This window comes from Periplaneta americana, chromosome 15 (genome assembly GCF_040183065.1).
Source record: "Periplaneta americana isolate PAMFEO1 chromosome 15, P.americana_PAMFEO1_priV1, whole genome shotgun sequence".
Classification (NCBI taxonomy): Eukaryota; Metazoa; Arthropoda; class Insecta; order Blattodea; family Blattidae; genus Periplaneta; species Periplaneta americana.
Window position 1 is genome coordinate 50,828,596 of NC_091131.1, and position 288,358 is coordinate 51,116,953.

Consider the following 288,358-nt stretch of genomic DNA (forward strand, 5'->3'; position numbering starts at 1 on the left):
AATGTTTATAAACAAAATGCACGGACCAAAGATGCCTATCCTGATACAGCTACTTTATCCGAACTGATTTGATCAGCGATTTGATTAATGAACATGCATTATCATAGAAGGGATTTAGGTTAGGTTAGCACTTCATTATCCTTTCCTTATTTCCCCTAGAATAAGTTTAGTTTATAACTTATTTTAGTCCTACTCTTCTTTCTTTAATTAAGTCCGTCTACTTTGCAGTCTTAAAATACAGTCTGTTCTCATATTTTCTACTTCGTTATCTGTACCTTTGTAGTTTCACAGGACATTTTTTTGAGACTTACTTCACTCGAGATGTTGATCTAGGGAGACAAAGCAGAGAACTTGCTGAGATAAAATCTGTTCGGTAATTTTTCCTGCTATTCTCTTGTTTATATTCTGTACTAGGCTTTACATTCCTTTCAAAAGAAACTATATTAAGAATTTTTATCACGTCTTAAAAATAATTTTCTTTAGTTAGGCTTGAACCTGTGAATTTAATTTCGGATCAGTGGCTATCAGTGTTTACTGTATATTTCGCATTTATAGAAAAAATGTATATAATTTTCGCAATTATCGTCTTATTGAAGAGACTTTAGAATTTTTAAAGAGGTAAATTTACAAAACTAAGTTTATCATCATCATCATCATCATCATCATCCTCATCCTCACAGGTTGTAGTCGATTGAAGAGCTGTTACAGTCTACCTAATTTTTGTTTCCATCGTTTTTGAGGATGTCCCAACGAACTTTTTCCTGTTGGATTATATTCAGGATTGCTTAGTTTATTAATAAAAATTTTATGGAGACAGCAGGTTCTAATGTTTCTTTTGCCTGCATATTATCAGTTTCGTAAGTTAAATAATAGGCCTAATATTTTAGTTCTGTAAAGTGGCAGGGTGTCATTTTGTATCAATATATTTTTGAAATCATTGATTTATCTTATCTTTAATAGTCACCCTCGTCTCCCACTAAGCTTCCCTTGACAATCAATGCAATATTAATACTTTAGTGGATTCATTTTTACAAATACCAACATATTAACTTCAGAGTATGTTTTTATGCAGTCTTGCTGAGCTCACTCTAGCAGTACTTATTTTTCCTGACACATTTTCTCTCTGAGAAATAATGCTTTCATGTTCTTTTCCCAGCATAGATTAATTTTTGTGTAAGTTGTTTTTCTGCATTTTGGTTTAAAGGTTTGATTTTATACTGATTTTTTATTTATTTTCACAATGTTTTACTCTGCATTTTAACCTCTGACAAATATAAAACTAAAATGTTTTCCCTTTTATGTAATAGGCTAGTCTTGGATCCAGAATTCTGGGGATTTCAAGTTATTTTGGCAGTATTCCAGACCATAAAGATTACTGTATCTTTAGTTTGTCATTTGCTAGGATTGAAAAATGTCAAATGTTCTTTCATTCTAGCGTTTTTAGATACAGTAATAACTTTCTGTTATTCCTTATTTCAAAGCCATAATCTTATATTCTTATGCCAGTATCTCTGAGATTCCTTAAACAATTCGTGCTGTAAACACTTTGGTGCCCATACTTATAACTTTGACCAAAATCAGTGTCTTTTTCTCTTTTCCTAATCTAACAGCTTCTTCGATATGTCCATCACTAAGATTAAGTTCAAAATTTCAATATATAGATGGCACACCGTATTATATGTTTCAAAACCTTCTTCTCATCGATTTTCTTTGAGGTCAAATATAATTAAATTTTTCTTCCTCTCTGTTTAAAGTCAAGATTATTAATTCTAATCTATAATTGGTTGTTATCCTGTTGTAGTTTCATATTGGTTACAGTTTTCTGTTTCACTCCTGTTATTGTTTGGTTAATAGTATATTATGCAACGAGCCTATAATGGTAGTAATTAAGACGTGAGTATGTTTATGAAACGAGCTCAAGCGAGTTTCATAATTTTCATATGAGCATCTTAATTACCATTATAGGCAAGTTTCATACGACTTTTTATGCTCGACCATATTTCTAACTTGAAATTATTCATAAGTATTCATGTTATTCTTATCTGATTGGGGAGCGGAACTGACCTTGTGCAATATCTCGTAAATTGTGAGATGTGCGCAGATGCGAAAGTATTGATTTTTTCCGAGGAACAATAATGTCATTGACCTTGATGTAATCTAGAGAATAACATGAACTAATTTTGATATAACCTGGAAATTGATTTAGAATTGAAAAACGAGATGACAAATTGAATTTATTTGAATATTATTTACAATTAAACGCTAATTATTATAGTAACAGAACATAACCTTCTGCGACAGTATTGGATTTCCAGCCTCCGTGACGTTTCCCTCGTTGTCTTTCGATTGCATATCCGAAAATAATCGAAAACCTGAACTTTAATGAATAGGTGTACTTTAATGACATGCATTAAAGGACTGCTACCAGGTGTATAATTACTACATTTCGGCATGGTCGAGCATAAAGTCATTTAAGTTTTGTCTAATATCAAGTGCTATTGTTCTAAAGTCCTCTCTCTTCTCTTGTGATTGATACCAAGAGTGATAAGTCTCCAGTTGCCGACACCAGGTTCATTTCTACTCCACCAATTAATGAATTATTGCTCCTGTTGCACACATCTAGTGGAGTTCTTGTTGCCCCACCCTTTTCTTTTTGTGTTAAATCTTCCATGTCTTGCATGATATACACAGGTATCTATAATATCTGTACACATATTATCACACAGAAATACATTTTGCACTAGAATGAGAAAAATTGAAATTATTTTATCACCACTAGTTAACACTGATATTCTTCTGCTTATAGTGTATGTACATGGAGCAGTACCCTTATAATGCTATGTCAATTTGCCTTTTACGGAGTTCTCCTAGAAACATCTGTACACTCTCACTACTGTTTGATGACTGCATTCTCTCATTAAAGTACCGTAACATAAAAAAAAATATATATTCCTATTGTGGATATTTAGTAAGTAGGAGAGCACATTATATCAAAACACATTTTGTAATCATCACAAGCTTTTTATCTTGCAAAATTTTAAAAACATACAAATAATTTGTTACATAAACTGTGACATGCATCTACATTCTTCACAGACTTTTATAATTATTGCTTTTATAATTATATTATTGTTGGAGCATTCAAAAATCCAAGATGCGTGTGTTATGACACTTACCATGAACGTGTTGTTGCAATAATAATAATAATAATAATAATAATAATAATAATAATACTCAAAACTTCATAGTAGGAAAACTTGTAATTTTATTTCATAATTTGATTGTATAAAATTAAATCTATTTTATCCTGTAAATCAATAGCCACATTCACATTTTACTTTAAAATACTGTTTAGCCAAAGCCAATTTGTGTTCATCAGCAGTGTCTCACAATGAAAAATATTTGTAATGTCCAGCAAATTAAAAGAAGTATAAATGTCAATCTTTATTTCCGAACACACATGTAGATTGATCAGACTAAAAGTTTACATACCCCAATAGTCGACATGGCAACAGAATTTACAGCTCAGAAAGGACCCATCTGAGAGATTTAGTCTCAAGATGATATCAGTGGCATGAGATGGGCAGAAACTGGTATGCAGCTTTAGTCATTTTGGCGACATGCTTCTAAATGTCTTCTCCTGTGGAAGTGCGCATTCAAAAGGGCATATGGGTATCCATACAGCTTATTGTCACTGAGCCTCCAAAATCAGCTATGTGTTTTTTAAAAACACTTTGTAGGCGAAAGAAAGAAGCATTGCAACTTTTAATTCCCTTGATGTTCAAAGTTACTTTCGGTATAATTTCATCATTTTTATTGTAATTATTGATTTTCAAAGCTACTTTCGGTATAATTTCATCATTTTTATTGTAATTATTGAAATTATACCGAAAGTATCTTTGAAAATCAAGGGAATTAAAAGTGACAATGCTTTTTTCTTTCTCCTGCAAAATATATATGTATAAAAAAAACACAGCAGATTTTGGAGGCGCAGCAATGATACAACATAATATATTATGAACTTTGTCTTTGCGTTATGTTGTTGTTGTTTTCTAATGCCAGGCGTTTGACAATAAAGTCATTTGACCTCTTGCACTCCAATATTTTTCAAAGATATTATCATGGTCAGCCACGGAAGCACAGATTTTGAGGTGTTCCGAATCCATTTCTTGGTTTGAGTTGCACAGTGGACAGTTAGGGGACTGATATATTCCAATTATATGCAGGTGTTTGGCCAAACAGTCATGGCCTGTTGCCAATCTAAATGCAGCTACAGACGATTTCCATCGTAAATCGGGAATTAACTGTGGATTATGGTGCAGAGAGTTCCATTTTTCCCCTTGAGATTGTATTATCAAATTTTTGTTTGTTGACGTCTAAGTATGTAGATTTAATTAATCTTTTCACAGAGTAATACATAGATTTAGTAACAGGTCTATAAGTAGTAGTGCTGCCCTTCTTTGCTAAAGCATCCGCATTCTCGTTTCCCAGGATTCCACAATGGGATGGTATCCATTGGAATACAATTATTTTATTGAGTGTTATTAACTGAGGGAGCATTTTAGTTATTTCTGCTGTTTGAGATGAAAGTGTGTGTGTCTAGAGACTATGAGTCTGACAAAATAACTGCATTTTTAAATTTATTGATGTGGCATAGAAGATTCCTGAGACTTTCACTTATTGCAATGATTTCTCCATCAAAACTTGTTGTTCCATATCCAAGAGATCTATAAAGTGAGAAGAGACAGCATGTAACACCTGCACCAGTACCTTGTTCCCTGGAGATCAAGGATCTGTCGGTGTATTTATGAAGCTAGTTTTGTGGAGGGTGCCTAACATTAATTGTCTCTAAAGACAATTGCTTCATTATTTCAGTGTTTACTTTTGATTTCAGTATTTCTTCTGTTAAATTTAGATTATATTCTATAATTAATAGAGTTAAAGGGTTTGGTTTAATTTGTAAGTTGTGCAGCACATTATTATGGATGAGTTGCATTATGAATATTCAAGTCTGTACAAGATGATGTCACGTTCACTATTTTGATAACAAAGCACAACAAACTACAGTAAAACCCTAATAAGATGCTGTTCAAGGGACTGCACATTAGGCGGGTATACTAATTTTGACTTATGTACAGTACCTATTAGCATTTTTCTTTATTGAAATACATGATTCATGAAAGGTAAAACAGTATTACTCCAGTATGTAATTACTGTACTGTACATCAAGGACATTTACAATATATACTGTACTTAATTCTTTCGAAAAAAAAAAGTCATAGTTATTTGTCGTGTGCATGTTCTCCAAGTCCTCATGTTTACCACACTTTACTTTCCTGGGCTTAAATTCTCTCGACGTCGCAGCTGCAGTGATTGAGTCGCGATTTTTTTCATTGTCGTCCTTAATCCTTAATATAAAAATTGGAAATTTATCCTTTGAAGAGGTGGAAAAATTCAAATATCTTGGAGCAACAGTACTTACTGGGTTTTAAGGAACCCGGATGTTCATTGCTGCCCCACATAAGCCCACCATTGGTCCCTATCCTAAGCAAGATTAATCCATTCTCTATCATCATATTCCACCTCCCTCAAATCCATTTTAATATTATCTTCCCATCTACGTCTCGGCCTCCCTAAAGGTCTTTTTCCCTCCGGCCTCCCAACTAACACTCTATATGCATTTCTGGATTCACCTATACATGCTACATGCCCTGCCCATCTCAAACGTCTGGATTTAATGTTCCTAATTATGTCAGGTGAAGAATACAATGCGTGCAGTTCTGTGTTGTGTAACTTTCTCCATTCTCCTGAACTTCATCCCTCTTAGTCCCAAATATTTTCCTAAGCACCTTATTCTCAAAGCCATAAGTAAGTAATGTCAATGATGTGATTCCTAATGAATCGAGTTGTTTCTGATTAAGATTACTGTTTTCATCGTACTTTCGTAAGATTTCCAATTTTTCCGACAAGAAAGCGCTTTTCGTATAACGCTCGTTGTAATCACTCTCACAGACACTTCAATAACTAAAGGACAACAAACTGACCAGCAAAAATTTCCAAAATTTTATTATGGCCAAGTGAGGAAATGTTGTTTGAGAGAGAGGGTTAGCAAGAGGGTGGGGTATTGTAACTGTATGTAGGCTTTAAGCATGCAGGTAGAGTGTCAAATAAGAGAGTGTAACAAAAGGGTGGAATATTTTACAGTATGAAGGTTTAAATGCGCAGGTAAAGAGTCGAATACCAGTACTTTTCAGGTTAATGGCACCAGTGAGTTCAATGGCCAAAATGTTTCATTGCTGAATGTGACATCGAAAATATTCCACAAAAATAGCATATTATGCGAGGTTTGAGCACAACAAAGAGGGTAGTTTATAAAGGTGTTATATATGAAATGTGCAGGGACCAGACAAAAAAAAAAGCATATTACACAGGATAGCATAATAAGCAGGCGTGTCTCATCGAGGTTTTACTTTATGTGCTTGAGTTTGCTGCATTGCTATGCATTGAGAGTCCCAGGTTTTTTAATTGCGTCATGACTGGCAATAAGACATCACCCTCACTAATAAACAGGCAACAATGGAGTGGAAACACCCTGAGTCACAAGTGAAAAATGACATTCTGCAGGTAAGATGATGGCATCTAGTTTTGAGATGCATCATGTGTCAGAATGGCAGATGTCCACCAGCATGGACACAATTACTGTTGATGGTTATCGAGATGGTTACTAAAAACAATCATGAGGAATCGTTATGGTTTTCAGAGCAAGGGTGTGATCATCATTCTTGACAATGCTTGACCACATATGGCAGAGCAGACAATTTACTGCACTCTCATTGTTAGTAGTGTTTGACCATACCAGCAGTCTAGATCTGGCTGCCAGTCCATTTCCATACTTCAAAAAGCACCTAGTAGAAAACAGTTTCGGCCCAATGAAGTCCACTGGTAGCTTCAACATCAGGACCCTGCTTTTTGTGTATTGGGGGATGGGCAACCTTATTTCACGCTGTGACAGTTCTCAACCATTGCGAAAACTTGTGGATAAATATTATTGCGATGTACTGAAGTACATATGATATTTCCTTGCAGGAATTCTGTGTTATCATATGATGAAGGATCGGAGGAGTGGAGAAAAATTCTGTCCAGCACGGGGATCTGAACCCGGTTTTCAGCTCTACTTGCTGACACTCTATCCACTACGCCACACTGGATTCCAATTCCGGATTGAATCCTCTCAGTTAAAGCTCCAAGTTTCCCTTTAGTGGCCAACCCTCATGCAGTGTGTCACAGATGTGTGACCTTGGCACAATGTCCAACATACTAATGTGCAGAGGTGCACTCATTAAGAGTGACTAAGAGGCCGGGATCCGACGGAATGAGCGCTGTCTTAAATCACTAAGTTATTATATACGCATACCATATTACTGTGATGTACTGAAGAACATGTATTTCTGTGCAGGAATTCTGCGTTATCATGTGATGAAGGATCATATCATATGTACTTCGGTACATCGCAATAATATGGTATGCATATATAATCACTTAGTGATTTAAGACAGCGCTCATTCCAGCCGATCCTGGCCACATAGTCACTCGTAATGAGTGCACCTCTGCACATTAATATGTTGGACATTGTGCCATGGTCACACATCTGTGACACAGTGCATGAGGGTTGGTCACTAAAGGGAAACTAAGAGGTGGAGCTTAAACTGAGAGGATTCAATCCAGCATCGGAATTGGAATCGTGTGGCTTAGTGGATAGAGCGTCAGCGTGTAGAGCTGAAAACCCGGGTTCAGATCCCGGTGTCAGAGAATTTTTCTCTGCTCCATCAATCCTTCATTGTGGATAAATAGCCTATATGTGATGCTGTCAGGGTTTATGACCTTAATTGGTGCAACAGACCAGAACAGCCTTAACTCCATAATGAACCTCTTTCATCCATCTCTATTCTCTGCACAGTCTCCAATTCCTTACTCCAAACTTTGACAAGTCTTGGTTACACAATCCCACCATCTGGATCGTGGCCTTCCTCTCAGCCTGGCCATCCAGGTAATTATTTAAAATCATGCTGACCCTCCTTGTCACTTCCATCCGTCCTATATGCCCTAACCACCTTAATCAGGGTTTATGATAAGTTTCCTGAAATACAATGTTGTACACTACATTGCATTGCATGTAAACTTTTTTCTGATCAACCTCTTATTAGTTGAAGGATGATGTCAAACTATAATGTTGTGCTACCTCTTGCCAAAATTGAGTATTGCAATAACTGCGTGTGACTATTAATAGTACTCTAATGGCAGGAAAATAAGTGTGTCTGCCATAATGTTACATGTTTCAAGTTCAGGTTTTTTCTTCTCCCCATAAAATTTATTTTGGTGGCACAACATTATGGTTTGGCACTCTTCAATTTAAGTACACAGAATTGTTATACTTTTCATCTTTTACGAAAGAAATCCAGATCAGCAGCACTTATCTTCTGAGACTCATTCAAGCTTCAATTCCTGATTTTTTCCATGAATCTTAACTTTCCAACGTGTTTTCACTCTTACAGTGACAATGATGGTCAGTCTACCAACTCAAACAGGAAGAACAATTTGAATTATTACATGTAAGAAAACTGATACAGTATATAAAAGTGGAAATTATATTTCATTCTATAAAATTACATAGCTATTACCAAAATATGTATAACTGTGGTTTTGACAGCAATTTTGTATAACATATTAAGGTAGTGCAGAAATATTGATCTCAATAGAATTAATAAAAGTAAGTGAACAAGTTTAGGCAAAAAAAAAAAAAAAACCTATGAATAAGTTTGTTCAATCCAGGGAAAAGTTCTACAAATGTAAAGGAAATATATTAAAACCTGTATCTTTTTTTTTTTCATTTACCAATCATTGTGAACCTACGTGGTTCCCCATTTCTATCACTAAAAACTAATTTAAACCACTGTTATTTACATATATTTCAAGCATATAAATTTATAATTCACAGACACAGCAGAAATATAGGCCTAGACATTCATCACACTCTTAAAGTGAAGAATGCTTAATCACACACTAGCACATGCAGGTCATTAAAAAAGTAACAATGAAAAATTTTATTAACAATGGTTCATATGCGCAAAATACTGTTTAAAAGTTGTATGTTTAATAACAATAAAAGTATAAATTTTTTCCAACTCTCGTATTACTTCAAAAAACCTTGTAAACAATTGGCAGATACTTTTGTCGTCAAAGTGAATTACAGTATTCTTCGAGAGAAAAACGGGTGAAAAAGCTGAAATGACCACTAAATTTTGTCTTGGATCTCTCCATTCAAGGATAGGGATCTTTCACTTGCCATAAACCTACGATGCTGAACCTCAAGTCTTCCTTTTATTCTGATGAAGCCATGTTAAGTGTTTTTATATTTCTTACAAATTCATCACACTATCAATCTAGTTTGAACCTCGAATATAGTACTGAAAGAAATGCCGAGATAAAATCTTCTAAACAAGAATAAGGGAAAAAACGTAGTATACATACATAGTGGAAGTGATGTTTAGTAATCACATTAATAACTGGACTGATGTATATAGTAGAAATATTTCATTACTCTTTGAATGACACTGCAGTAAGAGGTACGTTGCGTTATAGAAACTTCCTAATATTGTTACTACACAATAATTCTGATTTTCCGTATCAATTTAATTACAATTACACGGATATGCAGGACACTTTCAATATCTTTTATGCTTCACAAATACGAACACATACATACAAATTGGAAGCCATCATATAATAAAATTGCAACAAACATGTCGTGTTTACATCTGTAACAATGCAACTAGCTAATAAAGTCATTGCATATTCTCGTCTCAACATTATATTTCATCTAAGTTATTTAAAACACAAGGTTTGTTGTACAGTGAATGAATATATGTATATATCACACAGTATCAAAACCAGTCTTATTTTTTTCCTGTAATATTTTTTTTCTAAACTACAGTCATTCTGAATATAATGATGAACTGAATCTTTAGAATTGACCTTCCTTCTCCATAACCAATTTCTTTTCATTCTCAAATAATTCTACTAATAGGTATTTCCTTGTTACCTATACAGTGACATCTTGTCGTACAAGTCCCAGCACCGATTTTACTGTAGTCACAAAAGTAAATTATAAATTACTTAAACAATTTTATCAACTATGTAGTTTATGTATTAGAGTAGGTTATGAATTAGTGACAAGACAGCTGATGATTTAAGCTTTTGTATGGTTATTTGATTTTTATGATAAAAATAATTTACAAAACATATAAATATTTAAAAATTCCGAAACCAAGCTTCATATTTGTTATATGAGTGACCATTTACACATTTTACAGTATTTCAAAGACGAATAATTCAAGATCTTTGTTGAAGAAATAATTTATGTTGTTTATACATTTAATGATTTAGCATGACACCCATGTTGGTGAACAGTTTTGCAATGGCTTTTCAGAGAGCTCTTCTGTAATAATTATAATATTTCAGCAGTTCAATCACTGGTGTATGCATAAGAGTGTATCAGATGAAAGAAAACAGCTGAATACACGTTCATTATTTAAAGATTCCTTCATAAAACTGAGTACGGTTGAAAATACAAACCTTCAGGAAGACAATGATAAAGGAAGAAAAATGTTTAAAAAGAATGTGGGAGATATTACATGTAGTGGTATGAGAAAGAACCATATTAGCCTGGATAAGTGTAATTTGGAACATAAAATGTATGAACAGAAGAGAAATGATTTCCATTCTGGTCTTTTCAAATCTATTATATTAAAAAGAAATAATAAATATGAACGAATTTCTACTAGATTGAAATTATATTTACATACACATACTTTACTGTAAGCTAATTAGGTACACAATAACTAGTTACACAAACTGACATGACACACTTGCTAATTTCACAAAACAGGCACACATAAGAGCATAACTGAAAAACATGGCTTTTATTTCTTTTAGCAGACATTCATCAACACGTACTTCAGATGGTCATTGTATGAAGTGCCAATACATACAGGATTATAATTAAAACATAAACCCATTTTACTTAAATTATGATAACCACTATCATAATTCATTCAGTTTAAAAATTCCTTCTACAATTAATTTAATTTATACGTATTTTGTTATAAGGATTTAGGAAGAAGAACTGTAGATCATGTAGGAACAAAGTTGTAGCAATTTCTGGTAAATAATTACTACAATAATAATAGGTCTTTAATTATAAAGAATAAAACGTGTATTTAGGCCTGTCATTTTGCATTAAATAAGAATATATTAAAAATTTATAAATTTGATTTAAGTGTTTATAATTAAAAATTACGCAAACTAACTTTAGGACTGACTTAAGTTACCAGCTAAAATAAAAATTTAGTAGAGGAATCAGGACATACAAGTGATATGATTTCTATATTATAAATATAACTCAACAAAATCTTCAAATATATATTTATATATATATATATATGTACTCCAGTTTAAGGAGACTAAAGCTTGTAACCATAAAACAAATAATATGAAACAAGATGCAATCTGAATGTGAAAAGCCAATTTATTTACATAATAATTTATAAAATGTTTCACAGCATCTGTGACTTACGTTGCATGACATTTACTTCCACCTCTCTTTAGATTCACCCATTTAGCAATGACTAGTTTCTAACAGAGTTTTCTGTGCTTTCATGAGGTCTTGTAAGTCGTTTGGCTCCTCTGTTGGGTGGTCCCTTAGGCTTTGCAAATTTAGGACGGTGCAAATTCTTCTTAGGATGAATTTCATCTTGTAAATATGCTTCAGTTAATTCTTCACCACAATCAATTTCCAACTAAAAACAATATTAAAACAAATACAAAATGTATACTTGTATATAATAGATTCAGAAAAGACAAAACATCTTCACTTATTGTATTGTATATTATAAAAATTTTACAATTTATACCAGATACCTAATTCTAAATTCATCGGACAATTCATGCTTGAAGAGATTAGAAATGAATATGACTTTAAAAGTCAAAATAAATACTGGAAAACATTTGTACACAACCAGAATATGAACCTCAATTCTCCCAGAAAACTGCCACAGCACCTTTCAGAATATAGACTAGACATAATTGTCTGCCAGCACACCTGCATCGTCTCAACACTGTGTGTTGTGTGAAACTCCAGATTCCACCATGAATAGAGAACATTCATTACATTGCAAGGCCATAGACAAAAACTGCACTTCTGAGGAGCACCTTGTTATATATTACTGGGAAGCCACCAGAAGGGAAATATGATATCCAATATGCCAGAGCATTAGCAACTAAGTAACTTTTAATTAACAAGTAAAATTTCTGCAGCAATAATGGATTTTGAGCAAAAGAAGAATGTGGCATCCAAATCAGTATGCATTTATTCTTCGTTCCATTTGTGCTGATATAAACTTACCTTCTTAATAATTGGTAGGCCAATTTGGGTTTCAATGGTTTCTAGAAGAGGAGCTTTACAACTTGAATACAGCATTCGTTCCTTGATTGAGCACGAATAGCCAGGCATCGAGTAGATGAACACTAGTAAATACAAAAAATAATGATCAGCATTTTACATTAGATAACTTAATGAAATGGTCCAATCAATTTAGAGATGCAATGAATTGGAACAACCCAGTTCGTGAACAATGATGATTCATCCTTGTAGAATGATATTCATCGTATCAGTTTCAGACTCTGGTAATAACTCAAGCTATCACTGATGGTTAGGGACCTGAAAATTTCGCATTTGCGAAATCCGCGAATTTTTTAATTGTGAGGAAAAAAGTATTTTTCATCTGTAAGGTGACTTAGCATGATTTTCTAGCAGAATTGAAAGTGCGAAAAAATGCGAATTTCCTATCAAATTGCGAAATCACGAGAAAAATGCTATTTAATAGCGATTTATCAGTAAAATACTATTTTTCAAGTGAAAAGCTCAAAATATATAGTATATATAAATTAAAGGCACTTTTTAAGTCCAATGGATGAAGCTATATGCAAAGATGTGTTTTCCGAAGTTGCTCAGTCAGCAAAGAATAAACAGTCAATTTTGAAGAAAAGGACCCTGGCCGAAAAACTTCGAGGCTATAGCGAATACATCATCATTATCAGGGAACGGATTTATATGGACTAAAAATATATGAAATATGTAAATATATATGTAGTTATTTTTACCAAAATATGGAATTAAATATGGATTTTTACCAAAATATGGAATTAAATATGGACTTAAAATTATAAAAAAATGACTATGTACGTTAAATATTGGTACATTTTAATCAAACTAAACAAAAAATATAATGGACGTACCTTATCTTCCAATGTAGTTTCAACAAAACACAATTTTTATTGTCTGTTACCATAACAATAGGTTACAAACATTTCTTTCAAGTGCTGAAAAGTGAATCTTCTTCTATTGTCTCTGAGGATAGATTTATACTGACTAAAAGAGCGTTCGACGTCACAAGAAGTAACTGGTACATAATTCAATTTCACAATGTCTGCTGGGGATAAGTCCAAGTTAATCTTCACTGTTGATTCACCACTCATCACAGCAACAACCTTTTGTAGTTCTTCATATCCAGGGTTTTTTGAAAGTACAGTGTCCACCTTAGCTCTTACTGCATCTGCAACTTTACCTCTACCACGATTCAGTTGTTCCACAGTACTATTTATAATTTCAAAACTTTCAGATAGTGAAAGGTGCCTATTTTGGAGACTTTTGAGCGTTTTTATGATGCATGAAAATGTATGCTGAATGTGAGCTAAGTCATTCTTCACACTTATGTCACAGGTAACTGTTTTCGCAGTATCAATTGAGACTGCATCTTCAGAGTCCAATGCAAGGAGAACATTGTTAATAGAGTCTATATGTTCGGCATAATATTCAACTGCTTCTAGCCATGTACCCCATCTAGTTAAAATTGGCTTTGGTGGCAATGGAATTTCAGGGTACATTTCTTTCAACACGTTAACTCTACTGGGAGCTTTGAGAAATACTTTTTTCACTGATGAAATCAACAAATCTACTTTAGGGAAATTGTCTCTGACCACTTCTGCCACACGATGAAATGCATGCGCCACACAAGTAAAATGAGTCAATTTAGGATATACAACAGATAATGCTTGTCCAGCTTTGACCATATAAGGGGCAGCATCGCTAATAAAGAATAACACATTATCGTACATAATACCCTTTGGCCACAGGATACCCATAGCTTCGTTGAACAGTTTAACTATAGTTTTGTTATTGCACTTTTCTAGAACATCACAATGTAAAAGAATTCGTTCAGAATATTGTTCACTTAACAAACCGATAACTACATTACCAACAAGTCTACCTTCTTTGTCGGGAGTCTCATCAATGGAAACCCAAATTGAACTATCTTTAATTTCATCTCTTATCTTCTGTATTGTCTCATCGTAGATGGATGGAGCATACGTCTTCCTAAGTGTTGACTCATCCGGGATTGTATGTTGAGTATATTTTTCAAGGAATTCCCTGAAGACCTTATTCTTTAGTTTGTAGAGAGGAATATCAGCAGAGATGAGAGAACGGCACAGGTCGATGTTAAACTCAGATCTTACATTCGATGTTGTTGGTTGTGTTAAAAACAATTGTCTCTGCTTGGAATTTAGTTGTTTGTTGGCCTGATGTTTACTAGTTGTAATGTGTTGTTGCACCAGGAACTTTTGTGTAGATGATACTGCACACTGACACAAATTACAAAATAATATTTTATTGTCAGTTGATAAACCATCTTCTTTAAATTCTGAAATGTAACTTGTTAGTTTTGATTTTAAATTGACTGAATGACGTACTTTTGGCATATTTACCGTCTTTATAGTATGATTTACAAAACTGAACCTATGTGTACTCTGACTGGCATTTAACTGTTGAGCTGCACAACTGAAGTCTGTTAAAAATTTTAAATTAAATTAATACAGTTTTGTAACTTACTTTCCCATTGTTGATAGGACTGCTAATTTTCAAATAACTCTGATGTTAAAGGGATTACTGAACATGTGTTTAAATCTCTATTGTTGAAATGTATTTTTAAAAGTTAATGGAATTTTGTTTTGTTTTATTGTTAAACCTAATATAATATGGACTGTTTTATATGAAATATGGAAAATATATGGAAATTAACGAAAATATGTACTAAACTCTAAAATATGGAAAAATATGGAAAATAAAAGTAGGATTTTTCAACCCTACACATTGTGAAACATAAAGATAATGCAAAATATAAATTATATTAGCTTTATAAGTAAATATGTATTTACATATAAATCCTTTCCCTGATCATTATCATCAATATCATCATCAGCCATACAGGTTATAGTCCCAGAAGGACAATTACAGTCCACAAAAGCTTCCAGCCCATCTGTTCATTGGACGTCCACTTGATCTCTGCCTCTAGGTTGCTAATGCAGGATTGCACAAGGGATTCTAGTCCTAGACATTTGTCTCACATGCTGATGCCAGTTATCTTGATAGTGACATGTGTCCTTTAAAATGTCAAGCGAATACATTCTACCCAAAGAATGTAATTCTATTGAACAATGTTGACAAATCAAATATTGACATGTTTCCAGGATTTTCGAGTATACCAAAACAAGAAATTCGAAGTGCATACAATTCATTTAAGAAGCTTATTTGAATACCAGGTCAAAAATTAAAAATGTGACATAGTGAAAGTGTTTAATGCTTTAAGAAAAGAGAATAAAGCATTTTCAGAATGTTGTTTGCAAGTATTGTAGACACCAACAAACAATGTAGACAGTGAACGTGTTTTATCACATTATTGTGCTGTTGACTATATAATTTGAAGGAGGAAAATGCTGAACGGTGCACAATGTAATCTTTTGAGAAATGAAAGGTAGAATACACAAAGTTTCCTCTGGGGAAAAAAATAGATGCTAATTTCAGAAAAATAAATGCCAAATTTTGAGAAAAATAGATGCTAAAAATTCATGTCCCTACTGATGGTACTACTGCAGTAAGAACAAAACTTTACCATTTATTGTACACATTAGCATATTATACGTACAACCAATTGCAGAGAAAGAGAACAGATGTTTTATGTTTTATGCAAATTAAATGCATAATAATAATAATAATAATAATAATAATAATAATAATAATAATAATAATAATAATAATAGTGCGAGTATTTAGGTAAAAGAAGCCAAAAAAGATCAAAACAAATATACCAACCAAAGGAAACATTGAGGAAAATGAGTTTCATAAATTTTAGCCAAAGTGGCTTACCAACAGTTTCCAAGTAGTCTCCTTCATGGGTATGCTTGAAGTTGTAGAGGTGATAGCGTGCACAGTCTGAAGGAATTTTTTGTGATAATTTATCAATGCTAACATTTGCAGCATCTGCTAAATGGATCTTCTCTTCCTTTAGGTCTGAAAATATTGATCATAATAAAAAATTATTTACAAGACATTCTATTCGACAACATGAATGCAATCTCAGACATGCATAGCCTCACTACAATCAGATTATTTTTTGATTACCATAGATTAGTTCTTACAAAGTTTAAAGTTGCTACTGAACACAACTGTCTTGCAAAATATTAATATAGATTGGGAACTTAAATGTCAAACATAGGGTTTTGGAAGTGACGTGAGCTCACAATAGGGCTTGTCTGAGGGTCATAACTAATGGTTATGATTAGAAACTTGACAAAAGAAGACTACTTCCGTCTATGATTCAGTACGCAAACTGTCTGTACCAAAGGTTATATTATTCTGATATGTTATCACCAGCCAGTGTATTTTTGTTCCCAAATGTACAGCGGATCAAGTAATTTCTTCTGGTACATCTATTACGTCACGTAAATTGCGAGCAGGTACGCGTAGACTATGAATCATAGTACAATATAGGTGCTCCATTGTCAATGTTGTTTATGTAAAACGTCAAGTTACGACTACATTGTGATCTGATTCTAATACCGAGTAAGTTGCATTTTCATTCAGACTTTTGTGTTAACGTATTTTAATTTATCAATCTATGTTGTGTTGTATTTCATTTTGATCTGTATTTTTTAAATTAATTTGTAAGTGGGCTCGTCTGTGAACACAGTTAATTCCATTCCGATGTCACTAGAGCTTAATTTAATGTAATCTGTAAAGTATACACTTTTTGATAGCAATATTTCTTTATTATTTCCTTTAGTTAAGTGTATCATGTTTACTATTATGTTCTATAATATTATATTATGTTGTTTATAGGTACTAGTTCAGTATTATTATTGATCTAATTATGTATTCTGTCATATATAGCACTAATATTTCGTAGAACGCTAGTTTCGCAGTGTTAGTGCGTTTATGTGGTTAAAAAGTAGCAGGACAGACCATTTGAATTTAGTAGCAATCCCATTTACAGCTGTCATGCTCCATTATTATTATTATTATTATTATTATTATTATTATTATTATTATTTACCGAACTAGGTATACCTTTCATAGCATCCTGACATAAGCATTTAGGGTCAGAGTTTGAACCATAAAACTCCAGGTTATACTAGCCGATAACTTTCCTAACTTGTTTGGGAACAAAAATGCGCTGCCTGGTTATCACTTATCATATACAGAGTAAGGTGCCTAGCGGATACTTTAGCAAAGAAGGGCAGCACTGCTACTTACAGACCTGTTACTAAATCTACGTATTACTCTGTGAAAAGATTTATTAAATCTACATACTTAGACTTCAACAAACACAATTTGATAACACAATCTCAACGGAAAAAAAATGGAACTCTCTGCATCAAAATCCACAGTTAACCACTTCCCTTATTATCCCGAGTTAACTCGGGTTGCTAACATGTGTCAAAATTTATTAACCCAAGTTAACTCGTTTGAGTCCCATTGTCTACTTCATAGTGATTTTTTAAGTATGTAAGAAAATTAGTGATGTACAGTGATTCTGCAATATTAAATGACCTCTTTACGAAAATAAAAAAATATGACACTTTTTTTCACAAGACTGCTAAAATAAATAGTAAGGGAAGAGGTTAATTCCCGATTTACCACGAAAATCGTCTGTAGCTGCATTTAGATTGGCAACAGGCCATGATTGTTTGGCTAAACACCTGCATAGAATTGGAATATATCAGTCCCCTAACTGTCCATTGTGCAACTCAAACCAAGAAATGTATTCGGAACACCTCAAAATCTGTGCTTCAGTGGCTGGCCATGATAATGTCTTTGAAAAATATTGGAGTGCAAGAGGTCAAATGACTTTATTGTCAAACGCCTGACATTAGAAAACAACAACAATAACAACATTACCACCTGGAATATCTCTAAACGAATGTTGCTATTATTGCTCAAGAAATAAAGACTCCTAAAGAAAACGGATCTGCAAAATTACGAACACAACCGACATACAGTGTGCCAGGATATAAGAAGAGTGGGTTTTTAACAATCATAAACCACGGAAAGAAGTAGTGGTTGCATTTAAATTGAAAACATACCATGACTGTTCAGCATTCTCATCTTTTACAGCAGAAGAATGCACACTATGTAGACAGCCAAGATAAGAAATGAATGCTAATCATCTTCTCACCTGAAAGAAACTCAACACCATAAAATAACAGGCAGCTGATTTAGCTAAATTGTATTGGGATGGTAGGTTCCAAATGTACTAGATGTTTTCAATTGGAAGACCATGGGAAGGAGAAGAAGAAAAAAATCTACTATTCTTCTGACTGTCGTTTGGAATATATTATTGTTGGATTGGTGGCTTTACGGTAAATTAATATATTTCTGAAGAAATGTTGTCTGAACTCATAATAGTAGCATAACAATAATTCAACAACAACAGACCAGTGGTTTAGGGAACATAATATATTTTATTCTTGTTTGCAACTATCTCAAGTCATGAATACTGCAAATACAGTGTGAAAGGAAAGTCTCTCCACACTAAGGCAAGTGACAATCTGCCGTTAGAGAAAGTATTTCAATTGGAAGCAGCCCCCAGGCCAAGTCATTGACAGTTTTTCCAATGAGAGTTATATGTAGCTAAGTGTATGCTGTTGTTACACGTGAGAGTTCTTGCTATCAACATAACTACTGTTGCTAGAGCGTACACTCTGCTCTCTCCAGTGCAGAACAACTTCCCTTCCACACTATACTACAATCCTACAGCTTCTTAATACTTATTAAAATTAGCAGCCACTTTGTGAAATGTACTGTAATTCCTCTCCCCTCTATATAAAATGAAATGACACAACTCATACACATTAACTGCCATGGTGGCTCAGTGCGAGTGAGCTGGGGGCTCAGCTTCAAATCCTGAATGTATAACTTGTGTTAGGAAACGCTAGTGGTTCAGGCAACACAGGTGTTTTCTCCAGGTACTTTGGTTATCCTGTAACATCCCAACAATTCTCCACCATTCATTACGAATGTAATGTAGATCCACCACCTGTGGTGCACTCTGGATACCCTCTGACAAACTAAGTAATCTACATTTCTCGGAATTAGCAATAACTATATGCATGTTCGTATAGTTGGGGCAAATACTGGCAAGTTAAGGGAGAGGGACTCATAATACACATTAATACCATATGTGAAATTGAATTCCATAGTTATAGGTCTTATACAAATTAATCTCAAATATAAGAAGATTAGAAACGAATTTGATTGCAAATTTAATTACCTATTCTTAGTTGCACATAGTCATACTTGTGGAGTGCTAGTGCTTCTATTGCTTTCCAAGCATTGTCAGTTAAAGGGAATGCAACACCAGAAAGTGTCTGGTGTCTGGAGTCAATACTGACACCGACATTGACTTCAGTGCGTCGAAGCTCTGCAAGCTCTTCCTCTGCTGATGTAAGAGGAGCTGGAGCCCCTGCAGCTCGCTTATGCCGGCGAAAACCACTTAAGGTCACGTCATCCTGCACAATTCCGTAAGAAACATTAAGTATTCAGATGAAGAACTTCTGAAACTTTCACAGTGGTTAAGTTCTGGATGAAGTTTCTGGGAATTTAAAGAATGCAACTGGAATTATCTCTAATGTTTCACTGGTTCCTGTGAAGCACTAAATAATATATCGCAGTCATTACTTAGTCCCATTAAGGAAATTAATCTTTACTTAGATGTACTATAGGGAGCATGCACGGTTGCTATCAGCACCTATTGTGAAATAAAATGGCAAAACTTTGGTGACTGCATCCATGAACTGGCATACCAGGCAGTGGAGTCATCTGTATACACATACACTAATAATATGTAAAAATACCTAAATCACGACGAAATTGTTGCGTAGTGAATTGCGCAATACAGCATAAAACAATGAAAGAAATGGAATTAAATTTAATTATGGTATGCGCCAAAACAAACTACTGAAATTATCGCTCATCTGCTGTCCATGTTTTGCTAGCAACGAAGTATTTATTTATTGTGTATAATAGTTTGCCAAATTGTGAATTCAGTGTTGTGTTGATTTCTTGCCATTATGGTTTTCACAACGGAGGAGGTGTTTACTGTCGAACATTATTTCAGGTCATACGGAGTATTGAAATTACAAACACACTCTGAAAATCAAGATAAGTCACTATAACATGCAAGACAAGATAAGACTGATTGCGTAGAATGGAACTTCTCGACGATAGCTAACATTGTTCTGTTATTTGGTGCTGCATTGTTAAATTGCTCCTGGTACTGCTCTTTAACATGGTGCAAGCTCGGCCCATTCTGACACGCCCCACTCAATATAACTGGAAATAATGCTTGATAAACACCTTCTCCTCTGTTGTGAGAGCTATAATTGCAGCATTAACCCCAACACTGATACAATATGTTAAACTATCATACAAAATAAATATTTGGTTGCTAGGGAAACATGGACAGCAGATGAGCGATCGTTTCAGTATTGTTTGTTTTGGCACATACTGTACTTTCCTCATCGTTCATGAGAAACAGACAGATGGAGGAAGTGCATGTAGCAGTGAGAAAAATAAATTATTTCCTTTATGCAATGCTTATTTAAATGTTTTATGGGGGAAATTAAAATCGTGGGGTGGTTGATGATTGATTGACTAATAATTAAATAATAATATAAGTATTATATTAATTATAGCCCAAATCAAACATGCATTACATCATGTTAGATTAGGTTGTTTACTTTCTCCATGTAAAATGTGACTCAATTACACTAGAATATTCCCATAATAATGAAGATGTTGATGCTGCTGATGAGATGATGATAATGATAATAATAATTATTTATTTATTTATTTATTTATTGTGGTGCAGATGAAACTCTGTGGAAACAATAAATTAAATGTTTTCTTATTTTGCCATTTTTTTGGAGAAAGTCGAATAATATTGAAAATCATACATCATATTGTGTCATTTATATTTTGAGAAAGCCAAAACCATAATCTGAAATCTTGTGATTTGTAAGACTGATAAAAAGAATTAAATTAAACATTCAAGTAAGGATCTCCTCCTAATGATAATGTTTGATTGTGTTGTGCAAAATTTTAATGGAAAAGAAGATAAGATGGTGCAAGCAGCATTTGAGTTTCAAATACCAACTTTTTACAATTTACTGGATTGGTGCATAAGTTCGTAGCTTTTTTCTGTACTTTCATTCATCTGCTGTCCATATTTCCATAGCAACCAAGTATTTATTTACGTTACGAACTTATGCACCAATCCGATACTTTTAACTTTAGTGTGAATATTCTGAGTGATAAATATGGCATACTAGTGGACAAAGAGTTCCCAGGCATTAACATACAGTTACCTCATTCATTACATCATTAGTAAATTATGCATCCTTTCTTCATAATCAGAGATTTACTGAAAATGAAGTGTTACAAACTCAAGGTAGAGCAAGTGTGCGTGTGTATTCATTTTGAAAGATGCATACAGAGGGTGAAGATTTTCAAAATGTTGAAAAATATTTCAAAAAGATAGGTTTTAATATGCCAATGACATTATTTATGTTGTTTGTGCTGGTAAATTTATTGACACCCGTAATAAAGACATAAAATGGTACTTATGGCGGTAAAGGTTATTAAGTGAGCCAAGATGCTGTTAATTTCATACTGCTGACATGTATTCAAGTGTAATTTTATTTTCAATAGTTTTAGTAGCCTACATCACTTTTAAAAAGTAAGTTATGTATTTTTAACATTTGGAAGAGTGCAAACTGTAAACATAAATTACTTTACAGGTGATATATAATAACTGAAAAATGCTCAGATAATTTAGACTTAAAATTTTTAATTATCTTCTTTTGAACTTTTCTCTTCATATTTCTTACATTGTTAATTTAGCAATTATAGTAATTATTTTATATTTTAGTCTGTTGCTGTAATAAGCAAAGTGACCAAAACGAAAGTCCTCTAACAATGAAATGGATGTTTCAAGAAAGGGACCATTGTACTTTACAATAACAACATAACCGAATGGTGAATATACAAACAAATTCACCTCCGTAAGTTCTGTGTCATACAATTAATAATATAATAATAATAATAATAATAATAATAATAATAATAATAATAATAATAATAATAATAATATCTGACTCTACAATAGACGTGGCTATGTTTCAGCCTCAAAGTATTTAATATTCACGTTACTGGAAGGTTCAATAATAGCCTGTCCTTGCACGAAGTTGGACACTTTATTTCTAAAACCTTAGAAATCCCTCATTCTTAGAACCAACCCATCAGGAGTAGAACAAAGCCAAGTTTGTATCTTATGTATTATATATAACCCCTGAGAAAAGACATTCCAATCCTGTTAATGAGGAATACATTTCAGGGAAACTCTCATTTAATTTCTGTGCTCTTTCCACTATTGACTTGTGGCTATCAGTGTAGTCAATATGCTCAAACCCACATTAATTGTAACTTTCATTACACAAATACATAATAATATTCACAATACAGATTTGATACTTGAAAGAAGGAAGCCCTCCACCCTGTCTAGCATAGTACTCACTATACGCAACATCACCGGAGTTTTTGAATGAAACCCCGCCAGATCGCTCTGTTCCCAGGTGCATACATGCTCCCTATATCAAGCTAGTCTTGACACTATCTAATATTGTATGAATTGTATGAAAACGACATTCAGTCTAACTTTATTTTCCCCCCTTTTGCTTTGAGGATCCTTCAGTCCTGGATACATTATAGCCATGTTGGCTTTTTGTATCCATCCTCATATTTCTATTTCGATACCTGCGTTGTCTGTTAAGACCTCTATGGAGTCACAAGATAGGAGAAACAGCTGACCTGTAAACATTTGCCTGGAGGCTTTTCAAGCAAGAACAAAGTTTTTACATGCCATAAATCTGATAACTGGTTTCTCCGGCTTTACTTTCCTCCTACAGAAAGCAATGATAAAGAATTTTATTGCCCCTTAAATTTCATGGTCTAGGTCAGGTTTGAATCTGCAAACTTCGGATCTAATTGCAAGTATGGTTTAAACTGAGAATGACAAGTCTTATATATTATAGTAAAATGACTAAGAAAATCCTGTAAATATCACTAAACTTAGGCAGGTCTTTGCTCGAAAAGGGCCGAACTGAGATCTGTATTAATCTTATTGATGAGAAATTTCCTCCCAGAAAACACTTACACAAGCGAGATTCTACAATAGAAAATGTGAATACAAACTTTATGAGAAGGAGAGACTATCTGGCATGTAATATTGTGTTTCATTAAACCTCAAAATATCAATTACTTCACATCATAAATCCAGGGCAGGAATATGTATAAAAAATGTTTTGACACTGGACAGACTCATTATGGGGAGTACACTTAGGTCACTGATAAGGGACCATTATTCTTCCTGCAGAATTCAACATGAGAAATGGCTGAGTTCTTTACGTAGTAACTACTGTATATCTATGACATGGAACTCTTAACTTTACTTCCCTTCCAAAAGAAATTGCAGGCTACTAATGATTTTATTGCCCTTGGCCAGGTTTCAACCTGCAAAGGGGTACGCATCCCACTAAGTATGTAAAAATGCTGACATATCGCTCATTTGCGATAAGAGAGGCACAATTCAAAATTTTTCATTTTTGAGATTCTTACAAAAATGAACTCCGAAAGCAGTTTATTTTTATCGTGAATAACGACAAATACATGATTATATTATTTTTCCCCCAGATGGCATATGTGTCTTTATTAAATTGTTTTAATCTAACAAAATCATTACAACAACAAAGACTTAATTTTAGTTGTTACGAAGCATTCAAACTGAAATGTTTAAATCTTTTCATGAAGAGTGACAGAATTTGTGTTGTGTCTTTTCATTGAATAATTCTTTTTCAGCGGCAAGGAATTATTCTGCGTTGTGTCATTATTTTAGATAAGTAACAAATACTTATTTAACTTCCCTTATCATCAATAAGCTTATATTTAATATTGTGACGGTATTTATGATTAAAAATATTTTAATTTAATAATTATTTAATGTTATGTCTGTCTATTTGAAAAGTATAATAACGTTTTACCTTTATTTTTTAATAGGGTTCGTAATTTTTTTTACACGGAAATGAGTCAATTACTTTCCTATCTAATTCTAAAGCTGTGAAAACAAACATTTTTAGAAAATGATGTCTGGCAGCCGGTTATTTAAGCACAACTCGAAAGTTTGTTCAATAATATACCGCAGATTTTATCAAGATGATTAGTATTAATGCCTTGATTAAAAATTTAAAAGAAATAACAGTGACCCTGTAAATGAAAGAAGTTTAAAATATGTAACATGAATAATGATCTGCCTGTTATTTACAGAAAGTGAGCAGGCTAGTGTAAATGATGCTGATGCAGATTCTAAATAGAATGTTTTTAATTTAACATTTTTTACTTGAAAACAACTGATGTCACCTGTTTCATTTGGCATGTGAGAGAAGCAGAAAGAGGTGTCAATGAAATAGGTATCTGTGTACTTAACTTCTTGAAGAAAAATAAAAAATTTCGGCTGAAGACATAAACATAATTTTCTATACTGATCATTGCTGACGACTTCTGTTCTAAGGTTCATGATCCATCTGTACATGTTCACTGTATCCAAATTCTAAATCTGAAATCCATTATCCATAAATTGTTGATAACTGGACACACTCAAGACGAAGACGATAGTGCCATTTCAATATCGAGAGCGAAGTAAAAGGCGTGTCCAAAAGTGGTCCGATTTACACTCCACATCATTTTGTTTCTATTGTTAAAGCTGCAAAGAAAACAGGACGGACCTACAAAACTAAAGAAATATCCCAAAAGGACTTTTTCAATATCAAGAATGTAGGAACAAGTTACAAGAACGCAAATTACTTCAGGAACACAAGGAAAATCAACGAAGTAAAGGTTTTGACAGTGCATCGAAGTCATCCATTGTCATTTTTCTCCAAACATTCTATTTCGACGAAGAATTTCAAGAAGTACAGCTAAAAAAATGTTCTTCAAGAAGTAAAACCAAAACCGAGATTCCAGAATTGCCACAAGTTTATAATGAAAAAATAGGTATAAGTGAGAGGAAAAAGGCAGATTTACTAGATCTGATTAAACCGAATCACATTCCAAACTTCTATAAAGAATTCTTTGAATCTCTGAAAGTGTAGACAGGTGTTGTGAACTGTATTCAAAGTGTTGTGCTGTAGTTCTTATTTACTGGGCAATTTATTTCTAAAATAATTTTGTGTAAAGAATTTTAGATTTTGTATGATGCTTTCTCAATCTAGATTGTTGCTATTATATTATTTTTTCTAATATAATTCATAGTCGTGTATTTAAAAATAGTCTTTAAATTATACAGTTAATTATAAATTATTATTTTCATAAAAAGTTATTACATTCGTTTGTCACTACAATAATATCTTTGTTAAAATTTAAATTTATTAATGAATGTCACAGAGCATCCTTAAAATATTATTGTGTAATGACATGCCAATAAATTAATCCATTGCATTACTTTATCGAAAAATCTACAAACACAATAATTGTGCAGTTATTGTACAATTGCGATAATTGTACAATTATTGTATGTCAGGTAAATATTCTCACTATCATGACTAAAAACGGACACATATTTATTTAAAAAAAGAACGACACAACTTAAAATAATTGTTCAAATTATTGAAATTAAATAATAATTATGGTACTATACGCTACAACACTAGAAATATAATACATGTGCAAAATTGCATCCCGTTTGGAAAAACCATGTTCCTACAATTTGATTTTTAAGAATATGATAATTTTAAAATGCTTCTCCTGTAAAATTACCACTTTTTGAGTTGTGTCACTCTTATCGCAAATGAGCGATATATTTATTTTATTATACTTGTTGATAATTATTGCAGTTTACTATTTTATTTCACAATATCAACTCTTGTTTTTCCTTGCTACAGTATCATTTTACATAATTCATTACTATTATTATTGCATCAATAACTATTGTATGAATAATAATAATAATAATAATAATAATAATAATAATAATAATAATAATAATAATAATCATCATCATCATAATCAAGATCATCGTCGTCATAATTTATTTTGCATACAACATCAATCATAGTCTTTTGTTACTTATATAATTGCAATGCAGTTTCGGGGTATGAAGGTAAAAAATGTATTTTGGGAGTGCACTAGCAAAAAAGAAAAAGATTGACTACCACTGCACTAGACCAATGAGGCCAATACTCCTGAAAGTACAGAATTTGACAAGGAGTAAATTAGCCTCAGCAACTAGATAAGACGTAATATAAACATGAAGCTCTTCAGTTATTTTATTTTGCAGGAGAGGACATTTTAAAATAGTGGAGATTATTCCCTCTGCAAAAAACTTCAAATACGGTACCCGAAAACTAAACAATATGCATGTGTTACCAATGTGGTTGCGTGTATCTCCTCCTTTATCTGTCCGCTACCAAACTCCTGTTTTAAGGTTGCTTTTGTGGATGCATATAACATCTTCTGACGTACTGCAGAGTTGTCTGGCGACCAGCTAATCAACAACCATTCATATCCTGATGTGTTTTTGGAATCCAACCTTCAATATAAAATTAAGATTATCAGATGTGTTTAAAATTAATTTAATTTACAAAACTTCCCTCATTAGAAGGCTGCCACATGGACAAGGTGATATAAACAGTTTGAAAATTTATAATAAAATAACAAAGGTCTAATGTAAAATTACAATTATAGCTCTAATATATAAAAGAATGTGCAAAAAGTAACAGCTATGAAAGAGTATGATTTTCTTTTATACAAAAACATTAAAATTTATAATTACTGCCAAAGATATTATTTCTTAATATCGAAATAGACCCCTTAAATGCAGCAATCGCAATATCTAAGAAATATGACTTCTGTAGTTCTTGTGAAGTCAAAAGCTGCGTCAAAAATTTGATAATAGTTCTTCGTGCCCCAACCATTAAGCCAACAATATTTATACTGTCTAACTTGTATTTGGTTTTGTAATACCTATGTGACAGTAGGCTCATATATGCTCTACTTCTCGGAGTCCACCTTCTCCGGCTGTCCTTTGTGAGACTTGATACATTTTATTTAATTGTCTTTAAAAAAACTATAGACAGTGATTTGACGATGATGGAGCAATGCTGTAAGATAAATGGTAAGGAACACAAATATTCGGTGAAAATGTCATACAGCCGTGTTATCCACCACAAAAATCACAAGATCTGCTGAATCATATTTCTAAGGGAAACTGGCGCATGATTAAGTTACATAGTCCTATGCTTCAAATTCAGATGTCTTGAGTCATATGTGTAAAAAACAAGTTGTTTAGTTGCTGACAAATAGTTGAGTGTGATCTTATCGAGAGTATAATACACTTCTGGACAGCAATTATTATTTAGATAGGATATTTTTGTGCAAACTGAGTTATTGGAGAAAATATTTAGAAAATTTTATTGGAAATGTTCCATTATATTTATTCCCAACAAAAATTCACGTATGTAGAACTGCAAATTAAACAAAATGTTTCTAGCCTTGGTTGATTGGTGCTTCAGTCCTGAGACTAGTTTTCGTTCCCATGTAGAGTGCTCTCCTTGCATCCCTGTCATTGGCCTTTTGTTTCAAATGTTGATGGTTGATGCATCCTGCATCTTCTATCAATTTTGCTATCCAAGTGTTTTGGGGGCGTCCTCTTAGTCGTGTTCCTTTTATTCTATTTCAAATGAAAAAGAACTGAAATAGTGTCCACTAGGTATGGCAAGAAGTATGAGAGCCCTGAAAAGTCTTTTAACTTACCAGAACTCATATCACGTGGTTCGTACTTCATGGAAAATTTAAAGGAGGAAGTGAGAAAGTATATTCTCGCACTTCAGGTGAATTGAAAAGCATTACTGTTAGGAAATAAATTTCTCTCACGAGTCCCCAAGATATGTAAATATAATTTGAGAAGATTTTAGTTACACCTGTTGCAGGCAATTATTATGAAATGGATGAGTACCGGTACTGTTTTTAAAGCATTAACAACAAACCGATCTTACCAACTTTTCTGCAGAGTTTATAAAGCATCAAGAGGACTAGAATATTGTCCTGCTTGCAAGTTTCTACATAACGTAAAAGTGCACTATATATTGAAACGAATGTCTTCTTTCATTTTTGACTCGAACTTATAGCTATATTATCTAAAAAAAAATATTAATTTACCTGTACAAAATGTACGATGGTTGTTCATCTTCGATCAGTGGAGTGACCACATTATCGTAATCCTCTTCCCATGTTCCAACTGCTTCCTTAAACGAGGATAATATGAGTTCCTCTGCAAGACAAAATTTCATGTAGGCATAGGTAACTCAATTTATTTTTCTTATTTCTATGAAATGCTAATCATTAGGAACAAACCAAATGAAAACTTTTATGAACTGAAATGAAGAATGTGGGCTAACTTAGCACAGCTATACGAATCTGTAATAGGTTAGGTTTGGGTAGTTTAAGTTTTTGTTAACTTATGCCTTGCATTTGTATCACCACAAAAAATCCCTTATAAATTCAACGATTTTCACTTCCGAAATCACAGGAACTACTCAGTGAAACTAGCACTAAGAGAGTTCCAGTGATTTTGGAATTTATAAGGTTTTTTATTTTCTAACTCACAGATTCGTATATGCAAGGTCATAAGCAGAGTACGAAGGGAACTCAGTGCTAGATTAGCCGTATATTAACCAACAATAAATGTACACAAGTGAGAAACAACTGTATCTATTAACTGCTTCCTGACTAAGTCTTATATCAGTTTTGGACCATTTCCTTTTACAAGAAATCTAGACTAATAAGTAGATAATATAAAAGTGGATTAATAAGACAAAGACGGAGATATTCCTTACAGTTCACCACCTTCGCATAGTAATGCCCTAGATCATATATGATCTAGGGTAATGCCTAGTTACCAGCAGTTGGTGAAAGACTAGGCATTTCCAATAAGCGAATAATACTGATAGTCCAGTACGTATCACCCCCAGTAATACCGTTGAAATATGTAGGACTCCCGGTATAGCATACATACAGTTCACAATAATTTATTTACATATGAATTGATTCTTTGAACTCGAAACTCTAAGCACAAATTTGTAAGCAGATAGGTGTAATTTGTAATTGCTTCTGATTCAACTATTCAATTAGAAGGTCTCCTTGCTCTTGAAGCCGTATATTATACTCACCATTGGCAATAGACACTTTAAATACTCGAATATTTCCACCACGACATTTTCCGAAGAATTTTTTGAGAGCATCATTGGCTAGAAAAGAAATAAAATTATCAGGTACTATTTCCACATATAATACAGCAATTACTTGTATTTCAACCTACTGTGTTCTACACATGTATTTTCATTGTAAATGCATTCGAAATTGATGTATATATTTTTACGTATAATTACCACGTATTCCGGTCTGATGTGACATTTTGACTAAGATTTTTTAAGCACTCTAATAATGAAGTCAATGGGGTTACGACAAAAGGTGCTTTTCGATTTAAATCGACATTCGTCATAAATAATAATCGATACTTTTCGATATCGGCACTCGGCAGGCCGCTTCTGTCAGTTTTGACGTCTGTTGGTCTAAGTTCGGCTGCTGTTGCAGTTTTAGTTAATTTGTATTTCAAGTTTATACATATCTTATAAAAATGAAACCAGACATACCTTATTCTATACAGATTTTTCATACCAATGCTGTAATGTTTGACATCGTGAATTATGGACTAATACAAGTTTAAAAGAAATATTTTCGACTCTTCGTCCACATATTTACAATTATAGGAAATAGTTACAAAACCAGAGTCAAATGTTTTCACGAAATTAGTCACTTTCTCAGTATGGCTTTAACAGCTCTTCCAAATAATCCTATGAACTTCACAGAGAATCAACACGGAAACGTTGTATTGGAAAAATTGAAAACTCAAAGGGAACAAGGAAGATTTTGTGACGTGACTTTGTATGTTGAGGGAAAACAGTTTCGTGCACACAGAAATGTTCTGGCTTCATGTTCGCCGTATTTTGATTCAATACTAAAAATGCATCGCACCGTTAAAGAGAGATTGACAGTTACCTGTCAGAACTCTGACATTTTTCAATGCTTGTTGAACTACATGTATACCGGTTCAGTTGTAATAGATAAGAACAATGTTACTGAATTGTTACGCCTGGCGAATCATTTCCTTGTTGCTAAACTCAAAAGTTATTGCGCAGAATACTTAGATAGATATTTGGACATCACAAATTGTTTGTCGGTCAAAGAAATGGCTGAAAAATACAACATGCCTGCTTTGTCAAAAGCAGCAACCTTATTTGTGCAAGTGCATTTAAACAAGGTGATATTGCAAGATGAAATACTGAATTGTTCTTTACCAAAACTCGAAGCTTTCTTCTCTGATAAGGTACCTGCTGCTTATTACCCATACAATTTAATGTAATTATGTTTGATCTCCTTTACATGTCATTACTAAACTTATAGTGTTGTAACTTTGTTAACACTTCACAGGCTTGGACTGTTCCTCAGAATGCCATTCTTGGCTTGATCACTCGGTGGATTAATCATGACATCAGTACAAGAGAACGCCATATGAAGACTTTGTTAATGTTTGTAGATTGGAATACTCTTGATGGAGCTGCAATATCTGAACATGTGGATCGTGAGCCACTGTATTCAACTAGTGAGATATCTCTGTACTTCATCCTGCAAGCTCTTGTTGATAATAATCTCCTTTTTCCAAAGTATCAGAGTATTTATCAAGCACTACAAGATAAGTTTTCACAGGTCAGTCATCATTAATTGTTCATATGCTTACATTGCAGGATCATTTGATATGAAGAGATTAAATGTGTAGTAATTTACCACTTTTCCCTGATTCTCTGCATCCATTTAGTCATCTAAGTGAGCATTCCAAAACTAATTACCTAATAATGTAAGCTTATATCGCGGCTTGTTCTCAATTTAAGATCTTTGAAATTATAATCAATTGATAACATTTTTGTACTTCTTACCACAAAAAAAGCCCCACGCCATTGCTGCATGATGTAAGGTGTCATGCCTTGTACTAGTGATACGGAATGAGCGATTGTTCGAGCCCTTGTGGGGGAATTTCGATCAATGTGTTGAACCGGTGCCTACCCACCATCATCATAAATTTGAGGAAGTGAAATTCGTAAATCCGATATAATGGCTGGGAGGGGGGGGGGATAATCATGCTGACCATTTGTTACCCTGTACTGGTTGGATGATTGTTCACCTCTGCTGAAGGATATGGACATGAGGCCAACAGTCTGTCTTGGCCCTCCATGGGTCGTTGCACCACAGAAAAGAAAAACTACACAAAAACTTAATTTTCTTAGGTTGCAGTTGAGATATTTCAATTATAAAATAACAGCTTTCTCTTCGGAATTTAATAAGTAATTTAGCTATTTTGTACGGAAGTATGTGGTAGTGTCGTTGTTGAGGAGTTGCACTGTAAACTGGAAGTTTACAAGTTCGATTCCCAATTAGGGTCGTATATTTTCTTCGTTAATCTAATTCTGGCCACACAATAACCCTAAGGTTTATTCATCCTCTAACATAAAATTAGTACCAAGGAATATATCTCATTAGGGGAGTAAAGGCGGAAAGCACGTAAGACTAACATCCCTTCTGCTACCAATGCTTATTGTCTATTCTCATTAAAGAAACGAAGTTCGTGTTTTTCTGAATAACATTTGACATCAACTGATGTGGTTTTAGTGGACCAATTGCGTGGCCTCCAAATTCTCCGGACATGACACTACCCGATATTTTTGTTTGAGGTTTTGTAAAGAAAGATGTCTGTGCACAGCAACACAGGGTTCTTGATGATTTCAAAGCAAAAATTCTCTCAGATTTTGAAAAAATTATCCCGAAATGTACGTTAATACATGGTAGCTTTTAGCCTCATGATGTGAATTGTGTTGCGTATACAATGGGGGCACATTGAGATCTAAATGTGGTCAAAACTCCCCTCCTTCTTGAATGTAGCCTATTTCACAGATTATAGAAAGATAAATAATACCGGTAGCCATTCTCAAGTTGCAACATTTTTATTTTGTATATTCCCATATGGATCACTTTGTATTTACAATAACTTATGGACAATTTATGGTACTTTATTTGATAAGTTGCTTTAGTCATGATTCTAAAGCTTTGTTGCGAGAGACTTCTTTTTGAGTAGAGTGGATTTTACCTTTGGCATTTTTAATTCAAATCTTGCCACCGGCGTGGCTCAGTCAGTTAAGGCGCTTGCCTGCCGGTCTTAAGTTGCGCTCGGGCGCGGGTTCGATTCCCTGCTTGGGTTTTTTCCGAGGTTTTCCCCAATCGTAAGGTGAATGCCAGGTAATCTATGGCGAATCCTTGGCCACATCTCGCCCAATACCACTTCACTATCACCAATCTCATCGACACTGAATAATCTAGTAGTTGATACAGCGTCGTTAACTAACTAAAAAAAACTCTTATTAACATATTATGTTTTGGTAATTTACTGTTGCTCTGGATCTAGGAAGTACACAAGTATAGAATTAGACAGAGAATAGACTAATTATTTTCGTTAAAATAATCAATTTGATGTATGGTTGCCAGGGATAGAGAAAAGTGGAGGAAAGTCCTGAAGGAAGCCAAGGCTCGAACCTGGCTGTAGAGCTAATGATGATAGTGATGAAAATAAGTTTAAGGTTATTTATGGCCCAGCCACTATAGGAACTTGATAAAATATCTTGAAAATGCCTTGGATTTATAGTATTGATTAGTAGAAATTGATGTGATCACTAGGAGAGCTGTAAGCCCATCCAGCCCACCCTAAATACGTACCTTACTTATATACGAAAATCGTCGTGCGTGAATGCCATATTTCGTTAATGTAACAGTGGATTTCAGTGTCGCCAACATGGTAATAATACTACACACCTAATCAAACCTAACCTGTCACATAATTCTTCACACCTGTAGTACGATTCCTCACGTTTAGTATCATTTTGTTTGCATGTATTGCTGATCCTGCTACTCATGTCAGTAGCCATCTAGTGGAAGTGGATCGTAATTCCAGAAAGAAAATATGTTGTTGTTGTTTTCTAATGCCAGGCATTTGACAATAAAGTCATTTGACCTCTTGCACTCCGATATTTTTCAAAGATATTGTCATGGTTAGCCACTGACGCACAGATTTAGAAAATGGCAAGTTGTAGCCGATTTAAGTGAACACCATATTTTAACGTTATGGTGGCTACTTCAGTCACACACAACCCCCAGCATGTCTGGAGGACCACAACTGCTGTTGGTCGACGGGTCCACTGGACCTAGTTGGGATATCTTGTTGATCACCAACTTTCCCTCCTTAAGCCACTGGAGGACGATTTTAGTGCCATAGCAGGTCAGCACTAGGAACAGAAAAGTAGAAAGGGTAGGAAGGAAAGTGAAATGAACCCCTAGGCGTCGAATGCTCTAATACTGTCGGGGTCGAAGAAAGTAAGAGTTAAGTCAGAGGACTGGATAGAAAAGGGTAAAGAGAGAATTAGGAATTGAATAGAGGAAAATTATACCAAATTCGGTCATTAACTCATCAAGCTGACCAGTGCTAATTGATGAGTAGCCCCTCCCTTTAGTTCAGATTGTAAAATTATGCTTATTAACAGCTGCACCACGGGAAGGTAGGGATGGGACATTGGGTATTTGTCCAGGTTGGTTCCTTAAAGCCTTCAATGGGAAGGATTAATTCCTCTCCCCCCTGTATTCGACAAATACCGTTTTGCAACCAGAAAGAAAATATGGCGACTTTCATAATAGTTACATTTAGTTCGTTCAGTGTATGTTTTGTGATATATTAAATGTGTTAATGTAGTGATAATTTTATATATATATCACAATAAGAATTGAAATGTGTTGTGGCTGTGATAAAAGTATTGAAAATTGGATAAAAGTATGAAATATTCGTTCAGTGACCGGTGGATACTCTAACTTGTCCGAAAATAATAAATTTCTTGTAGTAATACTAACCTAAAACGAAAATTATTTGCTTGTTGGTCACTTTGGACATTATATTTTATTTTATAGGTAGCTTATTTCTTTAGCAAATCATCTTTCCAAAGATTTGGATTCAGGAAATAACTCTTTTTTGAGCTTACTTACTCGTAATAAAAAATGAAATCAAATGATTTTGGTCTGTAACATTCCTTGATTCAACTCTTGTTAAAATTGCATGTTTTAGTACTTAGAGAATATAATAATGTTTACTTAGATACACAAATGAGGCTGGTTTCAAAAACGGAGTTGTCACTTTTTTTGTTGAAAATGTGCCAGCCACCACCCTTTCATCATATTGATGTGTTACAAATCCAGTCACTTCGTCCAGTGCTACGGTTTTATAACTTCAGTTTTATCTTTAGGCCTATTATTTTATCACTCGAATGTGCAGTCCTAGAAACAAAAAAATGACCTGACACTTGAAGCTCCTTACAGAGCACGACTCACACCACAACAATTTAACAATGGTTTTCAACCGAGTATTATTTGAATAATATTACAGGAAGGTATTTCACAATTAATGCAAAACGTGCGAAACGAATCAGAAAATAAGATCAAATTAATGCCTAAGAGTCATTATTAAACAAACACAATGCAGTATGTCAACCTGTTTATGACAATTTATCACAACCATTCCGATAACTTTGTGCTAGTGTGCTTGTTTGCAGACTACAAAGTCATCCTTCATATGTAGTCTTCATGCTCCCTGTTGACATTCATGATCTCTAGTGTACAGATTCATCAAATTTTTATTATTGATTTACCTGATATCACAACTATTGTCTAGGCAGCCACTCATCAACTGTGAGAGTTGGGGTAGTGGACTGTGGTTGCCACATCAATTTCATGAATTCCAACCATGAGGGCTGTAGCAGTGGACTGTGGTTGCCACATGAATTTCATGAATTCCAACCATGAGAGCTGGAGCAGTGGACTGTGGTTGCCACATGAATTTCATGAATTCCAACCATGAGAGCTGGAGCAGTGGATTGTGGTTGCCACATGAATTTCATGAATTCCAACCATGAGAGCTGGAGCAGTGGACTGTGGTTGCCACATGAATTTCATGAATTCCAACCATGAGAGCTGGAGCAGTGGACTGTGGTTGCCACATGAATTTCATGAATTCCAACCATGAGAGCTGGAGCAGTGGACTGTGGTTGCCACATGAATTTCATGAATTCCAACCATGAGAGCTGGAGCAGTGGACTGTGGTTGCCACATGAATTTCATGAATTCCAACCATGAGAGCTGGAGCAGTGGACTGTGGTTGCCACATGAATTTCATGAATTCCAACCATGAGAGCTGGAGCAGTGGACTGTGGTTGCCACATGAATTTCATGAATCGCAACCATGAGAGCTGGAGCAGTTTACTGTGGTTGCCACATGAATTTCATGAATTCCAACCATGAGAGCTGGAGCAGTGGACTGTGGTTGCCACATGAATTTCATGAATCGCAAACATGAGAGCTGGAGCAGTTTACTGTGGTTGCCACATGAATTTCATGAATTCCAACCATGAGAGCTGGAGCAGTGGACTGTGGTTGCCACATGAATTTCATGAAGTCCTACCATGAGAATTGGGGTAGTGGACTGTGGTTGCCACATGAATTTCATGAATTCCAACCATGAGAGCTGGAGCAGTGGACTGTGGTTGCCACATGAATTTCATGAATTCCAACCATGAGAGCTGGAGCAGTGGACTGTGGTTGCCACATGAATTTCATGAATTCCAACCATGAGAGCTGGAGCAGTGGACTGTGGTTGCCACATGAATTTCATGAAGTCCTACCGTGAGAGTTGGGGCAGTGGACTGTGGTTGCCACATGAATTTCATGAATCCCAACCATGAGAGCTGGAGCAGTGGACTGTGGTTGCCACATGAATTTCATGAATTCCAACCATGAGAGCTGGAGCAGTGGACTGTGGTTGCCACATGAATTTCATGAATTCCAACCATGAAAGCTGGAGCAAGGACTGTGGTTGCCACATGAATTTCATTAATCCCAACCATGAGAGCTGGAGCAGTGGACTGTGGTTGCCACATGAATTTCATGAAGTCCTACTGTGAGAGTTGGGGCAGTGACTGTGGTTGCCACATGAATTTCATGAATTCCAACCATGAGAGCTGGAGCAGTGGACTGTGGTTGTCACATGAATTTCATGAATTCCAACCATGAAAGCTGGAGCAAGGACTGTGGTTGCCACATGAATTTCATGAATTCCAACCATGAGAGCTGGAGCAGTGGACTGTGGTTGCCACATGAATTTCATGAACTCCAACCATGATAGCTGGAGCAGTGGACTGTGGTTGCCACATGAATTTCATGAATTCAAACCATGAGAGCTGGAGCAGTGGACTGTGGCTGCCACATGAATGTCATGAATTCCAACCATGAGAGATGGAGCAGTGGACTGTGGCTGCCACATGAATTTCATGAATTCCAACTGTGAGAGTTGGGGCATTGGACTGTGATTGCCACCATCACCGTCTGCTTATAAATAACCGTCAATATTGTACTACAAGAGATTCTCCAGTTCTCTGTCACGATTATCATCATCCCATTAAAACTCCACAATCACCCTTAGTTCTGCAATATCCCAAGCTACACTTCCAGAACAACTAAAGAACCTTGCTTTAGCTATCGGTTTGAGTTTTGATGTTGACTGATTTACTTGATGTTTTGTTTATGCAGACTGGATTTCCACTGGACAGCGATTCATTCCTAAATGTTGCAGTGTCCTCAGCTATGGAGGGCCTGCAGGAAACTGTGTCAGACGATGCCAGCCCTGGACAGCAGATGATAACGAGGACACAGGTCAGCTATAACATACTGCAAAAAATTTATTTCTAAATTTTCACCGGAAAGATTTTAAAATCTTTGTTGCACTGGGTCAATTCATGTGATATACTATTGCTCTGAAAGTGGAAAAGGGCATGTTCTTGCACTTGCGTGCATTTCCTAGTTTTGTTAGGTTTGGTGCTTTAAAAAAGAATACTGGCACTGATTCACTTACGTTAGACTCATGTAACAGAATGAGGTCGTCCTTGGTGGTCTTGCTATTATCATGCCAGTCATTGAATTCAGTGTTTGTGGGTTCAAAATTGACTGACGGCGATCCATTTTAATGAACAGTAAAATCCTTATCATGGTTCGCTTCAGGAGAAAAGTAAAGCTAGGAGACCCTGTCATAGATTCATAGATTTACGACAAGTAAAAAACCCTGTCCTTAACAGAGGACCCTAGAAAACATTTGTTTGCCATTTCTCTACCACATTGAATTTCGATGTTGAACAGCTGTTGCAATTGAAAATAATGTTATTAAAGGAAATACTAACAAAAGCTATTACTAACAAAATATTTTAACCATTAACCATTAATATTGGTCTAATTGGTTTGAAAACTGAAGTAACATAATTTAAAAATAAAATACCGTACTGATACGACTACGTAGCAAATGCAGTTTTTATCCATACTCTCTCTCTTTAAAGACAATGAAATGCCAGGCTAACAAAATAATTTGTTTTCCACAACTCGTTACATAGTCCACCATTTGTTAGTGAATAATTGATAAATGTTCTTCCTCTCTTTGAACAAAAATAATAGGTAAAGTTGGAGGATACATACACATCTACACTGACTACTTAGAGGATTTAGACAAAATAACTAATGGAGCTGGGTTTTACTTTCCAAAAGAGGACATAATTATGTACATGTCTAGTTAATTATTAGACTGCGGAAGTTTATACCTATGTATATTTTTTTGAACGTGCATATATCTAAAAGATTTGTATAACCAGGTTTATTTAACATGTTTTGAGTTTATTTTATCATACATTTTTTATTTTGCATATTTAAGAACTGATCATAGAGCAAATTTGTCGTTTTATTAATTTTTACCTTCTCTAAATCTTACTTTTTTAGTGGGTATATAACAACGCTGTACCAACTAATAGGTTACTTAGCGTCGATGAAAATGATGATAGTGAGATGGTATTTGAGGAGATGATACCGAGAATTCGCCATAGATTATCTGACATTTGCCATATGGTTTGGGAAAACCTCGGTAAAAACTCAATCAGGTAATCAGCCCAAGATGACATCGAACCCACGACCAAGCATAGCTCCGGATTAGTAGTCCTCTGCAATAATGAATTTTAGTAATCCACAACAATTCCTAATTAATTTAGCTGAAATTGCAAGAAAATTTAATGCTCTCTTTGGATCACAAAATGAAAACATCACGAAAAATTTTATGCTATCTATAGGTCTGGAAATAAATGCTGAGAAGAGCAAAACCATTGTTACCCGACAGAGAGAGCTTATACAGTATAATCTTACACTGAGTTCAGGGAAGTACTTCCATCTGTAGAAAAGAATGAACTTATTAAATATCTTGGGTGTATATGATTTTTCTATAATAAATTTTGGATAAATGCAATCTCCCTTGATACCATATCACTAGTTCACAGTAAACTCCAGTATTTTGTGATTATTGTCATGTAGCCTATGTTACTATGTCTGACATTTATGATTGTAGGAATCAGAGTCTGATCTTCCTAGTGACTCACAAGTTAATGGAGTAGGAGATGTAAAATCGGAAAAATGTGATGCACGTCCTTCAGTCACCAAGACAACAAGAGTAAAACGTAAACTAAGTAAGTATTATGAAGTACACATATTTGTAGACTGCTGTAGTATATTCTCTATTTCCGAGATTCTGTTGTGCACTTAACACATGTATTGCATACTATTTTTTTGGCCGATCTTAATAAAAAAAATTATTATTATCAATCATTTTTAATTTAAATAAATAGTTTGGTTTCGGACATTTTCATGTGAGATCGCCATTTGTTATTTGTCGATAGGTGTCATTCATTTGTTATTATTCGTATTTGTTGATAGGTATTATTCATTTGTTATTGTTCGGCAGCGATTGTGAAAATGTTGTGTGTTTTGAATTGTGTGATCTAGTTATGACTGCGATATGCTCCTTGTATCGTGTTTGAAAATATTTCCCAGTTTGTCTAATGTAGAAGTCGTTTATTACATGTTAATTTGTAAACACCTATTAGATTTCTTTGTGTGTCTTGTCTATGTGTTGAGATGTTTCTGTAGTGTATTTTGTGTTCTCAATGCAATGTTGCATTTCAATTTCTTAAAGAACTTTGCAAACTTATATGTGTTTTTATTTTTGTATCTTAGTGTGATGTATTTGCTGTGTTCATGTGCTTGTGTTGTGTTTGTTTCTTGTGATTGTGTTTAGTCTTGTTGATGTTGACTGTTATGTTAGGGTTGTATCCGTTTTCTTGTGCTATATATTTTAGAGCACAGGAATTTTTCCTTAAAGGGGATTATTCCTGTGTTTGTCCATGGTCTGGAATTTAGGTTAAGTTTAGATTTAAGACCTCTCCTGGCACCACATTATCATAATCATCCAATCACATCATTGGGATAATGTAACTCCGCCTTCCAGGCGCCCCAACCTCAGAAGTGGGTTACAACTAAACCACGGCCAGGAGAGAAGACCAGAAATGTCGAAAAGACAACCTGATGGCATTGGATAAAAAAAAAAAAATATTTTATAGCGTGTACTTCTTCATTATAGTCTTGTTGGTTCATTGGTATGTTGATTAGTCTCTGTATGATCACCCTATACAACACAAATATGCACCATTTCGAACTTTTTGAATTTAGGACTAATAGGTCAACAACAGGTCAGATATTTATAGTTAGGTGTTAGAAAAATGCTATGAATATAACATTGATGTACATCAATTATTTATTGATTTTAAACAAGGTTACGGTAACATTAGAAAACAATTCCTGAACACTTATCAAAAGCCCCTTTTCCCTCCTTTGTGGGGTTCTTTTCCTATTCATCTGCCACTTTTATAATGCTCTTTTTATGAGATATCAAGTGTTGTTATTGTTTAGTGGTTGTTTTGTTGTATTATTTATCGTTTCCGATATTTTGCTAGTGAAGTATTCACATTCATGCCTCAGCTTCAGTTTCCTTATGTTCTACTTATTCTTTAATTCTTATTTTTCCACTTTGATTTTAGTTATTTTAGTTCTTATTTTTACAGACAGGAAATAATGATCCGAATCTAGAGCTGACATCTCGTAAGTTTGATTTATGCCTGACATCTATTACTGTATTATGGTTAGTTTGATTAGTTCTCTGTTGATCTGATAACTTCCACTTATCTTTATGGACCTCTTTGTGTCTATTGCTGTGTTCATACATATTGCAAAGCCGATAATCTTAACCTACTATCATTGCTACTTCGTGAAGAGTTTCCTTTCCTACGTTTAGTCCAATTGTCCATTGAAGGCTTTGGACAATGAAGAATATCACTTTGAAACTAGTCAGCCAGATAATTTCTTCATATTAACCCAGTAAAGAGGTTATAAAAGTTAATCAGTGGGAATTATTGTTGTTTTAGTTTTACGACGAGCACGTCGTAGGTGTAAACAGAAATTCTTTGGGGCACGCCCAGGTGCTCGATTGGCTGCCCTGAAAGCAGCTCTAGCCTCTCGCAGGAATAAAGGTGTGAGACAAAGGCAAGACACTGCAAGTGATGAGGATGTCCAAGGTAAGCATGTCATGACTTCAAAGCTAACTCCAAGTAACTGAGCTGCATTTCCGTGTAATTCAAATGAAATAATGAATCCGAATCATCTCAAAAGATGCTTAGCCCTATTTATGCACGATACTATTCCTCAAAAGTGTGTGTATATATAATGCCTACCCACTTCACTTATGTGATTCGGGTTCCATATATTGCGGATAGATAACAGGACTGTGATCCATTTTCAAGTTGCACACCACTTCTGTTAGCCATGCATCATGTGTATCTGTGGAGAGTTATGTCATGTACTAGGGTGAGGAGGAGGAGGAGGAGGAGGAGGATGATGATGATGATGATGATGATGATGATGATGATAATGATGTGAAAGGGAGGAGGGGAAACCCAGTGTTGGCATATAGCTTACTCCTGTCGAATAGCATCAAGGGGGTTGTCAGGCTTAACATCCCTGTCCAGTGGACGAATCACTATCAACGTGACATATGCCTTCTCTACATATGCACTGCGGAGAGATTTTGGATTTAACTTAGGCATATTGGCGCACAGTCTAGAAAGATTGGAAATTGTCCCAAGATAGAAATTTTACACGAAAATCTCTGACTCCATCGGGAATTGAACCTGGACCATCTAGTCTGGAGGCAGACGTGCTACCACAGAGCTAACTCAACTGATCCCTCAAAAGTATTGGAGCGCAAGAACAATAATGGTTTTATCGCCAAATGTTTAGGCATTAGAACAACAATAATTACAGCCATTTATCATGTCACTGCTAGGACTAACATTGTAGAGATCCCAGGATTCATGTAGATACTGATATTGATACAACAATAGCAGTTAATACCAGTAGGTACTGATTAAAATAATTTCGGATTATGTAATATGTTCTCATTTAATTACAGAATTTACAATTAATTATTAACGTTACCGGTACCGAATTTGTATGTGAGGGGTTGTTATACAAAATACAAATATTACTGAAGTCTAAACATTACGAACACGAAGACACATTTCACGTTATATTATTGCTAATATTAACAAACGAGTGGGGAAAAGCTTGTAAATACTCTGTGCGATTGGTTATAAGGAGTAAACATATCCTAGACATTGGAAGGAACATGAATAATGCTAGATGTGTTTTGTGCGTAAGTTCGTAATGTTGAATAAAATAAAGCGAAATGAATTGCGCAACTGCAGTCAAAATATTTATGCCTGCAGGAAGGCCTATTGTCATCAATTCAAGGTATTTTCGCAACGAGATATGGCAGTTTGTTGTGTTGTCTTATTAGAAATGATGTATCGTACCAGTAATCAACTCATCATAGATGTTTATATTTCATATTTTGTATAAACTAAGAAATAGACCCTAAAAATTAAGTTGAAAATGCAACTTACTGGTAGAAATAAGGAAATGAAATGTGATTATTATTTAATGGAACATTTCTTGTGAATGCAATATACCCTTTGGTCGTATACACTTCGATATGTTTCCAACAACAAAAACAAAAACAAAATAATAGTAGTAGTAGTAATAATAATAATAATAATAATAATAATAATAATAATAATAAATTTAGCAATTTAATAAAAATTTCAGAGATTTTTCGATGAAACAAAAATGTTTTCTGTTAGCAAGATTATAATGGTGAGTAATGACTAAACTATAGGCCTACAAATTTAACTAATCTTTACAATATCAATACAGAGTGTTGTGTATTTAATGTTTATGAATTGAAGGCTATATTCCTTGACTCACTCGAACTCGGAGTCGAATAGTTAATAAGGATAATTGCGCAAAACAATATATTTTTTTTCAGTTTCAAGCATATACCTTCAAGTAACGCACTTGCCATGATCAAAGTTCGATAATAATCTACATATGATACATTTCTTATGAAATTTTGGCCAGTGTCTGCCACTGGTGCCCACTGAACATGGTGATAAATTTGGAAAGCTAGGATAGGTAGCAAAATCAGGTTACGAAAACCAGCTGTAATGGCTGGGAAGATCATCGCGCTAATAATATGATATCCCTGTTCTGGTTGGATGATCGTTCACCTTTGCTGAGGCATAGGACGTGACCCCCAGTAGACGCATGGTCGGCCTTTGCCCTTCAAGGGCTGTCGTGCAATGAATTATTGTATTATTAATTAATGAATTGCTGAATGTTGTTCATGAGGTTACAAATTTCTGAGCATTTTCTTAACGACAACACTTTCTCATAATTATAACTTCTTGAATAAATATTCCCTTAACAATGAAACTTGAATTATATTGGGTGAAATCAGCTTGGAATGAGGCCAGAAATGTGCTATCGAATGCCTAAATACTAAACCAAATACACTCTATATTATTTTGGAACTATCTGATATTTAATAATTTTAAAAACTTTTATTGCGATAAAATTTATCTTAAGGCATCAATTAAATTCATTTATTCTTCATTGTTTGGTACATTCTTTTAACACTTGTATAATCACTGATTAACAATAACTTCTTTACTGTGTTAATATTATAAAAATACCTGGCTGACTAGACTTTGGACAATGAGGGACACCACCTCGAAACAGTCAGCCATGTATTTTATAATATTATCACAGTAAAGAAGTTATTGTTAATCAGTGATTAATTTGTTATTTTTATTACTGTACTTTATTCTAAATCTCATCAAAACGTATTTAGAAAAATGTGAAAAATGTTTGTTTTTGAATACCTGTAACATAGTTTCTTAAATTAAGAATTATTGAAATATTGATATATATTAAGGATTTGACCAGTATTGCGAGTTATAGTCAATAATGTGATTCTTTGCAGGAGATGTAACTGAAGATGGATTAAGATGCCACATGTGTGCCCATGTAGCGCGTGATACGACACGCTTGGAGCAGCACCTGGCTTTAGTCCATGAGAAGGATGTGACATATAAGTGTGGGATATGTGGCTTCATATGTCACTGGAACAAAGATTATTACGGCCACATGAAAACTCACTTTCAAGGTCCTCCTTTTAAATGTGATTCCTGTAAGTATGTAAAAAAAATACGCAATCATAACGCACTTGACGGATTCTCATCAAATGGAACTGAATGTGATCTTTGTCAGACCTTCTGAGATAGAATAGACAGTGACTGTGTGGTTAGAATTTTCTCGAGTGCTTTGTTTCTCATTATTCTTATTAAGGTGCGTACACACTTAGCGAATGAATAATGAACGAATGATGAAATGAAACTTCGTTGTTCATTTGCTGTTTGGAGCAACATACAAATCATCAGCAAATGGTCAGAAAACATTCACGTTCGCTGATAATCCGCAATAATGGCAGACGAAAATATAATTATAGCAAGTGCAGCTGTTGTTATTATAGGCAGTTTAACAAAAAGAAAATTAAAAAACAAAAGGCGATTGTGGCAGATGCCACTCTACGAAAGTCACAATCAATATAGAGGCATTGACTTGCTTCATGATTTACGTCAAATGGAATCGGGACAGTTTCACAACTTCTGTCACATTTCAGAAACAAGCTTCGAAATATTACTGTGCAAAATATGGCCAAAAATTTCTAAGAAAAACATAGGTTGATGAGAAGCAATACCTATTCAGGAAAGGCGAGCATTAACACTTCAATATCTCGCTACAGAAGATTCGCATACAAGTTTAATATATTTATTCAAAGTGTCGAAACAGCTGATTACCAGGATTGTTCCAGAAGTATGTACAGCTATAATTGAGGAACTGGAAGATTTTATTAAGGTATGACTGGAAGACAGGGGAAAGTTTCAATATATGGATACCTCACTGACAATAATTATCTTAAAATACTAAAAAGAGAGATTTGTCTGTGTTTGTCGAATGCGCATCATGCTTACGAAAAGGCACTTTTCTGTGCCAATAATTTATTTTGTGTGCACAAGGTTGGAACTTCGTTTTTTCTGGGCGTGAATTTGTCCAAAAGGAACGACATATGTTTTTACGTGAACCAAGTTAACTCGTACACTTCATCACTCCCCATTCCAGATCTTTTTATGGACTTCTGTCTTTCCCTCTGGAATGATGTCAGTAGGTACTCAATTTTCTTTTTGACTTCTGCTCCCTACAATAAACAACAAATATATATCCATTGAAAATAAATTAACAAAATTAAATTTTCAAATTTTGCACGTGTTTGACTCGCCTATCTTGCAGCTGAACATCTTTCCAATAGCTTCCCAAACATCATGTTTTCTTACTTTATTGTGGTAAGTAGGATGCTTGGGATTCTATAAAGTTTCCTCCTCCCTATATGCATTAATAAGATTTATAACAGCGTCTTCCGTTCACTCCAGTTTCGACATCCCTTTGGTGAAATTGAACTAAGCACTACATTCTGCTACAAACTATAAACTAGTGGCAAATCCCGTCCATAACGAATACCAACTTCCTTTGATGTACCGACAAGTGACGGATCACTTCTGAAGGCAAACCAAACTATTGGTTTGCCTTTGCTGCGACGTGCACACGTTTCGATTTCACTCAGCGAATGCATTCGTTTGTTGTTCGTTTGCTAAGTGTGTACGCACCTTTATACAATATTGTTCCACAATCACAGCCACTAAAACCTTTGCTTTCAGTATGTATACAGGAGATTCACGAAGTTCTCCCCTGGTTTATGGAGGTGATTCCTGAGGTTATTTGGAACAAAAATGTAAATAAATTAATGAGACCACATTCATAATTACAGAGTTACAAATTTTCGAAACACGTCATAGTGAATGGAATACTAGGCATGTTTGTTGCCATAACTACGTGTACGTTGTTGATAGTCGTTATTTATTAAGCTGTTATCTTTTGTGTAAGCTACATCACGATGCCTTACAAGTTTTCTTCTGAGGAGTATGATGATATGGTGTTTATTTTGAGTGTGTGACTGTAATGCAAAAGCTACTGCTGTCGATTATCACTGTCATCCTGATTGTAGAATTCCGAGTTCCAAAACCTTTGGTGAAACGTATCAAACATCGCGACAAACTGGTATTCTTCCCAATGTTCGAAAGAACTCATGACGTACGAGAAGATGCGAAATGCTGCAAGTGTAGTTCATACCTGTGTGGACTGTTGCCTTGAGATTCAGGGAGGCATTTTCGAAAATGTGATTTAAATCACTCTAAATGAAAGAGACTGATACATAAACAATCAATTGTTTGTATTTCAATTATGTTTTGCATTTTTATTAGTGAAATGCTGAAATAACAGTTTCTTTCTGCCATTTTCAAATTACATCACAGGGTCCCTACTTATAAATAGTCTGTGCTAGTCATATGCCGACGAAACACTCGGCAGAAAGCAACTGAGCAGAAACTATTGTATGACAATGTATGAAAAAAAAAAAATTCATTCAATAAAGTCACTCACTGCTTTTACATGAGAGTCTGAAAATGACTTCCATCACAGTCTAGACACAGTTGGCACCTCATGAGTAGGTTCTGGGACACACTTTGAAATGCAGTTGATGTAATTCTAGCTATCATAGTCTGAATGCTGTCTTTCAATTCTTGTATTATATGCGAGTCTTCCTCTTCAGTGTTCTCACAGATAAAAGTCGCACAGATCTAAATCAGGCGATCTCGCAGGCCACAATCCTTTGCAAATTAAGTTACCAATTATTATCACTGATCACGTCTCTTATTGCATTCTATAAATTTTCCTTTCTTTCAATCTTTCTTTTACACTTGTTATAGCTTTATTATGCTTCACATAAGTCATAAATAAATATACAGTGTTGTAAATTGTAGCAAACCATACTGTACCACACAATATTGCACAATTATAGAGAGTGATAGCTTCCAACATGTCTCGCTGGAGTCAAGTTCATGATGTCATACACTCGTGATGTACCATTTTACCGTGATGTAATTCACTGTTTATCTTATTGTCAGTAATCTGGCAAACAGTACCACTCCTCCCTCCAATAGAAACAAATAACAAATAGAGCAAAGGAAAAAGATTTAAATATCGTACACAAAAAGGAACCTGGAGTTTAAGAAATTCGGAAGTAGCAGGTACCATGGTTTAGAATGGAATCTGCATACCTACGTGACAAGAAGTAAGAGTCAGAATGCGTCTTAATTTGTAATGAAGAATTGTCCACTTTTTGTAGTCAGTTGTAAAGACAAACAGAAAACAAGGAACACATCCCCAGTACCTGTGGTCAACATAGCACAAGGTGACTGCCTAAGATAACAGGACAAACTGAAAACAAAGAACACACCCAATCCCTGTAGTGTGGTGTGTATGTTATGGATTACAAGTGGAGAATGGAATAATCCCACGTGCATCTAGGTCACTTTTATGAGTCCATGTAAGAAATGAATACATTAGGGGATAAATGAATTCCAATAAGTAGAATTAAAAGAAAATTGTTAAATTGAGTGACTCAGTGTCAGAGTTGCCTAAGACGTAAATTTTTAGGCCCCTGATTTCTGCATAGAATGACAGTATATTATCAATTATATGTGTGTCAAAGTACTTGTACTAGATAATATTGGATTACAATAAAGGAAAAATAATTTCCAATTGAGAACATGTAATTTTAAAAAACGACATCTAAGTTTAGACTTCAATAACTTTTTTCAGTGTAATTGTGGTTTAGGCAACTCTGGCACTGTGTCACTCAATTGGTTTGAACACGTTTTGAGAATTTCGGAGCAAAGATGACCAGAAAAATTACATCAGTGAAAACCATCAGAGAAAAGGAAGACACCCATCCAAAAAAATGAAGAGAAAACATACTAAAGAGAATGGAAACTAGTAGGCCGATAATTCAAGATGCATAAGACAAAAGGCTTTTGAAGACGAGTGGTGCCCAATGGAATGCTGTCGATGATGCAATCTGAAAGGTCCTCTTCTCTCATGAGGTTTGGAAAAATCAGCATTTAATTTTATTGATTCATCTATGAGAAACTAATTTGTAACACTTTATGTAGGCCATCTTGTATTGTATGCAGTTGCATCATGCTAGATAGAAGAGATAAGTCTTTTCTGTATGATTTTGTTGAAACAGGAGACTAATGCCTTTTGTTTTGCTTTATAGGTGATTATACATGTGACCGACTGCATCTCGTCTTGACACATCGTATGAAGCATTCTGATGAACGTCCCCATAGATGCGACCGATGTGGTTATCGTTGCAGGACGCGTCCTAATCTTCTAGTACATATGCGTTGTCACACAGGAGACCGTCCTTATAAGTGTCAGTATTTAATTTAAATATTACTTCTGACTAATATAAATAAGATTTATTTTCAGTAAAAAGATGAAGTTATGAAGTTACCCCTGTTACAGAACATTGAGGGTGGTGATAGGTTAAGGCTCCCCTCTTCACATTCGACATTAGTAGCAAAAGAGATATCAGTTCTACATACTTGGCACCTTTACTCTTGGTATTCATTTCTGTTAGAAACCTAGGGCCATAGTGCGGCCGAAAGCATTAGGATCAAAGAAGAAAATTCATGACTATAGAGACTCAAAATTCGCGTCCTACTGGCTTGCAACACAATGTCTTAACCCTGACGCTATCATATGTCCCATATTTTCAGTAAAATGTAGAAAATATTAAAATGAACTTTGATCAATAATTTTTTGTATCGTAATGAATTTATGTTCATAAACATGGCACTCAGTAGTTCGCGTGTGCGTGTGTATGTGTGTGTGCACGCGCGTGCGTGCGTTTTTTTTCAACAAAATAGAAATTATTTCATCAATACTTTGTCCATTGTGTAGTTTTCAGGAAGAAATGGATTGAAACCATCTTCAGTGATGTTCAGCCCTTTCCTCTAAAGAAATATTGGAGAGCAAGAGAGCAATGGATTTATTGCCAAGAACTCAACATTCGTTAACAACATTATATTGCATCATGTTCTAATCACTGTGGAAAATGTTTAGCACACTTGGAATTGGATCCATAAAAGCCTCGGGAGTAATATGTCCTCCCTTTGGGCAGACTTCTTTTCGTTCTCAGCTGCTGCATTGCAAAATACCTTGGTGGTGCTTATGAAGACAGTAAATGAGATGTCTTGTGAGTTATTTATAATACAAGTGCTTCATTAATTAAATGCCTGGACTGTCAGCTTTTTTACTCAAAAGGGCATATGCAAATCCTGGCAAGTCCATTGAAATTGTAGTGAAAAAACTGTTTGGGAAGGTTTCCGTGCAGTACTCAGTTTTTTTTACCACAATTCTGGCATTTCTCTGTTAATTGTCATTATCGTAGCTGAGTGTAGCTTCACCTATATGTATTGCACTGTGGGAAAAGTTTGTGTTTGGGAAGTGATGTAGAATTTTTGGTCTGTTACTCGTAAAAGAGATTTATGAATGAAGATGATCTTTCTACTCGTGCCATATTATGAAATACTAAATAATGATGTGTGCTGTACATTGCAGGTGAAACTTGTGGACGAGCTTTTGCGATGAAGAGCACCTTGGAACAACACCTGGCAAGTCACAGCAGTGACCGACCTTACCTCTGTGACATCTGCGGTTTTTCGACAAAATACCTCAGCCATCTCATAGCACATAAGAGAATACATTCAGGTATGTGAATGAAGCATAAACGTACTACTATTAGTTACATTTTAACTTTTACCATACACCCTATTAGACGAAACTGGCAGTATATACCATATCTTAACTGTGGCATGGCACAATGTTGTCGTCCTTGGTGGATGAATGGCTAGTGATTATTATACTCGCCAATAAAGTCAATGTTCGTGGGATCACCTGGCTGAGGATGGGTGACTTATAATAATAATAAAAATTCTTAGTGTGACTTTCTTCGGAAGAGAAGTAAAACTCAGGATCCCTAAAATAATAAACCTCCACGTAAAATTTACTGTTATTTCTCACTCACGAAGTATTTCTGTTATATAGACAGATGTTCCTGCAGGAATATAAGACTGAGGAGAATTGTGATTTATCAGAAGTATAAATAAAATATATGGTTATAATAATTATAGTTACAATAATTACAAAGTTGTACAAACCCATGAAAGGAGTGGAACTGGGGTAACAATCTTCAGGTATGGAAGGAAATACAAATTCATTACAATCTAAAGGCACAATATTTATACAGATTTACATAATATTTGGTAAAGGAATGTAAAGAGAATTTTCGTAGCTAAGCACCTACCTAAGCTTTGACCTAATATAGGACACTACTTTTTGTAAGCATGAAATATTGTACTGTAGAAACTATGAATAACAATTTAATATGGTTAGAGGTAAAGAGCATAAGTGTCCACTGCTGTGGAATAAGTGTTAGCATGTCTGACCATGAAATCAGCTGGCTCGGGTTCATATCCTGGTTTGGGACAAATTTTTTCCCGAGGTTTTCCTCCTCAACTAATTGAAGCAGAACTGCTGGGTAACTTTCGACATTGGACATCTGGCTCATTTCGCCTTCATTAATTTCAACTTCATCTATTATCTTTCTATAGTTTCAGGTCGACTGAGGATGCAGCATGATGTAGTACCGTAACTTTCATACAGATGTCATCTATCTGAGGAAACTGCAGAAGTCCCAGGGGGACGGAGGAGCTCTCGTAGCAGAATCTGTCGGACCTGGGTGATGTGTTGCTGAATTGATATATGGCACCAAATAGTGAATTATTATACCTACAAGAACACTGTCTTCAGGTCAATATAAGATGCAACAGGTTATAGTACCGTGACTTGCATACAGATGGCGTCGATCTGAGGAGGCTGCAGAACTCTCAGGGGGACGGAGGAACGTTCAAAGCCCTCGATGTGGACTCCGTTGGACTTGGGTGTTGTGTAGCTGAATCGATAGATGATGTCAAACAGTGAATCATGATGCTTACAGGAATACGGTCCTACAGACTTAAAATAATCATCCCTATATAAAGGATATGATCACAATATTCATATTCCTTTTCATAAACCTCAAGCTGCAGTGCAGCCCTCCTCTGTAAAAAAAAATTAAATAATAATTAATATAAGAGCATAAGTTACTAGGACTTCTGACTAATATTAAAACTAGCCGAGAATATTCTTAATATTTTGAGAGTTATTAAGCATTTTGTGGTCCCTAGATTCTGATGATGAATCTAGGATTTGGCAACCATATACTGTATGTTACATTTAATTTCTTCTATGTTTCCTAACTACTTACATATTCCATTCTCAGGATTTTACTGCTTGAGACCTTAAAGGTTCACCTACTCTTCTCTCTGTTGAGTGTGTTTAGCTTGACCAATCTTCTTTCTTTATAGATCTCTCATATAATTGACTACCTGTTTAGATAGATTTAGTTATATTTGAATTTGAGATATTCTTATTTTTTCGTATTTGAATTACTGAAATCATTCCATTAACTACTGTGGAGATGAAATACATCAAACTACTGGTAAATTTGAACAAGTGTAAACTAAAAAGATACTACAATTGTTCGGGATAGTAAAGTATAAGGCATCCAAAGATACTTCCACTTCTCAGATGATAATATGATCTTGAGAATGAAACTTAAGTAGTTCAGAAATGTCGAAGAAAATGAATTTAAAAAACTGTTCCAGAGCTCAAAGTATTCTTATAGAAATAGAATATCTTGTCATAGATACCAAGGGTCCGAAGACTTGTACAGTGTTCTGAACACTTATGAAAGAAGCAGAACTAGATCAATATTTTTCTTATTTTTTTTTTTATTTCATTTATTGTATTCCATAGATCTTACATTAGCATTCAAGCTTTAAGATGTGGAACAAGTCCAAATTTTACAAGATTACAATTTTTTGGCGAGATAAAGTGAGGTGAAGCCGAGGACTCGCCATAGACTACCTGGTATCTGCCCCACAGCTAGGGAAAACCTCGGAGAAAAACCAAGCAAGTAATAAGACCAGACAGGGTTCCAACTCCAGCCCGAGCACAGCTCCGGATCAGCAGGCCAACAAGTCTGCCGACTGAGCTATGTTGGTACAGTACATATCAATCAGATTATTAAATTTATAAACCTAAACGATTATTCATCAGTTGAGCTATAAAATATAATGCATAGCAAGTAAGTTAATTCCATTTACAAAAATAAACAATTCAATCAGTTCAGATATACAAAAATTAATAATATATGTCATGCAAATTACTTCAAATTACAAGCATAAATAATTCATCAGTTGAGCTATACAGATTACTATTCAATTTAAAGCATATACAATTCACCTAAGCATATACAACGGGGTAAAAATTGTTAAAAAGCTGATGTACTTTGTGGCGTACACCTGGTTCCAAACGGAATTCAATTCAGTGGCTCATTGTTTAAGACTAGTTATTTTAAAATAATTTTTTATACATCCATTTTCCTTATAGTGATGATAATATTGAATTTTTCTTGTGAATAACTTATTTACATATCTTTTTTTATTTATTTGAGACTTATATCACTGTAACATCAAAATTTATGCATAGTTTTACTGTTATAATTTTATTTTAATCACAGAAGTAAATCTTGTTCTGCAGGTGATGTTTACCGATGTTCGTACCCACAGTGTAAATATTCAACACCAAAGAAGTCACAGCTGGGATCACATGCTCGGACTCACGCAGGTGTCCGTCCACATTCCTGTAATATTTGCGGTCGTGGTTTCCTAGAAAAAAGTCACCTGGTGAGATCATACTGTTTCGTGTTTAGTGTGCTGTATTTCATTATATATCTTTGTTATAACTAGAGCGCGAATTTTGAGGCACTAAAATGTCGGTTTTAGCGCCTATAACACCTTAAAATAGGCTCTTTTAGAGTAAATATGAGTACACAAGTAATTGTTAATTGTAAGAGTTTTCCTTCAGTCTGAATGAAAATACGCAAATTAAACAAACTCAACTTTTCTCCTTTATTTTCCTTTATATATACTCAAAGATAGTTCAGAATTTTAAAAAAAAATAATATTAGTAGGCCTAATGATTTCAGTAAGTCTATAGTTATTAAAGAAATATCACACTACACTTTCTTTCCATAATTTTCTTTGTAATAGAAAGCCAGAACATTTTCTAAACTGTCAATTGTAAAGCTACCATGTTTGTCACTGAGTATTAACTTAAAATTAGAAAACAAGTGCTCTACATCAACAAAAGTCATTGGACAGTACTTTAAATTTGGCAAAATCTTGGTAGGGGTGTCACAGTCTGCATGATTTGTTTTTCTCTCCAAAATATTCGCTGCCGCACAAAACTGTTTTAGTTCTGTGTTCTTCTCCAACATATTGCAGTGGTTAGATGAAAAGTATTAATGAATTTTATCTAACAATCTCTTTTATCCCACAAAGCTTATACTTGGAGCTTTCATTACAGAAGTCCTTTTGAGACCGAAGAGTTTCTTAGTGGTTTTAATACATAAGTAGGTCTTAGAAAGAGGTGTTGTAATAATTATTTTTTGATCAGTGGAATATGTATGTGTGCAGGTGAGACATGAGCGCATACACCTAGAGGAGAAGCCCTTTAAGTGCACGCAGTGTGAATATGCTAGTTCAAGGAGGGATAAACTGAAGGAACACTTCGGACGTCACCATGGAGAGAATGCATCAGCCAAAGTCCCTTACAAAGCTCGTCCCATGAGGGGCAATAACTCTTCGTCTTCTGCTGGTAACAGAAGTACGCATAAAAACTGTCAGGCAAGTAAATATTATTATTATTATTATTATTATTATTATTATTATTATTATTATTATTATTATTATTATTATTATTATTATTGCTGCTTCTGCTTCAAGCTGTTGGTTTTTAAGTTTGTTGCGGCTTCATATTTCAACCAGTAATAGCTTTATTGGTCTTGTATCCTTGATGTCAAATGAATTTAGATAGTCTGTTTTCACTCATTATTTGTACATATTCCCATTTATTGTTCCAATGTCATCAATAGACTCGAAGACACTGCATACTCTTAGATTATTTCTAATTACGCCATTTCTTATATGATCTAGTCATGACACTCCAACTGCACTTCGAAGAAATGGAATTTCTGCTGTTTTGAGTCTGCTTCCGTCTTTCTTTCTCATTGTCCATGCCTAACTTCCGTAATGGCGTGGTGGTACTGCCATTTTATACAATGTTACCTGTGTTTCATTTCTGGTTTTATTAGGAAGTATTTTTCTCATGGTACCACATATTTTATTGGATCTAACTATTTTTATTATGAATATTTATTTCATCATTATAAGATATGTGACATCCGAAGAAAATAAAATTATTTACCAGTTCAATTGTATGATTCTCTTTCACAGTTTTAGAACTCATTGCCCATTTATCCACATTAAGTTTGCTCAGTTTCATGTTCCAATTTCTGACATCTTCGTCTTAAGTACAATTGAACAGTACCAGCGACAAAGTGTACCGGCAGTTCAGTTGTACAACTAAATCAGTGACCTCCATGTAGGTTTTGTCTAATTTTTATATGTAACATATTCTCGTGTTTTTGTATGTATTTCTTATAATTTCAGTCAAATGTTGGGAAATGCTCCTTTTATTCATTATCTCTCAGGGTTTCTCTCTTTTGTTATTGTCAAATGCTTTTCGATATCTGCATAGTTGTTTTCCAATGGCCACTTTTTGAATAATTTAACCCATTTTGCTTTTTGCCTCCCAGTAGAGAGCACTCAAATTTCTGTACTGCTGCGCTTCTTTCTTCAGTTTAGTGCATTGAAGCATGTGTTCTTTGTTCATTGATGATCCTGTATGTTGCACAATGAACATTATTTTCAGATTGAATACAGGATATTACTGTCTTGAATCATATCTTTGCAAGATTGGAATTTACAACACAGAAGAATAGGTTTCCTAGGTGACAAGGGGAAACCTATGAAACCTAGGAAACCTATTCTTCTGTGTTGTAAATTCCAATCTTGCAAAGATATGATTCAAGACAGTCATATCCTGTATTCAGTCTGAAAATAATTATGACTTCCTTTCATATCTACGTAGTTCCCTAGTGAATTCTTTATGTTTTTCTGTTACAAATATTTACTTTAATATGACTAGTGTTGCCAACTCACTTAAAAACCCGCTATGAAACAGGGCAGAAACTGCTAAATTGCTATATTGTCAATGTATGAGATTATTTTCCTGCTGTGAGTGCTAAAAATACCTGCTAAATCCCTATATCAGCAATACAAATTTCATAAATTTTACCCACTTAACTAACACTGAAAAACGTCAGATTTAGCGGTAAAATCGCTAAATTGGCAACACTGATTATGGCTATATTGTCATAACTGGATCTGCCACTTTTGAATCTTGACCAGTGGCGGCTCATAGTCAAATGTCCAGGGTAGGCAAAATTTGCAGAACATTTCTATGTATTTCCCGCGATTCAAAGAGAGTTCGCTTTTATCATGGCCCCCCGAAAATTTAACTCTTGCTTACATAACAGTACTTTTACATCAATTAGCAGTCTCATAATTTGTCGGTTTTTTCTAGTTTTTTGTTATACTCTTGTCTTGCAACCCTTGTTGTTCAGACAACATTTCTGAAATTGGATTCAAATTCTTTTCAAGTCTCTTTCGATTTACCTAGTTACAAATATGATCTGATTCCAAGTACCTTCTTTAGATGACAATAACAAACATAGCCAACAGTAAAGCTTAACTTTGACTTCACTTCCTGTTAGCCATTTATGTGTTTCATACCCAAAGAGTTTGTAATACTTATTAGAGACACATACCCGTGAGTGGCAGGCAAGAAAAATGTCACAAATTGAATCGGCTAGAATCCGCCATTAAAGGGAGTGTTTGCGGCGCGAAATTGAAAACAGTACCATACTACATTGATGTAGCCTGGTGATAGACACTGTTTTAAACATCTTTTACAAAGGATGAGTCGTGATGAAATAAACATGAATGCAGAGGAGCGCTATATTTATTAAAGTATTATAATGATTCATCTTTGGCGATATTCTAAAAAATAAATTAAATCACCCATATACACTCGGGATAAGTATGTGAAATATTGAATAATGGCAATGTCAACATTAATTTTCAGTATTACTAGTATTGTTTTAAGGACACAATAATGGATATTTACTGTAACATTTAAAATGATCTATATTTCAGTCCTTTCATGCAAAGAAAGAGGAAGGTATATGGTGCTTTGAAAATATTTAGTGGTGAAATATGAGATCATAAAAATTCTGGAAACTGAGTTAAAATATAATGAGAATAAATTTTATCATAAAACAATCTATTGATTGTGTTGTTAATGACCACCAGGTGTGAGGTCAATATAGACTTTTTAATACAATTAGTAGCGGTAATAGTAGGCCTAGTAGATCTAGTAGTAGTGGTAATAATAGACTTAGTAGTGGTGGTAATAATAGGCCTAGTAGTAGTGGTAATAATAGGCCTAGTAGTAATGGTAATAGGAGGCCTAGTTTTGGTAATATTACTAGGCGTAGTAGTAGTGGTAATAGTAGGCCTAGTAGTATTTGTAATAATAGGCCTAGTAATAGTGGTAATAATAGGCCTAGTAATAGTGGTAATAGTAGGCGTAGTAGAAGTGGTAATAGTAGGAGTAGCAGTAGTAATAGTAGGTGTAGTAATAGTGGTAGTAGTAGGTCTAGTTTTTGTGGCAATAGTAGGCCTAGTAGTAGTGGTAATAGTAGGCCTAATATTAGTAGTAGTCCTAGTAGTATTAGTAGTAGTCCTAGTTTTTGTAGTAATAGTAGGCCTAGTAGTAGTGGTAATAGTAGGCCTAGTATTAGTGGTAATAATAGGCCTAGTAGTAGTGGTAATAGTAGGCCTAGTTTTGGTGGAATTAGTAGGCCTAGTAGTAGTGAGACCTAGTTAGTAGTAGTGGTAAAAATAGACCTAGTAGTAGTGGTAATAATAGGCCTAAGTAGGCCATCAGCTATATTTTCACTAATTTCTTTGCATATAATACAACCAAAAACTAGAAGTACATACTTTACAAAACGGAAATTATGTGATTAATTCATTTATTGTGAAATAAAACAGTTTTAGACAGATATAGTCTGAGGATTTTCTTATGCACTCTGCTATTATAATCCACTGTAATGTGATGGCACCTAACCCTTACATACATTGTTGAAACCAACCTTATAAACCTGATTAATGTGTTTCTGGAAAAACTTTATCCAAGAAATATCCCGACAATCTGTAAACACATTCAATGGAGGGACTGCATTTGGAACATTCTTTCAAATATTAAGATATGCATGCTTTCCTGAGCATCCTACAATAGTAGCTATGTTCGAACAATTATTTGCGGCGCAGTATTTCACCATTTTCTTATTATTTCCCTTCAAGTGTACTTATATTTATTCGTACTCCTCAATAAGCATGAACTGCTCGCACTCCTGGCGAAGCATCAAGTCCCTTTAATGGCGGCCGAACAGCAGTTCAATTTTGTACGTGAAACTAGCGCCGTTGGTGTCTCTAGTTATATATTACAAATGCTTTGTTCATACCATACTTACTTACTTACAAATGGCTTTTAAGGAACCTGCAGGTTCATTGCCACCGTCACATAAGCCCGCCATTGGTCCCTACACTGTGCAAGATTAATCCAGTCTCTATCATTATATCCCATCTCCCTCAAATCCATTTTAATATTATCCTCCCATCTACGTCTCGACCTCCCAAAGGTCTTTTTTCCTCCGGCATCCCAACTAACACACTATATGCATTTTTAGATTCGCCCATACGTGCTACATGCCCTGCCCATTTCAAACGTCTGGATTTAATGTTCCTAATTATGTCAGGTAAAGAATACAATGCGTTCAGTTCTGCGTTATGTAACTTTCTCCATTCTCCTATAACTTTATCCCTCTTAGCCCCAAATATTTTCCTAAGAACCTTATTCTCAAACACCCTTAACCTATGTTCCTCTCTCAAAGTGAGAGTCCAAGTTTCACAACCATACAGAACAACCGATAATATAACTGTGTTATAAATTCTAACTTTCAGATTTTTTGACAACAGACTGGATGACAAAAGCTTCTCAACCGAATAATAACAGGCATTTCCGATATTTATTCTGCGTTTAAATTCCTCCCGAGTATCATTTATATTTGTTACTGTTGCTCCAAGATATTTTAATTTTTCCACCTCTTCGAAGGATAAATCTCCAATTTTTATACTTCCATTTTATAGAGTGTTTCATACCATGAAGAGTGAAATTTTCTTGCACCTTTAGCACTGACTTTATGAACAATAGAGCTTAATGCAGGAGTGGGTCGTCCATTGTCCAAAATACTTCTCTTTTCAATGTAATTACGACGCGAAAACGGACAACGTAACAGTTCACTTATTATATCAGTCATAATATAATATTATTGTTATCACTTACATGAACTATAAATCACCAAATATATAGAACATTAATATACAGTACGTACTTGCAAAAATCATATTTTATAAAATACACTGTTTAAAAAAAAACATCTTTTAAAACACACTGTTTAAAAACTGTTATTGTACTCGTAACAGGCTACGTTCCAATTTGTGAGACTTTCAAACAGAAATTTCGCAAATCGTAGGTGTTCGATAATGCTCGTGGGTTCTCGTTAGGGCAGGCAGAATTCAAGCGTGCTGGCTTAAGCATTGAATGCATGCGCTAAGAAAGCATTTAGAATAGCGATTTCTTTTAATGCTTACTCCAGGGCCAGATTTGAAGTTACGTGGAAGGTCGGCTAACTTCGCTACTGCCTATCTTCAGACGCGTTGTGATCTGCCCACTGTATTCTTGTCGGATAAATCGAACTGCTAGTAGTAAGCAACGTCCAACTAACCCTCAAAAAATCCCATTCATAGTTAACTGAAGAATTTCTAAGAAGCTAGACAAGAGTATATAATTATAATTATATAAGGTTTTCCAAATGTGTTGGGGTAATAATAAATACCCACTTTTAGGTTTTTCCAAATGTGTTGGGGTAGGCTTAGCCTAACCTGCCTGCCCTGAGGAGCCGCCTCTGATCTTGACTATACGTTTTTGTATTCAACCTATGATAGTATAATAGTAGACCTACAATAATACTACGTAAATAATGCACAATTCAATCAATTCTTTTTTCGTTATTCTCATTTTCGTTCAGAGATATTTCATGCTTTGCGTATCTTCCATATACACATCAGTGACATTTTTTGCCTTCAAACTCACCAGAAACAAGTTTTTTGTGATTATTCTGTGCTTTCCAATATATATATTCTTGTGTGCCAACATAGAAGCACAGATCTCACACATCAGTGGTAGAGCCGTGTTGTCAATAACTGTCATGGGGAAAAAATACACTATTCTGTCTACACAGAACTCTGTTGGGACCTTGTCCCTTAGAGACATTTTCAGTCTCAAAAAAATCTTGATCTTCATAAATATGTGCCCACAAAGTCTGTCTGTTGAAAAGAAAATGTAATTTTGACTTGAAAAGAGAATGTAATTTTGACTTTTATGACAAGTATCACTCGATTGCATTGAATGTCTTAGAGACAATCAGACATTTCACATATTATCTTTTCTGTTATCAGGATAGTAACAATGGAACTTTTGGTACAAGCAACAATATTCCGGATCGAAATTCCGCCAACCCACAGCATCAGCCACTTGGTGGTGGAGAGCTGGACCTGATGATGCAGCATCATGCCCCAACAGCTGCGTCTGCTAATAATCCTCCTCACCCACAGCCTGGCACAGGCTACCCGAGCTTCCAAGATACTCACCACTCTTCCATAGACTTCCATGCGCACCATCATCACCAGCTGTTGAACAGGCCGGCCTCGAAGACAGACCATCACGGCTTGCACCATCACCAGAACCCTACACATCACCACATGCTTCCACCTAGTGTAACGTCATCGAGATCGCAGCATCATCAAACTTCAGCTGCGGCGGTGGCAGCCATGATGCTGGATCCCAGATTCCACCATCCCAATCCGAGTGGGGCGTACCACCCTGCTCCCCCACCTGTGTCAATGGCAGCAATGGTGGCACAGTCGGGCGCAAATCAAAGTCAGGCAATATCAGGACAGCATCACCAGGGGGAGTATCCCTGTATGCCTCTCTTCTAGTGTGATACATGGAACGGATGGATGTAGTTCAATGATGTGTAACCTGCAGCCCTCCAGTTTTCTCATGCTGCCAAATCACACATGACGTAACACATGGGTACATGAACGTTTGTGATATTGAACAAATTCTGTACATTATATACCTTGAAAGAAAAGTTTCTTTGTTCAATAATTTAGATGATATTATATTGAGGCTTAAAGACTTTATGTTCATGTAAACCTCATACCTATTTCATTGTTTATTGCTTTGAGACTGCAGTAACTATGAAAACATTATCTTAATCATTTATAATGATTGTTTCATTTTAGGTTCCTTCAACATTGCAGCCTGCCATGGCCTATTGAGTCTTATTTTTGTTTTTACTTCGTTTCCTGCTTTTCCGCCATAGATTTTTATGATCGCACAAGATGTTGTCCTTCAGGGTAACTGCATTCTTAATCCAGACATTGATCGCGAAACATAGTGATTCGAAATTTTGCCTGGAACAGCTTTCTTTGTACCATAAACCTACGAAACAGAACCCCTAGTTTTACTGAACTTCTAAAAGAGTAATGCAAAATATTTTTATCAGCCGAGTTTAAATTCACAGACTTTGTATACAGTGACAAGCATGGTAACCACTAGACCATCAAGGGATATTATGCAGATGCTCTTGTGCTTCTTTCATTACTTCCAATACTTATTGCTAGCAGTATCAAGTATCTTTAATAGAGTGGTAATCATAAGAAAAATATTTTTGATGATCCAGCTTCGAACTTAAAATAGTTTTGTACCTTTAAACAACAGAATATGAATATCATCATATCATTATCGGTAAGGTATAGTAATTAATTTGGAAGATGTTTCCGATTTTATCTCGTTTTAAGAAAATATTTAATTAAACAATGGAAGAAAAACTAATTTCAAATTTTTAGGTGGACCTGGACCAATAAAATCCACGTCCTAAATTACCACTTCATTAATGATGTGAAATTACACTCGAGTTCTTTTTTTGTTACTTTAACTTTATAATTTTTTTTTTAATTATCCCCATAGTGTTATAATTCTCCTTCATCCCCTCTCTGTTTTGCCACTTCCCTCATCTTTCTAGTTTCTCTTTTTCCACTTATCTGCTATTGCTCATCCTCCTATTCTCGACGTCTTTCTCCTCCCGTTCCACTTCATACTTCTTCCTCTTGCTGCTCTCCTTTTTCCGATCCTCTGATTTCTTAATCCTGTCGCCTACCTTTTACTCTCCAACTACATTATGTCTTGTCTCTTACCTCTTACACCTTCAACTATGTCCTACTTCTAGCTTCTTCAACCAAGTCCAACATCTTGCTCCTTCATCTGATTTTCTGCTGCTCCCTCCTACCTCTTGCACCATCTTTCTTGAATATCTTGTTCTTTCTTTCTCCTGTTTCTTGATATTACAAATGAATTAGTAGTTGCATAAACAACATCAGTCCAAAAAAGTAAATTTTACAGGAGAGACATAAAACAATTTTTATCCTAAACTGTGGCTGCATGAGTATCTGCAATTGGTGCAATATTAAGCTTCCATATTGAGCTACTTTAAGCATAAAATTCAGGATGATACTTTTTATTGCTATTTTTCTGTAATAAATTTTTTAATTTTGTGGACTCATGTTGTTATTGCAAGATAAGATTTTAAAGCAAAAATACATTTAAATGCATATTACACTGGTCAACAATGAAAATGTTTCTTGCTCAAAAATAGCTAATTCTTATGTATTTCCACCTGCTGAATTAAAAAATCACCATAAAAATGACATATTAGCTCTTGTTTTGTAGATAAAGTGACATTTCATTTTTTAGAGTCAACATTTTCAGTTTGGGGGAAATTTGGGGGAAATTTTGTTTTGGGAGTTGGCACACCTGTCAAATAACAAAACACATATGTTCTTCAGCTGTTTGTAAGTTACAAACATAGATATTATTGCTGTCACTGTGAATTTCATATTGTTTCTGCTGTAATTATTGCAGAATTTCTGGTTTGGAAGTGTTTTTAAAGCGTAAAATTAGTAAAAATGCCACGAAAATTGTGTGTTTGAAGTAGAAAATGAAGACAGTGTGGAACAAGAAGAAGAACCCAACAAACCTTCCACATCCCAGGACCCTGATTTTGAGGAAAAAAAGATGATAAACAGCACAGACTGAGTCAAGCGGAATTGAATGGTCTCATTAGAGACCTTGACCTGTCAAAGGAGAAGGCAGAAATTCTAGGGTCTAGACTACAGCAATGGAATCTTCTCGAACGTAATGTCAGAGTCTCACAGTACAGACGTCACAGGGATCTGCTTCCCTTTTTTTTTTAGAAGATAAACAATCTTGTTTGCTGCGACATTAATGGCTTGATGAAATGTTTGAATTTGAACCATGATCCAATTGAATGGAGGCTATTCATAGACTCCTCCAAGCTTAGCACGAAAGCTGTATTACTTCACAATGGCACCCGTCTTCCTTCTATTCCTGTTGGTCATGGAGTTCACATGAAGGAGATTTATGTAAATATGACAGCCCTCTTCGACTCAATCGAATATCATGAACACAAGTGGAAAATCTGTGGTGATCTAAAAGTCATTGCTGTACTCTTAGGAATGCAACTGGGGTACACAAAATATTGCTGCTTTTTATGTATGTGGGACAGCAGGGATAGAAAATCACATTATATTCAGGCAGACTGGCCTGCACGAAATCATAACCCTAGCGAGAAAAATGTTGTTGCCGAGCCTCTCGTGGAACCAAAAGATGTTCTTCTTTCACCCCTGCATATTAAGCTGGGTTTGATAAAATATTTTGTCATAGGTATGAACCAAGAAGGACAGGCCTTTAAGTACGTAAGAGAGAAATTTCCGAAATTAAGTGATGCCAAAGTCAAGGAAGGTATTTTTGTCGGGCAACAAATTCGAGAACTTGTAAAGGATCCTGCATTTCACCAAGTTTTGGCGGGGAAAGGAAAGGAAGTTTGGGAAGCCTTCAAGGGAGTTATTCATGGATTTTTAGGCAACAAAAGATATGATAACTATACTCAGTTGATGACAGTGCTCCTGCAAAAATACCATCAACTCGGATGCAAAATGTCCCTTAAAATCCATTTTCTTCACTCCCACCTAGACTTTTTCCCTCCTAGTTGTGGAGCTTTCAGTGATGAACACGGAGGAAGGTTCCATCACATTATTTCTGTTATGGAACAAAGATATTAGGACCACTGGAATGAAACAATGCTTGCGGATTACTGCTGTCTTTGCATAGGGATGCTCCGGAACGCACTTACAAGAGGCAAGCTAAAAGACGACGATCCCATGAAGCCACACATGATTCTCTTCAGACCCAACTATCTGCCAGGTATTCTTCCATAAATTTAGAACTCTTAGAATGTAACTGCCATTTAAAAAAAATTAAATGCACTTTCAATGTTGTTGCATATGTAATTAAAAGGTATCGTTTTCTCTTAATCCTTTAAACTGAAATACTTCCACCTATTGTGTATCACAGAAACTAGAGCTAAGAAAAATTTTTCATTGTCATATTCGTTTTTCTCAACCCAAAATTAGTATGAATTGACTCGTGAAGTGCAAGAAACATTCAAACAAATTTTTTTTGTTGGCCAGTGTTATCAATAGCGTGACCGGATGTCCGGATTTAACTTTTTATTAGCTTTGTCCAGGTATACAGATTGGACTCTGTCCGGAAGCCCTTTTCTCCATATTTCAAAGAAATTGCACTTTAATATGAAATTAATTGGTTGATAATGTTATATTTATAACACAAAGCTTTTTTTTTTTTTTTTTTTTTTAAGAAATAACGTGATGTGAAAATCGCTTGCTTCAAAGTGTAGTTGCAAAAAATGAATTCGTCTTGTCTGCAGTATTGCCTACTGTGCTGGAATTACATTCTGCATAGCCATAATTAGAGCGGAATCTTACTCTTAGTTAATATTTCTTCCTTATAGTTTACAGTAATGCTAAACTAGCATTGCTAGTTATTAAAATGAATGTTAACTAACATTAATTCAGTTCCGCCATTCCAAGTGTGCTCCCTTGGCGTTATTCTCACCTTGTTCACGGTTTATGTTTTTCTTGTTTCTACTGTGTTCTGTATTATTTTAGTGAATTTACAGCATTTTTCTAGTTCAGCATAAAAATGCCAAGAAGAACGAGTGGTTTGAAGAGATGGAATTTCTATTAAAAAAATCGTATTGCTGAAAGCATGTGTCTTGTATATTTTGCAAATGTGACATTGATTGTTCAAACAGAGGTAGCTTCTGCCATTTCCCATCTGTTACATAAACAACATGGGTCCAGGACTGATGTTTATGCAAAGAACAAGAAAATTAATGTGCAAGCTTACTCATTTGACATAAGTCTGTGCTTCAGTGGCTGACCATGATAATGTCTTTGAAAAGTATTTGAGTGCAAGAGGTCAAATGACTTTATTGTCAAGCGCCTGGCATTAGAAAACAACAACTCATTTGACATAGAAGGACTAATGTTATTTATACGAGTACATCATACATACGAATACTGTACAGCACTTAACTCAATTTAGATAAAAATTGGACTTGTGTTGTTTATATAACTTCGATTCAAATACCTCTTGCTTCTTCAACTCGTCTCTGATATTTTTCTCTTTCTGTTTTCTTGCTCCTCACTCTGACCTCTTGCTTCTCCTGCTCCTTTTTGTACCTCCAACTTCCTATTTCTTAAAAGACCTCCATCTGCTACCTTTTATTTTTCCTCTTATACCCTTTTATCTCGTTTTTTGTTTTTTTATTTAACTGACTCGAGAATAAGTATTAAATTCCTGTATTGTATCAGACCAGTATTAAGTATCGCATATTGATAAGTTCTGCTATAATCTTACCTTGAATTACAAATATTCTCATTATTTTTATATGATGCGAAGTGGAGACTGTTGTTCTTAGGCCTGCAGAAGAATATGAACATAGAAATGTGCTCCTATTAAAGAAAATGTTGTGTGTCACTGATGTCGAACTGTGACGTTCCAACTGGCGATGTTACTTCAAGTGCATGTCTATTACAGATAGTTAACAGTGACAATAAAATGTACAATAAATGTCACGCACACAAGTAGATGTGGTTAGTGAGGTGACAAAGTATTTATCCGTGTTTCGCCATATTTAATTTGTCACATTTGTTTTTAATATTAATATTTTAAGTATGTTGTTTAATAAACATTTTTCTCCGGAATTTTATTCTTGAAATTAGAATTTATATAGTAATATTGGTTATTAATTATTATAAAGGAGTAGTAAAAAACTGTATCACTTCATGCCCATAACTAAACTAATTTCATTTACTTCTGTAGCAAGTGGTCACACTTTTCGACATTTATGCTGGCATACAGGTACCTATATTATGATTTTAATCACTTGATTTTTATTATATAAATCACTGATTTAAATCAAATTATTTTTATTATAAAAATCAGTGAATTATTATTTTAAATTATTGTTATTATTAATTTTTTAAGTAATAATTTACAGATACATCTTATATGTTAACAATGGGTAAACAATTGAAATCACTTTGCTTTCTTATAGTTATCTAATGCTTGTAGTCTATTGTTATTTAAATTCAAACTGTTGTTTTTTTCTTTTCAGTTTGTTTTATGTAATTTTTGAGTTTAACATCTAGTAGTAACTTGCTATGCTAAGAGAAAAGTCACTTTATTGATTGTACTGAGTTGTTCTACTTGTAAAAGTGCAGCTAGAACGTTGCTGTTAACTTAAAATGAGCAGTCCTGGCCGACAACTTGATTCAGTTTGGAGAGAATTAAATTTTTAAAAATTTTTCCCACTTCAAGTGGGATGAAAGCTAAATGCAAATCATATAGCCTACTAGTTTAGAAATGCAGGGGTTAGTTGCTACAATGAAGTTACACATTAAAAAATATAACACCATAAAAGATAAATAAAGAAAAAAATTAGGATAGACCTATTCAATATCAAAATTTAGAGACAGGTTCAGTAATTGCACCTTCAGTATCAAAAGAAAAGAGATCATTATTTACGGATCACCTATCCACTGAGACACACCTCTAAAAATTAAGCGAAATCAGCTTAGCCCCTTTTTCGTCAGCCCCTTTTTCGTCTGAACAAGTGAAAAATAGAAAGAGGACTTCGATAAACAAGCTGCAAAATTCTGTTAAGCAACTGGTTCAAAAATATGTTGTAATATAACATATCCCAATTTAAATTATTGTTAAAATACAGCATGTAGATTGATTCTTCATTATTCATCCTAGATACTTCATAAACACTGAAGCATACACCAATCTGATGATAATTTCAAATGATTTATATAAGCAAAAATTTAATTTAAAAAATCCGATTTAAATCAAATAAATCTGATTTAAGTAAAAATAATCATTGTTTTTTATTTTTTTAATATAAATCATTATTTTTTACACCCTGATGAGTACAGTACAGTTTTACTTCTTTCATTATTGTTTCTGATGCGTAATGGAAGCATTTTAATATATTAAAATTTCGTACAAACGATAATCATACAAGAAATACAGCATTAGATGCCTAGCCTGTTATTAGGTACATGAAGTTTCGTGATGTGGATTTTATAACAAAATGCCCTTTTATAATGCGATAAATAGGCCTTTCTCTGATTACAGATACATCATTTTATAATTTTATTTGGAAAAAAAAATTGGGTAAGAAATTATATGGTCACAAAACGCGATAATGACGCTAATAGAATTCAATAATTATGTTTATAGAAATGAATAAGTCCACGCAATCAATGTAGCTAAAAATGTCAATGATACAATTTTCGTATAATGAAGTGTAACGTTTAAACTTCTATTGTGCAATGTATCATCTTGATGTATCAAAAAGTGATGAGTTTCATTTTGTGCTTACAGTGAGTGACCTGTGTTCAGCTTATGGCTAAAAATACTTGTGACCCGAAAGCTTACTGGTATTTTGAATTGAGAATTTTTCTTGCAACATAATCTGATAAGAACTGCAGTTACGAAATACAGTACATGCTTACACTGCAAATATAAGAATTTCATCGTCATTAAATTGCTGATATTGTTACTACTATTTCCATTATCCATAATCACAGTTGTGATGGTGATCACAACCACTACAAAAATCACAATACTGTCGTAACAATAATCATCACGCACATAATCTTCTTTCAAGTGTGGATTTGTGGGTTTATAAATCAACATTAGAAAATTGCATATAATTGAATTATCTGAATAGTGTCAGTACTACAAAGCAAGACACGCAATTCCTGTGGGAGGGAGGAAAATATTTACTTCCTTCACCGAGAATCGAAGCTCATTTGACATGACTTTATAGATTGTAATTCAGTTGAGCTTTTGTCAAAGGTTTCATTGTAATGGGTGGGGCAGATTTGACTCTATAGTAATCAGAAGTATGGGGAAATAAAATAGGGAGTGAACACTGCCTTACTCAGTACTGTAATAGGAACTGTAGTTGATGTAATAACTTTTCAGTTTAAGATAATTTCAATTCTGTCTGCCCACACCTGATATTTTTATTTCTGAATTTTTTTGTGGAAGTAAATAGGCTATAATGAGGTTGATAATCCCAAAAGTGAGCATGATGCATTATTATATGCTAATGTAATGATTTCCGCCTACAGTGAAAGTTAGTTACTTATAGGTATTGCATTATGAAAAATTATTTCCATGCATACTTCCGAATCCAGTTTTCCGAAAGCACTGTTCCTAATCATTTTCCGAATCCATTTTTCCCGAAGCTATTTTCCCGAAACTCATTAACTGGAAAGGCAATTTTTATGGATACAAAAATAATTTTATTTATTTTACAATATGATGTTCCAGAGGATTTAAAATTGAACACTTTGTCCAAGGTTGCGCACGATTTTCTTGTTTATAAGTTTCATACTTTAGAAAACTCTCCAGCTATTTATACGTTCTTCCGCATTTCTTTCACTGTACGCCCATTTTGAACTCCCTTCTCATAGATTCACTGTCATCTTGCTCTTTTTGTAGTTGTGCCAAAGCAGAGTAAAAATTAAGATGGTGGTTTCCTACAATCCTTTGTACTTTTTATTTAGATATTCATTTATTTATTTTATTTTTTTTTAACTGATGGCAGGTATTTGACTGCTCGTTATTAACCCACATGAAGTCAGTTGTATAGACTAATTTACCGATGGAGTCATTGTTCAGGGTGATCTATGTTATACCCGCGATGACATGAAATGATAGAGATTTGTTGGGATGCCACAGGGGAACTGGAGCTCCCGAAGAAAACCTGGACCACGTATTTAACCAACATAAGCTATAAATCTGGGGTACACTGTGGATTGAACCTGAGTCCACAGGATTATATGTCCAGCGCTCTAGCCACTAGACCACTGCGGCAGTGTCTAAAATGTGATAGATATCAAAATAATTAAGGATAATTAACAGTTCATCACAATTTTTTCTTAATTTTTCGAAGATATTCAGAACATCTTCCACAGATACTCGTTACAAAGGCAAGGGCAAGTAGCATATGACGTTCCACTTTGAACTACCTGTTTTGTGGGTTGTACTGTTCATGTAATTCCCCTGTATACGGTTTGGCCCAAATGAAAGTGCGTGACACTAATGCATTGGGTAGGACTGTTTAATTTTCTTTTTGGAGTATCACATCATTGCATTTGGCAGTGTTATCTGAAGTAATAACTTAAGAGCTTTACCTAAAATATTTCAGAGAACTTTGGTGTAAGAAATTTCTTCTTTTTTTAGTCGGTACTGGCACCTTCGCCAGCATGGGCTACTAGTCTTTTTGTCAATTCCATTATAGTAATTGATGATAATTATAATAATAATCTTCATCCTGTGTGTGACAGTTGAAAGAGGGCCAAGGTCTACCAGCTGATTGTTGGCCTCACTTCCACGTGCCTCAACAGAGGCGGTCAATAATCCAACCAATACAGGGGTAGCATGTGGTTAGCATGGTCATCTCCCCCCCCCTCCCAGCCGTTATAGCTAGCTCGTAGTATCAGATTTTGATACCAATTGTATCTCCTCAAATTCATAACAATGCTAGTCCCATACACTGGCCGAAATTTCATGTGAGAATTTCTTTCCCCACGAAGATTCGAACTAGTACTCATTCCTTGACACTAGTCCAAGGCAGATTGTCTTGAACACAACATTACGACGGCGTTGGACAATTACAATAAATAGCTCTGTAAAAATCATGAGACCAACTTTAAATATTCTGTTGAACCATATGACACTTCTCATAAAAATCACAAGTTCTCTTTGGTTGTGAACATTATTACATCGTTCAGATTTGGTTTCTTCTGGAATTAATTGTATAGAAGAAATCAATTACTTTAAGGAGTCCTGCTGTGTATGTTGGGGATATTGTAGACATCTTTCAGTGAAGTAGAATTTGCAGGTTGATCACACCATCTCTCTTCTTATTGCTTTTCTAAATTTACTCCTTCAGGTAAGAAGTTTTGTCGCTCCCAAGATAAACTTTTGAAGCTCATTTTGGACTTGTGCTATTTGCTTTAAATTTTGTCTTTTTTTTTTTTTTTTTCTATCTTTGCCTCATTTTTATGCAGGAGACACATGGTCAGGAAACTTAACATGATGGGAAAGAAAAGTCTGACATTGACAAACTCTTAAGTTGGCGTAAAGCACAGCAATCGTAAGTAGCTCCATTATACACCGTGTGTTTTACTTTTTTGATCAGGTTGCATTACTGCTGGTACATTACATTAAATACATCGTAATGCCAGCTTAACAAACATTGCATAACAACACCAAAACAAACTCTAAGATAAATGAAAATGAGGAAATCATTTACGAGGGAAAATATTCTTTTGGAAAAATGAATCGGAAGAGAAAATAATTTTGAAAAATGGTCGAGAACCTTGAAAAATGCTCTTATTCTGTTGAAACTTTTGTTACTGTATTTTTAGTTTGATGTTATACAAGCGTCATAAATGTAATTAAATATTCCTGTATGTATTATAACTACTGTATATGTTATGATATATGATTAGCACATTTCATTAGGCCTTGAGAAGGATCATAATATTATAGCAGTATTGTAATGTAGAAGGTGTAAAATAAATTAAAAAGTTACTCGTTCATTTATTTTTTTAACTGATCATATGCAGTATACTTTTAATATTATATTGATCCCAGTAACATCTGAATTATTTTAGTTTCAATTATAAACCAAAAATTTTGTAAAAAATGTTTAATATAAATGAATAGTATACAAAATAATTATCTTTGCTGTTATTTTCTCATTCAATAATATAATCGTGTAGTAGTGAGAAACGTTATTTGGTAAGGCTTGGTGAAGTTTGAATGGCCTTCTGATTAAAGGCAGAAGAAAATCATGGTTTCTCAGGTCTGTTGACATGCAGTTGGGTAACTGATAGTATACTATATCTCATGCATTTTCTGATACATGATTACAAATTATGGAATAATTAATTTTATTCTTTATGATGTGTTAAATAATTAGGTATGTTAACATTTTGTTTAGATTAGTGCTAAAATAATGCACTATAAAACTGTTTCATATATTAGCATATTCAGTGTATTTATGCAAATGGAATTGTTCTAAAAAATGAATAAATAAACCGTTCATCTGAATGGCACGTACTTTCTTATTAGACATTTTAAGTACGGTAGTAAGTAATAAAACTATTTTATGAGAAGTTGTCAAATGAATTGTCCATTGTTATACCTTCTCCTCTTGTTCTTAGTGCAAGGATTATGTCCCAGAATGTATAAGATAATGGATATTAGAACTATGTGAGTTTGGATGTCCACAGGATGTGAAAGGTAATTTCCAACACACTCAAATGTCAATCTTTCCGATGAACGCATTTCTGTCTATTGATTGTGAAGTTGTCACATCTTTTTCAAGGCAATCTTTTACCTGTCTTCTGATATCTCTGGTTTTTTGGTAATGTGTGTCATATATGGATGTCATTGTTATAAATTACATTTTCATGTTGCATTTCATCTAAAGAAAAAGAGCTTCAGAATGTAAAAGGCTTATTTTGAAGTCAGTCGGAGCATGGTGCAGACAATACAACCTCATTCTATTGCCAAGGTTACGAAGGCATGGACTGAATAACTTTATGATATCTTTATTGTTTTAACTTTTGCAATTTACCTGGCTGACTGGTTAACACAGTCAAGATATCATATAGTTATTCAGTGATTATAAGTGTTAAAAGAGTGTATCGAACAATGAATAATAAGAAAGCATGGAGCTCTACCTCCAAACTCCCTTTGCTCCTTCATGGCTCCTAGAGGGAACACCTTATTCTGTGTTTCTCTTTAGGACCTGTTTCATCACAGCAGCCCTGAACTCGTGAAAAACTGAAGGAGGAATACATCTATGGTTATTATCTACAAAATTACCCACATTCTTTAGACAAGCTTCATTTTCAAGTACCTACCCCTGTCTCCGACAGCTGTAGTGTAATGAGAGAAAATATTAGCTTCATTGAATTAAAATCCTAAATCTGAAAGAAGAAAAATTAAAATAGCAAATGGAATATCAGAACATTAAGTTTCATTGTTTTTAATTCAGACAATTCTGTAAATGACAATTCAGAATTCGGTAGCAGAAGTACCAATGATGATGAGAATGCAAATAGGCGTAGGTATTGGAAATGAAAATAAATGGGGAAAACATAGGTAACAAGGTTCGCAGTAGAAAAAGAAATTAGTAGAACTCCAGGCAATTAGAAGAGAAACGTGAACAGAGTAAAGAGATGCAGAGTTAGAGCTTTATTAATACAAGTAGCAGATAAGTCCCAGGACAGAATTCATTAATACAGATTGCAAATATAAACGTAACTGCTTTCAAACTGTACTTCCTAAGCAAGTGAAAACATTTTCAAAACCTTCCATGTCCTTGCTGATCATATAAAACAAAATATACAGAGTATCCCAAATTGATGTATACACTCTTTGAAATACTATTCCACAGCAAATAAATGAGATAGAAATACGATTTTTGCGGTTTATGATTCAGAAGGCAGTGGAAAGCATGGAAACATGTTCATCTGTTTATAAACAAACATGGCTGTGCAATTATCGTTCGATGAACGTAAGTGGATACTGAAATGTTATTGGAAAGTGGAGAATGCTATCATAGGAATCCGAGACAAGTTTGAAGTCGACGGAATGGTGCAAGATGTGTTGAAAGGGTGGTGCGGAAGAAAGAGAAGTTCCACCAATAACGAGAATGTTGATGCAGTCATGCTGGCTTTTGCACAATCCCCAAAGAAGTCAATGAGGCAATGTTCTCGTGAGAAACCACGATTCCACGGTCTTAATGACCTCTTTGAGAATGAAAATGGGTTTTACTTTCAACAAACGGAGCTCCAGCTCACTTTCATGTCAATGTGAGGAATTTTCTCGATAGCACACGCAATCAGAGATGGATAGGACAAAGAGTAAGTGCTGTGGAGTTCCCGCCTTAATCTCCGGATTTAACCCCTCCAGACTTCTACCTATGGGAAGCTCTAAAGTGTATACCACAAAACCACAAACACTGGAGGAACTAAGAGTTCAGATTGCCTGTAATGATATTCCATTAGCAACAATCCAGTTGGTATGTTGTTCTGTTGTACATCGTTGTTGGGAGTGTACCTACTGTGGTGGAAGGGGGCCATTTTGAACATGTACGGGCTTAAGAAATATAAAACCGCAAAAATCGTATTTCTGTCTCATCTGGTTGCTGAGAAATAGTGTTTCAAAATGTGTATACATAAATTTGGGACACTCTGTATACATTATTAGTACAAAGTGCACCAATTAAACAAAGTCGAATTAGAGATTCTTCTTCTTACAGATAAGCTATCAAAATAAGTATTCGAGAACTTTTTCCTTCAAACATATCAAATTAGTTATTCAATGCTCTGTAAGTGTTGTAGCCTAGTGAATCAGGTGTTGCAGCTGTAATAGATGATAGTGGCCTTCATTTGCTTAAACTTTTTAATGATGATACAACGAATGTAAAGACAAGAAATAATAAATTTCTTATTTCAGGTCAAAGCTACTTCCCAAACGATGGAGATTTTGAATTTCTTGAATCAGAGGCCAAAAAGCATGACCTGAAGACTGTGTGCACATCGTTAAAATAGCAAAACATAAACAACTGTTTGAATGTTAAAAAAATGTTATGTTTTATTTAACGACACTCGCAACTGCCAAGGTTATATCAGCATCGCTGGTGTGCTGGAATTTTGTCCCATAGGAGTTCTTTTACATGCCAGTAAATCTACTGACATGAGCCTGTCGCATTTAAGCACACTTAAATTCCATCGACCTGGCCTGGGATGGAACCCACAACCTCGGGCATAGAAGGCCAGCTCTATACCAACTGTGCCAACCAGGCTGACAACAACAACAACTGTTTGAGGTGATCAGGATGATACATGAACAGTTTTTCTTTTCAAACCCTCTAGATGTCTAGAAAAGGCTAACTCAAACAGGAAGGTCACTACTGAGGGACATCCGGTAAATTGAATGAAAATAAAATCCAATTGTTAAAATACCGTACTGCAAAGATCAACTTTATAAGATAGGTATTCTTTAAACTTACATTGCAGAAGGAAATTGAGTTTCATATGACCAACACCACAAAAGCAAGAAAGGAAAACTTGCAAAACTTTCTTCGGTAGTACCTGAAGAGCCACTATACACTGCTTTTAGGCCTGTGAAATGCAGAAAAAAAAAGGACATAGACTTGCTGTACATACCATCTATGTATCATCCTTACTATTGTTCTCTCCCAAGCCTCATCAGAAATACACAGAACTCGGGCTACCAGTACTTCTACAGAAAGGCAACAGAGAAGTGTACGTGATCACAGTGATGATTGATGATACCAATCACTAATTACAATATAAAAAATTATACTTGCCAAAAAAGGTTAAAAAAATTCTATGGACAAACAATAAGTAAACGTTTTTTTATGTTTTTGCCTCTAATACAGTAGTTACATTCATTAATTGATACCATAGGCGCTTAATTTGGGGGTGCTTTGCATTTTGAGCACCTCCAAAATAATTTTACTACTGGGGGTGCCAAGCACCCCAATATTGTTTATACACAGCATTTTCTAATTGGTGGTTTGAATGACGATGATAAGGAACTGGAGAAATTCTCTTATTTTATGTAGATGACTTGGGCAAGGAGAGGCTACTTTTACACAAGGACATGTTATTAGATATTGCAAGATCAAAAATGCAGCACATCACAGATTTTCAGACTTCTTAATCTCCTTCGGAAAGAAGCTTTTATTGGTGACATGCTACCACCAGTTGTCACAATACTAGTGTCTATCTCTACTGCTGAGCGATCATTTTCTCTCTTCGTAGACTTAAAGTCCTACACTAGGTCTACCATGCGTCAATAGTTAAACAAATGATGTAGCTATCATTCATTCTCACAGAGAAGAAGCTCTTCATTTAGATTTGGATGAAATCGCAAATGTATTCATCACTAGAAATGAAATTCACAGGCAAACATATGCTATGAAATCGTAATTCGCGAAAGAGCCACCTGCTGTGGTACAACATGTTAAGATTTTATTTTAATCCTCATGAAAAATGGTAGTATTGTTAATAATGAAATAATTATTGATTAAACAGACTATGAACAGACTGTTTATGTTTACCAATTAACAATGTCGTTTGTTCTAATGAAGAAGGACTTTCAGCAGTTTCAACATAAATTATATTAAAACTTGAATGTGGTTTTCCTTTTCTGAGTGGACACTCCCAATAAATTTCACAAGTTGGCGTCTATGATTGACACTTTTTGCGAGTCTGTATCATAGACAAATAATATACTGTATTTATTAAGTTACGGGTACCAGTATTTTCAGTTATTGCCACACATGTATAACTGATTAGTTAATTTTTTAATCAATGAGATAAAAAAGACAATCTAATAATGAACCTCATTTTCTCCTTTTCTCCATTTAATGACTTAAACTGATTGACTTCTAAGCCGTTCAATTAATTACGCAAACAGTTTGAATAAACCAAATATGCCGCCATTCAACAATCCATCATGGCTCAAGGCCAAGCCATTCATTCAATGTTGCCGCCAGTAATTGCATTTCTCAGTAGATGGCGATAGCGTTGCATTTCGGACCTTCGAATCATATTAAAAAATAAAGATGGTAGCAAAACATGAGTCGTCTGTTGCATGTGGAGTGAGAAATGATGTGAAAAATAATTATAGAAGTGAATATTGGTGTGTTTGTATAATATTAATAGTTATGCTATGAGCTGTTGTGTGTTAAAAGTGAACAAAAAAGTATTATACGTGTGAATTATCGAATTTTAATCTCATTCCTGATTCGTTAACTGTGGTAAGTATATCGTATAATAGTAGAAGTAGAAATTTTCAAGTAAAGGGGACTGTGTATATGTTGTTTAGTAATGATTTGACTTTTGACGGAAGAAGTTTATTTAACTTCGAATATGATTCTGTGATATGTTTTGAAGCTGACATCATGTAATTAGCCTATATTATTATCAACAACTCACATGAAAATTGATTCTGATTTCGAATGAATATTTCTTACTTGAAATATTGGCGAAATAAACGAGGACGAATGTTCTGAAGGATAATTTTAGTGTTAAAAGTGGGAGGGATTAAAAGAGGTCATCTCGGAAGCCTACCGATGGCAATGTATTTCAAGGTGGTGAGCGTTTTCTTTTCAATGCAAGCCTTAAGCTTACTGTTACGTCATTTCGAATTAAAGAAAAATTTGGTCACTTCTGCAAGTTTTATAATATAAATGTGGAAAGTATTGTTCACACTGTATGTAACAAACATAGTGGTCATGCGCTAGCGCTTTTAAATAGATTCGTTATTATTGTAATATGTGTTATTAGGCGACTAATTTTAATCTCAGAGTTTTATTAAAATACATCTGGAATTTACATTATTTTAACTTCAGAGTAGGTGTTACAAGACCTGTAATTTCGTTCATATTAATTATGATTATAAAATAATTGAATAAGCATTTTATATTAATTAAAATACTGTACTTTTTAAAAATAGGCCCTAAATATGAAAAGGTGAAATTTCAGACTCCAGTCACTGTTCAGCTTATCGGGTGGGAGTGAAGATCCATATAGTTTTTCTCAGGATATACAGTATTACACTTTCCACCCATTATGATAGTTTCGACCGTTAAATAGGTGTTTTAATTGTAGTTTACTGGGTCCATAATGTCAGTTAGGTGTAGTTTAGTCAACTGTGAGGGTTATTAGAGCGACGGTTTGCAAATTCTTTGAAAATGAACCACTTTGTTTACAAAAAATGTAGAAACTCAATAGATACAGTTTGACATATTAAATTACATCCCATTTTAACGTTACAACCATTCCAAAATACGGTATTTAGAAGTTTAGGATACACTATCCAAGAAACTCCCAGCTATTTATAGAAACGATATTTATATTTGACATTATGAATGCTTGTGTTGTTTCATACACTTTTAGAATGACCCAGCTTGTAACTTAGTTACGTGACATAAGTCCAAGTTGACTTATTCTTTAAGATTTATGCCGGACAAAATGTCTGGGGGTTTCTTTAGTCATTCTCTTTTCAAAATTGCTATTATGGTCATATTATTTTCATCGATAAAGAATAGCGTTTTTTTTTATCATTGTTTAATAGTATGACCAAATTTTCCAGCCCCAAGTTCGGGACAGCCTACTAATGATGTGATAAAAGAACTGTTGAATTTAAAACAAACTATTATGAAAAATAACATACATAATTATAAAAACTGCATTTGTTATTATTTCAGAAAGGGATACCTATATCAGGAAATGAAAATAATGTTTTAAAATACGTTACTGGTGGTCATTAGTATCATTACTTCAGATTAGGCCTATATAAGCAGTTCCACAACCGCTTCGATGAATTTCGAATCGGCTAGGCCGCTAGGGCTAGAAGCTACCTGTGACCTCCGATACCTTTCCGTATACTGTACACCAAACAGGAGAAAGTCTCAGTGGTCTTAGGCGTGCGGGGGTAATTTGTTGATATTATTCGAGTTCACACGGTGTCCCAAGCGCATGTTATCTGACATAGCATGAAGCAGAAACATATTATAGGTACACGTTTGATAACTTTTTGACACAAGTCTTTAAATCTCTCCATACAGGAAGTTCCACGTGTAGGAGGGCGTTAGTGCCATGATTTTCCTTGTGCTCCTTATTTTTCGCTCTCGTAAATTATGTAATGCTCGGCAAATTTTAGCACCGGATTTTCTCCTGGCTGGAAACAAATAAAAACGCAAAAGGGAAAAATTGTTATAGAAGAATCAGCCACAACTGACAGGGAAGAAAGACATTTTGAGGCCGAAACTCATCCCGCTCGTTCCGCTCACCTCATGTGAAATTTGAAACGATTAAGATATTCGCATGTAGGCCTACCGAGAAAATAAAACTGTATACATTACTGTGCGTGTCTTTGAATTCAGAAACCAAAATAGAATAAGCAAACAGTAGCTAATGAGTATTTTGAGAGACTTTTAGGACGCACAGTATTGAGTAAGAAGTTAAGATTTCAGGAAAACGTTAAATATTAAACAAATTTATTGCCTGAACATAAGCACAAATAGAACGTGTTAACAGAATAAATAGAATGAATGGCGACCATATTCCGAAATAATTAAGCATCTGTACAGTATATACATTTAGAAGGATATGTAATTGTCAAAGAGAAGACAACTGACTATCTTAACTTCAAAAGACCTAAAAAAGATTATTTTTTTAAATTCATGTCTTCTCAAACTTGTGAGGGTCCACACCTGTGGAGTAGCAGTTAGCGCGTCTGGCCGCGAAACCAGGTGGCCTGGATTCGATTCCCGGTCGGGGCAAGTTACCTGATTGAGATTTATTTCCGAGGTTTTCCCTCAACCCAATATGAGCAAATGCTTCGTAACTTTCGGTGCTGAACCCCTGACTCATTTCACCGGCATTATCATCTTCATCTCATTCAGACGCTAAATAACCTAAGATGTTGATAAAGCGTCGTAAAATAATCTACTAAAATAAAAAAAAAATTGTGAGGTTGCCATATGACAAAGAATAATGGAAAGAAAATTAAAATCGAATAAAACATGATAAGAAATCAGAAACTTCATAATATAGTGATCAATATAAAATTTAACGTGGTAAAAAGACAAAGAAAGTGGTACTAGAAAGATAGCTTAGGACGTAGAATAAAGATGATGTCGTAGGATAGCTTCAGTGACTCAGTAGTGTAGATAAGAATGATGACGAAGATACTAAGCGTGGTTTCTTATGGAAAGTAGTAAAGCAGGAATGTATATTTCGCAAATTTACGATGCGTAAGAGAATCTCGACAATATATTATGAGAGGCTTAGTGACAGGTCCCATTTTCACAACTCTGCTCGTCATTATCCTCCCTCATTCCTCATCGGAAATAGTTCAGCCTTGCAAATGTTCCTACTTCAGAAATGGAATTCTTGACACAATAAAACAGTGCTAGCAAATATAGGTTATAAGAAATCAAATGTAATTTTCTTTATAACCATATATTTTGATGTGTTTCGAACTAGGTCCATACTTGAACTTCATCTCGAACTGACACTACGCGAACACGGAATGAAACTCTTCTAAACGCGGAAATGAACACGGCGCAGAGTTTCCTCCCAAGACAAAAAAGTGATTAAAGAATCTTAATTCGAGGATTGAATAACGTTAAATATTAGGTAAAAGTAAAGATTAATTTTTTTGTCCTACAGAATTTATTTGTTACGGTAACAATGGTTATTAAAGGAGAAAAATTCGTTCTGGCGCCGGGGATCGAACCCGGGTCCTCGGTTCTACGTATCAAGCGCTCTAACCACTGAGCTATGCAAAGTTCAAGCCACAGCACCGGATTGAATCCCACTCTAGTGTTTTTCCCTTTTTCGCCTTACTCCATGTTCGGCATATACAGAGTGTAACAAAAGTTTCTGGTACAGTGAAAATTTTAGTTTTCTTCAAATATTTGATGGTAAATATCACATTTTCAATCAAATTATTAACAAAGGATTGCATCACACCACAATCAAATAGTTCCAACTCCTACACCATAAAATTTGGTCATGGTTCCTGAGAAAATGGAAACTAAACAAGAGAATAATTTTAATATACTGTTACAGAAACTTTTGTTACACTCTGTATGTTGACATATATTAAGTCAACTGCCATTATGCAAGGAGCGCACTCAATTGAGTAACTTAGTGGCCGGGATTCCACAGTATATATATGCTCTGTTGGCCGAAGAATAATAATCATTGTTACCATAACAGATAAATTCTGTAGGATTAAAAATTAATCTTTACGTAGATTCTTCGCTCAACAGTGCATTTATACAGTATATATATATATATATATATATATATATATATATATATATATATATATACCGTGGAATCCCGGCTACCAAGTAAAATATTAGGTTTTGTATTAAAACAATGATGTCTTTTTTATTATTTTTCAGTTCAAAAAGAATACATACATCATGTCATGAAATTCTTCACGATACTGTTTCTTACACTTTTTCCAATATGTCTAGTGTTAATACTAATAAGGAAACGAACAGATTTTAAAATGATTATTATCATCAGTAAACCATTTGAATCGGCGCCTCGTTAGAAATACGTACACTTAGGTCAAAATGAAAGTGCCCGGCGTGTGAGAGACTAAGTTCGAATCGGGTATTTCCATGAGCGCTCGGGACAGCCAGACTTTGTTCAAAATATTGCGTATATTCTTCTAGTAGTTATAATGGAGAACACAACTATTAATCACTAAAATCTTACGAGAAAATAATTCATATATGAGATTTAAAACAGACAGATCATTCAGAGTGTTTAAACAGTGAATATTGTAACACCAACGCTATAAAACAGGTTCTCAAGTGGAGTATGACCATTGCTCGTTACAATGCCATTTTTAACTGCAGTGAAACTTTTAGCATAGTTTGTAAAGCGATAGCTAACAGTTCGTGAGGTTGCACGTTCAAATCTTCCTGGAGTTACTAAACTTTTCTTTTGCCTTTTAAATGCATCAGTGAAAATATAACAGGTTTTCGTCATTCTTTTTTATCCTTTGAATATTTTTCGCTTTACTGTCTTTTTCGTGTTAATAGAAACTTTTGATGCTAGATGGAAGTAACAATAAACACGACAATTAGGGGCTTTCATATTAATATGCTGTGTTAATTATTTTATTAATCCCTGGTGCTTTGCACTCTATTGCCTAAATAACATTCAATAAACATGCTGACGGTTAAATAATTGGCAATAATTAATTTGCAAGTTGGTGCTGCAGGGAATATGATTATTATACTAATCTAAATCCGTGATCATCAGGGCTTAAATGTAGTAATTGTAAACAAGAAGAAAAATCATAATTCTGATGACGAAATATATTCTGATTTCCTGGAATTATAACCACAAATTTTCACCAATTTATTAATTAACTTTTCTGTAAGTAACATGATTTAACATAAGCAAAATTATTTGACTAATTATTACACTAAAATAAGTTGTAAAAAAATAAAAGAAAGAACACAACAAAAAATTCACTACGGAGATTCGAACTCGAACTGTCTGCATAGAAGTTAAGTAGCTTAACCACTGCTCCACGCCAAGCATGCTGTGGAGGTATTAAAATGCCGTGTTAATTATTTTATTAATCCTTGCCGCTTTATACGCTATTGCCTAAGGAACTTTCAGTAAATAATATGTTGACGGTTAAATAATTGGCAATAATTAATTTGCAAGTTGTGCTATAGTTGTGATTATTATGTACTAATCTAAATCCATGATCATCAGGGCCTAAACGTAGCAATTGTGAACAAGAAGAAAAACTGCAATTCTGATGACAAAATATATCCTAATTTACTGGAATTATAACCACAAATTTTCACCAATTTTGTAATTATCTGTAAGTAACATGAATTAACATAAGCAAAATTATTTGATTATATTACACTAAAAGGAGTTGTAAAAAATAAAAGAAAGGACAAAACAAAAAATTCACTACGAAGATTCGAAGCATGCCCAAATCAGCGCCTTGTATTATGGAGTTAACTAAAACGGCGCGCAGAGGTTTACGATAGTGAACTGCGCGCTCACCCAAAGGGACTTAGAAAATTTTCGCTGCTCAAGAAACCGGCTACTTTCATTTTGACCAAGTGTACAGGAGTAATGCGATAGAAATAGTTCCTGATAGTGGTAAAGAATGATCACTAATGTTTATTCACCTTTATATACAACGTTCCTATGACGCATGAATATTTTGGCATGTGAAGCGTTTTAACAGGGAATAAAAGGGAATACTCATCAGCGATATTCCCGGAGAGATTCGTCACTCATTGGTCGATAGAGGAGCGAGTTCCTACAGGACTGAACATACTGCACCTCAGCTAAGCTTTAGAACAGAACTGCCCTCTCCTAAGAGCAGGAAAGGATGACAGAATTTACATATCTTCATTCTCCACATAAAATCCTTCCCTCTACCATATTTACCAGTATTATCTGTCAGTAATGTAGATCTAAGTATCCTTCATACTTCTCCGACAATGTCAATAGCTTTTGCTATAACGACTGCTAATAAATACTATACTGAAAAAATGCGCATAGAAGTGAGTAGCGTTTGGTTATTCTTTGCGTAGTTAAAAGCGAATTACCATCAATCAACATGAATGTAGAAATAAAATTAAGGAGTTTTAAGTATACACGATGAACTCAACATTTTTTGAGATGAATAATAGACTATAATTTTAAAAGATTTTAAAATGTCACTCCATTAAGCCTAAGCCATTAAGCTCCCCTAAAGATGCATCTTTAATCCGTGGCGCTACAGTCCGCGAAGGGCCTAGACCGACCAGCCGGCTGCTGGCCTCACGCCCACATGCCGAAGCAGAGATGGACGATCATCCAACCAGAATGGAGGTATCGTGTGGTTAGCACGATGATCCCCCCCCCCAGCCGTTATAGCTGGTATTCGCAACCGGATTTCCCTACCTATCGTAGCTCCCCAAGTGCATCACGATGCTGGGTGGGCACCGGTCCCATACACTGACCGAAATTTCATAAGACAATTTCTTCCTCCATGAAGACTCGAACCAGCGCGTATTCCGTAACGTGAGTCCTAGGCGGGATGCCTTAGACCGCGACGCCACGGCGCGGGACAAAGATATATCTACACGGCTCAATTTTTCTTTCAACTTTACACATACAAGCAACGCATTCAATTGTGCATGCCTTTTTTTCACTAAAATGAGAGCGCATGCAGCAATGAAAACTATCCATTGCCGGTGGATAAGCTTATCTTGTGCGTTATTTCAACAGAGGCATGTAGCGAGCAGATGATTGTTCTAGGTGCCCGTGAATAAACTGAAAATTGTTTCGTTTGGTGATGTTGGACCTTTTAAGCTGAAAATGGAGGCAAGTACGATTAGCTTTATTGCAGATTATCGCAAGCAGAAGCGCTTATGAATGTTCAACCACAATTTTGAAAATCAAGTACAGTGGAACCTCGATTTATTGTTCCCGGATGTATCATTTTCCCGGATCCATCATTCAAATTCGTTGGTCCCTGAACATATTCTATTTAAACTATGACTATAAAGCCCGCATCTATCGTTCCTCGATTTATCGTTTTCCCGCATCTATTGGCCAGATTTTTTAGTCCTGAAGTGTGTAAATCCCGGATTGATCAGTTTTAAGAAACAGCAACAAGCTTACAAATGCTTGTAGCAGTTGATATCTTCAGAATGTTGTGCTGCAAGCTCCAATTGTGAAGTTTTATGGTTATTGGCCTGCTTACGCACCGACCTTCCTCACAGCTTGCCTGGCAAGACAATGTAGAAGGGTCCATATGTCCTATCGATCGTTTTCTATTGTAAAACATTCCAGTCCGCGCTTCCACCAAGTTGTGTACGCAGTCTATCACACGTGTTCGATTCTCGACAGTTCGTATTTTTAACTTGGCAGATTCTAATCTGATTTTCTCAGATATGGCATTTCCATGTAAAAAAGTTCGGACTTTAGAAGAACGACTTCGTATTATAGAAGAGGTGGAGAAAAATCCAACGGAGAAGAGGATTGACATAGCTAAGCGTCTTGGCCTGCCACCTTCAACTCTAAATTGCATAATGGCAAAGAAAATAGAAATCAGACAGCAGGCTGATAAGTATGGTACAGCAGCCAAAAAGAGGAAGACAGGCAAGGAGTCTACTTACAGCGAGCTAGAAAATGTCCTCTTTTCCTGGTATCAACAGGCACGAGCATCAGGCATTCCCATTGATGGAACCATCTTGAAGGAGAAATCTCGAAAAATAGCTTAAACAATGGGGATTGAGAACTTTTCCGCATCGAACGGCTGGATCTCTCGTTTCAAACAACGCCATGGCTTGGTGTTTAAGAAACTGGCTGGGGAAAGTGCTGCTGTGGACACCAACGCCACGGATCTCTGGTTCCAAAGACTCCTGGAGCTGCTGGAAGAGTACGAGCCTCGGGACATCTATAATGCAGATGAAACAGGCCTCTTCTTCAACTGTCTTCCAGACCGTACGCTGGCACTTAAAGGAGAATCCTGCCACGGAGGCAAAAGTGCGAAGGAGCGACTGACTGTACTGCTGTGCACAAACTCCGATGGCTCAGACAAACAAGTTCCCGTCGTTATTGGCAAGTCTGCAAAACCACGGTGTTTCAAAAACGTGAAGAAACTACCTGTGAAATACTATGCTAATTCCAAAGCATGGATGACATCGGAGATTTTCAGAGACATTCTTCACGCTCTTGATAAATTCTCTGGTGCAAAAGGTAGGAAAATCCTCCTTTTTATTGATAATTGTGCTGCACATTCTCCAGACACATCCTCGTTGAAGAATGTGAAGGTGATATTTTATCCCCCAAACTGCACCAGTGTTGTACAGCCACTTGATTTAGGAGTTATAAAGAACTTCAAGCAGGCGTATAGGAAACAGCTAGTACAGAGGGCTTTATGTTTGATGGATGAAAGGAAAGAGGTCAAAATGAAGATAAACATACTACAGGCCATTCACTTTATTGTTTCGGCATGGCAACAAGTGACTCAGTTCACAATTCAGAACTGTTTCGTAAAATGTGGTTATGGGGAGAGAAATGAAGAGTCAGACATGTCGGAAGTCAACACAAATGATGAAGACGAAGACTGGACTCAGCTGGGGACAGGAACCGCTGGCGTTGATTTCGACGCTTATGTGTCTGTGGACCAAGAACTCGCGACATGTGGTGTGCTGTCTGTGGAAGAAATGTGTGAGGAAGTGGCGAGTGGAAGTTCCATGGAGGAGGGACAAGTCGACAGTGACGATAATGATGAAGTTGATCCCAAACCAGTGCCGAGTTTTCAAGAAGCACTAAGTACGTTCGAGACCATGAGAGCATTCATATATGCTCACGAGATCGCCGACAGAGACCAAGTGAACATTATTAATATTGAGAAGCTACTATTTAGCTTAAAAAGTAAAGGTGCAAGTAAGCAAATTAAAATTAGTGACTTTTTCAACAAGAAATGAAGTAAGTTAATCAAAAAATCATTCATGTACCACACATTCTTTAGTATATGAATACATGTGTGTACTATAAGTAAATTTGACTGCTTATATTCATTTTAGACAGGTTCCCGTATCAATCGTTTCCCGTTTCCACAGTTTTTTTTTCAGAAGTCCAGAACAAAACGATGAATCGAGGTTTCACTGTAGGCCTAAGTATTGGATTGATATTTAATACTAATTAATTAGTATTCAGAATTCAACCGAATAAATGTATCTGGTTATGGAGGGCTTGTAAACAAGCAATTTGAGATAGAAAACCCAGGGTCTCCGACGAAAAATATCAGAATTATCAGTTGTTAAAATTGTTTAAATCTGACATTCATAATCCACTATTGAATGTGTAGCTAATCGGCGATATTCTGTATGTAAAGAAGGGGGAAAGGAACTGGCCACCCTACTCCATCACCTCCTGGCCTAGTTGTTTCATAAGTGGTGCCATGTTAGTATCACTTGTGAGGTTCAGACCTCTCTTTGGACAGTCGACTGAACAATAACAATCCGTATTAAAATGAAATAGGGATATGTAATGGTATGGGTTGGTTTCAAACATTATTAGGAATTGGATGAAGCCCAACTGTTAAGAACAATCAACCGCATTTTCAAGATTTAGCTTTTACAAAATCTGTAAAATTGCCGGCAAATAATGAGACAGTACGCCACTGTACTGCATTCTGTTCCACCCCCATTCATTTTCGTTATAATTGTACCTGTTTTAGAAAAAAATTACCGGCATGAAGCTGTGGTGTAGTGCATAATGCGTCAGACCTCAAGACTAAAAGTAGTGCGTTCGAATCCCATCGTGGTAGTTTTTTTAATCCCAATAGGCCTACCTCCTATTTACTGATGGAAACTATGAATTCTTTCTTTTCTGAAACACCGAAATAGGTATCGTGGTATTTATTTATTATACAGCGTGAATCAAAAATCTGGAACCATATAAATATCTTCCATATGCTCGATTTTCGATTACTGTAGGTGTTACCTGTATTTGTAAGACCAAATTCTCTACCAGTGACACATTCGATTCTAGCCTTCAGCTATCTCAAAAGCCGCTATTTTGATGCAACTTTGAAATTTTAAGAGGAAAGGGGTCATGTAGGTACTAAAAATCATGTGAAATTTTCTGAAAAAAATATATAATGGTGCAATCTGTTTTGAGATATCTCTAATCGTTTTCAAGTTATTTAAAGATAACTGTCATAAGGACACAAACATTAATTACCGCATCTACAGAGTGGTACTATGGAGGCTTTGGAAAAGATATTTTTATGGAATTCTGGTAATTAACTTTTCCTGCTTTACTGTTTGGTTAACAGACTCTCGAAAACAGTTATCAGGAAGATAGTATACGAAATTCGAGAAAGTTATCATGAAGGTAGTATACGAAAACCGAGAGAAGTTGGAATGAAGAACGGAAATATGCTTCTCTCCCCATGCTACAAGTACTAATTACACTAAAATTTTACGTCATTGATTCTTATCAGTCACTAATAGGACATAGGCTCCTAATGTTGAAATATTTAAAGCAGCTGTGAATAGAACCATCCAAAAAGTTTATAATACTATAACGAGAATGAGACGAAGATATAATTTGTGTTTCCATCAAATTGAAGAGCGGCAAAATGTTACGTTGTTTAATTTTTCCGGTAACTTCTTCATAGCAATTAAATTCATTAGTAGTCCGCTTCATGCATCATCCTTGGCTTTGATTTTCACACCGTTTTCTTGCATCCCAAAATATCTTCATACCGTATTAGATTATCAATTGCACTAACGAAAACTTTTCTGTATTGGATCCTCTATTTTCGTACCGTCGGTTTCGTTGTTTATTGATTCCCAGAAAATCGTAATATTGCACTAATTTTCCCTTCGTGAAGCGGATGAATTGTGGCGTTCAGAAGAGCTTTGATTCTGACCGGCCTTCCTGATTTAGGCTACATTACTATTCCCAATTTTCGCGGAAGTTCCAACTATCTGCGAAACAAAAATGTTAGCTTACATCCATATGGAAATCGAAATGCACGAAAGAAGATTGACACAATTGTTAAAACTGTAGCCTGTATTAACAAACAACGTATTATCTAGTATTCTTTTAGTATTTGTTGGTGAAAACGTCTCTTAGACATATGTCACGTCATTACTTACTTACTTACAAATGGCTTTTAAGGAACCCTAAGGTCATTGCCGCCCTCACATAAGTCCGCCATCGGTCCCTATCCTGTTCAAGATTAATCCATTCTCTATCATTATATCCGACCTCCCTCAAATCCATTTTAATATTATCCTCCCATCTACGTCTCGGCCCTAAAGGTCTTATTCCCTCCGGTCTCCCAACTAACAATCTATATGCATTTCTGGATTCGCCCATACATGCTACGTGATATGTCACGTCATTATGTGTATGAAATCAAGAAAATAATTCGTTTCATCTGATGTTGGATAAATCGTCATGCTATGTTATTTCAAATAGAGACCCACTAATTTTTAGAAAAAAAGATTGCATCTATCTTACAAAATTCTCAGATAAATTGTCTCGTACAAACCCATTAAGAGCAAATTTCTGGGTAACTTTCGGCGCTGGACCCTAGACTTACCTCGCTAGCATTATCACCTTCATCTCACTCAGAAGGCAGATAACATAGCAGTTGATGAAGCATCGTAAAATAACCAACTAAAAAAAAAAACAAAATGGATATGTATAAAATGCACGTTTCCCATCTCGATTATGTTTGCGACATAGCTACAAATAAGAGGAACGGCATACAAGAAACCAACTTCTCGATGTTATGAGAACAAAAATGTGTTTGCATGAAACTCTAGAAATTAAGTTTAGCGGCATCGTAATACTTCTGAGGTAGCTCAGTGCTATGACAACGCACTAGATTCGTATTCGGAAGGTCGCGAGTCCAAAACTCTTGGCCAGCCAATCTGACTGAGGTTTGTCATAGTTTCGCTCAGTCACAAAGACAAATGCCGGATTGAAAATTTACATATCACGATTCATCACCGCCTTAATCATAATTATCATAATCATTAAAAATAAATTGTATTCAGTTAAAATGAATACTCGCCACATAATTATAAAATGACAATAGAAACAGAATCGCAATAATCCACGGCCTCCTGATATATCCAAAGATCTTACACGAGCAGGATGACCTAGATGTTTTAATAAACTCATCAAAAGAAAGTACTTCCGTTGTTGTTGTAAGGGTACCTTAAGGGGACACTTTGGTGAAATAATGGTGAAAAATTAAGAAAATCCACTTAAAAATTTATTGTGACTCTCTATTTAGACCGAGCTCAAAAAGCTAATTAATTTTGTTCTCATGACTATTTTGAAGCTTTTGAGCTAATGTGAACTTAAAATGTGAAAATTGTGACGCAAGGAGCCTTTTTAGTGACGTCAATATGAAATATGTTTTAAAAATATTATTTCAAAACTATTAGCCCTAATGGCACCAAATTTTATACAGATGATAGTATTGCAGGCATGTTTATGTAGTTTAAAATTGATAAATTTTGGATGAAAGTTGTAAAAGATTTAAAACTCATATAAGTGTCCCCCTAATGTCGATGTTTTTTCAACTTCTAGGCCTACTGTAGAAGCTGGCGTTGCTATGTTATAATATGGTGTCGGTGGAATTGTTGTAGCGAGATTGTATTTGGCAAGATGAATCCGAGGAGGATTCGCCATGGGATTACATGACACTCTTCTTACAGTTGAGAAAAACCTCGAAAAAACCAAACCATGTAATTAGTCCAAGCGCAACTGTGATGCTGCTGCACGATCACAGCAACAGTGTTTTATCAGGTTTTTCGTTAATGCTCTCTATTTAACGATGGAATGTATTGTTGTTTATGATAAAAGGATTAAAGGTGGACGTTTGAAACGACGTACGGCGTTACGACGGTAGCATCCCTGAGCCAGACGAGAGTAAGAGGAGCGAGATGCGCTGACGACAGCAGACTACACCATACGACGAGCAGGAGATATTTGTGACGTCCAACCTAAAATAACTTTCCTACTGCTGGTGGCCAGTCCCAAGTAGTGTGTACAGTCAAGGGGAAAATCTTACAGTAATAGTGGTTCATCGATCGCTGAATACATTTCCGCAATAATCTCTTTCAGAGAATATCGTGAAAGAGTCGTCTCTCTTATGAAACGTTTTCGTTACCTTGGTGATCTTGAGAAATTTATAGTTTTATGAGCTTTCACAAAGATTAGGCTACGCAATTTACAATAACATATGAAAATGTTATTGGTTCACGTAAATCAGTAACTGATTTTTCTTTGATTCTGGGAATTTGTAACCTTTGCACGCCATGAAGGCGCATTTCATACTGCCGTGACTTCGGCACGGGATCAAATGGTGTGGTCGGCACCACGCTCCGGTAAAACCGTATAAAAATAAATGTAATAAAATACCGTTTTAGAAGAAGTAGATATTTTTAAAATCTTGGGGTGTTAGTTGTCCTATGAAGGCGAGAAACATTTTCATATAATATAATTACATTTCAGCAATTAATAGAATTGTTTAATACTCATACATTTGCATATCAAAGAATAAATATACATTTTTTTAGTAAAAGTATGTTATATATATCGCTATACACAGACTCGGAAATGTAGATGGACAGATAGGCCTAGATGTCATGTCGAAAACCATTTTCTCGTAAAAAATCTCGAAGCAGATTTTTGCACACCACAATTTTACTTTCCGTCTATACTTCGTATATAAAGTATACAATACTGTGGCAGTTTAAACACTAACGGACCGTTTTGTTTAATATTAATAATTTTTGTTATTATTGTGATAGTGTAATTAATTATTTACGTCAACTGTGAATTTTTGAGCACAGTGGCGGAAAGAGTGGAAGCTCTGATCTTTATTCAACTACCGGTAGTCATAAAATAACCAATTAACCAAGTTGTAACATGTTATACTCACATTTTGGCAGGATATTCTGCACTTGGCACGTTGTATTTTATAAAACAGCGACTTCGATTGAGACCTTATGGCATTGAAAACCGGATTGTAAGAAAACTAAAAGATGTGTTCGATCAGTGGAAATGATATTTTTAAACATAAACATACAGAGCACTAAAAGTTTGTATATTTCAAAACATACGTATACGAGTCTTCATAATGTAACTGGTTCGATATGTAAAGGTAAAAAATTGTTCTAGCATGCTAACAATGTTTAAGGCAAATGCACTCGCTCAAATCCAGAGAGTATTAAATTAGTAAATATTGATACTGAGAAATGGAAATCAATCTACATAAAATAGTGTGACTGTTGTGTCCCTTGATCTGTAATGAACTACTACTGTTTGTTCAGATTTTACATCACTTCTTGTAAATTTTGGTTCATTTTTAACGAGTTTAAAGTCGTTTTATGTCACTTCTTGTCTATCAAAATCCGGATCTGATGAACGATATAGCCCAGATTTTATGCAATTGCGTAAGTTTTGTTGTGTTCCTTCTGGAATATAGATCTAGAAAACGTTTTACCGAATTGTTGCTGTTGTTATCCGAAGACAGGTTTGAACCTCATAAGTGACACCGATAAAATATCATTCATGAGATAACTAAGGCAAGAGACCAAATTAAAGCATTTTATTTGTTACTGTATATTAAAATTTAACATATATTTTGACTCCTGACCAGCCTCATGGTCTAATGGTCAGAGCTTCTGGGTATAGTTCATGAGGTCCCGGGTTCGATTCCCACATTATCATAATCATCCTATCACATCATCGGGGTAATGTAACTCCGCCTTCCAGGCGCCCCAACCTCAGAAGTGGGTTACAATTAAGCCACGACCAGGAGAGAAGACCAGAAATGTCGAAAAGACAACCTGGTGGCATTGGATAAAAAAAAATATATATATATATATTTTTTTTTTACTCCTTAGTTATGTTATTGATTTTTAAAGACATACTGTAGTTAGTTTTGGTAGAACCAATGCTTCAGTAAATAGACAGTTCATTGAACTTGGCCAACAATTGCAAGTACCAATAAACTCGTGATGAGTTACTTTTGTTGCGTAGATTTTTTTTTTTTTTACTTAAAATGACGTTCTTTAATGTCTTTTACAGTAACATAGGTATCGATATAATTAAGCCAAGGATAAGTTACAAAACAAAATATAAACAGTTACGAATCCTAGAATTCATTAACTAAGGGGAAATGTTTCACAAGCGACAAAATAAAGTGAAATGTTGAAGACAAAGGAAAATTTATTTGATGTTTACGGTAGTAAGGGCTGGGGAGCGCCAAAATTACGCCAGTAAAATAAGTTGGAAATCAGTTCTAACAAGCACATAAAAAACTGAATTGTAGTTCAATTAATACTGGCGATTTTTTGCTTTTAAATCTGATGTTAAATGTGGCTGTAGCATAAGTACTCGTAGATTTCCTACGTTTTTATTAATTAAAAACATGGATTATTTTATTTTATTCCTAAAATTAGGATTTCGGGTTTGTTTTTGTTTTCTTTATTTTTTACATCTGTCATCTTCATGACTTCTTGGAACACCATGATCTTGAGTGGGATTTCGAGCTGATGATGATGTCATCTTCATGAAAAAGAAGAGTTCATGTTTAGGTTCATTTGAGTCTGTTCTGCCCCAAGATACTCTTTATTTGACTATAGTTTTTTAGGTTTACCTCTTTCTCGGTGCTCTTGTCAGCTTAAGAATGGTTATTCAGTTGAAGTAAATATTTGAAAGTTACAACAGTTACTATAAGTTAGGGTGAATTATCATTCATAATGTATTTTTCATTGCTGCATATTTAGTTACATGATTGGATTTTTTTCTACATATTAATGCAAATTTCGTATTTCACTACGTAAAGAATTCGTGCCATATTTAAGGATAAGAAGAAGAAGGTGTCGAGTGATGATGATTGTTATATTAGTAAAAACTTAGATTAGATCAAATGAATGCTATGACAACAACCTATACGGAATATCTCCTCCATAGCTGCCTTGCCCACGTGAAATGTCACAAAATCTGTTAGTTATCGATTCATTGGCGAAATGTCATTTTCTGACTGCATCGTGGCTGGAATTATGAAAGGGAAGAAATTGATACGTCACATGGTGTCAAGTTCTTGACGAAATAAACCCTGATGTAACAGTTACCGGTACTAAATATTTCCCTTTTATCATTTAAATCTCACAGGTTACGGGCATCGGTGACATTTTACAAAGTCCTCTTTATTCAATGTTGTTTCTTTTAGTGTGAATATTCTAGCGTAGCGTCGTGGCCTAAGGTGTCATGCCTGGACTCGCATTGTCGGAATGAGCGCTCGTTCAAGTCTTCATGGGAAAGGAATTTTCTCACCAAGTTTCGGCAGTGTATTGGGACCGGTGCCCACTAATCATCGTGATGAATTGGGGAGCTACGGTAGGTAACGAAATAGGTTCCATGAAGTCGAGACCTCTCCATTACCAATCTAACGTCTAACCCATGTAGGTAGAGTTGCAGCAGCTGTGGAGGGAAGACATACAAAGTTGAAAGTTTGCAGACCGCAACTTTCGTGCCAATACCATAAAAATATAGTTGTGTAATCAAGATGTATAATATTGAATTGTTGTATAATTTGGCCTTGCAGTACTAAGTTTCACATCTAATCCCCATCAGAAACGATAGGCTATCAGAATCGGTACTCTCAAAAACGCATCTTCTCCTTGTTATGTACAAAACGAATGTTATTACGTATGCGTTGCGCGGGTCAATAGACGGTCGAATTGTTCATCATAATATTGAAAAGATCTGTCTTTGGAGCCCAGAAATCGCTTGAACTTCCGCTTCGCTGAGTGAACTGAAATAGATCGTACGACTCTTTAAGTGTTATGCTTATCTTCATAGTATAAAAAGAATTCTCATCCAGTTGTAGATCTCACCAAAGGGGTTCGAGAGATCAGCCACCCATGGCACATATGACACCAAATATTTGTGGTAGTCTAAGTAAGTGTGGGGCAGATTTTATTTTAGTATTTTGGTTTCCTTTGTCATTTTTATTCCGTCAATATTTTGTTGTTGTGTGACTGATTTAAGAGCTGCTTAACGGGTGCTCCTGGGCTTAGCCATTCGATGGAAGTAGTTGTGTTTTACACCACCACCATTTGTTTAAGTTTTTTTGCATGATTAATGCTGCGACGTAAACAAGTACGTACAAACGCGCAAAACACATGATTCTTGTGTAGTATAAGTATTAAAATGAATGTCTCATACAAAATTGAAGAAGATCGTTGTTATGGAATATCTTGTAAGAATCACTGAATGCTTTGTCCTGTGTATAGACTTATAAGTTATGAATTATGGTTAGTATTATATTAAACAATATTATTTTGTTCTAGGCATATTGTGTTATATGTTGGGTATTGTATTTACTATAATATAATAATGACTAATTGTAATATAATTAAACCACTGTTAAATTTCGCATTTAATTAGAATTTTCGAATTCACATTTGATTACTTCGAAGCCAGGACTTCGTTGGATTCAACGAAAATAGTGTCCAATCTGGAATTCTAGAGAAGGTCCAAAAGCGTTTCTCGGTAAACTGGATTATTAATGATTCCAAGAATTCAAATTCTTTTCTTAATCTTGACAGTACTAGGTCGTTGCTACTGTTGATCTCGTACCATTACACGGTGACTGACCGCAGGTAATGGGCGGAATGGCTAACGCTATTGTTTACAGGTGAATGTGACCTTCTTCCCCTTGCCCACCAGTCAATAACATTGAAGATACTGTAATGAATTTGTAAAAATCTTTATACTGTATGTACACAAGTTAATGCGTTAGTAGCTCTTCTGCATTCACAATATCGAAGCCATGGAACATACACAAGTTAGCGCCAGCGAATAGGAATTATGAAGAATAGACACTGAGCGAATTTTCCTGTTCTGTTTTTCTGTGCGCATGTGCTCGGTTAGCGCACTTTCCACTTTCAAACTTGGAGGTTAGTGTAATCGAGCACCCACTAACGATGGAAAGGCAATCCCTATTCGCTGGTATATCTGCTAAAATTTATTTCTCCTTTCGATTGCTGGTGCGATATCAGCGCCAACTTTAGGTTAAAAGGCAGACCCTCACGCTGATGCTGGTATAGCTGGTTTGAAGGTCATTGAAATAAGTCCCTGCTACATCAAAGGTACCGACGCTCAGTGTTCGTACTTATAATTCCCTATACGCTGGCAAAGAAAGTTGAAGTGTTTTCTTCTATTGGTAGCCTAATATTTGTGTGGAGGGGGGACATGGCAGCAATTAAGGTAAAGTACACTGCACATCCATTACTCATTACTGTAGATTCCTTTATTGATATGAATTCTCTAAAACATTATTTGCTGGTTAATTCGAATTTTGAATGTCCGAATTTTTTTTTTCAAATTCTCCTTTAGATTTCAAATTAAAAAGATTCCACTGATTTCGAACTCATGTGAAGTAATTAACGCAGTGAGGTATACGGATACGCATACATATTGTAGTGAAGGGCAATGAGTTTTAAGTAAATTAAGTGAGACGCAACTTCGTTAGGAGATAAGTGACGTGTCAAAGTTAGTTTCTTCAAACCTTCTTACCAGGTTCATCTCGTTGCCATTCTCCTCTTGCTTTAAACTACAGCGATATTCGTAGTAATAAATCCAATGTGTCGGAAAATGAAAACAATAACAAAGACCAAGAGTGATTCAGAGGAAGTATGACAGGACATTTCTAATTAAAATCAATATTTACAATATCAGCAAGATGGAAGAAAATTTAAAATAAAAATGTAAATAATATAGAAAATTTTGAAGTAAATTTATTAAGAGAGGACAGTAATAAAGATTTATATAAGAATAGGCTAAACCAATTATAGGACTAAATGCCTTTAAGCAATAATATTAGTCTAAAAAAAAAAAAAAAAAAAAAAAAAAAAAAAAAAAAAAAAAACCAAATTTATATTAAAAGCTTTATAGGTAAAAGAGAGGAAATATATGACAGACGGGGCCTGTAAACTTGGAACGAAGAATTACAAAAAAAAGTTATTGACGAAAACAAAGAAACCTATTTAAATTATTTAGATAATAGTAATTCTCAAAAGAAAATGAAATATGAAAGAAAGAGTGCTATAGTTAAAAGAGAAATCCGTAGACTACACAGACAAAACTAAGATAAATACCACTATAATGTAGCTAATTCACATGGAGCATGATCTGCGTGGCAGATAGAAATTATGCATGTAGGCTAATCCTTACGCTACACTTACACATACACTTCACCTTAGTACATGACATAACTCTCACAGATGCACATCATGCATAGCGTGGCCCACTCGAAGTGGTGTGCAACTTGAAAATGGGTCACAGTTCTGCCATCTATCCGCAATATGTGGAACCCGAATCACGCAAGTGAAGTGGGTAGGCATTAGATACATATTTTAAAAGGAATAAATTAAGAAATAAAAGATAAACTCAAACGTCGTACATTTATGTACATTGAATTTATTTATTCTCTAAATTAAGCAGAAATGGAGAAGTACTTCACTTCACGAATCGTCGAAATATTGCATAATTATCATTTACAGCACAGCAGATTTTCACTTAAAGTATGTTATGTTATGTTATGCTATGCTGTGCTATGTTATGTTATGTTATGTTATGTTATGTTATGTTATGTTATGTTATGTTATGTTATGTTATGTTATGTTATGTTATGTTATGTTATGTTATGTATCGTAACTAATGCTCTTGATTTAACAACGAAGTCATTCTCCTTCATGCTTTCCAATATTTCGATATGATGTCTTGAGCTATTTGAAGGGCTGTGCAGCTTGCCAGATGATCCATATACATTTCATGCTCCTGACAGCATAACAGACAATTTGGTGGATCACTTAAAGTATAATCTTAATCATTATCAGGTTCGGATTACTGTTTCCCACCCCAAACATTATAAACATTATTATTCAACTTTCTTTTCTTTAATTGATATGATCATTGTGGTATAACTGTGTTAAAATAATGACAGGTTGTGATTATACAAAGAGAAAATGATTAATGTTGAACAGTGATTGCGCACAGGTCATTTGACATAGAGTTGCATAAAATGGGAGTTCAACGTTACTGTATCAGTACATAAATTGGAAAGCATCTGAAATATAGGCCTACATGGTATATATTATTTATATTTACAAACAGTTTAGATTTTCTGTTGAAATGCTTGCTCATTGATATTATTGAACAGCCTTAGATTGTTGTTACCAGAGCAGTATCTGGTTGTTAAAAGTAGCGGTACTTCCTGGTTATGTCGCTGGTTATGTCGTTAACAGGATAAACATGACACAAGAGACATACACCCATTTCCACAAGAAGGGACAAATTAATATTCACTCTCTTCGTCAGTCTGATACTTGATTACACTGAGTTAGTAGCGGTATGCATTGTTACTCGAACAACATGGTTGTTTACATCTGTTCTACATTATTTTTTGAGAGGCATGGTCTAAATACGTATATATATATATATATATATATATATATATATATATATATATTTTTTTTTCGACTATACACTATGAATACATGAATACATGGTGAGACTTTCTGACGTGAAGTCGGCATGATGTTGGGCTTCCAACCTGTTGTGAGAGCCACGACCGGTGTTATAGCCTTACTTGTAGGCTATGTATCCACATCTGTTTCTCGCGTACTCTGTTTTCAGCTCAAATATATGATCAGGTACGTAATAAATCGCAGGACCTGTTACAAGTTGCAGCAATGTAAGATACAACTCTATGGGAGATAGTAATGAAACATGGAGAAATTATGATAGAAGAATAGGAAAACTCGTTGGCGCAAATTTACATAATACATACATACATACATACATACATACATACATACATACATACATCATACATACATACAGGCTAATTAATTAGGTGCGCAATCCTCACTTATAGGCTACGAGGAAATTATAACAAATCTGTAATAATATTGTAATTGAAATGGAAGGAAAAATCGAAGCATTTTGTAGAAAAACTGCAACTTCATTCGCTACGAATTTCCCGATATCCAGCTGTTTGATTTCCTTTATATATGTCAGTCATATCAGGTATTATCGTTGTATATTACATCTATATGAACATTTCTTAGTAATATAGAATTACGTTGCATAGAGATGTGGAGGCATGTAGCCCTTCGCTCGACTCGAACACAACGTAGGCGTAGTCGCGGGACCACGCCTCTCTGTGGTGTGAACGGTCTCTTGAGAACACCCGTATGCTTGCGAGATTGCCAGAAGCTTCATATTAATTAGGATTCAGCGCAAAATGGCGTGCACAGTCACGGATCTGCTAGGAGCGGTCGCAGAGCGTGGTGTGGCACATGATTGTCACATATTCGAGTTTTCATGATTCCATTCAAGAATGGGGACTTGAAAATTTTAAATGTAAATAAATAAATGAATACATCCTTACTTACTTACGGCTTTTAAGGAACCCGGAGGTTCATTGCCGCCCTCACATAATCCCGCCATCGATCCCTATTCTGAGCAAGATTAATCCAGTCTCTAGCATCATAATATCCCATCTCCCTCAAATCCATTTTAATATTATCCTCCCATCTACGTCTCGGCCTCCCCAAAGGTTCTTTTTCTTTCCGGTCTCCCAACTAACACTCTATATGCATTTCTGGATTCGCCCATACGTGCTACATGCCCTGCCCATCTCAAACGTCTCGATTTAATATTCCTAATTAGGGTATGTCAGGTGAAGAATACAATGCGTGCAGTTCTGCGTTGTGTAACTTCCTCCATTCTACTATAACTTCATCCCTCTTAGCCCCAAACACTCTTAACCTCTGTTCCTCTCTCAAAGTGAGAGTCCAAGTTTCACAACCATACAGAACAATCGATAATGTAACTTTTTTATAAATTCTGTCAGTTTTTTTTTAACAGACTGGATGACAAAAGCTTCTCAGCCGAATAACAGGAATTTCCATATTTATTCTGCGTTTATTTTCCTCCCGAGTGTCATTTATATTTGTTAGTGTTGCTCCAAGATATTTGATTTTTCCCACCTCATCAAAGACGTTTTAATAGACTTTTGATTATTATACAATTCGGAACATAGTAGACGAATGATTGAAATACCGGTATCCTTTAATGACATAATTAAGCAAGTCTTAGTCCTGAAAAGGACTGTCTTAGAGATTGCGATTTTACTGACGATAGTGTACTTTTAGAGAACACATGCAAGAGATGAGACTATAATGAAAACTTGGAATATGTTTGAAGAATAGATCGCCAGGTATATAGGCCTACTGTAATTTATTAATATAATCTCAAAAGTTATCAATTCTTGGTATTATAAAAACAACACCAGAAGGAATTGCGAGTCTGCTTCTGAAACTAATTGTTTTTGGGGCACTGTGAGTACAGTCAGACAGAAAACACAAGAGCAGAATAGGAGTAATTAATTCAAACCTTAACGCAAGCGTATACTCTCTGAAACAACAGAAAAAGTAGATAGTGGAATGAAATGTCTGAAGTCTTAGAAGACATAAATTATTGTTGGGTATCACGCATTAGCGATGGAGAATATCTCCAAAAGGATTGTGAGTTGGCTCCGGAAATTGAAATTTGGATTGGTTTAATAATAAAGTTGTTAAAGTGAAGAAAATAAGAAATATGTTGCTAACTTTCAGTGATGTTTAAATAACTGTATTTTTTATATTATTGTATTTTTCTCCGCTCCACCCATCCTTCATCCATCATGTATTTTTTATGTTGAAGAGATAGGCACATTGGGATTATTGGACTCAGAGTTGAAAACCCCCATGTCTAATTTAGTCTTTCCATATCTAGGAAATAATATGGTGCATTTTGTAGCTATTAATAGATTCTTTTCTTTCTCCACAGGTAGCCAAACATGGTTGTGAGCGACGCAAGTATACACAATATTATGGGGGGAATGGAGAGCACAGCGGGAGTGCGTCTTCATAACCACCGGCGTAAACTAAAGCAGAGGTGAGTTCGAAGCTGAAATTTATGCCATGCTTTTTGTAAAGGGTGAATCGGTAGAAACACGTATGTTTGTCATTTCTTGATGCTATTTCAATTAACATTGTTTCAAAATTGATCTTAGCTGACATTGTAACCTTTGAAATGTCACTTAATAGTTTTCAAGAAACAGGAATGTTTCTAATTACTAATTTGATTTTGAATACGCTTTCAGTTATCGAAAATATTTACTTATTTTAAATTTGTGAGTTGTTTAGTCAACTGTCCGAAAAGAGGTCTGAACCTCACAAATGATACCAAGAAGACACCACTTATGAGGCAACTAGGCAAGGAGATAATGGAGTAGGGTGGCCAGTTCCTTTCCCCTTCATTGCATATATCGCCGACTAGCTACATATTACACTAGTCAAACTTCAGACGCATATAAACAATTTGTGAGTTATAGCTACGAAATATGTTTAATCTTCATTTTGTCAATAATTTGCAAAGAACGACGGAATAAAATAATTTCTTTAGGATTCGAACCATTGAATGTCCCTGCTTTAAAACGTATATTTCAGAAGATATAATGCTAGTTATGTATCTAAAGCAAGAGAATATAGTCGATACAAACACTTTTTTCATGTGCTTGTTTTTTCATCATGTGTAGAGTATTTTAAGTCAGTTGCCGTTCCTGCAGAAACATGGACTCAAATATAATCCAACAGGAAAAGAAATCAGTCTATTGAAATTTATTACCTTAGATTTGTTGCAGAGGTAAATACTACGAGACAGGAAGAAAAATGAGGACTTTAGAAAGAAACTTAGAATATTCAATATTATTAAAAAAATTATAGCAGAAATAAATGGTTACATTATTTAAACAGAAGGCATGATGATTATTCCCACGTTCAGAAGAAAATGTGGGCAGATGTAGGAAATGATAGATACTGGAGAAAAGATGGGAACCATTGAGCCAAAATTTCATACCTTCAAGTTGATAATCTTATATTGTGTTTCCTTAACATGTTTTCAGACATTTTTTATTCAAAATGTTGCTGTTAACATGTTTCTGTTTAACATTATAGGCTTAAAACAAAGCATTTAGAAGATATATGTTTCACTCTAAGCGAAACATTACAGATTGTCTTTCTTCTGCTGTGTTTGTCATTCATGGTACTACACAGTATAGTCGATGTATTTTTGTAATGCCATTGTGCCCTTGCAATAGCGACGGCAGCAGTTTCTGTAGTTTCTTTTATCAATGTCTTGGAATAGTGCCAATCTATTGGCATCCACTGTTCTTGTCCTCACCATCTTCTCCGAACCTTGCAAACCAGCCAAAAGGTATCAAAATAAGCTGCTGGGTTAATTAGAAATCTGCACGTTTGTATTAATTGTATTAATTTCAAAATTTCTATAGAAACACAGTGACAAGCTATACTGTGCCATTATCGTTCGTGTGTGTAGAGTGGAAGTATGTTTTGAGGGTAGTAAACCTTTTTGTAGAGTAGCCAAATTAGTTTTAGTCTCCAGTTTTATTGCCCCGATTAATGAAAGGGTTCAGTGGACGGAACATAAAAACTTTACCTGCGACAAACGAGAAATATTCGAACAGAGTTTGTTCTCTCGTCATTTTTGTTAATTACCATATTCATTCACACAGCTCTGGATTACTGTTGGTGTTAGCAGATGGTGTTGGTAAATTCTTTGATGAGACCATGTATTTAAGGACTTGATTGGAAGTAAGTTTACCATGAATAAAAGTAGTTTTATAAAAATATATAATCCATTGATTAATTGATTTCTGAATGGGCGTGACAGAACTTCACGTTTCAGAGTCCACACCTATGGAGTAACGGTTAGCGAGTCTGACCGCGAAACCAGGTGGCCCGGGTTCGATTTCCGGTAGGGGCAAGTTACTTGGTTGAGGTGTTTTCCGGGGTTTTCCTTCAATCCAATATGAGCAAAGGCTGGATAACTTTCGGTGCTGGACCCCGGTTTCATTTCACGGCGCTATCATCTTCATTTCATTCAGACGCTAAATAGCCTAAGCTGTTGATAAAGCGTCGTAAAATAACCTACTAAATAAAAATAAATTCACGTTTCAGTTGGTAATGTTTAACGGTCTCTTCAGACTGTATAGGCTACATAAAAATTGCCTTTTTTTTTTTTTTTTTTTCCAAAAGAGTCTTCGAGTCTGTAACTCAGGATAAGGGCTTTGTCAATGTTTCTGCACACTTTAATAAAGGATAATTTCTGGATTTTTATGGGAAAAGTTTTCCATCCTGTTTATATTTTTTTTCGTTTTCCGTTCGTAGACTGCGATCCTAGCAATATTTGTGCTTATCTCATAGCTGGATTCTGACACAATGAAAATACGTAAGGTTTTCAGTTTATTTGCTTTTATTTTAATTTCCTTTAATTTTAAGATTTCCAGTCTCCTGGTACAACATTACATAGTTTTGGATGAAAACATCTACAAGAGATTGAAGACAATTCCATGTGTGTACATTTGATTTGATGGGAATTAAGCACATTGGCTGGCAATGAGAGTGCAAATGTGTGTATGTGCAACATAACAGTAGAGTAAAAAATAAACCGAACATGTATAGGAACTTTTATAAAGAGGAAATGCAACCTTTTACACAACACCACCTCCAAAGTAAGCGCATTGGGCAATGGCACTTATGCCAGGTCCGTGCCTGCCACTTTTCAGAACAGCCCTGCAGGCCATTGGTCACCTCCTTCATAGCACGCGTCCCATACGTCTTCACCTCTTTGGCCGAAGCGAATCTGTGCTCCTTGAGTAAGTCTTTGACCTTCGAGAAGATGTAGTAATGAGCTGAAGCAAGATCCGAAGATTACGAAGACTAAGAAAGGACAGGCATACTGTACTCTATGGGGTATTCGTTCACCTGGAGCGACTGGTATGCCGTAGCGTTGTTGTGATGGAGAACCTAATTCTTTTCTTGCTACAAATGATGTGTTTTTAGTCGCACTACACCACGAAGACGACTAAGAATGGCAACATACCTCCTTATTGGCAGTTGACCTTATGTAATTGGATTCGAAATGTAACAATCTCTGGATATCGAAGAATATTTCCAACATTAACTTTCCCTTTGATCTGTCTGCACAAAATCATTTCTGTCGTGGTGAGGCGGATGTTTCCATGTCGATAACTGCCGTTTGAATTGTGAGTCGTAGAGATAACATGTCTCGTCTCCTTTAATCACCCTGTTGAAAAGATCTGTATTCTGATCCACTCTGATAACTCCACTAACCAGTGTTCGCTCTTTCCGTTGCTCATCGGTTAATATTCTCGGAACAGTGTGTTCATAGACACATTGCATCTTCAAATCATTGTGGAGAATAGAGTGTACTGAAGCGTATGAAATTCCTAACACGTCTGCCTCGTCATCTATCGACTGTCTGCGGTCTGAGATTCTTGACTAACTCTGGCAATCTTACCGATCTGTGTCTTTCTGGATGTGGATCATCTTCCGTTGAAACTCCACCGTCTTTGAATCGCTTGTGCCACTCATGCTCTTGGATCCGTGACATTGCTTGTGTGTGTACTCTTGGCGTAACAAAGTAAATTGCTAGTAAATGTCTTACCAAATTTAACACGCGATTTTGTATCATCTTTTGTGTTCTTTAAGAGTCATCTTACCATTCCGACAGGTTAGTACTCTTGACAAAGTACCGGAATGTTTTCACCTTATCAAGCAATTAGCTGCACCAAGAAGAAGTTGTATGCTAGACACGCCAGCCATTTCCTCTGCGTAACCACAGGATAGTCTGTCATATGCGCCTGGGAACGTATACTATCCGCCACGAAGACAAGACAGAGAAGTTGTCTAAATAGCACGGCAGCGGCAGGCAAAGTTCCGTTCATTTTTTTGCTCTTACACTCTTACAAATTTATCAAGTCAGAAAATCATATACCTACCGCCTGGAAGGCTGTAGTATTTGATACGACTTAATGTATCCTAAGGAAAGTATCGTATGCTCCAGTTCCCGACTGAGAAAATGGTTTATCAGAACTGAAACTAGCACTATCACATTCCCACATTTTTAACAATGGGAACACGTAATTATGAAAGGCTTCCTAACTAAGGTTCAGCAATTAATATGTCAATAGCTCGAGAACTTACTAAAAGGAATTGATAGTGTTCAAGAATTTTGCCCTTAAAAATATAACTTTCCCATCAAGTTGACTTGTGCTTGTCAGTGTTCATTTTTTGCCACACTTTATCAACATATGAACCGTATTTCTTTATTATTTATTTGTTTACTCTGGTGGAATTAAGACCATCAAGCCTTCTCTTCCGCAATACCAGAAATGTAAAAATGCAACTACAAGAAAAAATTGTACATCATGCAAATTAATATAATCTAAATTAATCTAATATAATAATAATAATAATAATAATAATAATAATAATAATAATAATAATAATAATGTATTACTTAAATAAAACATCCATGCACATTCATTCATTCATTCATTCATTCATTCATTCATTCATTCATTCATTCATTCATTCATTTATTCATTCATTCATTCACATTGGTACACGTACATTGAACTCTTTGAATACGGTACCTGTATCAATACACTTTTAGTGTTTTAATTACAATTTATTTCTCATAAATTAATATATAACATGAAGCAATGCAATTTATGGCTTACCACTAATCTATTAACATGAATCCTAATTAAGTATTACTAGCATTATTTGTATAATAATAATAATAATAATAATAATAATAGTAATAATAATAATAATCCATTGTGATAAAATTTGTTGCACAGAATGTTATTTCGTAAGTAATTAGTACTGTACATTAATAATTGGAAAACAATTCCAGTAGGATACTAATGAAGACAAAGAATAGTCTAAGTTCAAGTTCGGATTTATTTTATGTCGCCAAAAAGTTCGAACTTGAATATAAAATTCATTATTGTTGGCATCACTACAACCAGTGCTGTCCAACAGAATGCTATTTACAAGTTATGGACTCTTACTTGAAGCAAGATTAAGTGGGTCTGCTGAAGCTATTCCATGTCTAAAAATAAAGTAGCGTTAAAGTGAAAAAGTAGTCAAATTGATGCCGTCCTTCTGTATGATACAGTAAAGCACATCGAAGCAAACTGACCCTCAGATGTACCTCTATTCCTTTTTTTAAAATATAAATGTACGTTTTGCTAATAGATGTAAAAATTGGCCTCCGTCCCAATCCAAGTTTGATAGGTTTGTCGGTAAACAAAAGTAAATGTTTGCATTAATAAGTGACATTCTCGCTTTATACTCTGAAATAAAGATTTTTAAACTTCGTGCCAGAATCTGTTTTACAAGTTCGCTGACCAGTAGGGTAAAGAACTAAGTGAATAAATTACCCAATTCTGATATGTTGTCACGATCAGGATAATATATCGGGTATTTCCTGAGAACGTTTGCCAAACTTACATTGTCGCTTTTTTTTTTTTTTTTTTTTTTTGCTCGTATGTAGATATTTTTGTAAGGAAGAGTGGCCCAACGCAACATAATCAGATTTTCTCTATGAAAGTCTGAGATGATATCTGTAAAATATGTCAAATAAACGTAACAATTTTTATTGACTAAATATTCGTTGCTTTTCCACCACTATAATCATCATTGCCACCTTCAAGATTAATTCAGATCCTCTGAAGTTTACTTTATTTACTTATGGCTTTTAAGGAACCCGGAGGTTCATTGCCGTCCTCACATAAGCCCGCCATAGGTCCCTATCCTGAACAAGATTAATCCAGTCCCTAGCATGATATCCCACCTCCCTCAAATCCATTTATCCTCCCATCTACGTCTCGGCCTCCCCAAAGGTCTTATTCCCTTCGGCCTTCCAACTAACACTCTATATGCATTTCTGGATCCTCCCATACGTGCCACATGCCCTGCCCATCTCAAACGTCTGGATTTAATGTTCCTAATTATGTCAGGTGAAGAATACAATGCGTGCAGTTCTGCGTTGTGTAACTTTCTCCATTCTCCTGTAACTTCATCCCACTTAGCCCCAAATATTTTCCTAAGAACCTTATTCCCAAATACCCTTCATCTCTGTTCCTCTCTCAAAGTGAGAGTCCAAGTTTCACAACCATACAGAACAATCGGTAATATAACTGTTTTATAAATTCTAACTTCCAGATTTTTTGACAGCAGACTATAAGACAAAAGCTTCTCAACCGAATAATAAAACGCATTTCCCATATTTATTCTGCGTTTAATTTCCTCCCGAGTGTCGTATATATTTGTTACTGTTGCTCCAAGATATTTGAATTTTTCAACCTCTTCGAAGGATAAATTTCCTGAAGTTTGTAAGTTATTGGAGCTCGGTCTGTGGGGCTTATCAGAGTACTCGTCTTAGGATAGAACCTGGCTCTGTCAGGGCCGAGACAAGATGCCCCATCTGTCAGCATCGGGTTCACGAATGCCATCTAGGCACCTGTCGCACTTAGACAGTCATTCCTTATATAGGGTGCACAATGGGCCAAAGCAAGCTTAAGTGCAAGAATCTGCCCTAAATCCGACAGATTTTCGCGGTAATTTCATTTTCTTTGGCATTTTTTGATCATTTTTCCATTACTTTCCATTATGAATAATAATAATAATAATAATAATAATAATAATAATAATAATAATAATAATAATAATAATAATAATCGTCATCAGTGGCAGGATGCATTGCTGTTATTGTCTAAAATAGTACCTAAACCTTAGGTTAAATTGATCAATTCTGCCATTGGAAATAATAATAATAATAATAATAATAATAATAATAATAATAATAATAATAATAATAATAACATTCTCCAATCTTTTCTATTTTCTGCCTTCCTCTTAGTCTCCGCTTATGATCCACATTTCTTAATGTCGTCTATCATCTGATATCTTCTTCTGCCCTAAACTCTTCTCCCGTTCATCATTCCTTCCATATGTTTGCAGTTTTTCTTGGGAAGGATAAATGCGGTAGCTTCCCGTTGCTTTTCGCACATCACTCTCGCTTTCGCATCTTAACAAATCCCAGGGGGCCCTAGCGTGGAGGTGAGGAGAGTAGATTTGACTAATTGGGCCCTCCGAACTTCACCGAAAATCACAGCAAGGGTTAAATATCAGTTCTATCAGGGTTTTTGACCTGATCAGAGACCGGGAAATCCAAATTAGCCTATTGCGATTATTATTAGTATGTGTCATTTCAGGTTTGATATCATAAAGAAGCTTGGGCAGGGAACTTACGGTAAAGTTCAGCTGGGGATCAACAAAGAAACCGGGCAAGAGGTAAGATATTTGATATTTTCTTCTTGTTATGTTTAGATTTACATAGGCCTGTTACGAGTATTATTGTACAGAATCCATTCATCCCTTGAAGGGTATTTCTAAAAGTTGTTATTAATGACAGATATCTTGCAAGTGTATGTGAACTGTCATATAGAATTTGTCAGTGTAGTATGATACATTAACAGTAGCTATACATTTTCTTCCCTTGAGGAAGTATGGTAACTTATATTTTATTATGCCCTTTTAGTATACCTCCTTTATTAATTTAACAGTGATATATGCCATTTATTTATTGTTATCTGAGAAGCTAGCTATAGAATTGCATTAATAAGCACTTTATTTTGCAGGTTGCAATCAAGACAATAAAGAAGGCAAAAATTGAGACTGAAGCTGATCTGGTGCGAATTCGCCGTGAGATTCAGATTATGTCATCAGTTCAACATCCGAACATTATTCACATCTATGAAGGTTCTATGATATGAATACTTTAGTTATTCTTAATACATAAGCACGAACTTGTGAAGTATGTTGGGTGAATCTAATTTTTTATGTTTTCCTTCTGAAAATTAATAATATATCATAATACTTTCAAATCTAAAAAATGGAATAGATTACAAAAACATTAAAAATAAAGATGTGGGAGAAGGGCGAAATCCCAGAAAATATTGGAAAATATGCATCAAGATTGTCCATTTAGATCTGACACTTATTTGTCAGTATGAAACCGAAGATCTGTTGCCTAAATACGATTTGTTATTTATTATATATTTTTTTTAGTATTTCAATATTATTTTTGTAAAAATTACAAAGCTAGAAGCCAAGTAGGCCTATAGTAGAATTAATTATTTTATAAATATTATTGTATTAGAATACATATCTGTACGTGTTCTGAACGGAACTAGCAGTGAACTAAATTTATGACTGTCAAATTTTGAAATAACTGTAAAATAATAATAATAATAATAATAATAATAATAATAATAATAATAATAATAATCATCGTCGTCATCATCATCATCATCAAGCAATCAGGGATATAAGCCACATGGCATGTTTTTATTCTATAATAGCCTACGTCAGTCTAGAAGACTGTATCATTTTATCGTAAAGTAGCATGTTTAATTCTAATGTATATGCGTATCATTAGAAATATGTTTGAATAAATTAAGATTTGGTGTCATAAAAATTACATACGCTTTCGTATATGTTTTGTGTGTTTCACAATGTTTCTTATAATGATGTGACTGAAGATATCGCTGTGCATATTTTTAAACTGTAATTCGAAAGATATACTATGCACAGAAATGAGAAAAAGGCTTTAATTTTCCAGATTATATGTATGTGACTTCAGTTATAAATTTCATGGTTAAAGTGGATGTATGTAATTAATTTTGGACAAATTCACACGATGTAACTTTTTTTCATACTACAATGAGTCGCAGTGAACGTTCCCAGTGTTTCTGTTGGCCGATCAGTGACAGGTCCCCTGCCCCTCCCTGCTACCGTGTCTGCTTGAATCCGTAAATTCACAATGCTTTATCAGATTAAAACTTACATATGAGTACTATGTTATTGTAGTAAGTTTTTAGAAATTGGACATCCCTGTTTTATGACAAACCACTGAAGTTGCCCATTTGACTGTTCTCACGAATTCGTCTTCCCTTATCTGCATGGCTGGTGAATTACCCAATATTTAGCTTATTTCATCACTCCTGATGTTATTCTCTAGGGATCAGTTCTTACAGTGTACGTGCCAAGAGTGAAGGAATGAGAGAAAGAGAAGTGACTTTTTTTTTTAAATTGAAATCTGAAAATATCCACTTGAAACTGCACATTGTAATTTTTTTCTACTGAACTTATAACTTCCAACATTTTAACAGAGTTTCATTTATCCAGTGTTTGAAAATCGAGAGAAGATGGTGCTTGTGATGGAATATGCAGCTGGTGGAGAACTGTATGACTTCCTGAGTGAGAGGAAAGTATTAGCAGAGGAAGAAGCCCGGAGGATATTCAGGCAGATTGCTACAGCTGTGTATTATTGCCACAAGGTGAGCATCAGAATGAAATCATTAAGAGTTAACTCAATTTCACTATAATGTCTATCATGTATTTTTTCTTATTATGCATTTATGCAGTAATTATTAAACAGTTCAAATAGTGGGTTATTTGTGAGTCCAACTGTTAATCTTATGCAAGGTGGCACACAGTAATGGGAAATTTTAATAACCATGTAACACTACTTTAAATACATAGAACTGTCATAAGATCATGGTTGTTGAAATGATATAAATGTGCCATTTATCATTTACCTGACAACAAAGTCATTTCTTGAAGATTACATCCTGTAGGTTGCCATTTTTTCTGTGTAGGCCTGTGCATTTCTGCATTGGCAAACAAAGATTCGTCATAATCTGTTGCAATATCTCAATGGTGATCATGCAAATCTCTTCAATTCATTAATGTCGTAAGGAGGACATGCAAACACTCAGCTTTTGAGAAATCCCCATGAAAAGAAATCACACACAGAAAGATCTGGAGATCTTGCTGACCAAAGAATATTGCCATTCCTGACTGGCCAAAGAATATTGCCATTCCTGACTGGCCAAAGAATATTGCCATTCCTGACTGGCCAAAGAATATTGCCATTCCTGGAAGTGATGTGGTTTTCAAACATCTCCTATATAGTGGTGATCACTGTTCTTATAGAATGAGCCGTCACTTAGTTCTAAATGCTTCGTGCTCAGTACTGAACCTATTATTTCAAATCCGACCATTTATCCATTGTTGTGGAAACAAAATAGCATCATTATACTCATGCCAACATAAATGGTTTTGAAATGCATAAATCAGAATCTCCTCTGTATGCCACACTGTATTACATAAGAATAATTTAATTTTTCCAAAAAGACTTCTGATGTTTTGGAGTTCTCATTTTCTGCCATTGTACACACTTACACGCACCCTCAAAGCTGCATGTAAACATTGTATCTGGATATTAGAGTAATGTCAGAGCATACTATAATTTCTATCCATTATCAGGTGGAGAGACCTTTTGCAACAACTCGATGTTCTTTCCTATAGTTAATCAATGTTTTTCCCACAGTTACTCAATGTATCAAAGATGTGGAAGCTGTATATTGAACATGAAATGTATAATGTTTATAGGTTTTTTTGTTTTTCTCTTTTTTAGCACAAGATTTGTCATAGAGATCTAAAATTAGAAAATATTTTGTTGGATGAGCATGGTAGTGCAAAGGTAAGCGTTTTTAGCTGATTTGTGCCTTCAGTAAAAGATAAAATGTAATAAAATAATATTAAACATACTTCCTAGATAATAACACGGGAAGAAATTCACTGCCTTTGTAATTGCTTGCACACATTTAAACTGCCTCATCATTTAAGAAAGGAAATTTGTTTTAAGAACTGAATGCTTCACATATAATATACCTATTGATATTAATAAATGTACTTACTATTTTTTTAGGTATACAATATGCTCATGTGTAAACCGTTTTTCTATTCCCTCACACATTTGTTTGTGCAATTGATTATTTGGCATAGATGATGAAATTCAAATTCCTGATTATCTTACTTTAATAATGCATAATTTCTGACACATCATAAATCCAGACATGTATAATTAATGTTGAAAAAATAAAATACAATTTTATCTGTTACTGATACAAAAATTTACAATGTGATTTAGAAATATAACAAATTTAGTATTAGATATATTCAGTAAATAAACATTTATATGACTTTATCAAATAGTCATCCTGTTTTGCGGTCCAAAGAAATTGCTGAACATAGACAGAGGGACAGCATTCGGTATCAGGGATGCTGGAAACATGTATTCACGCGAAAATTTCTGAATCGATCTTCTGCAGCATCACAGTACTCATGCATGTTTATTCTTTGTTCTTTTTAATTAGATTCAAACGGATATAAAATTTGCTTAATCTTCGATGAAATGAATAACATAGGTCAATTTCTGATCACCTTATTCCAAATATTTCTTAAGGAACTGAGGCTTTGACGATAAATGTGATCAGAAATGCCTTTCGGGTATTCCAGTATTTTCTGGAGCTTAACATTTCCAACATTTCGGAACTACATATGTACAGGTTCCTTCATCAGGGCAGATAAGTATGACGAAAAGGGTCACCTATTCTGTTGGAATCGTTGTTTGGAGTAGTCAGACATAACGAGCCCAGCAAAACAAGCTTTGCCTTTGGTCATACCCATTTATCCTGATGATGAAACCTGTATGTAGTTCCAAAACATTGGAAATGTTAAGTTTCAGGATATGGTGGAATATCCAAAAGTCTACACCACATATTCATTATATGAGGTCTCGCCATCCTCATTGAATATTAACATGACTGCTATGAAGCAGTCAATGTGTATTATCACCATTACATCGAGAAAAATTCGTTTCGGCACCAGAAATCAAATGTTTACAGTTATCACAAACTGTTGTTGAATATGGCCATAAAGTCATTTAAATATGCGCTCCTGCATACATGACTTATATAGGTTTAAATGCAGGTAGTAGGCCATAAAACGTACAATGAGAGGAGTTCGACCGGCACCTTGGATCGTGTCCCGGCATAGCTCAGTTGGAAAGAGCCCTCAGCGCGCAGAGCTGAGAGGTCCCGGGTTCGATTCCCGGTGCCGGAACGAATTTTTCTCGATTTAATGGTGATAACCCAAAAGTCTATTTCGGATCATTGTTACATCAATGAAAAAAAAATTCCTTCCTCTCCTCCTTCCTGCAGACTGAACCAGTATTCTTTCATTCTGAAGTTAGATACTTTATCAACTTAGCTGTCTCACCTCTTAAACGAAAGTAAAAGTAGAAAACATTTATTTTCACTGAATGTTTTGAATTCCTTAAGATATAAATGAAATGTTAATAATAATGTTAAAATACAGTAATTATCTTTGACAACGTTTAAAACTTGAAGTTAGTATGTAATAAATAACACAACTAATAACTTGAGTTCCATGTAATTATTTATTGTAAATATGTGAACAGATCGCAGATTTTGGATTATCAAATGTATTCGACGAGCAAAGGCTACTGAACACATTTTGTGGTAGTCCATTGTATGCCTCACCAGAGATAGTGAAAGGAACACCCTATCATGGACCTGAAGTTGATTGCTGGTAGGAATGATTTAATTAATTCTTATTTACAATGTTATAGAATTCTGTATTTTGAAGATAAAATATTAAAATCTAATGCATTGAATGTCTTTAAACCTAGTTGATCTAGCTACATTATTGTTTTCTAAGTAATTACTCAAAAGATAATAATTTTTTAGGTCCCTTGGTGTGCTATTATACACACTTGTCTATGGAGCAATGCCATTTGATGGCTCAAATTTCAAACGACTTGTGAAGCAGATTTCACAAGGTGATTACTTCGAGCCAAAGAAACCATCACGTAAGTTATTTATCAGATTTGTTTATTGTTTCTCTGTACTATTTCACTGTGTAGGAGATGAATGTGTTGGATATAATATTTCTCTTTATGTACAGTTGCTTTAAACATAATTTTATTCTCAATTCACTCTTTCAGAATAACTAATCATAATATAAAACAAGAAAAAATTGTTTATTTATAATTTATTCTTAAAAGTCTAGAAAAGCCTGATGATAGTGATAACATCAAAATATGCAGTTTGTGAAATTAAATTTCAGCAGATTTGGTATGTTTATTGCTGCCATACTCCTTAATGTGGAATGTATATGGAAATGAAATATTTTGACAATGAGGTAGTTGTACTTACCATGCTATTAATATTCTGATAATTATGTAGTGAATAATAATTCAAATGTTACCGTATATTTTAATTTCGTTTGTGCCAAAGGAAAACTAGATGTGTAGGCCACACATTATGAAGAGAATTAACTGTTTTGGTGGGAGTATTTACAAAAACTGTCCACACATTGAAATTTTTAAATAATTTAATGGAACTGAATCCAAATTACTGGCAACATGCTGGAGAACAAGAAATACTGACATTTGATGCACACCATTTAAATTAAAAGATATTTATGATGACCAAGAAACAACAGACTAACATTGCAACAAACTACGTGATCTAACATGTAGATTATTATTATTATTATTATTATTATTATTATTATTATTATTTATCGTATCATAGTAGAAATAGAGGTGGTAAGACATGTGGCACAAGGGCATAATCTGAAGAGATCTTAGAAATATGGCCTACGTGATCAACTTCTTCCGCAACAAATGAATGAAGGGATGAATTTACTATAGTATCATGATAAAGAACAATGGCTTTTAGCCCTTAGAAGCCGGAAGACTTATACCACTATTGCACGCAAATGTCTAATCTTAACCAGGGTTCGTATACCTGCATAATCGGGTAAATTCGTGTTAGGTTCGTTAGCTGAGCGGTTTAAGGTGCACAAGATATGTCCAGCCAGCATATTATGCCTAAGATCGCAGGTGCGTATCCTGGCCACTGCAGTCAATTGAGCCTGTGGTAAAGGATGGGGAGAGTCCATATAAAATAACCAGTGTAATGGTATGCATGGAAGCTGACGAGCTTTCAGTTGACTGCAATTGAAATGATTTTGCTTCTTTTTTAAGAAAAAAGATTACAAACAAATTTTTTATTGTTTTAATCAAGTGCTATGTCCTTAATGTTATATAAAATTAAAGAATATTAACGTATTTTATATATAACATACAATTTGTAACATATTATATCACTTCATGACCATAATACTAGCTGGCCACTATAATGGATGCACGGCTCCTAAGGGTTAAAGATGTCCAAAATGCGTAACAGTGTAAGGAAAAAGTTAGTACAGTTAAAAGTAACTTATTGTACCAGTTGTCCTTGGTCCTTGTGCTCACCTCTTGACCCAGTCATTCTTGAAATAAAAGCAGAGGTACCTATGTCATACACTTCTGCATATAAAACAATCTTAACTCAGACAAACTTACAGACAAGTTGTTCTTTGTCTTATCGAACACTCTACCTTGCAGACATGTTTCTGTGGGCCAACATCTCATTTTAAACTGATGGTTAAAGCACGAAAAAAGAAAGAAAAAAAAAATGGGACACAACAGGCCATCGAAGCTATGGTATAAAAGAGACTGAAGGAGGCCAATTTTATAAGTTATGTAGATTTAAAGGCTCATTTTGACTACTCACGAAAAAATTTAAGCCATTCTAAATGTTGTCTCTTTTCATTTTATCTATGAACAGAATAGACATAAGTCATTATGCACTGTGACCATTGATTGATCCATTATCAATATGCATACAAACTCCCCTGCATGGAAATTTCAAGACTAAATAAAATATTGCTACCAAGAGATGGGCTCAGGCAGTTCCCAAATGGTTACCAGATCTATATGACGAGTGTGATCCCAAAACTCGCTCAGTCCATTTGGCCAGTTTTATGATTTATACATACCTTGTATGATTATGTTTGAGACCTCTGTCATATTTTTAATTTATTTTCTTCCAAAACAGCGCCAATCCTGGTTTAAAAGTTTGTGTTATTATGCATGTCACTTGAAAACTTGCTCAGTCTGTAGACCAGTGGATAAAAAACTAGCCCAGTCCTTTCAGAAAAATGGACTTAATGCTTTTTGGGATCACATTTTTCATATACAGGGTGGAAGTGAAATAACCCTGCAGATTTTCAGAACGAATAGCTCATGTTGTATGAAACAAAAAGCTTAATACCATATTGATGTAAAGTCCATAATTTTCTCAGATCGGTAACTATTACGAGTAAGAGAGTGATTTTTGTCCATATCAATAGAAAATTTAATAAAGAATTATTTATCCCTCTGGAATATTTCAATATCATGGATGGTTTTCATGTAAATTTAATTAAAAACCACTAATTTGAAGTCACTGACTGATATGACGAGCTTGCAACATTGTAGCCAGAAAGGGAGATGGGAGATAGTTCACTAAGGCAGACAGACCTGAGTTCATTGATCTCTTACATCTTATTTCAAGAAGAGGCGGCAATGTTGCCAGACTGCTGAAACTTCCATTTCAATTTTCTAACTAACAATGCATTTAATCACAAAATGTAATATGGATTTTCTATTCATTTACGTGTACCCTATCGTCCCTTTCAATCTGAGGGATTATTTCACTTCCACCTTGTACGTACATACTAGAGGGTTGTCTCTATTTGGCACCACTACATGGTTGTGAATGTTACATGTGGAGAAAATGATGTGACCAGTTGGCCATCTCCATCTGATAATACCCAAGCGCCTTATGCTGTCCTGTAGTATATTCTTTTAATGAATTTAAGTGGTATGAAATTAAGGAAAAGGTTAAAGTATGCCCTATAAATCCATGAAGACACTTGGGATGCATGAAAGTAGAGCTCCATGCTTTATTGATCTTGGCACTGGAATGAAGTGATGGAAATTAGGAGAAAGCTAATACAAAATGGAGAATATTGATGGGATTAGGATTAAACTTATAAAGGTGACAGAAGTGAAAGAACCCGGATAAAAAACCTTCATCCTCTGATTTCGTCCACTACAAATATCATTCTGTTCAATTTCAGGGATCAAACCCAAGGTTCGTAGAATGATAAGTCCATGTTTTAACATTGAGTTAATTGGAGAGGGATGTAGATGTTAGTTACTTAATGTTCTCAATTGAAATTTATTATAGTTCTTATTCTCTTATTGTAATGAAGTGCTTATTTTGACCCATATTCCTTCTCACATTACGGTTCTGCTTTCCTTTCCACAGCTGCTTCACCGCTAATCCGTGAGATGTTGACAGTTGCTCCAGTTCGTCGTGCAGATATAGAGAAGATTTGTTCCCATTGGTGGGTCAATGAAGGTCACACAGAATCATGCTTGGATATAGCAGAAGAATTGGCAGCTCAGACTCCAGTTCGACTAGATCTCCTGCTTTCTTTGGCTCCTCCTCCTCCTGCAGTTGGCAGTGACAAAATGCTGCTAACAGATGAGCAGGTAACGTGTTAATTTCCTCTCTTTTGTTATTATTTTATTGAAGCACCTGACAGGACTGTCTCTGAAGTCATCACCTTCATTTACTTTTAGATTTAATTATCTCAATCAAGTGCACGATTATGGATTATTATTATTATTATTATTATTATTATTATTATTATTATTATTATCATCATCATCATCATCATCATCATCATCATTATTATTATTATTATTATTATTATTATTATTATTATTATTATTATTAGGTTATTTAACGTCTGAATGAGATGAAGGTGAAATGAGTCCGGGGTCCAGCACCGAAAATTACCCATCATTTGCTCATATTGGGTTGAGGGAAAACCCTGGAAAAAACCTCAACCCGGTAACTTGGCCCGACCGGGAATCGAACCCGGGCCACCTGGTTTCGTGGTCAGACTCCACAGGTGTGGACACTATTATGGAAGAAATACATTTAACTTAAGAATAATCTGAAATCCATTATTAACTTATTACTTTGTATTGTACAAGTGACAGATTGGTTATCATTCTTACCATTAGATCTGAGGTTCACCAGTTGAAATGTTGCTAAGAGTAATGGATTTTTAAGTATGCTTACTTACGAATGGCCTTTAAAGAATCTGGGGGTTCATCACCGCCCTCACATAAGCCCGCCATCGATCCCTTTCCTGAGCAAGATTAATCCAGTCTGTAACATCATATCCCACTTCCCTCAAATCCATTTTATTATTATTCTCCCATCTACGTCTCGGCCCTCTTAAAGGTTGCGATTTTTAAGTATAATGAAAATTATCGTCTCTGCTTCCTTTGAAAGGAAAGTAAAGCAGGGAGATTCATATTGTACATTTATGTCATGTGAAAGAACAACGTTACTGTGTGGGAGGGTTCCAGGCAAAATTTACTGATGAGTGTTCGCGTAGGCTTCCGCGGCTGGTGTATATGGTGTGTGGATAAGCTTTGGGGCTTCTACTGCGTTGTCTTGGAGAACCTACGACCTATCACCGAAAGTACTCCCCCCCCCCCCCATCGAGATTACTATATATATATATATATATATACGAGCTCGCAGACTATTTCCTTATCCAACAACTGCTCTGAAGATGACCACAACACAGCGGTCGAAACGTCAGCCACCAACACCAAGACAACGCGGTAGAAGCCCCGAAGCTTATCCACACACCAAAATTACTGATAATTTATTGTCCACATCAAAAATACAACTCTGCTAGTCTACATCTTTGCCTGTCATCCTATTATCAGTGATAATTAATTCTACCTCTCAGGTACATTCGTTCTCAGAAATGGAATTCTTCATACTGCCACACTAGCAGAGTTCTGCCATATCTGAAGTCTTGAAATGTGACAAATTACTGATTATTTTGTTCATTCAAGAGTTATTTCAAAAGTATTGTACCATATTTTTAACAAAGTGATATTTTACTCAACAATTTTACTATTTACACAGTGAATTGATATATTCTTGTAAAGACAAAATGTTGTTGTTTTCTAATGCCAGGCGTTTGACAATAAAGTCATTTGACCTCTTGCACTCCAATATTTTTCAAAGATAGTATCAAAAGACAAAATGTAATTTTTGTACAGAATCCACCTCTCTTGCAACTACTTTGAAACGAAAGCATGAATGTCCAGATAGTAAAACTCGGAACTTGTGGTTACGAGCCAGTTTTCATAGTCTGTGCTTGTCGTTCTTGTGGTTACGAGCTAATTTTCAAAGTCTATGCTTGTCATTCTTGAAATATGGCTCAGAAGCATGTCGGAGACATACCTTAACATACTCACTTCGTCCTGTTGCCTTTCCTAGAAACCTGTCTGTTTTCCAGTGAACACGAGTCAAGGATTGACTGTTTATAGAGTTGCCTCGTCTTTTTCCGAACACTATGTATGTATCTTATATTAGTAGTTATAATAATTACTATAGTACAGCATTTGTTGTTTTATACATGTTTATTGCAAAAATGAGTTGAATCGATCATACATGTTGTGATCCCAGTATCAAAAACAGGTTGAAGCCACCAGCGTAACTCAATCGGCTGAGGTGCTTTCCTGCCGATTTGGAGTTGCTTCCAGATGTGGCTTCGATTCTCACATGGATTGATTACCTGGTTGGGTTTTTTTTTTTTTCGAGGTTTTCCCCGATAGTAAGGCGAATGTGAGGTAATCTATGGCGAATCCTCGGCCTCATTTCGCCAAATATCATCTTGCTGTCACTAATCCCATCGACGCTAAATAACTGAGTAATTGATACAGCGTCGTTAAATAACCAAGTAAAACGACAGATCGAATCTTACTATAATTATTCTCGATGGTCTTTACATGTTTTATATAGTTTTTTCACAGTTGTGGAGACATTCCACTGCATGTATCACTCAACATAAATTTCACCTACTGATCGCTTTTTTAAGATTTTGGGAAGTCATTTTCCGATTTCTACTATCTTTGCTCGCATGGTTTCGATCAGAGTTGCTGCACTGGATAATACGTCATTTTGGTAGCACTCGTAAGCTGTTCTGTGTAAGAGATCACAAGAAAAACCATCAGTTCTATCAAAAGGCAACTTGATTCTATTAATTTGTTTTTTTGTTGGGGTGTTATAGCTATTGGGATTATTAATTGAGGACATTTTGTTTACAGCGTGGATTCCTATACCAATCACATCAACAGTTAATTTGTTAATGTTTTGTGATAATACTCTTTCCTTTTCATTCACACTTTGCAAATAGTTTCTAACATGTTCTAACAAATAGTGGAAATCAATATTGCAGTTTTGCCTCGCTTCTTTTCTCTTGGTCGGGGTTCTTTGAGATGAAGGACCAGAATTTGAACTATCCTCTTTAGCACTTTTTTCCACAAAATTCGTTACCACACCTAAAAAAAAAAAGAAAGACATAATTTAAAAAATTGCAAGTATATAGTATATTTCACAAACTCCCAACCACATAACAGCAAATTAAAAAATATACAGAAATGGAAGAATTGTCATGCAGCATCACCTTTGGAAACATCTGTGTTAAGGCATGGCATCTGATTATACCATTGTGTAAATTCGAAATTGTAGAACTGGTGATTTTTTGTAAATGATGTATTATAATATATAAAGTGTACTTGTCCTTATGCTGTTAATGTGTAATGTAAAAAGTTATATCTAAAAGAAGTTGTCCTATTTTAGCAGTTGAGGAGACAAATGTATTCATATTTCATCAGCTATTCAGGATAAATACAAATATAGATTGTTATAAAGACGAACTGTATAAATATTTACAGAGTGGAGGTGATTCCAGGCCTGTTGTCTCAGAGCAATTAGGCCCAGCTCGGTGCCATTCAGTTGGAAGTTTAATGGAATTGGACCAGCCATCAGCTGAGCGACGAAGACGAGAATTTGAAAGAGAGAAGCAGAGGGGAAGCATTGGTGGGGAAGCAAAGGATTCACCCAAGAGGAAACTGGAAGAAGGTTTTTTTTTTTTTTTTCATATTGTTACACACCATTATATCAGTTTAATCAGGACGAATAGAAGAAATAGTGTACGCACTTCTATGCTTTCCCATTGTCGGTGGCGGACCTGACAACTAGTGGCGCTTCAATCGCTTGGATCCATCTGTTGTCTGAAGTCAGATACCTCGAAAATATATTTCTCGCGCGTTTAATGATGAAAGTTGCTAGAGGTTGTTAATATGCTTTTGTTGTTGAGAGTTATGTAGATGTCTTCAATTTGTTGTGCTTTGAATTAACCAGTGACAAAAGAATATTGTGTGGTGGTGTACAAAATAATTACAAAAATTCTGTACTGTTTTGTTCCGGGTTGTAGATCGGAATACAGTAGAAATAGTGTAACAAGACATTTCTTTTCATCTCCCAAAGAGAAAGATGAGTTTGGAAAGTGGGCCAGAACGATTCCGCGGAAAGATAGGCAGCTTTCGGTAAATAACCGATCAGACTGTTTTAATATAAAAAATCATAAGGCAGCAATACCGCGAGTGTGTTGAAAATTACAACCATTTTCCCTAATTTACCGAAATGATGAAATATATGAAAATAAATGTTGCGGAGTGGTAATATTCGATGAGGTCAAATTCAGAGAAGAAATTCAATTTAATAATATTCCCTTAAAGTGGACGTATTTGTTGATTTCGGAGATCTCACATCTGATGTCCAAAAGAAACAATTAGCAAATCATGCATTAGTATTTATGCAAGATTGGATTCAACCGATTGCTATTTACGCTAGCAGAAACACTACTCCAGGTGACATTCTCGCTAAAATTCTTATACAAGTTATACTACAATTAGAAGCAGTTGGGACGAGAGTAGTCGGTTTCACTTGTGATGGCAGTCAAACAAATAGAAAGGCCTGGAAGACTTAGAAATCAATGGGAAAAATTTCCAGCATAATACTATATTCCTAATCCGTTCGACGACAAAAAGAAAGATACGGGCATTCTCAGATTTTGTGCACATGCTGAAATGCATAACGAATTATTTGCATGATAAAATCGAACTCTCTTGTAAGGAGAAAAATATCAGTTTTAGTTTTTATAGGAGACTTTTTAAGGAAGACTTACCTGCATATGCGAATGTGTAGGGTTTGTCCCAAGTTTGACAACAGCTCATTTATATCTCTCGTCCTTTAAGAGAATGGATGCCACCAGACTCGCGTTCCAACTCTTTAGCAACAGTGTCGCCAAAGGCCTCAAATTTTATCGAGAATTAGGGTCATCGGGTTTCGAAGGCAGTGAGGGCACTGAAGAATTTACAAGGCATTTAAACTGTTGCTGCCGCATTAAATTCACACATTTCTGCTAGGGTTCTTTATAAAGACTCTTCTGATCACTAATTCCTTACTGATTTTCTTCAGTGTCTCACAACTACAACCAACACATTTGCGTCTGCTACAACAGTGTTTAGTAGTAACCTTGCAGAGTACCTTAGAAATGAGCGAATGGCTCTGGAGCAAAGGATACAAATATATCCTAACAGGGAAACTCGCCCAAGACCCCTTGTAACATCACTTCGGAATTTTGTCTTCACTCAGTTCAGATGACCATCCTTCGACGATAGATTTCCTCCATATGCATTTACTACGAAGCAGATCCTTCTTAACATTGCTGGAAACTCTGAAACGAAAAGTGATGATGAACTACTCACATCGTTTGTGAACCAAATGCGAACATTAGCGCGAAATGTGGAATTACTCAACAAGACAGTTAGGAAGTCTGTAGAAACCTGTATAAAAGGAAAAAAAAATGTTATTCATGAAAAAATACATGGTCAATACTGGAAAAGTGCTGTGCCCGAGTTGGTGAATACCACTCCTGCTGCGTTGATTGACATGTTTAGTGTATTATGTGGCCGGTTATGTAGTAAATCATTCCTCTAAGTTTATTGCATGTTCCCTCTGTGCCCTTCGACAGGAATGTAATAGGTCTCATTGTGCAGCTCTCACCCAAATCAAAGACTACCGATCAGGTAGGAATGTCAGTTTTTTAAACCATCCCTCCCAAGCTGTGTATAACGTACTAATTCAAACACAATTGAAAATTAAAGAAAAGATTAGCTCAGCAAGTGCAATGTGGGATGAGATCTATCTTGACTCTCTTTCGATCCAGTCTTCGGGAGCAGGTTGTTGCAGAGAACACATCATCGATATTATTCCGATATTAGTGTACCACTATTTAAAGTGCCGATTCTTCTTCAGGACAAAGTAAATCCGAAGATTTTTACAAGCTCGTAAATCCGTCAAGTCATCTCGCAAACTCTCAACGGTAGCTGGCAACTAATCATGGTGAGTAATTTAATTCATTTATGGGCACGTCAAATATAATTCAACTCTTTATTTATTAGCATTTCGTAGGTTTTTCTGTCCCTGCAGTCGCAACTTGTTACAAAAAGATTATTTAAATACTGAACGTATAATCGCTTTCACAACGTTTCAGATCCCATTGTATTTTCTGTTACGAAAAGTCAAGATAGTAATACCTGATGGAAGACTATTAATTATGAATAAGAGACTATAAAGGTATTTCTTAAGTTACGAATAGCCGGGTTAAATGGAAGAATTGCTTTTAAAAAGGACTACTTTCAGTGCAACAAGTACTGTGAATTCCTAGCAGAGTCCGTGCATATCCACGGACTCTGGCTCTTAGCAGTAACAGCGCCGCGTTGCGGCGGATCCGTGTAAACTCACAGAGTGCGTACACTATTTCTTCTATTCGTCCTGGTTTAATTATGAAAGCAAATGAATGTTAATCTTTGTAACAGTATAAATTATAAAGTAATATGAAATCTTGCATGGAAATCAATACAAAAACTATAATAAATATTCACGAGAATAACCAAAGGACAAGAATAAATACCTAAAATAACTATTATTAATATTTATGAAACAATAACTAAAATAATTTTAAATCCTTTAAAGTTGGGAAGTAAAAAAGACATATAATACAGTTTTGTTCTCTACTAAGAAGCAGTGTTGTAGAACACATTGCAAAAATATAATTTTTTTTTTTTTTTTTTTTTTTTTCATAAGTTAATCTGTAGTAAGTTCAATATTTTTACAAATGTCGAAATAAAAGATTAATCAGAAAAGAAAACTATGGAATAATTCCTGGAAGAATATAAAGAACATTTGGAAATACCGTATAGAAAAGGAAAAAAAAAAAGAAAGCACAGGCTGTGCTCAGAATACATACACAACACGATTATTTAGAAATACATCTCTACAATATTAACATTAAAGATTCATCTCACAGCACTATTTGCAATAACTGTGATACCAGTATGACAAAGGATAACCTCCAATGTTTAGTCATTATAGTAGAACAAATAGTAGTGGTTAACCTTGCCAAGCTCTCCTGGGTTGGAGGACACATAAATTAACACTTAAAACCATTGCTATATAGACTGATTGGAGACTTCTTTCTTCCTCTACCTTCTTTTATTCTACTGGTTCTTTTCTTTCTACTTCTCTGCTAGCCTTTCTCTTTCAGTCCATAGTTTAGATCTTTGCATATTCGACCTCTCTTGAGATTATATTGAGATTCTATCCATTTTATTTTTGGTTTCTATATTGCTTTATACAGTATATGAAAACCGATTTTGGAATGGCGAAGTTTTTTATTGTCTGTATGTAGAATTTTAAATGTTTCTGTTAAATTAAAAATTATGAGTTAATTTCTATTACTTTTGTTTCGAATTTTGTCTACACTTCTGCGAACTCTCTGAAAATTTTGATTTTTGTAACTTGTATTCTATCTCAGTCTTTTTTATGACAGGAATATCTACAGAGGATGCAGCACAAGGTGGAGCAAAGAGAAAAGAAACTTCTGCAGGAAGGAGTCGTGAACGGAGGGGATCTGCATCAAGGTCAAATAGTCAGAGCAGACAGGAAGAACCAAAGGAAATTGCCCTGCCTCCAGAGGAAAAGATGGATATTGATGTGGACTCTGGCATGTCAGAACCAGCTAGTTCAGAGATCTCCAAGACCAGTGAATTGCCTGCAGATAGCTCTGATGCTGTGAAGAATGGTCTACCTACAGCTTTAGGTAAAAATAAGTTTGCCTCCACTTACTTTTAGTTCAGAAACCTTCCAATTTGATTTTTAATTCCATTTATTATGTTTTATAAAATATCTTACATCACCATTGTAGCTTTTGAGATGTGGAACAGGTAAAAAAATTATATAAATATATGTTACATAATTATTATTAATACTCATTAAGTAGAATAATTTAATTTATAAGTATAAACAGTTCATCAGTTGAATAGAAGGTATGGATATGGAAAAATATTGTTCATTCTGTTTCATATTTTTCCTCTTGACCCTTCTAAGCTTTAAAATAATGAGGTTGTGCATGTGCATATGAAGAGTACAGGGGAAAAACAATCAAAGTTCACAATTCTCTTAAGGGTGATGTTATCATCTAATTCAAGGTACTACAAAATTTATTGCTGTTTCTAATGAAAAAGTAGGAAGGGATGACTATATCCGTGGTGATAATTCTCCTTTACCAGTTTTAATAAAAAAACACATAACTTTTTAGTAATATACTGAATTAGATGATGACATAACCCTTAAGAGAATTATGACTTTGATTGTTTTTTCCCCTGTATTCTCCATATACATTGCTCCGTCGGTTTAGTAGAAAGTCAATGTTCACCTACTTAGATATAACACGCGGAACAAGTCCCTGTAGTTGACAAGCTTCATCTTTAGGTAGACCAGTGGTATTCAGTCTGTGGTATATGTACCCCCCAAGGGTATGTGGGGTTGTCTCAAGGAATACTAATCCCATTGATTATGTATGTAAAAATGCTGACATATTTATTTTATTATACTTCTTGATAATTATTGCATTATATTATAGTTTCTTTTGCAATATCAACTCTTGTTTTTCCTTGAATATCATTTTACCTGATGGCCTTATCTCTGCCAGGCTAAATAAATAAATACTAATTATTATTGCATCAGTAACTACTGTATAATAATAATAATAATAATAATAATAATAATAATAATAATAATAATAATTTATTTTTAATACATCACTCATAGTTTTTTGTTAATTCTTATATAATTGCAATGCAGTTTGGGGGTACACTAGCAAAAAAGACTGAATAACACTGAGGTAAAGCAAGAAAGACTGGAGCTTTCTAATGCCAGTTGGAAAGAAAGGAGAAGTTATTATTCATGTAGGCTTTGTCCCAAAGTTCTGCATATTTCTAGATTTTTTATGACTGGGAACTGCATGAAGAAATTAATCGCGAAATTTTCCTCATACTGTTTAAGAAGTTATTGCTCACAAATCTGATATAGCTGTCAGCAACTGTGATCAAGAGTGTCGAGTATCACTTCGTGTCTCACAATCTACACCCATAGTTCATGTGACAAACTCACACTTAGTGACAACATGTTTCTCTGGGCCTGCCTGGAACTGTCATTATGGAAGTTTCATTCAGACTATAATTGTAGTACTGATATCTAGTTCAGTTCTACTGTTATCTTTTTCTGTGATATAAATTGGGAAAAAAGAAGCATAATGACCCTAGTAAGCATATTTCGTTCTTCCTTTAACATTTCGTTATAAATGAATAAGATCCAGTCATACACATAAGCGATTATCAGATTAAAACATCAAATTAATTTTCAATTATATTTAACTGTGGATTTTTGGTTGTATAAATACCAACTTCAGGTTATTTCGTTTTAACTTAAGTTAAATATGAACTGACGATTCTTCTCTAATCATATTAACTGAAGTTTACAGAAAATATTTCTGAAAGAAAATAGAAATGTTTCTTCTTATAAATAAAATGTTTATGTTCATTGTATTTAGACAGACTTTTATTAATTTTTAAGTTCTAATTGTGGTGAAATGAGATTATACACATTTTGAGTATTTTTTTCTAGCTTAAGTTAAATTACAAATTAATATATTAATTTCTACATTTATGATCATTCTGATATCGCATCTGATAATGATATTGAATTTCAATGTGCTCGTGTTTTCCACAGGCGAGGAAATCTGTTCATTGAACTCAATAACATACAATTTTAAATTAGACTTCGGTTACCAAAATTTGTAGTGGAAGAATTTGAACAAGGATTACGTTTTCAGTTACAGCCACAAACAAAACTAAATCATGCTCTGAATCCAATGTTAATGGTCCTCCTTACTTGTATTGAGTCGCATATTCAGCAGGTGATTATGATTGTTTTCTCTCTCATTGGCGAAATAGTTGAAAATCAACTGGTTTTACATACAAATTTCATTCTTATTTTGCCTCATATTTTACTGCATATATCAGTAGGCTACTTAGTACTATACCTAGTTTACACGTTCATAAGCTAATTTTATACAACATATGTAGAAACTAACCTCGAGTTACTATTAATTTAGAAATCTTCTCACTATTCGTGAGCTGCACAAGGGACAAAGAGTACTTAACCATATAAATGTTTACAAGTTCAGTGAACCATTAATTTTGTTTTGACAATGAAACTCCTAATGTTCAGTTAAAAATAACCTTTAGTTAGTGACTTTTATACAACTGGGCCGTAGAAACCTAAATTAATTTTTTCTCCTAGCTTTGTTCAGAAACTTTTTTATACATAAACTTAGGTTACTTGCTGTTACCAAAAAGTCCTCCGTTGTGGTTCAGATGTTCGCATATCTGGCTAAAAATCCAATAGACTTGAGTTTGATTCCCTACAGAAGAATAGAGATTTATCTTCCATCTACAGGAATTGGATGTTTGTACCCTTGCTACTTGTGAATGTGTAGTGTTAATTTAGGACGCTCACAAAAGTTACATATTTGACCATAAGGTCCATAATGATGATGATGATGATGATGACGAGATTGATGATGGCAGCTGTAGCTAGGTTTTAAATTATTTAACATCTTATCTCACATGATCTTATAATATGAAATTATATAAATTTAAGAAAAAATTTGTTAGAATAGGTTATAAAGGTCTTCATACAGTAATACGTTGTTGGGAATTAGAAAAATATTAATTTTGTTGAAGTTGAGGTTTATGAAAGCATCATTTTGAATTTTGTGCAATGGTTTTATGAATTTTAGAACAAAGATTTTGTTAAATACCAGTTAAGTGTCATATACACTACTATTTAAAATCTTTCTTTATTTAAGAAAATAAATTGAAAATAAAAGTATTACTTTCTGATTTCAAGTAATTTTTCTAGGTATTTTACATTATTTTCCTCTACGGAAAGGTTGTTGTTTTTTCCAATGGTGCTGAAGATCTTTGCTTAATGCTATTTTTCTTCTGGTCTCCCAATAAACACTACAATAGAATCACACTAATCCCAGTTAATTGGGATAGTAACCTGTTTGGTTTAGAAATTTTTTGGATTATCCGAAATCATTACTGGAACATAACAATATAATGTAACAATGTATGGTCACAAAACTTAATGGCAGATAGACTGTAGACCTGACTGGGAAATTGGATTGTTCTGCATGCATGTGCGTGTGCGTGCACGTGCGTGCGTTTGCAAGCCTGTGTGTGTGTGTGTGTGTGTGTGTGTGTGTGTGTGTGTGTGTGTGTGTGTGTGTGCGCGCGCGCGCGCGCTCGTGTGCATGTGTGTGTCCTATTTACCCGATAATGGGTGACATTTGATACCAAAAATGGTGACTTCACTTTTGTGTTATGTACTTATCCAAACAACACTGCTGTCTCTCAGTTGTGAGAAGTCTGCAAAAAATAAAAAAACTATTTTATGAGCTTTGAAGTAGTTTTTATCTTGCAGTACATGGTGCTTTAAATGTTCTGAATCACGTATGAAATGACAAGTAAATGAAAACATAGTTCCTGTATATATACATATACATACATCAGTGTTCTACTCAAGAGCAGATCTTTCACTGGAAACCCAGCATTCTTCAGTCTTTCCTAATTTCTGCCTTCCTTTTAGTCTCTGCATATGATCCATATATCTTAATGTCATCTATCTGATATCTTCTTCTCCCCCGAACTTTTATCCCGTTCACCACTCCTTCCAGTGCATCCTTCAGTATGCAGTTTCTTCTCAGCCAATGACCTAACCAATTCCTTTCTCTCTTTTTGATCAGTTTAAGCATAATTCTTTCTTCACCCACTTTTTCCAACTCAGCTTCGTTTCTTATTCTGTCTGTCCATTTCACACGCTCCATTCTTCTCTTTTTCTTGGGAAGGATAAATGCGGTAGTTTCCCGTTGCTTTCTGCATACCACTCTCTCGTTTGCGTCTTAAAAGATCCTAGGGGGCCCCAGCGTGGAGGTGAGGAGAGTGGATTTGACTAATTGGGCCCTCCGGACTTCACCAAAATTCATTGCAAGACTTAAATATCGGTTCTATCAGGGTTTTTGACCTGATCAGAGACTGGAAAAGAAGAAAACATCTCTATTTCTTGTGCATTCTGATCCATGCTTCAGCCATTTTGTAGCAAGTTCGTGTCTTAAAATTGTGGATGTGTAGTGGCATATGTTACAGAACATTGATTGCTTTTCATATATTTCTCGTACATAGCAACATCTACGAATTACATTTGATTCTATAATTAGCAATTAAAACAATGCTTTTTTTTGTGTTTTCAGATACAAATGAGAATTTGAAGACTGATGTGGTCGTGCAGAAAGCTCCAGAGAAGGCCACAGTGACACGTGAGAAAAGTACGAGGAAATCTATGAAAGGCTCCACAAAGAAATCAAAACCATCTTCAGTGGACAGTGCTATTGAAACTCGGAGCAAAGATACGGAATCAGAACTGAAAACCATATGTACTGAGGAAGAAGGGACCAAAACTGAGACTGCAGAAGAAACATCTACTAAACCCCAGATACCGCAAAGTGAAACAAATATGTTGAAGGAGGAAACAGAAGAAACTCAAGTTGAGACTATAAAACCTAAAGTGAAAAAGAAAAAGAAAGTGGTGAATAGTTCTAAAGCAGGAGATGCTCACGTAGAAACTTCACAAAAACCAGTGGGAGATATAGAAACTAGTTTAAATTCAGCTAATATCGCATCTAATGTAGAAGAGAGTCCTAGTCAAGATTCTAAGGAACTTGTGTCAAAATCAGAAACATTAGCAGTTACAGCAAATAAAACTTCTGACTCAGAAATTTCGAAAAATTCGGTGTCTGCTTCCAAAGATGATAGTGAAAATAAAACAGTGGATCAACCCAAAACAACTAGTGTTAAAGCGAAAAAGAGTCATGGTGATTTAAGCCTCGGAAAATTGGGCTCTAGTTCGGACAAGTCATCTGGTGTAGAAGATTTACCCTCCCCTACTAAGCCTGTTGAGAGGAGACGTTCAAAAATATTTGAAAACGCTGACAAATTCAATATTTTTCTAAGTGGCTCTGAACCCAAGTCTCCAACAGCAGAAAAACCTAAAAAGGTTTTCATACCTGGAGTTAAAGTTAGTGACTATAAACAAGCATTTGAAAGGAGATCTTCACTCACATCAGTTCCTCTTCCATCACCTGTCAAGAGTTCTATATCAAAAAAATCTGTGGAGCCCAGTACGAAATCTGTTCCATCAAAATCCTCTACCACTGATAACGAAACAGCAGATGTGCCTAAAACAATAAAAAGCAATGTAGAACTAAGTTCTGATGTTACGAATTCGATCACAGAGTCTAGTTCTAGCCTTCCAAAGCAGTCTGAAGATAACAAGAAAGAGGAGAAAATATCAACTGAGTTGTCACCTATATCTGATACTGATCAGAGTACAGCACTAAACAAGGAGGTTGAAAACATTCACTCTGATAAAACTGTGAAAACAAACAAAGAAGAAGACTCAGACTTGAAATTAATCCCAGCTTTACAAGTGACAGAGAAAGTGTCACACCAAGAGAAAGCCAGAATTAAAAAATTAAAAGATGCTGTGGACATAATTAGCAATGCAATTGCAGAGGAAACGCGAAGGGAAGCAGATCCACATGCTGTCAAGAAAATTACTTCTGCAAAACCTCCAGTTCCTAATCTTTCAGAGAAAACCAAAACGAAAAGTGCTGGAAGCTCAAATTCTTCTTCTCCAAAGTCTCCCCCAATGTCTCCCAATGATGCAACTGCTAGTAAAAAGACAATCCAAGTGCAAGTTGCTCCAAATGATGTGAGACAAGCAACTGTTCAAATTTCCACCCCGCATAGTACTAAATTCCCATTTGATGAAACTTCTGTTAAACGCAATGAGAGTTCAACATTGAGAGATCTGGAAGAAACTAATAAAAACGGAGATGGCGCCTTCGAAAAGAAAGTGAGTTTTGTTCATGTCATAAATGTGTAATGCATGGTTTCAGTTATTTGTTTCTGATGTAATTAGAACAATGTTTGTGGTCTTCAGTGAAGAACCAAGATATCTTACTTGGTAGAGTGACTAGTTACAAAATGATAGGTTATAGTTTTATCTTGGTTAGAAACAGTTATATATATTTTTAACCATAAATTCATCAACGTCTATAAAGCCTAACAAGCCTTTCTTCTTTTCTCTTCTTTGCTGAGAATAGAGAGATTGGATTATGATAACCAATCATTTAATTTTAGTACCATGATTATAAAATCATAGGAAGGTTTATTTATATCTTTGCTCCTCCATGCAACTCTGCATACTGAACAGTTACCAGTATGTCTTTTGTAGAAGTATAAATGGACTTCATTTGTTGAAGTCTAGGTTATGCACTTTATTAGTATTACTATCATTGTCTTGTTAACTTCAGAGGTTATGTTTCATCTCTTGGTTGGAATATACATAGGCTATATTATGTCTAGCTTCTGTTTTGCATTTAAAATATTAATAAAAATTTATGTACACTGATGTATAGATATATTCAATCAAACTCTGATACAATTTTCTAGAAACTAGGAAACTTGTGTTGTTGTATCAGGGTTATTGTGGTATTGAGGAATTATGAAATTTCATTCATATTTATGTTCTGAAAGAGAATATAATAGAAGTAAGTGTAAAACAATATTACATACTAAGAAATAACATTTACTCACCATTTGATTACCCTGTCTGACATACAAATTCATTTAATATTCAGGCATATTTTTTAAAGAAATCAGTAGGCCTAATTGTATTTTGTCTTTTGGTTTTAAGGTTTCCAGCAACAAATGTGTTTCTTACTGCTTTGAGCACAATCAAATAGTCCGGTGGTATATTAGACATTAAACCACTTCAAGGTAGCAATGTCGTCTTCTGCTGCTGCAGTTTTTAAATGTTTGGTTTTAGGATTAATTTTATCACTTGCAACACTGTCCTCTATTTCCTTGTGGTTCTTTATGAATGTTGCCAGTGATGACTTATCAAACTCATACTTTCTAGTCTCTTCAGTCTGTTTCAATCTCCTTTCTAAATCACTAAATGTAGCTAATTTAATCTCCAAACTGATTTGTTTTTGTGTTAAATCTGTTATTATTAACAAGTAACATTCGAATGTAAAAGACACCAGACGGTCAGGAAGATAGTGGCAGGAACCGTAAAGACAAGCCCTATTAAGGGTAACGTGCTCCTGATGCAGGTAGAGTTCTATTGTAACACACCTCTTGCACAGACTCCATGATCGGATGGCAAGAGTATGAAAAAGGGTAGACGAAATAACAGAAAAACATCTTCAAGAGGGTGGTACCAAAAGTGGAAAGTGCGAGAGTGAACATGGGGGGGGGGGGGGAATTATTGTTACAACTGGGTTTCTTCAAAATTTGAGCATTGTTGTAAAGATGGATAAAACACATTAAAAATATGGGAAATACGCAGGGACCAATCAGATTTATCATTGCAACAGAGTTTATCGTTATAACAATTTTTGTTATATGAAGGTTCAACTGTATCATATTTACCCAAATTTTAGACGACTTCTAGTTTTCCAATGGCTTTTGTAAGATACAATTTTTTAAGGTATTTTTATTGATGAATTCGCAGACAATTAATCCATTATTAACTATGGTTATAGAACATATAAAAATTTCAAGTTTACTTACTTCAACAAAATAGATAGATCCTCTTGATGCAATGAAATTTATACCGCTGTAACACCTAAAGTCTGAATATTGTATTTATAAAAAATTATGTACACGAACCAACTAAATTGCTTTATGGGATTGAGGCTGAAGTACAGTAAACATTTGGAACAGTTCTTCTTCTTCTTCTTCTTCTTTTTTTTTTTTTTTTCATATAGTATGCAATTCGGTGCCATTGTGAACAAGTGACCTGCAGGAGAAATGACTACTCCTATTGCATTACAGAATTTAGTGTTCTGTGTAACGTAAATGATTGACCCAACTTGTGTATTTTTCTTATTACGTGAATTTAAGATAACATCCCATTTTTCTAATACAAAAATTATGGGGAGGAAACTCGTCTTATATTCAGTTCATTTTGTGATTCTTGTATGAATGATATAAGTGGGGAAAGAGAAGGATTCTCACTTTACATCCAAGTATATGTATATAAATCGAAAATTATTGTTTATTGTTTGGACTGAAAGTTTAAATGAAAGAAAATTGTGCTTAAGTTACATTATTTTAGACACATTGAATTTATTTTCAGGAATCAGAATCTTTAAGTATGATAGGTGACTCAAGCCAGGATGCAAGTCCAGCCAAGAAAAAGTCTGCCAAAGTTGAAATTACATTAAAGTCTGCAACATTGCCTAGAAGGAAAACGTCAAAGGCTGAAATTCAGTTAGGTATGTATCATGACACAAGTAGAATATGTAAGCAAGATTGTACTGATGACTCTGATTAACAAGGTTTTTGCTACATTGCTGGTATCATGCATTTTATGTCAGTTTTTGTGCGCTGAAAACAAATGATCACGGAACTCCCATCACCTACCATTTAGGAGGAAATTGTAAAATTATTTTTGAAAACATGTAGAAATGGTGGAAAATGTACATAATAATGGCTATCAAACCAATGACTACTTGAAATATTTTATAAAACATTAACATTTTGACTACAATTCTACATTTCCATTCTACTTTTAAAAACATGTAGAAATGGTGAAAAATATGCATAACAATGGCTGCTGAATCAGTGACTGCTTGAAATATTTCTGTAGAATGTTGACAATTTGGCTACAACTCTACATTTTTATTCTATTCTTAAAAACATGTAGAAATAGTGAAAAATGTACATAATAATGGCCGTCGAACCAATGACTGCTTGAAATATTTCTATAGAACGTTGACAGTTTGCCTACCGTACATTTCTACATTTCCATTCTTTCATAATAGGCTGGAAAAGACTAAAGGCTTGATGCAGCACATAAATTAATCATGCAAATCAAGATTTCAGGTATGACTCCCTGTAAAGTTGATTTGAATAATTTCGAGGGAAAAATTGTTCCAACTCTAACCGACACCGATTCAATTTTTCCCTCTATATCCACAGACCTCAAAGTGGGCTGACAACTTGTCAAGCAACCAACTTCGAGTGCACACTAACTCCGTGTGACTTAAATTGTGGCTTTCTGTTAACGAACAGTGACGTGTATTATGCAAATCAAGATTTCAGGTATGACTCCCTGTAAAGTTGATTTGCATAATACACGTCACTGTTCGTTAACAGAAAGCCACAATTTAAGTCACACGGAGTTAGTGTGCACTCGAAGTTGGTTGCTTGACAAGTTGTCAGCCCACTTTGAGGTCTGTGGATATAGAGGGAAAAATTGAATCGGTGTCGGAACAATTTTTCCCTCGAAATTATTCAAATCAACTTTACAGGGAGTCATACCTGAAATCTTGATTTGCATAATACACGTCACTGTTCGTTAACAGAAAGCCACAATTTAAGTCACATGGAGTTAGTGTGCACTCGAAGTTGGTTGCTTGACAAGTTGTCAGCCCACTTTGAGGTCTGTGGATATAGAGGGAAAAATTGAATCGGTGTCGGTTAGAGTTCCCGAGTAGCTCAGTGGTAGAGCATTGGTACGTTAAACCAAAGGTCCCGGGTTCGATACCCGGCTCCGGAACAATTTTTCCCTCGAAATTATTCAAATTATTCATATAAATTAATCAGTTAAGGGGATATTGCAGGCTAATGCCAAGTCAACAGAAAATAATAAGAAGTTGAGGAAATATTGTGTTTTAGGATTACAAGTAAGAGTGTTTGGACTTGTGACTGTGTCTGTCATAGTTAAGTATGTGTATTTTGCTGTTTTCTCGTAATGGAGAAATCTTGCAGTGTATGTGCAACTCATTGAACAATTTTTGTTACGTGAGTATACAGCTTGCAGTGAAATCTCAAAGTCACTCTGCCTCAGATGAGACAAATACAGTGTATTACTGCATTATCGTCACCTGTATGTGCAAAACTCAAAATGAAGATTTGATGTTGAGAAATTTTATTTGAAAGATGTTGCCTGAAATGATAAAAGTGTCAGTTTGTCTTCAGAAACAGTCACACTCCAGAAATGAATTGACTGAAGTATAAAATTGACGACATAATTTAATCTGGAAACAGCATTCAGATTGTACATGACTTGTAATACTACAGAATACATATATATGCCCACTTGATATATGAGTTATGATTTGACAGGCTATCCTCCGGCTTCTCCACCACCTTCAAGACTGCCAGAGAGTGGAGCACCTGGGGAGTACAGAACAGAAGTGGAACATATGGTTGGAAGCACCACACCTTCCAGGTTGCAAACACAACGCTCAGAAGTTGCATTTCCTGTTGCAGCAGCTACAAATGTGCAGCCATCATTGTCGTTTAGGTAGACATTATAATCGTTCTCACCAGACACACTCCAGTAATACCTATCAGTGTCTATCCTTCTAATTCTTTAAAAAAATATAAGAAAAAATTTTCAATTATGATATTTCCGTCACTAATTAATTTTTCTCATATATACTTCTGTAGGAAAATTCATTTCCTGGGAAAATTACAGAAATATATAATATATTCCATGTACTAGAGTTGAATTCTTCACAGTTGCTAATTACTATAAGTAATAATCATTTCTGGTGGTGTGGAAGAGAAGGCCTGATGGCTTTAACTCCCCAAGAGTAAATAAATAAATAATTTTAAAAGATATAGCATTAATTATAATTTTCATACTACATAGTTTTCATTACATGAAGTATAAACAAAGTATTGTAATACTCTTTTTTAGAGTCCTTGACATTCGAAAAAGTATTTTCTGACATGACATCTGTACATAAACTAGACAAGTGTTGTTATAAATCAGAAACAAGTAGATGGAACTTAATATTTTTAATTTGATAGCAGTGAAATTTTGGATAAATCACCCAAGCAAAAGTAATCATAATCATCATCATCATCACCATCACTGTCGCCTCTGCCGTAACCACCACCACCACCACCACCATTCTTTCAACGTTTAGACCTTTAGTCTGTTCTGGTCACATTTTCTTTCCATCTTTTCCTAGGTCTTCCATCACTGCGTTTTTCTGTGGGTTGATAATCTAATATTAATTTAGGATATCTTCCATCATGCATTCTGCCAATATGATTCACAGTTATCTCTGTAATGTGTTAATTTATACATAACTCCTTCAATATTTAGTTTGACTCTTAGGTTATTGTTTGAGATCTTTCTGTTAACTTACATCATTTCCTAGTTCCGAGGTAGAAGATATGGCTGTGCATAACTCCCAAATCTCTCTGCAGCTCATATGAAGAGAAGGCATATGTCACTGTTGATAGTGATTCGTCTGTTGGACAGGGATGTTAAACCTTGTGCCCCCCTTGGTGTTATTCAATAGGATTAGGCTATGTGCCGGCATCGGGTTTCCCCTTTCCCCTTCTCCCTTCCTCATCTTCATCATCATCACTCATTCCATACACTACAATTACACGAACACTTACAAATACTGTACATTCACCCTAGTACACGACATGACTCTCCACAGATACACATCATGTACAGTGTGGCCCGCCGAAGTGAATAACATTATGTAATGTATTCGTATATGTATGTTTTGAATTTTATTAAGAAGCAAGAAATAATGCTCTCTCATGTCCGTTAAAAGAGGCAATAAGACGAACATCATTGCATTATAATGTGTCAGAGATAACAATAAAAAATATATACAAAGGAAATAAATTACGAGAAGAAAATTCTCTTTATAGGACGGCAAGCTACTGAATTTCAGAATTAAATAAATAACTGAGCGCCATCCCATTTACAATTTAATGTTTGAATGTTTTCACTGGTCAAATCATCTTGAAACACACATAGAACTTCCTCTTGTAATTTTGCAAGATAAGTAGCCTAATCATCAATCTAAAAGACTTTGAAGATTAATTTGAGCACAGATGTTTGTTATTATCATCACCATCACTGTCACCATCACTGTTGCCTCTGCCATAACCACCACCACCACCACCACCACCACCACCACCACCAGGGTAGAAGTCTAATTTTGTCCTTTTAGTGGTTTATATAACTGGTAATAGACGTTTATAATGCAAAGTCATTCTCTGATTGAGTTCTGGCTGATATGTATATCTATTATCAGGCAGTACATCTCGCTTGACAATATGTGTCAGAGGAAGAACAATTGTATGCATCTGAAGTCTGACTAGTGTAATATGTAGCTAGTTGGTGATGTATACAATGGAGGGGGAAAGAAACTGGCCACCCTACCCCATTATCTCCTGGCCTAGTTGCTTCATAAGTGGTGCCTTCTTGGTATTACCTGTGAGGTTCAGACCTGTCTTTAGACAGTTGACTAAACAACAACAATGCAAAGTAAACTTTTGACTTCATTTATTCACTCTATGGTTTAAGTAGATATTTATAATTAGTTTTCCACACTGTAGATACATTATAATCTTTGTACGTACATTTTCTTCTTAGAATGCTATATTTGTGGCCTTTGCATGATAATTCACGAAAATAAACTATGAACAGTAATATAATTTGCTACATAATAAAACAACTAAATTTTTGCGAAATGTGTAAATCATGAGAAATGTGTGTCATTATGATATTTATTTTACCTAACTGATTTGTATACTTATTCTCCATTATTCCTACATGTGCAGGTATGCATTGTGAAATACTTTGTTCATTTTTTGTTTCTACTGTTTCAATAAAGTTTCTAAATTAATTAATTCTGTGCATAGTTCTGATACCACCGTTCACAATATGTATTTCAAATTTTTTTATGTAATTGTTTTGTTTTTTGAAAAGTGTCTTGCATATTTTATTTGATTAGAAATGTACATTGTTAAATTTTATATACAAAAATTAAACACTCTTCAAAGGCCTGATTTAAAATGTATTTGGTGCTCAGGTCAGCCTCACTGGAACCTGAGGGCACTCCAAACAGCAAAAATAAACCTCGAGAACATATCATCCCAATACGAGTGGAAAGGGAGCCAGCAGAGAGCAGCATTGTGTCTGCTCCTCTTCCAGCCAAGCCACCTGTGCCACCTTTGCAACAGCAGAGATCAATGTCACAACGGTATGTATAAATAAATAAGATTGCATTCCGTGTCAGATACAATTAGTACTTGCAGTAAAAATGTTCTTTTAAAATGGTTAACTTGAAAAAAATGGACTTTTACTTGTCACAATTGTTCATTTCTCCTGTCATATTACTTCAACATTTTATTCTAATTCTTCTTATGTATCAAAGAGAAAGAAACACTTCAACATACCTTATTTTAGTGTACCAATTATCTTGCTATTAAGGTAAAGTTAAACTAAAAAAACATTGTTTGCCTAATTACAGAGCAATATAAACTTCTTGTATCAACTCCATTATTGCTGTAGCTTGCTGAATAGGGAATATAAAAGTTGACTGGAGGTTCGTAGGAAGAAGTTCTGCCTTTTGTTTTCCTTTTCTTCCTGTCTTATTATTCTCTGTCATCTCCTTTTTTTCCTCTTTCTACATCCTTGTCGTCCACTCTTCTCTGCAGCTTATAATGGCTCATTGATCTATTTTTCTCTGCCCTGACACATTTCCAAAGCAGATAGTATTGTTTAACCCATTCTGACCTGAATTATTTTTTATAGGTGAAACTATTTTTTTATTTGCATCTATAATGTATTTTGACTTAATACCATGAATAAACAAAGAAAAAAAAAACAAAACAATCCTCTTCCTAATAATAGCTGGCCAAGGAACTGGCAGGTGCTGCACTATGTTGGTAAAGAACGAACCTACTTCTGATGATATCAAATGGAATTATCAGGCAAATCATATGAGTCAAAGATTACAAAAATGTTAGTGATTCCAAATAGACTCATTGGAGTGGAAAGGTTAAATCCTGCAAATATGACTCTTATATTAATTAATCATAAAGTGTGTCGAGTTGTGACTCTCCACCTCTTTCTGATGTCACAACAAGAGAGACTGTAATATAATGAGGCAATAGTTATGAAATTAGATGTGCAGGGCAAAGAACTGTGATAAAGTATACGTGCAGAAAAAGGACATGAGTACAACTGAAATACATTTGGTTTATTTGAGAATTTGGGTGAATATGTAGCATCATATGACGTAATACAATAAATATTTTTTGAACTTTTTCCGTCTAAAACTTACCTTTAAAATAATGGATTAGAAAACCATTATCATTATCATATGGCATAGTTGAACAGTGGTGGTCTGAATGTGGCAGAAAATCATGTGATGCAAAAGTTACTGCGATCATTCAAGAAAATCTTAATAAAACCCATGATCTCGTGATGCAAGACAAACGAATTCATATCGGACAAATTACAGAAGAACCAGCGTTATCTTACCAGACAAACCAAGAAACAACAACTCAAACCAAGAAATGGATTCGGAACACCTCAAAATCTGTGCTTCATTGGCTGGTCATGATAATATCTTTGAAAAATATTGGAGTGCAAGAGGTCAAATGACTTTATTGTCAAACGCCTGGCATTAGAAAACAACAACAACAACAACATATTTTAACCAAGGAATTAATCTCGAAAAAATTAAACAAGATAGAGACTGCAAATGTTGACTTGAACTCAGAAGCGATCTCGAGTTGTGATTAGTTGGTGTTTATATCAATATACTGATGAAACACACAGAATTTCATTGACAGGTTTGTAATTGTCGATGAAATGTGGATATATTGCTATTATTAGGAGACCAAAACTTCAAAATATGCAATGGAAGGATCAAGATCTACCATCTCTCCTCAAATTCAAAATACAACTATCTGCAGGCAAAGTTATGGTTTCAGTTTTCTGGAATACTAAAAAAAATTGAGTGGCTCAAATCTATTTGTTACTCTAATGTTGTCACAGATCTGATAACTATTGGCAAGCATGCCAGTGTCGTGTAATCAGCTATTTTTTGGACTAGAAATAATTCATATCGACTTATGTATGTAAATTTTTTATTTCTTCTCTTCAGATCAAGCAGTTTGTCAAGACAAAGTACACAGGATTCTGACACAGACAGCACCATATCAGCGTCGGGTCCAGAACCAATACGAAAATCTCCACGGGAGTACATCATTCCAATTGCAGTGGAGGGTGGAGGTTATGTGACACCCAGAGCTGGAAGTTTAGAACCCTCAGTGCCAGAGGCTTCAACTGAAGCATCACGGCAGCACCATCGCTCATCTGGACACTTTGGCAAGCCCAGAAGGATGAGGTATGTAATCTTAATAATCGTCTTCTCTTTCTATCCACAGCTTTGATTTGTATACGTTATTTATGGCAGTCAGCAACTAAAAGCCAAGATGAATAGAAGTACAGACACATGCTCCGAATGGCAGTAATCAGCATAGAGGGAGCAAGCTCTGAGCTAAAGTAATACAGGGTCATCGGAGCAATAGGAGCAGCAGTAGACGAGAGTAAAATGGGTGTGGATTTATATGTGTATAGATCAAGAATTGGACGCTTCAGCATAAGATGAATTAAAGAAGAGAGAAGACGAGGGAGTGGTGAGAAGAGAGAATTAAAATGGGCAATTGGAACAGTCATAGTGATGATATTAATAATGGTAGGAATTGAATTGATACCGGGGCCAATATGTGTGAAGAGCAAAGAGATGAGAAACGTAATTAAAGAAGAAATTAAATTAGTTCATAAAAATTAACCAGGAAATAAAACTACAGGTACAGGATTTCAGTCAAATAATGACAAATTTAAAGACAAACATGAGAATAACAACAAAAGAATCGAAGAGCTACAGCAGTTAAATAACCAGTTGGAAAAGAAAATGAGAGATTGAGAAGATAGCCAGAGGAAGAAGAATAATGAGGACGAGAGAGAAAAGGTGGATTTGAGAATCGAGAATAAAAATAATGGAAATAATGAACGAAATATACAATATTTAATAGGAATGTGGGTAATAGAAGGGAGAAAATGTAGGTATGAGAGAGAATAGAAGAGGATAGATAGTAATGTAGTTAGAACAGAATGATGGGAATTAAACAGGAAATACTTGATAAATGAATATATTAACACAAAAGGGTGGTATGTAAGTATATATGACCAGCCTCACGGTCTAGTGGTCAGAGCTTCTGGCTATAGTTCATGAGGTCCCGGGTTCGATTCCCGGTTAGAGCACAATTTTTCCTTAAAGGGGATTATTCCTGTGTTCGTCCATGGTCTGGAATTTAGGTTAAGTTTAGATTTAAGACCTCTCCTGGCACCACATTATCATAATCATCCTATTACATCATCGGGGTAATGTAACTCCACCTTCCAGGCGCCCCAACTTCAGAAGTGGGTTACAACTAAGCCACGGCCAGGAGAGAAGACCAGAAATGTCGAAAGACAACCTGGTGGCATTGGATAAAAAATATATATATATATATATATATATATATATATATATATATATATATATTAAAGTGTTGGTGGTTTGAAAAGCAGAAATGTGAAGGTCCACCATAACTAAAAGTTGGCTATCATATCGTAAGTTATTTATCACGTACAGCATATTTTATAGCTTTTAATTACTGTGTTGTGAAAATCTACTAATATAGAGAGGGGCCCAAAATAGTACATTATGCAACGAGCCTATAATGATAGTAATTAAGACGTGAGTATGTTTTGCGCTCATTTCATAATTTTCATACGAGCATCTTAATTACCATTATAGGCAAGTTTCATACGACTTTTTGTGCTCGACCATATTTCTAACTTGAAATTATTCAGAAGTATTAATTTTATTCGTATCTGACTGGAGAGCAGAAGTGACCTTGTGCATACCTCGTAAATTGTGAGATGTGCGCAGATGCGAAAGTATTGATTTTTTCCGAGGAACAGTAATGTCATTGACCTTGATACAATCTAGAGAAAAACATGAACTAATTTTGATATAACCTGGAAATTGATTTAGAATTGAAAAACGAGATGACAAATTGAATTTATTTGAATTTTATTTACAATTAACGCTAATTATTATAGTAAGAGAACATAACCTTCTGCGACAGTATTGGATTTCCAGCCTCCGTGACGTTTCCCTCGTTGTCTTTCGATTGCATATCCGAGAATAATCGAAAACCTGAACTTTAATGAATAGGTGTACTTTAATGACATGCATTAAAGGACTGCTACCAGGTGTATAACTACTACATTTCGGCATGGTCGAGCATAAATATGCATACACTTCAACATGCAATATATCTGCATAATAACTTTATTATTAAATTGATACATCAAAGAATGGCTGGGGGACTTGTTTAACAACTATTATCCCATTAGCATTCAGAGACAAGCAACATTGGTCAATGTGTTCATTGTAATGGTTTCATATGCTATTTAAATTTCTTCACTTAGCTCTACCATTGTAGCTGGTTTTCTATGATACACCACATCCTTTAGAGTTCTCCATAAGTAAACATCGAGAGGAGTTAAATTGGGTGGCATGGTCTCATCAAGGTAGATTCTCATAATAGTGTGGTGAGCCATAATGTTGAAAATAAAATCACTCATTCACATAGAGTACACAAAAGCAAGTAAAATGTGTATGAAGTGTGTTGAAGTACACAAGATAGTAACTGTTTCTTAAAAGTAAAAAGAATGGCCCAGTTACACTTCTGGAGGATAATTTTATTACTTTTGTGAAATTTAATATTTAATTTTGCCAAGAAATGGATTCGGAACACCTCAAAATCTGTGCTTCAGTGGCTGGTCATGATAATATCTTTGAAAAATATTGGAGTGCAAGAGGTCAAATGGCTTTACTGTTAAACGCCTGGCATTAGAAAACAACAACAACATATTTAATTTTGCTTCAATATATAAAATTATAAAACTTGCATAATATAATTACAAATTCTACTTTTAATCATTTTGGATTTATAGTCAAACCTGTAAATAGTAGTGAATAAATCCTGCACCAGGTCAATGGATAGGACAACAATGTACTATTTAAATACCCTCATGCTCACCTGATTTAACTCCTCTCGACCTACTGTAACATATTCATTTATTAACGGCTTCATTTCATGTCTTGCATAGTTTCAATGTAGAGACGTTTGACAGTATAACTAAGAAGGATTAATTTTTATTTTAAATATTTTGAAAATTATGGCATTTTCATGTGTCAAATTTTACGTCATTGTTCCACTTACAGCGGTTTGCTGAGTGATAGTGGAGCCAGTGAGGACGAAGGTTTCAACAGTCTGAACAGTCCGTTTGCTACTCTTCATAGACACAACTCTCTCGGCAAGGATGAGGCTGACGATGATAGACCTTTCCACCATATGCATAGGCTGAGGTAATGTAATAGCAGATGTTCATTTTTTATGTAGGAAAGAACTATTTCTTTGATATAGTCTGATGGTGATATGGTCATACTATTTTAGATTAGATTCGATTATTTATTACATTCTGTGAATTCTGTTACATGTGTCCAAGAAAAACTGACTATACCAGTAGAACAAATTACAATAAGAAATCAGAACTTACACCTATTACGTAGTAAATATATACATATTTCTAGCTTAAGACTTACACATGTTAGTGGTGTTTCTTGCTGGTTACAAGTTCGTGCAGCTACCACCTTTACCACCACCTGTATTATATTCTTTTAATTGAATCGAGATTGAATTGTTACTTCTCCCAACAGTATTTCAATTATTTCTTTCTGTTCAGCAATTTATTGAACATAGACACATTTGTTTTCATTCATTTCAGTGAGATGTGAGTATTACCCTGACTTTCGAAATTCTTACGTTGGGGTGGAGGTGTGTGTGTTTTTTTTCCCCAGCAATATCACGAACAAAGCCAGATGGTGACAGTCTTTGTGCAACCTAATAACAGCTGACCTGTACCTGGTTATGTTTTATTGTAATTTCATTGTAAAAAGGAATCCCCTTCTTCATATTTCGATACTTATTTCTGGTTAATAATGGAGAAAAATTCGTTCTGGTACTGGGGATCGAACTGAAAACCCCCAGTTCTACACACTGGGTGCTCTACTGCTGAGCTATGCCAAGGCTCAATCAACAGTACCGGATCGAATCTTTCTCCTTTGAGCCTCAGCTTAGCTTCGTGGTAGAGTGCATAGAACTGGGGGCTGGGTTCGATCCCAGGCACTGGAGCGAATTTTTTTCCGTTATTAACCAGCAATAACCATAACAGATAATTCTGTAGGACCAGAAAATTATTAATGTGAGTTAAGATAAAAAGAAAATAGACTAGACCATTAATGCAAAAGCTGTGATACGGTGTCGTGGAACTATGGGGATCCAAGTGTGCACAAAAAGCAGCATAAGTAGAACCGATTTTCAAATCATATTTCGTAAACGAGGAAACCATGTTTTTTAACGAACGAAAATTAGCTTAAATATTAATTTTCATTAAATTCAAGTTCCATGACCTGGGATGGTTCCCTTGTGAGCTACAATACAGTATATTAAAAACTAGAAATTAGAAATCAAGTCATTCTGCAACAAATATATTCAGAACAACAATATTGAGAACAGTCTTCAAAACAGAAGGAAACAGTCTAAGTTGTCTCTTCCACTAGCGTCTACTTGCTTGCATTAACATGCATGAATTGAATTGGAGTGAAACACAGTACACATTACTGGGCATTATCCCAAGTTGTTTACTGTACGCATTATACTTGTTACGAGGTTGAGAAGATGCTAGTTTGCATGCTACCTTACATGTAATAATAATTATGTGACATTCTCTACTACTTTCGATGTTGCATTAAAATTTCGTTTCTGTATATTTTTTTACTTTGGCAGCATTCCAACCCTATCCTAATAAGGGTTCATTTTCTAAATTCCACAAATAGGTTAAAGGAGAACAGAATTGATATTATGTAGGCTGCTTTTTTTCTTGTACATAGGCCTACTGATGTTTGTTTTATTATTCCACTGATTAGAACATGCGGAGAACAGACTTTCTTACGTGGGCAGGTTTCCTCAGGATGTCTATTTGCTTTAGGATCATTACGTAATTGTCCATACATTCATTGTCACCTTTCTACAAGAAAGTGTCGAATTTTGTCTATCAGTACAACAGAATCTCTGCCACATTGAAGGAGATTTGTATTATCGTGCCAGCTTCTTGAACAGATTATGTAAAGAGATATATGTTATAATGAAGTTGCTCATGAATTGAATAAACTTTGTGCATTTGCAGGAGTTCGAGGCCCAGGCCCCGACCATCTCTGGATCACAATGACAGCATGAGTTCAGCTGAAGAGGAAGATGATGACGATGATGGCTTCGAGATTCTGACAGCAGAATCTCTCTTTTCCACTTTACTTTCAAGGGTGAGTACAGAACAGTGAACTGTGAAACTTAACTTATTTCACCCATACATTCAGAGTCTGTTCATCAGTAATGGAGGGATAAATGTTAGGGGGCTCACTTTGGTTCTTCCATTCCACTCATTTGGAAGCTAAACAGTGAGTTGTGAAAGTTCTCTCTCTCTCTCTCTAAATGTATGTTCCATGTGTTGGTATTGAATTTTAGTTCCATGAAGCCTATGAAGGAATTCACACTTGATTAATGTTTATGCATGCATTGAATAACTACAACATTTGGCTTTCTATATCAGAGATCCATGTCCATATCGTAGCGTAATTGGTATAGCGCTGGCCTTCTATGCTCAAGGTTGCGGGTTCGATCCTGGCCCAGGACGATGGCATTTAAGTGTGTTTAAATGCGGCAGGCTCATGTCAGTAGACTTACTGAAGCTCTATGTCTGACCACTAAGCCTTTAGTGATCGATCATGTGACTAGTGGCAGCTCGTTACTTTAGTAATTGGAGATGCTGCACTACAAGATGACTCCTACCTCAAAATCTGTGCTTCAGTGGCTGACCATGATAATATCTTTGAAAAATATTGGAGTGCAAGAGGTCAAATGACTTTATTGTCAAACGCCTGGCATTAGAAAACAACAAGATGACTCCTGTGATATTTAAACTATATAGTAACAAAAAACAAATATACACTGTTAACAAAATACAGCTTACAGTTTCATGTAGCCAAGAACTATATCATTTTTTTCATGCTAAAATACACTAAGAAAAATCGTACTTATGCACATTCCTTTGTATATGAATTCCATTCTTCTTTCATTTCGATGTACGAATTCCTCTATCACTCGTTCATTAAAATTGATTATAGAAGCGGTCAAACTTCTTTCTGTGATCAGCACAGCCAATGCTGACAGCTGATCTTCAGACATGAACTGTAGATCTGTTGTAATCATCTCTTTTGTCAGTCATAGAAGCCATCAAGGTAGAAATATTAGAGTTTGTCACAGACTGTACACATGTTTAGAATGTGGCTTTATATCTCATTAATGTGAAATTATGTATTGCTTATCTCTGTTGCAGGTGCGCAGCTTAACACAGAGGTTGAATGTTGAAGATGGTGGACGTCCAGGTTTTCCAACAAGTAGACTGATGAGTCATCTTACTACAGGCCATGGCTCACCATCCAGCTTTTGGAGCAACGTTTATGGTCGACAAGGAGAGCCCCTTTCCAGGTGAAGTGTCATGACAAATAATAAATTGTTCTCACCCTTATTAGTTCAATAACATTATTGGAAAACATATGCAGTACAAATGTAGCTACAGTACATAAAAATTAACTGCGTGAAATGTGATTGTAAAATCTGTGCATTGTATTACATGCTTATAAGAATAAAGGAGAAAAGGCCGAATTGAAAACATAAAAAGGTATTATCCAAATATTGGAAAAATACTACAGAATATAAATTAAATTCTTTATGCCATGGAATATTGTATTTTATGAGATTATCAGTCATATGTTAATTTTAATACTGGTATTATTTATGTAGGGGAAATGTCTGTTATTATTCGGTTGAGAAGCTTTTGTCATTGTCTTCTCTCAAAAAAGCTGAAAGTTAGAATTTATAAAACAATTATATTCCCGGTTGTTCTGTATGATTGTGAAACTTGGACTCTCACTTTGAGAGCGAAACAAAGGTTAAGGGTGTTCGAGAATAAGGTGCTTAGGAAAATAATTGGGCTAAGAGGGAAATCCAGACATTTGAAATGGGCAGGACATGTAGCATGTATGAATCCAGAAATGTATATAGAGTATTAATTGGAAGACCTGAGGGAAAAAGATCTTTGGGGAGGCCGAGACATAGATGGGAGAATAATATTAAAATGGATTTGAGGGAGGTGGGATATGATGATAGGGACTGATTAATCTTGCTCAGGATAGAGACCGATGGCAGGCTTATGTGAGGGTAACAATGAACCTCCAGGTTCCTTAAAAGCTATTTGTATGTAAGCAAGTGTTTTTGTACGGGGGGGGGGGGGGAGGTAAGGATTTACCCTACTCTTTATTTAGTGTTTTTTAGATACAGTACTTATAACCAGAATTTGGATTTAACATTACATAATTTTACATGTTAAAGGGCACTTACACGTGAAATTGTCAATTAATCTAAACATTTTAAATTCAGAGTTTAATGAAAGTAAATAATTCGACTGTGTGCCACCGTTTTATAGTACAAACACATACAAGCAAAAAATGTGTTCTTTTTTTTTTTATTACTAATAACGGGTACTTGACTATTCATTTCACCGGTTCTCTAAACTTATGTTACTATATGACATCTTTTTTCGCTTTAAATATTTATCTATTAATTTTAATATTGAACTTGCTAAATTATTCACAGCAAAATTACAACAAAAATTTCTACTTATCCTCCTTTGATGGTCAGGGTCAGTAAAAAAAAGAAAACCTTCAGTAGAGAAATTGACATCTTCTGCAATCCACTGCTTAAAATGAACACATCAGCAGTCTTTCACTTTGGAACTCATCTTTTCCAGGCTTCTTGTTTGTAACTTAACAAACAGTTTTGACTTGGTTTTATTGTTCCATAATTAGGAAGCAGATTTAATAATTGAAGACCTTGAGTATAAATAATGTATACACCACAAACTTTTCACTTTTTACTGCAAACACAAGAGAGTTGTCTATTTTTCAAGCAGCATATTCCTATCATCTGTTAACATTTTCACATAATTATTCAAATAAATTAAAGATAATGTCATTTATAGACAGTTTACAACTAGAAAACTGTAAATGTCTATTTTCATAGTTATCACTTTTTACTCTCGAGCTTTTCAGTGTTGATGAAACTATGCAACTGCACGTCCCTTTCCTTTGACTTCCAGAAAAAGGTGTCCCCTTTCTTTATTTCAAATAATTTATTATTACTATGCAACTATAAACAATAAAAAATAACATTAATGTAATTACTAGTAATAACAAACAAGTTTTACTCATAAATATTGTCTATTTTCTTTATTTCAAATAATCAGTTATTGTATAAATAATAAAGTAATAAGAGTTATAAAAATAATTTTGCTCTTAAATATTCTGTTTAGGTTCTCTAGGTTCATATTCTGAAAATAAATGCTAACTATCAAAGTAAGCACTAAAAAATTGAAATATATTGTATCCTCTTGGCTTGAAACAAATTTATCTGCAAAATACCTATGAATGCACATACTGCATGGGAAGAAAATAGGTAAAACGACCACAGTTCAAACTCTACTTATAACTGGGTATTTAAAATTTGTGCAGTAATCTGTTCTTAGTCTCGATAGTAAATATTCAGTGAAAAATCAGATAGTACAAGTCTCTCAGATACAGGGTTCACAAGACATTTTGGTATTATTTCTATTAATTGTTGTAAACAACATGCTCACCATCTGATGTTGTTGCTCACCATCTAGGGCATTTGAAAAATAATGGCAACATAGTTACTGTTCCATACTACATTTATTTAGGTTACTTTTGACATTACATACTTCAAATATAGTTTCCTGTCATGTCAACAATACATTGTCAAATTTTTGGAAGATGTCAAACACCATCTGCAACAGCATTTCTGGATATCTCTCTCACTGATCAATATAAAGCTCTTTGGATGTCAACTCTTGATTGAAAGCGAATGCCTCACTTCCACTCAACTTGCAGTAGTTCAGTATGGTAGGACTTCTCTCCCGCAGGCTTCTTGTAATGTCCTAAAGCACTGAGTTACATGGTTTTGTCTTGCAACTTGGGTTTTTATGAGACACTTTTGTTCGTACATTTAGGGCTGTATTGTTTACTACAAATCAGAAACAGCAACTGTATTTACAAAATATGGCTACTTCGAGACTTTCAATATTGCAAATTTATGAAACAATCTCTGCCCTATTACTTGGTACAATATTTCATTGATCATCGCTAGGAGCATTGATTTACAGCATTCTTGCCATTACTTATCAAATGCCCTACTATGTTTATAAACCATGCATTCCTTCCCTGAAAAGTAATCTGGCTATGATTGGAGCAAGAGCCACAATTTCTAAGTTCTTGTTTTCATTTTTTGTACAATATCACTTGCCTACTGCTCTACTCAAAGATATTAGTTTATCCATTCTCAGAAACTCCATAAAAAGAATTACCGGTAACCATTATTGTATCCTGATACTTAATGCAAGTTTTCTTTTCTTTTCATTATCTCCTTTATTTGGAATCATCATACTGAATAATGTAACTACTGGTTGTAACTAAGAATAGCAACAAAACAATTCTTTTTAATATACTGAATCTTTGTAGGTCCATCTGTGGCAGTTCTTATGTATTATATATACAGGGTTAGTTAAAAGTCCCACACTACCTAAATAACTTTTGAAGCATACGGTTCAGTGACATGAAACTTGGTATGTGAGGATAACCATATACTAAGAACTCAATAATGGTATTACCGAGTTTTTTCTACTTCCGGTTTAACCGGAAGTAACTCCAACTCTCTTATTTTAAATGGAACACCCAATATATTATTTTATTTTTGAATAGTGCTCATTAAGAGCTTTTCAAAAATTACCCACACTTGATACTTCTGTACAAATTCAGTGTTACTAAGTCAAGGAAACAGAAAAGTGTATCGAATATTAAAATAATAAACGCACCACCTAAATAACTTTTGAAGCATATGGTTTAAGGGGAGGTTGTAAGCCCTATCCTCGCCGTGTTAAATTTAGCAACTTCAGGTACACTTATCTCAGAAACTATTCAATCTACATCTATGAAAATTTGCACATCTGTAGTTGTGATCTTCCTTAACCTACCGACTTTTTCTTTTCATTCATTCATTCATTTATTTTATTCCATAGATCTTACATGAGCAATGAAGCTTTAAGATGTGGAACATGTCAACATTTTACAATATTACAATTACAATTTTTACAAATTTTTATAGTTTTACAATTTAGTAATTTTCTACAATTTTTACAATGTTGTACAATTTTTTTTACATTTTGGCGAGATGTAGTGAGATGAGATGAGGTCCGAGGATTCGCCAAAATATTACCCGGCATTTGCCTTTTCGGTGGGGGAAACCTCGGAAAAACCCAACCAGGTAATCAAATCAAAGGGGGTAATCAAATCAAAGGTGTTGATGCCAAGGACTCGCCATAGACCATCCGGCTTCAGTCCCACGGCTGTGGAAAACCTCCGAAGAAACCAAAGTCCAAAGGGGGATCCAACCCAAGCCCGAACGCAGCTCCGGAACAGCAGCCCAGCGAGTCTGCCGACTGAGCTACATCGATGGCTCTACTAAAAGTATACAATACATAGCCAATCAGATTATTAAATTTACAAACGCAAACGATCATTCATAAGTTGAGCTATATTATAATACAAAACAATTTAATTAAATTTAAGGCATAAACAATTCAACCAGTTGTGATATACAGAAATTGATAATACATATCATGCAAATTACTTCAAATTACAAACACAAACAATTTATCAGTAGAGCTATATAGATTACTATTCAATTTAAAGCATATACAATTCATCGGCCAAAACTATACAAATATATACAATACAAAGTAGCATATTTTCATTAAGCTATACAAATTTGTGCAATTAATATCAAGTAGATTAATTCAATTTATAATCATAAACAATTCATCAGTTGAGCTATACATATTACCATTCAATTTACAGTAGGTCTATATAGAATTCCTCAGTAGAGCTACACAGACTAGTAATCATTTTAAGAACATATACAATTCATCAGCCAAACTATACAAACATATACAATCAAATTAGTTCAATTTACAAACTTATTTTCGTTAAGCTATACAATTCATATGAAGTAGATTAATTCAATTTATAAGCTTAAATAATTCATCAGTTGACCTATACAGTATACTATTCAATTTACAGTACATACAATTCATCAGTTATGCTAAACAAAAAATACAATACATAGTAAACAGATTAAGTCAATATAAAAACATATTTTAGTTGAGCTATATAAAATTGTACATGTCATTTAAGTAGAATAATTCAATTCACAAGCATAAACAATTCATCAATTGTGTAGAAGGTATGAGTATGTAGAAATTTGGTTAATTCTTTTCTGAACCTTTTCTCGTTGTTCTTCAAATCTTTAAGATAATTAGGCAGTGCATTGAAGACTGTTATACATGAATAGCGAACTCCTTTTTTAAAACAGCTTAGACTAACAGAGGGTAGATGAAGATCTGATTTATGTCTTGTATTAAAATGATGAATGTCTTGATTAGTACTGAATTTATCTTGGTTCTTAATATACAGCATCATTAGGGAAAGAATGTATTCACAAGGTAAAGTCAAGATTTCTAAGTTTCGGAAAATCTTTTTACATGAGGTCCTTTTATGCACACCGGCCATTATTCTTATAGCTTTCTTTTGTAAAACAAAAACGTGTTTAGCTTCACACGAGTTACCCCAGAATATTAATCCATATTGCATTACAGAGTGAAAATATGCAAAGTATGACATTTTAAGTAAGTTTATATCACCAATAGTAGATAAGGATATTAATGCATAACAGGCAGAGCTCAATTTACGAGTAATACATTCTATATGCGTTTTCCAGTTCAAGTGATTATCCAATTCTAAACCAAGAAACTTTGTGCTTATAGATTCTTTGAGATGAGTTCCATTTAATCGAATACTGTAGGAAACCTGAGCACTATTGTGTGTACTAAATTTGACTGCACTGGTTTTATCAACATTAAGTGCTAGTTTATTTGCATGGAACCATTGCATTTATTAGTTCAGCTAAAAACCAAAAACTGTTAATTTTGATCCAAATCAGCTTACAACCTCCCCTTAATGATATGAAACTTGGTATGTGAGGATAACTATGTACTAAGAACTCAATAATGGTATAACCGAGCTTTTTCTACTTCCGGTTTAACCGGAAGTAACTCCAACTCTCTTATTTTAAATGGAACACCCAATATATTTTTTTATTTTTGAATAGTACTCATTAAGAGCTTTTCAAAAAGTACCCACACTTGATACTTCTGTATAAATTCAGTGTTGCTAAGTCAAGAAAACAGAAAAGTGTATCGAGTATTAAAATAATAAAATACTCCTTCCTTAACAAAAGCAAAACAAAGCTAGCTAACCTTCTAAATTATGTGTTCAAATTGGTAGCCCTCAGCTGCTTTATAATGTGTCACTCGATCATAGACATCAGTTAAGGAATGATTTAACTAGGCTTTAGGAATATCTTGCACCACTTCCATTTTTATTTAGCAACACTGAATTTGTACAGAAGTATCAAGTGTGGGTACTTTTCGAAAAGCTCTTAATGAGCTTTATTCAAAAATAAAAAAAAATATATTGGGTGTTCCATTTAAAATAAGAGAGTTGGAGTTACTTCCGGTTAAACCGGAAGTAAAAAAACTCGGTAATACCATTATTGAGTTCTTACTATATGGTTATCCTCACATACCAAGTTTCATATCACTGAACCCTATACTTCAAAAGTTATTTAGGTAGTGCATTTATTATTTTAATATTCGATACACTTTTCTGTTTTCATGACTTAGCAATACTGAATTTGTACAGAAGTATCAAGTGTGGGTAATTTTTGAAAAGCTCTTAATGAGTTTTATTCAAAAAGAAAAAAAATATATTGGGTGTTCCATTTAAAATAAGAGAGTTGGAGTTACTTCCGGTTAAACCGGAAGTAGAAGAAACTTGGTAATACCATTATTGAGTTCTCAGTATATGGTTAACCCCACATACCAAGTTTTATGTCACTGAACCGTATGCTTCAAAAGTTATTTAGGTGGTGCAGGACTTTTAACTAATCCTGTATATCTGTGTGTGTGTGTGTGTGTGTGTGTGTGTGTGTGTGTGTGTGCGTGTGCGTGTGCGTGTGCGTGTGCGTGTGCGTGTGCGTGTGCGTGTGCGTGCGCGTGCGCGTGTGTGTGTGTCACAAAAATTAAGTTTCTTATTTTAATCACACTTGCATATCCTAGTCTACTTTTTGGTAAACGTGAATAGTTGTTTCTTTAACTGCTGAAGGCTACAGTTGTGAGATTAAGTTTGACAGCTTGTGGCTTTAACCATTTGCAGTTGAACTTAAGCCCTAAGCCTTGAATATATCCGAAACTATTTCATTTGGATTATCAAATCTGGTTTGAAATCCTTTATGTACGGTTCTTAAAGTTGATATGTAGTAGAATTGCAATTATCATTGTTAATTTGTTTCCAGTCATTGGGAATGTTATCAGAACGACAATAATTCTCTCCTTTAAACTCATGTTACAGTGATAATTCGTTCCAAAACTGCATTACAAAATGTACTGTCTTTTAGTTTATGACTCTAAACATTTATATATTACAAGAAATAACGACCATAATCACAATGATATTGAATGATATTCATGAATAATAGTGACATAACTTGTATGTAATGTTTCAAGATCTGTTTAGCTCGTAGCAGTTGTCTTTGGATCCATTTTATGTAATATGAAACTACATCATTTCCTGCATAAACATGATGTTGAGGGACATTTTTGATACATAGTCTGCTGTCGAAAAATCTGAAAGTTAGAATTTATAAAACAGTTATATTACCGGTTCTTCTGTATGGTTGTGAAACTTGGACTCTCACTCTGAGAGAGGAACATAGGTTCAGGGTGTTTGAGAATAAGGTGCTAAGGAAAATATTTGGGGCTAAGCGGGATGAAGTTACAGGAGAATGGAGAAAGTTACACAACACAGAACTGCACGCATTGTATTCTTCACCTGACATAATTAGGAACATTAAATCCAGACGTTTGAGATGGGCAGGGCATGTAGCACATATGGGCGAATCCAGAAATGCATATAGAGTGTTAGTTGGGAAACCGGAGGGAAAAAGACCTTTAGGGAGGCCGAGACGTAGATGGGAGGATAATATTAAAATGGATTTGAGGGAGGTGGGGTATGATGATAGAAACTGGATTAATCTTGCACAGGATAGGGACCGCTGGCGGGCTTATGTGAGGGCGGCAATGAACCTTCGGGTTCCTTAAAAGCCATTTGTAAGTAAGTAAGTAAGATTCAAATTTCTGAAAATATGTGATTCTGTGAAGATGCTTGACGTCATATGACTCTTACTCATCTGCAAAAAAAATACCAAAAAAATTAACATCAGTAGATTTTAATGATGATGAAATTTAATGGCAATTGTTTGTAGAAATCACAGTAGGCCTACTATTCGAATTCAATAACATTTGAAGTTATGCTGTTTGTAAAAAAAAAAAAAAAAAAAAAAGAATAGTTTCATTTTTAATATGAAAGTTACTTTCTAACATACTGATTGTATACTTATTCTTGTACCTTCATTTGGCACAAATTCAGACTTTCGACATGAGGTTATCAACAGTTTCCTTGCAAGTCATACTAATTTAATCTATTTATTACATTAATATTTATTTGAATGAACATTTAACATAGAAATATACAGTAGGATTTTTTAATATAATTTCTTCATTCCCATGCTCGTTACAGTGCCTTATCATCATTCCTCCTTCTTTTCCTCTTCTATTCTGTGCAATAATAAATCCAGACTCTTATAAGATTTTCCGATTAGTTTCCATGTAGCTTCCCAAAGGACTGAAACTACTATCACGTAAGTAAAAACCATAAGAATGTATATGTAATCAGTGACATTAAAAATTTGGGGAGCTTCCTTGCAATAAACTTTTTGAGCCCTTTGACTCATTATTAGTAAATACATTCAAGTCATCCCATTCTTGTATTACAGACTAATATCAATTTTAAAATACAAAAAGGAGTGGGAAATTGAAATAAAAAAATTAGAAGAAGAATGATATTAAGAACTGTATTAAATGTAAGGATTCCTCTAATGAGCCTTATTATACCTATATTTGTTTTAGTAGTAGTGGTAGTGATAGTGGTAGTTGGTATGGTGGTAGTGATTTGTACTAGTAAGTAATAGTATTTTATTTAATGACTTTTCAATTGGAAGTTTAGTCATTCTTCTTAATGTATCAAGCTGTTTGCTTTCCACTATAGTCCACTGTAGTCTTTTCAATTCTTGTTTTTCATGAGAAATGAGAGGTATTTTGATTGGTGTTCATTATAGATGCCTGTTGCTAGTAGCCAGAGTTGGGGTGGAGTCAATATATACTGCAGGGCTGTGTCTTCTGCAACTGGTACTGATGATTTTAATTTACTTCTTTTGTGGTTTATGAATGGACAGTATAGAAGAATGTGTTCTAGATCTTCATCATGATTATTACACCACAGACAAGTAGGAGCATCAGAAAGGTGAAATCGGTGTAGGTACAATTGTGTGACAATGTGACCTGTTCTGGCTCTTGTTAAAAATGTTTGAACATGTCTGGGCAAGTTTTTGTGCAATTCCAGGTCATTTGGTTTCTTTTGTACAGACTAAAATTTTTCCTTTGTCAAAAGAGAGCCAGTTGTTGATCCATATGTTTATAAAATGAGACTTTACTGAAGCAAAGGCAGTGGATAGAGATATCACTTCAAGAGGTCTTGGTTGCAAATATGTTGCCTGTTTCACAATGTTATCGACTTTCTCGTTTCCAGGTATACCACAATGACTAGGTATCCATTGAAATGTTATTTTCTTTTGGAGTTTTTTTAGTTTACTTAGTTGTTTCTGAATTGGAATAATTCTATGTGCATATAGATTTGGTACATATTTGATTATATTGGAGTCAATAAGTATGCAAATAGATTTTTCAGAAATTTGAGTAACACACTGAAGAGCAACATCAATAGCTAGCAATTCAGTGTCAAGACTGCAGGAGGATGAACATAGTATGAAGTAACTTCCTTGAAATTTTGGAATATAACACTCTGCTCCTGATGTCCCATCATTAGGGTTTAGAGATCTGAGATCCATCTATATAAATTTGAAGGTGATCCTTATATGTGCTCCAGATTAGTTCCATGGCATCTAACTTAAGAATGTATGTAGGATCATTTTTGGAATGATTTCCCGGAATTTGTATGCTATGTTCTGGAATCACGCATTTTCATGGAGGAATTTCGTTCACAACTGGAGTTATACCAATGAGTGTGTCTGTGATATAGATTGATATTTCTTCTTTGTTTATTTTATAGAAATTACACAGAATATTATCTGACAGTTTGAAGAACATCTGAGATCTGGATGAGGCTTACAATTTTAAATGTATTTTTAGATCTTTTATAATACATAGTGTCTGATTGGTTGAATATTACATTCAATTTCTAGAGCAACAGTTGATGTGGTTTTTGGTACTCCTAGGCATAATCTGAAGGCTGAGTTTTGAAGAACAGAAATTTTTGTAGATGAGTTGCTGATGGTCCTCCCCATATTCAACTGGAAGTTTATTCAGCATTGAAATCTAATATGATCAGAAAATGGTCGATAAGTTTTTGCCTGAAGCAGGGAAAAACTCATATCATTAATGAAAATGAGAATATTAAATACGGGAAGGGAACTGTGATGGACTTTTTCTATATGAGACTGAATTTGGTAGTGATGGCACAATCACTACATTGAGGACATAGTACACAAAGTTCTTCATGCTTTTCAATTTATTAAGAAACCTGGCACACTGCCTCAAGGAATGTTGCTCAGACCAATAGAGACTGCAGATGTATTGGTAGCGAAGTTCAAGAATGATCACACCTATGCCAAAATCTTCCTAATCCAGTGAAAGGCTGATATGAAGAAGTTTTACAAGGTCCTCACAGTGATTCTGAAAATTTAATGACAGTGATGATGAATTAGGACGAATTGTGATGAAATTCATTTGACAGTAATGATAAATATGCACAAACATTTCTATATTTATGTAGACTAACAAATATGTGTTCATGTATTAGTGCACCTGATGACTTTTAGTTGTATTCTAAACCTTGAATATGTAGGACTTTCCTAAATGATTGTCGAGATTTGCCGAATATGTTTTTCCTGCTGTGTTATTAAAAAAAACTATAGTTTCTGCTGCAGACTGTTCAGAAACAGTCCAGGCTCTGTTGTACTTAACGTTCATAACATGTAGATGCGTCTACGTCTGCCAGAAGACAGTTTTCGCAAAATGGCAGCTACTGAAAAGGTATTTTGTGAACTTGAATTTCGCGATACAGTATCTGTTATAGTGTTTTAGTGGCACTTTCGTACAAACTATCGTAAGGCGGATCTTCAGACAGTTCTATATGATGATGATATAAATCAGTTCCTCTAATCCGGATACCATATCTGTGCAAGGGAAAAGCAGTGACAGACACTCATTTTCAGAGAAAACAGTGAAACACATACGAGAAGGGTAATGTGGAGCCTGAAAAAATCTCTTCCTACAGCTTCAAGGGAACTGGTATCCCGTAAACAGCAATGTGATGTTTTAAGGAAACGACTTTATTTCAATCCATACTGCATAATCCTTCTTCAGGCCCTAAAACCCAATGAATATTGTGAAAGACAATATTTCTGCGTTAGCATTGAGAAACTGTTGAATGAAGATGATGAATTTCTAGGTGAACTGATAGTCACACATGAGGCTACATCTCACCTATCTGGAAAGGTAAACACACAATGCTCGAATTTCGGGCTCGGAAAATCCATGTGAGACTGTTGAAATTGAACGGGACGCCCCCATGTCAGAAAACAAGGTGTATGACCCCTTTTTTCCTGCCAAAACAGTGACTGGACTGACATTTCTTGATATGTTGACCAAATGGCTTATGCCTCAGTTAAATGAGGACAGTACTACCTATATTATGCAGTTGGACGAGGTCCCATCTCATTTTTACATGGAGTGCGAAAGTTTTTAACAACATCCTAACACAGTGATAAATCAGATGTGAAAATGTGAATAACCAGAATCTTCTACCCTGGCCACTTTGTTTTGCTGACCTGACATCCTGTGATTTTTTTTTGTGTGAGGCTATATAAAGAATGCTACTTATGTTTCCCCTCTATCCCAGTCCATTGACTGAGTGTATGCATTAATGAAACCATCCAAACCATCACCAATGACATATTTCGACATGTGTGGCAGAAATTCAAATATCAGATAGATCTCTGTAGAGTGACAAGAGGGGAGCTTATTGAACATTTGTGCAGTGATAAATCAAAATCATAATTTGTTTTCCGGCTTATAAGTGCAGGTTTGTAGCTAATCAGTGATGTATCCAATGGAGGGGGGAAAGGAACTGGCCACCTTACCTGGTCTACTTTCCTCATAAGTGGTACCTTATTGGTATCACTTGTGAGGTTCAGACCTGTCTTCAGACAGTTGACTAAACAACAACAGCAAGTGCAAGTTACAGTGATTTTTTTTTTTGGTAACCCAGTCATTTAGGAGAGGCTCTATATTTTCAGTCATATTGATATTATATATCAATGCTGCTTTTATGTTGATGTGGTTTGATGCTGTTCCTTAATTGACCGGCTATTCCTTACCCATGAAACTCCTTGCTTTGTTAACAGATTCTCTGTGGGATGTTATATGAGATTGCTGAGGCATCTGACAGATAAAATAAAAAGCGAAGTAAAAAATCAAGGCCATGTAAATGGGATATACTTTCTCATACATTCTATGCAATAACTAATAAAATTGCTATCTCATAGTAACCATTATGGCAAATGTATCATTTGTAACAACCATCTAACCTGTCTTTTCTTCAAAAATTCTTAAGACTTCAGTCACTCTAGCACAGGTACGCTAAAATGATAATTTCTCTTAAAAATAATAAAAATAACTTGCAGTTCACTGTCTGTAAAATAATGTTTTCCTTTGTTATGAGAAACAGCAATCTGGACGTGAAATGGATTGGACTTCAAATTAAATCTGCTCTGTGACTGAAAAATAGCTGTACACTATCTTGTGATTCGTTAAGTGCTTCTCTACTTTCATTTAATTCAGAGAAGTGGCAGATCATTTTAGTACAACAGAAACAAAGAAAGATGAAAAATTGTTATTATTGATCCCCTTTTTATGATTACTAATTACATTTTTCATTGGTTAGTGAATGTGCAATGATGAAGATCATTCTTATTTAATTTTCAAAACCTAACAAACATTGTTATGGTAATTCTCTTTTCCTTGTACAAGTTTCAGAACCATCATATCATCAGAAGAGTTCTGTACTTCTTCAGGAGAAAGGACCCAAAACTGTCTTTATAGCACTCAATTTTACATATAGAAAACAAAATACTTTTATATTGATTTGTTTTAATGTGAACACATCCTTTTTATAAGAAACTTACATAATATAAATTAATAATAACTTATTTCGATGATCTTTCTAGACGAGTATCTGAGAGTTCCCAATTCTCACGCTCGTTTGGACACGATGGGGAGGGATCGACACCATGGAGGCGCAGTATGAGTAGGGATGTTTCCGACAGTGACAGTGTGTACAGTGAGGCAGCAAACAGCATGCCCAGTGGAGCCACATTGCCACGAGGTCAGTATTTTTGTACATGCTGCACAGAAAGCTATTGAAAATAGAATACTGTGCAGCTTCTGTTACAGGTAACATCGGCATCATAATCACTATCACTACTGCTACTAACATCATCCTCATGTAACAGCAAAATCACTATCATTATCACCACAAATACTACCATAATACACTACTATCACTACCATCATCACTGTCATAAGTACTGTTATTACTACAACTATCACCATTACTACATTGCTACTGCTACTACAGAGTGTCTTATAAAGACCAGTACATTTCCTCATCTCTTGGCAAGTGAAATGCCTGTCACTTAGAATATTTTCGACTTGACTTGCATTAGAGCAACACCATAACAAAATATAAGCAAATATTTTAGTAACTGTATTAAAATATTTTCGATTCTGTATTATAAATGAATTGTTCATATTGAACACAAAGTTAAACCTACTCCTTTTGTTCAGATAAAGTTTATTTTTCCCAATCGAAAGAAAGATTATCAGTATTTAAAAAAAGTTTAGTTATGTATGTTTACAGAAGCTGTTGAAAAAGATGTCCTCAATCATTTTATACAAGCCTCACATCTTCTTAATAAACTCAGAGATAGTCTCAACTTATGTTGCATAATTACAGTCGGGAATTCACATATCAAGATCTCCAACATCTGCCAGTTGCTTCTGTATACTTAATAATAATAAATATTCAAATCTATGTATCAAGGTGGTCATAATAGGCTACCAATTATTTGATTCCCGAAGGTATTCTGTAGGTTTAATCTCTGTGGTTTTTATATTCACAATAATACCTGTTTCTCTAAACTTAATGTGTAACACTGTAATACACCTTCCCTTCAGAACAGGAAAATTAATATGCTGCCTTCTGAATTTTATGATTTATTTGCAATACTTCTTTTTCCATTATTACATTTCTCAACAAGTCCACTGCTTTGGAGTAGTGGTCAGCATATCTGACTGCAAAACTAGAGGACCCAGGATCGAATCCTGGTTGGAAGTTGTCGAGTTGAAGTTTTTGGTTGCCCCAACCTCAGAACAGGATTCTTCATCATAATTGCCAAAAAGTAGACAGAAGCATGAATGGCTATACGTCAATATTTGAGGCGTTAGCCCCCTCCACCTTCCCCCTCCCAAAAAAAAAAAACTCAATAAGAAACATGTGTTGTTGGACACTGTATCTTACCATGATCATACCAAAGTCGAAAACTAAAGAAGGGAGTGTGGTTGTTTTGTCTATATGTTCGTACATTACAAACTACAGCCAGGTAATTAGAGGAGACAAAAGAAGCACTATAGACTGTTGTCCTTTTCTCTCTGCAACAAATATTATAACTGCTGGGGAGCAGAGAAATTCACTGAAGCAATACTTTGTATTATTATTATTATTATTATTATTATTATTATTATTATTATTATTATTGTTGTTGTTACCACCACTATTGCTACTACTGTTAATATTTATATTTTTGCTACTATAATCGCCATGAGTGTTCATTGGCAGTTGACTGTGGAATATTTATTTCCATTGGGAATATTATTTGTCACTGTTGGCTCAGAGGTGGACAAGTTTAGGCATTACATCATGCCTAAAAACTTGTTTTGAAGCAGTTATTTTCATTTTCTATGAGAAAATAATAGAGTTGCCTTTATTCTTAATATCATGTATATTACAATACTTACGGTATATATCATTGTGTTTGCTGCATTGGCATAGTACAGTTGATATACCGGTAAGACAGTTGTTAAAAAGAACAGATATTTATATTTGTTGCATATATAAAAAAATGACTTGCAAAATGTTGGATTAGATTAATAAGAAAATTACTGTGACTTACAAGAATGCTTTAATGAATAAGTGCAATGAATAAGAAGTTTTTTAAAAGATGAACTGAAGCAGGAAACTTGCTATAACTAATAAAATGCGCAATGATATTGGAACATGTTTTGAAAATTCACCTTAAGTATATCAAAGTTAGTTCAGAAAACTGATGTTTTGAAGACATCTCTTGATCTTAACCCCTATGATTTGTTTTACCAATAATGAGATTTGAAAAACAAAAACCCTCGAACATTGCATATTAGGAAAACCTTGTCCTTCAATCAATAGAACTAATTACACGTAATCATCTGCAGCATGTTTCAGTTTATTCAAGAGGTGTGCGGTATGCATTTGACATGGTGACAGACATACGAGTTTTTTTTAGCCTTTTTGGTAATCAACAGTGTCCTGGAACTTACTGAACTTACTGTTATGATGGAACCTGTATGTAGTTCCGGAATGTTGGAAATGTCAAGTTGCAGGACACAGTGGATTACCCAAAAGCCTAATTGTAATGACAGACAGTTTCAGCAGTACTTACAATGATGCCATGTGTAGCTTTTAATATGTTTAGATTTTTATGATGACTCATTTTCTTACCAGAAGCTGACTGCTAACACATCATTACCACTAATGATTAAAATCTGATCATATGGGGACCCATTATTATTATTATTATTATTATTATTATTATTATTATTATTATTATTATCGGAACACCACCACTACTAATACCACTGCTACTACTGCTACTACTACTGCTAGTACTGCTACTACCATTGCTATTGCTGCTGCTGCTACTGCTATTATGCAGTATGTCCAGCCTGACATGTCAGTAAACCATTAAATTAAATTATCTATAAAACGGATATAGATACTGTATTACGTTGTGTCTTGTTGCATTCACAAAGGCAAGTCTTCAAATTCATTCTTTGCCATCATGGTTAATGTGCACGCATGTGTGCAAACAGTACAAGCACATTGGATAAGATTTTTGCTTAGTTGACAACATGCACTCTTCATGGCAGAAGGTATACTGCATTCTATGGCTTGCTGATATGAAATCATACACTTTTGAACAACTCAAATTCAACTACATGTACCCAAGTCAAACAGCATCCATGTACATATCGGTAGTGCAAGGGGACCAGCACCTAAAAAGACAGAAAGCATGCTGAGGCAATATGGCCCACCATGACACATGGTATTGGGGCATCAGATGAAGCAAGGTTCAAGAGACATTCCAAAAAGCCGACTCAAATCAGTTTGCTGAAAGTTTGAAGCATGGGATACCTCGGTCAGTGGTCCTCCATAAGAGACTATGATGGCTTGCATAAAGTTAGCTGTTTCAGAAAATCACATGCAGCGATCGAAATTTGAGGGAAGAGTTGTGTGCATCATTGCTCACCTACATTGAAGAAGATGATAATTTCCTCACCTAGGTGTGCTTTGGAGATAGATGAAGCTGCCTTTCACGTGTGTGGGACGATGAAAAGGCACAATTGTCGAGTTTGGAGTAGTCGAAATCCACACGAGATTTTGGAGCTTAAATACAATTATTCATCAAAGATTAATATGTGATGTGCACTTACCAACAATAGATTCGTCAGTTCATTTTTCTTTGAAGACCTAACAGTAACTGGAGACATAGGTCTAGCCATAATGGAGGCGCATATATATTGCTTAAGATTCTGGCAGGATACTTTTTCCACCACAGTAGCTCAGTGACAGAGCAGGGGACCTGAGTTCAAACCCAGCTATATCCTATTTTTATAACTTATTTTGGAAAAGCCCATGGTCCAAGCAACACAGGATTTTTCCCCATGCACTCCTGTTCCCCTGTAACGTCCAAACAGTTCTCCATCATTATCATTCATTACGAATGTAATGTGGACCCACGCCTGTGGTGCATTCTCGTTAATCTCTGACGAACCAAGTGATCTACACTTATGGCACTAGCAACATTTATGAGCCCACTCATAGAGTTGGTGCGAATGACGTCAATTTAAGGGCCCTGCCATTGAACCAAAAAAATTAAATCCAGTCATTCATTTTCTGAATCATTGGATTTGGAGGGGGAGTACAATTGCTTGGCTCCCTAGATCTCCATTCCTCACTCCTTTGAATATCTCTCTCTCCCCTCTCTCCCTCCCCCCCTCTCTCTGTTTTTTTAAAGAGGGGTTGGAGGAGGAATTTATTAAGGATATTATCTGCAAAAATTACGTGCAAACCAACGAGGACCAAAGAGAGAGAGAAGTGAGATCTGCAACATGTGCTACAGATGTTATACTTGAGAATATATGGTGAGAAATTGAATATCACTATTATATAATATGCCACCAATGGAAATTAAAAAGATGTTTGTTTGTAAGAATTTTAATTTCTTGGATAAATGGACCGAAAATGCAAGTACACTTTTCATTTATTGACATTTAAGGTGGGACAATCCATACAAGCAAGTAACTGATGACTGATTTAATTGACTGTTGAAGTTTAACAATCTGTTAAAGCCAATTTAACAGATAATTTAATGACAAGAATTTTTCGTCAGTCTCTGTTAAAATAACAGCTATCAAATTTCTTGTTAATTATTTAATATCACTTTACGAGTTGTTACATTTTTAACATGGTGGCAAGATAACATATTTTCCAAGCACATTTTATTGCTGTATGTGATATACTTAATGAATATAAAGGAATTTTTCCATGGACAAATTATTATATTAGGTTATTGAAAATAAATGTATTAATAGACACAGGCCATTAAAAACTGTCTTCGCAAGGTTGCTGAAAGTAATCAAAACAAGGTTAGATTACTGAATACAGAAACTTAGCATTATATATCGATTCTTCAGTGGCATTGAAAACAATTTACTGTAAATGAAGTGCAAAATCCAAACCAATTTACACCTTTTGAATTGCACTGCACAAGGAAATTAATTTTAAGGACTTTACACTCTATCTTCAGTTAAAATAAGTTACGCCTAAAAGACTGATAGATTTAGATATGGTCCTATTTGATTGTTGCATTTAGCAACACTTTATTAAAAGAAAATAGCTAATATAAAGTAATAATTACTTGGAACATTCTGTTGGAATCTTTTATGTTCCAAGTGCTGAATTATGATTTCTTAAGGTTCTGTTACCCAAATGGATTATGTTATTAGGTCCTATCATATTCTTACATTTTATTCATTGGAACATGAATTGTGCATAGAGATTTAATATAGAGATTAACAATATAGAACAGAATATTTTTGAATCCAAGCATTGGATCTCATTAAGTCCACTGCATTGCATCAATTGCTTAGATCTTAATATCCTGTGTTTCAAGCTTATTCCAGTTTACAGGCATTCACTTAGAGTAACTGCGAATTGAATAATGTATAATGTTCTGTTGTCATTGCTGCTTTGAGACTATGATATATTTGCTTTCCCACAGGATACAGAATATCCAAAAGATTTTTATATCATATTCCATGCCTCAGACATTTTAGGTGCTTATTGAAATTCTACGTTTTGGAGAAAACAGCGAACTCTATCACAACCGAAAAGAATAATTTTCAATATATGATGCAAATTCATTAATGAAGGTCGTTCTTACTTATTGGTTTGGGTCTGTAACAACAGAATGAAATTTGAGACTGAAAATGAATTCCTAATAGGATTTTGTGGGAATTAAAACATCATTGCAAAGCAAGATGTAGGCAGTGTTCAGAAAGCAGTAGTATTGCCAAAGCCTTCAAGAATCTTACGACTCGCCATAATAATTGTGACTCATATAATAATAAAAGACATTGCGAAACTGATTATGAAGGTTTGTAAGGTAAGATGCTCATAATTCTATTGAATTATTTCCTTTCTTAAAATAGTGAAATGTAACTAAACGGAAATATAATTTGTGTGCTTGATGATAGGTTTTTGCGTCAGTATTACAAACACTAATAAGAATTTATATTAGCACTAAGGTAAATGCTGGTTTACAAGTGCTTTAAAAATGAAAATACAAAGTTATAGTATTAGACTTTAAGTAGTTTAAAATAATGTTTCCGACTAGTGAATTTATGTAGAAAAAGGAACAAGACAGTGTGTGTGTGTACTTTTTAAAAGCAAGAGGCCATCTGTTTGAAAGCACATATTAGTCCATTTGTTTGTAATCAAAATGCAGATGCTACTGACATTCATAGTACTTGTATTAGTTAAACTATAAGGAACAGAAAGAAGTGATAACATCCTATTTAAAGTGCTGGCTCTGCATTTTTATAATTTGGATCCAGTTCCTATGTTTTCTGTTTCGAATTAGATTTTACTTGCCAAAACTTGATTATCTTAATTGAGAAGAAAAGAAACATAGTATATAATTCTATTAAAATTTGAAATATCTCAATAATGTTAATTTTCCGTTCTTAAGTACAAAATTTGTTCTACAAATACTGTATGCTCTGATCTGGAACTTATGATGATATTTACAAAACTCTCATTAAAACTGCTTTGCTGCTTACATTTAAATATCCGTAATTTTACCCTTTGTTTTTGTCATAAGAACACAGTTTCAAAGTCTCTTTCTTTATAGGCGCTGTATGTGTATTGTATGAATTTACCAAACAGTTTTGGTGAGATTTGATTGAGAATATGATGTAATATATCATATAATATGAAATAAGTCTCATTTGCACTCAACTTGAGGTGCATTTTAATTAATACACATGTAATAGGATTTTGTTGATTTTGATTTTAATAAACACTTTTCTCCGTATTGATTTAAAAATGAATACAGAGTAATTGAATTGTTTTATTTATGCAGTTTTTTAATATATACAAATACCGGTATATTGTAATATTTCGTGTTTTCTTTCTTGTTGTATTTGAAGTTTCTACTGTTGCATCATGTCTTTATAGTGTACAGAAATTTAGTTTTGGTAAATATATTATTTTTATCATTAAAAATCCAGTAAGAACCTTGTAAACATTGTATGTTAATGTATGTATGTATATATAACTTCGTCATACTTCATTGGGATACTAGAAGTAAAGTGGAATAATTCTCCATGCAGCCATAGGAACAACAACATATATTCAGTCTCAGTGTTGCGTAATGAAATCACATGCAGCTGTATTCTGTAAATATATTTTTAATATATTATAAAAATGTTTCTCTACATTTCCGCTCCATCTGAAATGTTTTTAATGTAGATTGACTTCAGCCATTCCCACTGGTAACTGACTAGCTAGTTAACCGCCTTCCATGATTATTTGTCCATTTCTTTGCGTAGGTAAGAGTATTGAGATGAATTCTTGTCTCGTGATTGAAATTTCAGATGTAATATTATGCATACTCTGTACATCAACTTGTGTAAAGAAAGGAACAGTTTATTGGTTTGTTGCTGAAATAAAACATTCCCAGAAAAAGATATCGGACATTTTAGTCGTATTTAATACAGACACATTCCTAAAATTTGTACATTTACAAAATACTCTATATAAAATTATACGAACATTTCAAGTTTTCTAAGATACTTAGTGAATTTCGTAACTCTTTTTTTTGTTATATAAGCTGTGTCTTATAATGCCAAGTGGCGAAGCACTTGGCAGATGAGTTTACATGAGTTTAGTTTCCTTGGAAACAAAAATTTGAATATGTATTTACAAATGAGTGATGATTTTAAATTGCACAGGCATAATTTGTATCTTTTTTAAATTTTGAAATGTGTGATTGATGTTAATTTTTCATTTAGTATAGAAAAATACATATACATATTTTTTGTAATGTCATTTTGTTTTTTGGACATTTAAATAATATTTTGTATTTTATAAATGGTTCTAGGTGGCGAGGGGAAAGAAATTATCATTTCCTTTGTTGTATAATTCCATTTGAATATGTTTTGTTGAACACCAAGGCATCTCCAATCCTGAAGTTTGTTTCATGTTGTTGTTGCATGGGGATGTGATGTTTAGCTATCTTACATGACTATCTTTCTTAAAACCTTGTATTGAACTTAATGGTGACCATTCAGAAACTAAACAATACATGGAGTGTCCTTTTCTGTTTGGTTACAAAGTCTTTCCTAACATTTTGTTCATGTGTTTGATTTGTTTGGTAGTTAGTGTAGTAAACTTCAATGATAATCACATGGGCATATGCATTAGCATTATCAAACAAAATAAATAGTTTATTTTCAACAAGACTTTTCAAGGATATGATATTATATGCACGTATGAAATATATAACAATATACTATATCACATATTGAACATTCATTTCCATTTAGTCGAAATTAAATATAATTTACATTATATCAAACCTATTTCAGTGCACTGATGATCATTGTACTGTCTCTAAAATCTGACAGTAACTTATTACGTTTCGTAATGTTGAAACATTAACGTACGTAGTTATTTCTCTTAATCTACTGGTGCACTATAAATATGAAAACTGAATTTCGTGATCTTCATTAAATCAAACCATTAATGTAAATTATATACGTAGTGGTACTAGATTTTATTCATAATTTCTACAATTTGTTATTATAATTGTGAGCGTTTTAAAATAATTTTAGTATTCAGATGTGTTCTTAACATAACAGAAGATACAAGAGTTCACTGATTTACAATCATTTCTCTACTTTTTCAAAATTTAAATATCTAAGTTATTAGGTATTTTATTAGATGCATAGGTATTATAAAGATATGCTCTCTAAGTAACCAATGATTTCTTATTTTATGTTAGCCAATACAGATTATTCTTACAAAATACTTCGTTTGCGCGTCTAATAATATGTATTAAATAGTTTAATTTTACTTCCACATTCATCTTTTGTAATATCAAATACTGACTTCTTGCTAATGTTTTTGCATATGATCCAAACTAGTCAGCTACTGCCATATTGCAACAAGACTTGTTAGTACTGTAAAATGAAGCCAAGTGGGTGAGGAGACAACCATCTAAGTAATGATACTTTAATTTAAACCAACGATAAAATTAAATTCTTTCAGAGATAACTTAATTTCATTTTTATATCTTTGGGTTACCTTAAATTGTCACGAAATAATTTTCTTACATCGTGATATGTTTCTATTAAAATTTTCAGACAAATAAGCGAAAAAAAAAAAATGTAAGCATTTGGTTCTCATATTTTCTTATAATGTGCCATAATATTATTGATATTGTAACTCATGCTGATTGGGAATTCAGTAACTGGCTTTATATACACATTGATGAGAAATTAGAAACAATTAAGAATTTTAATTCTTAAGAGATTAATTGTGTGAGACATAAGAATTTTAACTTAATTTATGTGTAAAATAGCCAAAAATAGTATTTGGGATGGGTATTTCAGTTCCAGAATCTGGTGGTTTGCAGCATTTCGAATGTGTGTTCTGTTTCCTTGGAGTGTTAGTTTAAGGGGAACAGAATTCTGTTTAAAGAAGTTAAATATAAAATTATTATGCATTATTATCAATTTTAAATTTAAAAAAGAAGCTCTCAACTTAAAATGAGATAAAAAATATATGAATCATTCTTATCCTTGTATGTAGGCTAATTGTATTTATTTATATACTTTTTTTTTTCGAATACTTCAAAGTTTCTATCAATATGGTCTACTAAGTTCTATTTTAGATAGTGACCGAAAGCTAAATTGGGCTTCATTCAATTCCATATGAATTGTTTATTCCATTTATGGGAGAAATGTTTGTTGGAACAATTAAATCCGTATTTTTAATAGGCACACTTAGAAAAACTTATCACAGAGTTGCTTCTTTATAATTTTGTCTCTAAATTTAAACACCTTAAAGACACGGTTTTCAGCAGTAAATATGTATAGGCCTATTATTCTATTTGCTGCTTGCTTGCTGAATGTAATAGCGAATGAATTCAAGTAAAAACATTAGTAGTTTTGTGATATTCAGATATACGCAAATTTGTGTGTGACAGCGTAGAAAATGAGATGAGACTCGTTCTTTAGGCATTAAATAAATAATGTACCTTATTTGAGATGTATGCATTTTATAAAATTATACTATGCATAGTTTTTTTGATGATAGACTTGGAACTGCTTTGCATGTAATTGTTACAAGGAGGAATTCGATACTCTTCTGAAGATTACCGGTAATTCATCTTCATTTTTAACTTGTCCTCCTGAAGTAATTAAAATATAGTAAAAAGTTTCATGCTGCACCTAATGACGGTCACACTGAGCTAATATTTTGTGTAATGTAATTATTTCTTGCTAGCAAATTATAATGAAATTAGAGTGCAGAGTGAATCTTGATAACATTAACTTTTTTTTTTTTCAAGATTCTGTATTTGTCAGACCTGAGAGATGCGTAAAGTTTGATATTGCATGATTCATTTTTGCATGAGATTCTGACGAAGTTTCTGCAATGGCCAAGAAAGGATAGAAACGAGAATATAAATTCTAATCTTTATCATTTTCAATATTGAATATGTAGCTCATTATTTCAATAATATATCTTATCGTTTTATTTCGCAATGCTTCAATTTGAAAGATTATTCATCTTGTGTGGTAATGGAATGATTATAAATTCTTAAAATAAAAAAAGGATTAGAAAGAATTCAGTCGAGACCTATTTGAAAGTATTGTTTGAACTTTAATCTAGTGAGAAAAACTACAAAAACTTGAATACGAAAGGAATCTTATTAAACCTTGCTTAATTCTTTCTTTATTCATCTTGTAGCACATCAGCAACATAGGTTTTTTTTTTGTCAATTTCCATTCTTTTAGAACTAGTTAAGGAGATATTTGAAAAGAAATAATGGTATCCATTTGTAAGACAATCTTGATGCATTTAGTAATAATATTATTGAAATCTTACTTCTCCAAATGAAAAACATTTAAAATGCAAGCCATATACAGCAGACATAATGTAAATGTGAGGAAATTCTGTTTCTTTGCCTATTTAATGATCAGAACACACTCTTGGTTTCGAGGGGGGCCTTGGTTTGAAGTATGGCAGGTAGTTTTCTTTACCTTGCATTGTTTTGTGTTTGTTTGTGGCTTGTTTGCAGCCAGCGTGCGTGTGACCGTGCATGTCCCCGCGGGAGTAAGGGGGAGAGGTGGAGGAAGGGTAGGGGGTGCAGCCACCCCCACTACCACTACCCTGCCCCACCCCCGATACAACGCTACCACTACAGCCACCTATTAGTAGACACTTCATCATATCTTCATCACCACTACTACTCTACTACTCTACTACTACTACTACTACTACTTCTGAGCCTGGGGAATGATTGATTGATACCTCTCTTAGTGTATGTACTACATTTATCTGTTGTTGGATTGTGTACAGTAGCACATGTTTTGCCCATAATTGTATGTACGAATTGGTAATAATAATAATCTAACAAAATAGACTAAAGAACCATTTTTGTGCTGTCAGGTAGTTTGTTCTGTGACTTAATCTCTAATTTCCATTTGGAAACTTCGTATATTAATAGTCTTTTACTTGTAATCTCTAGTTTTATTTACGCTTTTACATTCTGCAGGTTGAGAGTGTTAATTTGGCCAAAGTTTAAATATGATTTTAAATTTGTTTCTCATATTATTTAATGGTCTTTATTTGTACTTAAATTACATTTTTACTAAAAAAAACACAATAAATCCCAAAATAGAAATGCAATTAGAAGCTACTTTATATACATATGTGTGTGTGTTCAAGCATTCATGCATACATCCCTGCATCGCACGGTGATCACAAAGTTTTACCAACATTTGTGGAGACCATTTCTGGAATCATTTTAAAGAAAGAAGTTTATATGAGTGAACACGAGTATAATTCAAAATGGTTATGCAGTGTATACCCCTGTTGACAATATTATACACAAAGATCTTCTGCTTTCACATGGTCTTATCAAATGTAATTTTGACAATACATGTGTAGGCATTAGTTGATTTGTACTTGCTTGTTATTTATTTAGGCATGTCATTTATTTACGTGTAACTAGGTGCATTAAAGTTCGATGTGAAATTTATTTAAAATCTGCCATAAATGATGTTCTGTACAATGAAAATATACGTATTCATAGAGGTCTGTGAATATACCATGCACCATTTCTTAATTCAGGATTGATTTCATAATTTCCAAGTGGCCACTGGGTCCCAAAACCAGATTTGCTATTTTACAAGTGTACAAGGAAAGAGCTTATACAACTTTAAAGAAACCTTCCCTAGTTAGGAGGGACATTTGTTGGAAATTTTTTTAGAATCAACTGAAAGGCTTGCATTGCAACTGTGATAAATAATTTTCTGTGTTAAGAAAACATCTATGAACACATCTGCAAAACGGTTGTATTACTTAAACAGCATCTTTTCACTATACATTTGTTGGAGAATTTTCAGTTTTTTTTATGCATTCATACATGTATATCGTAGAGTGAATGATTTCATGGACCTGTAGCTACTCTAAAAACCAGTGAAATTGTTGTGGCACCTTATACTTGTACACCTTTAAAGAAACCTTCCCTAGTTAGGAAGGACATTTGTTGGAAACTTTTTTTTAGAATCAACTGAAAGGCTTGCATTGCAACCAACCATGATAAATAATTTCCTGTGTTAAGAAAACATCTATGAACACATCTGCAAAATGTTTGTACTGCTTAAAGAGTACCTTTTCACTATACATTTGTTGGAGGATTTTCAGTTTTTCGATTGTTTACTAAAACCTCATAACTGTGCTGTACATGTGATGATATGATGAAACAACTGGACTGTTGTCTCTTATAACTGAGATATTTAAAGTACGAGTGTTGTGAAAGGTTAGGTTATATTTTTTCTTGCTTTAATCTTTTCTTTATCCACTTTGTTTTTTTTTTTTCTTTATTGTGCAATAAGTTTGAACAATAATAACAGAAAAATTTAGCAATACACAAACTGATTTCTGATCCACAAAGCAATATTTAACTTGCAGGTCTTGCAGGATACATTTTGCTACATCATATGTGCGAACATGTTTCTAACTTATCGCCAGTAGATTACATTTTGCACGAAAAATTTCAGTGAATTGTTCTGTTCACTCTCTAGCTGTACTCACTACTCCTCTAATTTGCACTTTTTTCTCGTCTAGAGATCTGCTACTGATTTCACTGTTCAAAAAAGTGTAAACTAGTATAGGCATTACCATCTCATCAGGAAAGGTAACAATGTTTACTCAGATGCACATGTAGATAATTGCTTGCCGTCAGTGTATGATACATAGGTGGCACTAATCTGTCTGTACATGCAGTGCATTCTAGGTTACAATACTCAACAGCACCACACTGCTGCTGATCCACGAAATTATAGACTCTACTGTCCATCATGTATCACTATGTTTTTGTCTCGTTTGTCTGTATAAAAACTCTTCGTCTTTTGAATGAATTTTTGTGAAACTTAATATTTGTTTGAATTTTAATAATTTATCAAGTAAAAAAAGTAATTAAAAATTAATAATTATTATACATATTTAAGTCAAATTGATTTTTGACATGAATATTGGTACAGATGTTATATTATATATTCTGTTCATTCTAAGTCTTCAGCATAAGTATTTTTAAAATACGAGACTCGTTTTTTTAATGTGGGCGTCAAGTGACTCAATTCAGTGCAAAAATATTTTATTTCAGAATATTCCTCCAAATACAATAAAGATTCCAAAATGAAAGACCATTGTAAGAAGAAATTATTGAGGATGTTATGTAATGGAAAAATATGTAACTTTTTGAGGCATAAAACGAAAAAAATGGTGAAAAAGTAACTCTACAGTTTACTACTTCTCAAATGTTATAGTAATACATATATGAAGCTTAAAATAATAATAACATATATTGAATACTGTTACATTGAATTAATGTTGGTAGAAAATCAACACAATGCAGTTGATATTCCTAAATGTTGATAAGGTGACTGATAATAGGAATTATGAAGTTTTCGCTAAGATTATATTTTTTTATCACTTAAAAATCTTGGCGAATTTAAACCAGGAATTATAATCCTATAAGATTAAATAAATAAATAAAACTATGAAATAACTATAAATTAGGTCTATAATAAGTACAGTATACCTATGAACTGTGAAAACATACTTTGAAAGTGTTATTATATAATTTGCAAATATACTACAATAAGACCAATATGAAATGAGTTTTATCTGTAGTTGATAAATATAGACTCAGATAGAACACATTTTAAGAATGGAACAATATAGATTTTAGTAAGAGTTATGTAGTTACACACCCATAAGAAGGAGAAAAATGAGACATGTAAGTAAATACTGAAATAATTCTTAACTTAGTAACTAGAAGTCTTTGGCCATTTATGTCATTTATGATGATCATAGAATCAAAACAGGTTAACAGCCTTTCAGTCAAGGACCTCTACGATCTTATACAGGCTTCAGGAACTTAGTTAAAACGAACTAGAACAAAAATTAATTTGTTTACACCTAAAGTCAACTATAATCAACACTATGTGTATAGTTTATAGTGCCAAATATCGACTGTATTAGACACATAGTTATACATAGTTTTTTCCAGCTTGATATCATTGCACAGTGGCTACCATTCCAGGCATGTCATAATCTCCTGTAATTTTAGAGGGTATCTGCAGGGTATGAAATTTGAAACAATATTTTTCTGAACTGAGAGGTAAAAGAAGCATATCGAAATGTGAGTAGTGCTCCTTAATTGTTATAATGAGCATAAACTATTATCTCTCTTCTATAATTTATACCTTTAAAATGTTAATTTAAAAGTGGAAATATACTAAGAGTGTTCAAGGGAAATAATTGTTATATCTTCTTTCAAATAGGTCCATCAAGATTTGACAGTGGTAGTGTCAGTGATGATGCAGGAAGTGATATAAGCAGTTCATACTATTATACACCTGCCCTTGCTAGAAGAATGCAACGCCAGTGGCAGTACCCACCTAGCCAAGATGTAGAAAACCAGCAGTCAAGAGATTGGTCAGGGCATAAGAAGGACTACCTCCCACCTACAAGAAAATCGTCACTTGGTTCACTAACTTCACAGGAAAGCAGTATTCCACAATACTCGTCCAGGAGACTGTCTAGGACACTATCCTTGCGTAGCGCAGCAGAAGAGAGATCTGGAAGTAAAATACTGAAAAACCGTGATTACCCTTCTCCCAATAACCACTCTTCAGAGTTCATAGGTCAGGACGGGAGAAGCAGCATTGAAGATGCTGAGCAGACTACCAAACATCATACAAGACGAGATTACCTCCCACCAACTCGAAGATCACTGAGTTTATTAGATTCAAAGGAAAAGAGCTTTGTCCATAGAGGTAGTTCAGCATCAGATTGTGGAGATTATAGTCTTCGCAGCAAGCCCCTGGATGTGGAGAGAGTCCTCCCACCTCTGCCTTATAATGCTGGATCTCAAGGACGCCGACGGGAATCCATTCGTAGCTCATATTCAAGGCAGCGTTCATTGGACATGGCTGCTAGTTCTTATGGGAGCAGTCATCGCACACAGCATCCAAGGATACAAGAAGAAGTACGTGACAGGCCTCATCATTCATCATCTCTTCCCAGTATGGCAAAAGCAAAGGAAAAGAAATCTGTTTCCTCATTACATGCTGAGAAATCATCCGAAAAACTGAGTAAGAATTCAAATGTCTCTGTTGGTTATGAAACAGATAGTTCTAGCAATCATGTTCCTAAAAATATTAGTTCCAAGTCAGACGTGCTTTCTGACGTACATAAAAATATGGATACACCAGAATCTCCACCTGAATGTTTATCAAAAGGCAGGGGCAAACAGAATACATCTGTGAATAAATACGACAATGTTGCATCATCTTCAGATTCCAAAAACAGGAGTCAGATTCCCTCCTTACTTCATTTCCGGTCTTCTTCTGTAAGTCGAGAAACTGACAAACAGAAAAAGAAAGATTTGTGTAAGGACGAAGAGAGTGCAAGAAAAGCACGAGCATCCAGTGTTTCACGTAGTACACCAGATCGATCAATACTGAGCAAGTTTTTCAGGCAAGGTTCTGAAGAGAGAGAAAGTGAAGAAGACAAAGATGCTTCAAAGAAAAAGCGACGCATTTCCCGATTTTTGCGACCAGACTTTTTTGATACACCACGAGAAGAGAGTGTATATGCTAAAGAAAAAGATGCAAAGAAAGCGGCTGAAGCAGAAGCTAAGTTGAAATTGAAGAAGAGTGCTAAGAAACCTGAAAAAAGCGTAGTAACAAGTAGTAGATTGACACCTGTTCAAAGTATTGAGAAAGTGGACTCAGAGTTAGTCAGTGCACTTACAGACACCAAGAATAGCACGAAAAATAGTAAAGTAGAACCAGAACAAACTGAAATACAGAAGCAGAATGAAGAGCAAGTTAAAGTTTCAAGTGACATAAAAGAGAAGTCAAATGCCAAAAATGATGCTAAGAAATCAGAGAAAAGTAGCCCTGCATTTGAAAAACAGTCTAACAGTTCAGGTAACAAGAGTAGATTCCTACATTCATTGGAGAAAAAACTGGAAAAATTCAGAGCAGGTGATGATATTCCTTCAAGCAACAACTCTGGCAAAAGTCGCGTAGACAAGGCCATTCGTTCTTTGCGAGAGCAGAGCCTAGCACCTCGTGGTGGAGACATAATAACATCAGAGTCTCATCTTCTGAAACGTGCAGTGTCTGTTGGTGATTGCTGTACTGTTGAATCAACATCAAAAAATCAGATGCCTTCATCAAAAGACAACTCTAGTTCAAGACTTGGAAATAAAGTCACTTCTGTGCTGGGTTTGTTCCGGAAACTTGAAGACTCTCCACCTAAAACATATCAGTCTTCATCTCCACGACCTTCAATGTTATCTCGCCTTAGACGCACTCAGTCAGTTTATGCAGGCTCTCAGAGTGATAGTGTCCTAGTTGGAGTTACTTCAGATGCAACTGAGTCATCTGAATGCAAACAGGTTCCTCCTTTGAGATTAAAGAAAACTAGTTCAAATTCTTCCGTACAGAAAAAGAAGATGAATAAAGAATTAGGAAAAGAGAATAAAGACGCCAATAAATCAGCAGCAGCTCGTGCAGAGAACCAACACCCAACATTATTGGATAATAAACCTGTGTCATGTTCAGAACAGACAAAAGATGTTTGTGTTTTGGACGTAAATTCCACAATAAAGCAGCCAGACGTCACTGTGAAGCTTGTGAAAAAGGGCAGTATCAAATCTAATGCAAAACGCACACCTGAAACAGGCACTAAATTGAAGTCTGAAAACATTGCAACTGCTGTACCTACTATTGAAGGCAAATCAACATCCTCTGAATCTCAAACTGTTACCATCTCAGCATGTCCAAGTGAAACCAAGCCTGTGGAGCCTGATAACCTTACAGAATTGAAACAGGTCATACCAGACAAAAAGGTCGAATTAATTAATATCACAGTAGATACTCATGATAATGCAAGCTTAGTAGTGCAAGATGGAAAAAAATTGTTGAATACTTCCTCTAATGTGAAGAACAATGAAAATGTTCTCATCAACAGTAAGAATAGTTCATCTGAAGACCAGCCTAGTGTAAAACCTCCTGACCATAAAACAGAAGCAGGAAAAACAGGTGACTTGAAAATTGTTCAGAATTTGGGACTACCACTAACTCCTTCAAGTGACTTAGATAGTGCATTTGATAATTCACCGGTCGACGATTACAGTTTGAATGATGATGAAATTAAATTTGCTAATGTTAAACGTCTTGAATCATATATATACCCTGCTGATGATTCTTCTATATTATCACCAGCTGATGAATCAGAAAGTTTTGATTCATGGTCTGTCTGCTCCGATTTTGAAAATCGTGAATTTCCAACTTCACCAATTCCGTCATTGGGTGATGATGCTGAAGAAAGTGTTGGAGATAGAATTCGAAGGAAGAGCTTTTACTCACGGTTCAATGATATTAAGAAGAAGCATAGGAAATCGTCTCTGTCTTCCATTGGCTCTCTGTCTTCATCGTATCGAGATCCGAACTCCTTCTTGCACCATTCCCGAAACTACTCAAGAAAGAAGGAAAATCCTTCAGATCACATTTTGGGTTCCAGCTTATCATCTTATCGGCCTTCTAAACCACACAGAAGCCAGTCTCTCTATTCTCAGAGTGACTATGATGATAGACTAGCCCCGTACAACAGAAAATCACCAATCCCACTCAAGTTACAGCAGAATTGTTATACTGAGGGAAGTGGGAACTGGCCTGGCACAGAAAATGCAGCCCATGACATGAACGGTTATGTAGATGGTTTGAGCTCAGCCGAAAACTGGGATGGAAGCCAGAAATCTTCACAAGTGGCCGATGATTTGCCAGTTTCTGAAGAAAATTTTCGTTATCTTGGAGGAAGTACGGAAACACTTCGTTTGCCAAGACATTTTAATCATAATTTAAACCTTGGTTCTATTCCATACCAGCGTATACCATTACATTCAGATGCCATGAGGAGAGGAAGTGACTCTCGTCTCTCGAGGTCTACTGAATCCAACATTGGGGTCACTGTTCCAAAGTTGCAGTTACCAATGGCCTGGGATCGACAACTGACTTCACCCAGGTTTATGAGTAATAGCAGTGGTGTTGCAGTTTCCAGTCGCTCTGACAGACAAGGGTCAGTTGCAGGGGAGACATTGCCACTACATGGGAAGTATAACAGGTACGTCATAGCAAATAAACTTTATATGTGTGTAAACGAATGTAAATTACCTTAACATAACAAAAAGTTAAACATTTAAGTTTGACATATATTCAGGGATTTTTTTCCACCAGAACACACCAAATTAACATTTTAGAATGTTTGCTCCAAAATTGTTCAGTAAAGGATAACATTCTGTAACCACACGTTCATTCTCGTAATTTCTATAAAAAGGAAATCCAGTCAGGGAAAGTGAATTCTGGAAATTTTGTTGGAGAAATAGCCCTGCATGTATACGATCTTATCATAACACCCAGGTTAACACATGACTCATCAAGCATAATATATTTAAATAAATATGTCGATCTTGCATCTGGCAATGAAGCCATTACAATAAATTTATAAATTTACACAAACTTATCATAACAGCAAGTTTAAGAAATGAATTAAGCATATGTTTAAATGGAATTTTTCTGGAGTTGTCCATGCTAGTCTCGGTCTTACATTCGTACTTACTGTGCATAGAATGAGTGATGCTAATGCTAAAATGCAACTATGACAATATCTGCGTTCATGTACAGTAAAGGTACCGGTAACGTCATCCCCACCACACACCATGAAGGCCATAGGGGGTGGGAGGTTAATGCCCCTACCTGTGTAGATAGTCTGCACAGATGGCAGTAGGGACATCAGTCCTATGTGCTCACTACTTTCACTCCCAAAGAAATACTGCTAGGTTACAAGATTACCTACAAGATTACACCTTAGTCATGTGTCCCATTCATGTACAGTATGTAAATTTAATTATAATGAAAAGGCTTCTGAGTGTTACTAGAGCTGTAACTTAAGCCTAAGCTAATCTAATTTAACGTGTAGAAATTATTATGCTTACAATGAGAATAATGTTAATTGTACCAGTCTTTATGATGACATACAAAGAACATGTTTTGTGCTGTAATAATATGCATATTTACATTAAATGGTGTATTTATTCTCTTAAGTCATAAAAATTGATTTTTTTTTCTATGAAATGGTAATATATATTTCAAGTTTGTGCAAATAAGCATTGCGTCATATTTAACATTTAGCAAATAATATGTTTGTGCTATGCAGAATAATAGGTTTTCTATTTTCTGTCATACCAAATTTGTGTCTGTGATAGGATCTTCTCGTCATGACAACAATAATTTACCGAAATACTTTAAACTCGTATTTAAATAGAGAATAAATCATCCCTAAACTCGTTTCATGCATTCTTAGCTTAACAGGCAGAAGTTGGTTTTTCATCTAAAGCAGAGTAAGTTCAAATCCGAATAAGTCTTAAGTGAAAATTGTGGTAAATGAAGACAATGTTAGGTAAATTTTCTTGAAATACCGAAATTATCTGCCATTACCCCGACATTTTTCCATATTTCATTATCATCCTTATCACTGATGCAGTGGCAATGGGAAACAGCTGCACTGTACATTTTCCGGAGGAGATTAACTACATGAAAACTTTGTGGCTATTATATAGCGCAAGTAACCATAGGAATAACTGGAGTTAGGGTTGTGTATGGCAAGCAAAGTTAGTATTGTAGACTGTTTATTTGTAATTTCTGCTACTTTCTACGTAGGTATAACTCACACAGCCCATTGGATACACCATCCTCGTACATTGGATCACCACCAACAGGGGAAAATTTGTGGACGGAATCCAAGCGGCCTGTCACCCCTCACTGATTGTGCAGATATTATGGAGCTGTAAGTTGCTGACGAATATACAGTCGTAAAAACTGTCAAAACATAAGAAATTGGCTAAATGCAGTTCAGGAACACATCTAAAATTGCACTATTCTGTAGTTTTAAATTCTTAAAACATACATTGTTGCTAATTTTGGAGGTATAATGTTTACTGTTCGAATGTATTGAGTCCTCATTCCATTGAGCAGCACAGTGTTGTCCAGTATGACACTTCCTAGAGTCAAACTCAAAGGTATGATGGCAGGTGGTTTTGTGATCTTTTGACTAAGCAACTTCACTCAGTCAATTAGTCAGTTTTATGAACTGATGACATTCACATGTTGGTGTTCTGAATAAACTTTTCAGTTACAGTGCATATTTTAAAATAATGCACTGTTAATTGAATGACTAGAGTATTGGCTTCCCACTCGAAAGACATATGTTCAAATCTTGGCAAGTCCAATTGGAATTTGTGATAAAAACACGGTTTGGGCAGGTTTTCTCAGCCTCCCATTTGTCCTGTCATTATTTCATAAATTACTCTTATTAGCATTGGCCCATGAAGAAATGCCTGTCCTTGTCATCCAGCACTATAACATTATTCTCCAGCATATAATAAGAGTTACGGGTATATATCTGACAAGCTACGTAGTTCAGAGAGAGGAAATGAAAGTAAAGACTGGAAAAACACTGCATACTTCATAGCAAGGGACTTGATTTGTTGTGTATAATGTATACAGTTGCATAAGTGTATGCAGTTGATGAGGCCATAAAATGGTTTTTATCTGACTGAACCGGGGCCTTTTACTTCTAAAGATATATCATATCCAATGAAAATTGTGCAGAAGCTATTCATTAATTTGTAGTTTCCATTACTGCATTAAAGACTTATTATTTTCACTTGAATTGTATATCTTCTTTGAATGACAAACTGTAAGGTCATCTGCTGTACTATATTGCCTGTAATACTGCATATCAGCTTATTATTATTATTATTATTATTATTATTACTATTATTATTGTGTTTTCTTATATTTAAGTTTATAAGTCTTTTTTGGATATACAGTGTGTGTGTATATATGTATGTGTATATATATATATATATATATATATATATATATATATATATATATATGTGAAGTCTTTCATATAAACATTGACATCGATTGCTTGTTAATGAGTTGATTAAATACGTTTTGTTCGTATTTTTTCTTCCTATTCAATGAGTTTCATTGTTTTGCATCTTGTTCAATGTACATTTCACTTAAGTTTGTTCCTGATATAAATAAATAACATTACGGTACAGTATTTAAATTCATAACAAGATGGATTATAAAAATTAATTGGAAGGAAAACTTATATCATACATTGGTTTGAGTAAACTTCGGATTAATATGAAACTGAAATTAGATTGCTGTTTAATGAATTTTATTAAAACTGATTCTTATGTAACATAATTTACTTGTTTCTAAAGCTCACCGTGTTGTACAATTTCGCACATTAAACATAACCCACTATTTTGGTCCAGAGGTAGCGACTGGGATTAGTAATATGAGGCTATAATTGAACATGAGTTCAAATCCCTCTTGGGCTCATTACCTGTTAAGAGTTGCTTTCGAGGTTTTCTAGGTCGATGTCAGGAATCCCACAGCGGATTCTCGTATTCATCTTGCTATAACCAATTCCAATAATGCTAGATAACTGCACACTTGATACAGCTTCAGTAACCCACTTAAAATTACAAGAGTTACATAAAATATAAATTAGTGAGCAAAACACTAGCTAATACGCTACAAAAAATGCTACCGGTACTACAGTTTTAAATATCTAAAGAAATAAACATTTTAGTAAATACAGCATTTCTTCTAGACAAAACATATTAAATCTTCCTGGTAAAAACTGAAGTGAGACTCTTATTTGATTAACTGTTTCGTGTGAACGCATACTTAATGGATTTGTGTACATTAATCTGTCACTAATCATAAAGTAAAAGAAAGATGAATACCTCTACTTCTTATTCACGTCCAAACCAATTTTGATGAGATGACGTTCAGAATTATGCTATTAACAGCGAGGGTTCATTGTGCAACTGAATATAAAGCATCAATCAACTTATAAACATGATAAACTTTTGTTAATAGTTCAAATAAGATTGAATTGTGTAGTGTTGAAAGTGTTACTTCATCTTATTGGTAGCAGTTCTATATGGTGTTGATGTCAAGAAATATTCTTGACCTAAACGTTTATGGCAATATTTAGTCATTAAAAATAAACAGTATTTATTTTGAAATTCTCTTCATTTATTCTTTACTTTATGTTAATGATATGTAAAAATCATAAACTGTAATCTAATGTGCCTTTCATATAATTTCCTGATTATCTTTGATAGCCAAATATAGATCTAGTACGAAAGGAAACATCATATTAAAATTAATATTTCTACATATTCTGCTGGACTTGTACAATTTGATAATATTTTAATTGATATATGTCGTTTAGTAAAGTTGAATTGATAAATATGATAATAGACGATATTTTATCATATCCAGTAATGTGTACTTTTTATCAGACGCAAACTAAAGTGGGGACAACCAAAGTTGATCCCTATGTGGAAAAGTCAACATTACCAAATTTGTAGTTTATGTTATGATACGTTTATAATTGGTTGTAATGTGTTCGAAAGTTTGGTTGTAACTTTAAACAGCTTTGTATAAATATTTAACTTACATACAAACTGTCACGAATAATAATAGTAATAATAATAATAATAATAATAATAAAAGGTAAAAGGTAAAGGTATCCCCGTAACATGCCATGAAGGCACTTGGGGGGCATGGAGGTAGAGCCCCATGCTTTCCATGACCTCGGCACTAGAATGAGGTGGTGTGGTCGGCACCACGCTCTGACCGCCTTTTACCCCCGGGAAAGACCCGGTACTCAATTTTATAGGAGGCTGAGTGAACCTCGGGGCCGTTCTGAAAGTTTGGCAACGAGAAAAAATCCTGTCACCACCTGGGATCGAACCCCGGACCTTCCAGTCCGTAGCCAGCTGCTCTACCAACTGAGCTACCCGGCCGCCTAATAATAATAATAATAATAATAATAATAATAATAATAATAATAAACTATAACACATTGTATTTTCAATTTATGGTTTGTTCATTTTCAAAATGTAACTTAAATTAGAGAGTGTAAACGAAAAATGCACAAAAAAATATATTTAGAAAGATCATTTAGTCCAACGTAAATAATAACTTATGCCAATATCAGTTCATGTATCACTTTTTTGAGAAAAAGTACATGAATGGCAAAAGCAAACACTGTAACTAAAACAGAAGTTAAGATTGACCATTTATGACCTGCAAATCTTTTTTAGCAAGTGTCAGATCAGCTTTTGCTACCCCTACTTTAATTGTTTGATTTTGGCATAAAGCTAATTATGTTTGCTATATGAATTAAAAAACTTGGTGAATTATGTTATAGTGTGGATGACAAATTTGTCTCACTGATTTAATGTTCATTGTACATTTATTTTTATGTCAGAGCTTATATCAGTGTATTTTCAAGTTGGAAATTTACAAAACTGCTTTTATTAGTTGATAATATCAATGTAATGGTAAAGTATGTGAGATAGTTTCAATTCCTGTCCCTATAGTTTTAGTTTTCGTAATATTCCAGCTAACAAAGAATTACCCAGAAAAGGATGGAAGCTATGTCTGTTTCTAGTTATACATCTATAACTCTTTTCTTTCTGGTTTGGTTGGTTTCTATATGCTATTTTTATACTCATGCATTAACTTTGAAGATAACGTACTGTAGATGTGAGAGGAGGAATCAGTCACTGTAGAACATGACACAACAAACTTAAAAATGGTGCAAATATAGAAATATAAGATACAGTTTATATATGCATAAAACAGAACACCAATTCCGAAAATTGGCCTATGTCCAGTTTTATCTGTGAAGTTGTTTCTTGTTTGGCAAATGAATAAAATTATTTATGAATATCAGTTAGTGGTACTTGGCTTACATTTCTTGTGTGGCCATTTTTTTTAAATATTGAACATTTTTATTTGTTGTAGTTAAATGTATGAAACATGTCATTCAATATCTGTTTCATTGAATCTGTGATTTCTTATTGATTAATTAATTTTTAACATGATGAAAGATACTTCCATAAGTATATTGCTAATGGAGGCTATTAAAAATAAATTTAAATTTCTGTAATATTTTATATTAGAATGTGAACATTACAGTGTTACTTTTATACAAGGAAGATCTTTACAAATGCCACTAGGTAGGCCTACTGTCTTTCAGTCAGTCTCTCATTTAGTAATGAACTGTCTGTTGTAAATAATTTAATATTTAATTTCGTCTATGAAATGAGAATTATTCTTATTCACTTTGTCCCTAATCAATTCTAAAGTTAATTAAACTCATACTTATACAAATCAAAGAAGGAACCAAACTAAGCTTTACAAGACAGTGACAAAACCTTACCAAATTGCGGTAATTAAATGATTGACAAATATAAGTGACCTTATCTTGCTATAAAGTGTGCATTATTACTTCTTCAGTTCGGAGGTTAGTAGTTACAGTACTATTAAGATGAAATATCTGATTTCTGCATATAGGTCCAGTAATTCTGTGAATACTCATCATAAATCATAAGCCACATTTGGAAATATGGAATGAAACTTCCAATATCTGAATAAGGAGTTTTCTAGAACACTTTCTCCACGAAGATCATTAGATGAATGTCTCACAAACTAGCATTGTTTTTTAAAGACTGTTTCTCATTTTCATAACACGATCACATGATTGGGCAGTGAATGCATTTGTTTTACTTTTCATTTAATACTAACATCTGCTTAATATCTGTTTACACCACAACTGATAAGAATGGAATGTCATTAGAGAGAGAGGTTCTCGCATAAACACTTTTCTCAAATCCCATGGCATTTGTACATAAAGAACTTCTTAGTATATTTCTATTATGAAAAAATGATTCTCCTGTTAAACATAATTTCATCTAGGCCTACTGCAGATGCCGAAATAATGTTCTATCTTTGGTATTTCTATGAAATACGTACTTTTTCCATGCCACTGAATGATACTGTGCATGTTATACTTTCCGTTGTTCTGTAATAAATTTATCAAAGAAATAGTGGCAACTATGTTCAGTTATACTATTGGACAAGAATTGTGAAGATGGCACAAGAAAGTGGACACATTTAACTGTAATGTATGTGCCAATATGAGTGGAGATTATACTGAGGTAAATCGTGCATGCTGACATTACAATTAGTCATGTTTTTTAGAATTCTCTCTCAGAATTTTTGTATACAAAGATTTACTTTGGAAATACCGGTATGTTGAAATTTGCCAGTTTCACATTCAGGAATAATTTATACCAAGTGACGACAAACTTTACGAAAGTGTGTGATTTCTGACAAGTTTGATGGACACTAAGAGGTGCAAATGATTAATTTCTAAAAACTAAATTTAGCAGTGACTAATTTTGTTACACGCTGCATAAAGGATAAAGGACCGAAATTAGAGAGAGAGTCTCAGTGAGCATAGAAGTATACTATTATTGTTGAAGTCTCTCAGTTATACTTACTTTGTTTAAATGAATCTTGTATGCATTTGATAGTTATTTTACTCATGGTGCTTGTAGTTTTCCATATATGTAAAAGTTCTTTGTCCTTGTGAATATGTTACTGTGCCAATGCTTATGTATCAGATCAGTTTCAGTGCTGTTCCATCGATTTGAAAAATGCTGCTGTGATTTTACAATTCATATATTCATAGGTATCAAATACTGTGGTTTGTGAAAATCATGGTACATATTGCTGGAAAGTATCAGAAATGTAAGTTATGGTACAATTTATAGTGTGTTATTCAGAATTGTTTGTTAATTTATTAAATCCTAAGTGAATACCATGAATAATTAAACTGTAAAAAATAGCTTTTGAGAGAAAAAATAAACTTTATTCATGTTATAATTTATACAATAATTGATCATTGAGTTTCCATTTTTAAATTCTGCAATTTTGTGTAAGAAAATTTGATTTTTGCGTTAACTTATGTATAACTTTTTATCTGAAAATAAGTTGCTGATAAAGGAGGTAAAATGTATCCGCTCTTAGAAACTATGGAGATGGAATTCCATACTTTCATGACCTCAGCACTAGAATGAGATGAAATGGCTAGCAACACCCTAACCACCTTTTTTCCTCCCGAAAAAGATGCAGTACTCAATTGTTTAGGAGGCTGAGAGGATCCCAGAACTGTTTTGGAAGATTTGGCAAAGAGAAATCCTGCTACCACCCGGGATTGACCCTGAAACCTTCTAATCTGCAGTGAGTTGCTTTACCAAATAAGTTACTTGGCTGCCAATAAAGGAGGGGGATAGATGAAAAATATATTTGTTCATGAGATTGATTGGTTGGTTCCAATTTTTCCATATATGGTCATCATCTAGATTATCTAGAACTTTCTGGACTTTGCAGTCAAACAGAAATATATTTCTGAAAGGTGGAATTCATTACTTCTGATGACAGGATGATGGCTAACAGAGATAAGTTCTGACATACTGCAATCGAGAAATGACTGGAAAATCTTTTTCTGACGATCTCTTGTTTTGAAACTGGATTACTTTCCTGTCCCAAATCTACGAACAAGCTTTACTTTCCTCCTGAAGAAGAACCTTGAAAACGTCTTTGGTCTTATCCAGGTTGCAACCTGCTAACTTGATCTCATGGTCAGTGGTGATAGTAGACAAATAATTATAGGAAGGCATATTTAGGGGAACTTGTCATGAAAGAGAGCAATTACTTTTCGTATGGTGCACCTCCACTCGTACTCCCCAGACATCAAAGGAAGTTGGATTTTAAATACGTGGTGGTGGAGGTAATTCATTTCATTCAGAATTTCCTTTGATTCTTCCACTTTCCATTCTGAATTGTCACTGATAACTAATTTATTTGTGCCCTGCTCCAAATCAAAATGATTTGGCATTGAGAAGATTCCTTGTAATTTAGCCAGTCTAAATGTGGCAGTGATAATGTGGCATTGCCATGTTTGGACTCTGGGATTAAATGTTGTAAAACTACAACAGTAGAGCGTCAATAATCCGAACTAATTGATGTTCAGCCTGTTCAGAGTATCGAGTTCGGACATAGAGCAAAAACAACACAAGAAATAATTTTAACTACATGTATTACCGGTAACTTTAAAGATTTCAATAGGCCTACATACTATATTACAAACAACACTAGACAGATTCTACATACAAAATGTTTATACAGCCAGTGCTGACATATTGTGGAGAAATTTTAATTACTTCACCTTTCATAAACGACATAGAATATGTTCAAACCAAGCTCTCAGACTCATTACTGGTGGAATCAAAACAACTCCAATAGATTCTTTGAGATTCCTCACTAATATTAACAGTATCAAAATGACAATAGAAAAAAAAGCACTGATTCAATATGAAAAACTTATCAGATTACCAGGAAACAATTGGCATTCATACAGTCCCCTCTGTAGATTGAAAACTCAAAAAAGTTTCTTATCCATTGTTCAAGAATTAAAACAGAAAATCAATATCCCGAATTTAAAAGAAAACTTACAAATTAAACCAAACCCTTTAACTCTATTAAATATAGAATATAATCTAAATTTAACAGAAGAAATACTGAAATCAGAAGTAAACACTGAAATACTGAAACAATTGTCTTTAGAGACAATTAATATTAGGTACCCTCCACAAAACTGGCTTCATTTATACACTAACGGATCCTTGATCTCCAGAGAACAAGGTGCCGGTGCAGGTGTTACGTGCTGTCTCTTCTCACTTTATAGATCTCTTGGATATGGAACAACAAGTTTTGATGGTGAAATCATTGCAATAAGTGAATGTCTCAGGAATCTTCTATGCCACATCAATAAATTTAGGAATGCAGTTATATTGTCAGACTCCAAAGCAGCTATTCTATCAATCGTCTCTAAACACACGCCTTTATCTCAAACAGCAGAAATAACTAAAATGCTCTCTCAATTAATATCACTCAATAAAAGAATTATTGTATTCCAATGGATACCATCTCATTGTGGAATCCTGGGAAACGAGAATGCGGATGCTTTAGCAAAGAAGGGCAGCACTGCTACTTACAGACCTGTTACTAAATGTACGTATTACTCTGCGAAAAGATTTATTAAATCTACATACTTAGACTTCAACAAACAAAATTTGATAACACAATACCAAGGGAAAAAATGGAACTCTCTGCATCAAAATCCACAGTTAATTCCCGATTTACCACGAAAATCGTCTGTAGCTGCATTTAGATTGGCAACAGGCCATGATTGTTTGGCTAAACACCTGCATAGAATTGGAATATATCAGTCCCCTAACTGCCCATTGTGCAACTCAAACCAAGAAATGGATTCGGAACACCTCAAAATCTGTGCTTCATTGGCTGGTCATGATAATATCTTTGAAAAATATTGGAGTGCAAGAGATCAAATGACTTTATTGTCAAACGCCTGGCATTAGAAAACAACAGGAGTGCAAGAGATCAAATGACTTAATTGTCAAACGCCTGGCATTAGAAAACAACAACAACATTAGACAGATTTAAAAAGTCGTTGATCTTTTTTTGAATTTTTACCGAGCGTCGTTTCTTTGCAGCCAAGTCTCTAACTTGTCGTAGACAGCCAAGCTGTGTTACCGTGCACTCAGGCATTTTATCCAGCCAATTTATAGCCACTTCTAGAGCATTGAACCATGCCCACGCTTTTTCAAAATGCACGTAAAAAAATTGAGGGTTCAGATTCGGATTTTTGATGGTTCAGATTATTGACATTCGGATTATCGACACACTATTGTTGTTGTTCTTCTTCTTCTTCTTCAGTAGGAATTAGAATTATATTACTGCCTGTTCCGGCCTATTGTTGTAAAACTCTAGGAAAACATTTTTAATTTTGATATCAAACACCCATTATGCCCAAAATATAAATTTTTGTTAAATATTTCCTCTGTTTTACTTGTAGCATTCTTATAATGAATCCGAACGAATTTATTCGTTTGTCTTACCCTAATGTGTTGACCAGGATTCATGTAAAACACATGCTTCTTAAAAGCTTTTGAACTTTATTTTGTTGTCATATACATACACAGAGAGACTGTAATGATTTACAAATACACTCATTGAGTTCTTTACGTTCTTTGTTATACGTAAGATATTTATTTTTAACACAACACTCCTGTGTCTCTTACTTTACTGTTCTATCACAATTCAATTTTCCTTTGTACCACTTTTTTACTGAAGTGAATCTTGTTACTGAGTAGGCCACATCATTCACAAATGCGAGAGTTACTTTATACTGACAAGAAAATAGTTTTACATAGTCATTCACAAAATTTTTTTTTCATATGCTATACAAAAGAAAAAGGGTTGGGGAACATTTGAGTGATAATTGTCGAGGCTTAACTTAATGCACAAGATCACTGTGTTTAGGATGCATTTTAAAGCAAAATTGACAGTACGTTACTGTAGTATTTTTGCTACTCAGGATACAAAGACTGATTGCCAAGATTTTATACAAATACTCCTAAGATCATTGAAAAATTCATTCTGAGGTATACAAATTCTTAATATTGTTGCAACATGTTAAAATTGCTCTGTACAATGTACCAAATTAGAGTTTCAGATGCATAAATTCTTTATCGTAGCAGCATGGTTAAAATGCGTCTGTGCAATGCACCAAATTAGAGTTTCAGATTATATGAGACTGATACTTTTATGTAGGCTTACTGACATTTGAGTAAACAAAAACTACACAGTATAATATGTTTACAAAGACTTAAAAAATGGTAAATTAAATTTACTTTCGCTGGGTGAGTATTTGTTGTGCAGAATCTTCAAAAACATGTTTCCTACCACAAATGAAATGGGTATTTAGGAATTTACACTAATTATCTAATAGAAGGCAGTATAATAGTAATTGATAACGCAATTTATCATCGGGTCATTTCATCTAACTCAACAAAGGGAGTTGCATCAACACGACCAAATTGTCCTTTTTTTTTTTTCTAAAGTTAGTTCACATTAAAAAACTTTTAAACCCCACAGGTTTCATGTACGAACATGAAGTCTAGTTTTTTATTTCCAGTACAATGGAAAAATATATATATATAAAGTATGCCAAAAAAGTATGCACACTTCAAGCAAAGAAAAAACTATGTTAACATAATAAAGCTGAATTCACACAAACAGAAAATGATGGTCACTAATCATCTTAGACTTTTACAGTTACAACAGTTGCTCAAAACGTCCACCATGGGTGTTCTGAGTACGTTGAACTACTGTCCGAGCAACATTTGCAAAAGTGTCCTCTGTGATTGCAGCACATGTCGTTTCAATTTCTTCCCGAAGTGCTGCTAGTGTAGCTGGTTTTCTACGGTATACAACATACTTAAGAGTCCCCCATAGGTAAAAGTCCAACGGAGTTAGATCCAGAGAATGTGGTGGAAAATCAATCGGACCTCTTCGTCCTATCCAGTGCCCTGGAAGATTGTCATCAAGGTACGCATGTACATCTCGGTGGTAATATGGTGGTGCACCATCCTGTTGGAAGTAAAATTCCTCATTTCCATAGAGTGTACGAATGGCAGGTAAGACGGATGTGCATAACATGTTCAGGTACACTTGGCCAGTTACTGTTCCATCAAAAAAGAATGGTCCAATTAGACTCCTAGACAACAACCCACACCAAACATTAATTCCAGGTAAATTAACAGTCTTTTCCACAAAAACATGTGGATTGTTTGCACACCAGTAGACACACTTATGCCGGTTAACAGTTCTGTTCAACTTAAATTGTGCCTCATTGGACCAAACAACTTTTCCTACGAAGACCTCATCCTCTTGCACATATTCTGAAACCACTCACAGTACTGCATTCTCCGATCAGGGTCATCTTCATTTAATACATGCAAAAGTCTTGGGATGAAAACTTGCAACTTTGCTGTTTTAATAATACGATGTACGCTGGTTCTGCTAATCCCAGTCTCACATGCACATTGCTTTGCAGATTTCTGCAGTGAGTGGTCAAAATGTTCCAAAACCATAACCGAGGATGCAGAGCTTGTTGATGTGCGAGGTCTCTCAGATTTTCCCTTGTAAACATCGCATACGGTACCACGAGTCTCAAATTTGTCACGAATGCGTGCAATTGTTAATTGCATTGGTGGTTCTGTCCTGTATGCATGTCTCCATTGCCGTTGAACTTCAACAACATTCTCAGTTCTCCAATACCACTTCAAAATTGCTTTCTGCTGTTCAAACAATAATCTTGGCTCCATTTTGTTGTTGATGTTATTGACCTGTCGCGCAGCAACGCTAGCATAACGTATGTGAGTCTCATCTGTTTACAGGACATCATACTACACATTACTGTTGTTTTTCGGTCCAACTTTGAAATATACTCGTATTAAATAGATATCTCCTGTCAAAGTGTGTATACATGGACACACGCATATATTACAGGGAAAATGATTGTCCTAATGCAGCTAACCAGACATGGAGATAAAATGCCCAGAAGCTGGCAAAAAAATATAAAAAAATCGTAAAAATGATATCAGCTGTTAAAAAATCAATATTTAATACTGGTCACAAATATAATTTTATTTTTCACATAATTCTCATACTTGTGACAGTCTGTGCACAAAGTTTCATCTTCCTTCTCAGGTGATATAGATACTTGCTACAATTTTTTTTTATTGATTGTTTTTTAATGTACTCTAAGTAACGAACTTCAGAGCTTCAAATTCTGAATGTTTTAAAACTCTGGAAATTACTTTATTGATGATGAGAAAAACACATACAGTACAATATATTACAATTGTAATTGATAAAAATATCCCTAAGTTATGTTTTCTGGTGACTTAATAGAGATGTTGGCTCGCAAACAATATTAGAATATCCTTCATCAAATCTTTGTCAGATACCAACCGTAGAGAGAATGTATTTATGTTGAATCCAGCATGTATCTACACTGATGGGCCACAAGAAAGAAGCTGCTGAAGCTTTTGGATGGGGAAATGTAATTCTATAATCCTGAGTGTTGTGCGATTTTTCGACTTTTCAAGGACCATACCAAAACACCATTTGCAGTCATACACATTTTATACTACATTATGTTTTCTTTTTTACATCCTCAAAGTGACATTAGAACAGGCTGAATGTATATCGTCGAAAATATGAACATCCTTGAATTTTGGGGATGTTGATACCACTCGGACTCTGATTTTGTATATCTTATCTATGGTATCTGTCCCCTGTCCCAGGAATTGCTTATGATCCTTTGAATCTGTGTGGTAATGTGTTACTATGACTTACAATATCTTCAGATGGAACATAAAAGATACTGGATGCCTGTTAAGTGTTCATATGCAAATTTAAACATTTTCAACTAGACATTGTAAACTGTCGTTAGCTGCAAGTTGTTTGACTGTTCCACAGTTCCATCATATGCACCCTTGCCATAAACTTGGTAGTACAAAGAAATGCCATTTAGCCTCTATAGTATGGAAGTCTTTTTTTATGAATCAGAATACTTGTGATTTTCTTATTGTTTTTGTACTAGCAGCACCATAAAAAAAAAGTATCTTTTGTAGAGGAGGATGCTTTCCCCTAAGATACTAGTGAGGCCTACAATTTGTTGAAAGTAATGGACAGTTGCAGTGCTATATTCCATATTACTAATGATACACATAGATATGGGATGACTGTATGTATGTGTATGTATTTATTAACACTACAATTGGGTATATACCCGGTGGCAGTGATATATAATATACAATAATACCATTACAATTATACAATAATTACAGCAATAAAAATAAAATAAACCTAAATTTATTTCTAACTAGACCTATAAATAAATAGATGCAATAAACCTAGGACTATAAATAAAAACTATTCTATAATAACACCTACAATAAACAAAAGTAAACCTAACTTATAAGTACTTCTATTTCACCCAACTATTACCAATTTAAGTAATTACATATCACCTTAATTTATTTACATATCAACTAAATTACATATAATCTTAATTAATTACATATCAACTTAATTAATTACATGACACAACTTAGATAATTACACTGCATCTACAATTACATTTTCAGTCTAATCTTCTCAACCTTTCCTTAAATGTATTGATTTTTAGAGGACCACCCTGAAAGATTGCCGCAGGTAAGCTGTTCCAGTCTACTATTGTGCGGTTAACAAAGGAAAATTTTGCCACGTCCGTTCTTTGTTTTCTACATTTAAACTTCCTAATATGATCAGCCCTGCCTAAGTATGATGGTGTTGTTAATCTAGCATTGATGTCGGTCCATGCTTTGTGTCCCATTTGTGCCTTAAACAATGTGGTGAGTCTGGTTTTTCGTCGCCTTGATTTGAGAGATTCCCACCCTAAGTCTTTTACTATCTCTTCACCATGTCCCTTTCCCATTTTGACATATTTTGCTGCCTTGCGTCCTGCCACCATCCGCGATCACCCTGACTGGCTAACAGGGGCTTTCATCGGACATGGCCGCATCAAGGGATGAGTCTCAACAGATCACAGCATGACAACTGCTCTACCGAGTACAACACCCCACCCAGTACCTAAGTCGTCTGCAGACAATTCCGAGTCCCGACTCTGAACCCGACAACCCACGGTCGACCATTAGGGGCGGGACGGCGTATTGAATGTAAGTCACAAAAGGTGCAATGTAGAGCGATCATTGACTCAATACAATCTTGAACAGCATGTTGGGCAAGGTCCTCAGAAAAATCGCATAGAAACTGAATTGTTGTTTGGCAATGTGATGGTGGTTACGGAGGTAGCAGAGTTTGTCAGCTAATTTTTCAATAAATTCGTTACATGTGTCCACACATGTCACAAACATAGATCTATCTGTGCTGACCCACTGTTTGTACGCTGTCTGATCTAACTCTTATTTTTCTCCAAAGTTTTCTAATATCTTCACCGCATCAAACTCTAGATAATTGACATCATGCAGTCTTCAGAGTTGTCATCAGTCACCATACTTCATCACTTAGAAGAAAGAATGGATGATAAGCAGTGTAGTCAAATATATCCTTGGGCTGAATTTTCTGTACAAGAAAACAGCGTGGTTTGACAATGGCCCATTAGCTGCAGCACCTATCTGGAGTGGTGGATTATTGTGCAGGATACTGTTTTCCTGTGTGTGAGCTGAGCTACGTTAACATATCTTGTAGATGGCTATCTGGGATCTTTGCTGTGGCCAAATTTCAGACCCATGTGTGTACACCCTTTGACATGGAAATTGATCACTGTTCAGTGGAATAGCTCAGGAATCATCGTGTATGCTATGTTTACATGTCTGCATTTTACATAGATTCGAAGTCCAATCTTTGGAATGAGAAAAAATTGCTAAGCCATAAAGGCTTTGTAGGAATATGTCATTTCATGACATAAGATACATCGCTGCTACAACTTGATTTCATTCTCAGACCTCGATGCTTAATTTTTTTCTGTGTGCATCACGCATTAAACTGAACAACAGACAAATTTATGCTACAGGAGAGCAACCATTTTCCGTGTCAAAGGGGTACACATTCAATTTTGTTTTTAATTCGCAGAAACAACTTCTGAACTCTACAAAATGTTAAAGACAGCTTTTGAGAACAGTGCACGAGTCTGTTTGGGTCATACCTAATTTTTGAGTGGTTTTCTCAGTTTGAAAGAAGAACATCAGTTGATAACAATATATTGTCATAGTCGACCAGTAGACTGCTCTACGCCACAAATCGTCGAATGAGTTTGTAGATTATCTGTCGTACAATTCGCGACATCAGTACGATAGTGGGAATCAGCCATGAAATCTGTCGCAAAATAAAATTATAATTGATGACTTGAATATGGGGTAGATCATGGCACATTTTGTGTTCAGGCTTTAACTGCTGACAAAAGACAACAACGTCTTGATGTTTGCACTGAGTTCAAACAGCAGGCTGCCAAAGACTCTAGCTTCATTACAGACAATGAAAGCTGGAGTTATGCCTACGACGAGGTAATGAAACAGCAGTCTACTCCAGGGGTTCCCATCTGGTGTGTCGCGAAATTTTGGAATTGAAAAATAAATTTTATGCCCTCCAGAAAGTCTCTTTTTTTTTTATTTACAACGAAGTCTTTGATATGGTACATTTTATTTTGAGACAGATTTTACCAATGAAACGTGAAAACTTCAACAAAGCTTAATAATTCGTTTAGTCTTCCCACTTATACTTGTTTTTTTGAAAGATGGGACATGACAGGAGCGTTGCGATCGGAGAAACAACTGAATGTCACATAGCGTGGTAGGCCTGTTGCTATGATAACAACTTACCGTTCCCACATGGCGAATGCTTAATAGCTCTCTTGACAACTGTGCACACAATGTTAGCATTGGTACGTTTCGTCTTTGATTCTCTGTCGATTTTTGTATTGTTTTCTTACCTTTGCTTCAATTGTCAATGAATGTTTTAACGTCAGCCATCGTAACAATTGATACCTTCCATCCTAGATCATATATATATATATATATATATATATATATGATAGATAGATAGATAGATAGATAGATAGATAGATAGATAGATAGATAGATAGATAGATAGATAGATAGATAGATAGATAGATAGATAGATAGATAGATAGATAGATAGGTAGGTAGACAGGTAGACAGACAGACAGACAGACAGGTAGGTAGATATTTATTAGCCTTAGGAAATACAATGATTTCATGGCATCGTCAGAGTGAATACATAATAAATATGTGGTTACATACATGTTATTCCGACATACAAGATGTCTACAATAATATACAATCAACACATTCAGTAATGAAGTCAATTCTCCACAGTTTTCTTCAGACCATTACTTGTACAAGGTTCTTGGTTTCCTTATCTTCTTGGGCAGTCTCACCCCAGACATGAATCAGATAGAAAAGAAGAGCAGTAAACACAAAAGGAGATACTAACTACTGTAAGCTAAATTTGGAGTGCTAAACTAAGATACTCATTGACAGTAAAAGGCATGTGGAAAAGTAAAATATGTTTCACTGACTTTTTAAATCTAGCATAGTTAAGGGCTTTAGTTTCAACAGGGAGTTTGTTGTAAAGTCTTATCCCTGTATGTGATAAGTTATTGAGACTTTTGGATAACCTATGATGATTAAAATGTAAATTATTGCATGTTCTTGTGCTGTAGTTGTGATAATCAGAGTTTATTTTAAAACTATCATAATTTTGGTGGATGAAACAGACTGTTTCAAGAATGTAAATACAAGGTAGGGGCAAAATATCAAACTCTTTGAATATTTTTTTACTATCCGAACGAATAGGTACTTTCTTTATAATTTTCAATATTCTCTTTTGCAGTCTAAACACTAGGCTTCCATCAGCTGGCAGTGTGGTAGTCCATATTGGCAACATAGCACTGTAGTTTCAAGTTAGGCCGCTAAACTGTCATGTCCCATCTTTCAAAAAAACAAGTATAGTAATAAATAGAGTTTAGAATCGTCAGAACAAAGCGGTCAGTTTACGAGAGGCTCAGGACAGAATCATCAAGCGTGTGAGCTTACAGAGCCTTCTTTAGTTACAAGCCGGGGCATGGGTAGGTTTGGCAACGCAGAGTGGAGGCGGGAGATTTTAGAGTGATATTGTGTTTGCTCATTGCTTTCGTTATACGTAACGCGTATTTTTTCAATATTACTTCATGCACAAAGGTAAGATCAATATTCAGAGTAGTGATGTAAATTATTACGGGTTCGAAAATAGTGTTTTATTGCAATCAATTAGCTATACTTCAGAATACGGCGTAAGTAGGCTACTTACATACAAAGGCTGCCACTTAAAATAATTACAAAAAAACATGTTTTTATTGATAGTACGAAGGTAAATTAATAAATAAAAAAGATATTCCTTGCACCGAAAATAATAAAATCAATAATGCAATAAAGACGTAAGTTCCTACGCAGTATTCTTAAGTTCCATTCAGTTAACAAATTTGTGGCTAGCAAATTGACAATGTTTTGCAACTTAATGGTGTTTCATCTGTGAAAGGTTTAGGATATATTTTAATATTATCTTCTGCGATTATCTATCGTGTTTTTCTACAAATATTTCAGATGCCTAGAAAGTGCTGTGTGCCTATGTGTCGTAGCAACTACACTTATAATTAAAAAAAAAATAAAAACATACTTGTTTTTTTATTGATGGTACAAGGGAAAATAAATAAATACTTAAAGAAATGTTCTTGTACCAAAAATAAATAAAATAATGACGTACTTTCGCAATACCCTATTCCAATCAATTAACCATTATGTGGCTAGTAAATTGGCAATGTTTTGCCGCTTAATGTTGTTTCACCTCTGACATGAAAGGTGTAGGATATCATATGCATTTTAATTTCATGTGATTATGTCGTGCTTTTCTATAAATATTTCAGATGTCCAGGAAGCCAGTTTTAGTTTGAACCTGGCCAATCACCATAACAATACTGTTATCCTAAATTATTTGTTATAAACTTTTTAAAATATAATTTTAAATAAATATAACTACAGAAAACAAGCTAAGAATGCGAATTATGCAAATAGGCCTAAAATAAAATGTAAACAGAAGAAACTATTGACATTCCTATTATAATAAAAGTATGAGGATGTAAATGCAGTTAAGCCAAGTAAAACAATCTATGAAAAAATGAAAACACATCCCTTCAACATAATACGTAACAAAACGCAACATTATCTATTAAGTACATGTATGTATCAATTAGCGTAAACTCAGTGGACTTTAAATCCTGTAAATACCAAGTGGGTGAATGTAGAGTATCCAACGCCCACTGAACGAATATTTCACTTTTATCACTGCCAATGTTGCGCTATAATCGTATATGCAAGGTAGGCTATAACAAAAACCTAAACTAACCAAACCTAACCTGTCAAAGAAACAACAAGTTATACTAAATATGTGTAAAATTGGCCTATATCTCTATAGTGGGCGGGACATAAGTAACATTGACCAAACCAACAAAGTGATTATATGCATGTACAAATTATAGATAGTTCTGACGTATAGCAGGCATTCCGAATCTTCAACAAAACTGCAACATTTATGGGATCACAAAACAGCTGTTTACAATGACTTTGAAAACCAACGGCGTAACTTTATTGATATAGCAGGCGAGACCCAACAATTTGACTAGAATTCTGATACACACAAATCACAAATAAGAATATAAAAATGTGGTTATACAATATTTAATAGAATAGTCAATTACTTTATCATCCATAACCGTAAAAATTCCGAAAGACTGCAACCATTTTATTTTCATTTATTGTCTTGTTTTTTTTTATCACCAACACGCATTTAGTTTATAATACATCAACAATTAACGTTTGGTACGACCGCAAACATAATTCCATCGACACACACTTATATTGTAACATTAATTTACATTGGAAATCGGCATTAGCACAAACACGTGTACTGTACGGTCAGCCTCCGGGTGACAGATAATTACAGTGTTGCCGACGTATGGCCCCGGCTTATAACTAAAGAAGGCTCTGGAGCTTACCAAGAGCAGGTTGTGAGATTGTTAACTGCCAGAGCCACTGCCGTCGTGATCTAATACAGGCCGTAAGGCAGACCACGTGACTCGCTTAACAGCTGATCGCGAAGGGCGGTCTTTCAACCATATCAATTAGTTGCAGTACATGAAAAATAACATATATCTCTCTGAAATGCAGTGTAATCGCGTCAGTAAAATTTTAAACAGTGACTGTGAGACACTTGAGACACAATTCACTTGCAACGTAAGGTATAATATTATTTTTGGTGTGAAAATTACTTTGTTGCAGGCAAAGTTCCTATGTGTAATACCTGCCTTTATTTCGATTAAATATTGCGCCCTTATGTGGTTAAGTGAATTTTTGGTGTTATTAACAGTAAATATTTGTAATAATATACACGTGAAAGTGAAACACTGACTGGGATGTAAACTAAATTATGATTAGGCCTAAGTGCAGCGTTACTGATGTTACTCTTGTCTAATCCATTTTTTGTTAGTTTACCGTATTTGTTTTATTAAATTTAAATTATTGCGCCCTTCTTATGTGTGAATAATCTACATTATAAATAATACATTTGATAACATACACAATTTGAACTAAAAGCGAGATACATATAGTATATTATGAAAAATTATACCTTATAGTTTTCATTACTTTTACAGTATCTAGTATTGTAATTAATTGAAATAAAGCACGCTCGCTTCATTACGAAATTCTTGCACATTCATTTAAGCACGTTTCAACAATTTTCAGTTGCATCGCACGCATATTTTGATGTGTTGACATTATAGGTTATGTTTACTCTGTCAGTACTTGCCTTATTTCTATATTCGCAATTATGCACAATAATTAAATATAACGCGACGTATAGCTTGTAAATGCAATTTGTTTACACTTCAATTGTATTTATTCGTTTCAGACGGTACTCCAGTCTGATTAGTTTAATATGTTACCAGGACTAAACTAGCTCTGAGGTAGTTCCCTTCGTATTCATACACCTTGCATATACTAATTAGTTCGGTTAGTACAGGCTTTTATTATGCCTTGCTTAGAGGATCAGAAGTTACCGGAATTATACCTCAGCGCTCGTTTAACCCTAGTTAAGTAATATAACCGTATGTACATTTCATAGGAGGGACTGTGGTGAATTTTCTACCTATAAGTAAGGAAGATAACCGTGTTCTGAAGTTTATCCTAAATATATTCTTCTTTATTAAATCTCAAAATAGCTTTCGTTCTCAACTTAAAATGTTGGCGCAAATAGGTTATGTTAACATGGTGAATTCTCTTCACATAAAAATAACACAGTTTTATAATTATTTCTGCCACATTATGCAACAATTAAATGGAACTAGCCGGAACTTATGCACACATTGCATTGAATAACAATTTAATTGTATTATTTATTTGTTCCCTACTATACTGGGTCGTATTTAATTCTATTTATCTAACCTACCAGATGAAGTAACACACAACCGTACATACCTACACTTATTTCATAGGAGGGACTGTGGTAAATTTTCTACCTACAAGTAAGGAAGATAGATGTGCTAAATTAAAATCACAATATAAATAATTCTTCTTTATTAAATCTCAAAATAGCTTCCATTCCAAACTTAAAATGTTGATGCAAACAGGTTATGTTAACATGTAAAACTCCGTTCACATTAAAATAACACAGTTTTGTAATTATTTCTGCAACATATTATACAGTAAGAAGTGAACGTATCTTATACACACATTACACTAAATAAAATTGAGCACCGACACGCATTAAAGTAATATATTTCACTCAGCTCCGTATACACAAATAGAAAAGCCCGACCCATCGAGTGACGTCACACATACTGCATTTAGATCACGTTTAGATCACGACGGCAGTGGCTCTGGCAGTTAACAATCTCACAACCTGCTCTTGGTAAGCTCCAGAGCCTTCTTTAGTTACAAGCCGGGGCCATACGTCGGCAACACTGTAATTATCTGTCACCCGGAGGCTGACCGTAGAGTACACGTTTTTGTGCTAATGCCGATTTCCAATGTAAATTAATGTTACAATATAAGCACAGTCTAATAGATACAGTCACGCAACTCATACGTATAAAATATGCCAACATTTGACAGCTGGCGCGACAGTAGCCCTCTAGCGGTAGGCAAGTTAAAAGTGTGGACACGACATATGATAACACATCAGCAAACGGGTTTTGCGTAATTTATTTTATATTTTTATGCTATACAATAAGTGTATATGGTTCTTACTAATTCTACTTTAGAATTCTGGAAGAATTTCACACGAAGTTAATCTACAAGTTTCAGAAGCTGGGAATAAACGCAATTCTTTCTGCTCCTTACAACTGAATCATGGCCCTGATCACGTATCATGGTTTAAAATAATATAATTGTTTGTACGTGGACGGTTAATTCAATTCATTCCTAAAAATATTTATAAACCATTGGAACTCTATATTTCCTGTGAGAAGAGTCAAAATTGTAGGGCATATCTCGTAGGGTACATCGCGTGGTGAACTCCTCTCCCTATTTCCTGAGAAATTAACTATTTTCCATGCCGCAAATTGGGTAAACTCGGCCGCTGAGGTAAACTTAAAAATAAAAAAGAGGAAGATTTAAAACTTAATTTGACAGACATTGATTTATGAAGTTAATTATTTTTCAATTTTTTTATTATTATTTTGAGTCGCTAATAGTGCTGATATTATGGTTTAAATTTTTATGCAAAGTTTACCGCATTTTACCATTACATTTCCAGTTTTCACACATAAGCTTAATTTTAACTTACCCTACCTATATAATACGTAATTTACATGCACTTACTGTTAATATGACGTAGGTGAGAACAAATGAATACACAACTTTGTTGAAAAAATTGTAACTTCAATTAACTCAGAAAATGTAGGCCTAATTTTATTTTCAGAGCAGAAGTGGTGTAAGTCAAAAATGGGTAATGAGGGTTAAAGTAAAGATTCTGTAAAATGCAACGCAAAGTAGCAGTTAATATTGAATTTATTTAAACTATTAGTAGTCAGTGAATAGCACGAAGGATATATTAATTGCTACTTTGTGCTGTATTTTACAGAATTTTTACTTTAAACCTCATTACCTAATTTTGACTTATACCGCTTCTGCTCTGAACGGCTCAAATAATCACTGGCAATGTGAAATCAACACCAATAACAGTCATGCAAATTATTACAGAAAAGATTGCTTTTTATATTAAATTTAAAAAGGATCTTTTATTTCTTGAGAACTTAATACGTCTGCCACATGAATCTACACCAACACATCAGAAATTTATCGACACAGACTGAATTTATTCAAGAAGTGAATATTTTGCAAAAGGATTATAATACGCCATGAATTCTTGAAAAAATTAACACCATAATCCCTACTTGAATACAATATAACATCATTCAACTTTTGAAAAATATAAAGAAAAAACACGAATACAAAAATTATGGAATTACTTGCATTAAAAACTGTAGATACAATGTCCAAAATCGGAATTGTTACACATTTACACATATTCTCTGCATAACAATAATATACTGTAACAGGTATTTACTTTGTTTTTATTTAAACTCTCCTTCCTGACATACAAATAGGTAACTGATAACTAATAAATGTTTTATAGAACACAATACGTAGGCTACCTACAGCGTGGATTATAGGTTATGATTGAGTTATGATTTTCTCTTGGTCTTTAGGGAATCTGAAGAACGACAAATTCGGAGATTTAAACTTGTTGTTACTGCAATTTTCGTCATTACACACATTGCCTTTGTTCCGACGCATGATTAAAACGTTATTATGACATCTTGCATACCTTCAAAGCACGTGCTGGCTGTATCAACATGACCAGTGCCTTGCCCGCCGCTTGAGCGCTAGTGTCGTGAATGTTGGCAAAAAAAGTGTTGAAGTTGCGCGACTGTATATATTAGACTGTGATATAAGTGTGTGTCGATGGAATTATGTTTGCGGTCGTACCAAACGTTAATTGTTGATGTATTATAAACTAAATGCGTGTTGGTGATAAAAAAAAAACAAGACAATAAATGAAAATAAAATGGTTGCAGTCTTTGGGAATTTTTACGGTTATGGATGACAAAGTAATTGACTATTCTATTAAATATTGTATAACCACATTTTTATATTCTTATTTGTGATTTGTGTGTATCAGAATTCTAGTCAAATTGTTGGGTCTCGCCTGCTATATCAATAAAGTTACGCCGTTGGTTTTCAAAGTCATTGTAAACAGCTGTTTTGTGATCCCATAAATGTTGCAGTTTTGTTGAAGATTCGGAATGCCTGCTATACGTCAGAACTATCTATAATTTGTACATGCATATAATCACTTTGTTGGTTTGGTCAATGTTACTTATGTCCCGCCCACTATAGAGATATAGGCCAATTTTACACATATTTAGTATAACTTGTTGTTTCTTTGACAGGTTAGGTTTGGTTAGTTTAGGTTTTTGTTATAGCCTACCTTGCATATACGATTATAGCGCAACATTGGCAGTGATAAAAGTGAAATATTCGTTCAGTGGGCGTTGGATACTCTACATTCACCCACTTGGTATTTACAGGATTTAAAGTCCACTGAGTTTACGCTAATTGATACATACATGTACTTAATAGATAATGTTGCGTTTTGTTACGTATTATGTTGAAGGGATGTGTTTTCATTTTTTCATAGATTGTTTTACTTGGCTTAACTGCATTTACATCCTCATACTTTTATTATAATAGGAATGTCAATAGTTTCTTCTGTTTACATTTTATTTTAGGCCTATTTGCATAATTCGCATTCTTAGCTTGTTTTCTGTAGTTATATTTATTTAAAATTATATTTTAAAAAGTTTATAACAAATAATTTAGGATAACAGTATTGGGAACAACTGGATAATACCCACGGCAGACGAATATCGATAGTGGACGTTACTCACCGGCCACTAGTCACCAGGCCGTACCGAGCCGTGCCAAACAAAACACAATCGAAATGGTGGTAGTAAAATTCGCGACTATATTCTTAAATAATCCACTGCATTAGTCGAGAGCAAGGTTTTATGTAGTACAACGGCGGTGTTTTGAACGCATTAAAAGAAATGCAGATGTAGTAAGATCTTAAAGTGGGCTATCACAAGGAAATGAATATGAAAAAAGGCGTGTTTGATGGAATATCATTCAAATGACGGAAAGTAAATTTGCGGTTAATGTTCCCCAAAGCGTTAAGTACGTAATTATGACCGCGTTGCCGCTTTATTTCTGGCGTAGAGAAAAATAGCCTGCCTTTTACGAAAAAAAATTTAGGGTCCATGAAATTATTCACCGCTTTCATTATAGGCCTATTATTGTTTATCAATATTACGAAACAAAAACTGTCATAAAGGCCATGGCCGAATACAAAACATCGATACGAAAGAGATAAACACATTCGGCCGTAATAAAACAAAAGAAAATTCGACAGATATTTTAGTTCGAGATAAAATGGACACTTTAGAAGACATTGTAAAACGTTTCCAGAAGGAAATGACAGAAAGGTACAATTCTTGCGTCGGATCTTACAACAGATCAACAATAGGCAATGAAGGTAAACCCAACAGAAAATTTTTCGTAATATTATTCACTGATATTCAAATGAGTGTCAAATTTCTTCAGGAAGTGGGTCTTATGAAAACTTCTGCCAAATGCAAAAAATGTGGAATCCAAATGAAACTCAACACGAAATGCGATAAATGGCTATGTAACAAAAAGAATTGCAATACGCAGTTGACTACAAGATACGAGTCATTGTTCAACAACAGCAACTTAACATATGAAGAAATCATGTTCCTGCTATATGAAATCCTCAATAATACGCCCGGGAATAACATAAAACAAGAGTACAATTTTGATGACCATATTCTCAGTAAGTGGAGATCCCTTGTAAGATCTGTGTTAATTTTCTATGTAGAAATGTCTTCCACCCAAATTGGCGGTCCAAGGAAAGTAATCGAAATAGATGAGAGTAAATTTGGTAAACAAAAATACTGCAAAGGTCGTTATGTACAGGGACAGTGGGTCTTTGGAGGTGTCGAACGTGGTACCGGACTGTGTTTTTTAGTGCCAATAGAGGACCGTAGTGAACAAACACTCCTAAATCTAATAAAAAAGTGGGTAAAACCAGGAACAACTATCATCTCAGACTGTTGGAAATCATATAACAACATAAGTGAACATGGTTTTAATCATCTAACAGTCAACCACTCCGTACAATTTGTGAACAAATTATCTGGTGCACACACAAATACGATTGAGTCAACTTGGCGCCATGTAAAAGCTTCGCTCCCCCAATACCACCGGCGCAAAAGTGAATTTACAGGCTACCTAGCAACTTACATATTCAACAAGGAATGCAGTGCAAAAGAAGAAAGCCGAATGCTAAAATTCATCCATCTAGCATCCTGTATCCAGTGGGACTAGAAATAAAAACTGATATTGCAACCACGCTCCTGTGAAATCCCTCCTAATTACGTATTTATCTTAAAATTACTGTACAGCCCTCGGTTTTCTGTCACTTAGCTATCCCTCAAGAAACCCATTCTAACCTCATAGTAGTCCTCGGTCTCCTGTCACTAATCTATTCTCTCATCAAACCCACTCTAACCTTGTCACATTCTTCGGTCTCCTGTAGCATTATTATACTGTAATTTTTCATGAAATCAATCCAGTTTTACCTTACATCGGCAAGTTACAGAATTATAACACTAACAATACATTGTTTAATGAAAAGTTTGTTTAAAGTTCTATTTTTCCAAATAAGTAAAATTTTCTATAATTTTAACTACTACATGAACAATTGAAATCAAATTTTATGTTGAAATAAAAAAGGTTCGTCAAATACATGAAAACAATATTTATATTACATAATGTGTAAATAAACTTCATGTTAAAATCATCTGTCACTTCCCCATCCCTAACCTAACCTATCCTAACCTAACTCAACCTAACCTACCCTAACCTAAACTATCCTAACCTAACCTAACCTATCCTAACCCAGCCTAATCTATCCTAAACTAACCTAACCCAACCTAACCTATCCTAACGTAACCCAACCTATCCTATCCTAACCTACCCTAACCTAAACTATCCTAACATATCCTAACCCAACCTAATCTATCCTAAACTAACCTAACCCAACCTAACCTATCCTAACCTAGCCTAACCTAACCCAACCTATCCTATCCCAACCTATCCTAACCTAACCTAACCTATCCTAACCCAACCTAATTTATTCTAAACTAACCTAACCTAACCTATCCTAACCTAACCTATCATAACCTAACCTATCCTAACCTAACCTATCCTAATCTAACCCAACCTACCCTATCCTATCCTAATCTATCCTAACCTAACCTATCCTAACCCAACCTAACCTATCCTAACCTAACCCAACCTAACCTATCCTATCCTAACCCAACCTAACCTATCCTAACCTAACCTTACCCAACCCAACCAAACTTAACCTAACCCAACCTAACCTAACCTTCTCCCATTCCTCGACCTCATATCACTTATCACATGCGGCTCGCGACAGGATATTGCCTGTCTGCGCATGCGCGAACTTGGCTAATAAAAACCTAAACTAACCAAACCTAACCTTCGTATATCCAAGGTCTGTAACCGGAACAAGAAGGGATCTCAATCATTTAATCTTCAATGTACACGCGAAAATAATTTCAAGGATCACGCTTCCACTGCATGAGAGGTCCGCGCATGCGCTACAGCAAAACTGTTTCTGTCGCGAGCCTCTCATCTAAGCCACTCGTCATAATTTACCCGCAATATTTGCGCAAATACACCTTGTACCTAACAGTGGTGCTTAACATTTAATAAAAAAAAACAAATATAGCAAAACTGTTTTGTCTCGAAACTCTCATCTAAGTCATGTAATAAGTTTCAAACAATTATAAAATACGATAATTTGGTCCAGGGAGCATCCGTTTTTGATGCAAAGATAATTCGTTTGGCTTGTTTCTTAAATGAAATTACGAAATGGCGTTCCTGTGCTTAAGTCACGTAATCTACTTGCAATATATTTGCGCAAATATACCTTGTAGCTAACAGTGGTGCTATCTCTCAGTAATGTTCAGAACGAAGGAGGCACAGAAAGAAAATAAACAAATTTCTCTCTCTAATGACGCCACACACCAACATCGTGTTCTTATGTTGGCGAGATTGTGTATTTAGTAAAATTTGGCGCTAAACGTAACGGCACGGTTCAATGATACCGTGGGAATTCTCCAGTATAGCGCAGTATTGTTATGGTGATTGGCCAGGTTCAAACTAAAACTGGCTACCTGGACATCTGAAATATTTATAGAAAAGCACGACATAATCACATGAAATTAAAATGCATATGATATCCTACACCTTTCATGTCAGAGGTGAAACAACATTAAGCGGCAAAACATTGCCAATTTACTAGCCACATAATGGTTAATTGATTGGAATAGGGTATTGCGAAAGTACGTCATTATTTTATTTATTTTTGGTACAAGTAACATTTCTTTAAGTATTTATTTATTTTCCCTTGTACCATCAATAAAAAAACAAGTATGTTTTTATTTTTTTTTTTTAATTATAAGTGTAGTTGCTACGACACATAGGCACACAGCACTTTCTAGGCATCTGAAATATTTGTAGAAAAACACGATAGATAATCGCAGAAGATAATATTAAAATATATCCTAAACCTTTCACAGATGAAACACCATTAAGTCGCAAAACATTGTCAATTTGCTAGCCACAAATTTGTTAACTGAATGGAACTTAAGAATACTGCGTAGGAACTTACGTCTTTATTGCATTATTGATTTTATTATTTTCGGTGCAAGGAATATCTTTTTTATTTATTAATTTACCTTCGTACTATCAATAAAAACATGTTTTTTTGTAATTATTTTAAGTGGCAGCCTTTGTATGTAAGTAGCCTACTTACGCCGTATTCTGAAGTATAGCTAATTGATTGCAATAAAACACTATTTTCGAACCCGTAATAATTTACATCACTACTCTGAATATTGATCTTACCTTTGTGCATGAAGTAATATTGAAAAAATACGCGTTACGTATAACGAAAGCAATGAGCAAACACAATATCACTCTAAAATCTCCCGCCTCCACTCTGCGTTGCCAAACCCGGCTTGTAACTAAAGAAGGCTCTGTAACTGCGCATGCGCAATGCACTGCCGGTGAGATCCTTACCACGAGAGGCTCGGGGCAGGATCATCGATCGTGTGAGATGGAGTGTGAGAACTGCGTATGCGCGGCCATCTCATGCACTGCCAGTGGGATCCTTACCGGTATTTACTTCATGCGAGTAAACGGAAGTTTGTTATTCGAATATTTACATGTGAATATACAAATATGATATGTAAATATCGCGTACCTGCTTCTAAAGGCAATTATTTAACTGCTTCGAAAGTCAGTGTATTTATATTCCTTAAAGAGGAAGATTTTCGACGATGCATCGGGATAATTTTGTCCCAACTAAATGTGAGGTAAGTACATAATTATTTAGGACTAGCTGGTAATTAATGCATATAATATGTATAAATAATGTAAGATACGTATATAATATTAAAGCTAGTATGAAAAATAAAACTTATGAATTTCAGGTTGGTATGAATTACTGTGTAAATTGGTACTTCATGTTTGAGGTTAGTTCAACATGCCTAGAGCTACTAGTGTGATTAGGCCTACTAATTGAGATTTTCTGATATTTTTAATAGTTGCAGTGAAACTCATGAGCCATTGGACACTTAGTCGTAAAATAAATGACATCTGTGTTAACCAAATGTTTACTGCAAAAGAGGAATTGGAAAAGGTTAAATATATTTGCACAACCACCAATATTTGGTCCAGATACAAGAAGAGTTTTTGGGGCTTAGTTAGATAGATAGATTTATTCGTTCCATAATTTTCTTACATTTGCTTTATAGCATTAGAATAAAGAACATGTCCAATTCTTACGTTTAACAATAAAATGCAATGGGCCTACATATAAAGTGCAAATATGAAATATGTACAGAAATTAATACCTTAATAACAATAATACTTTATACAATGTAATATGTTTACCATTTAATATTATAATATTTACACAGTACTGTGAAATGTCAAGAATTCATCTACAGAATAGAAAGTGTGAGATATTAAGTAATTTTTTAGTTTTACCTTAAATAATGCAGGATTTTGGCTATGATTCTTAATGTCTTCAGGAAGACTATTGAACATTTTTATCGCCATGTAACGTACTCCCCTTTGAAAGCATGATAAATTTGATGATGGCGTATGAAAAATCATTCCTTCTGCGGGTATTTATACTATGTATGGCTGAGTTAGTTGGAAAATTTTCTTTATTACATACGAGGAAATTTATTGTAGAGTATATGTATTCATTTGTTAAGGTTAGAATCTCTAATTTTTAAAAAAATAATCTACATAATTCTCTAGCCTTTGCTCCAACTATTATTCTAATGGCTCTTTTTTGTAATAAGAATATATTTTTACTATCTGCAGAATTTCCCCAAAATATTATTCCGTACGACATAATGGAATGAAAATAGGCAAAATATATTGTCTGTAAGATACTGCTGTTTAGAAATTGTTATAAAAACCTAATTGCGAAGCATGCTGAGCTAAGTTTGGGGGTTATTTCTTTGATATGATTTTTCCAATTTATTGTATTACTAATATGCAAACCAAGAAATTTCGTTGTTGATGTTTCTAGTAGAGGTATATTGTTGATAGTTGTGTCCAGTGTTTCAGAGATTAAATTTGAAGTGGCTTTAAATTGAATTATGTTAGTTTTATTAATGTTTAATACTAGTTTATTGGTTGTAAACCAGTCATAAATTTTAAGGAGAATTATTTCTGGGATAAACTCCAGAACACGGTACCCGACCTTCCCCTCTACCCCCACCGCACCTACCTTGCAACTTGCTACTTTCCTTGCAGACTCCTCCCTCTCTCGCGTTCTCACGCTGCATCTCGCTCAAGAGGAGTAATAAATGTTCTCAGTTCATATTGAAATACGTCAGCCTTGTCGGATTCCTTATGTATATGCAGAACCATCTAGTGGAGATTCCATCCTGTTTTCTGACATGCGCTCTCAGAATTTGTTCCCGCAAAATATGCTAATTGTCCCTACTGTATCTTTAAACTGTGGTCTTACCAGCCTGCTTTATCACAGCAAGATCCAGCTCTGTGCAGTCCATCTTACTACTGAAATCAGATTTTGCTATAGAAATGTATTAGAAGTAGGTGGGAGGGCCACATCTAGAAGGTTAATTCGTCTGAAATACTTTACTACTAAAATCAGATCTTGGTAAAGAAATGTATTATATTCGTATTGAGGATAGCAAACATATCCGTTCTTAACCTAAAACAATCATATCTAGACCAACTTTGGTTTGAATATCAACACTTGCCACATTGTGTCCTTTTCTTAGTCACTTTATAATTAACTGACTAGTCTTCTAATTTGAGACGTGATCCTGTCTGCAGTTCTCTGAAGACGCTAAGAGAAATTTTGGGAGAAGCCTTAAAATAATTTGGGCACAGTCTTATGTATTCCCCACCATATAATCATTGTGCTTTTATTCTTATTTCATTTAATTTATTGCAGCACTTCTGAACCTTTTTCAATGACATACCACTATTTTTTATTTAGGACATCAGCTGTATCAGTAACCAAATTTATAATGGTAAATTATCAAGTGTCGTTCCCAGGGTCATAATAAGCAATTCTAAGCTGCAATACCAATAATTGATTGCTTTATTTCAGTTACTATTTGAATTCATTTAATGGAGTGTTCCATAAAATATACAGAAAACAGCTGTCTAGACTTATGGTTATATTTGACCATAATTTATATTATTTGACACTTTAAATACCATCCAGCAGTAGCTTATGTACCACCAATGGTGCATTACCATAGGTTGAGAATCGCTGATTTATTGCATTCCATAGAACTTACATCAGCATTGTAGCTTTGAGATGTGAAACAAGTGGAAAGTTATACGAAAATATACAATACATAGTAAGCAGATTGATTGCATTTACGAGCATAAAAAATTCATCATTTGCGTAGAAGGTATGCATGTAGATAATTGTGTTCTGAACCTTTTCTCTTTGCCCTTCAAATCTTTAAGAAAATTAGGCAGTACATCGAAGACTGTAATATATGAATAGTTTTGTTTTTTTTTCTAGCTTAGACTAACAAAAGAGTAAATAGAGATCTGATTTGTGTCTTGCATTAAAATTATGAATGCTTTGATTAAAGGTCTGCTAACACCAATGCAGGATGTGGGAGTGACAGTGAAACTTGTAATCCGAAATTCATCGTCTTCACACCATAGCAGGATGCAGTCGCAAATAGGTATGGATTCTTCTGTTGAAGAAGTAGTTCTGCTTCTTGGAGTTGCTGAAGATGATCACAGGTTCGTTCATGTACTACTATACCACTACTACATCACTCTTGCTGACACAGTAGAACTTGGTTAATCAAAACTCCGGTTAAGAGAACAGAAATTGTTTTGTAATAATTACAGATGCCCGAGAAGTGATTTCCACATGTCCAGTCCAGCTTCTGTTGATTATAGCGTTGGTGGTGTACAACTCGTCTTCAGTTGCCTTCAAATGATTCTCCATTAGAAGTCTGTAACCGTTGGTAGGTGGCAGTAGTATCAGGTATCATAGCTCCTTGATAAAAAAAAGTAATTATGTGGTAAAACCACCCCCAATAAAGATCCAGAGTGTAAAGAAGCTGACAGTATGTCAATCATAAGAAAACCTTGAAAATTTAATTAAAGCATATGTATATATTAATTTGGTAATGTACGTGCCCAGGACCTCTATTGCAGAAAGATAGCCTGCCTGATGCTTACTAGGCCTACATAATTACCAAAATTTCTTCTCTTGCCAGTAGATACACTAAACTGGGTCAGGTGATTTTTGAAACTACTAGTACGTTTTTTAGAAACTTGGCCTTTACCCTTTCTCAGATCATCAGGTCCTTCTTCTTCAGGTATTCCTATATGATATGGATGCCATACATCAGAATGGATATTATTTATGTTTCAGACAATTTCATGGCTGTCTCTAGCATAGTAGCTTGGGTTGCAGGAGTTGCTTTATGTCTGATATGCATACTAAGATTGAAAGGTTACTCCGAGGTACTTCAAATAATTTACAGCATTCTATTTCCCTATTCCATATGTTATCTTCTCTTCAGGGAGAAGTTTCCCTCGTCCTTGGAAAACCATCTGGACTGTTTTCTCCTTATTTACTGCCCAGCCTACACGACTATTAAATATTTCTTGTAAGTCTTCTGGTGTCTTTGGTAGCAGCACCTTGTCATCATTGTATATATAATATTGCTTCTGGGCTGTCTTTGGTGTATGTCTGCTGTTACAATATTGACTTAGAAGCTCTCCCATTTGTTTGACATAGCAGTTTTTGAAGAGCTTATGTCGTCCTCTAGGGTTGCAAGGAGTAGTGAAGTGCATTCCATAACCTCTCCTACTCAAAACCCATCCTCACCTTCTCGTGGTGCAACCTGTTTTTAACAGACGAGGCTCTGGGGACCGAATCACAGCGGTATAACTGTTCCATAAAAATGGAGGAAATGCCATTTCAGCATGCTGACCTGCCATGGCGTGCATAAGCGTCCCCTAAGTGGTGAAGAGGGGATATGGTCGGTGGAGTTGTCTGACAATCCTTCCGGCTAGGTCATATTGACCCGCTAACCAACGGCAGGTGTGGTCCTCCAAACAGTTTGGGGGTTGTGTGTAGGTGATATAACCGCCATAACATAAAAATATGGTGCCTACATTAAAACGGTTATACTTTTTTGCTACATCATTCTCCTATATTGGAGAGCAAGAGAGCTGGGCTTCATTGCCAAGAACTCAGCATATTGTCCTCTATTACCATGTGCTTTACTTCTAGAATTATTCTGTTAATCTACCTTTGCTTTCACTGTAACTATCAATGCCACGATGCAGTAAACAATCGTCTGCTAACATAGACAATGAGAAACTACTGTCGTAATGCTGGCAACATTCATTTTAGACATTTCCTTCCATTCGATCTCCCAACATTATAAAAATTAGTTGTCGATAAAGACGAGCATTTTCTCTGAACTGAAGTGCAGAAACACTGCATGTAAATAAAAAGTAGTATTTACCCTTGACTAAAGTACAGGAAGTTGAGTACTGTGGCAAGGTTAGGATGGATTAGATGAGGGGATAGCAGAGTGCATTTTCTTTCAATTATACTACTACTTTTCAGACTCTGACAACATTACTTCTACGGTTTCTGCTAGAGATGACATCTCTTTGTAAATTGTTGATAAATTCATTGCTCGGCAGACTCGGAATCTGTATGCATCTGATGGTATAAATTCCAATCTGTCTGTATCTGATATGGGACTAGGGAATGGAGGAATTATCAATATACACCTTTAGGCAAAATCATGAGGCACGAAGGTAGAGAGTCTAGTTTAGGTAGGATTGATCATTCTGCCTTTGTTTCTGTTCCTCCATTTGATTAAGCTGATGGGCTGAACTTGGCTACTGGTGGCCTGGCATCCTACATGGAGGATGATGAGTGCACTCGAGCCTTTATCCATGACCCACTGTCATCTCATCCAAGCCAGACCTAACCTCACCATCCTAGCTGTTCTCTGTTCCCTATACTATTTTCCATAAAGCCAGGGTTCCAATTCCTTATCCTTCCTTCACGTCACCGGGAGAGACCGATGTGGTTGGACTGGGATTCTGGCAGCCCAATGTCCAGTGTGATAGATGATGCTACCAGTGACTGATATGCTAAATTCAGACCGAAGGTATTGCAATCGCCCTCACCCACTAGTGTCTCTCTCAGCCAGGACTCCACTACCCTCTCCTCTCTGGCTAGTGTTACTTTCCCATTTCTACATAGAATATCCTGTCATGGCTTCATAAACATGATTCATTCTTTATTAATCACCAGAAATAGTCAAACAGCACACTCTCTTAACATCCTGCCTATGGTTTTTCTAAGGTGCAAATATAAATTTTGTGATGAGCCCTAAAGAAAATGAGTTACGGATCTATTTGTCCTCCACTTTAAATTTAAAGTTTTTCCAAATTCACATAGTCATTTCTTCATATATGTATAACATTTTTTGCGTTGGTGACATGACTCTTAAATTCACAGAATTGCAGTTCAAATCACCACTCACTATAATAGAACTCTAATAGGCTTCTCTCTCAGCTGGCATTGTACCTCATAAAACTGCAATAACAATGTTCAGATTTTATCACTAAGCTTGATTATTTGGAAAAACTTCTAAACAAAATGAAAATTTACCCTAGTTCAAACTGCCCTCTGTGTGACAAAGTAGAACTGACAGAAGACCATCTCTAGACTTGCTGGATCTGTAATAGAAAGATATTGGAAGGCAAAAGTGCTAATGGCTTCACTGCCCAGTGCCAAGCATTATTTAGCAACATTATTCCAAAGCCGCTGCGTAACCTGAGGTCATGTTAGTATTAAATTGCCTCTTGTTTCAAACCTAAGCAGTGATCAACTCGTCTAATATTCTGTAATGTGAGAAATAGGCATTGTGTCAAGTATACCCAGTTTCGCCTGCTCTCCAGCTGTTTGCTTCATGTCTATTTTTACACAGATATAAATGTATGATTTCTTTTTTGTGTTCACAGATTCGAGAGAGAAAACAGAGTGTGATTATATGATGCATAAGAATCTATTACAGGTTTCCACATATGAGAGCATGACCAGCATAAGATGAGATGCCCGGAGTTAGCAGGAGTGGATCCCAGAGAAGCAACTCTGGATTTAATATTGAGTTCTTGATTCGTGCAGGAATTGAAGTCCTATTAGTTCTTGTCAGTTGCCTTTGACATCGCACATCTGAGACATTTTCCAAACATGTATCTTTGGTACAAGTCCCTATTATATAATTGTGTGCATGTCAGATTTATTTCAATCGAATTTGAAGCGTGCAGTATCTCTTATGAATATTTTCATTACACAAAACTAGTTACAGTACAGATATGGTTTACCTGCTGATCCTTAGTTACATTTGGACGTGGGTTCAATTCCCACTTGAGCTGATTACTTTTTTCCCCCCAATCGTAAGGCAAATGTCAGGTAATCTATGGCGAATCCTGGCCTCATCTCACCAAATACCATCTTGCTACCACCAATTCCATCAATTCTAATTAACCCAGTAGTTGATATATCGTCGTTAAATAACCAAGGAAAAAAGGAAGTACAGGTCTGGTATCTATACACTTTAAATTGTGAAGTTTGGATTTTAAGTCATTGATTACTCTAAAATGGTTTGCTGTGGGTATTGGTCATTTGTAATTTCTGAAAATATGTATTCATGAAAATCAGTTGTGCCCAAAAAGCTTAATTTACACTAAATTCGTCTCAGATGTTGCATATTATCAATTTATATGTTAGATTACCACACTTGCATTAGAATCAAGGTCCCCAGGATTAGCTCCCAGCCACTGAGCACAAATTCCACGAACAGGACAGATAAGAGCCAGCAACAAAGCTTTCTTTCAGAGGTAAGTGAATTAAATTTTCCACGACGCAAATTGCCAATCATGTCTCGTTCATTTGTTCTTGCTGCTGTCTGTGCTAATATTCTATTGTTGAGTACTATGGGTATTATCTTATAGGTATTTCCAGTACCATAAAATTGGAATTTCGGACAATGCAAGCATAGCATCCACCATTTTACAGTTCACTATTTTAATTGCTGTAAAGAGGTGAGGATGGTTGCGAGATGATTTACAAATAAACAAAAAATGTCTTATTAACATACATTTATTTTGTATTTAGGAACATAAAACAACATTGAACACAAAAATCAATATGTTTTAGTACTTACAAAGTAAAAAATAATTAATGTGATCGATGTGCATGTTTTTCAGAAAGTAGCTTGTCGAATCCCATGTATTGTGGGTCTCTATCACCACAACATGGTGAATTCTCAGGTTGCAGATAGAGGAGATGGCTTCCAGATATGGAGGGTAGCTATGAATATATTGAATAAGCAGTTGTGGACAGCCGATAAGGGGTGATCCTCCAGCTCGGGGGCAGGGCGAAGGGCTAGCAACCCATCACTGTAAAAAGAAACTTGTTATGAAACACCAAAATAAGCCTCGGAATGGGACTGATTCTTTGGTGCAACCACCACAGCAAAGGAATAAGGTTATGAGATTTGATGCTTGGAATGTCGTGAGTCCTTATAGAACAGGAGGGGTAACATTAGTAGCAAAAGAACTAGCTAGATATAGAATAGACTTCGTGGAAGTACAGCTGGTTAGGTTAGATGGGAATGGCATATCACCTATAGGAGATTACTGTACTTGTACTATGAGAATGGAAACAATAATCACCAATTAGGATCAGAATTCTTTATTCATAAAATAATAAAATCACCAATAAAAAGATCGAATTTATCAGTGACAGGTTATCGTATTTAGTACTTGAGGATAGATGGTGTGATATCTAGTGATAAATGCATGCACCCTAACAGAAGAAAGAAAGCTTCTGTGAGGAATTAGAACACACTTTTGATCAGTTATATAGATATCACATGAAAATTTTATTGGAGGATTTCAATACCAAAGTAGGATGGGAAAATATTTTTGAACTGACTATTGGAAAAGAGAGTCTACACATAACTTCTAATGATAATGGAGTTAGATTAGTCAACTTTGCTACATAAAGAAATTTATTTGTGAAAAGTTCAATATTCCTGCATAAGGGTATACATGAATATACTTGGACTTCTCCAGATAGATTGACACACAACCAAATAGATCACATCTTGATAGATGAACGAAGACATACTTATATAATAGATATTCGATCCTTCAGAGGGGCAGACTGATTCTGACCATTATTTGGTAATTGAAGAACTAAGAGAAAGACTATCACTAGTCAAGCGAGTAGAACAACAAGTTAATATTAGGAGATTCAATATTCCGAAATTAATAGACAAGGAAACTAAGCAACATTATCAGCTTTGCAACTTTAGGAAGTTCCAGCGAAGTTGAGGAGGAATTAGATATTAATAATGAGTGCGAAAGTATCAAATATAACATCAAAATTACAGCTAAGCAGAGCATAGGCTATTTTGAAACTAAGAAAAAGAAACCATGGTTTGATGAAGATTGTTGCATGGTAGTAGAAAGAAGGAAACAAGCAAAATTGAAATTCTTACAGGATAGGGTTGAGGCGAATAGAGATAATTATTTCAATGAAAGACAGGAAGCAAGTCATACACTTAGAAACAAAAATAGAGATTATTTGAAGGAAAAACTGAATGAGGTAGAAACAAATAGTAAGAATAAAAACATTCGAGGTTTATAAAAGAGTATAAAGGAATTTAAGAAAGGATATCAGGCAAGGGTAAACGTGATAAAGGTTGAGAATGGTGACTTACTTGCAGATGCTTATTCCATCCTAAACAGATGAAAAAACTATTTTGGGCAACTATTAAATGTACATAGGCCAAATAGGAATGATCTGGATGATATTCAAATACTATGAGCTATTTATACCCGAACCCATACTTTCTGAAGTCGAAATTGCGATAGAAAAGCTGAAAAAGTACAAGTCTCCAGGTATCAATAAAATTTCAGCAGAATTAATACAAGAGGGTAGAAATGCATTATCTAGTGAAATTTATAAGCTTGTACTTTCTGTTTGGAAAAAGGAAATTGTACCAGAATAATGGAAGGAGTCCATAATTGTATATATCTTTAGGAAGGTTGAAAAGACTAACTGTAGTAACTTTCCAGGAATATCACTTTTGTTGACATCATACAAAATTGTGTCCATTATTCTTTTGAGAAAATTTACTCCATATGTAGATGAAATTATTGGAATCATCTTTAGACATAATAGATCGACTATTGATCAGATTTTTTGTATTCAACAGATACTGAAGAAAAAGTGGGAGCATAAGGGTACAATACATCAGTTCAGTATGAATATCAAAAAGACATATGACTCGGTTAAGAGAGGTTTTATATAATATTTTTATTGAATTTGGTATTTCTAAGAAAGTAGTTAAATTATTTAAAATGTATCTTAGTGAATGGTACAGCAGGGTCTGTATAGACCAGTTTGTGTCTGATGCTTTTCCAATTCATTGTGGGTTAAAACAAGGAGATGCACTAAGCTTATCACCAGAGAAGGTAGAAGAGAAAGTGACGATACTTCCCAGCTCTGTTTTCTGTTCTCAGTTTCAGGAGCGCTATTCAAGTCAATACAGATGTTTTGAAAATACCCACTAGATAAAAGTATATTATAGTTTATCACAATATTTTACTTATTTAAAAAATGTAATACTACTACATTAACTACTCTTGAGTTATATCATACACTCCTGAATCGTAAATACTAGTATAATAATGAACAGTAAACTGGAATATTCTGCCAGCTTCAGAGAGAAGTACGCAAAAAAAAAAGTACAGCTTCGCAAAACTGAACATTTTTGTGTTGTAAGTACATTTTGACACTAAATTATAGTTTTCGATGTACAAGAAAGTATAATACTAAGTGGGACATTATATTTTCACCAATACTCTTTTACTACTGCTTACCTATTAGTTTCAGTTGTATCTGGTTTATTCGCAATCCAAGGGGAACAATAAATATTACGTGAAACTCAGACTTACAAATCAAGCTTCGATATTATATCCATGCAAATGCAAGTTTTGAACTTTTGAGATACAGTATCTAAGTTTCTTTTGTTTGTAAATAAAAGTAATTTAATAGCACTACGTTAACTATGTAGTTTTATGCCACTTATTAGAGAATATTAAATTAACTATGTTTGCGTTACTACATCTCAATATGTTTGATTAGAAACATGTTGTATTGTGGAAGTGTAATAAACAAACTTAATATAATTACAAACCAGATTCAACTGTAGGCCTACACATAAAGCAGAATTATACTTGTTCGGTTACTAAAATAAGTTCTACGTTAATTACAACTAAAGTGTTATTAAAAATGAAATACTAATTTTATTAAACATGTACCTTTAATGAAGTAGAAACTAGATGCTTGCGACTTTTGAGAGCTTGCGGGATGATTTCACAATTTTTGATGACTGAAGTTCCTTCCGAATTTCCTTGGCCCGGAAAAAGAAGCGACACTTCAAATAATGGAAAATAAGTTTAGGAACTATTTCCATGGCATGTTCATTGCATCCTAGCATTGGCACATGAAGTTTGTACTCGATAAGGCTGTCTAGCGTATCATAAAAAATATCACCCCCACAAACTAATATTTGACGCTATCTTGACACCAACTATTGTCTCACTTTGCATTAAAACATTCATAACACCTTCAGAAGGATGTGTTAGAAAAGAGTTCGACCTTCCATAATCTTTAATTTTAGTGAAAGCGGAGACATTCTGTTCTCTTAGTGATGCACTGCGAAGCTTATTTACCCAGAACACACAGTCAGTAAATCTGGTTGCTTTATTTACGATATAACCCGCTAAATAATACACCAGGCACTCTTTTGCTAACTTGTCACTCTGTGTAAGAGAAGGCAGATTACTTTCCCAATCGTACATTTCAATTGGATTATCGTCAACCACCAACTTATCACTGATTTTCTTCAAGGCAGCAGCTTTACACTCCTTATTTGTTTCTTCTGTAGCTCTTGCAAGGGTGCGCATTTGACTCGTAAAGGAAGTAAGGGGAGGTACAATTAGGGGTTCACAATTTGCACTTGAAGAGAGCACATTTTTAACTGGAACATAGACAGATTGAAGCATGTGCAGATGTAGAAAGTCTATGGTAGACGGATGATCATCACAAGATTATGATCTTATAATTCCAAAATGTCACTCTAGAGGGTCTTGGTTAAATTTTGCTGTCAGAATGTGTTTAAATCCGCAATTCCATAAGAAGTCGAATATTTCGAGAGTGCTCTGAATTGTTACTCTGAGTGATTCAAGGGTTCTTTCTGAGGCGAACGTGTTCTTCTTACTGTCAATTATGTGTAATATATTTCCTAAAATTTTATAATGGATCCTTTGTACAGGGCAGAGGAGGGAGTCTTTGAGTTTAGTGTGTCTGCAAGGTCATTCATTTGCCTTGTGAATACTTCTGTACTTTCACTTCCCTCAAAGCCATCACAATTTATGGCCCTAAAAATTGTATGGACTTTGCCATGCTCGCACTAAACAGCTGGAATGGTAGTTTTGCGTTCATTTGCTTTAAGGAAGTAGGGTCAGTGTGACTAGATGTAATTTTGGGGCATGACCTAAGTCCTGAAAATTCAGGAGATGTGTCTTTTAAATATACCCGTCTATAAACACCAAAGTTTATGTCCTGGTTACTAAATTGTACTACACCCTTGTCATGAAAGTTATTTCTGATACATTTTAAAATATGTACCGCATCAGAAAACGCCAATAATTTCCTTTTCTGGTCTACGGGGTTAGGGAGAGAACAATTAACTTTTCCATTTTTTCCAGATATGCCAAGACATTTCTAAGCGGCTTTGTTTGTCTGGCTCCCATCAGATGTGAATCCAATCACCTTGACACCAGCTCGTTCTAGCTGAATAATTACTTGCAAAATTATTTTTGACAATGTGTCTCCAGGTGTAGCATTTCTACTTGCGTATGCTACAGCAGGTTGTACCCAGCTGTGGAGTAATGGCACATACATGCATACAAGCGCATGATTAGCTAAGGTGTTCTTCTGACTTTCGGGTGTCACGTCTTCCAAGTTAACAAATCCTTCCACCTTAAGTGAAATACTATTAAACGCTACCTCCTCGCGTAACTTCACCTCATCGTAAATTAGGATTCCCATTTTTTTGTTTTCGTCAGTTTCATCAGCGAAATGCTTTTGTAATGCGATAACTGCTTGCCTATTTACACCATATGAACATTTCATGCCTTTTAAGAGGCGCCTTAAATAATCTTCTGAAGGAAGTGGTAAGAGTTCGTGGTTCAAACAATGCCTATAACGTTTTGGGGACTTTATTTTGAACAATAAACTTTCTAGAAGAAATTCACTGTCATAACGCATGCCTCTTGCATCCTTGACCTGGCACTTCTTTACCATGGTATCAATTATTAATTTTTGTTTCTTGCTCAGGAACTTGCAATTGCATTTACATTCCGCTTTACTTTTCTTAATTTCATTAACTTCCTTCTCTAAGAGAGTTATTTTAGCCTTGGCTCCACTAAATTGATTTTTAATTCTAGTTAAATTTCTATTGGCTGTTTTCAATTTTCTACTTAATACAATAATTTTCTGTTTTGAATGTTCGCAATTATTGTCGGAAACATAAATGTTTATAAGTTCATCAGGACTTGTCATTGTTGAAGTATGGGCATTATTGTTACTTACAGGTAAGGGCACATTTCTATGAGAAGGGATTGATGTCCTTTTAGTGGGGATTTCCTCTTCTTTTCGTTTTTTGTAAGATATCGAGGCAAGTTAGGGAAAATATGTGGTATTGCATCGGGTGTTAGTCGCCAGTTTTTCCGTGGAAGTTTTACCGCTTTGCCATCAATAATAAACTTGTCGGCTTTTACGATCAAATCCTCAGAAAAATGTATATCGCAGACATAGGAACGAGCATGCAGTTTTCTGTCGTTTCGTGGAATTGCTTTACACCACTTCTGAAAAACAGCCTTGTCTTTGGGTGGAAAAAAGAAACTTCTTACCTCCTTACAGCTTTTATAACCGGATTTACACCCGGGAACAAAACACAAGGCATATTTCTACTCACTCACTCACTAATCACTCACATAAACGGCACAATAAAAATCACTCGAATACAAGAAATGTCTCTTTAACTTCGCAGCACAACGGGTTCTATCACCTCTGTCCACAGTAAGAAGAGGAAAACTGAGATCTTAAGCAGATCGTCATGCCTAAGTTTCGCTCAGTTGCCGCGGCGACAGCAGAGGGTTTAAAAGTCCCATTAGACTCTAGCAGAGTTACCACACTTTCTCTTCTACCCGCTCTGTTATCACCAAAGCTCGGATCTTGGGGACTTGTGTGTCGTGTGCTTGAGTAAGGTTACAGGCATAACGTACACAAAGCTCACACTGCAAGTGCTCAGGGACAGTCGTTTGTACTAAGAAAGTGGTCACATCGAATGGCAAGAAGACGAACGAATAAACTGTGTCACGTCGAAGCCAATGACATTAAGAGAATTACAGGTAAACGGTCTGTTTGAGGAATTAGAAAATACGTGTTATTCGAATGGGTGTTATGGAAGTTTGAAAATGCATTTCTTAAATTTTAGGTACAGAATTTCGTGGAGGAATTCTGAGGAGATACATTATTTTCTTCTAATGCAGAGTTTATATCTTGTAAGTTGTACCACACATAAACTAGAGCTGGAAACGGGCATTCATTGAAAGACATTGCAGTCCTTTAAATTGATGGAGAATTTGTCCATAGCCATGGATCAAGTCATAGAGGGACCTTCCCTAGTAGTGATAAACTAATTGAAAACTATTTGCGAGAAAAATTTAGGATATACTTATCTTTCTCAGATACGAGATCTGCTGAAAATCGAACAGGAAACAGTGACAGTGAAATATTCAGTATTTTATTTAGGCCCAAGACTTTATAATAAAATTTCAAACCATTTTCCAAATTTGAAATTTTTTAAAATTGAAACTGTTAAAAAAGAATTTTGTAAAATTATCCATGATATATAATAGTAACAAATGTACTTTTTTTACCTTTTATTTCTATCGGCTATATTCATGTTTTTATTGAATATCACTGGCTTATGTCGGATTGTCAATTTATATTAAATGTTTATTTTTCTCTCGTTTTCCCTTTCATCTTCATTCTTGCTCTTGTGTTGTACTTATTGGTTTGAATTAAGTTAATTACTGTATTTAGTAAACTGTCCTTGTAAATTTTATGTTATATTATTCACTAAGACCACACCGTACACGAGCCTGACTCTTACGGTAGTGGCTAGAAACATTTTTATTTTATAAATGCAATTTGTACTCACTAGGTAGCTAGTTAAAATAAATAAAATAAAAAAATTAAAGTTTGCTCCCGTCACTTCATGTGACGTGGAAATAAGTTTCCTTCGTTTCAAATCATGTTTAACTAACAGACAAAGAATTTATGGGTTCGAAAATCTTCGAATGCATGTAGTCACACTGTAATGAAATGTACAGAGCAGAACTGTAAATTTGATGTATTTTGCATGTTTATTTATATATATGCTATAAAATTAGATGTTTCAACCTATCATAATATTATCATTATGTTGTTCCATCCAGGAACCACTTTTATAGCAGACCTGACAGCACCTCCGTGCTGGAAGCGGGAGTTTGTTGACATTGAAGTCCGGTTGCTTAGCCACGTTCAAAGACACAAGTCCCCAACTTCCGAGCTTTGGTTATCACCTTTACTTTTAACTTTGAGAGAGGGTTGGGAAATGAACAGGTTACATCAACTGCTTGTTTATGTGGATGACATGAATATGGTATGAGAAAATCCGCAAACAATTAGGGATAACACGGGAATTTTACTTGAAGCAAGTAAGGAAATAGGTCCCAAAAAAGAAAGTATATGATTATGTCTCGTGACCAGAACATAGTAGTAGTAGTAGTAGTATATCCTTTCACTCCTTATGTGGAGCATAGGGCCTCAGTGAGAACCTTCCAACGGACCAGAACATAGTATGAAATGGAAATATAAAAATTGGAAATTTATCCTTTGTAAAAATGGAAAAATTCAAGTACCTTGGAGCAACAGTAACAAATACAAATAACACTTGAGAGGAAATTAAACGCAGAATAAATATGGGAAATGCCTGTTATTATTCGGTTGAGAAGCTTTTATTATACAGTTTTTCAAAAAATCTGAAAGTAAGAATTTATAAAACAGTATATTATCGGTTGTTCTGTATGGTTGTGAAACTTGGACTCTCACTTTGAGAGATGAACAGAGGCTAAGGGGTTCGAGTATGAGATACTTAGGAAAATATTTGGTGCTAAGAGGGATGAAGTTGCAGGTAAATGGAGAACTGCATGCATTGTATTCTTCATTTAACATAATTAGGAACATTGAATCTAAACGTTTTTAGATGGGCAGGGCATGTAGTACGTATGGGTGAATCCAAAAATGCATTTAGAATATTAGTTGGAAGACCTGAGGGGAAAAGACCTTTTGGGGAGAAATGAATCTGAGGAAGGTGGGATATGATGGTAGGGACTGGATTAATCTTGCTCAAGATAGGGACCAATGGCGGGCTTATGAAAGGGTGGCAATGAACCTCCAGGTTCCTTAAAAGCAATTTGTTAGCTATGTTAGTTTGTCAAACCTGGATTCTGTATTCAATATATTCACAGTGACATTTGTCAGACTGGAAATGTGTCATCGCTCTTTGCTGGTTATATATAGTTGAATTGTTTCCAGAAGACTCCATTGCCATGTAGTTACAAGTAGCGTGCACTGTCGATTCGACAGTGTCGAACCAGCTGGAAAGTCCAGAAAACAAAATTAAACAAATTGGAATAGTCAGTAACAGATAGCACAAGTATCATTTTCGATTTGCATTGAAGTTTTTCTGCAGCGATAGTTCGAAGTGCAAGAAATGATGTTTACATAATATTTCACATCATTGTTGCGCCATATATCGTACTTCTATTTGGTCGTTCTTTGGGTAGTATCCAATTGTTCTAAGTAAAATTATCATTTTCGATTTTACAGGGATTTGTATTTTTCGAAGTACTATAGTGGGGGTCGCAAACAAATATCTCACTCAAAAGTGAGCCATGTCTTAAAAAAATTAGGGAATCACTGGTCTATAGACATATCTTGAGAATCTTATATTGGTAGAGTTCACAGAGAAAATAATTACCTTTCTTATTATGAGGCAGCATATTATGTAGTACCGAAAATAGTAGTAGCAGTATTTTATTAAATAATGCTTTGAACTGCAGTGTCAGAGTTCAGTGAACGAGACATGGTCGACAAATTTTGCCTCAATCTCTCTTACAGGGCATGTTGTAAATCTACGAAACAGGACCCTCACCTTTACTTCTATACAATATATCATCATTGAACCTAGCAACTTTATATCCATGGTGACCACTAACCACTGAGAATGACAGTAATGAAAGCATCAGATAAGAGCTGACAGATGACAGTATGAGGGTATACTGATATGTGAAACTCAGTGTAGGCTATATTTATTTAAAGAATCATTTCAAATCAGTAAGCATCCACAATGCGGTATGCACTGGAACCAGAAATTATTTGAAACAAATACAAAGGAATCATGTATAACTAAAGTGACGCTCAACCTACAATGTCATAATTCATCCAGTGATAGGATATAGGTACAAAAGCATATTCCATGATAGAAACTTTTATTACCCAATGGCAGATGGGTGAGCATTCCCCTCTAGTAGCAATGTGCCAGTATTGTAGATCAGATATAGCAAACATAACCCGTGAAAACCTGCCCTAACACCATCTTTCTCCACCACCAATCATGAAGTAGCAAAGATTTGAACTCATGTCACTGGCATGCAAAGGTAACACGTCCACTCCACTTGAAAGCTACTAAATTTAAGTATTACACAGAAATTCATCCAGCTTTATAACAGGTCTAAGAAAATAGCCTTGCTTTGTGAAGCTGAAATGTCATTGCTAACAATGAAAAGATATGCAGTCATTTTAAATTTTGAAATGCACTGTAGAATTTGCAAATTCCTTGTGCCCTCAAAGAGGAATCAATATTCAGTATGACGTACGGAAACATTATTGTGATGATATAAACAAACACAAAGTTTGTCCTGATTACATAGAAGATGTGTAGGCTACTGTATCTATCTGAAGAAAGAGTTTTTCACCCCCCATTGTTCAGAAGTATTCATTCAACGCACTTCTATAGTTTCTCACAACATGACTTACATAAGAAATTTCATGATTACTTAAGACTTTTTTTTATTATAAAGACTGTAGGAAATGCGCACACATCTGAAAGATACAAAATGTTATTTCACCTAAATAATTATAAAAATGTTCAGATAAAAAAGTTGTTCCTTGTAAATAGTGTCATGGATTGGTTGGTGCCACAGACTACCACTTAGGGATCACTTATCTAGACTACACTTATATTTTGGCATGACTAACAATGAACTATATAACTTAAGAAGAATGATAACATTTTTAACACATCTGAGTAACATCTCAACTCACTAACGAACTAAACCAAATTGACAGGCATGACTTGGTGGTTCTCAGTGTCTGTTTCACTCCTCAGTTGCACCTGAACACTCCCAGTAAGGAGCCGTGCTCAGAACGCTACTAACTGCTCTCTACTTTCATTTTCTAATGGTGAGAGCAGGTAACAGTAAAAAAAACCTGTTGTGGATGGTTAGTGGTTGTGTATATATATATATATATATATATATATATATATATATATATATATAATAGTAAGGTTGCCATTCACCTTCGGCGGCTTGGATTGCATTTGTATATCAAATACAAACCAAACCTTTTTCATGTTGGATACGTGAGTTCACATATCAGTTGAATAAGAATTATGACAAAGAATATTTGCATTTTTTACACATCTGTTACCAATCATACTGGCGCAAATCCTTACGAAATATCTGGCATTTCAATGATTTGTTGCCAAAACCTGCTATTTCACTTTATTATTTGTATAGGAAGGAGCTTTAAAATAAACGAACCAATTTTTAAATACTGGTACATCTTTATCTTGTTGACATTTTATACCAATCTATGAACTTAACTTAATAGATTACTGCCTAGTTTCTCAATTAAAATGTAAGATACGATAGTAGATTTTGATCTGAAAAAAAAAAAAACATAAAATGGAAGGTTTTGGAAAAAAATCAGAATACTTTTAAATATTTTCAGTAATAAATAGCAGGAATTGGTGAAAAAAAAAAAAAAAAAAATTACTCTATCATTGAATTCATAGTTTCAGATACAGAGAGAGAGAGAGAGAGAGAGTGTGTGCATGTGCGTGCGTGCGCACACATACATATATGAGCAAAATAGCAGGTTTTGGAATCAGACCATTCATTTCCAGCCATAATAGCCGGATACGTCCTCTAGAAAATAGTAAAGGCAACATAAGTATTTGACCAGGAAGTTAGTCTAAATAGATAATGTGCGGGAGAAACAATATGATTGCAGAAAACCAATTACGAGATTTTCATAAATATATATATATATATATTTATGAAAATCTCGTAATTGGTATATATATATATGTAGGTTTTCAGTGTACATAGTAATGAAGAATATGGTTAGAATTTATTCATGCCCATGAGTAGTTTCATTCAGGGATGATTTGTACGGTAACCTAATATTTACTGCAGTACGAAATAAGAAAGCCAAGGAAATTTGTTAAAATTGATCATAACCATTTTCTTTTATTATATATATATATACACATACATACATACATACACACACACACACCACAAAGTAGTAGTGGTGGTGTGTTCGCAGCATTTCTGTGTCTGTTAATAAAGATTCCTGCTCCCTCCTTTCAAATTCTTATATTGCTGCGTGAGGACACGTGTGAACAAGAATTACATTATTAATGTGCATGAGGTACGCGAACTTGCAAAAATGGGTAAATAAAATTGAAGAGGTAACCAACGATAACGGGAAGGGACCAAACTTCGAGCTCCGGCATTTCGACGAGACACGCGGTGCATGGTTTCCACAAGATCATCTGCAGCAACAATCGATGCCACGACCCTAGCGACAACTGTGTGTCCGTTATGTGAACGAGGTACCGTAATCCTACTATAAAACTTCTTTGAACCTACGATGTGAGAAAAGAAGACTTTGATACAATATAGCAAAGACTAAAGTATAGCAGAGGAGTTCGAGCATTGTCAAAATATGTAAATGGCTAAGTATTAAAGACATTTGACTGGAAAGTACGTTTCTGTGGTTTGTAAGATATAGTAATTGGTGTATGATGAGTTTTCAAAACAATCAATGAGAAATGAGAGTAAAGTGAAAGTATATTATCACAATGTGAAACTCCTGTAGGTTGTATGTGTAAAATTAGGTTATTTTTATGTATTATTAATTGTGATGATTATTGTAAATTGTATTGCGTATATAATTGTATAGTGTATTGTAATTTTATTGTATATTGTTTGTACCACTGCCGCTGGGTGCTTGCCCACTTGCAGTGTAAATAAATACAACGGTCAGCGATGCTTTTGAGACATATTAGACTAAAATTTCATATTTAGACTAAAGACAATAATTGCTTTAAGCTTGCGATAATTTGTCTTCGATACTTGAATTCGAAGCTTTGAATTATGTACAGGCTTACGGATTTGTAATGTATTAAACATAATACGTTGTACCCGCATGATCCTTCCCCAATTTCCTGTTCACTTATGTTACAAGCAACAAAAATTGATATAGATGTCGCCACCATTCAAATCTCCCGAGTCCAAGAAAACTTTCTTGCTAGAAACTGAAGTATTACGTAACTTCCCTGACGTCACATCCGGTGGTCCCGGGTCCGATTAGGTCCCGGGTGCGAGAAAATTTCCTTGCTAAGATCTTTGGAATGCGTCGAAAAATTTTTTGTCATTTGTGGGGGTCCCGGGTCCGAGAAAAATTTGCTTGCTAAGATCTTTGGCGTTTTCTTTTGTTTTTATTGTTCCTGGCGCCATCTATGTTTGTGATCTGGAAACTTTCTTGCTATCTTTTTTACGCTTAGCGACATCTATATTTGTGATCCGTAAATTCTTTTTGTATCTTTTTACTTTTAGCGACATCTATATTGTGATCTGGAAACTTTCTTGCTATCTTCTTTCCTCTTAGTGACCTCTATATTTCAGAACTGTAAACGTCTTTGCCATTAGCGACATCTATAGCCGAAATCCTTGAACTTTTGATGCCTCTACATTCGGAAACATATGGAAATGGATATAATTGTGTGAGAATGCTGTCGCTACAAATAACTACAAAGCATTATGCTTACAATATTTTTATTACATAAACCAATTTTGTTCACATTCTTCTACAGTAGTAATAATAATAATAATAATAATATTAATTTGTCAGAAACCAGTGTACAAGGCCTGGATATGACATCGTCACGTTCGATAATATACACACGCACGTCAACGAGTTAGATACACTCACACATGCACAAACAAACTTAGCACAAATACAGACAAATAAACATACATAGTAAAAAAACAACAAATAAACATACATAGTAAAAAAACAAACACTGAGAAATGAACAGAGTATGATGTAGGTTAATACATTTATATAAGGACAAAAAGGAATAATTAAAATATGAGGAAAGGGTTACATTTCTAAAATACAATATTTACATCACATTCCATGAATTCATTCACTGAATAGAAAGGTCTGTTCAGCAATCATCTATGTATGCAGGACTTAAACTTATTTATTGGTATCTTTCTCGCCTCCATTGGTAGCTTATTAAATATATTTATGCCATCAAAAAAGCAAGTATTTGAGCTCACGCTCAATCTGCATCTTGTGTAATATAATTTATCTTTATTTCTAGTGTTGAAGGAATGTATATCTGATCTAGTCTGATAAAGATCTATGTTGGATCGAAGGAATATCAAGGTCCTATAAATGAACAGGTTGTAAACTGACATTATTTTTAATGAACGTATGCTTCTAATGTGCATAGATCACATTGACCTGAACTTATGCTATGTATTGTAATTTGCAACTTCCGATTTGAAAAAATGCACACAACTTTGATACTTAGTCATTACGTTCTCTCTTATATTCCTAGTTCTCCAGCCACGTACCATGCGTCATTGGTTTTTTTTCTTTCTCTCTCTCGCTGAACAACTTGCTTTAAATACATACTCACCTGATGGCAATACTAGTGATTACCTGAGCTGAGTTGGTGAAACTGAAGACTGTTTCATTGACCTCGATCTCTGTTGATCAACACCGTAATTGCTATTCATATGAAATAAGAAATAATTTTTTCCCAACCTATACATGACGATGTCACAACCAGGCTTTGTATACTGGTTTTCTGACAAATTGATATTATTTCATTCACGAACTAAATGAAATGAAGTACCGGTACACTGTATTATGAAACAGTATTTTTCTTTTCATCCCCATCCCCTCATAACCTATCCATATCTAGCCAGACCACCTCATTTCGTAAACCTGCGTATGTATACATAAAACAAACATTTAGTACAGTAAGATTATTTAGTCCTGATAGTCGCTGGAGATGTGCGCCCTGGGTCAGGCGAATCCATTTAGTTACACCAAGGGATGTTTGGGTTATTCACTTGTATGCCTTCGGAGTGATCAATGTCACGCATGCGGTATGTTTCCAGTACAGTACCGACCGCTCGCCCTTATCTCTACTCTGGATCTCTCCCCACTTCTCCTATTACTTCCCCTCTATCACGTCGCTGAGCTGTCAGGACTAAATAATCGGTCTGTATCTGTTGAATTATTTTACACGTATTACAAGGCACCCTGCTATACAACTATCAACGAAAAATGTAATCTTGTCCACACGTGTGCTTGTGTAGCACAAAATTTTATGTTCTCAGATTACCTATGTTGAGAAGGTTAAGGACTAGTCCCGCACTGATAACAAATTTTAGGTGCTGTGCAACCACTGGCGGTATGTCCGAATTTTGAAAATTTGCCATCAGGTTGATAGAAAATAGTTTTTTTGGTACTCTTTACGCATGATACAGACTCCCAACAGCAATTGTTCTGCAGTTGTAGTCTTCCACAAAATGCAGATGAGCAGCATTTCTTTATCTGTAGCACTCGACACTACACTATGTAATTGTCTGATATTGAAATTTTGTTCTCTGAATTCTTCCAGTAGATCAGTGATAGGTTTTTTTAAAGAAATGCCTTCATCACTACACCAAATTCCTTATTGTTAGATGTTTGAGGTTTTGGGGGTTCAAGAGTCAGAAGAGAGAATTTTGTGGTTGTGCCAAAAGAAGTGGTGGGAATATTTTAAATGAAAAGTTCGAAATCTTGGAGGATTGCAAATGTCAGTGTAGTTGTACTGTTGGTGAGTACCAGAACATCCAGGGATTTGACAGGTGAGGTGATGTAAAATGGATTGTTACCATTTAGTATATGGTTCTTGATCCTTGGTTGGATATGGATCGTCTAGGATAAAGACATGTTTATTTTTATATTTCTTTCCCTTGATATAAAGAGAGACTAGATGGATTAACAGATATGTGGATGAATAGCCAGGTTGATATCGTCGGTGAAGAAACAATACCGCATAAGTAACAAAATGCAAATTTAACAGGGCAAACAAAAAACGTAATTTAAAAAAAACTAATCACTTCCGCAATGTGAAATTTGGCATGGCACTAGTAAGTAACGCTAGAAATGTGTACGGTATCCGAAAATGAAATTATATTACAATTTTAAGTTATTTATGTTAGTTACGTGGTATTAGAAGACTAGCTGTGAAGATTTATGTCAGTTACGTGGTATTGCACTAAATTAGTTTTCACTTAATTTTCAATGATAGAACATTTTTAAAGCGAAAAGTGTTATAATTAAATGAAGTAAGCAATGTTTTGGTACCACTCTTAATTTTATTTTTGATATTACTTAAGTTTTTACAGAAAAATATTGTACTTGTTAAACAATATTTGGAAAGGTTTCCTGTAAAACAATCACCTTGAAAAAGAACAATATGATGTAATTATAATTATGTTTTTTATTTTGTGAGACGTGTTAATGAATTATAGTGTTGCTTTTAAGATTGTCATTTATGACATAAGGAAATACACCTTGCTTATAAACAAAATTATACATAACCAATGTTATCATAGAATGCATGACAGTACTTTCGCAAAACACTTTTTAGTTGCTGCAAGTGATTTCACTTTGACTTTTTTTATTGTCAGTGGTTGAGAATATAATTTCTTGTAATCACTTACGTACTTTGTTTTCTGGGACGCCTTGGCATTACTTGCCAGTCTAAAGTGAAACGAAACTTGGAAAAAAAAAAAAAAAAAAAAAAAAAAAAAAAAAAAAAAAAAAAAATTGTACCATCAGGACGATATTGCATTGCCCTAGGATCAGTTACAGTGGGTTCATTAGTTCCTCTTCCGGGGCGAACTGAATAATAAATCCAAAATATTTTGTCAGCATAATTTCTGAAGAAAGAATAATCTAAATGCTTAACATAGTAAGGTGTGGGTTTCTTTCTTGCTTCTCTTGTTATTGAAATATTTTAACTTGCATCCAATTGCACTGTGAACTGAGTCACACTCCATCTGAGTGCGACCCTTCTCTAGATATTTTTGGGTAATCAACTCAGAAATTGCTAGACCAAGGAGGGTATTAAACATGACTGCATTTCTATTTTGGTATGTACATCCATCAGAGTACAAAATTACTGGCAGAGGATTTTCTTTTATGCAGTCAGTCAATGCATCTATGACACAACTGGCGAAAACCAATGCCACCAGTTCTGCCTGTGTTTCGTTGAACCAGTAACATACGACATCATGATTTTTCAAGTTGTAAATTGTAAAGTTATGCACACAAAACTTAGTCTTATAATACACAGAACTTGCCTGTATGTATGGAACTATTTTGACTGCCTGGAGAGCCATGGTGAATACATTGCCCAGTTCCATTTCAGCATCCTCTTTATCCTTTTCTTTTTCTTTTCGAGGTTCCTTCTTCTTTCCATCATGTTGCAACCATGCAGCTTCACTTTTTTTTTCCCGGTTTTGTAACTACAACAGATGTCACATTGATCTTTCTTAGGCCTATAAATGCTGATGTTACTTTCCTGGAAAAGCAGGTTGAAATATCTCTGCTCAGAGGGTCAGTATTTTCATGTGCACATCTCTGTTTATATAAATCATGTACCGTAGTTTCCCCTAACTATGGTCCACATTTGTCACATTTTTCTTTGTATATTCAATACTATAAAATAAGCATTGGTACATAGTTGTATTCTGAGTTGCCCAACTATGGTCCACTCATATATTCATGCTTGAAAACATGAATGGGCTATAACTGGATCTGTAATTATTCGTAAATCAATAAATTGAGTTTCTAATTTAAGGGTAGAAACATAATGTAGTACAGAAATATTAAAAATAAATGAAAAGTACATGGATTCTTTTTATTAGTACATATTACATAAACACACAATAAACAAGTGAAATCTGAAAGTCATTTTCCTGCAATAATGAACAAATACACTCACCGGCAAAAATACCGGGCCACCTAAAGTTTCTCAATTTTTTTATGAGGTGAGAATCAGAAAACCCATTGTGAAATGAAGAAAACATTGCTTCCCAGAAAAAAAAAACTTTTTTATTAACACTTGCGCTATTATTTTCAACACCAAACAATGGATATAATTAAAAGATGTAAAAACTTACAAATTGTTTCAATTTTCTTCCAAATGTTCAACTGATTTTGTGGCCACCCAGATATTACTAATAGCACATATTGCCTCCCCTCAGTAATTGCCGCTTCTTACTATACATGAAACAACAGCTCCATTGTTCTTCACTTCCAAAACTTTCCATGGCCACAATTCTTCCTCATAAGTAACTACCATATACCTATGTTCCTCTAGCATTATTTTAATAGATTTCGTCTTCTTTTCTACATCTGACTCACTGTCTGTAAATATGGAGAGTACACCGGAAACATCATAATCTGTATCCAATTCAATTTCCTCGCTCTCATAGTCACTTACAGGGACGGTTGTGATCCTTCTATCCTGAAGTTTTCATTTTACCGGACCATTATCCGTGCTAGTACCATTGATGCTGGAACAGCCTGTTTCTTTATTTACTGGACTATAATGTTAAATGGTGTTTTAGAATATACTGAGATACCGTATTTGCAGAAGTAAATAATCAAATTGTTCACATTTCATTAAAACAAATATTTCAAAATGAAATACAACTATGGTCCACAAAAAATTGTGGTACATAGTTGAGGACTGACTTGTAGCCTTGAGGTTAAACATTTTTCACGCAGAATCCTTAACCTCTGCCAGTCTAATTATTACGTGAAAGTAAACACTATATAGCCAGGTTTAATTATACAAAAAATCATATATTTATAACGTACCAATTCTATAGAGGAGAGCTTAATAAAACAGAAAATCACAAACTGAATGATTTCGTGTCTTCACACATTCAACAGAACGATGCACACTGACCTTGTTAAGCATCCATATCATTGCCACGTGTAATGGTAGATAGAAGCATCTATGGGGAACATAATTCCATCACAGTGGCGCCTTAAATGGCAAACACCGAACTCTTGGGTGACTAAGTAGTACATAATGCGTTTTGGACCATAGTTGGGTGCCTGGATCATAGTTATGGGAAATTACGGTACTGAATTTTGGAATGAACTCTAGGCTCTAAATAAAGTTTGCTTGATGTCTGTCGACAATAATGGGAAGGTAGTTTAGGGAGACTGTCAAAAAATGTCCAGAGAAATTGTGTACCTTCTTCCTTTTTGTGCTTTTTGGCATGAGTGTGGAAAACAGTAGAACAAGAAGACATTCCATGCTTTGAATTTTCTAACCAATACCTGATATTCCAATCTTTTATTGCAAGAGTATTCAAGAACAGTTTCTTGCACACTTGAAACTTTTCATTGCCCACATAGAAACGATACAACAAAGTACCTTTTCTTCTTGACTCACTAGTACTCTTTCCAGGACGTTTTGTCGGGATTACATCCACAAGACCATTCACGTATTGTTTTCTCTGATCCCAGGTCATTTTATTCCAAGATATATAAAAAAATCTCATGTCTTTCAGCATTTCCAATTACATTGCATTGTCTGAATTTTGATTTTTGACACATTTTGGAATTACATGATGCCCCTAGTTTCCTTGCGTCCCTGTGTGTGTCATGTGTTACTTTTCCAGTTTTCAGCCTCTTATACCCAACGTAGGTTCTCACTTTCTTGCAGTTTTCACAGAATATTGTGTACACTTATTACAACGAAACTCAGTAACTAATAGGTACAGAAGTATTGATGTGTCAGATAAGTGCATACAGCTCGAATTGGCGGGAAAAACGATGCTTTGCGGCACATAGATTGACGTGCGTGTTTCCGTAGCATTGTTGAGAAATATTAAATTCAGTCTTTTCCTTCAATGACCCATATCAACTCATCCATATTAAATGAGCATGTATTACATTTCAATTTCTTTACTGAAAGAAATGTAAAACTCCTTTAATTCAGTTTGGTTATATTAAACTATTTTCCGCCGTACGCATTACTGTAAGAAAATATCTAATTGGAGGTACACAGCTCGCACACTTTGTCCATAAAATAGCCTACAGCATTATTTTATTCTTCCGTGTTGAAATTTTTCTTATTCAGTTATGCGGTATTTTCAACAAATGTACCCTGAATGCAGTTAGGCGGTATTGGATGTAGTGTAGTTACGCGGAATTTCAGTAATATTTTCAGGAATTCAGATACGCAGTATTGTTTCAACTCCCTTTTCTCACATTTACATGGTGAAATTACACTTTCCCGTGCTATCAAATGGTGCTCGCAGTGTCAGGGATGCCAACGCACCAAAAAACAAAAAATCGTCAAAAAGTCAGTTACGCGGTATTGTTTCTTCACCGACGATATGCAGATTAGCTAGAAGTTGATAAAATGTTACAGATAAGCACATGTGACAAATGTTTAACACTGATCACGATTTTTTTATGGCTTCTTGTAATTCCTATTCACTGTATTGCACCTGTCCCAGTATTTCTATTAGTGTTAAAACACACAGTACAGCTCATATTTTTACAAGGCCTTGACAACTGGATCTGTGGCCATTCACTGTTGTTATGTTGGTAATACTGCTCCATGTTCGAAAATAGAAACAAATCAATGCAAAGGAAGTCTTTGTTTTAAGTGGCTAAACATATGAACTATTAATTTAATGGCATTCATTTGTTGCCATGGCAATGATTATTTGCATGTCATGCAGTCCTCTGAATCCTGGTAAACTGTTCTTTGAATATTGGAAAGGAACGTGACCTTCCAAACATATTCGCTACATCAAATTGCATGAATGAAGGGAAAACCACAACGTCAGAGAGAGAGAGACAGATATCATCCTGTTGCAACAGTACTCAAGGAACTTTCTTTCACCAATGATTTTTGCATTGGTGACAGTTGTGTGATGGACGAAATGTCACTCTACTACTTGCCTTAACGGATAACTTTCCCTCACTTACAGTGAAATTCGCACAAATGTATTATTATATTCTCATGACGAAAGTGAAATCCATTTTGCGAGATCAGCTAAAATTTGGAGAAAATCGATTAGTTTGCATATACAATTAGTGATCTTGCCATGATGGACCACATGTCTTGCACATGTTGCAGACAGTTACTACTAAATATCCTATTATATATATATACTTTTATAGCATACTAGAAGTACATGAACAGTATAGAGAAAATCTTAAGCAAACTACTTACAAAATTGTGATTTGTGTAGGTACAGGTGTGACAGTATTGATTTATTTATTTATTTACAGTGCTAATGTAGTAGACTCTTGCAATCAGTCATTCTTTGCCCAGATGTTTAATTCTTCATTAAATTCAATGTTATAAGTTGCACCAACCACTGCACATGCACTTCTAAATGAAAGCTAGAATGTTCCACACGTGGCCAGCATCGCGTGCCTCACAACTTGCGATGTCACGAGGACCAGTAACCCTGCCTCTTTATGCTACTGCAGTTATAATTAGTATCAATTGCAGTAACAATTAACACAAACAGACTAATATATCCTAATAATTTTATTTACTCAGACGTTAAAAGCTTCCCACAAAATTTCTGAGTTTCAAGAATTAGTCGAATGATAGCACATCTGTTAACAAAACCTCGTATAGTTAATGTTTAGGTATACAAGAGTTTTTGGTGTTTTATCCTGTTAACACAAAACCTAGTAAACACAGTATAACACATGGCATCAGTGTAAGTACATTACAAGAGCCGGATAAGCGATTTATGGCTTAATCGGTCAAATTTATTTTGTTATATGTATAATCGAATTGACAACGCAATCTCTACTCTAATATTTATTTCCTGCTATTAAAAAGGCATACGAATATAAGGTTGAACACCAAGACAAGAGTTAGGCACCACACAAGTTGCAGTAGATGTCCACACATTCATTCAGTTATTCATAGCGTTGTGCCCAAGGGCAGGTCTTTCACTGCAAACACAGATTCTCCAATCTTTCTTATTTTCTGCCTCCCTCTTAGTCTCCACAAATGATCCATATATCTTAATGCTGTCTATCATCTGTTATCTTCTTCTGCCCTGAACTTTTCTTCCATTCACCACTCTTTCCACTACATCCTTCAGCAGGCAGTTTCTTCTTAGCAGTGACCCAGCCTATTTCTTTTTCTCATCCTGATCAGTTTCAGCATCATTCTTTCTTCATCCACTCTTTCTACCACAGTTTCATTTCTTAATCTCTTTGTCCATTTCAGATGCTCTATTCTTCTCCATATCCACATTTCCAATGCTTCTAGTCGCTTCTCTTCACCTCGTCGTAATGTCCACATTTCTTCCCGATATAATGCTACACTCCATACAAAGCACTTCACTAGTCTCTTCCTTAGTTCTTTTTCCAGAGGTTCGCAGAAGATGCTCCTTCTTCTATTTATTTTCTCACATCTTCTGTATATTCTATCGTTTCTTCTGCTATTATCTGTATACAGCTTTTTAGATGAGTACAGTACTCATTACTGTTTTCAAATGTGGATTCTAATGTGGCAGTTTCTCTTGAAAATTTTCTTCAAGCTTTCTTCTTCCCTTTTTCCATGTCCAATTTCTTCGTCACCTGTCTTCCTCTTATCTTCTTCAGACGAATATCTACTTCGCCAGTCGGCCTCGGTAGTGCAGTTGGTATAGCACTGGCTTTCTATGCTCGAAGTTGCGGGTTCGATCCCGGCCCAGGTAGATGACATTTAAGTGTGCTTAAATGCGACAGGCTCATGTCAGTAGATTAACTGGCATGTAAAAGAACTCCTGTGGGACAAAATTCTGGCATACTGGCGACACTGATATAATCTCGACAGTTGCAAACATCGTTAAATAAACCATAATTTAAATTTTTTCTATTTCGCCTATCAGCAGGACATGATCTGAGTTAAAATCCGCTTCTGGTAAAGTCTTTGCAATTTTTAAGCAATTTCGGAATCTTTCATGTACTATTACATAGTCTATCTGATATCTCTTTTCGTCACTTGGGCATATCCACGTGTACCTTCTTCTTTTATGTTGCTGGAATAATGTATTTTCAACATTCACTGCATTCCTTCTACAGAAATTCATCAAAGATTCTCAACAAAGTTCAACTCTATCATTGTTTATTATTAACTGATACCTTCAAACATTGTACCATATGTCACCCCTGGAAATACTGAGAAAAAGAAAAGATTCTCTGTTACGCCCCTTTAACAGTGAATAAGCCAAAGAAGGAATTTTTTACGATGCATACAAAATGTCAAGACATCTTACTGCCTATACTACACCCTAAACAATCTTATGCATGTTCTAATTGAATTGCTCATTACCAGGGAACGGATTTATATGGACTAAAAATATATGAAATATGTAAATATATATGTAGTTATTTTTACCAAAATATGGAATTAAATATGGATTTTTACCAAAATATGGAATTAAATATGGACTTAAAATTATAAAAAAAATGACTATGTACGTTAAATATTGGTACATTTTAATCAAACTAAACAAAAAATATAATGGACGTACCTTATCTTCCAATGTAGTTTCAACAAAACACAATTTTTATTGTCTGTTACCATAACAATAGGTTACAAACATTTCTTTCAAGTGCTGAAAAGTGAATCTTCTTCTATTGTCTCTGAGGATAGATTTATACTGACTAAAAGAGCGTTCGACGTCACAAGAAGTAACTGGTACATAATTCAATTTCACAATGTCTGCTGGGGATAAGTCCAAGTTAATCTTCACTGTTGATTCACCACTCATCACAGCAACAACCTTTTGTAGTTCTTCATATCCAGGGTTTTTTGAAAGTACAGTGTCCACCTTAGCTCTTACTGCATCTGCAACTTTACCTCTACCACGATTCAGTTGTTCCACAGTACTATTTATAATTTCAAAACTTTCAGATAGTGAAAGGTGCCTATTTTGGAGACTTTTGAGCGTTTTTATGATGCATGAAAATGTATGCTGAATGTGAGCTAAGTCATTCTTCACACTTATGTCACAGGTAACTGTTTTCGCAGTATCAATTGAGACTGCATCTTCAGAGTCCAATGCAAGGAGAACATTGTTAATAGAGTCTATATGTTCGGCATAATATTCAACTGCTTCTAGCCATGTACCCCATCTAGTTAAAATTGGCTTTGGTGGCAATGGAATTTCAGGGTACATTTCTTTCAACACGTTAACTCTACTGGGAGCTTTGAGAAATACTTTTTTCACTGATGAAATCAACAAATCTACTTTAGGGAAATTGTCTCTGACCACTTCTGCCACACGATGAAATGCATGCGCCACACAAGTAAAATGAGTCAATTTAGGATATACAACAGATAATGCTTGTCCAGCTTTGACCATATAAGGGGCAGCATCGCTAATAAAGAATAACACATTATCGTACATAATACCCTTTGGCCACAGGATACCCATAGCTTCGTTGAACAGTTTAACTATAGTTTTGTTATTGCACTTTTCTAGAACATCACAATGTAAAAGAATTCGTTCAGAATATTGTTCACTTAACAAACCGATAACTACATTACCAACAAGTCTACCTTCTTTGTCGGGAGTCTCATCAATGGAAACCCAAATTGAACTATCTTTAATTTCATCTCTTATCTTCTGTATTGTCTCATCGTAGATGGATGGAGCATACGTCTTCCTAAGTGTTGACTCATCCGGGATTGTATGTTGAGTATATTTTTCAAGGAATTCCCTGAAGACCTTATTCTTTAGTTTGTAGAGAGGAATATCAGCAGAGATGAGAGAACGGCACAGGTCGATGTTAAACTCAGATCTTACATTCGATGTTGTTGGTTGTGTTAAAAACAATTGTCTCTGCTTGGAATTTAGTTGTTTGTTGGCCTGATGTTTACTAGTTGTAATGTGTTGTTGCACCAGGAACTTTTGTGTAGATGATACTGCACACTGACACAAATTACAAAATAATATTTTATTGTCAGTTGATAAACCATCTTCTTTAAATTCTGAAATGTAACTTGTTAGTTTTGATTTTAAATTGACTGAATGACGTACTTTTGGCATATTTACCGTCTTTATAGTATGATTTACAAAACTGAACCTATGTGTACTCTGACTGGCATTTAACTGTTGAGCTGCACAACTGAAGTCTGTTAAAAATTTTAAATTAAATTAATACAGTTTTGTAACTTACTTTCCCATTGTTGATAGGACTGCTAATTTTCAAATAACTCTGATGTTAAAGGGATTACTGAACATGTGTTTAAATCTCTATTGTTGAAATGTATTTTTAAAAGTTAATGGAATTTTGTTTTGTTTTATTGTTAAACCTAATATAATATGGACTGTTTTATATGAAATATGGAAAATATATGGAAATTAACGAAAATATGTACTAAACTCTAAAATATGGAAAAATATGGAAAATAAAAGTAGGATTTTTCAACCCTACACATTGTGAAACATAAAGATAATGCAAAATATAAATTATATTAGCTTTATAAGTAAATATGTATTTACATATAAATCCTTTCCCTGCTCATTACCAACACAATCTTTAATCTGTGCCATGACAACATAAAAGAAAAATTACTGTCCTTTCTTTCGTGAAATCTGTGCTGATAAAAAAAATCATGATCAGTCCGTGTGTGTGTGTATGGATTATAATGCACGATGATAAACCTAGAACATTCATATCATTACTGTTATTCCATAACTTCCTAAATCTGAACACCACTGAAATCGAGGTTATAGGCTTAATGGTTGCAAAATATCGATCCTCAATGGTTATATATATATATATATATATATATATATATATAACGAACAATATATTTTCCGCAAATGACAAAATACAAAACTAAGCACGGCACCGTACATTCGACTGATAGCACATCTGTTAACAAAACCTTGTACAGTTAATGTTTAGGTATACAAGAGTTTTTGGTGCTTTAGTCTGTTAACACAAATCTGGTAAATGGTCACTGCGAGGTTCTGGCAGTTATATTTTGTGAAGCATTTGTTTACGATCTATTAATATTTTTGTTCTTACTGAAAAACGTGTTTTGTGAAGTTACGAGGTTTTGGAATAACAGCGACGATATGGACTTACTGTGCTACTCCCAGAATTGCAGTTAGACGTGAGCGGTAAACGGCCAGCACATTTTGTCTATAGTCTTTTCATCCAGGAACAGGTTTGTCGTATATCTAAGACAAAAACTTCCTGGGTTTACTTCTCTTCTGAAGGACTTGATCACACTTACCTTCATCCAGGTTTGAACCTGCAAGTCTCAGATTCAGTGGCAGGCAAGGTAACCGCTAGCAAAATTATATATGAGGAGGCGACACTTGACATGTGGACAGTGAGAGAAAGAAAAGAATGAGATATCAGAAAGAGAGTTTGTTTCAGGATGGTTAATATTATACGAATCTATTGACCGGAAGTTTATCTCAGACTAAAACCTGTCTTCCCCCTCCGTACCCATTGGTGACATAGCCACGGCGCTTGATATGATCACAGGACAGGTCTTGCCTCCTCTGCTGTACCTGAACAGAAAACCAGAGTGAATGAAGTGAGCAGAAACAGATGGACAGAATTAAACAAGTTCAGCTGGACATGGGCGTGGTTCAGAGTATTTACGCTATTATTTTCCGTTTTATCCAATAGTTCACAGTAGGCTCTGGCCTAAGGAGACGGTTTTATGTTTCCAGTTTCATTTGAAAAGACTTGAGCTAGACATTCTAGAGGTTCAGAATCGTGCAAAAGTGCTACTAACTTGATACCCAAGTGATCTGAAAGATTTCCTTGTCGATGAATGCCTTCACTAACGTGGTCATCTGTTATCACAAACTGATGAAACAAGCACATCACTAGAACTTAGTCGTTTTATTAGGCAGAAAGATCTTCAAATTGTATATACAGTACCAATGTGGAATTTGCTCTGCGCATGTTTCTATGCATGGCTCTTAGTAATGCCTTGATGAACAGCATCTGTGGCTCAAGTGTGAGTGTGCTGGTCTTCCATCCAGACAGCCTGGATTCGATCCCCATGATGGTGGACAAAGCAGAGAGTTTCTTCTCGGGGTATTCCCATTTCCACCAACACTCTTCACCTCCCCTCATTTTATAGACTGTGGGTACTAAGGATTTCTGATGCTGACATAGGAAGGGCTTAGCACTCTGGGCCCCTGGGACTTATCAGGCTACACGTCTATCAGACTCTATCTAGAGTGTCGGCATTCAATGATGATAACCCGGGTTCGAATCCCATTGGGTCCACATGGACAGTGACGGTGTCTCGTGGTAGGCTTTTGAGGGGCACCCCCATTTTCCCTACTGGCATCTCACCATTGCTTCATTAATCATCATGATCATACAGTGCTGTGTAGATTGCTCACCAAGCTGCATTCAGTCAATGTCATACAGACAGAAAGGTTTACTCCTAAGGAAGAAGGCTTGGGTGAATGACGCAAAGTACTCTGCCATTGGATTAAAATCCTTATCAACTTTTGTTATCAATTTGCATAAACCAAATGTGCTTATATTTCTAGGCTTAGATCGTGTCTCAAAGCTACATTGTCTAAAAAGCTGGATGTGACGTCACAAGTCATGATCCAAATCTACATAGTGCATAACAATCAAATTCGTAGTCGCTAGTAAACGAAAATGCTTCCTTGATTTATGACTTGTTCACTAAACAAACATGGATATCTCATCAGCAATTGGGGTTATGAAATCTGAAGATGTTTTGCAAGTAAAATAATGTAGAATAACACGTTAACTTTCAACATTGACATTGTTAGTACTTTCTTTACAATGTTTTAAACATTATTGTAATATATTAAGATCTTATCTTTTCCACATAACTCATAATGAAACTGCATTAGGACACTGCCTTCTTAATTCAGTGCTGCAACGTGATGTCATGGTTTTTAGAAAAATAGTCTATGAAGAAGGCAGTGTTTCAAGCATACATGTCCAAAGCTTCCTAGTGTGTAGTTTACAAGTCACCTAGTTGCTAGTGTGTAGTGTGGACTTCAGCTTTGAGACACAGTCTTATTATGCTTATCTTCTTTGATAGTGATGATTGTTTTATTTTTAATAAATCCGTAGGATAATATTCCTATACATATCATGATTCACTATTTGATACCATCTGTCAATTCAGCTGCAATCACCCAGTTCCAACGAATGCTCCTGCATACCCCTGGGACTTCTGCAGCCTCCTCAGATCGATGACATTTTTGTGCAAGTCACTGTACTACATCCTACTGAATCCTCTGTCAACCTGAAACTATTGAAAGACGATGGATGAAGTTGAAATTAATGACGGCGAAATGAAATTGAGGTCCAACACCGAAAGTTATCCTGCAATTCTGCTTCAAATGGTTGAGAGGGAAAATCTCGGGAAAAAAAACCCAATCAGGATTTGAACCCAGGCCCACTCGTTTCACAGTCAGACATGCTAACCGTTATTCCACAGTGGTGGACTACTTATATGTACTACTTAGCATTAAAGATGATCTTGTTTATTTTTATTCCAAGCCTGGGCAGTGCTCAAATGAAAAACGAACCTACACCAGTTAATACTAATAAATTATATTATAAATATTTGCGTTGACCAGTAATAATGTACTCACATAACAATTTCAAAGTCGGGGGGGGGGGGGCGCAAGGAAAAGAACTGCCCGCAGTATTAAGTTCTGCCACTTGAATGCACCTAGAAATTAAAAATGACAGAGAGCTGTCACTGTTCTGCATTGCAGAAAAAATGAAAAAATTAACTAATACATGAAAGAATGAACTACTTGAAGGATATTAGAAGGAGAATATAAAGGTACACAGTAGTTGCGTCTTTAAACACACCTAATAAAATAATAAAACATATAGATTGAACAGTGAATTAATGTACAACGGCACCATAATAATATGTAACAAAACAGAACAACGCATTCACGTTAACTGGGAACTGGTGTGAGCAGACCGAATAGGCGAATAAAATCAACCAGCAACAACAGTACTACATCGTGATTTGTTGCCATAGCGACTGTGGTAATCAAACCCTTTACTTCATTGAAGTCAGATTGAAATGCATCTGTAGCAATCTTTCCTCTGTGTCCAGATGCATTTAAACTGTTAACTGATAATGATACTACACTGTCCTCAATTGCAGGTCCTCCTGAACTGCAGTCAGGACCACCATGAAGACATCACAGAAAAAGTGCAAGACAAGGGACAGATATCCAGTACCATGGAATCAAGATAAATCTTGTCAACACCAGGAATTCAACCACGGATGCTTGTTTAGAAACTAGAAATGCTGTCTGCTGAGCCATAACTGTAGACTATTATAGTTTTTTTGCCGAATTGTTATTTAACTTCCTGTTTTTGTACATAATAAATAATATATATACGAGAAAATAGCCTATTTATTGTACTCGTCCTCCCTGTCTTCCAATCATGCAGAAAATTGTCAACTTTCTGTTGGATAACTCTCTTTCTGCTAGGCTACCAACACTAAAAAACTAACAAAGTACAAAATCAACGTCACATAGATCTTCGAAACGTTACTGTAATTTTGTATAGGAGTTCATAAATTTCAATATTATTGGCAGATTGGCGTATAAATATTCTGCCACTTTTATAGGTATTGGCAAAAGCATCACAAACTAGTTCTTTCCAATAAATATTCTTTATATTGGAGTAGTATGAAACGAACGTCTTGCCATAAGACCAGTATTATTACGTATACGAGTATGTGCATTAAGCTCTGAGGAAATTATTCATTAAGTATAATAGTAACTTTAGATACTAATCTCGTAATCAGTTTTCATAAATCAAAACTTAGTAATTTACCAACACTCATTGAAGGCAACTCTACAATTACAGACTGCAAAAGAATAATCCCAGGATTCAATATTCACTGTTCACTAACCAATATTTAGTATGCAATATTAAGTTCTCTAGATAAAAGTACCTCTACATATTCTATACTTAGATCTCAGTATAAAATATTCAGTACAATGTGTTCATCAGATGATTACAATATATCTCACTAATTACTCCATAAAATGTTACTGCTTAAAGTTTCTGATACACAGACTTTTAAAAGTGTCACTCCATTGCAGCTCAAATGTGACTACAATTACCATTACTGTATGCAATAAAATGGCTATGATTTATACTTACTTACTTACAAATGGCTTTTAAGGAACCCGAAGGTTCATTGCCGCCCTCACATAAGCCCGCCAGCAGTCCCTATCCTGTGCAAGATTTGCTGTGGTCGTGCTAGAGAATCAGTCCTATTCCGAGGCTTATTGTAGGGATTCATAACAAGCTGTTTTTTACGGTGATGGGTTGTTAGCCCTTCGCCCAACTCCCAAGCTGGAGGACCACCCCTTATCGGCTGTCCACGACTGCTTATTCAATATATTCGCAGCTACCCTCCATATCTGGAGGCCGTCTCCTCTATCCGCAACCTGAGGAAGCGCCATGCCGTGGTGATAGGGACCCACCATACATGGGGCTATGATTTATAGTTGGTAAAATTGGTATTGCAGAACATTAAGCCTGTTATGCTGAAAGAAGTGAGTGTATCTTACCTGATAAGAACCCTTTCCTTTATTATAATGTAGTCATGCCACTGTCTGGCTGTCCAGCCTCCAGGCATCTCAAGGAAACAACCCAAATGAATGCTCTGGCCACTTCACCATGCTGCTGTCACACACCCCTCTGGTGCAGCAATCTACAAAAACAAATTTGTTATTGAGAAAATACAGTTTAGTTAAATAAAAAGTTAGTACTTACTTATGGCTTTTAAGGAACCCAGAAGTTCATTGCCACCCTCACATAAGCCCGCCATTGGTCCTTATCCTGAGCAAGATTAATCCAGTCTCTATCCCATCTCCCTCAAATCCATTTGAATATTATCTTCCCATCTACATCTCGGCCTACCCAAAGGTTTTTACCCTTCCAACCTCCCAATTAAACTCTATGCATTTCTGGATTCGTCCGTATGTGCTACATGCCCTGCCCATCTCAAACATCTGGATTTAATGTTCCTAATTATGTCAGGTGAAGAATACAATGTGTGCAGTTCTGCGTTGTATAACTTTCCCCATTCTCCTGTAACTTCATCCATCTTAGCCCCAAATATTTCCTAAGAACCTTATTCTCAAACACCCTTAATATCTGTTCCTCTCTCAAAAGAAGAGTCCAAGTTATAAAAACGAAACATTAAGCCTTAGTACAGTGGTAAAAAAATGGCTGGCTGGAATCTTCTAAGACTCAAAAAAATGAATTTCCGCATATGCAGGAAGATTTCATCTGAGTTTACAAGAGAATATGTTTTAAATGATTATGTCTTAATACATGTTATAATCTAAATATTCCTAATTTTCAATAATCCAACATTCTACATTGTAAAAAAGCTTAACAGTCGTTCAAAATATCAATACACTGGCTGTTGCACTTGGTTCGAAATGCAACACTGCAGAGTGGCTAAGAGACAGAGTTTTGGCTCTGTAATCTTTTCGTCATTAGTTCGAATCAGTATTGTGACAGAATTATTTCATTCCATTTTTTTGTATATCTATTAGTATAATCGTATTTATTCACCTTGCCTATGAACCTTCTAAACGTACCATATTTATGTCAGTTATAATGCAGCAAATGGATTTGGTTTTGCAAACTGAGTTCAGTAGATGAATTATTGTCTGTAATGTTTCCTACATCTTAATATGATTTAATTCACATCATTAAATAGTGAAATAACACTAAGCTACCGTAAGCACGATTTCTTTTTTAAATTTATGCCTTTAAACTTTTATTGTGGAGTAGCAGGGTTCATATCATAATGATGAAAAGGCATGAACTGAAACACGTTGGATTTTTTAAGGGTAAGTTAGACAATGTGCCTTGTAGGCACTGACGTAGGAAAGTAAGAAATATACCCGTACAGGAGGAACAGTAAGTAATGTCATTAATTTCAAGGGGTTATTCTTTGAGATGTTTCAAACAAAAAAGTTTAATACAATTTTGCTCATTTTTACTTCCTTTTCGAGAAAAAAATTATTTTATATGAAACATTTCATAGTGTATTCTGGGAAAACTATTGAATTAATTCTCGATATGCTCATTCAATTTAAGAGAGCAGCGTATTATGATGATAAATGATTGAAAGAATACACAATAACTGCTTTTAAGCGCACTTTGATTTCTTGTATGTAAGTTTACGAGTTACTACTTTAAAAATTGAAGTGGGAGAGAACTATTTCTAATTGGCTGAAGAAAATGCTTTAGTACGACAAACACAGATTTTCTGAATCACTAATTAGATTTGTATAATGTAAAATAGGCTTTTTCTGTTGTCTGTGTTGATCGAATACATAATTAAAATGAAATCGAAGAGTTTAAAAATATTATTAATTTAGTTCGTTTTCACAGAATATTTAATTAAAATTAAATCGTACAGTTTAAAAATAATATTTTTATCCATTCTGAATCTTGCATACACTACTTTTAACACTTGAAAATAATTAATTGATTGCCTAGCGGACTTACTCGTGTTAATTATGTAAGCCGCACAAACTTACATAATTAACACGAGTAAGTCCGCTAGTCAATCAATTAATTATAATATTTTAAATTTAGTTCCTTTAATGTAGAATAAGCCTATTGTATTTTTCCCCCCCTTTACAATTTTATATGTTTTAAAATTTTGTTTTTATAACGTGACATAAGCATCATTATTGTTAACTTTCTCTAGAATATTCAATTGAAATGCAGGAGTAGAAATATGTCTTGATTTTTTCAAGTTGTTCTGAAATAAGTGTATCTTATTGTCTGCGTTTTCTGAACATTTAATTAAAATTAGGTTGTAGAGTTTATTTTAAATTTTCCAAGATTTTATTTAACGTGAAAATAGCGGTCTTCATTCTCTGTTCTCTAACACAGATTAAACACAGAAATTAAATGGTATATCATCTGTATTTTTCCAGTTTAAAAACAATGTACATGACAATGACCTTTAAGTTCCCTGTTCACTACAAGCCAGGTGAAGGGGTTGTTCAGAGCAAAACAGCCTTACATGCACTCCCTGCTGATTATACAGCATTGCACGATCTTGTAACTCGCATATTTTAAAATGCAGGTTTTTCTGGAAAACTATTCAAAATACAGCAAAATGTATTCGGCTTTTCTGTTGCCCCTTACTAAAGGAATCATCCATCAGAATTAATGATATTATGGTTCACCCTGTGTGTGTGTGTCTATATATATATATATAAACTAATCCTGGCACAAAAAAAAAAAAAAATCATCTTCTAACTAAAATAAAAACCGTTCAAAACAACGTAAAGAAGATACATTTTTAGTTGGAAGTTCATCTATCATGCAATTGCGTGACTTCCCACAATCCCTGAGACATGAACCATACTACAGCCCTATTTGAAATTAAATTTGATCTTTCTGCCAGGGCATGTAAGCATTCTGAATCAGCTGCCATAATTCATTGGTGATCCGACCATTTTTTCTTGGGATGACTGTACAACAGCAGCAGCAGCAGCAATAATAATAATAATAATAATAATAATAATAATAATAATAATAATAATAACAATAATAATAATAATAATAATAATAATAATAACAACAATAGTAGTTTGCATGATATGTATTATCAATTTATTTTATAACAATAAATTATTGAACTTAATGGCTGAATAAACTTTAATCCCTGTTTAGTGAAATGATTGTGATAGTAAATATAGCATTAATGAAATATATGCTTCTGAAATAATTTTCCTTTCTACTGAAACATGAATTTACAGTTTTGATGGTTATGTCCTTATTCTGGAGAGGTATTCAAATAAAAGAAGAAATCTGGAAGCAGATATCAACCGATTTAATCAGACATTAATTAGGTTAGGTTTCTGATTTGCAATGCCGATCAACATAATAGTACGGTCACATGTTGCTACTTTTGCTGCGCAACTTTTGTACTGAAGCTGCAAAAGTTAACGTACGATCAAACGTCACTACTTTTGCAGCGCTGCAGTACAAAAAACTGCGCAACTCTTGTACTGCAACGTGTGAACAACGGTGCAACCCGAAAAGTAGCGGCTGCAAAACCTGCTGCCCGCTACTTTTCCATGCTGCGCGCAACTTAAAAGTAGCGACATGTGAACAGGGTTCTCAGGGTTGCAGCCGCAGCATTTTTGATATCGGTTTTGTTGAAACTTTTGCTGCGGTTGCAACCAGTGTTACCACCCAAATGTGCCAATGATACTTTTATTGCTTGGATATATTTTAATGTTAAATGTGATGAAAATAAATTATTTGTAACAGTTATTAAATACACAACACAGTCTGAGCATAATTGGTGACGATATAATTTAGTTTTTAAATTTTCCGTAGCATAGTTTCAAACAGGAGGGTTGCCAACATTGATTACGTGAATATACTGCTGGTTATCATTTAAGTATATAGGCGTTTTTAAAAGCTTTATAGTAAAAATAATGTCAATTTCTGAATACTAGATACGACAGAAAAGCAAATAATAGATAAGGAAGCTTTCACATGAGTTTCTTAATAATGCGAACATAACCACAAAATGTATATTGAGACGTCAATACGGAGATGAAAACCTGCAGCATGACTGCGGCTGCAAAAGTAGCGCCTTGCATGTGAACAGACTCGCAACCTCCAGTTGCAACTTTTGCAGCACTCGGGTTGTGCACCACAAAAAGTAGCGTGCAGCGCGCTACTTTTGGCTTACGTGTGAACACGACACGCAACTTTTGCAGCTGCAGTATAAAAGTAGCACTGCAAAAGTAGCGACGTGTGACCGTACCTTAAGATTGGCTATGAATGAAATTATGACTTCATTATCACATAATACTTAACAATGAAAAAATATGATTTTATATTAGATATTACTGTTCGTGCTGGAACTATGTTGATAATTTTGCCAAATATTTTGGATGTCATGAAAGAAGCTCCATCACCTCCAGTATTATGAACACATTGTCATAGTTACTGAAGGCCGTGAAAAAAAAAATTGAACAACACACAGTTCCAGAGCCACTTTCGCATCAAAGAATCTGTGAAATACACTTATTGCAGTTTTATGCAATATAAATCTTTTTCTTTTCATGCTAATGGAGTAACAATCAAAACTGAACTTCTCAAAGAAAATAAACAAAAGTTATATTTCATTAATTCATGTTGTGCATCACGAAATTATGTAAACTACTTACCTTTTTAGTGTTATTAAACTGTTGGTTTTTTGTTTGATCCACTGCTATATTTTTATTAAGAAATTGGATGATTTATAAGGTTCAAACTATAGGCTACAACATATTAACATACAAAAAATACAATTATTTGTATATTAACATTTTATTTATATTATTCTGAGAAAATGAATATCTAATTTTTATCTGTACAATGAACTGCATTTACGATACTGTACAATTTGTATAGAGTCCGAGAATTAGGAAGAGCTGTATCAAATTCTTTAACAAAGTTATATGTGTTAGGGGAAAGAAAATTAATTGTTACCGGTAAGTTTTCATCACACTGTTTCTTTTGCTTCTTACCATTAACCTTTCATATGTCTCTTGAGAAGAGATACAAAAGTCTTTGAAATGGAATGTGACATATCACAAAACTAGTATTCAAACAAAGTTTTCTGTTTCACAGTTTCCAACACATCTTTCAAATCACCCAATGATTTCACCACTCGCCATTTATACTGTTGCAATGTCTTATTCTCTTCTTGTACACAAAACTATTCTTTCCTTAACTTCCTTATTCTTCTTTGACACAATCCGAATTTCATTTTCAGTATCAGCTTCCAATGACATAATGGAGGTCCCAACTTCGTCTACAACTGTCACAGTAGAGAGAGGGAGAGAAAGATTTCAGCAAACTTCCATTTTACTTTTCTTCTTTCCTGAAAATAATAATTCATATAACATAACGAGCCTACTTCATACACAGTAGCAAATAGATATACCAATATTATTATGGTTAACTATCAGTGTAATGCTCTTCTAACTTTTGTACAGACAACCAGTGTTCGAAATGACAGCCACTTCAGGGTGCAAATATATACAGCACAGCCCCCTTTCTGATACACATATGGTAAGGTCATGCGATCCATATCCTCCTCCTTGAAGTGACTGGAACAAATTGTGCTGCAATGACAACATGAGGTGTCCGAACAGCTTTAACCTCAGGATCCTTTGGAAAGTTGTAATACAAGTTAAATTTAAGTATTAATAAACTACAGACAACTCCGGATATTTAAGTATATAATGTCATTAGTTGATCATACATACCTATGAAGGTTATTCCAGGTAAGTTCTTGGACTTCTTATTTCCTCTGCCATATAGCACACCGGATCGACATATTTAAATTTATCAAAATATTACTAAAAAATTTAAAACAACAGAACTACACCATGAAAATATGATAGGTTAAATTAAGATGGCTACCGCGCAACACTGGCAACTATTTTCTATTCTGTACTCTTTGGTTCGATTACACATTTCTCGGTGCTGTGTGTGGACAATGCTGTCTCGCCTCGCTCACGTATTTCTCGGCACACATTTCACATTACACATCTCTCGGTATAGTGTGTAACCGGCCTAAACATCTTTAGAAATGGAATTACTTCACAAATGTAATTTTCTAGGGGACACCTCAACTTTTGTACTCACTGGCTGCTGTTATTTCATAGCGATATGCACTTTACAGCGATATCTCAACTTGTATCTATTTACTAATCCCTCGTTATATCGATATACATCTAATCAGTGATATTAACGTTATGATGCGAATTCAGATTAGCAAGACAGAACTTCGACATATAATTCACTATCGCGTATTCTTTCCCATATTACCCACATTTATCATTTGCACTAATTTTGAATTACTTTCATTCATTTATAACTACTGCTTATATTTATTTGCATTTCAAATCACTTCCATAACCTTCTCTAATCAGAATTAACGTACTCTACCAACTATGTAAATACAATAGACACGACCATAGGTAAACAAACAAAACATGATGGATTGCCTACATGTAAATAATAAATCCTGGTGGCTGTCATTTCGAACACTGGTTGTCAGTACAAAATAGTACAGTAACGTTGACTCATATTTCTAAACGATATGACAATAACTTAAAATGTAAATAAATGTTTACAATATGCAAAACAGTAAGCCATAGCGGTAAACACATTAAAACTCTATCTCCATCTGACTTCATGGTTCCCCAGATCCCTTCTCTCAAAATGTTCTGCGTAATTTTTACACAGTTTTATTACATTGTTCTAGTACGTTTGTTACTGTGACTACGTAAATATGTACATAGCGAATGCAGTCAATTAATACCTCACAAGACTTCCGTAATCTTACTTAATGGAACCATGGTTACTTAAGACAGCTCACAATGAACATTTTTCCTTTTCGAATCTTTATACTACGATTCACAGTGAATGTAGATTCAATGACACTAAACTTTTGGTGCCGTTCCGTTACTCTCATCGCTGTCAACTATCGAAAGTTACGAACTTTAATTAATTACCGAAAGCATATCAATCGACACACCCATGGCTAACTGCTTTAATGTAGTATCAACCACTGCTATTAGGGCCTATCTGGTACAGATTAAAAAACTGTAATTAACTTCTTTATATTATCTCGATACTCAACAATATATAATTCTCATGTCCCGTTCACACATATGCGTCGCGGATCGTTTGATTGTTTCTAATCTGTAACGTTTCATAGCATGTCACTTATTTACCTCCCGATATTATTACGTATGTTTTTATTTCAGCAGTATTTGCGGTTTTATGCCATAAAGAAATGGATATTTCTTCAGCAAATTAATCAGTTTTTCACAATCTTTTTCAATCCCTAACCTCTAAAGAAGTTAAGACGCACAGATTGGCTACATAAAAACACAGCTGACTGTTATGTCAACAATTCAGCCTCTTAACGGAAAGAGCCGAGCATCCACCCGACAACTTTCGACTCTGATGCGCCTTCAAAATTATACTTCCTGACGAATACCGAAAGCACCGCACCGCAGTTAACCATTTAAATACATTACGATGCTGCAGCGCGACAAGTAAGTGTGAAGGGGCCATAAGACTTTCTTGGTCTGGCCAACTCGTTGGTGTACAACAAACACTTCTTATTACGAGGATGAGTCAAAAAGTACCTCAATGTATAAATAAAAAATTAGACTCACATATTAGATCGTAGTATTACACATATACAGTACAGGACTTAGTTGATTACTTTTAATTTTTTCTTTTAATCTATCACAATCAATCTTATCACCGTCCAAACGACATGCTACAAGTAAACACATCAACAACACATTACTCAGTAATAAGTCACAGGAGATCACAGGTTCTTATAGCAAAATACTCAGCCAACATCCCTGAACAACCTGTGAAAGTTTGTCTGTAGAGTTCTGGTTCACCCTGTATAACAGGAACACTTGCATTGAACATAGTGGGGACTATGTTGAAAAGTGATGAAGTATTTGGAGTCTTATTGTACATATTCAAACAAAGTACCAGTCAACTATCCATTGCAGATATGAGATGAAATAGATCAGTCATATAACTGTGAGAAAGACAATGGACTGTTTTCGTGATAGGCAGGGACATTGCTTGGCTGTGAATGGTTTTCATTTTGAGCATCTGTTAGGTTAGTGAAAGTGTTTTGTTTACTTTCGTGACCTACTCAACATGATTTTACATATGGGTACTTATTTGCCTCAACTTTGGACTCCACGAAACAAGTGTAATACATAGTTAAAATTTCTACGTATTCATATGTAAAATTTCATGGACATTCGAAATATGTCAATTTCAATATAGGTTGCCATTTAAAAAAATTAGTTCACTGTCACACTCTGTATGCCTGAATAACTTTTTTCGACGACTGGTATCTTATTGTCTGGTTTATCTGTAACAACTTTTGTATAATTTTTTATATAAAATTAGAATTTAGCAAGTTTCTAGCAATATTCCATACTTATTGTTCACTCTCTATATAACATACGTACATACATTATATCCAGCCGTCATGTCATATTCAGTATACATAATACAATTTCAAATGATATCCAACAGTTAATAATAATTATTAATTAAAAAAAAAACAATCTTATATTAGACCACTTAAATCTTCAACATTGTATATATTAGAATGGAAAATTTCAATATTGTCAATAAGTTAATATAACATTAAAAAGAAGACCTCTGCCATTGGTTTAATAGCAATTATCTTTCTCCCTTCCTACACAGGCAGTAAACTTTATTTTCATAAGCAATTAGATGTTGAGTTTAATACAGTCGACAATGTATTTTTACTCTCTATCTAATTCAGACTGAAACAACTATATGTATCTGTAGCAACCTGTTAACCTAAGTGACAATTACTTTATTATACTAGACTATCCCGAATTGCAGGTCCTCCTGAACTTGTGGTCAGCACAACTCAGATCTACCATGAAGACGTCACAGAAAAAGTGCAACACAAGGAACAGATCTCCAGTCCCGGGAATTGGGCCGTGACGCATTTTTTTTTATTTCCGTATCTGTACAATAAATAACACTGCAGAGTGAACCGTAATTAATGCCATTAATTTCAGGGGGTTATTCTTTGAGATATTTCAAACAAAAAAGTTTTATAAAAAACATTTCATAACGTATTTTGGGAAAGCAATTGATTTCATTCCCAATATGCTCAGTCAATTTAAGAGAGCAGTGTATTATGATAATAAATGATGGGAAGAAGATTAGTTTTCTCCTTCGAATTCGCACAAATTTGATCCGAACAAATGTCACATTGTAAAATTCCTTTGCATAATGAAGAGTTACATTTGTTCCGATCAAATTTCTTCACCTTTAAAGAACAAAACTAAAATTCTTTATAACATTAATTAGGTATAATACACTCCTCTCTTAAACTGAGTATATTGGGAATTAAATCGATGGATTCTCCAAAGCATGCTATAAAATGTTTCATAACAAACAATTTTTATCTTTGAAACAAAGTAAAATCGTATTAAACTTTTTCGTTTCAATTATCTCAAAGAATATCCCCCTAATTACATTACTTATGGTTCACCGTGTATATATGTCAGAACAAAACCTACATATTGCACTCGATATTTCAATCATGCAAAAAAAAATTTTAAATTTCAGTTGCATAACACTCCTTTCCAACAGGCTACCAACAATGAACAAAATCAATGTCACATAGATCTTAGAAACTTTACTGTAATTTTGTGTGGCAATTTATAATTTTCAATACTAGTGACAGATTTTCGCATTAATATTCTGCTACTTTATAGGTGTAACTCCATCACACATTACTTCTTTCCAAGAAATGTTCCTTGTAGTAGCGTGGTATGGAAGGGACGCCTTCCTACAAGTTCGTAAGTATAATAGTAACTGTAACCTTAATATGCGGTGAATAGGGACGAATTTTTATTATATTTTATTTGTTTGTCTCAAAGAATAAATATAACAATGAGTGTGTTTATTTGTTCGCTAATTACGAATAAAAACACAAACATTCTTATTATTATATTTAGTCTTTGACACAAATAAAAAACAGCAAAAATTCGTTACTATTGACCCCGTATTATGGTAAATCTAAACTTCATTATAAGAGAAAAGTGCCAACCCTGATCGAAGGCAACTCTCAAAAGAAGTCTCATAGAAGTCAGTGGAACAAAAGAAAATTGTCTCTCCTATGGTGAAGTTGTTTTGGAGAATTACGTAATATAATTTTACATAACCTTACAAATTTTCAGTCTAATGAAAGTGAATAAAATCAAGGTTGAAGTTAGGTTAATGTATAGTTCATATTTTAAAATGTAATAACCATTTTATTTTAAGATTATAACATGTCCAGAAACCTAGATCATATATGTAACAGATAACTCCTCGCTACGTTATAATCGGCAGCACTTTGACAAGAACAACCGCCAGGATCGCCACCCGTCCGCTGTAAACGAACACGAGATGGCAGCACAGTTGCTAATGCAATTCAAATGGGAATTATGACGTGACTCCTTATGTAATAACTAGATGGCAGCGTAGTATAAATGACAAAAATTGTTAACCTCAAAGCCTATAAGCCCGACATATCTGTTACATATATGATCTAGGCCAGAAAGAAAGAGTCTGAAGAACTTATAGGCCTACATCAAGAAAGAAAAGGCTTTCGTTACAGAGCAGCTTACAATAAGCAGTGGTTAATATGTACAGACAATTAAAGGCTGAAGCGGAATAGGAAGATAGCCTATCTGCCAAACCAAAGTGGCTCTAATGACAAGAATTGCAAATCTCTTGTAAGTAGGCCTACCTATTTTTATAGATAATATTTGACAGGATCAGTATACATCTTATTCCATAAGGATGCATCCATGATAGTGTGTTAAAAAATATTTGCAAATAATTTAACATACGAAGACTTTTTTGTAACCTAATCTAATGCAACTTCATTATAAACTAATGCTTGTGGTTGAGTTTACATGCAACTGAATCCCACAACAAAAGGAGACGAGATCAGTTAATGGTAAATATAATTTCTATAGAATCTGAGTAATGAACTGTGATGTTAAGTTGCATTATTTATGTTTAAATGTGAATTTTGTAGACATGGCTGAGACAGAATGGAGTACCACTGCCAGACAATGCAAACAGGAATAAACGACACTTGAAAAGGTAATTCTCTAAATGTAAGTAATTCATAACTAATTTTTTTTTGTCTAATGGTGGCTAATTGACTGTTTGCCATTCAGCCATATGAAGCGAGTTGTGTATACCAATTTATCAACACAATCATTGCCCAAGATAGGAGGCTGGTCTTCAATACACCAACCTCTCCGACATCCATTTTGCACAACGACTTGCAGCTGGACAGACACATCAGAGGCCACCATTAATTCAGAGGAAAGTGAAAGTGTCTGATAATGAGATGTCTTGTATCAGTACCACTATTTTTTTCACAAAATATGATATAGCAAAGAATTCTGTACCTTCAGAAGCAAAGAATTCTGTGAGGGTGGTATTTTGCTTCAAAACTTGCCAGATCCTTGAGATAGATTGCACTGAAAGTTTGGCTTATTTTCAACATTTCTGTTTCAAAGCCTGATGTCGTATTTTTACATACCGGTACAATGTTATTTATGCAGTATTAATTTTCACTCTGTGTACAACGTAATATATTGTGACAGCGACGTGAGATTCGAACTCACGACCAGCGTCCCGCAAGAGAGAAGATCGCGCGGAGCACTTTGGGATGGCGCGCGGCAGAGAGGGGAAAGGGCCAACGCGGCGAGAGAGTGGAGAGAGAGTGCGCGCGCATCTGGTGCTGGTAGAGAGGAGAGAGCTCTGGATTTTTCTGGAGTGCCATCTCTAGAGACGCGTGGAACTTTCGAGGCTACGTCGCTGTGGTTATAAATTAAGGACGCGAAGGAACGACAGCAGTTTTCAGTTGATTAGTCAGCCAGTCAGTGAGAAAGCCAGAGCAAGCAAGCCAGTCTTGTGTACTGGAGTTCGACTCGAGTGTGCGTCCGCATCTGCGTCAGCATCCGAAGGCCTGAGTTCGAGTGCAGTGGACCGCAGTTGGAGGGACCTGAGTTCGAGTACAGTGAACTGTCTCTGGAGGTCTGTGGTTCGAGATACTGTGAACTCGAGTGACTGAGCTAGAAGAACTGTGAACTGAGAACTGATAGTTCTGATTTGTAAATAGTGCTTTGTAAATATTAGTTAAGATTAACAGTTCATTGTTGTTCGTACTAGTCCAAGTAAATTGTCATTGTCGTCGGTGGAGTTTTATAACGAATATTGTGTTGAGTGAAAATCCAATTGTTGACGAGAGAGTTTAAGGTGAATTGTAGAAAGGAATTATTGTTGGAAGAACAAATTACATTGTTGTTACTAATAAAATTCACATTGGTGTCAGAATCGGGACATTATCGACAATGGAGAACCTACACCAGATCCTGCAAGCCATCGCGGAAATGAAAGCAGAAATGAAAGACGAAATGAACAAGCACATCAGTGAGTTGAAGAACGATATAAGTGAAGTGAAAACGGAGATGAAAAGTGACATAAGTGACGTGAAAGCAGAAATGAAAGACGACATGAACAAGCACATCACTGAGGTTAAGAACGATATAAGTGAAGTGAAAACGGAGATGAAAAGTGACATAAGTGAAAGGCGACATAAGCGGAGTGAAAGGCGACATAACTGTGAACTGAGAACTGATAGTTCTGATTTGTAAATAGTGCTTTGTAAATATTAGTTAAGATTAACAGTTCATTGTTGTTCATACTAGTCCAAGTAAATTGTCATTGTCGTCGGTGGAGTTTTATAACGAATATTGTGTTGAGTGAAAATCCAATTGTTGACGAGAGCGTTTAAGGTGAATTGTAGAAAGGAATTATTGTTGGAAGAATAAATTACATTGTTGTTACTAATAAAATTCACAATATTTTTGATTCTAATTTTAATTTCCCCCCCCCTCCCCTCCTTTTTCTACTGATATTTACATGATTAATTGTCCAGTCCAGTGTTGTTATACCTGGGACAGAGCAACTAGAGCTTCAGTAACGTCACTACAGAAGAGCCCGCAAACAGCAGAATTGTTCGTTGCACTACTAACTGAAAACGTTGACCACTTATTTTCACTGATCCAGCTGCGCTTTCACAATACAATAACTTCCGTTCAGAAAATGTTTTGCAGATGAATGGTACCGTACCTGCTAGTGCGGTAGGAGGGGGTGGTCGGACCACTTAAAAGTAACGGTCTCCAAGCCTCTAGATGTTCTGTCCCCGGTGTACCATAATGTCCACTATAATTCCACTAAAAAGTAATTCAGTTACTGTTAAATGGGGCTATGTATAATTACTTTCTTATATAAAACATGCACAGATCCTCTTTTAACATTGATAATTTCTGTGTTAAACCAAATTCTATCTTTCTTTTAGTCTCAAAGCATCCTATGATGCCAACGAACATTATCAAGAGGTTGGTTAAGGAAGAGGACGTCTGGAAATTTGGTAATATAATGACTAATTTCAGAATTATTGGCTGATGCAAATGCTGGAGTAAACATAATATGTCTGTCCAAAACCATAGTTATTTTCTCTTTATATCACTTTGTGTTTTTCAGAAAAATAAAACAAGTGTGCTGTTACTCAGAAAATAATATAGTTGATTGTTAATTGTGTATTTTTGTTGTTGCCTAACTGTGATTTATGTTAAATTGTATCATAAAAAAATAATATAAAGTTATTTGCAACCTGTTCTTTGTCGAAGTATTCCCTTAGTCCTGAGGCAAAAGTCGGGATATTGAAATTGTGTAATTCTGATTTAATATATCACCTTGTCAGCATTCCATAATGTTATACAACAACGTAATAAATAAATATATAATTACATCACCCTTCTCCATTAATCGTGAAAAAATAAAAATACTTCAGTTGTCCTTTCATTTGGTTGAAACGAATCCTTATTACACAAAATTAAAGTTTAATTCTTTTTGTATAGAGATTGGTCGTGAAAAGTAAGTATGATTTTTAAATTTTCATTACCTGGTTAGTTAAAAATTAAAATTTCACAATTCCCATTTTACTATTTAATTATATTTATACATACGTATCTATATGTATCAAAGAGGAATAAGTTATGTGCAGCAAAAGAAATGCAAAATAACAGCGATGAATGTAATGTAGTTTTAAGAAGAATAAGTTTTTTTTAAGACATGACCGTTTATATTGCTGCTCAAATTTGATTTAAGGCACATAATACCATCTTTTGTGGCATAAACTGTTTTCTTTTTCCTCAGAGTTTGTTTTAATCTGGTGATCGACAATTTTTAAATGCTCTCCACTGACAATTTGTTCAATTTATGGAAAAGAATTAATATTAGTGCTTTACGTTCAAAGTTGGTAACACTGAAGTACAGCCATCTTGGATTTTTTAGCACCTAACCATATGTTGTGCCGACTATACTCACATGTCATATGCTATAACCAATTCCTCCACAGACTCCAGATTATCAGCATCTCCATAATGTCTTCTTATCCTCTTGTTTATTCTAAATTCTCTGTAGCTTTCTTGTAAACATGACCTGCTTCCAAGTCTGGTCCTGCCTGGATAATTTTCCAAGATCTGCAACATATTCACATGGCTATAATTTTCATCTTAAGTCAACAAGCAATTTTAATATCTTGGTCTCAAAAAATATTAGGGATGCTTTTCGAATCAGTGCTGCTAACATTTTCGGTGGAGGTTGAATACAACTATACCAATTCGTAGCATACATGAAATCAATGAAAGGGATAGAGAAAATGTATAGCAAAGAATTGAATACTACAATGTAAGACCACAATACATTAACAAATTAAGATTGATAGGACATACGACGTGAATGAAGAACCCCTGGGTACTGGAGAAAATGTGGGGAGGGGAATTTCACTCTAGGAGACAAAAAACTAATGCTGGTCAAGGACAACATGCATGTAGTCTAGAGCCACATCTTGATGTGATAAAACAGAATTGAAAGCCAAGGAATGGAAGAGAAAAAAATGGAGGCACACAGCAGAGTCTAACTTCCACTCTGAGAAGTGGAGTCAGAAAAGAAGAATAAGAAGGAAAATTAATTTCAGAGTGTAGGTATATAAGGCTATAATAAAAATTGAGGGAATGAGCTCAAAGATTTATAGTACTCACAGTCATTATGCTATAACCTATAACCATTTCCTCTCAGACTCCGGATTATCAGCATCTTCATAATCTGTCTTCTTATCCTCTTGTTTATTCTAAATTCTTTCTGGCTTTCTTGTGAACACCTTCTGCTTCCAAGTCTGGCCTCCCTGGATAAGTTCTCAAGTTCTGCAACATATTCACACTGGTTCAATTGTGTGCAAAAACGGCATAACTGCAGCATTTTTATTTGGGGGGGGATGGTCTAAAGAATTTATGCTATTCTTATTTAATGATTGTTTATAGAATGGGAACAGATGCATTATAGGGGCCACCCATCACACATTATACGCAAAAAAAGGTCAGCGGAAGTAATGGTTCGATTAGCGTTTTTAGCATTCGATATTTGATAAACATTAAATGCTACAAAATTAAAAAATTAAATAAAAAAATTTAAACAATTTGTTACTACTGACGTGATTTTAGTCACTTTGTATTATATTTTTGGGTGAATGTTACTTATGTCCTGCCCACTATAGGAGACATAGGCCAGTTTTATACTAATCTTAAACATATTTAGTATAACTTGTTGCTTGTCAGTCAATGCCTACTGACAAATAAAAGCAATTGACAATAGATATCTCAACAATAATTTGGTCCAGGGAGCATTCTCTTTTGGCACTAGGATGATTTATGTAACATGTTTCTAAATTAGTCTTTTAAATACCGGTACATTGTTTAAAAAAATCACTGAAAAACAAATGTGAATATAGGAAGTGGAGTACGAAATTATTATTAATTTTTGGCATATCATTTTTACGTAAATAACGACAAATAAAAAGGGATTATTAGCAAGTACATACACTGCGTTTGTCAAATGCGCATCACTATGCTTTCGAAAAGTCACTTTTCAGTGCCTGTCCACCCCGCTTTTTTTCCATCATGTGCTACACGTTGGATCATCATCGGGGCTTGTAGCCCCGAAACCCCGCTTTTTACATCATGTGCTACACGTCAGATCATCATCGGGGCTTGCAGCCCTGATACCCCGCTTTTTACATCATGTGCTACACGTCAGATCATCATCGGGGCTTGCAGCCCCGATACCCCGCTTTTTACAACATGTGCTACACGTCGGATCATCATCGGGGCTTCCAGCCCCAATATCCTGCTTGCTACGTACAACATAATTATACTGTATTATATTATTACCCATTTCAGCGAGTACTGACAGCCACTGCAAAATACGATAATTTGGTCCAAGGAGCATTCTCTTTTGGCACAAGGATGATTTATGTAACATGTTTCTAAATTAAGTCTTTTAAACACTGGTACATTCTTTAATAAATCACTGAAAAACAAATGTGAATATATAGGATGTAGAGTGAGTATGAAATTATTATTTTTTATTTTTTGGCGCATCATTTTTACGTAAATAACGATAAATAAAAACTAACATGTCACATAACATTATTTTAAGAAATACAGGAAACAAGCATCAATAATATTCACCATTCTTAATGATCTTGGGATAGAAAAAAAAACGTATGGAATAAAAATTGGGTCGGGCGTAGAAATTGGTTATCACTATTTTACACTAAACCTTGTTTTGAAATTAAGACTAGTATTGTCTCATAAAAAATCAACAAAAAAAATTTGCGGATTATCCACAAATAAGACAATTTATAAAGAAAAAGAGTTGCACTATTTCTCATGCGTTGGGATGGCGTCGTAGAAGTACATTCTTGACATTAAAGGCTCACGCGCATTAATACGTAACAGATGACAAGCGCGGAACTTTCAACATCAATTTTCAAACAATCATGGATGTTAGAGGTATATTAGATATTATCCAAACCTTTTCATAAGGCAATGAGAACACGTTAAGAACTTTACAAGATATGAGATTGATAAGAAGAAGAGTATGTAGTTTCCTAGTACCTGATACTCGTTACATAGGTCGTTTTTGTGTTTACACAGTAGCTGATTTCTGAAAAGAATTTTAATAGTTTGTTACTAGGTGTGTTTCTAGACAGTTTGTAATATATTTTTGGTCCAGGAAAATATACATTTTTTATGATTATACAACAATGGCTGACTTAACAGCTTATGTAGCGGGTATCGGGTACTAGGAAACTTCCGAAGAGTGAGATGCAAAGTTAGAAATTGTAGACGATATTGCTCTCTCGTAAGAAAAAGTGACAGCTATTTGGGATGGAGACATACAGGAACATGACCCAACATATTTATGAACAATACCGTAATAGCCTACAGTTCTATTATTTCTAATTCATACACCAAAATACTGGCCTTCTATGCCCAAGGTTGCGGGTTCGATCCCGGGCCAGGTCGATGGCATTTAAGTGTGCTTAAATGCGACAGGCTCATGTCAGTAGATTTACTGGCATGTAAAAGAACTCCTGCGGGACCAAATTCCGGCACATCCCGCGACGCTGATATAACCTCTGCAGTTGCGAGCGTCGTTAAATAAAACATAACATTTTTTAACATACACCAAAATTGCCTATTAAAATTATATAATGCAAAGTTCGTAAGCTATTTAAATAATTTATTTCTTTAAAATAAAAAATACACCCTTGACCACTGTCAAACCTTAAGGGTCATCTGCGCATAAGTCTACAACTCTTCCCAAAATCATGTCGAAGTAACTCCTTTTCTTTAAAATGTCCATTCTTTTCTCTTCGACACATCGCTGTTGAAAGTTCCGCGCTTGTCATCTGTTACGTATTAATGCGCGTGAGCCTTTAATGCCAAGAATGTACTTCTACGACGCCATCCCAACGCAATGAGAAATAGTGCAACTCTTTTTCTTTATAAATTGTCTTATTTGTAGATAATTCGCAATTTTTTTTGTTGATTTATTATCAGACAGTACTAGTCTTAATTTCAAAACAAGGTTTAGTGTAAAATAGCGATAACCAATTTCTCTGCTAAATTAGGCCTAAGCTATTATAGCTTATGTGGCTTAATTAGTCTCTTTGTACAAATTGCAACTTACCTTTCTTAAGGCAGGGACGTTATAATTGTTGTTCATAATCTCCCAGTCTTCGAATCATACACTGATGCTTGTTTTCAATATTCTGAGTTTCAAAATGTAACTCGCATACCTGGGAAACAAATTAATACTCATTAGTTTTTATTTCTCAAGCTGTACAATATATCACGTCTTGATGTTGCATAACCTCTTATTTAAAAGTTGGTGATGCACATTGAAACACTATTTACAAGATAGGGGTTTTAAATTGTTTGCACAATATTATATACGTATCTTACATTACTTACACTTATTATATTTACTCGTACATTAATCACCAGCTAATACTAAATACTTACCTCACATTTAGTTGGGAGAAAATGATCTCGATGTAGCGCCTGTTAATTTTCGGCGTAAATCTTCGTCCTTAGGGAATAAAAATACACTGACTTTCGAACCAGTTAAATAATTGCCTTTAGAGGCAGGTATGCAACATTTCCGTGGCATATTCTTATATTCACACGTAAATATACACAAACAGAATTCGAACAACAACATTCCATTTACTCGCATGATATGGATCCAGTGTTGCCAACACATAATATATTGTATCCCCGTAAATAAGTCTAAACACCTGGAAATCCGTCAGAATCAGTCAAAATTAAAAAGAAATAAGATTCACTGAATATATTTATATACAAATAAAAGAAAATATTAACGCAACTTCCTTACTAATTTTAATTAAAATAATTATAATACATCCACTTCATCGGCCTCTTGTTCTGCAGTTGATGTGCTGGGTTCGTCTACTCTACCTCAAAAATTAAACTATTAAAAATAACACCAGCTAAAAAAGTCAAAATACGATGTAAATTGTACTTTCCGCCAGAAAATTCGTCACCCGTCGAAGCCAATCTTTTCCCTCCGCTGACGGAATTTCCGTCCTGTTGGCAACACTGTAAGGATCGCACAGACAGAGTAAAAATGCCGGTAAGGATCCCACTGGCAGTGCATGAGATGGCCGCGCATGCGCAGTTATCAATCTCACAACGTGCTCTTGGCCATCTCACATGGTCGATGATTCTGCCCCGAGCCTCTCTTCAACAAGACCTGTTGAACAGGTTCTGAAACCGTGCAAACTGTTCCCGCACGTTACAGAGACGCCAACTGACGCTTAATAAAAATGCTGTTTATACATATATATATATATATATATATATATATATAAATAAATAGTATTATGAAATAATCTAAGTCCACACGTTTGACCATGAAATGAGGGGGCTCGAGTTTAAATGCTGGTTGTGACATATTACCTGGTTAGGGTTTTTTCCTCAACCAGTTGAAGCAGAATTACTGGGTAACTTTTGGCGTTGGATCCCGGACTCATTTCGTCATCATTAATTAATTCACATATCATACTTTCAACTCTATATAAAATAGTTTCATTCATGCTGGTCTTCTCATGTATAATACTTATGTACTTACTTATGGCTTTTTTGGAACCCAGAGGTTCATTGCCACTCTCACATAAGCCCGCCACGGGTCCCTGTCCTGAGCAAGATTAATCCAACCAAATTATCTTACAGAAATATCTGCACATAAAAAAATTTAAGAAAGCTCTTTAAAACATTTTAATCAAAAACTACTTTTATAGTATGAGTGAATTTTAAAAAATTACCATAACTGAAAATAGAAAAAGAACATCTTACTTAAAAAAATTTTACTTTCTCTTTTCTAGATCCTGACTTCGAAAAGGGATGTCTTCTCATGAAGGACGTGTTGATCCAAATTGACTCCAGGCTGCTAAATGAAATGTGATTTGTCTTGTAAAGTGTTACATCTGTTCTTGTGGTTGTTATTTGTTAATGTTGAAACCATTAATTATAATTAATGTTGAAATTTGTATTTTAGTTAATTTACTATGTTGTATTTTAATTATGTTGTAACTTAGTATTTATGTGCTACTTTTGACATGTCCCATATCATATATGTGATCAGTTGGACAGAATAAATGAATATGAATACAATAGCCTGGGTTAAGTTCACGGTGCAGCGTGCTGTAACCTACTTGTACTTGTACCCAATCATTCACAGAATAGACAGAATAGGAAAGATAAGCACAATAAGCCTCAGGCTGCAGTTCAAGCTGTAAAGTCCCTCCTCTGTACAAGAGAAAAAAAAACTAAAAATGGCAAAAATTAGTTGTTATAAAAGCTATAAAATGGTTAGGTAAACTATCGTAAAATAGATTAAAATGGCTAATTGTGGCTGAATAAAAATATGTAAAATACCTAAAGTGCATGACTTGCTGGGTAATTTTCGGTGTTGGACCTCGGACTCATTTTGCCATCATTAAGCTTAATTCACAGATCATCATCATCATCATCATCATCATCATCCATACAATAGCCTGGGTACTTTACATGTGGCATGCTGTACTTTACAAGAGCATGGCCATTCGACTATTCAATCATCCATTGCCTTTCGAATATTGAAAACCTGGGTTGAAATCCAAGTAGGTCCAAATGGAATTTTTTGTAGAGAAAGATCTTGGAGTGGGTTTGTGCCTTTTGAGTGCTGGGGCCATAAGTTGCAATTTCTGCAGATTCAAGTAGAATTTTTCGTGGAAAAAAGCCTTGAAACAATTTTTCTCGGGGTACTCTCGTGTATTTTGCCACAGTCTATCATTAAGTTATCACTTTCCCAGAAGTCTCTGTTTTTACCAGCCAGTCACTTGAACTGAAAACAGATTAAGAGGTAAAGTCGGTATCCTTGTTGGACTTTTCATTTTGACAGAAAATAGGAAAGGTATGAAATTGATAGTGTAAATGAGAACAAAATCATGTATCTGAAATGTCACTCTTAAACTCCAGCCATTTTATTTAACTTCACACAGTGTTTTCTGACTTAATATTCAAACAGTTTGCTATGAAACATATTAATAACTGAAAGCCAGACCATATAAAGAGCATGAGCAACGGGATTCCCAACATTGGCCTCACATTCTGCAAAGGAAGACCTATTGCGTGACATGAATAATGCTTCGTGCAATACAACATGAAATTTAGAGCAAAGACAGAGATTAAATTATAACAAACAAACTAAAACAAAAATCAAAATGTCCAGAAAGAGAGAGAATCAATTCATAATTGCAGTGAAATCTATTACAATGGTTAAAGATACGTAGCTATTATAGGTAGCTGGCTACATTTCCACATCACTAGGTGACTTTATTAATCTTGTTTATTTTGTAACTCATTTACCGTCCTTGCTTATGTTTATTGTTATTCATTTTCATCTCATTTACGAAACAAGCATAATGGAAAGTTAAGATCTATCATGTTTTATCTAGCTATGTAAGGTTTTTGTTAATATGTAATTATAAAACACGTGAACATACAGTACCGGTATGTAAAATGAACACTATAATCCGCAGAGTTTTAATGTTACCATTCTGTACCATATTTTTATAATTGTAAATATAAGCAGACTTGAATATTCTATTTAAATACCTATAGTTATTTCCTTACATAATAGATAAAAATAATTACAATTTTATTAATAATGGCTGACCGTGTCCATTTACATACACTCTTGTTCATAAATACTAAATATCCAATGTTATTAGGAAAAAGTGACAGTTTCAATTACCGGTATTTATTAAAAAGAGATGTAAGCAGAAGCGAAAGAAATCATATTACTTTCGTATTATACATGATCAACCTCAAAATAAAAGCATTTATAACTTCAAAAATTCTCAATTTTACATTTGCATCTTTTTGTCATACTGGTAAACAATGAAAGGCTCTACTGCACAGAACACTCTACCGTCAAAAATACAATGACATTGTTTCTTCTTATTCTTCGTTGTATTTCACGAAATGTTTATCTAGTAGTGACTTAATATTCTCTTTTATACTATAAATTATACTCATGCTGTTTTGAGCTGCTGATAGATGTTGGTTCCTTATTTTGTTCTATGACTCTGCCTCTAAATTCTACACAAGAAAGAATCCATTGTAAAATTATTTTTCTTAATTTTTCTCTTTAACTTTTCCTAAAATTGATATTCTTTAGAATTATGAACACATCAACATCGCATTAAAATGTCGAATTTTCATAATTGTGAAATATTTAACAATCCTAATTCCATCATGAATGCTAAAGATGCATTAAAAATAGGAGACACAACAAATTCGTACTCAGAAACAAGAGGAAAATGACGTAAAACAAACACCGTTATTGGAAGATGATATTTTTTAAATTAACCTATACACTATTCTTCTCCAGAGACATTATTTGTTTTAAATCATTCTTCACGGTATCAAAAACTTTTATTTCTAAAAAAAATAATTCACTGTATATTTGCTGTTTTCAGTGAGGAAAAAAAATTGCTAAGTCTGTAAAATGAAGAATGTGTTTTAATATAGATTTTAGAAACACATTCTTTCCCTCTCTCACTGGACTAGGCAAGAAGAGATGTCGCATTTCAGACAGATATAGTGTGTGCCAGATATAAAATATTACATGAATTTGCATTATGTAAGAATTATCCAAGGCAGTTGGGAGTTGTGGCTATTTAATACCGGTACAGACAATGCTTAAATTTGAGAGTGAAAATAATTAAGCGAAATTATCGTATAATCATTACAGCTCAATGACCATTTGATTCAGGGTAGATTAACATGTCATAACTCACATACATACACCGTTTACAGAAACATCCATATTGATACCAGTATTGTTCCATTCAAGGCGTACAATATTCTTCAGGCAACAATGCAAATGCAACATTGTAAATTCGGCCGTGCACAAATACACCAATAGCAAATATTTTTTTTTTTTGTTTATACTTCTTATAGCTTTATCTCAACAACAATAACAACAATTTATGTCTGTTATTGTAAAGTACCTACGCTCAACAATTACAGTTAGTATACCACACTACAAATATTGATCAATAATGCATTCACATTTAAATTATTAAAGTTGTCGTTGGTTATCATAGATTTAACTTTTATAAAAAACTTTAATACATTGGGACTGGTACGGGTATAGGGTTGTTTACAATATCTTAAATGGCATCCAGAGTTATTATACGGTAGGGTTGCAACTTCCTCTAAAGTCTATTTAGACTAAGGGATACTGCTATAATAATGATCAGTGCTGTTCCTCTCTTAATACATCAAATAAGCATTAATTTCCTAAATCATGATTGTGGGACAGGAAGGATGTTTAGTTCATTACCCTGAATCGCTAAATCTACATATTAACTTTTCTTTTTTATTCACACTTGCTATGTTTGATGTAATTCGGAAGGAACTAATGATTAAATGTTCATATATGACAATTATGTTTAATCATCATATTTCAGACCATAACATTTGAAGTAACAGACTACCTGACACCCGCAAACCTTTCTTATCTATTTATTAATTTTATTCAGAGAAAGAATATTTGTTGTTTTCTAATGTCGGACACTTGATGATGAAGCCATTAATCCAGGAATGTTTAATTAATAATATAGAAAATAAATCTATTCGAAAGTAAACTTCAAATAAATAAATAAACAAACAAATAAATAAATAAATAATTAAGTAAATAAATAAATAAGATATAAGTAAGCAAATAAATAAATAAGTAAATAAATAAATAAATAAATAAATAATGAATAAATATTTCCGTGGATATAATCAACTGCCAATATTACAAAGTATTTTTTCCCTCTAATATCTCATCTCTAATAATGCATTTGTTATTTATTTTGTACAATAAGGTCTAACAGTATAAATTATGCAGTTATTGGATAGAATAAACCAAACTATTTGGACACATCTCTTATTAGACACACTTCTTTGGAGAGGGTTAAAATGCAGTAATTTTTCAAGACTATGATCACTTCTCTTATCTCGATCGTAAAGTCTGTCCTTGGACATTCCATTTTAATGTAATTTGGACGGGATATTGGCTTAATAGTTTTATAATAGCCGGCAACTGAATTTTTACTATAAGTGAATAAAAATCATATACAGATTTGTGTTGGGTTCCAATACTTAAAAATTCAACAGCAAATTTTTCTTCAGATATGATGATAAGCATTCTTCATCAATTTCCACTAGGCAGTTTGGTGTGGTTTACAGATGGCTCCAGAACTGATAACTGTACTTGAGCAGGGATTTATGGTGTAAGACCTAGGGTCAATATACTACAGTTTTCCAAGCTGACGTGTTTGATATATTAGTCTGCTCTCAGAAAAACTTAAAACGATCTTGCCGAAGACATGAATATTTACATTTGCTCTGATAGCCAGGCTGCACTGAGTGCATTAAGTGCCCACAAAGTCGACTCCAGGCTAGTTGAAGAATGCAGAACTACTCTGGAAACTCTATCCAGAATAAATAAAGTATAAATCATCTGGGTCCCTGGTTACAGAGGAGTGTACAGTAATGAACAAGTCGATCTATTGACCAAGCATGGAGTTTCAATCCAATGCTACGGCCCAGATCTTGTGTTGGCATCTCTAAGTGAATAATCGAATAGGTTCTAAAGAACAACCTTATGAAAAGAATACTAGAAGCCTGGAGATCTACAACAGCTATGATACAAGCTAAACTTCTTATTGGAGAACCAAAATCTGATTCAACTAAAACAACTCCTGGCATTGGAAAGGAGATTTCTAAGATGGGTTACGGGGCTTTTGTTTGGACATTGCCATCTAAATAAGCAAATTCACATTTTGGGCCTTAGTGATGACTCAACTTGTAGGAAATGTGGGATGGAGGTTGAGTCATCACCTCACATTTTGCTGAATTGCCCAGGTTTAAGCCAAATCATGCATCGTTATCAAGGAAAACATATCCGGTATTGTCTCCTGAGGAATTTTGGAAAATTAAACTCAATAGTATCGCAAGATTTGTGTCGCATTGCGGTCTTCTGGGCTGATTTCCAGTTTGTGGGGTGCACAATGGGCTTTTTGTGCCTAAGTTCTTTAGTTTCATATCTTTAAATCAAAAGAAGAAGAAGAAGAAGAAGAAGAAGAAGAAGAAGAAGAAGAAGAAGGAGGAGGAGGAGGAGGAGGAGGAGGAGGAGCAAGTCGCACAACAGTATAATCAGTTTCGTCAGTTAATTATTTATGTAGTTCAATAGAGAACAAAATATTAGACTGTAACTACTGGTTTTGGAATGTTTAAAGTACTATACTGTTAATATTTTAACATACGGTAGGTAAGAGCTACAGTGAGGATTAGAAGAAGGAATGGAAATATTCGATTTTTTATATATATATTCACATTTAACTGTTTAGGAGAAATTTCACTATAGAGGTGTAATTCTTTTTAAAAATAGCAATGGCAGGAATAAAATGCAACATGGTGAGCGTTTGAGTGCTCATAATAAAAGTTAATGAAAAATATTATATTGAATGTAGACACACCATGCTATTTTCAATATATAGCAGGAGTTATTCTGCGCCATAGCATCGTGTTATAAGGCATCATACTCAGGACTCGCGGTACAGAATATGCGCTGGTTCGAGTCTTCATGGGGAAGGACTTTCTCATGAAATTTTGGAAAGTATATGGGACCAGTGCCCACTCAGCATCGTGATGAATTTGGGGAGCTATGATAGGTACGGTAGAGAATTCCAGTTCTGCGAGCCAGCTATAATGGCTGGAGGCATCGTGCTAACCACATGGTACTTCTGTTCTTGTTGGATGATCGTTCACCTCTTCTGAGGAATATGGATGCTAGGCCAGCAGTCGGCTGGTCGACTATGGTCCTTCATGGGCTGTTGCTCCTTGGATTTTTTTTTTATTTATTTACATAGCAGTAGTTAGAAATATTGCTGAAATTTTGAAGTTATGGCTGCCAAGAATATTGTAGATATAGTTTCGATGTCGTACTTAACGCTACTTATTATTGGGTGCAAGTAGTCTGTTCATTACCTAAGGTTCAAGACACAATGTTGGCATTTATATGTAATAAATTTCGAAAATTTAAATTGCAGATTGCCTCTTCTGATCTTTCTTAATTTCACAAATACCCTAGAGTTGAACCCTTGTTCTAATCTGAGCGTAACAAATATGCTATAATAAGAATTAGAAATTAAGAATATTCGACTTTGGTTTGAGGAGTTCCTTTCTATGCCAACCCTACGAGCAATGATTTTAATATTTAAAAAATAATCTATCACATATTTAAACTCAATGTTTAGCTACCATTTAGGGCCTCTGGGTAACATCAATACAGGAAGAAATAGGGGAGAGAGATTTGAAGATTTAAGAGGGAGGTTAGTGATGTGCCCATACTTCCCACTATTCCAACGTCTCTTGGTGTCCTAACATGCAGTCGATACAGAATCGAATCAATCCCTAAAAAAATAACTGAATTCGTCTATTATTTTCATAAACTTTATCTATAGTACACAGTGAAGACTACTGCTAACATTATGGTGGTTCGCAAGTTACATTTAATCCAAAATAGTGGTATATGTATAGATTTTAATGTAATGTGTCTCTTTTTTTTATGTTACCTAAAACTTATCACAGTTTTATTTTTATTCTTCCAAAGTTATAACAATTTCATTTTCGTTTTAAATGAAGGCAAATCATAAACTCACTGGTATGTGTAGTAGTGTAGCTCGGAAAACTTAACAAGTGGTCCTTATAGCTTCGGTTTGTGAACCTGGACTCCCTTTGATGGTGGATTAGTAGGGTAAGGTTACTGATTGCAATGACAGTGAAAGGATCTTGAACTGCGAGGTCCATGCTCACCTGAAGTAACAGGTAAATTGAATATCTATAAAAAATGTAATACAGAAATTATAAAATAATGTGAACATAAAATATCCTAGTTTGACTTCAAGGGCGTAGGACCCCTTTCAAGATGTAAGGGAATGGAGACATCAGAATGACAGTGGGAATGTGAGGTCTAGCAGTGGTGCAAATCTATGTGTTTTCATGTATCACACATCAACATTTATACATACATCAGTGGTTAAGTAACAATATCAAATATCAATAATATTACTTCAATAATACAGTTATTACATAATGTAAATTTTATGACACAGGTATTTCAAAGAACTCACAGAGTAAATTGTCAGTAAACATTGTTCATCATTTACGATTTTTATAACGTATACGTCCAAATATATTAAACATTTAGGAAGCAAGAACTAACAAAATAAACAAAAATATTATGAGAGATTATACATTTTCAATTAATATTAGATCAGTATAAAAGTAGTGCTTGAAAATGTAGTCAGATAAAAAATTATATTACAAATGCATAATTACTATCACAAGATAAATCCCAAGCCTTTGCAACTTTAGTCACTTTACCAAGTAGACTATAATGGTGGCTTAGAGGTAATCTTTTAGATTATTAAAGTAATGCTGAAATACTGCAATAGACTATTTTAATTTCGTGCTGAGATCGTTTCTTTTCATTTTACGTTATTTTTAATTTTTCCTTCTATATGAAATATAAGAAATATTACACTTATCGGTATAGAATATGCTCAACACAGAATGACTCTAGAAACAAGTTACTCGTATTTGCTTTTTTACTGCTGTTAAATCGAAGATAAATAAATAATTCACTGACATTTTATTCTGAAATACTATTGATATTGCCTCTAGAAATGACACCTTTCATATATATATATATATTATTTATTTTTGTAAACCATTCAATAATTGAATTTCTGGGAAAATGGGTGTTATTTTTCTCTCAGTTTTACACACAATTACTGTAGGCAGTTAAGTAGCATGAATTATTGACATAATTTCTATAGTCGCTGAAACTTCACTAAGAATTCCCTACGCAGTACTTATTAATTCATTTATTCACTTAGCATGATGTGAAGATATTGTGTTGACCTACATTTTTTCTAGTCACAGTCTATATCTTAATGAAACATTATCTGATCTTCTACACAGAACGATCATATTCTCTGTATAAATATTTCATTATTCTAATTTTATACCATTAGATAAGTATAAGTTTAACTTACCCATTATAACAGTTTTGTGTTCAGGGATTCATTGTTCTTCCGCATGACAACTTCCGTGAAAATTGTATAATTTAAAGTGTCATAAGAAATTTTAATAATGGAACCAATTTCTATTACCTTTGAAATAAAGTCATATGAATGTGCCCTTCAAGGAAATAACAGCCTTCTAAAAATATAAAATACCGTACGTAATTAGTTCAGTCACATTTTCAGCGAAGCTTAATACTGAATTCACATCAGTTACCCTTTTTATTTCAAATATTTCCTACCCATTTATTCAATTTACAGATGCATAGTCAAGAAATGCAACTTTGTAAATATGCCACAGTAATCAACTCCAATTTTAATTCTAAATTTTATTTTCTGTTAATGAAAGAGAAATTCTGGATTAAATATTACTTTCCCCAGTGAGCTTCTCACATGAAATATAATATTCATTTATATACATTTTAAAATACACGCATGAGCGCGATTTTTACATCTAAGAAAGTGATAGCTGTTATTGGTCCATTTTTGTGTTTATAGATTTAGAATATTATGTTTAAATTTTTCTGCTGAATTCCAATTTTTTATACAGGTTGATTTCTGACTGATACTAGCAAATTTTTCGCTAAAAATTAAAGAAAATTTTATATTTGGTTGTGTGACATTTATTATATGTTTAAAACAAAATGATACAAGTTTCGATCTACTAGAATTTATTATCTCTGTCTGGATTACAGTAATAGAACTATCGTAACACTTTTTCTACAGACTAATAAGGGGCATTTTCATAGCAGAAGGAATTGCTGGTATAATTTTATGAATATTGTTGTTTGGGGAAATTTTAAGAAAAAGTATGTTTTTTTATTGAAGTAATTAGTCTAGGAGAGAAGCCTGTCAGTAGGATGGTAGTATCTGTAAGTTAAATTTATATTTTAAATACTACTGATTGATTAAAATTCACAATGGAGATAGTCATGACAGTATCTCAGTCACTCAGGTAATTCCTATTAAGTAAACAGGGTGGAAGGGAATCTATTACATTAATTCACAGAGATAATAAATCAGGTCAGTGCGAACAAGTTTTTGAAATAAGTTTTTTGATACGTCCAATAGTTTTAAGAATACGAAATTTAACGTGTTGCAACGCTGCTAAGAGTAGCAGTGCTTCTTGAGGTCACTGCTGCTCTGTAGGGATAAGTGTAACTCCAATCATCTGCTCTGCAAGACTTACGAGAGGAGAATGTAAACAAAAAATAAACAAAAACGTCTCATCAAATACGTTTGGATCAAGTGGATGATTGAAGTTACACTCACTCCCACTACTGCGGAGCAATGACCTCAAGGAGCACTGCTACTCTCAGCAGCGTTGCAATATGTTAAATTTCATATTCTCAAAACTATTGGACGTATCAAAAAACTTATTTGACAAAACTTGTTCGCATTGACTTGATCTATTACCTCTGTGAATTAATGTAATAGGTTCCCTTTCACCATATATGTATAATTTACATTGCATCCTCATGAGAATATCAAAGCTGTATATTATTTATATCTAATAGAAAAAAAATCAAAATCTGTCATATAATCTGCACAATTAGTATAAGTATGTGATTCCATATGAAATTTAATGCCTTATACATTGTTGTTACAACAATTTAACAAAAATCATGAAATCAAGTACACTAGTTGCCTGGAATCTGAAAGCATAGCGGCCGTTAGCTTCGTCTGTGAAACAGAGAGTGTACATGCGCGAGCATATACTACCTGTACTGCTTCTACCCAACGCATGATGTCACTCATGCTTGCAGATTCCAGGCGGTAAGTGTAAATTACTGTTATTTTTGTGTGGCTAGGAAAGAGAAATCCAGTGTAAAATATATTGTACCATCATACAAGGTTCGGTTTCTCATAGTGAAGATATGTCAATAGCAGCTCCTCGAAATCTATTCAGTCTTTAAAGGAATGATAGCGATATTAAAAACTTCTGCTTACAGTTTCATGAAATTTGTGTAATTTGTATGTATGAAATAAAATTTAAAGTATTGTATTTAATTAATAATGTTTTCATTAATAAGATAATGCTGTCAGGGTTATAATAATGCTACATAAAACACCAGCTTTCTATAATCATTACAATTTTTAAACTACAGTATCTTTTAAACTGTGCTGTAAGTTTTGGAATCAGTGAGTTGATTTGTGCAGGAATCACTTCATTTTTCTCAGTGGGTATGGCAGTTCTTTTTGTTCCCTTGTGTATTTAATAATAATAATAATAGTAATAATAATAATAATAATAATAATAATAATAATAATACCGGTAATAATAATAATAATAATAATAATAATAATAATAATGATAATAATAATAATAATAATAATAATAATAATAATAATAATAATAATATAACATTAAAATTCTTGTTTTAATCATACTAATTATTCATAATTTCAGTTTACAAGTGATACCTAATGATAAAGGCTCTGAATGTAAATACCAAAAAATTCCGACAATATTATCTCAAGAGTAAGAATGATATGTCTAATATAAATATAATGTTGTTTTTTGTCATATTCTCTAACACAAAAATATATTTAAAATGTCAGAAGATTGTAATTATTTTTTTCTCATTTTACGGAATCAATTGTGAACACATTTCTTACTAGATACAAAGAAGAATATTGCACAAATTGTACAATAATTTCATTTTAAAATTATTCATACATACTGTCGATGTGTGGGCCAGTAGACCTGCTCTGTGAATGATTTTCTAATTCATAAAACAGTTTGCAGGAGCTCGCGGCACATAATTAATGAAGTTTCAGTAACCAGTGGCTCTCTCTAAATTGATACTCATGGTTAAGATGAGAGCTACAAGAAAAATCATGCACCATGTATAGTTAAAAGTTCACAGCAACGAAAGTAGGGGGCAAAGGAAGTATTCAGGTTGAGGATTCTACCAGTACCATAACAAATAGGGCACTTATGCTGGAAACTTTTAAAATTATGTTCTCATATCCTAGTATTGAATATCTCTTTATAAGATTAAGATAAATTTAACAATTGTCTTTCATTATTAGTTTGAGGCATATTGGCTTGGAAGCCTGACGATTCTAACTGTGAAACATCGATATAATTATATATATATGGCTACATGTGCTTTCAATAACTGTCTTCGAGAATCCTCTTGAAATGATTACCAGCATAAAAAGATGTCTAAAAACTCTCTAGTTCACAACTATTGTCCAAAACAGAAGGCCCTTTTGAATTGTGGATTATATTGTAACAGAGTTATTACGTAGAACACTACTTATAAGGAGATGATACTCAAATGGACTTCTTTCATCAACAATAATAAGTAATCACATATTCTGGAATTAGTAGCTAGATCATTATGGCATATATGTCAAATAGAACATGGTATTTCTCCACAAGTGTAGATCAGACCATTGCCTAACTCTAAGAAATAAAATTAATAAAAATCAAAGTTACACCCAGTATTTACTGGTGTGTAGATGCATATAATGAAAGTGACAATTTGTAAAAATTCGAATAAACATAAAAGAATCACTATACCAAGTTTACTTCACACTGTATGTTTTTCTGAAGGCCCAACATTGAGAACGCTATTAAAAAAATCAAACATTACCGAAAGTGCCCTACAATTTTATGAGACTTAATCTAAATCTGATTTTAACAAAATTGTGAACAAAAATTTTGTTCACTCTTTTCGATCTTCTAAAATTAGAGCAACTGCATTGCACTTGCAATTGCAATTACCGATACCGGTAAAACATGTACCAGTATGTATTTTATGCATGTATGTATGTACTGGTATTTTTTTTTTTCTGACACCTCTTGCTGGAAACTCTCAAAGCCAAAAGAATCTATTAGGCCCAGTTAATAAATTTTTACTGTTATTCAGTCAGATTTTTATTTTGTAAATATATTATAGTCTACAGCGGATTTTTAATTTTTATTTTGAGGACCAATCTCCTATTCAGTCCTGAATGCACTGCCACCTATTGAGTTGTGTCTATATTAATATTTCCTTTACTCCATGCTTTTAACTCCAGAGGTTTTGCAATCTCAGGCAATGTTGTTAATGATAAACTGTAAAAGTCTTTATTTGTTAAGCAGAAACAGCTGTTGTTTCAATTGAGACACTGATCCAGAGAAAACATACATAAAGAAAACAGAGATTTGTAACCGGTGAGGTGAGAAATTACCTACAGCCCTCTTAGAGACAAAAGTTCTTTTACCCGCAATAAATCTACGACATGGGGTTCCTGCCTTTACTGCCTTTTCTCAAGAACCCATACTGAAGATTTTTATTGCCTTCAAGAATTCACCAGCTCCTGTTAAATTTGAACCTGCATGCTTATAATTATGTCTAAAATTTTGAATCATTTTCATACAAAATCTGCAGAATTACGTATGTTTACAAATTCTGTAGTACCGTATTTCGTCGTTGATTTTATGAAACCTACTATGTGACAGTACAGAGCATAATTTTTCAGGAGGAAGGAAAATGTAATTAAATATCAAAAGTAATAGACCTAAACTGATTCTCGATGATGTCATTGATGTCCATCATATTCACCAACGTCTTCTACCGAATTATCTAATATTCTTATGTACACCTATTGATATTTAATTACTGTTTCCTTCCTCTTGAAAAAATTATGCTCTGTATTGTCATATAGGAGGTTTCATGAAATCAACGACGATTTGTAGTATAGTACAGTACTGTTCTGTATAAGTAAATGTCACTTTTCTTCATACATCCAATTTATTTCATTTGCTCCATATTCTTATTTGTTCGCTTACAATACAGGTATGCACTTTCATTTTTTAAATTGAGAAGAATAACAAAGAAATATAGAGACTTCTCTTATGTAAAAGCCTCATTTTTTAAAATTCATACACAAATAAATGAAGAACTAAGCTATGGCTCTTACTGTGTCTATTACCGGTAACTGTAATTTGTGACACACAAAAAGGGAATTGTAATGTACCGGTAATTAGTTATTTTGACTGTAAATGAACGATATCGGTACGCTTTTAATTACGTAGGATCTAAGTAATACTTTAGCATGAATATAACTTTTAGGTTCTTTTAGAAACGAAAACAAATCTTATGAAAGTCTTACTACCCATATATGTGATGTGTCTGTGAATTTCTGCCTTAATTTCTGTACAGTATACTCAGTTTTCACCAATCTGTAAGTTCATTTCCCTAAATTTAGAAGTCGAACCCGGAAAAGAGAAGACAACTAAAACACTATTTAATTATAATAAAATGAAATAAGATCAACATTCAGATCACCGTTAACCAGATTTTTTTATTACAAGGACAGTATAACTCCATCTCTGTTTCTCTCTTTCTAATTTACAAGTCCATTTTAATACCTAACAGAAGTAAGTTCTAAGTTTCTCGAAATTATCTACAAAAGTATTGGGCAAATTTAGTTGCATATATTCTAACAGTTAATGTAACTATGTACAACTCTTCCAGTTAATTAAACGTCTAATAGTGTCCAATTATAAGGTAAGAGAAATATCATGTTACCTATACCACCATGCAGTTGTCAGTAACAATTCCAGAATAACTTTGGCCATTTTAGCCTACCACAGCAAAATTAATCAAAGAGAGAGGGAGTCCTCAGGCTGATAATACAGCACTCCTAAGAAAGCGAGTGTTTTCTTAGTTAAAGCCCATTTACACAAACCTCATCTAACCTAATCCAATGAAGAATAACTCATTTACACAGTGTAACGATTTAAAGCCAGATGCATTATCTTGGATTTTTTTTTAATTAATCCCATATTTCACTTCCTTATATATCTTGTTCAAACGACCTTAATAGTATGGAGCCTTGGAAACTACCATACCGTACGCTACTGGTACAATACCTTTTTGGTTTCAGAGAATTTATATGGAGGGAAATCAATTAATGGATGGAATTTTATATTCCATTTTGAATCTTGAATTTTATATTATCCTCTGGTCATCTATTTAATCTGTGTGAATGGAATGTGCCAGTCTAATCTATGGTCGCCTTGAAGAACAATTTGAAGAAAATCTCGTTTCAGGTAAAAAATATAAGCTAAATTGGAGATTTTTCAACCAAATTTGAGAATTCTATTTTAAGTACTGAAATCTATACATCTTGATTATATAGAGTTCTGAAGATGGCTCCCAAGCCGAAACTAGTCAACTAATGTATTTTTAAACTTAATTCTAATTAACACATGAAAGTAATATATAATTCCTAAATGAAATCTATAGTTAATAGAACAATAATAATAGTACAGTATGATGTAAAATTTGAATACTAGCGAACATTTATTCTATGTTACTTTAATTTTGTATGCATGGCACCTATTTAAATGTGTGCCAATATCCCATTGTTCAATCCATTTTAATTTTGTTACATTACATTAGGTTTGTGGAAATGGACCCTTAACTAAATATGTCCGACTTAAGTAAAATATTAAAATTAATATCTACGTTGTTAATTGCTTTTCTGTTATGATTTGATCATTTTAAAATTAAATGGTCAGCAACCATGGGAACCTACAGCCCAATGGACAAATTCATTTACTGCCCCAATTTTCTTGCCTGCAAGCTAATTTGGATGACAGTATAAAATAAGTTTTTCAGTGATGTCTTAAGGTGTACAGTATATATTAAGTATATGTATGAACTAATACATATTATGTAAGTAAGAAATTCCTATAGAATTCAGGGCCATTTTGAAGGGGAGATACATGGTATGTACTCAGACTCCAATATGTACCTACATTAGAGAAAACTATTTAAAATCTCAAAGATACGATGATTGTACACATCAAGCATGAACTAAAAACATATTACATTATTTTGTTGCAAAAGATGTAAAGCTGAAATTTAATAATGAAGAACATGTCTGACTACCGGTACTTCAGTCATAAAAAGTAACAATATAAAAACTTCTTCATGGCCCTGAAGTAAAAAAAAAAAATATATATATAATTTTTTTTCTTTAAACTTCATGACACTAATTCGGCAGAAAAAAAAACATGATGTACAGAATATAAGCTCAATACATAAAATGTTGCTGGGTGTAAAACACAATGTTCTTCCCTTTGCAATACATTCTGAAAAACAATTATTTGTCCTTGCTGTAAGCTTACATAATCAGCACAGCTGGAATTATATTTTCCCATCGGAACACAGACATAACAAAAATGAGACAAGGGGTTCCATTATCAGCCTAAATTCTCTCCATCTTCTTTTTTTTTTTTTTTTTAAGAACAATTCTAAATTATATATACATATATAAAAATGTTATTAACAATGTCTCTACATATCTCCAAAGATTCCAGCAAATGTTTTCCTTAGATTCTTCATGGTATCTTCCGTATCTTCGCCGTTTTGAGTGGCAGTGGAGCTTTGGCGACCAAACATCGAAGGTCCCCGTGAGGTTTCTGTTGCAGCAGAGGGCTCGGTGGCACGCCTCCCTCCACTAGCCACACTGCTCACCGTACTTGACTGCGATGCTGCAGAACACACAACAGAACATTGGGAGCAACATGGGAAATAATTAAAACACCGTCTGCACTTTTATAGTTATGTCTCACCCCCGTGCACAATCCACTGTTAGAAACCAAACTACCAGTCATAATTTAACCTTGCAGCTCTTTACATTTGTCTTACAATTGCATGCAGCATAAACTACTGACTTCAGTTTGTAGTGCATAGTTATATTAGGGTGATAACTTTTTTCTTTTTTAAATTTATCCACGCAGAACAACTGTATCTTAAACTGAGGCTAGCCACAAGTGGATGTGATGGGAAAGGAACATTTCTCACTCCGTGTCTATGGATTCTCTTTATTTTTTTTCTTTTCCATTCGACAATAGAAGACATTTCCCTACATGCTGTTGCTATAATATCATATCTTAATGCGATAGTCAAGTGGATAGATACCAGTACCAGTACTATAATTTTGTAAATAGAGAAGGGAGTACTGGTGGCTTATCTAAGTGGAATATAGATCGGACCTTTTCAGAGCACATGGCTTTTCGAAGATTAGATTTATTTTCCTATTTGAATGAAAAATAGGAGTGGGAAAAAAGATTCCATTCGTTGGGGGCATTTGCTTCTGGCTAAATCCACTTGAATGGCCAGCAACTGAGAAGAGAAGGCAAGAAATTATAAGTAGATAAAAAGAGAATATTAGGGAATTCCAAGATACTTACAAAGTGCATGAAAGAAAGACATATGAAGTGGTTAAAATTAAACAAGTAGACTACATAGTAAGTAAAGTATGAAAGTTAGAATATAGGTACCGGTAAAATATGCAGTATTTGTAAGTGAAGGTGACTGGAGAAAAGTACCGGTACAGAGTAAAATAGAATTAAAAGCCGTGTTACCATTTAATGGATCGAAATCTTTACAAAAATTTGTCAAGGTCAAAATGAACCATGCAAGGTTTACTAAGACTAAGTGCATACTGGATACGATATGAAATGTGGGCAACAAAGTAAGCGGTACATGGAGAGCAAGCTTTGTATATATACTACAAGATGCAATCTCTCTCACGTTCCTGTAAGTAACAGTCAGTTGATTTCAGTGACAACAATGTCATTATGAAAATTCACAAAAAAGCTAGTTTTTAAAGTGAAAATGTGGTACAAATACTTGAGAGGCTGACAAAAATTACTATCAATTTACCACTCAATAGTCTATTTATGACATTATATTAAAAATATGTCATACTCTTTCCATACTTTCTCAACATACCTTCTGTTGTGTAAAAAGTCTTTCAAATCCAAGGAATACTTTTCCTTGGAAAACTGGTATCGTCTCTTCACTAGACATGTTTCTGTTTGTTAGTTTACTTAGCACGGCTTGTTGTTAGAAACTGCGCAGTTATATTTACAGGTAACCAATTGAAACACTTGACGCAAAAAGTAATGGCATAGTGATGCGAAAAGTCATGAATCACATTCAGTACAATATAAAAATTTGTTGCTGTTAAGGTGTGATTATTTACCAATGCCAACATTGCATTTCGCGTAGATATAGTATGTTCTGTATACAGGACGGAAGTGAAATGACCTTTCAGATTAAAAGGAATGGTAGAGTACTCTGAAATGAATAGAAAACCTACATTACGTTTTGTGATTAAATGCAAGATTAATTAAAAAATTAAGTTTGAAGTTTCAGCAGTCTGGCAACATCACTCTAATACACTTTTCTCTTGATACAGATGTAAGAGATCAACGAACTTGGTGTGTTTCGCTAGATGAGGTGTTCTCTGGCGCTGTGTTGCAACCAACTCGCACAGTGCAGTGGCTTGAATTTAGAGGTTTTACACGAAAACAGTCCACACTATTGAAATACGCCAGAGGGTTCAATTATTATTTATTAGTTTTCCCATCGATATGGATAAAAATCACTATCCTACTCGCAATAGTTACAGAATAAGAGGTTGTTAAACATTTGGGGAAAAAATAAAAAAAAACTATGAATTTTCCACCAATATGATATTAAAGTTTTTGTTACACGCAACATGAGCTATTTGCTTGGAAAATCTGCAAGGCTATGTCACTTCCATTCTGCACACGGTAATATGGCAATCCAGTATAATTGGTACCTGATACATGATCCACACCCTACTGCCAGCAATTGAGTGGGGGAAAAAAGTGGGGAAAATAATTCTGCTTCTCGAAGTGATGCAGAGGAAAAAGATAGTATGTCTACTCTTCATTCAATCGCCAGTTGCAGATAGCTAACTCACAATCAAATCATTATGAAACATTTTCCAATATTTCTCATAAAAAAGTATTTTTACAGCTGGAATGTCATTTTTAAATATATTTCTCATATGCTTATCCACCTGCAAGACTTTTGAAGTGTTAACAGTATTGCAATTATTATAACATCATGTTGAATGATGCAGAGAAAAAATGACGAAAAAGTTTATTATTGAAATTGCTTTGAAGTCTGAAGGTAAAGTAGGCTACCAAATAGTTTCAATATTTAACTCAGTGAAGATGTTTAAGTTGTCGATTTAACAAGTTTAATAATATTACTCATATATAGAAGTGTTAAAAGTGTGTAAATCAAGAATAAATAACGTAGGTAATCAAGGGAATTTATTACTTTGTTAAATAAATAGTGTCTTGTTACTTTCCATGATATTCTTACAATGTAGGTACCAGTACTGGTAATTATCAACAGAAGCAGTAGATATAGAAACCAAATTACCTATAATACAACTACTGCTTTCCAATCATGTTATGCTTTATTATCACATAAATCCATGTCTTTCACCAGTCTATGGCAGCAGACCAGCCATATCACTGGTCAGTATTTCAACTATGTGCGTTCGGCATGAGAGGCTTCAATGTGAGGGAGCATGAGTAACAACCACTGTATAATAGAAACATCCTTTAAAAATAATTTTCAATAGTGTGTATTCAAAACAAATATTTACGTTCTCTCTAAGTTACTTTATTTTTTTCACAGCAATTTATACTTATCATGTTGTTTAAGTAATTTTAGTAATTATTTGCGATTAACTGTGCAAATGATCAAACTTTTGCAAATATTCAGATCTGAAGATCAATTTTAGGTTTAGCTATAAAATCGCTAAAATTACAACCTATCACAAAGTAAACAATGGCCAATTACTTCCTCGTACTTGAATGTATTCTCTTTCTTTCACAAATCATGTGAAACTTTTTTAAGTTAGTATATTCTCATAAAATAAATTATTCCTTGTTTCTCCTAATGTTTTCTGCACTCAGATAATGCAACTATTTTCCTCTATGTAAAAAGATCGTTATTTCCGAATTATATCCAGCTTCAAAACAAGTTACTATTTTTGTGTAAGGACTGGGTATAATTATTAAAAATCAATATTTCCCTTTTTACAACATTAGACTACTGATAGACTGTTTTTATTACTCATTGTTTAAAAACAATTCCCAAGATGTTTTGACAGCTGATTGCTAGCATTTTTCTGACTAGGAACGCTAGTATTGGGTTTTGAATTGCATTATTTATAGTTTTGTATTAAAAGTAGAGATCCAAGCAAAATATCTTCACACTCAGTTAATTTTTTAAAGATTTTAAAAAGGAAATATAAGAAAGCGGAATTTCTTCATTCATAGTTTTCTGCACAAGGGAAAGTCTTTCACTGCAAACCCAGCATTCTCCAATCTTTCCTAGTTTATGGCTTCCTCTTAGTCTCCGTATCATCATCATCATCATCATCATCATCATCATCATCATCATCATCATCATCATCATCATCATCATCATCATCACTGACATGACAGCCCTTTGTAGGCCTTGGCCTTCTGAAGACGTTTTCCCCATTCTTTGCTATTTAGTGCCGAGCTTCTCCAGTTCTTATTTCCAATTATCTTTACATCCTCTCTCACACCTTCTTCCCATCTTAACTTAGGTCTTCCAACTTTCCTGGTCTCTTCTGGTACTGCATTAAATATCCTCTTTATCATTCTGTCATTGGGACGAAGTATATGTCCTGCCCACTCCAGCCTTCTGATCTTTATACACATAAACAATGTCGTGTTCATTATATAAGTTATATAATTCATGATTATATCTCCTTCTCCAGACCCCATTTTCTGCCACTGGACTGAATCGCCGTCCAGCATATGAGACCTTCTTCTGCCCCAAACTCTTCTCCCGTTCACCATTCCTTCCAGTACATCTTTTAGTAGGCAGTTTCTTCTGAACCAGTAACCCAACCAATTCCTTTTCCTTTTCCTGATCAGTTTCAGCATAATTCTTTCTTCACTCACTCTTTCCAACACACAGCTTCATTTCTTATTCTGTCTGTTCATTTCACATGCTCCATTCTTCTCCATATCCACATTTAAAATGCTTCTAATTGCTTTGTCGTAAAAAGTGGAATTATTACCTGAAATGCTTCACCTCTTCTCAGATTCATATTCAGACAAAATAAAAGTAATATGTAAGTAATAGGCCTATGGCTTCTTAAAAATAATGTGAATACCTCGATTGCATTTAAAGACGCTCAGCATTATTTTCCAACAAAGGGATACGTTGTATGCTCGCAGATTGAATATTTTGACGGATATAAACTAAGCGAGGGAAGATAAAAGAATTTGTTTCTTCTTGTGATTATAACATAGCATTTTCCAAGTTTGCAAATGTAACAATGCATGAAAAAAATTTAAGAGTGTGATCCCAAACCGTCCAATTTTATGAAAAGTCTGGGCTAATTATTTTATGCATTGGTGTACTAACTGAAAGAGTTTTCAAGTGACATGCACACTAACACAAACTTTTAGACAAGGATTGGAGTTGTTTTGAAAGAAAAGAAGCTTAAAATAATAATATATTATATTATAATGATAGAGGTCTCAAACATAATCATACAATCCATACTTGTGGAGTAATGGTTAGCGCGTCTGGCCACAAAACCAGGTGGCCCGCGTTCGATTCCCGGTTAGGGCAAGTTACCAGGTTGAGGTTTTTCCCTCAACCCAATATGAGCAAATGCTGGGTAACTTTCGGTGCTGGACCCTGAACTCATTTCACCGGTACTATCACCTTCATCTCATTCAGATGCTAAATAACCTAAGATGTTGATAAAGCGTCATAAAATAATCTACTTAAAATATATATATTAAAAATGACCAAATGGACTGAGAGAGTTTTGAGATCATACTCTTCAATTACATAAAACAACAGATCATTTTCATGTATATAAAGGATTGATTTCCAAGTAAATAGACTGTTTCTGTCAGAGTAACGGTTCCGAAAAAAAGAAAAGAAAAGAAAGAGTTATCTCAATTTTAATCATCTACCATTATGATACCTTAAAATACTATAAGGAAACTAAAAGTCTTGATGTGAAAATTACTAAAGCTTATCATAATTCTTAAAGGCCTTTAACAGTTCTATTGTGATGTATTCGTACTTTGCGACATACCAGACAACGTACAATAGGAAGAAATATGTTATTGTTATAATCAAGAGTGTCTAATTTAATCAAGACTTGTTATATTTTGAATATAGAAAATATGAACAATGAACATTGCAAACAAAAGCAGTGCCTAATTTTGTAGCAGCAAAGCAGTGTTAAAATGTGTAATAATTTCATAATCTCATTATAATATGGTAGGTTTACTTATATTTATGAACCCTATATGACAACTAAAATATTTTACCAGTATATCAAATTAATTATCAATGAATTGATTCAAAAAAATTCTCCATGGAATATATCTAATTAAACCTTACAATTTGTTACACATACAAAAGAAACTACCTTAAAATCGTAGTTAAAAGTGAATGACTTCTATACTTACAGAGATGAAATTAAGGTTTAAGAAAGAGTGCAGTGGAAATTTGAAATTATTTTTGCCTATAATAACTATAGCAAAATTTCTCAATTTCTGGGGGGGGGGGGGGGGGGGAAATGGAAATTTCTGAAATAATAGGTTTTGGAAGGAAAAATGTACATGCTCCGAATTTTAAAAAAAATGAATACAGTAGGGCGATTTGTAAAGTAAAGAAAGTTTTGCCATAAAAATATTTGTTCTTATAATCTTAAATAAACTAAATGTAAGTTTTACCTCAAACCTTGACCTAATTCTCCATATAGTCACTTTGGACATTTAGGTAATTATCATACTTCAGAATCTCAGCATAAAAGTGCTAGCCTGTTGATTGAACTGGTCCATGACAGCATCCTTTAAATCATTTTCATTCAGTCAGTCAGTGCGTCATTTGTCATCCAGATGATTGGTCTGTCATCAGTTGGTATTCTGTTAGTCTGTCGGTCAGTTGGTCACTCAGTCAACTAGTTAGTCAGTTGGTAGGTTGTTCAGTCCAACAGTATGTCCTTCTATTAGCCAGTGTGTTGGTTTGTCAGTTGGCACTCTTTCGGCTGATTGGTCGGTCGGTCAATAAGATGGTTTGCTGACAACTGAATGACTGACCTACAGACCAACTGACAGGCCAACTTACCGAATAACTGACAGACTGATTGAACGAATGACTGATTACCAACAGACGGAGAGACCAGCTGAAAGTCTTCTTCCAACAAGGTGCTCCATCTTTGGAATCAGGTGAAAATCCGACTGTTTCAAGTCAGACTGTAGGGTGTGATCAAAGGTTAAATTAATCATGCAGCAAGTTCTTTGTTTTTCTGGCAGTATGTGGAGTAGCATTGTCATGCAAAAGCATGCCTCTGCGGCAGTTCTGAATAATCTGATGAATAAATGACCGAACTTCGCATTTGGCGGAATTATCAATACTATGCACATTCATTTAAAAAATAAGTACATTCAGCAAATGAATATTTACTCGCCAGCAACTGCACCACACAAATGTTTACAACACACTGAAATAGCTAATGTGAGACTGGCTTCAATGAAACAGCTGCACAGTCAGTATAAGTGAATGTTCTTTAGTTTACAATTACCTATCTTTGTATGTATATGTTTTTATGTACGATGTTTTCGAATTGAACTGGGGAAGTTGGAGAATTTTACTCTACTAGATTTTTCCCCAACTTCTGCATTCTTGTGTTTATTCCCAACTCGAGAAACAACATTCCTTTCTCTGAATATATGTTTTAACTTATTAGTACCACACTGGCCTGAATAGCAGTATTTTCCCTGAAACTGCATTTCCGATAACTTACTTTTATTTCTGTGCGGTAATCAAAATATTTTTCTCCTCCACAGTGAATTTATTATATTGAGCTTATTCTAAATGTCGTTTGTAAATATCACCTGGATTTCAATATTTTAAAAAGTTTCCACTATGCCAGAAATACTATAGATTGTTTTCATGAACGTTTATTGTTTTCATATTACGATTTTGTAATTTGTGAATTATCTAGTACCGGGAACCTATTAAGTCATAAGGTAAGATAGAAAAAGTTATCATTGTACAGAAATTCAAAACATCAAGTAAGGAGTCACAGTAATTAAAATGAGCGTTAATAATAATAATAATAATAATAATAATAATAATAATAATAATAATAATAATAATACATAACTGTATAATAATATACTTTAAAACCGAATCTGTTATAATATGTGATACCGTATTAAAAAAAAACAAAAATGAAAAAAAATAAATAAAAAAATAAAAAATAAAAATAGTACAAAGTTAAGAAATTTTCCCCACTACATTTTTTACAGTTCGAACACTGTATGTATGTGTGTATATGTGGTGTGTGTGTGTGTGTGTGTGTGTGCATATGTGTGTGTGTGTATGTATGGCGTACGTGCATATGAATGCTTGTAAATATGATTTCATAAAATTTAAAACTGCCTTGCCTTTCCCAGTTCACAAACCAGACGTCCTGAGTATTCTTCGTTGTCCATCAGTGAGTCTAATTTCTAATTTTCTAATTGATAATGAACATTTTCTTCAGCCCTGAGTAGGGTTGCCATACATCCTGAAAAAGTGGGATTGTTCTGAATTTTACCTTCAAGAAAGATGTCCCATCTGAATTTTTGATTACTTGCAAATGTCCTGAATTTGTAACATTACTGAAAAAAAATTAGAGCTTCCCCCTGTGTACGTACTTTTTTTAGGTTAAGTAACTTTCAATTTTGAGAGTTTGTAAACATTATCTTACTAAGATCTAATTAACCATTCAAAGACAAGGTAGCTAAGATGTTTCCTTGCTATTGAAAGAATTGTTCCCAAGTTTGAGATGTTGAAATCTTATTTTTTTATCAGTTGACTGCTCTCCTAGACTTCTGAAATGCTTTTTTGAAAATCCTCTTGCTAAGATATATCTTTATTTTATACAGTCACAATCCCATTTATTCCAGCAATAGAAGAGGTCTGTATCTGTGAATGAGTTTGTTCAAGTATTAGACTGCCTTGTAGAGGAGAGATCAAATGCTTCTTCCTATTTCCCATAAAAAAACTTTCTAAATGATATTAATAATGATAAAAGTATTGGGAGGTTTCATAATGAAATGAGAGACTTTTATGTATTGGTAACATGTTTGAAGTGTCATGAACGGGACTAAGTTGCTTTGCTGATATTCGTACATTTAATTGGATTTTGTTAGAGAAGATTCCAGCTTGAAATTACATAGAAGTACGAGTGAAATATTTGCTGGAAAGCAGATGTAAAGTGGATGACTCTCTGGCGTTCACGTAATCACTATTATTAAGCAAATTTATTTCCCAAGCTCTGGACAACTTCAGTTCTTCTTTAGCCTGTGATAAGTGGGTTAAATATTTAAAAATTGTGAGCATTCTGATCGGTATTCAGAATTATTGAAACTGGATCAGTTTTATTTTTGCTTACCTGGGCATAACACCAGTGAAGAAAGAATTTTTTCCCTTAAT

General features: G+C 34.6%; 5 protein-coding genes and 2 long non-coding RNA genes across 10 annotated transcripts in view; 3 read left to right on the plus strand and 4 right to left on the minus strand.

The window, feature by feature from the left end:
• Window positions 1-11,564: 11,564 nt before the first annotated feature.
• twf (twinfilin actin binding protein) lies at window positions 11,565-30,061 on the minus strand. Its single transcript, XM_069847191.1, has 8 exons — window positions 29,947-30,061; window positions 29,728-29,805; window positions 28,718-28,829; window positions 26,927-27,089; window positions 19,722-19,959; window positions 16,319-16,462; window positions 12,461-12,582; window positions 11,565-11,855 (listed from the first exon to the last, which is right to left on the minus strand). Exons 1-8 carry the CDS (start codon window positions 29,969-29,971, stop codon window positions 11,685-11,687), a joined length of 1,053 nt encoding a protein of 350 aa, XP_069703292.1. The 5' UTR covers window positions 29,972-30,061; the 3' UTR covers window positions 11,565-11,684.
• A 43-nt stretch (window positions 30,062-30,104) lies between these two features.
• On the plus strand, window positions 30,105-67,672 carry LOC138714911 (myoneurin-like). Of its 2 annotated transcripts, XR_011336113.1 has the most exons (12): window positions 30,105-30,944; window positions 31,049-31,324; window positions 37,286-37,408; window positions 39,132-39,249; window positions 41,041-41,190; window positions 43,995-44,201; window positions 48,246-48,404; window positions 49,595-49,744; window positions 52,679-52,824; window positions 53,617-53,826; window positions 59,689-63,577; window positions 67,130-67,672. XR_011336113.1 is itself a non-coding variant. In XM_069847190.1 (11 exons), exons 1-11 carry the CDS (start codon window positions 30,384-30,386, stop codon window positions 60,226-60,228), a joined length of 2,640 nt encoding a protein of 879 aa, XP_069703291.1. In that variant the 5' UTR covers window positions 30,105-30,383; the 3' UTR covers window positions 60,229-67,672. The 2 variants fall into 2 exon arrangements, 1 of the variants encoding a protein (XP_069703291.1); XM_069847190.1 differs by having other exon boundaries at window positions 59,689-67,672.
• Window positions 67,673-75,439: 7,767 nt separating this feature from the next.
• Nuak (Nuak family kinase 1) lies at window positions 75,440-179,311 on the plus strand. 2 transcript variants are annotated; one of them, XM_069847199.1, is made up of 23 exons: window positions 75,440-75,632; window positions 98,827-98,934; window positions 106,151-106,229; window positions 106,577-106,697; window positions 108,126-108,277; window positions 109,420-109,485; window positions 111,268-111,398; window positions 111,557-111,678; window positions 115,013-115,239; window positions 118,522-118,708; window positions 122,526-122,795; window positions 127,353-129,016; window positions 131,309-131,447; window positions 133,303-133,483; window positions 136,032-136,202; window positions 138,117-138,359; window positions 141,297-141,440; window positions 143,321-143,453; window positions 144,527-144,678; window positions 153,097-153,135; window positions 157,801-157,958; window positions 172,592-176,444; window positions 178,040-179,311. In XM_069847199.1, exons 2-23 carry the CDS (start codon window positions 98,837-98,839, stop codon window positions 178,143-178,145), a joined length of 8,436 nt encoding a protein of 2,811 aa, XP_069703300.1. In that variant the 5' UTR covers window positions 75,440-75,632; window positions 98,827-98,836; the 3' UTR covers window positions 178,146-179,311. The 2 variants fall into 2 exon arrangements, with proteins under 2 accessions (XP_069703300.1, XP_069703299.1); XM_069847198.1 differs by lacking the exon at window positions 153,097-153,135 and having other exon boundaries at window positions 75,495-75,632.
• LOC138714914 (tigger transposable element-derived protein 4-like) lies at window positions 82,833-84,941 on the plus strand. Its single transcript, XM_069847197.1, has one exon. It carries the CDS (start codon window positions 83,658-83,660, stop codon window positions 84,864-84,866), a length of 1,209 nt encoding a protein of 402 aa, XP_069703298.1. The 5' UTR covers window positions 82,833-83,657; the 3' UTR covers window positions 84,867-84,941.
• A 34,354-nt stretch (window positions 179,312-213,665) lies between the features above and the next one.
• LOC138714916 (uncharacterized) lies at window positions 213,666-223,006 on the minus strand. Its single transcript, XR_011336114.1, has 4 exons — window positions 222,789-223,006; window positions 222,249-222,405; window positions 216,952-217,043; window positions 213,666-214,017 (listed from the first exon to the last, which is right to left on the minus strand). It is a non-coding gene; the product is annotated as an uncharacterized lncRNA (long non-coding RNA).
• Window positions 223,007-248,601: 25,595 nt separating this feature from the next.
• Window positions 248,602-262,561, minus strand: LOC138714917 (uncharacterized). Of its 2 annotated transcripts, XR_011336115.1 has the most exons (5): window positions 262,336-262,561; window positions 262,001-262,109; window positions 259,009-259,170; window positions 258,293-258,447; window positions 248,602-249,173 (listed from the first exon to the last, which is right to left on the minus strand). It is a non-coding gene; the product is annotated as an uncharacterized lncRNA (long non-coding RNA). The 2 variants fall into 2 exon arrangements; XR_011336116.1 differs by lacking the exon at window positions 262,001-262,109 and having other exon boundaries at window positions 262,336-262,560.
• A 2,263-nt stretch (window positions 262,562-264,824) lies between these two features.
• Syn (synapsin) overlaps window positions 264,825-288,358 on the minus strand; it is a 72,666-nt gene continuing 49,132 nt past the window's right edge. The window contains exon 6 of the mRNA XM_069848768.1: window positions 264,825-279,522. Within this exon, the coding sequence (XP_069704869.1) occupies window positions 279,326-279,522 (197 nt within the window). The 3' untranslated portion in view covers window positions 264,825-279,325. The remainder of the gene's footprint in view (window positions 279,523-288,358) is intronic.

What these genes read in the sequence shown, in the direction of transcription:
- Nuak (XM_069847199.1), top strand. Translation starts at nt 98,837, where the DNA reads ATGGTTGTGAGCGACGCAAGTATACACAATATTATGGGGGGAATGGAG. An exon ending in CAGCCATCATTGTCGTTTAG is followed by an intron (nt 133,484 to 136,031) that starts GTAGACATTATA and finishes TTTGGTGCTCAG; the next exon opens with GTCAGCCTCACTGGAACCTG. An exon ending in CAGAGATCAATGTCACAACG is followed by an intron (nt 136,203 to 138,116) that starts GTATGTATAAAT and finishes TCTTCTCTTCAG; the next exon opens with ATCAAGCAGTTTGTCAAGAC.
- LOC138714914 (XM_069847197.1), top strand. Translation starts at nt 83,658, where the DNA reads ATGGGGATTGAGAACTTTTCCGCATCGAACGGCTGGATCTCTCGTTTC.
- twf (XM_069847191.1), bottom strand. Translation starts at nt 29,971, where the DNA reads ATGTCACATCAGACCGGAATACGTG. An exon ending in TAAAGTGTCTATTGCCAATG is followed by an intron (nt 28,830 to 29,727) that starts GTGAGTATAATA and finishes TTTGTCTTGCAG; the next exon opens with AGGAACTCATATTATCCTCG. An exon ending in CTATGTGCAACTAAGAATAG is followed by an intron (nt 16,463 to 19,721) that starts GTAATTAAATTT and finishes CAATATTTTCAG; the next exon opens with ACCTAAAGGAAGAGAAGATC.
- LOC138714911 (XM_069847190.1), top strand. Translation starts at nt 30,384, where the DNA reads ATGGCTTTAACAGCTCTTCCAAATAATCCTATGAACTTCACAGAGAAT. An exon ending in AAGAGTAAAACGTAAACTAA is followed by an intron (nt 39,250 to 41,040) that starts GTAAGTATTATG and finishes TTGTTGTTTTAG; the next exon opens with TTTTACGACGAGCACGTCGT. An exon ending in AAGTGATGAGGATGTCCAAG is followed by an intron (nt 41,191 to 43,994) that starts GTAAGCATGTCA and finishes GATTCTTTGCAG; the next exon opens with GAGATGTAACTGAAGATGGA.